This window comes from Leucoraja erinacea, chromosome 19, assembly GCF_028641065.1.
Source record: "Leucoraja erinacea ecotype New England chromosome 19, Leri_hhj_1, whole genome shotgun sequence".
Lineage (NCBI taxonomy): Eukaryota > Metazoa > Chordata > Chondrichthyes > Rajiformes > Rajidae > Leucoraja > Leucoraja erinaceus.
In genome coordinates, this window is record NC_073395.1 from 35,555,316 (window position 1) to 35,815,853 (window position 260,538).

A 260,538-nucleotide genomic window follows, 5' to 3' on the forward strand; every position below is an offset into this window, starting at 1 on the left:
TATGTCGGAAATGCATTGACATTGAAAATAGAAGCAAGCCTTGATTGGAAAACTTTAACCGGTGTTATTTAAATGGGCGCTCATGCTACCTGTGTTGATGCTGAGGAATTTGAAGCTCCCAGTTTCTTCCTTGATCATTTTGGTGCCCTCTTATAATGATGACCTAGTGATCGTTCACACAATGCTCCATCTCCTTGCAGCCATTATCCTGAAGCTCGACCATCACTTGCCTTCCCACAATTGAATATGTACCACCCTACCCATATCAATGATCCTTTTCATGTTACTTTCCTTCCCTACAAACCACCCAACCTCCACCAACAATCTGCCAGCCAACACATTTTCTCAAAGAGCTCCCTTATCCAAGTTGTGTAGGAAGGAACTGCAGATGCTGGTTTACACTGAAGATAGACACTAAATACTGGTGTAACTCAGCGGGACAGGCAGCTTCCCTGGATAGAAGGAATGGGTGACGTTTCAGGTTGAGACCCTTCTTCAGATGTCAGGAACTCGCAGACAAAAGTCCTCTGCGACACCTTCAGCTTTGCGCATGATAGTATATTGCTGCAGGGGTCATGTACAGTATATAATAGGGACATACAATATCTCCTACATGGTGACATGGTGCATTACAGTTTCCAGTTCCTCATATTACACACATAAATTATGATGTTTCAATTGTTATCCTCTTGTTTGCAATGAGGAATGACAGTGAAATTCTCTAATTGACAGGCACACTAATTATTTTTAATACTGTTATAAAAAATTGTTAGAAGATTTATAGAAAGATATTTAGCCCTGTGTCAGAGCATTGCCCTTCTAAAACCCTTTTCAATCCCTCTTTTCCAAGGCAATCCATGGATGATAAACAAAAAAACAGGCACCTGCAGTGTTGTAAATTAAAGCATTATATGTTTTAATAGAAAAATTAAAAATACATAAATGTATTAAAAGTAGATGTAAAAAAATACCAACATTTTATAAACATTGAACATTCTCTGTATGCAAAATATGTTTAAGACATTTTAGTATTTAGACAACATTCTAAACTATTTTCTTGTATAAACAGGCATTGTGAGGTATATATAATTTGATATTACCAGCAATATCTGGGGAATGTGATTTATCGTGAACAATACATATAAAAATAAAAAGCTATTCAGAAATCCAGCAGAAAATAGTGCAGATAGTGACTGAATATTGCACAGAAAAGGATTAAGTGGCTTACTTAAGGACTTCAAGTCTCATATGTACCTAATCTTATGTAAAATACTTTGTTTCGCCCACAGCTGTTTATGCAATTCATCTGGCCAGACAGCGAATCACATCAATTTTCTGCTTTTCCATCTGCCATTCTGAAGCCTCACATTTTCAGAGGCACATATTGATTTCATAAAGATTTAAAAAGTGTCACATGTCTTTGGTGGTGGTAGGATATGTAGCCAATCAGCAAGAAACAGAATGCATACCGTGCGGTATTTTGCACAGATCTCCAGGGAAGCAGCAAATCTTAAAACTGTAAAATGTGTCTTTTTTTACTGCTGAGTACTCAGAATGTTCAATCTGTTAACACAGACTCTGCTGAGAAGAATTTCTGAATAGGCCTGGTTTATTGGACCTTTGACATGATAGTGTGATTTAGAAGCAGACAAAGCATCTCGCAGTGCTGATGCCTTGCTCTGGCTTGAGTTGTCCTTTCCAGTAAAGGAGCGTGCTAAATGCTTCATTTTTATACGCATTGTTGATCTAGAGTATTCAGAACTGGTTACCTAAGAGGAGAGGAGGGAAAAAAGGGGAAATCATCATTTATATATTCCAAAAGAATGTTTATTTTTGATAAAATCAGTTTCAAATGATATCTATTCAAGACATTGTCACTTCTCTTATCAAGGTATTTCATTTTTACTTGAACCATTAAACTTTGCAAGATATTATCCTCACAGATTTGATATAATATTTGGATTTAAGCAGCTAGATTTTGGGCTGTGAATTTTAATTCTTGAAATATCTATCTGTCGTCATCTTATTTTATCTGTTGTCATTGGCTTTATTGATCCTTATCAATTAAACTGAAACATGGTGATCTATCCTTATACCCCCCAATTTTGTACAATTGTTTTGGTTAGTTTATATTACTAATTCACCACAAGGTTAGTAGATTCCTTAGTGCTTATTTTCTTTACCCTTTTGTTGCTGATGCATTTATAGAATGCCCTATATTCTTTTGATAATTTATTAGGTCCACCGGAAGGTTCTGGGAGACCCTCTCTCACGGCTCCCTCTCTGTGATTCCAGGAGTCTGAACATGGATACATCGCCTATCCATGCTCTGAAGAAGGGTCCAGACTGAAATGTCATCTATCCATGTTCTCCAGAGATGCTGCCTGACCCGCTGAGTTACTCCAGTATTTTGTGTCCCTCTTCCCTCAGGTGCTTGTTTCTTCTTAATTGCCACAAACAGGCAGGTTACAGCAGTGAAGCAAAGGTGTATATTATTGTGGTGAAGCTGATGCACTGGCATCTATGCAGAAGTGGACCTGTTCTATTTGCAACGCTTTATAAAGTTCCCCATGAGACGATTGTGGATTGTACAAATGCTGGCAGGCTGATGTCCTTCGATGTACAGACTGATTCTATTGACATGGACTCACTACTCCTGTGGAACCTCTGTTATGATACGTAGAGTTGTGCAACTATGGGAAAGCTATCTCATATATAATGCTGATATAAGAGTGGCATGGAATTGGAAAAATTCAGAAAAAGATTCCGGGAAGAGGTGAACCACCAAGGCTAATGAATTTACCGGTGTGATTGGTGAGATCTGCGATTTGTTGGAATCATGACATAACATTCAGTGGGAATTCTACAATGTCTTGAATGCTCAAAAGCATTTGATACGCTGTAGAAACTATATTGGGTATCATAATAAGTTATGGAAAATGAATTAGATAAGTACAATGAATATCTCATCGTAATATCTTGATTGCAAAATTAATAGTAGAAACATTTTTTTTTTAAAGTTACCTCATGAAAATGACATGCACACTTTCCCTGAAGAAATTCTTTATAACGTCCCATAGTGATACTAAATGTATCAACTACATCAAAACCATATTTCTTTGCCTCGGAGAGTATTTCTGTATTTTCTTTCCACAAGTTTTGTACTTCTTCCTAAAAGAACAAAAAAAAGACAAATACATGAAAATACTAGCAAATATCTTTAGTCTTTGGCATATTAACGAAAATTAGGAATTTGAAGTGATTACTTGGTTCACCTGGTCTTAAATTTGGGGATCAATTTAGATATATCTATTTTAGCGAGCTATTTGGACATTATTTTAAATTACCCATAATCCTCAAAATGTTTACACACTGTTGAAGCTATCGTTACTGGGAATATCTGGATGCTTTAAAATGATGGCAGTAATACACCTTCTTGTAATGCATACAGTGTGAATTCTATAGATAGACACAAAAAGCTTGAGTAACTCAGTGGGACAGGCGGCAGCTCTGGAGAGAAGGAATGGGTGACGTTTCGGGTCGAGACCCTTCTTCAGACTCTATGAATCCTAGATCTACTGACCAAAGAATCAAAAGAAAACTGCAGTAGTATTGAAACAATTTGGCAGGTACATTGTAAGTTGATTATCTTTCTTTCTTTCTTATTATGTGGCAATATTCATGTGTTCCTCTCCTGAAAATCAGATGCTGGTGCTCAAAGTTTGTAGCATTTGGAGGCACAGTGATAATCCCTAATCCAAATTCTATGATATGACACTGTTTCCTGACCTCTCGACTAACCATGGGGGTGGATGGGTGAGATAGATAGGGTGCACAGGATAAAATATTGTCATTGTTTGTTTTACTTTCAACGTTGGTTCTCCAAACATATCCAGGTATTTTTCCTAAACTCCTTCACCACCCACTCCCACTAATGCACCCAACAAATTGCTGGTCAATCCATCTCAAAGCTTGTCTGGTTTTTCATTGGCACAGCTGTCGAGTTACAGGATGCTCACAGCACACAACTAAACTCAGTGTGAGACTTCAAGAGGACTACAATACAAAAACAGGGATGTAATGCTGAGGCTCTATAAGTCACTGATCAGTATTCAGTATTCAGTATTTCTTTAATATCATTTTCACTGAGTACTCGCATACACAGAGAAAATGAAAAAAATGTTGCTCGATCGGTTTCCATTCAGTATATAAGTAAAAAAAAGGATAAATACATAGAGCTTTAAAAACAAATTAAAATTACCATGTTTAAAACAGAAAGTAGGGCTAAAATTAACAATATAATAAAAACAGACATTCTGATCGACAGTGGCTTTACTTTACTTTGACAGGTGCCTAACTGTCAAAGTATGGGCGGGGTTGGATGTGTTGGTGAGCGATATTTTGGGAGGGGACAAAGTCCGTTATCAGATCACATTTGGAGTATTCTGAGCAGTTTTGTGCCCCATATCTGAGGTAGATTGTGCTGGGCTGGAGAGGAGGTTTACGAGAATGATAACGGGAATGAGTGGATTAGCCTATCATGAGCATTTGATGGCTTTAAGGGCCTGTCCCACCAGCATGCGACTACATGCGGCGAGCGCGACCTAACGTGGTCGCTTGAGCCATACGGCCACGCGGGGCCAGTCCCACTTTGATCGCCGGTGCCGTATGGAGTTGTGCGGGACTGTCCAAACATTCCGCACGGCAACGGCCTATCAGCCCGCAGCTGCATTGAGGCCGTACGCAGCGCCTCAACGGGTGTACACTGCGTCTCGATGCCGTACACAGCGTCTCAATGCCGTACACAGCGTCTTGACGCCGTACGCAGCGTCTTGACAGTGTACGCCTAGCGCATGGCGTTGCACGATGACGTCACCGCCCGGCGTGCCTTTGCGTGATTACGTAACCCGCCCAACGCCGTGCGACGTCCAAATTCAGTCGGCCCGCCTCCTGCCCAGCTGGTTGGTGAATATGATGTCGGGACCAGCCCCGCACAACTCTAGACGGCTCCGCGGTTGGAAGTGGGACCGGCCCTGCGAGGCCGTATGCCTCAAGCGACCATGTTTGGTCGCGCTAGATGCATGCAATCGCATGCTGGTGGGACAGGCCCTTTACTGGCTGGAGTTTAGAAGGATGAGGGGCGTTATCTCATTGAAACTTACCAAATAGTGAAAGGCCTGGATAGAGTGGATGTGGAGAGGATATTTCCACTAGTGGGAGAGTCTAGGACCAGAGGTCATAGCCTCAGAATTAAGGGACGTTCCTTTAGGAAGGAGATGAGGAGGGATTTCTTTAGTCAGAGAATGGTGAATCTGGAAATCATTGCCACAGAAGGCACTGGAGGCCATCCATGGATATGTTTACGGCAGAGATAGATAGATTCTTGCTTAGTACAGGTGTCAGGAGTTATGGGGAGAACGTAGGAGGATGGAGTTAGGCGGGAGAGATAGATCAGCCATGATTGAATGGCGGAGTAGACTTGATGGGCCAAATGGCTTAATTCCGCTACCATCACTTATGAACTCATGAATATCTTTTGGTAAACATGCGCTGTGTGCTGCACATTTCATGCCATTTAAAATTTTAAAAGTGCATCAACGCTCCCAACTCATCCTCAGCTTTTTAATCTTTCTATGACCTTCTGCTTTTGTTTCTTTTTTCCACATTAGATTGTGTGGAAAGTTTGAACCATTGAAAAGTTGTTTGACCTGCACAAGGTGGTTCTGCAGAATAAATAATATTCCATGTTCTTCTGAAAGTTCTGCTGGACTCCTGTAAAACCAGTCAAGGGATACTTTGATCGTGCAATATCTTAGAGCAAATATATAGGGATACTTTGCCTACGCCAGTTGCTGTTCGTGTTAAATTCCGCAAAAGAACAATGTTTCAGTTTGCTGAGGTGTCTGATGCCAACAACTTTAGATTCTGGATCTTGTTTTGTAGGACATGAGTCAAGCATGTTAAAGGGCTTAAGGTGAACACCGAGTTTTGCTCGATGAAAAGGCAACGCATTTAATTGGACCTTAAATCCATTAGTACTTCCGTTTACCACACCTGCTGCCAAATCTCCAGTTGCAACCTTGAGACTTTCAAAGGTTTGGATCACACAGTGGTTAAATATTTAATCTCCTGAAATGATACCCTAGGTCTAATTCCGTCATCCTGAAGCTTCAATGAAAGAGTATCCAATGGCTTATGAAATGACCAGGTGGCATTCGCAAAGCATGTGGCACATTAAGTGCACTGAGACATGGAAGCTGCACTTAAGGATTTGCTCAAGGTTGTCTCCACTTTCTTTGCTGGTGTAATTTATCTACTGTGTCAAACTTTGGGAGGTTTTACCTCCTGAAAGCACGAGGCACTCCCTATAACGACTGCGTTGAGTTTAAAAAAATACTTCACGCAATTCCACGATCTTCAATGGAATTCAAAGTCAAAAACATCCATTAATGTATGAAATGGACATTAATTTGCTTTTAAAATAGATCAGAAAATGGAAGGAAGAGAAAGGCTGATTTAAAATTTTATTTTTAGTAATGATCAATTCACCCCACAAAAAAATGCAAAGTTCTTAAATAGATGTCATTTTTTAGCTAGTGACTGTACTGAAGGGAAGAATTTCAGAGTAATAGCTCCGATAAAAATGGGTGGTTTTGGTCTAAGTCGTTGGTTGCAGCAGTCATTACTAATTACCACGTAATGGAGGAGGCCCCATGAGATCACACAGAGTGGCACAATTCACAGTGGCAATCTCCACACAGTAAACAAATCATGGACTGCCTAAAGCAGGCTTTATTTAATGGGATAGTTGTGGTGATGTATATGTTTACTGCAATGTGCAATGACCCCCATGTTTCTGCATGTGCCCATCTACCAAGAATAGCATTGATCGATTGCTTTTTAGTTAATTGGCTGACCACAGACAAACAAATGTTTACATCTACCTGGGAGTAATTGCATCAATATCTTTGTGAATCAAAGCCAATATCTTTTTGTGCTCTGGTGGTTCAGATATATCAGAGACATGGGCATTCTTACTGGACTCTGCACTGGCACAGAACTGCTGAAGACTTGAATACTAACTGGTAGCTACTGCACGTTCACTATCGGATGGCATGTTCAGATATCCCATAAGCACACGACATTTGGTTTTAAACTGTCTGCAATAACTTAATTTGGTTCAAAGTTAATTAAGTGACTCTCGGAATAAGATTCCAAAGCAGCTAGAGTAACGCTGAACAATTTCCATGGTGCCTCTACTTCAAGTTTTTAGTTTGGGCGTCATTGTATTGCCACATGATCAAAGAAGATAACACAATTGTTATTTTTATATACACACACACACACACACACACACACACACACACACACACACACACACACCACACACACACACACACACACACACACACACACACACACACACACACACACACACACACACACACACACACACACACACACACACACACACACACACACACATATAAATCTCAGTACATATATCTAGTACACTCAGTACTTCAGAGTTCTAATTCGTGCAGGATGGTAACTAAATGGCCTGTCCCACTTGGGCGTCATTTGCGCGTTATTTACGCGACATCATTTGCGCGTCATGACTTACAACGCGCACGTGATGTGCGCATGGTGCGTGGTGACTTAGGCAGTGACGAGCAGTCGCCCGCGGCACCCCAGGATTTTGGGATGTTTAAAATCTTTGCGTGCCATCTGGGTGACGCGCAAATAATGCCCAAAGTGGGACGTTCCCTTAAGGTGCTGAATTCCTACACAATTCCTACAATTGCATCGTGACCTGGTTCAGCAACTTGAACGTCCAGGAACGGAAAAGACTACAAAAGGTTGTGACCACTGCCCAGTCCATCACCGGCTTTGACCTCCCCACCATTGAAGGGATCTATCGTAGTCGCTGCCTCAAAAAGGCAGCCAAAATCATGAAAGGCCAACACCATCCTGGCTACACACTCATTTCATCATTGCCATCGGGAAGAACGTACAGGAGCCTGAAAACTGTAATATCAGGAACAGTTTCTTCCCTGCAGCCATCAGGCTATTAAACACTACAACAAATAAGCTCTGAGCTCTGAACTGCAAAATAATATATTATTACTGCACTATATTTGTTATTTATTGAACTTTTGTTCGATTTCTTGCTTCCCCTCTTCCTTCATTACAACCAAAAAGTCATCTACTTTTCTCTGCAGCACACCGAGACCTCCCTGATCAGGTAGCATTGATAGCTACCGGCCAAAGACTAACACAAAGTATGAAGAAGGTTCGCAACTGAACTGCTGTCTGTCCATTCAGACAGCAGTTAAGTTGATGGCTGACCAGTTGATTTCTTCCAGCACTTTGTGTTTTGCTCAGCATTCCAACATCTGCAATTCCTTGCATTACCTGCCACTAAATATTGTGGCAGGTAATGCAAATATCAGACCGAGAAGCCATTCTCAGGTTAGTGCAGAAGACTGCAGAATGAAAGTTTTCTTAGTGCTCCAGTATGTGTCAAGCGCTCAACTGCACTGAACACATGGAGACAAATAGGTGCAACACTTGCTACATGTTATGCATAAAAATCTCAGGAGTCAAGAGTGTTTAATTGTCATATGTATCGACAACAGAACAATGATTTTCTTTCTTGCAGCAGCAAACCAGGTCTGTAAACACAATACTCATAGAGAATATATAATAAACAAAATGTCAGTAAATTAATAACCACAACATCGCTGCAAAAAAAGCCTTAAAGTCCTCAGTGCAACAAAAGATGTCCCTAGATTTCATTGTAACGGTTAATGTTGTTTAGTGTTTGTGACTTGTTGGGATGTGTCTAGCATACATACAAATCTGACAAGAACACAGAAGCTGTCGATGTCTTCAGAAGGCCAGTCCACCAAGTGGCTGCCTGACACCAGTCTAACAACCCCCCTGATCATCTCTCTAACTATCTCACCATCTTGCAGTCCTCTGTCAGCAATCCCCATTCACACCAACATCTGCTAGAGCAACCTAAACATACATCTGCCACAGCACCTGGACGTTCTAGGAGCAGAATTAGGCCATTCGGCCCATCAAGTCTACTCCACCATTCAATCATGACTGATATATCTTTCCCTCATAACCCCATTCTCCTGACTTCACCCCATAACCCCTGACACCCTTACTAATTAACAATATGTCAATCTCCACCTTAAAAATATAATTGATGGCCTCCACAGGTATGTCCTTTTATTCTGAGGCTATGGCCTCTGGTCCTAGACAGTCCCACTAATGGAAACATCCTAGCCACATCCACTCAATCCAGTTCTTTCACTATTCGGTAAGTTTCAACAAGGTCCCCCCTCGTCTTTCTAAACCCTAGCGAGTGCAGGACCAGTACCTTCAAACCCTCGTCATATGTTAACCCAATCATTGCTGGAATAATTCTCGTAAACATCTTCTGAACCCTCTTCAACCAGCACATCCTTCCCCAGATATATGGCCCAAAACTGCTCACAGTGCTCCTAATGCGGTCTGACCAGTGCCTTATACAGCCTCAGCATGACATCCCCGTTTTTGTATTGTCGCCATCTCAAAATAAATGCTAGCATTGCGCTCGTCTTTCTTACTATCGATTCGACTTACAAATGAACTTTTTGAGAATCCTGCACAAGCACTACCATGTCCGTTTGCACCTCCGATTGATGAATTCTCTTCTCATTTACAAAATAGTCTACCCCTTTATTCCTACGAACAAAATGCATGACTCCACACTTTGCTACGCTGTATTCCATCTGCTACTTTTCAGCTCACTCTCCCAACCCGTCCGTCTGCAGAGTCCCTGTTTTCTCTACACTACCTGCCCCTCTGCCTATCTTCATATAATCTGCAAAGATGGCCACAAAGCCTTCAAATCCCTCATCCAAATCATTTATATACATCATGAAGAGTAGCAGCCCCACCACCGACCCCTGCAGAACACCGCTAGTCACTGGCAGCCAACCAGAAAAATCCCCCTTTATTGCCACTCTGCCTTCTGCCATCCAGCCATTCTGCTGTCCATGCTAGTATCTTCCTACTAATACCATGGGCTCTCATCTTCCTTGGCAGCCTCATGTGCAGCACCTTTACATAGGCCTTCTGAAAATCCAGGTAAACCACATCCACTGACTATCCTTTGCAGGGGCGGAAAACCCAGGGGGGACACGTCCCCCGTCTGTTTTGGGAGGTGGGGGACATCCCCCCCAAGTTTTTGTAATCCGGATTTTAAAACCCGGTGAAATCTCCGCTTTCCGCGAGACAGTGGGGGTGGGACTGATGATTGAAGGTGCCGATTGGACGAGAGAGACATCGGTCAGCAGGCAAAGGGGGCAGGACATGATGATTCAGCATGATCATTGGAGGAGGGAGGAGTAGGGGGGGCGGGGGAGGGACTGAGGATAGAGAGCAGTGATTGGAAGAGGGAGACGTGGCACAGACCTGCGCCTCATCTGCAGCCAGGATCGATCCCGGCTCACCGGCGCTGTCCCTCGTGCCCTCCACGGGTGGCCAGAGACGTCAGAAGTCAGATGGGAGCTGTGCCCCCAGGCCCACAGCCAGCGCAGAGAAGCAGCGCTAAACCCAGCTCAACTCTGCCTGTCCCGCCAGGTGAACCTACAGCCCTTCCTGGACTGGCTGGAAATATGGCCCAGGCTTACAGTCAGCGCGGAGAAGCAGCGCTGGTGTCCCGTCAGTCCAGGCACGGCTGTAGGTTAACCTGGCGAGACAGGCAGAGTTGAGCTGCATTCAGCGCTGGATTGAGCCTTTGAAGCCTCGCATGTGAGTGTGCGCATGCATGCGCGGCCGCCAAAAAATTGTGTCCCTCCTGTCCCCCGGTCCCCTCCATATTTTGATAGCGATTTCCATGCCTGATCCTTTGTCTATCCTGCTATTTCCTGTATAGCCTTTTTAGTTAACTTCTGTAGTTTTTTAAATGCTTCCAAATCCTCCAGCTTTCGTCTAATCTTTGCAATGTTCTCTTTTAGTTTTATGGTGTCTTTGACTTCCCTTGTCAACCACGGTCGCCTCATTCTCCCCTTCGAATCTTTCTTCCTCTTTGGAATGAAAAGATCCTGCATCTTCTGAATTGTTCCCATAAATTCCTATCATTGCCGTTCCACTGTCATTCCTGCTAACGTCACTTTCAAATCAACTTTCACCTTTGCTCAAAAGAAATACAGACATATCCGATTTCATCTTCTCCCTCTCAAATTGCAGGTTGAATTTTATCCTATTATGGTCACTGCCTCCTTGTGGTTCTTTTACATTAAGATTCCTAATCAAATCTGGTTCATTACACAATACCAAATCCAGAATTGCCTTTTTCCTGGTAGGCTCAACTACAAGCTGCTCCAAGAAACCATCTCGTAGGCACTCTACAAATTCCACCTCTTGGGTTCCAGTACCAATCTGATTTCCCCAGTCTACCTGCATATTGAAATCCTCATGACCACCGTAACATTTCATTTCTTACAAGCCAATTGTATCTCCTGATGTAACTTCCTGGCTATCGTTTGGGAGGCCTGTAAATAACTCTCTCCGCACTCTAGAGCATCACTATATGAACCGCACAATGGTGCTGCAGGTACACCCAAGTGATCAATTTTTCTTTCACAAACAAAAACTGTGCCTTTGATTAAATTTATTGGCTACTATAAAATAATAATTAACTTAAGTGGTTGATGGGAGAATTAAAGGGTATTAATGGGTATAGGAGAGGGAATAGGTGTTAGGGTGGTGTGTGGGATTGAGGGGTTGCTATGGTACCTGGCATAGACGATGAGTTAAATGGTCTCCTTCTATGCCACTAGGAAATATAAAAATAAGAAGCAACACTCCACCCCACCAGTTCTTCTAATCATGCGTCTACTCTCAAAGGCTTGAGCGTCCTTACAGTCTTTCTTTCAACAGAGAGTTAGATTTAGCACTTAGGGTTAAAGGAATCAAGGGATACGGGGGAAAAGCAGGAACGGGGTACTGATTTAGATGATCAGCCATGATCATATTGAGTGGTGGTGCTGGCTCGAAAGGCCGAATGGCCTACTCCTGCACCTATTTTTCTATGTTTCTATGTTTTCTATGTAATTTCTGCACCTATGTAATTCCTGCACCTATGTTTCTATGTTTCTATGTTTTCTCAGTTCAGGATATTGATGGATCTGCCTACAGAAAGTGAGTATTAAGTACATGTAAACAAAAGGCATTGTGCCTATCAGAAAGCCCATGTATGTAAAAAATAGTTCCACCTCGTCAGGGGTCTTTGCATCCATGGACTGTTTGATGATAAAGATTAGTAGAGTTGCAGAGATAATGCATTTGTATTTTAAAATCAATTATGCAAATTGTTCCATCTCATCATGTTTCTATGCATGCTGTCAGTAGCTAAGTATGTCCATATACAAATCTCCAAACCAATATAACATCCTGCAAATTTCATACTGAATCAACAATCTCTCAAGATTATTTACTGTCTAGTAGAGAAAAATGTGCCATTAAGCACAAATTAGAACTTTGGATGTTATATTGCAATGTAATTGATGGTATCAGACTTTATGTGCGATACTGCACATGCTGGAAATCTGAAATAAAAACAAACTTGAACCTGTGCACACAGTACGTGCATTTGACCAAATGTTGGAAACATTGAGGAGGACAGGCAGCATCTATAAAAAGAGAAACAGATTTCAGGTCAAGGAACCTTTGTCAGAAGTTAGGAGGGCCTGATCAGAAAAGTTAATCCTGTTTCTCTTGTCATAGTTACTGCCTGACCCAAGTCAAGTCAAGTCAAGTCAAGTTTATTTGTCACATACACATACGAGATGTGCAGTGAAATGAAAGTGGCTATGCTCGCGGAACAACAAAACAACCAAACAAATTATAAACACAATCATAACACACATATTATTTTACATAATAAATAATAGAAGGAAAAATGTTCTGTACCCACTGAAGGTTTACAGCAATTTTTACTTTTCTTTTATATAAAAATAGATGTCGTTGACTGGATGATTAATTTGCTGCTGCAATTAATTCACACTCCAAAATTGGGTAATTAATTGTAAATTACAAAATAATATGCTTCTGCATTTTCTCTTCTTAGATAGAACACGGACAAAGCATCTTTTTGAGCTATAACTAACAACTAAGGTTATTTTAATATTATTTTCAAATTCACCCTACTGATCTCAGGGAGAAAAATATAACACGGTTGCTGGAATTAAGCTTACTCCCAAGTCTTCAACAATATTCTCTACTGCAGTCTACTAGGTGGTAATCAACTAGTTTCTAATAGTAATTGGATCAGAGGTCTCACTAATAAAGACGTGCTGCACACAGTAAACTATTTGCAACAACACAATGAAAGCATAACAATTGCAAAACAAAATATTACGATTCAGCAATGTGAAGACATGTTCAACTAAGAGTGTCATTACCATCAAAAAAGTTGATATTAACTTAACATTGATCGATAAAATGGTACTGACCTAAACAGCTAAGTAAATGGTGGAATTAAAGCACCTCAAGTTGAAACAGTGGTTATGACTAATGTTGCAGGATGGAATAATAATTTGGTGATTAGTTTGAAGTAAGTTGGTCTACAGTGGAAAATCATGGCAAGCATGATAGTTAGTGAATTTGATTTTGTTGATAATCATTGAAAATATAATAATTTTAATCTTGGTTCATTGTATTAAAATTAACAATTTGAATTTTAAAAGTTAATTTATTTTCAAGGTGCACTCACAACATTTTTTTCCTCTTCTGCACTCTTCACCGGTTATGAAAAAAGGTAAACATTTAACCTGTTACCAAACATTTGGCATTGCTGTTCTAGAGTGTCCCATAGGAACGTAGCAAAGAGTCTGGGGAATAACTGGCCTCTTTTGGCATTCTTCCATAGAGACATAGCTGAGATTGGATACAGTAGATGTCAGCTTTGTTTAGTTCACAGCACTCTCACACTATTTGTCTTTGAGTTTTATGGGCCCAGCGTCTGTCAAAAAGAAATGACTTGAATGCAGAACCTAGGCGAGCATTCCAGAGCTGCGGAGATATTGTCCTTTGAAATTTGCCTTAAAAGAAGGTCATACAGCTAGATGTAAAGGCAAAAAAAGATCTTCATTCAGAGCCACAATGAAATTGAGGAATGTGTGAGATTAAGTATATGGATTTACCATCATTTGAAACCCAGCACAGTACTTTAGTGCAAGCAATTATTTAGTACTTGAATATCTCCATAAATCTCAAATAAAGTTGGACAAGGTTCCGCTTGGCAAGCTGCTCTGGAAGGTTAGATCGCATGGGATCCGAGGAGGGGTAGCTGAATGGATAGCAAATTGGCTCCATGGACGGAAGCAGAGGGTGATGGTGGAAGGTTGCTTCTCAGACTGGAGGCCTGTGAGTAGTGGTGTGCCTCAGGGTTCGGTGCTGGGCCTGTTACTGTTTGTCATCTACATCAATGATTTGGATGGGATCATACTGGGAACAGTCAAGTTTGCTGATGATACTAAGTTTGCAGATAGTGAAGATGGTTGTGAAAGATTGCAACAGGATCTGGATCGGTAGGCCTCTGGGTAATGTTGTGGAGCAGAGGGATTTTCGGAGTACAGATGCATGGTTCCTTGAAGTTTGAGTCGCATGTAGTTAAGGTGGTCAAAGACATTGCTAAAGAAGGAGGTGAGACCGCATTTAGAATATTGTGTTCAGTTCTGGGTACCATGTCTTGGAAAAATATTGTCAAGCTTGAAAGGGTTCAGAAAAGATTTATGAGGATGTTGCCAGGACTAGAAGGTGTAAGAGGTTGACTAGGCTGGGTCTCCATTCCATGGAGTGCAGGAGGAAGAGGGGGAGATCTTAGAGAGGTATACAAAATGATGAGAGGAATATATCGGGTAGATGCACAGAGTAGGGGAATCGACTATCAGAGAACATAGGTTGAAGGTGAAGGGGAAAAGATTTAATAGGAATCCGAGGGGTAACTTTTTCACACAAAGAGTGGTGGGTGTATGGAACAAGCTGCCGGAGGCGGTAGTTGAGGCTGGGACTATCCCATTGTTTAAGAGACAGTTAGACAGGTACATGGATAGGACAGGTTTGGAGCGATATGGACCAATCGCAGGCAAGTGGGACTCGTAGCTGGGACATTGGTGGTCGGGGTGGGTGAGTTGGGCTGAAGGGCCTGTTTCCGCACTGTATCACTCTATGACTCTATAGTCAAATATAGAAAGATACTGAAAGGCCATTTCCTTGTACAGACACAGTCCAGAGGTAGCTGAGGATGCTCTACGCTCACACCTCAATGAGTTCTGGGTCAGACATCATGTAGAGCATTTAGAAACATAGAATATAGGTGCAGGACGAGGCCATTCGGCCCTTCGGGACATCTCACATACCCCTCAATTCGAATAAGTTTGAATTTCTATGCCCCAAATGAGCTCATCTTTACGGATGATGCTCAGACTCTTTACACCTCCATCGCTCACCGGGAAGGTCTCAAGGCCTTCCTGTCCTTCTTACAACAGAGAAGAAATCAATTTCCCTCTACGAACACTCTCCTCTGCCTGGCAGAACTTGTCTTCACCCTCAACCAACTTATCTTTTGACTCCTCTCACTTTCTCCAAGTTAAAGGTGTAGCCACGGCCTGTTATTCCTGCCTTTTGTTGGCTATATCAAACAGTCCTTATTCCAGGCATGTGCTGGCACCATTCCCCAACTATTTCTCCATTACATCAACAACTGCATCGGAACTGCCTCCTGCACCCAGAGCTCATTGATTTCATTAACTTCACCACTAACTTCCACCCTGTCCTCATATTCACCGACACCTTATTCCTCTTTCTTCACCTCTCTGTCTCCATCACAGGAGACAGCTTATCGACTGATATTTACTATAATCCGATTTTTACTGTAAGTCCCACAAGTTTTCTGGACTACACTTCCTCCCACTCTGCCTCTCGCAAAGACGCTATCTCCTACTCTCAATCCCTCTCTGTCTCCACCACATCTGATCCCACGATGAGGCCTTTCATTCGAGGACATTTAAGATGTCCTCCTTCTTTAGTAAACGATTGTCGTAGATGGATCCCTCACTCATGTCTCCTCCATGTCCCGTAGTTGTGTTCTCGCTTCCCCTCCCCCCCAACTCTACCCCTAAGGATAGAGTTCTCCTGGTCCTCACCTTTCACCCCACCAGCTGCAGCATCGAACACTTAATCTTCTGACATTGCTGTCAGCTCCAGCATGATCCCACCACAGTCACATTGCGTCCTGCCTTTTGCAGAGAATGCTCTCTCTGCAACTCCTTGGAGCACTCATCCCTGCCCATCCAAATCACCTTCTTCCCAGGCACTTTCCCTTGCAACTGCACGAGATATAACACCTGCTCTGCCTATACCTCCTCCCTTGTCTCCATCCAGGGACCCTAGCAGTCCTATCAGCTGAGCAGTTCTTTGCTTCTCCAGAAGCAGCAGATATGCACAGGATAAGAATCTGAACTTAGGATGGAGATGGGGAGACCTTTCTTTGAGTAAATGGTTATGGAATTCATCATCTAAGGGAGCAGTCATTCATTCAAAAGTTGAACTTTCATTCAAAGTTGGTTGATTCTCCTTGTGCAGAAATTCATCAAAGGATGCGGTAATCAGGTAGGAACGAGGGTTTGCAGCACACCTTCATTAATGGCAAGGCTTCTAAGCTTCTATAGAGCCTATATTGCTTCTATTTTGTATTTTCTCAGAGCTGGGTTTCAGTCATTATCAGTATAAGAACGCTATTATTTTCTTCTAATTCCCTGGAATTTGTGCCTGTAACTTCTACAAAAATGCTGCACCATGTTCTCCTTGTGTGAAAACAGATTTGCTGCTGTAACAGGCTCTTTGAGGATAGTAAAATTAGTTATCGAACACTGCTGCCACAAATCAATCTAGATTTGTTTCAGTAAATGTGGATACTTATGTTTTTGTAAAACTTTGTGGGGACCTGGTTTAGTTGGAACGAGATCTGCAAGTTTCAATCTTATGGGTGGTCATTTATTGTCAAATGTTTTAGTATTCTTTTGGAATTTGTGATCAGAATTAACTTTCAATGTACCAATCAGGTGACTATCTGACGATACACGATTATCAAAGATTATTTTATCATGTTATTCAATGTTTCTTTCACAAATAAATCACATTTCTTTTAAAGAAACTGCCAGATTTTTTGGCGTTATGCCATTGATTCAAAGCTGTTGAACTTTCAGATTTTATGGAATTCATTGAATTCCATCAAAGTAAGTAACATTTTATGATGTAATGATTCATACCAGGTGAAAAATAACTTCTGGCCATAATCAGTTCCATTTTCCTAATTCCTTGTTTTAGTAGGGGCTTTAGTTCATTTAAAATAACATATTGTTATTAACATTAGCATCAGTGATATTTCTCCTGCTATGAATGGTATACCACTTTTCATATATATATATATATATGGATATTAACTACATGCTGAAGACAGAGTGCAATGAGAAGATAGACACAAAATGCTGGAGTAACTCAACGGGACGGGCAGCGTTTCCGGATGGAAGGAATAGGTGACCTTTCGGGCCGAGATCCTTCTTCAGGCGGGTTCTTCAATGAGAAGAACCAATTTGGTAATTATCAGGTGAAGATTTTGGAGTGAAAACTGCTTGATTAGCATTCCAGAGAAAATTAACAAAGTCTTTTAGCTTCATGGTGAACATAGGAAAGGTGTTGTGGCATTGAAGAGTGACGTGGTTGTGAAGTTAGTGGAGCTGTGGTCTCATAGCTCAAGTGACTGGGCTCAATCCGAATCTCTCAAACTGTCTGTGTTTATTTTAGTGTCATACAACATGGAAACTGTTCCTCCAGCCCACCTTGTCTACCCCAACCAAGATGTCTCTCTGACCTAGTACCATATACCAGCATTTGGCCCATATATTCCTAAACCTTTCATGCCCAATGAAATATCTGAACCTTTCTCCCAATGACTGCATGGGTTTCATTCAGGTGCCCCAGCATCTGTCAGCATTTCAAAGACATTTGGGTTCATAGCTTATTTGGCCACCTTTAGTTGGTTCTAGTGTGTAATACGTGGCAGAATCTGGGTGCAGTTCAAGCCCAATGCAGGTAATTACTCCACTGCTCCTCCTCCTCCTCCTCCTGTGCCCCACTCCCCGGGGGCCACCCCCAACACACATTTGTCCCACCACCTCTATTACCCTGCTCCTTTCCCCTTTCATGTGTGCTCATTGCCCCACCCCTGAGTCCAATACTTTCCTCGTATATCACCTCTTTCCTTTTCCCCTGTCCCGTTCTACCCTTAATCCTCCCGCCAGCTTTACATTTCCACCTCCTCTTCTTTCCTTATCTGACTCCCTTTTGTCTCCATTTCACTTCTAGCCTTTCTCTTACTCTCCCCATGTAACCCTCAACCTGTACCCACTTGCCAGTAGTTTATCATTTGCCCGGCTTTACCCCACCCTCACCTCTCGTTTCCAGCTTTCCCTGCCTTATTCCAACAATCTGAAGAAGGGACCCGGCCTGAAACATCCTCTGTTCATTCCCTTCCCAGATGCTGCCTGACGTGCTGAGTTCCTCCAGTTGTTTTTTTTTCTGCTCAAGATTCCAACACCTGCACTTGCTTATGTGCTGGGAGTTGGAGCAAGTGCGGTGAGAATAAAATAGGATTACGCAAGACGTGTAAATGGTGCTTAATGTTCTGTGAAGGCCTGTTTCTGAGCAATAGGATTCCTTAAGAAAACTCACCTTTACTATTTGTTTTTTGGGCTGTGATTGAATGAGTGAGGAAGAACCTCTAATAATACTCTTGAGATGATGCTGTTCAAGAGCTTTTAGAGGAAGCATTTGCGCTTTACTAACACAGAGTCTTATGAGCCTGTCCCACTTCGGCGACTTTTTGGGCGACTGCTGGAGACTATGTAGTCGCCACATGTTCGCCACATGTTCGCGGGTGTTTGCCGGGGAGTCGCCTTCACGGTCGTGAGGAGTTCCCACATTTTGGGAACTAGTCGCAGCCTCATTATGGTCTTTGAGAATTTTTCAACATGTTGAAAAACTAGCGGTGACTAGAATGCAGCCGCCATGGAGATTGGCGAGAATTCTCAAGCGAGATTGGCGAGAATTCACCTACGGGTGGGTCGCAAGGAGGTCCTAGTGGGTTGCCAGGAGGTCGGAGGTTCTCGTAGGTTGGAGCCAGTGCTGACCAGTGAATTTCATTGACTCATTAGGGGAAAAAAAGGTAAGCAGTAGTTTTCAGAACCAAGGAACTGGCCGGTAATGTTAAATGTCCGCCGAACATCACAGCCATGTATCTCTGGCTTCTTAAAAGTTGTCTCTGCTCCTTCTCCCTCCTTCTCCCTCCTTCTCCCTCCTTCTCCCTCCTTCTCCCTCCCTCTTTAAAGGATTTTCTGAACACTGTGCTTTAGCTATCTTAATTGCAGCACCAACCTTCCTGTTCATCGCGGTGTGTGTCTGTATCACCTTGGTTTTGCACCGTGAGAATTTTTTGGACAGCGCTCCCCCGCTTGCCCTGGCCCCCACCTTTGCGATGTGTGTGTGTGTGTGTGTGTGCGTGTGTGTGTGTGTGTGTGTGTACGTGTGTGTGTGTTATGTACGTGTGTGCGTGCGTGTGTGTGTGTGTGTGCGTGCGTGTGTGTGTGCGTGCGTGTCACTCTGACAGTCGCCGTTGCAGTTCCCGGTTTTTCAGGTGACTGCCGGCAACTTGACAGTCGCCGGCAGTCCGCTGAAAAACCGCCTAAGCGGGACAGGCCCATAAGAGGGAACTGTGAGCTGAAGCATAATAAGGAAACATCAAGCAATGCATGGGTATAATCTATAACCTATACAGCTTAAAGGGCCTGTCCCACTGTACGGGGTAATTCAAGAGTTCTCCCGAGTTTCCCCCAATTCGAACTCGGAGAATTATGGTAATAGCCGTTCGTAGGTACTCGGGGCTCTCATGGACATTTTTCACAGTGCTGAAAAAACTTCACGAGTTACCGCGTTTCCCGAGTACCTGTTGTCAGCATTACGAGCCGCTACGAGACATCCACGAGCTCCGACGTAGCCGCTAGGTACATTGTACGCACTTACTAAGAGTTTGATTTTTTTTAAACTCGGGAGAGCTCTTGAATTACCTCGTACAGTGGGACAGGTCTTTAACACTCTTTGTACTGTAGATGAAGATTTTCAGAGGTAGAAATAAGGGATTTTGTGCCAAGACCTAATGTTGTAATCAGAACTGATAGAGACCCAAAATGCTGGAGTAACTCAGTGGGTCAGACAGCAGCTCTGGAAAAAAGGAATAGGTGATGTTTCGGGTCAAGACCGCTCTTCAGACTGAGAATCAGGCCTCTGAAGAAGGGTCTCGACCCGAAACGTCACCTATTCCTTTTCTCCAGAGATGCTGTCTGACCTGCTGAGTTATTCCAGCATTTTGCGTCTATTTTTGGTTTAAACCAGCATCTGCAGTTCCTTCCTACACATCAGAGCTGATATACCTGACTCATTGGACTGCCGGCAACCCCCACATTAAGTAGATGTGTACATTCCTAGAAACGTGGATACATCACGAATTTCAATTTGGTGAAGCCACGTGTCAAGAAATGAGCGGTGAAAATAAACATTTGATTTGTTTACATACAGTATTTTCTCACACATTCCGTGAGAGCAAATTTTATTCCATGTCTCAAATGTTTGGCTAGTGATTTGTAAATTCTGTAAGTCAAATATTGGTAACCGGAAGAGCCATAAGGCGGGAGTGCCTGCACCCGCATACAGGGAAAGGTGTGTATTCACAACACAGTCATTAACTAATATCTAACTTCTGGTTTGTTTCCATCAGAGTATTATTTAGAAACAGCAGTTTCCCACTGGTGGAAGATTTCTTTGAAAACTGTGAAAATATGAAGAAACAACTGCATATTTTATTCTAAAAGGCCGTGGATGCAGGGTGTTCTGCCACTATCAGCAAATATGTTCTTAAAGTGCCTCGTATTGCTTGTTCAGAAACAGAGAAGCAGATATTTCATAACTGGTGCATCTGTTCCATCCTCTAGACATAGACTGGATTCCTTCCTGAAAACCCTTTCCCCTTTCATTTAGCCAAAACATGAGAATTCCACAACACTGCTTAGAACTAAACACAACAAGAGCTATCAGCCCAGATAACATCCTAGTCGTAGTCCTGAACATGTATCTAGAGAACCAACTTTAACTTAGTTAAACTATTCCTGTACAATCCTAGCATTCACCTGGCAATGTGGAAATTTGGCCATAAGTGTAAAAGAACACAAAAAAGGCATTTCAATACACTCCCAATTATCAAAGTGTTGTCCACAGTGCCTTCAAGCAGCAAATCACTCAACAATACAGGTACCTTCTTAATAGTAGACACAAATGCTGGAGAAACTCAGCGGGTGTGGCAGTATCTATGGAGCGCAGGCAATAGGCAACGTTTCGGGTCGAGACCCTTCTTCAGAATCCCCAATTCCAACTCTCTTGACAAGGATGCATTAAGGTACATCAAAGATTTCCTTTCTATCAGATCATGCGTACCGATTATTTCACAATGCTTGATTCCAGTGCAGCAAGACGCAGGCATGTAATGTCTCATTGTGCCAAACTAGCCCCAGGGAATTGCCATCTCTTACAAGAGTCTAATCACCTATCTTTGACATTATCATTGCCATGGCCCCCTGACTCTCAGTCTGAAGAAGGGTCTCGACCCGAAACGTCACCCATTCCTTCTCTCCAGAGATGCTGCCTGTTACTGAGTTACTCCATCATTTTGTGCCTACCATTGGTGTAAACCAGCATGTGCAGTTCCTTCCTATACAGTATGCATGATGAAATACTTTGCTTGACAATGTACAGTATGTGCTATTCCTCTACACCATCAAGAACAAAGCAACTCATTTTGTTAGCACTCCATTCATCACCCCAAAACATTCATTCCCTCCACCACTGTTGCACAGTAGCTGCAGCACATGCCATCTATGAAACAAATTGCAGTTACCCCTGCAGGCTAATTTACTAGCATCTCCTCAACGCTCATCATCTTCTCAAGAGAGTTGGGAATGGGGAGTAAATATTTGCTAATCAGTAGTGCCCTGTCCCATAAATGGATTAAAACAATTCCACTCTCTTAACCTGTTGTAATACAAGCCTGATTTGAGGGTTGAATATATGCTGAGGGAAAACAACTGCTAGAACATCCATTAAATGAATAGAAGTGGCAATAAACAGCATAGTGGAAAGGCACCAGAATGATTTATTTAATGAACTACATGAATGGAGTTGCAGGATGTTTGGATTGAAACATTCAAGGATAGACACAAAATGCTGGAGTGACTCAGCAGGTGAGGCGGCATCTCTGGAGAAAATGGAGAGATGAGACTCTTCAGATTCGACCCGAAATGGCACCTATCCATTATCTCCAGAGATGCTGTCTGACCCACTGAATTGCTTCAGCATTTTGCACCTATCTCTGATATAAACCAGTATCTGCAGTTACTTTTTATTACATTGAAATATTCGATGCAGTTAAGAGGAAAAACTGGTCTTGCAAAATGCCTTCATGACTGCTAGTGTAGAATCGCTACTGTTGGAAAGGGCTTTGATTTTGCTATTTCGGTAAAATATAGTGCAGCTCTATTAAGCTGCCTGTTGTACTTAATGAATAATGCTTGCCTCTGTATTTACTTATTCAACCAAAAAGACCCAGTAAACATCGGCCTTCTAATATGCCAGATGCATAATTGCATGTAGCAGAACAATGCCAAAGAAATGCCATTAACCTCTTTAAAAAAAACTTTGTTTTAAGTCAAGCAATCTAATGTATCCTGTGTTAATGGGAATTCTTGAATAGAAAAATCTATTATAAGCTAAGAAATATAATTTTCTTTGTGACCTAAATTGAATTGCCTAATGTTTTATACAAAGATACTCTTTGTCACTGAAACACTTAAAAATACACCTACCAATGAAATATGAAACAGTAAAGCACAAGGAGGACAGCAGATAAACTTAATTTACTGCTCCATTTGATCAGTGAGTGTATCATTTATAATGCTGAACCACAAACTAATTGATCAAATGGAATTAAAAAAACGAAAAATGCTGCAGATCTGAATGGAAAATGATGGTCAAACGGTGTAAAGCACCACAATGCGATCAGAGAAAGTGCTTGCAAAATGCCATTGGTTTCAAATGGTCCATTACATGGTCTCGTTGGTCACTGTGCCCAATAAAACTCATATAGGTTACCGGACAGGAGAACAATTGACTCCAAAACTAATGTTAAGTTAAGATTTTGTGAAATACATATCAGTTAGTGAGCATTTTCCAGAAATGGCATGAATTTTGAAGGAATAACGGTAAAGCCACATTCACAAAATATATTTTTTTTGAGGCGAGTCCATAGAATTCCTTGCCTTAAGTTAAACACATTAAGCTCAGCTATTGCAGCATTTATAATTGGGTTTAATGTTTATGTAAACTAATCTATGAATGGTTGATATTCAATTAAGTAATATAAGGCACGAATTTCTTCAATAATTCCACCTGTAATTGAATGGGATCATGGTAAAAAATAATAGAAAATGCAAATATACCATCTCATCTCTTTGTTTCCTGCCACAAGTGCTGATGGTCACTACTCCTTCCTCAACAGACATGTAAACTGAGCTCTAGGCGGCTTCCAGCCCATGTGCAAGATACATTTCAGTCCTCCTTGCCTCATACACAACTGTTTTAGTGGCCCTGTTATGGGGAGGGGTGGTATTAACACTGTGGTTCCTCAAGAGAGGATCTTACAGCATTCTCACAACTCCATTCATTCTCATCTGCATTTCCATTCTTGCGAATGCCTCAGTCCGTGTCAAGAAATCCATTTAACGTGTGTAGTGAATGGCACTAATGTAACGAGCTGCCCAAGGAGGCACGTACTATAACAATATTTAAAAGACATTTGCACAGGTACATCGATAGGGTTGAAGTTGGGTGAAGGCCCTGTTTCGGAGCTCTATGACTCAATGACAGTATGAATATTACCGATCTTTTGGAGCAGTGGGTGAGTAGGAGTAGATTTAATTTTGCTTACCTTTGCAATTTTTTACTGCTCCATGTATTTATCCTTGCATGGATAGTACAAGCTGTTTAAACCAAAGTGATTTAATACTGCCTTTTATTTCCTCAGGAATTGTCACTTACTGTGCCTTGAACATTTTATGCGGAAAGCAATGGGCACAGAATACTTTGTGATTTGCTTCAAGTAACCACATGCTCCACATTTACGTTGATGAAGGTGTATGCCTTCATTGGGTGGGACACTAATTGTTGGGATATCAAGTTGCAGCTGTACAAGATGTTGGCGTATTGTGTGCAGATCTCGTCACCAGGCTATCGGAAGAATAAGATTAAGATGGAGAGAGTTCAGAAAAAGACTTACTATGTTGCCAGGACTGGAGGGCTTGAGTTACAGGAGGAGACTGGAATAGCTGGGATGATCTCCCTGGACCAAAGGTGGCTGAAGAGAAACCTTGTTGAGGTTTTTCAAATCATGAGGGGAATAGATAAAGTGAATAGTCACAGTCTTTTTCCCAGGATAGGGAAGTCAAAAACTACAGGGCATAGGCTTAAGGAGAGGAGAAAAAGATTTAAAGGGGACCACAGCAACAAGGTATGAGTTTGTTTAGTTTGTCATGTGTTCTGAGGTACAGTGAAAAGCTTTTGTTGCCTGCTAACCAGTCAGTGATTAAAATCGGGCCATCCACAGTGTACAGATACATGATGAACGGAATAACATGAATAATGTTTAATGCAAGATAAAGCCATTAAAGTCTGATCAAAGATAGAGATAGTCTGAAAGTCTCCAATGAAGCAGATAGTAGTTCAGGCTGCTAGGGATATGGAATGAGCTTCCAAAGAGAATGTTAGACGCAGACACAAAATGTGGGAGTAACTCAGCAGATCAGGCTGCATCTTTGAAGAAAATGGATAGGTATGTTTTGGGTCGGGACCCTTCTTCGGACTGATGGTCGAGGCAAGTACAGTTCCAACATTTAAAGACATTTGGACAGGTGCATGGATAGGAAATGTTTAGATGGATATAGACTAAACACAGACAAATGGGATTAGCTGAGATAGGCACATTTGTCAGCATGGATGAGATGGACCTAAGGTTTTTTTTCTGTACTAATCAACTCTATGTCTCTTTACATGAAATAATTATATTCTGAAAATATAAATATAGTATCTAAATATTATATATATATTATCTGTATATAAATCTATTTATAGTACATTGGGAGATGGACCTTGCTTACATTTTTTAATAAGAAGGAGCATGCTGCCTTTTTTGATTTCCCAGGTTTTGTAAGGGGATTTAGTAGATATTCATACAGAATATGTCTGGTGAGAGAATATGAAGACAAATGGGGGTATTTTTCAAAGTAAGTAAGTAAGTAAGTTTATTGGCCAAGTATTCACATACAAGGAATTTGCCTTGGTGCTCCGCCCACAAGTAACAACAAGTAAGATATAGACTGTTGGCAAAACAGGTTGTAAGTGCAATCCTGTGCACCAATTGTGGGTAATGTTGATAACAGTGCATTTGACTTGCAGAGCAGGTGTATGGTCACATTGCTGATTTACTGTTGTACAGACTAGCTGCTTTGTTATACTGCCCCAGAACATCGATCGGGACAGTACACTTATATTTAATCATGCTGTCAACTACACATCTTTTCAGGTCATGGTGAATAATAACTCCCACAAAATGTTATCTCCTAATATATATCTGCCAAGGGAGGCCTTTTGTCTGCGGTCATATAGGTCCTGTCAGGGGGAGGTGGTCACTCTTCAAAATGATCAGGCATGAAGTGAGTTAGTTAACCTCTACTATATAATTTATTATAATTTTTGTTATTATCCAATTAAAATCAGGACTATATTTATCTGTTGCTTATAAAATCTTATGTTCCTTCCAAACATCAACCTTGAAGTTTATTTTTGAGACAAGAATTTTATAACAACTAATAAACATGTTAAACGTTGCTCTGAACTGTTTCACTTTACAGACATTCCGTCATTCAATGTAATGCAAATTCCATTGATTATAAATGATTCTGGAACCCTTTGAATGATGTACAATTAATTTTCAACCAACAAAAGTAAAGGAAACTATGCAAGGTTAAGATGACCTTGAAAATGTATTTGTTATATGAATTAATCTGTTGAAAAGGTGAACCTTTTGTTGACCCTATCCTAAGTGTACATTTTTCTAAATGTCTTCACTAAGTAGTGAAGAACAGCTTGTCTAGTAACATGGTTACTTAGATTTATTGTAGATAGATTTACTTAGATGGATTTCATATAGCAACACAATTAGCAATGGTGAGTTGATCAGCAATGACATAAGCCTTACAGTGGCAGCCTGTTGTCTTTTTTTTTTAAATGAACTGGTAACTTCATGATGGATTGAATGAAGGCCATTCCTTCCCTTGGTGCGAGAATTTTACATTTGAATTGAACTGATTCCAATTAATGCCAATTTTAAATGAATTGAATTAATACTTCAGAACAAAGTTTGCAAAATGAAGGTTTGAGCACGAGTGTTTATAAATATTTTAAGCATGCCTAATCATGCTCTTGCTCTTCTCAGTTATAAGGATGTCATTAAGTGTAGGAATCGTTTTATTAGCATTCGATTTTGCTGCAAGCATCAGTAAATTATTCTTAGTCTAATGCATCCACTTTTTAAAATAAACTGATGGGTTTATCTGTGCAAAACATATTTTTATGTTTGAACTGAACTATATACGTCAAGCAAACATTCAGCATCCAAATAAGATTGTTTTTAAAGTAACGGCCCCTATTTTTTTTAGTTTCAATTTTTAGTTTTTTAATTTTGGACACAGTGCGGAAACAGGCCAGCAATCCCTGCACATTAACACTACCATACACACACTAAGGACAATTTTACATTTATATCAAGCCAATTAACCTACAAACCTGTACGTCTTTGGAGTGTTTAGAAATCCCAAATAAATAAAAAATAAAAATAAAATAAAAAATCGAGCAAAATACCACACAATAATGGAAGTTCTAGGTGCAGTGGACATAGCCAGATTCTGCAAGTGCTTCAGAGAGCTTGTATTTTTATTTTATTTGCAATGAATCACGTTTGCTGAATCAGTTTGAGATTGCTATAGCACATCGCAACTTAGCCTGGTTTGCTCCGGGTGAATTATATCGGCAACTAAATATTTCATCACGCAAGGAATCTGTAAGTATGGGGAGAGCAACTATGGTTGGGCAGTCGGGGGAACATATCCCCACTGAGGCAAGGAAAATCAAACATGGAAGTGTCACTTAGAATAGTTCAATCAAAATTAAATTGTGGAGAAAGTGAAACAAAATGAAGCATTGCAATAGAGATAAGGCACAGAATAAAGTTCAATATTAAATAGAAAATGTTCTCTTCTTAATATTTGAAAAATGAGAAGGAATGAAAGTCTATCATTGTGAAAAGTAATTTTTTGTGAGAGTTTGTTTAACTATAAATAAATCCATAATTCATTAAAAATTACAACCAGTAAATTGGACAAGTACCATCTAACAAAGTTAAAGTACTGTAACTTCTAGTGTGTCATTAATAACCTTTGGGGCAGCACAATGGTGCAGTGGTAGAGTTGCTGTCTTACAGTGGTAGACATTACTGCTGTCTTACAAGCGCCAACATCCTGGGGCGCTTTGACAGCCTCTACTACGGTATGTGCTGTCTTTTTTATTATTTTTAGTACGAAAGTCTGTTTTAGGTACATTTTCCCCTATGTGGGGGATGGGGGCAGAGTCTTCTCCAAGTCTCTTCCTGGCGGGGACGCGACTATTTCTCCGAGTCGCGTCCTCGCCCCCCACCTCGCGGCCTACCAGCTGGATCGGAGCGGCCTTTTCCTGCCGGGGACCGGGCGCTGGAGTCACCACGGAGCGGGCAATGCCTACCTGGGTCGCCGTTTGGACCTCCGGAGCGTTGGGCCGTTGCTCCAACATTCGTGAAGCTCTGGTGCGGAGAGCTTCCAACGCGGGCGGCGCTGACCATCATCATGGAGTCCTGGGGTGCCTTGTAGACGGTCTCCAGCAGCAGTCTCCACCTGGTGCGGCCTAACCTTGGCTTCTGGAGGGCGCCAAAAGGACGTCCCGCAGCCCCGACGTCGGACTGGTATCATCCCGTAATCGGGCCGCCCGTAGCTGCAACTGCGGAGGGCTGGGGAGACCCTACCACGGGGAACAGTGGAGGAAAGTTTGTGTAAGATGGTGTTGGGGATGTTTTGTGTTAAATTCAGGTTGATCCTGTTTATTTTTATTGTATGGCGTATGGGAATCATTTCACTGTGCCATCTGGACACGTGACAATTAAATTTATCTTGTATCTTGTATCTTGACATGCATGAGTCTTCTCCAAGATCTGCGGTTTCCTCCCATATTCCAAAGATGTACAGGCTTGTTGGCTAATTGGCTTGGTAAAAATTGTAAATTGTCCCTAGTGTGTGTAAGATGGTGTTAGTGTGCAGGGGTCGCTGGTCAGTGTGGACTCGGTTGGCCTGTTTCTGTGCGTATGTCCAAAACTAAACCCTAAAATCAAGGTTTGTTAGTGAGATGCTATTGACTCAATATATACCAAGGAGTAAGGGCAGCTCATTCAGCAAGATGATGCTATTTCTGTTTAACTGTGAAGGTACAGTCAGTGGAAGTTGCTGTCCAACTTAACTTTGACAATGATACACACTTATGGTCTTCTCCTAAATAAAATTAAGGTTTATAACATCCTGAAAATCCTTAACTAGGATTGTGGGATGTTGGTGTACCTGGGACTGGTAGATAATTGGGGTTCTACATGGTCTCTGCCTCCTCCCATTAGGAAAAATGATGGACAGTTCACTACACAGTTCTCCTTGGTATACACAATTCATCTTGGTGTTGCTGAAAAATCCGAGAGCAATCTGATTATTTCCATGTCACTCAGTAATTTGTGTTTCTTGGAGTCTTTTGTAACTCTAGCCCATTAAAGCCCTGTCCCACGGTACGAGTTCATTCCAAGAGTTCTCCCGAGTTTGCCCTGATTCGAACTCGGAGATTTACGGTAATGGCCACTCGTCGGTACTCGGGGCTCTCGTGGACATTTTTCAACATGTTGAAAAATCTTCACGAGTCTTCCCGTGCTTACCTGCCATTAGCGAGTCTTCCCGAGTATCTGCCGTTAGCGTTACGAACCGCTAAGAGACGTCCCCGAGCTCCGACGTACCCGCTACGTTCATTCTCCGTGCTTTCCACGAGTTTGATTTTTTGTTAACTCGGGAGAGCTCTTGGAATGAACTCGTAATATGGGGCAGGGCTATAAGCGGTGAAATTTGGTGCTAATAGTACTCTTCCAATAATGATCAGAAAACAATTGACTGATGTCAGGAATGCAACAATGAAGAAAATAAAAGATTTATTTTTAAGATAAGTTATGACCAGGACTAACCAAAGTCCTTGAGTTAGTTAGGTAATGCCCCATTGCTCATTTCTGTCAGTGAGGAGAATACCAGGTACATCTGTAAATGTTGTCAGTCTTGGCTCTCTACATTGCATCTAGAGGTTAATCAATAAATTGTTTAAGTGAAATCATATCATGATGCAATATGGTCATCCAATCATAAATGTTGACCTGTTCGTTTGAAGATTTTCAATTTTGACACAGTGACATATGCTTGACATAACGCAGGGTGAGAAAACGAATAGGTGGAAATGTGGTGGTGGATATTGGAGAGAGAGCAAATGACCAGAGATGGGAATGAAAGAGTTAGAGGCATGAAATAAGGGAACACAATGTGAAGATCAGTATAAAAGTGCAAGTTCAATGTACAAAGGATCAGTTACATAGGAAACACTTTCATCGGGACCATTTGAAACCATAGAAACTAAGAGTGGAGCAATCAAGTTTGTGAAAAAGACTCTCACTGGTTGAATGGTATATCTATCTTGGCACAATGAATTATTTAGGTCGTTTTCCTGTCTAATTTACCAGATGTCTCAAATCTACTGTGAAAATAATTTGAAAAAGACATTATCCGTAAGGTTGGACGACATGATGGTTTTTTGAAGTATATTGCTTAGTTACAGAGACTCCAGTGTTGATGTATGTTGCAGCAGGTGAGGAATGGCATTTCTATTGCAAGAATATAGGCAATATGTAGGAAGGGAAATAATCCTCAATGTATGACTTGCAAATGTTTGCAGCTCAATGCAGAAATTTTAAATGCAGATAGAACAAGATGCAGCTGCATCATTTAGATGAGCAATTTGTTTTTAGTTCAGAGATACAGCGCGGAAACAGGCCCTTCCAACCAGCGATCCCCGCACACTAACACCATCCTACACACACTAGGGACAATTTTACATTTATACCAAGCCAATTAACCTATAATCCTACAATCTTTGGAGTGTGGGAGGAAACCGAAGATCTCGGAGAAAACCCACGCGGTCACGGGGAGACCGTACAAACTCCGTACAGACAGCTCCCGTGGTCGGGATTGAAGCCGGGTTTCTGGCGCTGTAAGGCAGCAACTCTACCGCTGTGCCGCCGTGAAGCCCAATGATACATCAATATATATATAAAAGGACAAATCATAACCATAACCAGTGAAACTTGTGAAATAAAAACTAATAGCTATTTTAAATGATAATTTGATTCTCAAAGACAAAAAGAGGCAACCTGAGATGATAGATTAATATACAATATGTCAAATGGGACAAAAGGTATCAAATGATTGCACCTGAAAGATAGAGACCTGCTTAAAAGTATTCATTGAAGACATTTGAGTGAGAAACAAAACAGGGAAAAGGAATTGGAATAAATACCCAATCAGTATTTGAAAGCCAGCTGCTGGATTAAATTTACATTAATGTTTCACTAGGTTGGGGACAGGCAGGAGAAGAAATTGACCCTCTGAGAAAGTATGTCTGGCTTGCTCGTTAGTACCATTTATAATGGAAATAATGCACATGAAAGGAACATGGCTTAAACTTTGATTTATGTTATTTCAATTATCTGTAATGTGGCCGTCCCCGAGTACCCTTCTACATCTATTATGGCACCAATTTAAAACCAGAATTTAATTGATGCACTAACGCTTTGAAATAATTGGAAAGTGAAATTAAAGATAGTCTCAGCCACTTTTATTTTTGTGGCATAGTGTGGACAGTAGAAGTCGTTTTCTCTGGGTGAAAATGTCAAAGGCTAGGGGACATAGCTTTAAGGTGTGAGGGATATAGCTGAAAGGAAATGTGCAGCACTTGTTTTTATTTTACGCTAAGGTTGGTCGGCGCCTGGAACTGCTGCCAAGGGTGGTAGTGGAAGCAGGTATGATAAGGTGTTTAAGAGGCTTTTAGAAATGCACGTGAATATGCAGGGAATGGAAGGATGTGGAGCAGGCAAATGAGATTAGTTTATCTTGGCATCATGTTCGGCCCAGACACTGTTTATTGCTATGTGTATGTCTGTGTAATCATCTTTCACTGTAGCCCTGGAACCTAATGTCGCATATCCAGTCTATTTTGGATGCATTTTAAATATAAAGGGATGGCGTAAAAAGGGGATGTCAAGTCCTTTGCATGGCAAGAGCAGCAAGGGAAATGTCCGTTTGGCTGCATGGCGACTTGTCCATCCTGCTGTGAATGCCACAGAAATTACAAAGCTTTGGGTCAGTTAGAAGCTTCTGCACAAACTATAAGATTATGATGTTCTCCGATGCACCATTTTTTGGTGTAGCTCCGTGGATCACGGGAAGTTAAGTTATTCATTATCCTTAATTGCTTATTTCTCTCAAATTGAAATATTTACTATTCACAAGAACAATTATGAGTTTGATATTCCTTGAACATTTCAGTCTAAATGTTAACAATTTGAAAATGTATCTTCTTAACTACTCACAAATAGGGAGAAGAGGAATTAAATGAAGCATTTTAGATCTTAGGTATAGAGGAGTAGCAAATTTCTATTGGATATCAAAGGCTTTGGTGCAGCTTAATCATTTCCTTCATACCTACTTAACTTTCATCCATATTTTGTGATGAGATTTCATTTGTCAATGGAAGAAAACTATTGCATGTTGTTACATCTTCTGCTTTTGTGTGTTTTACACTGGTGTTTATGCGTCAGCATTTGGTGTAGCTTGTGTATTGTTGATCTCAATAGGGGTTCATCATTCCATATACCTTTGGACAAATTGATAACATTTAAAGAATACGTATGGCATGGTTCCAATAATAGCTGAATAACACACATCTTTAAGACTAGTGTCAGTGAAAATAGACCATGTTGTTGAAGCCAAGCAAATATTATGTTGAATCCAAAGCAGTTTAGGGACATGTTGTTCTCCGTGATAGAAATTCAACAATCTCAACAAATAATCATTTGCTTACCAAAGACAAGGATCGGATTCCATCCACAGGAAGGTGAAATCCCATTCCTATGGTTTTTATGATTACAAGAATATTCAAAAGATTCTGCCTGCAAAGAAAAATATAAAGAATGTAAGAACAAAGATTTTTTTGTTCTTCACATATTCCATCGCTCCATAGATGCTGCCTCACCCGCTGAGTTTCTCCAGCATTTTTGTCTATTTTCGATTTTTCCAGCATCTGCAGTTCTTTCTTAAACATTTTGATTATCTTAATCCTTACTCAAAATCCCTTGGATTGTCCAAGAAGATAGTTCTCTGATAACCATGTAACAATTACAGCACGGAAACAGGCCATCTCGGCCCTACAAGTCCATAATTTGGGTGTTAATCCTACCTATCTGAATCTGTCCATTGCCATGATGTTGGGTTGGTAAGTGAATAGTAAAGTGAGCACCTCATTATGACATGCAAACTAAAAGACAAAGTAATTTTCAAGTACCAGAGCAGTGGAGACACAAGTGTGGAATTGTCAAGTGGACACAGGTTCTAACTAGAATAAAGGTAATTTGGCATCAATAACGGAAAATAGTTTTTCATGCAAAGTATGGTCAGTGTTCAGATAGAATATCCATTGTGATGAGAAATGAAATTCCTTCAAACAATTATGGAACTATGAGGTGCACCTACAAAACTACAAGGCCCATCCAGATCTGGCAGACTGCATAGTAGGGCAGCTACTAGAGCTGCTGCCTCACAGTTGTTGGATGAATAATGAGTAATAATGAATCAGGGTACAGGAGGGAAATAGACAAAATAATGGCAAATAGAATTTAATCCTCTTGTGAGGTGATAGCGTTAGTGTAAAGTAAAGAAGGGAGACCAGATGTAGTAACTGATGGGGGTTAAGCATTAAGAAACAGAGGTACTTTGTTGTTCAAGGGCAAGGACTCCTGAAGAAGGCAGCACAAGGTAAAGTAAGGATGGCATATGGCATACGGCATACTAACCTCCATGTGCTGAGGCATAGAATATAAGGTCAGTGAGTTGGGATATGACTTTACACAACATTGGTTATGCAACAATGCTGCATTTTGTCCAGTTCTGGTCAACATTCGAGAGGAAGGATGTGATTGCACAAGAGGAGTGCAGAAGAGATTTACCAGGATAGTGTCTGGATGGAGAGTTTCAGTTATGAGGAGAAACTGGATCATCCCTGGAGCAGAGAGGGAACTGTTAGATCAAACTCATCAAATCTCATCGCATCTGGATCCACATCTGGATCCTCATCGACAGACCTCAATCAGTATGAATTGGCACCATGCCATCAGCACAGGGGCACCTCAGGGTTGCAGGCTGCAGGCTCAGTGCCCTGCTCTATTCTCTGTATCCATGACCGTGTAGCCAGACACAGCTCCAATGCCATCTTTAAACTCAGCCACTATATTTGGACAAATAGCAGGTTACGACAAGTCAATGTGCACGAGGGGCACTGAAGTGTGGAGGCGGAACAGCAATCTTACTGTCAACGTTAGCAAGACCAAGGAGCTGCCTGTTGACTTAAGGAAGGGGAAGTCAAAGGATCACACACACACCTGTCTTCACCAGTGGCACTGCAGTGGAGACAGTCAACAGTTTCAGCTTCTTGCAGATACACTCTCAGGATCTGTCTTGGGCTCAGCACTTTGATGTCATTATAAAGAAAACTCACCAACTCCTCCACTTCCTCACAAGATTCAAGAGATTTGATACGTTACAGGTGTATACTAACTGGTTGCAGCATGGCCAAGTTGTGTAAATTGACTGCTGAGATGTGAATGAGACGACAGAAAGTGGTGGACACGGCTCGGTCCATCACATCACATCCTTACCATCAAAAGGATCTACAGGAAGCTGCTCCTCAAGAAGGCAGCAAGTATCATCAAAGATCCCACCTTATCTACTTAAGCCCCCTTCGGTCATGGTTAACCATGGTGTGTCTCCAGGGTGCTATTCCCTAAATGGAGGATGCCTGTTTGTTTAACGTGGGGAGACTGGTGTACAGACAGCCACCCCGTGGTCCTTGACAGATGTGGATCAGGATCCAGTGGCGTGGAGTCCAAGACGACCAGAGACCCTTTTCTGCTGCAGCCTTCATCCGCCTTCCCAGCCGTTGTGACGCTCCACTAAGGTCAGCCATCATCCTCCGCCTGTTCCACGTTGAGGTCTTGGTTGGATTGGTCTTCGTCAGAGACCTCCCCCTCGCCCTTACCACCCTACCTGGAGCATAGCTCCAGACTGCATCGCTCCCGGGTTCTCAGGCCCACACAAGCTCCACCACAACAAGGTGACAATCCATGGAACCCCACCACCCTCGCCATATTCTCCTCTCACTGTTGCTGTTGGGAAGAAGGTCCAAGAGCTTGAGAACTATTACCTACAGATTTAAGATAAGCCACTCCCCATCAGCCAGTGTGCTCTGGCCCACCATGCATAACCCCAAGCACAATCTTACCTCAGCACTAAATTACTATGGATTTTGTACCAAGGATGCATTGCATACGTTAACTTGCACTATCATAGCTTCTATTTTTCTGGCGCAGCGGTAGAGTTGCTGCCTTGCAGCGAATGAGACCCGGGTTCAATCGTGACTACGGGTGCTGTCCGTGCGGAGTTTGTACGTTCTCCCCGTGGCCTGAATGGATTTTCTCCAAAATCTTCAGTTTCCTCCCACACTCTAAAGATGTACAGGTATGTAGGTTAATTGGCTTAGTAAATGTACAAATTGTCCCTAGTAGGTATAGGATAGTATTAAGTGCAGGGATCGTTGGTTGGGGCAGACCCAGTGGGCCAGAAGTGCCTGTTTCCACGCTGTATCTCTAACCTAAAAAACGAAACAACTGATCATTTATTTACTGTACATTTATTTGTTGTGTTGTTGCATGTAATGTGCCGGTAAGGCTGCAGCAAGCAAGACACTCATTGTTTCAGTCCCAGTGCATATGACAATGAAACACCCTTGATTCTTGAGGCATACACAATGATGAGAGACCTAGAAGGGTCAATAGCACAAAACCTTTCCCCATTATGGAAGCGTCAAAAATTAAAGGACATAAGTTTAGAGTAAGGTGGAAGAAGTTTATAGGGGATGTGAAGATGAATGTTTTCACCTAGAGGATGGTTGGGAATCATCCAATGCCTGGGTGTTGGAGTCCAGTTTTGTCACATTGTTTTAGCAATTCATTTGTGGAACTACATGCAAGTTTAAGATTGTGTGTCTGCTGTTCAATGCTGTATGCATAAGAAATAGGAGCAACTCTCTAAGTCTGCTCCACCATTTACTAAGACCATGGCTGATCTTCTACTTCAAGCAACATTTTCTGCCCGCATCTTTATATTAAAATGTGAGTATCAATTTCTTAATCAGTAGCTGAGCTTCCACAGGAATTTGGGGTATAGAATTCCAAAGAATTTTGAGATAAATATGATTAATACCATTACATAATATAGTACCCCATTGTGAGAAAAATGGATTCTTCAATAGGAAACTGTTTGACAAAAAATCCTGATTTCGGGCAATGAGTCCTTCTGTACCTTCTGATAATGGAAGTGCGTGGAAGAGTATCATAGAAACAGCTATAGACACAAAAAGCTGGAGTAACTCAGTGGGACAGGTAGCATCTCTGGAAAGAAGGAATGGGTGACGTTTCGGGTTGAGACCCTTCTTTAGATCTTGACCTAAAGCGTCACCCATTCCTTCTCTCCAGAGGTGCTGCCTGTCCCGTTGAGTTACGCCAGCATTTTGTGTTTATCTTCAGTTTAAACCAGCATCTGCAGTTCCTTCTTACACATAGAAACAGCTATGATAGAAGAGCGCAGAGTCATGAGGGTTTTTTTTTCGCATGTAACAAAAGAGACAACTGAATTGACTCATTTAGTCATTATCCTTTCAGTGCTGCATAAATAGATATATTTGTTCAGAAAACCGTCAAGTGGCAATTGAAGTTTGAGATGATAATTTGAAAGTATTTTGACAAATGAAAATTGCTTAATTTTCAATTCAAACACATTACGGCAATGAAGACCATGAAATTAATTGATTAGCATCAGTCATTGTTGCTTGTTTTTTTAAATCTCACCCAGTATGTAAATTAAGATTATGGTCTCATTGGGTATCCTGAGTAGTAAGAGACTGGTGCAGTGCAGTCTCAACAAGGTTTCAGCATTTGGGCGCGTTCAACCTTGAATTGCAGCTGGACAAATATTAAATTTAAAGGAGTGGATGACTGAATTGATCAGTGCTCAAATGTCCTAAGTGCAATGTTTTAATTAATGAAGAAGCTGAAGCCCAGGAGGTGCAATACCTACACGATGAGGGATGTCCCCACTGCAATCTGTACGTTTTAAGGATTGTTTTGTGTAAATAAGGGGTCCCTGACTAATTGGACTAGCTCAAGTTTCAGAGGCTAATAACGCTCCATCGCCTTGGAGAATATAGCTGTGTTTCAGGAATGCACATTAGCAAAGAAAGGATTGATGATCATCTCCTCATCTAAGGTGGCAAAGTCATGACTATTTGAGAAGCAGGGATACAACAAGCTACTATAGTCAAAGTAGTTAATTACAGGAAATTAGTAATAATATTACCACATAGGTATGGGTTGAGATAAGGATAGATACTTTATTGTCACTTGTACCATGAAGGTACAGTGAAATTCTATGTTTTTGCATACACAGTACACAAAAGAGTTGTCACAAGGCACAGACATTTACAAAGTATCAAAGTATATTTTTGGTCCCTTCGTCGTTTCCCCTCCCCCACCACAGGTCTCCTTTGTTCTTCCCGTTCGCGACCTCCGACCTCATGTTCCACATCCCTCCTCGTTCTTGGTCAATGTTGGTGGCTCGGGCCTGAGTTCGGAGTCCGCGGTGTGCGGGGCCACCAGTCGATGGTCGGCCGCAAGCTATTCTCTGTCCATGGCGAGCGATCTGCGATTGGTGGTCCTCCGCCGTCGGTCCACGGCAATGGTGAGTTGGGCCCACCTGCCGGGAGCCTCCTGTCACCGCTCTGCCCTGTGGGTGGTTTCAGCCGCGCGCGCGCTACCCTGCGGGATATTCCCAACTGCTTCCAATACTCCAGCACTCTTGGACCTAGAGCGCAGAATGTCAGTTGTCCAAGTATAGAAGTGAGATGTACAATGCGTTGGAATCAAAGACAATAGAAATCCATACATGGAATAACTGCATTTCTAGCATTTCAGGTTAGAACCACAAAATATTGGAAGTACTCTGCAATTGCAAGGAAAGCTCACCAACACCTCTCCTTCTTCAGACATTTGAGGAGATTTGGCATGTCACTGAATAGTCTATCGAACGTGTACAGGTGTATGGTGGAAAGTATACTGACTGGTTGGATCACGGCCTGGTTTGGCAACTTGAACATCCAAGAATGTAAGAGGCTGAAGGTACTGTCGGGCATTACTCTGTCCATCGGGGGTACTGACCTCCCCACCATCAAAGGTACAGGAAGGGCTGCCTCAGGAGCGCAAGTAGAAAGGGGAGGCTGATATCATCAAAGCCCCACACCACACTGGCCACATCTTACCTTGCGGCTGCCACCAGGAACAAAGTACACAATGGGCATTGCACTACAATGGTTGGTCTCTCCACACACTTTGGCTTGTACTGCCATGGTCAGGTTTACCTAGAATAACTTATTTTATGGTTATATTTATTTATAGTGCTGCTGTGTTAATGTGCCCATAAAGCTGCAGTGAGCAGGAATGTCATTGTTATATCTGGTGCATATGAAATTTAAACACTCTTGTGTCTCTTGATAGACTAAGAAGTATACGTGCAGAGAGAAAGTTAGTCAACCTTTCAGATTGATGACCTTTCATCTGAATTTTTCTGTAGATGCAGTCTGACATGCTGAGTATTTTCAAAATCTTGCTCAAGCAATTAGGAGAAAGATTGAAGAGGTGAACTAATTTGTTGTATTATAAAGATAACTGCCCGTATCATAAACTGGTGAATAGACAAGCACAAGGGAGGTGGATGTATGCTGGTCTAATCGGATGAGAGACGTGTTTAGTTTAGTTTAGTTTAGAGATACAGATACAAGCCCTTCGGCCCAACGAGCCCGCGCCGACCAGCGATCCCCGCACATTAACACTATCCTACACACACTAGGGACAATTTACACATACACCAAGCCAATTAACCTACATACCTGTATGTCTTTTGAGTGCAGGAGGAAACCGAAGATCGAACATCTTGGCAGGACAAATCAAAATAGGACGTACATGGTAAATGGTAGTGAATTGAGGAATGCAGTTGAACAGAGGGATCTAGGAATAATTGTGCACAGTTCCCTGTAGACAGGGTGGTAAAGAAAGCTTTTGGTATGCTAGCCTTTATAAATCAGAGCATTGAGTATAGACGTTGGGATGTAATGTTAAAATTGTACAAGGCATTGGTGAGGCCAATTCTGGAGTATGGTGTACAATTTTGGTCGCCTAATTATAGGAAGGATGTCAACAAAATAGAGAGTGTACAGAGGAGATTTACTAGAATGTTGCCTGGGTTTCAGCAACTAAGGTACAGAGAAAGGTTGAACAAGTTAGGTCTTTATTCTTTGGAGCGCAGAAGGTTAAGGGGGGACTTGATAGAGGTCTTTAAAATGATGAGAGGGATAGACAGAGTTGACGTGGATAAGCTTTTCCCACTGAGAATAGGGAAGATTCAAACGAGAGGACACGACTTGAGAATTAAGGGACAGAAGTTTAGGGGTAACATGAGGGGGCAACGTCTTTACTCAGAGAGTGGTAGCTGTGTGGAATGAGCTTCCAGTGGAGGGCTGTTGGAGGCAGGTTCGATTTTTGATCATTTAAAAACTAAATTGGGTAATTATATGGCGGCACGGGAAACCGGAATGGAGGGTTATGGTCTCTGTGCAACAATGTATACGGGATAGTAGGGGAATGAGCTTATGGAGTGGTCGGCACAATTTTACTAGAAGGGCCGGATAGATGGCCGGGAAAGGAATGTTTCCAGTGCAGGTGTAATTGTGTTCGGCATGGATGGGGCCGAGATTGTTATGGTGTATATCTCGATATAGAAAGAAACCACATGGTCACGGGGAGAACGTACAAACTCCGTACAGACATCAACCTTAGTCAGGATTGAACCTGGGTCTCTGGCACTGCAAGCATTGTAAGGCAGCAACTCTACTGCTGCGCCACCATGCCCGCCCAAGTGTTCATTCTTAGGACATTGTGATGATTCTGGTGAGGGATTGCCCTTCTAAAGTAGATTGACTTCATATAAACAAGACTGGAAGGAGTAATAGTGAGTGGAATTGATCTGACAGCAGCCAGGGGTTAAAAGGTAAAATATTGCGGATATAATTGGTAAGGGGCACAAATTATTATGAGGGGCTTTTCGGTTACTGAAGGAAAATAGAAAGGGGATGCTGGTGTTAAACAGATAGTAATTTACATCAATTTAATTTTTTCTTCGAACAAATATTGTAAAAATATACATCATGGTTTGTATTACCTTTGTAAAACCTTGTGTGTAATGTGCAGGTGATGTGTGTTTAACCACTGCACACCACCTACAACCAGAACCGTCTGGTCATTGTTTTCCAAAGGATGTGACCTGAAAACAATAAGACATAAAGTAATCCCATTAACTGGATTATTTTTCTATATCTGCTCAACATTCAGTTCATGGTTCGTATATGTATTTATGATTTTCAATTTGATGTAACAAATTTCTCTTGGTAGTTTGGCTTTGAGGTTATGGGCGTGGTGGAGGTACAGGCGGAGGGGGAGGGGGGGGGGGGGGGGGGGTGCTTAATTGATCAGGGAGGGTTTTACAGCAATGCTTTGAGAGGGTATTCTTGAGCGATCGTCCAGTGACGCTGTATGGATAGAACATAAACAAAAAGGGGATGATTATTTTGATGGGACAGTATTATAGGCCTCCCAATAGCAGGAATTATAGAATCAGATGTGCAGCTAGATCGCAGATAGCTGTAAGAATAATAGGGTAGTTTCTTGTGTCAGTGTGGGACCTTGAGACCAGTAATCATAATTCTATTATGGTCCACAAGTCAAGGGGCTGTCCCACTGTGGCGACCTAATTGGCGAGTTCAGAAGAGTTTAGGAGAGTTTGAAAAAGTGTCATGTTGAAGACCCCCTTCAACTATGTTGAAGACTAGCTTCGACTAGCTTCGGGAAAACTGGACACCGAATAGTGGAGAGTGTAGACGACCTCCTTCGATCTCCTTCGACCTCTCTTTGACTATGTTGAAGATTATCTACGACTACCTTTGACTACCTTCGATTACCGACGACTAACATGCCGACGTACTACGACCTACTTTGACTAAGCCTACGAGTAAAAAAAAAGATTTTTTCCATGGCAACCTTTTTTTACTTGCCTGCATTTTTCAGCATGCTGAAAAATACGCCGTGACCTAGCTGTGGCCTCGAGTAAGCGGGGACTACTCTCGAGCATGAAGGAGAGTTACAATGACCTCGTAGGACTTCATGTCAACCATGCTGCGAGTACGAGTCGAGGGCAAACTCTTCTAAACTTGCCAATTAGGTCGCCGCAGTGGGACAGGCCCTTTAAGATCCTAGGTTGGGAACTTACAGAAATCGACTAAGTGAGACTGATTGCAGATAAAGGGATGTCTGGCGAGTGTGAGACTTTTAAAAGTGCAATGGGAAATGTTGAGGAACAGCATGTTCCAATTGCAGTGAAGGGCAATGCTGGCAAGTTTAGGGAACCTGGTTGACAAGGGGCTCGGATCAAAGGAAAGGAGGCGGCTAACATCAGGTTGAGAGAATGGGGATCGTGAATTCCATGACACGTGGGAATACACTGAAGAGGGATATCAGGAAGGCAGAATGAGGGCATGTGGTGGATCACGAGCCATATTGAGTAAAGCCTGGCTATGGAGAGAATTGGACCTCTTAAAGGCCAGCATAGCTGTCCATGTGTGGAACAACAGGAGATGGGTGAGATATTTAATATTTCTTATTCATTTTTACTGTGGAAGCTAAGGAATTGAGATTTAGATATTTTGGACGATATACGAAATAATGAAAGTCTGTTGGCAGTCTTAGGGATTTGGTGAATGGACATGTTGAGCCAAAGATTCAGTTTCCATGCTGTATTACTCTGTGAATCTATGACTCCAATTACTTCTGTAATTGAATTTTTGAAGGCTCGGTGTTAGATGATTTAAAGCAGAGGCAGGGAAGCAGGGAAAATCTTAGTTCTCGGCAAGGATTTGGATAACAGATCAGGTAAGATTAACAAGTCAATAATAGAACAGAGAATGATGGAATTACTCAACAGATCACACAGCCTTTGCAGAGAGAGAAAAATACAATGAATGTTTCAGGTGTGGGACCTCTCCTCAGATGGGTTTTGATGAAAAGGTCTGAAACATTTACCGATTTTTACTCTCTTTTGATCCACTGCGTATTTCTGTCAATTTCTGTTTTTATCTCAGATTTCTACAGTCTGCAGGTTTTTGCATTTTGATCAACAAAGTGGCAATACCCACTCATATTGAAAGGCCAGACATCATTCTCTATGAAAACAATACCAATTGGTTGAATTACAATATGAAAGCTGGCAACTGTTTGTTAAGTTTGTAATCTCTTCAGGAGTGAAAGAAGCACAGGGAATGATTGATAAACACAAAAAGCTGGAGTAAGTCAGCAGGAAAGGCAGCATCTCTGGAGAGAAGGAATGGGTGATGTTTCAGATAGAGACCCATTTTCAGACTCGACCCGAAACATCACCCATTCCTTCCCTCCAGAGATACTACCTGTCCCGTTGAGTTGCTCCAGCTTTTTGTATCTATCATTGGTTTAAACCAGCATCTGCAGTTCCTTCCTACGCTGAAAATGATTGTATCGTTTTCTAAGTTGGTGATAGCCAACAGGTCCAGAATTTCATTATGATTTTCAAGCAATTGAAATGCAGGGAAGCTCCCGATTTCATTGCCAATTTTTTAAGGTAATTTTATTAATTCAAGTAAACAATTTAACTTTGTATTGCAAAGTTAATGTATATAACTAAAGCAGCAGTTTTCACCTTTTTCATTTTATCTTGTGGGTGCTCCATTAGCCATCATAGGCAGAGAGTACCTGGAATACCCAAATTTTGGAAATACTTAAAAATGTACTTTACTAATTAAGAAAACCATTGATACAATCTGCTAATTTTTGCTTTATCACTGGGATGTTTAAATGCTATTTTCAGCCATTGAAATAAAATGTAAAATTATTCCAGGATGCTCAATGGGTTTATCCATTTTAGAGCGGTGTCATATTACATATTCTCTAATTTAATTGTTACTAGACCAAGTGCAGACCCGTTGGGTCTGCTCCCCCAATGGTGTGATCCCCCAACCCAATATTCCACCATGCACCCGTCTCCTCCATTGGAACTGAGCCCGTTCCCAAATGTAAGATTGCAGCCCTCCCCTGCCTGCTGCAGCAGTGAAAAGTTCAGTGTTCCTCTCTTCCAACTTTGTTTCGAAGTGTGTTGGAAGCTGACATGTAAATGGAGAAGCCTGTTTATTTTTGAAATACTTGGGGGTGGGTGGGGGGGTGGGGGGGGGGGGGGAGAAGGATTTGATTAAAAACATGTACTTCAACACGACGAAATGAAATGAGGAGCGGATACTTAGAAAGAAAAGCGAAATCTCTACCGAAATGGAAAATATCTCGGAGATTGAGCGTCTGGATTGGGCGTGGCAATGAATCAAAGGAAGAAATGCAGCCGGCAGCCGTACATGCAAATGAATCCATTCCGATTGGACATCTGCGAGCATCGGCCATTCCGATTGGACATCTGCGAGTATCGGGCACGAATCGAAAGGCAGGAAGGGATCCGTACTGCAGGCGGACGGACGGATTTGAGTTTTATATATATACTAGACCAAGTGCAGACCCGTTGGGTCTGCTCCCCCAATGGTGTGATTCCCCCAACCCAATATTCCACCATGCACCCGTCTCCTCCAATGGAATTGAAGCCGTTGCCAAATGTAAGTTTCCAGCACTCCCCTGCCTCCCTCAATTGCACCTCCCCTGCCTGCTGCAGCAGTGAAAAGTTCAGTGTTCCTGTCTTGCAACTTTGTTTCGAAGTGTGTTGGAAGCTGATAGGAAGGAGCAGCCGTCAACGAATCAAAAGGCAGGAAGGGATCCGTAATGCAGGCGGACGGACGGCGGATGGATTTGAGTTTTATATATTAATAGATAGATTGCAAAATGCAAGGGCATTGGACCGTTCCCACAAAGTTATGCCCAAACAAAGAGTCAGTGGATTACAAATAAGATTTGCAAATTGATTGATTTTTGATTTTCAAAAATATCGTACCTTTGTATGAGTTGCTCCAAAGCCTTTTCAAATGTTGGTCTTTGATCTAAGCTCAGCCAGAACTGAGGATAGTAGACATAACTAGTGAATGTTTTTCCTCCATTTAAATTGTAACAGAATTTACTGTCATGCGCTTTGTCCCAGTCCTGCAGAGTTTCATTCACTTCTTCCATTAGGTAGTACATCATTCCCCTATTAGTTGAATCTCCAATAAAAAGAACCTTGTGGATGAAAATGAAAAATCCATCAGATATTATATTGAAAATATATTGAAAATATCACGATTGAAAATAAAATCTTCCCTGAAAGCAGCAATCTGATTTACTCAGTTATCTTTAAGCATAAAATAAAGATGTAGGCACCGAGACTTCATGTAAACACACAAACATACATATAAGCCTTAACTCAAACATTTTAATTTTAAGTAATCCTAATTATATTTAGTTTAGTTTAGTTTAGTTAGGGTGCCGCGTCTTACATTTTAAGCGAATAAAATAATGTCTTGATCAAATGAAGTTGATATAGTCAAACCAAACTCATTCAAAATGTTGTTGGTTTATTTCTCTTTTGATATGAGCATGAGTTTTCAGTTAAACCTCAGGGTAACATTACACTATGTGATCAAAGACATTTTAGTTTTCAACTCTCCTTTCCCGATGAAGAAGCCACTCTCCATCCAGCACTACAACTTTCACCAACCACTGAGCAGTGTCTTTATACCAACAGGTACATTATTAGGTTATTGAATTATGTGTACAAATGTGTGGTATAAATTTCCATTAAATTTTAATTTATTATGCACGGCAATCATTTAGACTCTGTTGTTTGATTATTCTTGCAGTGTAATGATTATATAAATGCTCTACCACATACAGAGAGCAGCGCTGAACTACTATCTACCTCTTTGGTGACCCTTCATCGAACCTTGCTGGCTTTACCTTGCATTTAACCATATTCCCTTATCATGCATGTGTCTATACACTGCAAATGGCTTGATTGCAATCATGTATAGTCTTCAACTGACTGGACAGCGCGCAACAGAAGTTTTTCTGTAGTATAATATGGATAAATGTGAGGTTATCCACTTTGGCGGCAAAAAACAAGGGGGCAGATTATTATCTCAATGGGGTTAGGTTAAATAAGGGGGAGGTGCAGCGAGACCTGGGTGTCCTTGTACACCAGTCACTGAAAGTTGGCGTGCAGGTACAGCAGGCAGTGAAGAAAGTTAATGGAATGTTGGCCTCCTAACAAGAGGATTTCAGTATCAGGTTACAGTAAAGAGGTTCTTCTGCAGTTGTATAGGGCTCTGGTAAGACCACATCTGGAGTATTGTGTACAGTTTTGGTCTCCTAATTTGAGGAAGGAAATCCTTGTGATTGAGGCAGCGCAGCGTAGGTTCACGAGATTGATCCCTGGGATGGCGGGACTGTCGTATGAGGAAAAATTGCAGACTCGGCTTGCATTCACTGGAGTTTAGAAGGATGAGGGCGCTCTTATAGAAACATAGAAAAATTACAAAAGGACTGGACAAGCTAGATGCAGGAAAAATGTTCCCAATGTTGGGCGAGTCCAGAACCAGGGGCCACAGTCTTAGAATGAAGGGGAGGCCATTTAAAACTGTGGTGAGAAAAAACTTTTTCACCCAGAGGGTTGTGAATTTGTGGAATTCCCTACCACAGAGGGCAGTGGAGGCCAAATCACTGGATGGATTTAAGAGAGAGTTTGATAGAGCTCTAGGGGCTAGTGGAATCAATGGATATGGGGAGAAGGCAGGCACGGGTTATTGATTGGGGACGACCAGCAATGATCACAATGAATGGCGGTGCTGGCTCGAAGGGCTGAATAGCCTCCTCCTGCACCTATTTTCTATGTTTCTAATGGACCTCAGTACACGTGACAATAAACTAAAACTGACTTGCTGCAATTAAAGTCATATGGAACAACCTTTACCTTTCTTCCACGCAGACACTGTTGAAGTTGTATTTTAGTTGGTGAGAGGTGATGGCAGTTGTCTGGGTGCCACTTTGCCTTCTGCCAGTCACAGGTCTGGTTGTCTGAGCAGCTCAGACAAGGAACAAGCCATTGCCCTGAAACAGTAACACAAAGGGATTTGTCAATAAGATTGTTTTCAAGCAGAGCTTATTCATAAATAACTTCTTTGACAATGCTCAGTTTGTGTTCCATCAGTGCTCCTCATCTGCAGACCTCTTTAAAGTTGTGGTCCAAGACTACATCGAGTCAAACACTAGATGTGAGATGCAAATTACATTTCTAAATATCGAGGCAGACCAGGCTGAGCACATCACTAAGGAGCCTGAGTAAAATGGAAGCTAGTGGGCATCAGTGGGAAAACTCTCCAGTAGATGAATGGAAATCAAACACACATTAAGATGGTGGAGGCTACAGAGAGATATACAAATGCAGGCTATCGCTGGAGTTGTTTCTCAGGACAACTATCTTCACCTATTTTCTCCATCGCTTCATCAATGATGAAGCAACAAGTGCTCCTTTACATGGTGTGCAGGAAGACACTGTAGCTGCTGGTTTAAACAGGATAAACCCAAAAAGCTGGAGTATCTCAGTGGGCCAGGCAGCATCTCTGGAGAAAAGGAATAGGTGACGTTTTTTCATTCATTTCAAGGTTTCATTCATTTGTTCTACAGTATATCTCTCCATATCACCATCTACATCTCTCGTTTCCCTTTCCCCTGACTCTCAGTGAAGAAGGGTCCCGACCCGAAATGTCACCTATTCCTTTTCTCCAGAGATGTCGTCCGACCCGTTGAGCTAATCTAACTTTTTGTGTCCGTTGCAATAGTTCTTAACAAAAATCAATGAAAATGTGGCCATCTTCAGATCTTGCCACTCTGAATATTTTCTGTTGCTCGATTTAGCCTTAAATATTTCAACTAGTCAAATGAATTTCTGCAGTAAACATGTTAGTGAAATTTCCAGACATACATCTCAGGGGCAGCACAATGGCAGCTGATAGAGCACAACACGGAGAACCTGGTTCAATCCCGACCTCGGCTGCTGTCTGTGTGGAATTTGCATGTTCTCCCTGTGACCATGTGGGTGTCCTCCAGGTGCTCTGATTTCCTCCCATTCTGCAAAGACATGCGGGTTTGTAGGTTAATTGGCCTATGTACATTGCCCCTAGTGTGTAGGGAGTGGATGAGAAAGTGGGATCGATCTAGTGAGAATGGATGATCAATGGTCGACGTGGATTTGATGGGCTGAAGGGCCTGTTTCCCTACTGTATCTCTAAACTAAACAAAAATACATTTTCCTCCACAGTGAGTATGTAAGTTTCAAATATAAGTTGTATGCAAACAATTTAAATCCACTAGTTACTCTTGTCAAAGTTTGATTTCATCCTATACACGTTTCAACTGGAGTCTACTAATATCTTCCATGCTCCTCTTACAGGATATGAAGACAGAAAATGCTGTCAGCTTATTTATGTATGATATACAGTACATAGTCTTGCACAGAAGAAAAGGTGGTGCTTAGGGCATTGTTTTAATGATATATCGCCAGGGATTTTATCTGCGCATGACGGGATTCCTGCTGTCTACAATTTTAATGAAAACCATCTTGTGATGATACCTACCTTTGGCATCGCCTGTTTTACAGGTTTGAATCTGCCTCTGAGCAACTGGTGAGAGGTAGCCATTGGACACTGGCTGCAGGCCGCAAGGCTTGTCATGTTGGATTATCAACCCACAGTCCTGCGTGGAAATAAAGAACAGGGTGAATGACATTTTTTAGTTTGCATTATTTTAAAAAAATTCACCAGCCTTGCAGATGGAACAGTAGTGAGGAACTCAAGCAAGTTACTGCCACAGATCATCCGCATCTCATGGTTTCATGCATTCCATCTGTGCATTGAATCTCTGGATGGAAAGTTTTACAAGCATTTTGTGACATCCCAGAAATAGCAAGGTTGAAACAGCAGATTATTTATCTGTGCACCCCACTTCATGATAAAAACCTAAATGGATTTATTTGCTAATTACTCCCACTCCCCTTACACCAAAGGAAATAATTCCATGCTTTCATTCCGTTCATTAATTGAAGTCGCTTTTTGAGCTATGCATTCAATAGTGTATTAGTTGTGTTTTGAGTTATACATTTAAGATCTTGATCTAGAATAGGATGACAAGATCTGTTTGAGTAACTTTACAAACTAAATTTAAATAACATAATTTGATAATATCAAATAGTTTGCAGTGTTATGGGAGAATTCACCCAGAGAGTTGTGAATTTGTGGAATGCCCCTGTCCCACTTAGGAAACCTGAACGGAAACCTCTGGAGACCTTGCGCCTCACCCAAGGTTTCCGTGAGGTTCCCGGCGGTTTCCGGAGGTTCCGGTCACTCTCCCTAATGGTGGAAAGTGGTTTCCGTGTAGTCGAGGCTTCTTCTATGTTCCTGCGATTATTAAAAAAAAAAAAAAAAACAGGCCTCGACTAAAAATCGGTTGCCGTTTGGTCGAAGCCAGTGGAGTGGGGTCGCTATTTACTTACAGGCAGTCAAAGGCAATCTCCTTCACTGACCGGCCATTTTGATTGGCTCATTGGAGTTTTCAGCAAAGATCCTGTCAGATCTTTGGTTTTCAGGACCTAGAAGATCCGCCAGAAGGTAAAATGCCCGCTAACTTTATTAAACTTCTTAAAACTGTCTCCACTCCTTCTCTCCCCTTCTCCCCCCTTCTCTCCCTTTCTCTCCCTCTTCTCTCTCTCCCCTTCTCTTCCCCTTCTCTGTCCTTCTCTCCCCTTCTTTCCCCTTCTCTCCCTCCCTCCCGCGCTCTCTAAAGGACTTACCGTGCTCTGTGGCAGCCGTTTACCTCCCTCTTCATCGGGCAGGCAGCGCTCCTCCGCTGTCCCTGGCCCCCACCTTCGCAATGTGTTTGTGTGTGTGTGCGGTCGGTAGCAAAGATCCTGTAGGATCTTTGATCAGTAGATGCAGCTCACGCTTCGGTCGAGGCTTTCCAGGCAAGTGACCAAAACCTCTGGTGACTCATGGAGAGTGACCGGAACCTCCGGGAACCTCACGGAAACCTTGGGTGGAGCGCAAGGTCTCCAGAGGTTTCCGTTCAGGTTTCCTAAGTGGGACAGGGGCAGAATTCTCTGTCTCAGATTCACTGGATGCATTCAAAAGAGAGTTAGAGAGCTCCTAGAGCTAGCGGAATCAAGAGATATGGGGAGAAGGCAGGAACGGGGTACTGATTGTGGATGATCAGCCATGATCACATTGAATGGCAGTGCTGGCTCGAAGTGCAGAATGCCCTACTTCTGCACCTATTTTCTATGTATTTTTGTAAATTATGGTAGGGGATTAAATTGGACATTTATACAAAGAGCTAAGAATTCCTTGATGAGGAGAAATCCTCATTGGTAATCTAAAAATGAATGCATTTTATTTACTAGGTCAATTTATTCAACCAGCAATAGGCCACCAAAAACATCACACTGTTACATGGAATTACACAACTGAACACGACACACAACATATGCATTGCCATAGCATTCTTGCACAGATAAATCTCTGACGAAGCCATATGGTGTTATGGGCAGTATTGGAGGCAAAGATAGTGGTGAAAAAAGGTAATCAGATAGGGAGAAAGGCATGGTCAAATATGTTTTAAAGAGGCTTTTGAAGATAGCATTGGAGATGAAAAAACAAAGGTGCTGATGCTGTGTAAGTGTAATGGCTGAATAACTACATATTGTGGAATTAGTGTCTTCAATTCATTATTGTTCTGCATTTTGGAAATGGATAGAGGACTTGAGAAAATCACTGACTGATTTTTCATCTCAACCCCATCTAAATTCCTTTGGTAATATCTTCAGGATAAATGCAGAATGACAATTGATTGGGTATCTTCCAAGCTCAGTTTAATTCTACATTAGTAGGACAAAGACAACAGGTGCAAATTATGCGGTAATGCAGATCTTAACATTTTAGTGACCCTACTGAGAAGCTATTGGTGAACATGGGGCCTAAGGTGATGATATGGTATTTTGCAAGGAAACAATTAATAGAGACTGGAAAACAGACTTGTTAGCAAGGAGAAGTGTTGGGATATGTTTGGGAAAGGTAAACTAAGCAATGTACTCCATTTTTCAATGCATTCATTTCTTGGGAATGTGGTAATCTTCACCATAGCTATACATTGCACTATATATAGATTTATTGCACTGCCCCTATAAGCCTCAAGAGAAAGTTGTGGTGAGCTACAGTACATTCTTAAACCACTGCTGAGAGAGGAGTTCCAAAACATGAATCCTATGATGATGAAGGAAATGGAGTACACCTCAAAAATCTTGAGATGGCTTGCATTGATAGAGTTGGAGCATGGTCACATGGAGGGGGATGTTGATCAAAGTGAAAAGGGATGGTGAGTGGAGCTGACGTGCAGGTCCATCGGCCCTCATGACTGTGCAAATCATCTTACCATTTCTCCACCTGCTGAAAGTGGAGATTCTAGTCGCCGGGGAAAAGAGGCTGCTCAATGCTGGAACAGAAGGTACACCTTAAAGGAGAAGGGGAAAGGTGAGTTGATCCCGATAGAAGGATCGAAGGAATGGGGGAGACATCACAACTTGTTCATGAGAATGCAGGCATTTAGTAAGAGAAAACATAGAGGGCGTGGTCAATGATTTGTTGAGTAGGTTGTAGTGACAGTCAAGTACAGCACTGTAAAACAAAACTCAAAGATCAGGTCAGCCACCATGTGAAAGATCAAGATATTTTAATATTTCAGGAGGGCCTATGCTGTTTTAATTTTTTTTTCTATATTAACTATCTATGTTGATAGGACGAACATTGCAAGGAAAAACATATGAAACTTGGAAAACTAAAGCAAACACAAGCAGACAAATGAGATGTGGTCAAGTATACTCTGACGAGAATAATAAATTATTGAAGTATGTTTTTCATGATGAAATGAGACATTGAGCTAACTGATCCACACCAGCGTTTTTTCTCTGTACACGCTAAAATACTGATGACTCATCCCTCCTCTCTTAAAAATTTAATGCAGGTTAAGTGGCAAAATAAATGGATTTCTTGCTTTTGATCTAAACAGGATGTTTGCCAGCATCAATATGGATAGATTTTTAAAAAAAACTTTTGACTACTCTAGATCAGAATATGATGTGGCACTTGTGGCTGGATAGATTTCAGAAGCAGTTTGTGTTTGGCACAAGGCCTCTTCTGTTTAACGATATGTAGATAGGTCAAACAAGGTGAATCTTACTGTGAATCAATTGTGTCAGATTGAAGTTTGCATTTAGAGCCAAGAGGACTGGGCGGACTGCAGTTATTTGGAGGAATTACTCAAACTAACATGGACATCAGAAAGTTCCTACCTTCCAGCTTAACAATTTACACAGAGCTTCACGGGACAGTATGGAATTTCTGAACATTCTGTGACTGCTGTCAACAAAGTGCAACAAGATAACTTAACAGGGATTTGCTTGTTCATACTTGTGCACTGCCTGGTAGACGTGTCAAACACAAAATCACCTCATTAAATGTAAGAAGGTTCAAGAAATTTAAAAAAAGACAATCACATTTTTATTGGAAAGACATGGCAATAATTTTAATTGATCTTGCCAAAGGAAACCACATTTTTGATTTTACATTTGGAAAATTTCTACTTTAATTGATTTTCAAAATGTAGATGGTTCCGACTATTCTCTTTTCACAGAAAATTAAAAAAATTAAAAATTCACAAATGTGATTGTAAAGTCCTATTTTTTTTTACTCACTTGTTTGACCCAACTGAATACTACAATATATTACGATTATAAAAACTTTAAAAGTAATTCTAGTCTTCTTGATTTAATACTGTTTGCCCAGCATGATCATCTCTTTTGATCAATGAGGCTGCTAATACACACTGTCAAAAGTAAAAGAGAAACAGTTATTGCCAGAGGTCAGGATATGCACATTAGCTATCCTTCCAAGACTTACATTATGGGTTTTGTTAACAGCTTGTGGATTTATCATGTCATCAAGAGGTACTGAAGAGCCATGACATCCCTGTTGCCTTGTACACAGATGAAACAAATCACCAACTTTGGTATGTTTACAAACTATCACTCATACTAAAGATGAGAAAGAAGCAAGCAAGTCATTGAGACCATTTTCATTTTTACAGTGACTATTTCTGTTAGGTTATGCATTTGAAGTCAGGTAAAAATAGACTGCTAGCAACTGAGATGGGAGCAAAGGGCTGTACCAATGAAAATTTCTGTAGAATAAATATTTAAATGTAGATAAATGGTGTTGGATTTGTTAAATTATTTGATCATGGTTAATTATGTATTCAGTTTTTGACTGATATTCCTTTGCATATTAAAACACATCAGAACAGGTTTTCATAAACAAACATTCATCATAACTTTATGTGGCAGGTACAAAAGCTGAAACACTAATCCAAACATTGTAGTTTCAAGTACCACTGTGATGTCACTAAATCAGCTTTAAAATGATACCATATGATACCAAGTTCTACAAAATGGCATAGTAAACCCCCTTTTCACGGGGCGACTTGACGCAAGAGGTAACCAGAGTTTAACATCGTAAGAACCTCGTGCGGTAACAGTACGGCATTCGTGGACCACGGCAGGTAATCGTGTAACTTGGGTACTCGGGAGAAAATTCAAACATGTTTGAATTTGTCCAAGAGTGACTTGTACACTTGTGGTTGAGCATTGCAACATTTTATGAACGTAGTGGCCAGTGCGATATCCGTAGTAACTCTTGCGGTCACCGTGGGAACTCCTGCGAACGGTGAACCCGGAAGTTGGATAGAGTGAATCCAGCCAGTTTGCTATTTACATACAAATCTAGTAAAACTAGCTAACAAGCATTTCATTAATGTCAGTGTGTCTCTTTTTGTCTGAAAGCAGTTTCTAACTGGAGGAACTCCGCGGGCCAGGCAGCATCTACGGAGGGAAATTGACAGGCGAGCCTTTCCTCAGGCTGCCTTATCTCTCTACCACCCCAACTCCCACCCACACACACAAATGCTGGAGAAACTCAGCGGGTGCAGCAGCATCTATGGAACGAAGGAAATAGGCAACGTTTCGGCCCGAAAAGTTGCTTATTTCTTGTGTATGTGTCGGAAGAAACAGCAGATGCCGGTTTAAAGAGAATGAGTTCGACGGCAGGCAGCATCTTTGGGGAGAAGGAATGGGTGACATTTCGGGTCGAGACCCTTCTGGTATGCTGCTTGTCCCGCTGAGCTACATGTTGTGTCTATCTTCGTTTTAATCCAGCATCTGCAGTTCCTTCCTGGCCGAACCCGATTAAAAGATGAGAGGCTGGGCGATAGAAATCATTAATTGAATTAAATAACTAGATACCCGTCTAATCGTATATACGGGATTGAACAGGCTAGATGGAGGAAGAATGTTCCCGATGTTGGGGGAGTCCAGAACCAGGGTCCCAGTTTTACAGTCTACCGTGGGAACTCTTTAATTACAGCGGGAAACCTTCAGTTTCCCAGGGGGTCGGGACGGGACTGGAGTTGGGAGGGAAAGGTGGGGGAGTCGAGGGAGAGGAGGGGGAGACAGATGGGGGTGTCTTCATTTAGTGGCGGTGGGTGTCTGTCACTGAAACAGGCAGGTGAGATTTCGCATCCACCTTGTGTGTGCCTCTCTCTCTCTCTCTCTCTCCCTCCCTCCCTCTCACACAGGCATGAATGGAGGAACTCCGCGGGCCAGGCAGCATTTACGGAGGGAAATGGACAGGCGACCCATTCTTCAGGCTGCCTTATGTCTCTCTCCCCCCCCAACTCCCACCCACACATGCGAATGCTGGAGAAACTCCACGGGTGCAGCAGGGCCGAAACGTTGTCTATTTCCTTCGTTCCATAGATGCTGCCCCTTTGGCCCACAACACCCATATTAGCACTCCAAAAAGCCCCTCCCACTAGCCACCAACATTGGAATTGGTGGAGAGGTGAAATATTGAGTTGGGGGACCATCCCTCCCATGTGAACATGGGACCCAACGGGTCCCACTTAGTCTAATATATATTTCAAAATCTCTGGCAACTTACTACTTGAAGGAGTGAGACCTTGCACATACTTTCTAGGTTGGAGACATTGATGATGGCCATAACCAAATATGACATTGTTAAAGGATACTTATATTATTAATTGCCGGGCGCAATTTTTGTGCCAATTTTAATGGGAAACTAATGAGCAAAAGCAATAATTTTATGAAACTTGCAGGGAGGTAACAAACAAGGTACTGCTTGCATACAGAACACAAGTCCAGTTTGCAGGATATTTCTTCCTTGACAGGGGTTGTTTGGTAATTCAAACATTATTTGAGCACAAATTCCACACATTTGGTTTGCAAATTCTCATCCATGATAAAAGAAAATACCAGGCTACAGAGAGTGGAAAGGTCTACACCTCTTTGGTAGCTATACCAAACACCAGGCATGGCTTTGATGGGTCAAATGGCCTCATGTGCTATTCTATGATTCGATCATCCATATTTAGTGAGTAGATATTTAGGAAAAGCACTCTCTGCCTAATTTTCCAATTCTTCCTCTGTTGCTTCATCCAAATAGAACCAACAATGTAGATTTAAAAACATATCCTAAAGTGAACTGAGGACATCTCTTGGAGGAGTTGGATCTTTTCCTGCTCAATAAGTTAAACATAATTGCACAAACAAAAAAAAGGATTGTTTGAACAAATGCAAATACTAGCTAGCCGAACTGTGATTAGTTTTAGCGTAACCGATATAGGGTCACATTCAGTTTTTAATGTACGTTTGGCAAAATATATCCATTTGAATTATTTCAAGTCATGCATTTTTTGCAAAATATATCTATTTGGATCATTTCAAGTGGATTGAAATCCAAATATTTAATAAATCTTTAATAAATGTCATTTTTTAATAAATGTTATGTCTACTTGACCAAGTTGAACTACTAATGTTCACTGGACTAAAAGTCCAGAGTTGAAGGTTCTGGGGTACAGGCAACAAATTGGAGTTGAGGCTGAGATCAGAGCAGCCATGATTCTATTGAATGGTGGTGCCGGCTAGAGGGACGCTCTTGCTCCTATTTCGTACATTCATGATTTTTCTTAAATCATTAGATGCCGGGTAATAACTGTGAAGCCCTTCCTTGACCCATCACAAAGATTTGAAGGAAGTAAACCACCGCTTTACCCCCTCAGCAGTTCCACGCAGCAAAGTATTTGTAAGCCACATTTTTTCCCACAGTTTGTAATTACCATGCTTAGGTTAATGAGCCAGACCTTATGTTACCCTAGCTAAAGGATTAAGCTATTCTTTAGACAAATGCATTTTTGCTTTGATCTAAAACCCAAATTGAACTTTCAAAAAGTAGCAAAAGAAGAAAAAGATGAATAATTACTGTATCTGTGATGGAATAGACAATCAATGTAATAATTCAAACATTAATTTAATTATCTTATCAAAATCTTGTCAAGAGTATCGAAGAAATGTTAGCCTGCCCGTTGTGCTGTAGCTGTGAAACATATCCACAGAGCTTCAAAAAATACAGTTAATGATTATTTTCATCAGCAAGGTTTCTTATTGAACATCTGTTTGTACTTTGCAAAATTATGTACAAGATAGTGTTTCAGTCGCTCATTGCTCACCACAATGACCAAACCATCTCATATTTTAAAGCAAACAATGGTAGCCTGCTCAGTTAGCAATAAAACATAAAACCACTGGGAAGGAGGGCATAATAACTGTTTATGGTTATTACTCAGCTGAAACAGTTTTTCAAAAGTCACAAATGTTTACCAGGTTCTCAATCTGCAAAAGGTGAAAAGAAATGCAATACTTTTTTTAAACAAGAGTTCTCACCATCTCACTGTTAGAAAAAAACTCACAAATCCTTAAACGCTTGTGTTAAATGGCAATTGTTGAATTCTTAAGACAGAAACATTCTTACAAAATCTTTTCTATTGTGGAAATAGAAACTATGTTTTTTATTTACATGATTAGAAAATGAACACCATACTTACTTCAAAAGTGGTTTGCTTCTCTTGAGATCAAATGGAATTCAGTTCCCTTTTAATATTCAAAAGATTACACACTGCATTTAAAGAAAGTCCACAAGAGATACATGGACTGCCTTTTAAAATGTTGTTCTACACCAGGCTTGAGAGAAATGGCAATTGGATGAAGCCCCACATGATGCCAGATTACTTATCAGACGTTTATATCACTCTTCTTGGCTCAGGACCACTTGGTACAGGACCAGACTGCCAAGTTACATGGCACCCGTCAGTTAATATAAAAAATATAATAAAAGCTCACTGCATGTTACAGAAAATCTAGGAAAGCCAGCAAAAGGACATGATTAATGGGAATTCAAAAAAAAAAAATCTGCATTTGATACCTTTATTCATCATTGAACAAAGACAAATCATGTTATCTCTAAACCAAGCTAGAGAGCAGGTCTCTTTTGCCCCGTCCAATTCTCAGCTCCAGATACAGGGTTCAGGTTGACCATGAATCTCTTCCTCTGTACTCCAGAAATGTTAAACTCAATCATGTTAAACTCAATCATAACTCTGCTGCCTATCCCTGAAACCATTACATCCCATTCACTAAATACTCACATGTTTGCAAACCGATACCTAGCTTTCATCATAAAATATCCTCTGTAATCACCAGTCTCCAAGACATATACAATCTGAAGAAGGATCTCGGCTCGACACCTATTCCTTCCCTCCATAAATGCTGCCTCACCTGCTGAGTTTCTCCAGCATTTTTTGTCTACCTTCGATTGTTCCAGCATCTGCAGTTCTTTCTTGAACAATCCCTCACATTACATTCAGTCTTCATCATCCCGAAATGTAATCTCTCCTCAGCTGGCAGATGTAAAGGTCCAATGCTCTACAATTCCCTCTCTGAACATCTTTCTCGGTGCCTAAACATCTCTATCTCTGTGCTTCTCTTCCTCCATTTACGACGCTTCTTGAAACTTGTCTCTTTAACCGAGTTCTTGGTTATCTGCTGTAATACCTCTTTTAGTGGTGTGACGTTAGTTAAAATCCTGTCAGGAACCTTGAGACATTTTGTTATGTCAAAGGGGCTACAAATACAAATTGGTGGCTGTTTCAATGGAAGATGATGAGAAGATGATGGCTAAGTCATTGGGTATTTTTAAGGCGGAGATTGACAGATTCTTGATAAGTAAGGGGTCTAGAGTTATGGGGGAAAGGCAGGAGAATGGGGTTGCGAATGAAAGATAGATCAGCCATGTTTGAATGGCAGAGTAGACTCAATGGGCCGAATGGCCTACTTCTGCACCTATGACATGGATTTATGAAGTAGGGGATGATGCGGAAAGCAGAATGAGACAACGAGTCATACAGTCATAAAATGCAGAAACAAATTCTTCAGCCCACGGAGTCTGTGCCAATCATCAAACACCATTTACACTAATCCCATTTTATTCTTTCAAGTTTCCCATGACTCACCCACCCCTCCTTACCCAGATTCTACCACAAACGCAGAAACAAGAGATGGTTTACAGTGACCAGTTAATCTATTAATCCATATGTCTTTCAGATCTTTTGAAGAAACTGGAGGTTTTGGAAGAAATCCATGTGGTCACAAGCAGGGTTTGCAAACTGTGCACAAACAATACTGGAGGTCAGGACTGAATCTAGTTGCTGGAGTGGAGACAGTCGCTCCACCGGCTGCCCACCCCCCTGCTGCCTGATGAATGGTCTCGAAGGTGAAACTCTCTCAACAGGATTTAAAGACTATAAAGGTCCTAACTAGCTCAATGAAGAATGTGATGTGTGAAGAATGCGCTTTTCCAAAGAGGTAAGGTGTGCTGCACACCCCCCTCCACATAGATATGCAACGTAAAGCTCTGCTCATGACCAAAATGTTCATGACAATTCTAATCTCATGTCATATCAACAAAAGTAACTTCCATTTACTTAGTGCCTTTAATGACCCTTACTGCACCCCAGGGTTCTTCATAGCCTGACAGACAAAGCAGACAGTTGTCCAAATGTGTTATCCAAAAGTTAGACTTCATGGACATCTTAGACAAGATGGCAGTGGTGAGACCAAACGGGGAGGAATGTGCAAAATATCAGGCTTAGGGTAATGCAAAATATGTGCATGGAGGGCTGGAGTGTACATAAAATGGGTGGGTTGTGCTCATGAGGGGATTGTGGCACAAGAGTAAGGATAGTAAAATCAATGATAGACACAAAGAACTGTAGTAGCAGCGGGACAGGCATCATCTCTGGAGAGAATGGGTGACGTTTCAGGTCGGAACCCTTCTTCAGACTGTCTCTCCTCCAATTAAACTTACGCTCTGCTGTAATGTCAGATTAAAATTCAACTCCCAGGAATATTATCAATTATCTGATGAATGCATTTCTGAATGCAGATCACCTGATATATATCTTGTTTGTGCAAAATAAATCCTATTTGTTATTTCATTCCTGCTAAGCAATGCATTAATTTTACTATGTGTAAGAAGGAACTACAGATGCTGGTTTAAGCCAAAGATAGACACATAAAGCTGGAGTAACTCAGCGGGGCAGGCAGCATCTCTGGAGAGAAAGAATCTTTGGGTCTCGACCCGAAACGTCACCCATTAACCATTCTTTCTCTCCAAAGATACTGCCCGAGTTACTCCAGTCTATCTTCAGCCTAAACCAGCATCAGCAGTCCCTTCCTACACATTAGTTTAATAGGGCTATTTACTGTATAGGATTTACTTTAAGATGCAATAGATAACACTCACACTGTTTTACAAGCTCCTTTAATAAATATTGTCATGACCTGAACAAGAGGTTACTACTTGGTTTGTTGCAGCTGGTTCGTGAAAACTTACAAAGAATCATCCACATCAAATTTGATGTACGGTAAGTTGCTGAGGCGCATTCACCCTTTGGAATTCTCTCCCGTGACCTCGTCAAAGACAGCAAATCACATGAATAGATAGCTTGTGTGTGACATACTTCTTTCTCCCATAAATAATAATTAGAACAAGAACTGTCAGAATAGCAGCTGAGAATCTATTCAACAAAACCCATGCTACACCAGAATGGTCATAAGGAACATTGGGTATCAAGATGTTCTTTTGCTGTCTTGATAGGCAAGGGGCTCTCTGAAATTCACTGCCTTTCATATCCCTCTGTCTTCTGCACGACTTTGAAATTTTAAGTAATCCTAACTGGATGGAGCAGGCAATGTGTAAATACACACAGAACAAATTCAGTAGGTAGCACAAAGGTCAAGAAGACTTTGTGCTTCTCAGTGTTTTCAGTGAGTTTGGGAGTAAAGGGAATACAATCCGGGCCACTGATGTACCAGCATCCCGCTTCCCAAAAATCCATGTCCTCATCCATACCTCTTCTGGACATTCAGCTGCATTCACAGTGTGTCTCCTTCCAACACAACAAACACCCAAGTTTGCAAGTTGGTCGAGTTAAAATAACTTTACGAGATTTACGAGTCGTCTTTAAATACAGGAGAGGTGCCGGAAGACTGGAGGGTGACAAATGTTGTGCCTCTATTCCAGAAGGAAGCAGGGAAAATGCTGGGAAATATCGGCCAGTGAGCTTGACACCAGTAGTTGGAAAATTAATGGAGAGTATTCTGATGGATACGATATACAGGCATTTAGACAGACAAGAGCTGATTAGGGATAGTCAGCATGGGTTTGTACGTGGGAGATCGTCTCACAAATATGATTACGTTTTTTGAAATTGTGACCAAAAAGGTTAATGAGGGCAGAACTGTAGATATTGTATACATGGACTTCAGCAAAGCATTCAACAAAGTTCTGCGTGGTAAGCTGCTCTGGAAGGTTAGATCGCATGGGAACCAAGGAGAGATAGCTCAATGGATAGAAAATTGGCTTCATGGAAGGAAGCAGAGGGTGATGGTGGAAGGTTGCTTCTCGGACTGGAGGCCTGTGACTAGTGGGTTTGATGCTGTTTCTATTTGTCATCAACATCAATGATTTGGATGAGAACATACACGGCAAGATTAGCAAGTTTGCAGATGATACAAAAGTGGGTGGATTTATAGTGAAGATGGTTGTGAAAAATTGCAGCAGGATCTGGATCGATTGGCCAGGTGGGCAGAGGAATGGTTGATGGAATTTAATACAGAGAAATGTGAGGTGTTGCATTTTGGGAAGTCTAACATGGGCGGGACCTATACAGTGAATTGTAGGGTTCTGGGTAGTGTTGTAGAGCAGAGGTGGAGTTGCAGGTAGATCAGGTGGTCAAAACATTAGCACATTGGCCTTCATCAGTATTGAATATAAAAGTTGCGAGGTCATGTTGCAGTTGTATAAGATGTTGGTGAGACCACAATTAGCATATTGTGTCCAGTTCTGGGCACCATGCTATAGGAAAGATGTTGTCAAGCTGGAAAGGGTACAAAGAAGATTTACGAGGATGTTGCCAGGACTAGACGGTCTGAGTGAGAGGTTGAGAAGGCTGGGACTCTATACCTTGGAATGCAGGAGGATAAGGGGAGATCTTATAGAGGTGTATAAAATCATGAGAGGAATAGACCAGGTAGATGCACAGTGTCTGTAGACCAGAGTAGGTGAATCAAGGACCAGACATAGGTTTAAGGTGAAGGGGAAAAGATTTAATTGGAATCTAAAGGGTAACTTTTTCACACAAAGGGCGGTGGGTGTATGGAGCAAGAGGAGGTAATTAAGGCAGGGACTATCCCAACATTAAAGAAACAGTTAAATAGGATAGTACAGGTTTGGAGTGATATGGACCAAATGTGGACAGGTGGGACTAGTGTAACTGGGACATGTTGGTCAGTGAGGACAAGTTGGGTCGAAGGGCCTGTTTCCGCACTGTATGACTCTATAGATGGCTCTGAAAGTAAGCTAGCCAATAATATAAAAGAGGATAGGTAGCAAGAGTTTCTTCAGTTATATAACGAGTAAGAAAGAAGCAAGAGTGGATGTTGGACCATTGAAAAATAAGGCAGGAGATGTGATAATGGGGAATGTAGACACGGCAGAGGAGTTGAATAACTTTTTTGCATCAGTCTTCACAGTGGAAGATACCAACAACGTGCCTGAAATTCAAGAGAATCAGGGGCTGGAAGTCAGTGAAGTGGCTATTACTAGGGAGATGATGCTTGGGAAGCTGAAAGGACTGAAGGTGGATAATTCACATGGACCAGATGGACTGCACCCTAGGGTTCTGAAAGAGGTGGCTTTGGAGATTGTGGAGGCATTGATAGTGATATTTCAAGAATCACTAGTCAGGAGCGATTCCAGATGATTGGAAAATTGCCAATATTACCCCGTTGCACAAGAGGGGAGCAAATCATAATAGTGAGAACTATAGGCCGTTTAATCTGACTTCGGTAGTTGGTAAGATTTTAGTCCATTATAAAGAATGAGGTTACGGAGATGGCCACGATAAAATAGGCCAAAATCAACATGGCTGTGAAGGGGAGGTCTTGCCTGACAAATTTGCTGGAATTCTTTGAAGAAGTAAATAGCAGGACAGAGAAAGAAGAGGCAGTAGATGTTTACCTAGGTCTTCTCAAAGGCTTTGATAAGGCGCCACACGGGAGGCTGCTAAGGAGAATCAGAACACATAGTATCAAAGGGCAGATGCTAGCATGGATAGCAGGTTGGCAGAAGGCAAAGAGTGGCAATAAAGGGGGCTTTTTCTAGTTGGCTGCCAGTGACTAGCGGAGTTCCGCAGGGGTCGGTGCTGGGGCCGCTACTCTTCACGTTGTATATTAATGATTTGGACAAAGGGATTGAAGGCTTTGTGGCCAAGTTTGTGGATGATACGAAAATAGGTGGAGGCGCAGGTAGTGTCGAAAAGGCAGGGACTCTGCAGAAGGTTTTGGACAGGTTGGGATGTAATGTTGAGGCTTTATAAGGCATTGCTCAGGCCATATTTGTAATATTGTAAGCAGTTTTGGGCACCAAATCAGAGAAAGGATGTGCTGGCTCTGGAGAGGGTCCAGAGGAGGTTTACAAGAATGATCCCAGGAATGAGTAAGTTAACCTATGATGAGTGTTTGATGGCTCTGGCCCTCTACTCGCTGGAGTTTAGAAGGGGGACCTCATTGAAATGTACAGAATAGTGAAAGGCTTGGATAGAATGGATGTGGAGAGGATGTTTCAACTGGTGGGAGAATCTAGGACTAGAGATCATAGCCTCAGAATTAAAGAACGTTCTTTTAGGAAGGAGATGAAGAGGAATTTCTTTAGTCAGAGGGTGGTGAATCTGTGGAATTTTTTTCCCACAGAAGGCCTTGGAGTACAAGTCAGTGGATATATTTAAGGCAGAGATGGATTGATTCTTCATTGGTACAGGTGTTGAGGAGAAGGCAGGAGAATGGGGTTAGGAGGGAGAGATAGATCAGCCACGGTTGAATGGCAGAGTACACTTGATGGGCCCTAGGGACTAATTCTACGCCGATCATAAGTGATAGTCATTTATGAACAGTTATTACCCAAAACTAATATCAATGGATCAGACATTTCTGCAATCAGGCAGCTAAACACTACTTGGAAGAAAACCTATCCTAAAACATACACATACATCCATTTATTTAAGAAGGAACTGCAGATGCTGGAGAATCGAAGGTACACAAAAAAGCTGGAGAAATTCAGCGGGTGCAGCAGCATCTATGGAGCGAGGGAAATAGGCAACGTTTCGGGCCGAAACCCTTCTTCACATACATCCATTAGTGTATCTCTCTAGTCAATTCATCATGCGGTTGATTGGAAAAAAAGACACAGCATCTCTGGAGAACACGGATAGATAATGTTTTAGGTTGGGACCCTTCTTGACCTGCTGAGTTACTCCAGCACTTTGTGACTTTGTTTGTAAACCAGCATCTGCAATTATGTGTGCCTACATTTGGTTGATTGATTTTGATTGAAAAATTACATAATGCCGATGTGGTTACATGAACTATCCAAAGGATTTCTGAGCCAACCTAGCACACACAGGGAAATTAGTTCCATCCCACCCCCACAGCCCAATATGCACGAGACTCAATGCCAGAAAAGCTAAAGGTGAAAATTAACTAAAGATAAGAGATACTGAAACGTAGAAACATGGAAAATAGGTGCAGGAGGAGGCCATTTGGCCCCGAGCCAGCACCGCCATTCATTGTGATCATGGCTGATCGTCCCCAATCAATAACCCGTGCCTGCCTTATCCCCATATCCCTTGATTCCACTAGCCCCTAGAGCTCTATCTAACTCTCTCTTAAATCATCCGGTGATTTGGCCTCCACTGCCCTCTGTGGCAGGGAATTCCTCAAATTAGGAGACCAAAACTATACACAATACTCCAGATGTGGTCTCACCAGAGCCCTATACAACTGCAGAAGACCCTCTTTACTCCTGTACTGAAATCCTCTTGTTATGAAGTTAGGAAGAGCAGTGTAGAAACCATAGTATTTGGTTTGAAATCAACATATAGCCATGTCCCTCCAGCATCATAAATATTGGCTTCCAGGAAGTCTAAAATGTATTTCCATGAATTCTTTAGAGTATCAACCCTTCCAACATGATTCAAAATTATATCCTTAAACACGAATGGACTAATAATTTTGAGGCAAGACAAAAAATTGTCAGGAATAAAAAGTTATCAATGTGTAGCTGGGACATTTTGTGCAAAATACTGGAGCCAAAAATATTTTGTATATAAAATGAAACCAACTGGAAGAAATTTTCAACCATATCTAAACCCCTTAGTTGTGAGAAATGCTCGTTATTTTGTTTTACAAAATCGCATAAACAATCAGAAGGCCAGAAAAAAATCTGTGTCAGCAATTCTATTATTACCATGTTGATTCTACTCCAGCAAAATGTTAGGTAGTTAAGTACAATTAAGCAACAAGACTAATTGTACAAGACTACATTTTGTTTACATGCAAAGTAAAATAGAATTGAATATTCCATTTTCCTCAGAGGTTTTCCCCACATGTGTCCTTGGAAGTAATCTAAGTATAATTTAAACAAATTGCAGCTTTGAGCCTAATCTGTCTGAATGTTGTGCCACTTACTATCAGTCAACAAAGCTCACAAGCATACTGTAGCTCAGAAGGATAAGGTTCCCTTTGTTGTTAGTCTATGCTATAAGTACAGCTGGTATATTAAATGAGGAATCATCTGAGAGAATGTGTGCAATGGTGTTCGAGGTAAGATCCGGGAAAATCTAGTGATTCTCCGAAAAATGGATTCTCCGAAAAACTGCATTGCAATCAAAATTAAAACTATTCTGCTCAAGCTGATAATATTTTGGCTTGATACTCAACATTCTTTTTCAAATAGCTCTATTGGTAATATACCAGAATACTTCTTCACACATCACCAAGAGTTTTCAATTATTTTGTGATGACATATTCTGCATTTTAATTTATTGCACTCATGTTTACAATCATGTGTAATGCTGAAGGTATTGATTAAAGGTTAACCACAATCTGTAAAGACCAAACATGGCTGTAATAGCCAGACAACATATGCTGGACCACAGCAAAGTAGGACTAGACTAAACACATGGTGAGAAACATTGCATGAAAATCAAGCCCAAATGCATACTTGAACTGACAAATAGAATACACCAACACAGAATCGGGTGCCGTAAGGTCACATAGAATGTGAGTACGTGGAGTTTGTACGTTCTCCCTGTGACCGCATGGGTTTCCTCAAGATGCTCCAGTTTTCTCCCACATCCCAAACATATGAGGGCTTGTAGGTTAATTGGCCTCTGTAAATTGCCCCAAGTGTGCAGAGTGGATTGGAAAATGAAATAACATGGAACTTCTGGGAACAGGTGATTAATGGTTGGCGTAGACTCAGTGGGCCTGTTTCCATGCTGTATCTCAAAACTAATATATATTTACAATTATTCTCATGTTTGCAAACATATATGCATGATTTGAACCCATGCTTATATGGACCTGCGTGATTATCTGGGATGTGATGAGGATTCCAATGATGTTGACTGGCCCTTGTTTTGGATGGATACAGCCAGTGCCACCCAGAGAAGGTGCATTCCAATAGTTTCATGCTGCTGGATATGTTCTCAGGAGCTTACTATTTACCACTGAGCATCCATCAGCTATCAAAGTAACCAAATTACTATCGGTAATGATTATGAAATTATGAATGTGGATCTTTCCCCCCCAGCAAGTATTTTTAAATCTTTGCAGTGACATGAAATTGTAACAAAGGTAAAATCTTTGGTAATGTACACTTGGCATATGAATATCCTTCTACCCAGCTAATGCCCGAGATGTGGAAACACCATTTTCAAAGAAGCCTACTATGCAAGTTACAGCAGATCTTGCCAAAGTAAAGCAATATTGAATGTTAATAGGGGAAATCATTTATATTTATCATTCTGGTAAGCTTCTAAGGTTATATTCCATACTCTAGCCAATGTTCCTGCACTGAAGCTGGCGAGCTGCAGGTAGCGCTAATTGGTTGTCATCCAATTTGCCTGGCAATTGTAAAGGACGCCAGAACAAAACAATTTGCAGGGCCACTGCATCACTGGAAAAATCAAACAGTTTGCATACTCTACTAATTAGGCAGCCAAAAGCCAAACTCTCAATGGTTGCAAATTGGAATTTTGTGAAGTTCAAAAAAATGTTTTTTTCTGGTTTCCACAATTTTGTTTTATTTTATCAAAAACATTAGTTTGCATAACAGCTTGCATTAGTTATGTGGTAAGATGTTAGAAAGAAAATTAAGAACTTGGAGTGAATTCATCGGAAGTCGCTAAGGTGCAGTATTTTGGACTCTTCATTGTGGACTTTTAAATTTGACTTTAATGAACACTAATGTAATGGTTCAGAAAGTTGCAAACATAATAGAGCACAGAACAATAAACTGTGAAGCCACTGAATTGAACAATGTTACTGGGAAACAACTAAGTTTGAAAAATATTTATGTTGCTTCAGGATAATCGAGACTATGTACTGTCACAGAGATAAGAACAAGGTTAAAGATATGACAGGTGCCCCACTAGGCCTTGGAATAGTGAGAAATTGTTATACACGTTAGTAAACTGCTTGTTCACCAGCAGGTGAGGAAAATAACTGTCAGCCTGTTTTTTTTTTCCCCAGTGAGAGGGATATAAAGGTTACCATTTTCACAAAGACCAAAGTTTCAGATCAGGCAGAAAGACTATGAATGAGGACATTTCCCAAAGCACATGCCTCATTTTTGAGCTGCATTCAGACCTAAAGTTATAAGTACAATAAACACTCATTATTACGAACCTCTTTATAACGAATTTTGGTTACTGTGGATGGACTCCTCCCCGGCCACTTCCAGGATGGGCTGCCAATGTCACCACCGGCCTACAAGGCTTCCTCGGCTGCTACCAGGCCGGGCTGCCAACGACACGGCCACCACTGACGTTTATCTACACGCCAGCCACCCGCGGGCTGCAGCCATGACTCTGGTGATCCTTTGCTCTCCTGTGGCCACCTGCAGACGGGGTCATCAACTCCTTCACTGGAGATGGACTTCCTTGGTAAAGCCAGCATTTATCGATCATCTCTAATTGACCCCGAATCAAGGGGCCAATTAAGACTCAACCACATGAATGGGTGTGTAGTCATACATCGACCAACTTGGGTAAGCGCTGTTGGATGAAGTGGCCGGGAGAATAGTCCGGAGCCTAAACGTTGCCTGTCCATGTACTGCAGAGATGGTGCCTGACCCGCTGAGTTACTCCAGCAATTTGTGCCTAACTAAGGTAAGGAAAGCCAATTTTATTTCCTGAAGGACTCGAGTGATCAGATGGGTCTTTGCACCAATCCAGTAGATTCATAGCAACTGAAACCTACTATTGTTTTTTTACTTAAATTCCAAATTTTATTTAATGAATCATCTATTTTGAAAACCAACCATAAAGTTTGTGGTTTTTGATTTTCCATTGCCAATAAGAGGGATAGCGTCTTTAAAATAATTCAATTGTGAAGATTTGAGTTACATGTAATTCAAACAATGGATCTAAAATTATTATTTAGGAAGGAAGAACAGATCAAAAGAGGTAAAACAAATTATAACCACCTCCATATCTCCCTATCCTATTATGTTTAATAGTGTCCTGGATTTTTTTCATGACATCTGGCAGAACCACTTGAAAAATAAGGTACCATTCCCTGCCAGCATATCCATCCAAATCTCGAATCTTTCTCTGGGTGGAAAAGATAGCATCCTCTTTTTCTCTACACAGTGTTGCAACTGGTAGAGACACTACCTCACTGCACCAGTGATCCCAGGTCAACCATGACCTTGGGTGCTGTCTCTGTGGAGGTTGCATGTTCCCCCTGTGATCTTGTGTTTTCCTCTCCCACCCCAAAGACGTGCGAGTTCATAGGTTAATTGGCCTCTATAAAATCTCCCCAAACAGGCAGAGACCATGGGAGGAGAAAGTGGGATAACATAGTACTAAAGTGAAAGGGTGATTGATGGTCGGTGTGGACTTGGTGGGCTGGTCAGCCATATTCCATGCTGTATCTCTTAAGTAAAAACTAAACAAGATGCATGTGGCAACTCCTCCATTCCTGTGACGTGACCAGAACCCAGGAACTACCTGGAGATAAAGGCAGAGGACCTGGGAAGTAGCTTTGATCCCACTTGAAATGTTATTTTTCATGTGGCTTGTCTCCACAATTAATTCCTCCCTTCTTCCAACGGTTACATCTACATGACTACATTTTGTTTCCTCGTCTACAGCAAACCTCACATTACTGGCCAGCATTGGCCGAGGAGTCCATCGTGAGTAAACATTCAGGACAAATATTTTCAGATGTTCCTATTCGCATTGTGAATGAGGGCCACCCGACCACCACACGCTCCTCTTGTGAAGGTATGAAAATGGGAGCAGCATTTTGTTTTCATTCACATGCAGGTTGTGGACATCACTGACAACATTTGTGTTTATTTCCCATCACTAATTGCCCCAGAAGTGAGGTGGCAGGTAAAGGGCCTGTCCCACCAGCATGCGATTGCATGCGTCTGGTGCGACCAAACGTGGTCGCTTGAGGCGTACGGCCACGCGGGGCCGGTCCCCCTACGAATCGCGGAGGAGTATGGAGTTGTGCGGGGCTGGCCCCGACATCGCACGGGGCTCCGAAAATCCTGCACTGTCCGGAAATTCCACGCGCAAACGGCCTGTCGGCCCGCAGGTGCATTGAGGGGCGTACGCAGCATCTTGACGTCCTACGCAGCGTCTTGATGGCGTATGCCTAGCGTGTGGCATTGCGCGATGACGTCACCGCCTGGCGTGCTGTTGAGTGATGAGGTCACCGCCCGATGCCGTGCGACGCCCAAATTCTGTCGGCCCGCCTGCTGCCCAGCTGATTGGTGAGTATGATGTCGGGACCAGCCCCGCACAATTTCATACGCCTCCGCGGTTCAAAGTGGGACCGGCCCCGCGCGACCGTACGCCTCAAGCGACCACGTTTGGTCGCACTAGACGCATGCAATCGCATGCCGGTGGGACAGGCACTTAAGAGTTAATTTGTGGGGTTGGAATTCTTCTCTGGATCAATGGTCCAGGTCTCTTGGCTGCCAATCGAATAATTTAACTGTGAGCCAACAGGAGCCAGAAGTAACACTCCCCCCCATCCGAATCGGTTCCAAAATTCTAAATATGCCATAAATGCAACAAAGGGAAATTCTTAAAACTAGGCACTAGACATCCTGAGTAGCTATCAAAGTGCAATCATCCAGGTCAACCTAATGAAGCAAAAACTGGAGCCTGGATTGATCGGTCATGAAACTGGCAGATATAGTCTCTCTCTCTCTCTACATTCACAATTTTTACAGAGATATTAATCTATCCCAGGTTGGATTAAAAAAAAGGTCAGAGTATATATATTCAATCATTAACATAATAGCTTTATGTGTCTTCAAAATATTTTAATTCACCTAAAATATTCATCTTGTACTCATTAAAAGTGCACTTAATGCAATAAAAAAACATTTTAACTCCTCTTTTCATTTAGCTACCCATGAGTAAATAGTCCTGGCTTACAGCGGCCACATTCCTTCATCATTTCACATAAATCTCTGACCACAATTTGCTCACAAATCTTTTCCGTACTCACAGTCGATTAGAGTAATTGTATAAAGTTATGTCAATGCACTGAATTCTATGGAAGAACTGCATTGCTAGCCAGGAGAGTCAGAGGACTACTGTTGTGTCTGGGGAAAGGGGTGACTGGACAGAGGAATGTTGTTTATGCAGATTGTGTAGAGAGAGCAAGAAAGAATATGTTGTCCATCTCTTTGAAAATTGAGGTAAGCTTAAAATACCAACAGGCCAAACTAAAGGCAGTTTTCCAACATGCCATAATTAGAGAATTTCATGGACTGACAAACAGTATCCCATTTCTGAAGGATTGCTGTGGCAGGGCAGTCCCTGGAGATTGGAACTTCTAGCTTAGAAAACATCGCCATTTCTTGACACCCTTGAATGTTTGAGGGCAAATAAACTTCAAAAGAAAGGAACAAAGCATAAGCTTCTCCATTGTAAAGTATAAAATGACATCATGATGCTTCTTTTAAAGTTAAGACATCTTTGTTATGAGAGCTTGCAGTTTTTGACCACCCTTTTAACTTCCAATATTGCTTTTCTATCTTTGAGCGTATTTTGTAACGTATTATTTTGGAAGGTTTCTGCACATTTCAATAGTAAACATTACATCAAAATATAAATCTTATTAATTCACCATGACCTTGAAATTATTAGAATTAACGTATTAATTTGAATTCTTCCCACCTCCATTTTGGTGGAGATAGCCGCCTAATGCATTCAGCGTTTTTCTGAAGTGAATACCAAATGACACAATCTCAGAATCTATAGGTCTATGTTATTGGACATAAGCTTAAAGAATATATTCTTCGAACAATTTATCAAATGACACTTAAAATGCCATTTATAGAGTTACATTTTCTGGCAACAAGTTAATGGTTTCCTATTATACTTAAGTCCTCTTAACTTACATTTTTCAGAAAGAAATTTAACTGAAACAAGATTTAACCTCAATAGACTTTCCAATCTAGGAACTCAAAAAATCTGTTTGTGTTTTATGTATTATTGTGCAATGCCATGAGCTCAGTTAAACATCATTCAGAGCATGTGCAAAATACACCGGAGACAAATAATGTGAATAGTCATGGTATTAATTATTTACATAACTGATTTGACTGAAGAGAGAAGACACATTTTCTAATACTGCCTTTAAAACTTATGTCAAATAGTAGGTAATGTTTTATTTAAATCAGTGTGATTTCAGGATGAAGAAGCATACTTAATACACCAACCACATCATCAACATTAATTAAGAAATGATAACCATGTTAGTTGCCTGTTGATTACTTAATGGTATTTCTGCATCTACGAGTGTTTGGACCTTTTGATTTTGGCAGGTTCAAGCTCTATGTGGAGTGGTTGTTGAATTAAGAGTGCTGCCAAAATCAGCTGTTCCCAGCCACGTCCATTAGAAGGAGTGCTCTTTGCAATAGAGTTTAATTAGGAGAAGGGATTGAGGGTATTAGAGCAGCAAGAAAGGGGAGATGGAGGAGGTGGTGGAGAAAGCATCTTGGCAGTTATGTTTCCTCAAGGTGTTCAGGGAGCAATTTTCCTAATTAAGGCACAGAAGGTTGTGGAGGCCAAGTCAGTGGATATTTTGAAAGCAGAGATTGATAGATTCTTGACTAGTACAGGTGTTGGGGGTTATGGGGAGAAGGCAGGAGAATTGTGTTAGGAGGGAGAGATAGATTAGCAATGATTGAATGGAGGAGTAGACTTGATGAGCTGAACGGCTTAATTCTGCTCCTATCACGTGTGGGATTTCTGCACCTCCAGTTTTATCGCCTGCTACATATATAGTGGAATCCTCCGAAAATGGCAAAGACTGCACTGCCAAGGGTGATGAAGATGTCTGTGGCAATGAATGCTGATGACGCTGAAGATACTTGCAGCATCTAACCTTTTGCAGTGTTTTATAAAGAGGTCACTGACCCTTTTGCTTCAGACAGAACCAATTACATTTCATCCTCCGTCAAACATCGGCAGTCAGCAGGTTTTATGATGTCTGTGAGATGTTCATTGGTGTGAGGTGCAAGTGACTACACACATGTTGCTTTGCAGGCACTGTTTTTCAATACACTCCTGTATGGAGAGTGAAAGGAATTCCACTCTTTCAACATGCAGCTCTCAAGATCCACGGTGAAACCAGTGCACTGAACAACCATGCATTACAAAGCACATTTCTTGCTACCGATTCAATGATAAGCAGCTGAGGAGAGGGAGGGGAAGTAACTAAGCAGCCCACGAAGGGTATCAGCCCCATGCAATACAACTCCATACTGCAACAGATTGTTCATTTCCCCTGTCACTGCATTTACCTCAATGATGCAAAAGATATATACACATTCTATGTGACATTTATATATGACATGATGTTATATTCTGCAAGAGGTCAACTGATTGCTATATTACAGTTGCCTTTGCATCTTAATGTTGTTAGTTGGTGCGATATCAAGGCTAGTGGGCGGCGCGACTCTCGTCAGCAGCGGCCTCTGCAGCCCGTCCGCATTTTATTTTCTGTAGATGGGATTGTAGGTTTTAGTTATTTTTTGTTGGGGAGATGGAGGAGGTGGGGAGAAAGCATCTGGCAGGGGTGTTTCCTCAAGGTGTTCAGGGAGCAATTTTCTAGTCCCTGCACAGAAGGTTGTGGAGGCCAACCTTTTCTCGTCGGATTTCCGACTTATCGTTGTTGGGGGTTTTATGGGGAGAAGAGGGAGCGTGTTAGGAGGGAGAGATAGATCCAATGATTGGAAGAGTAGACTTGATGAGCTGAACGGCTTAATTCTCTATCACGGTGGGATTTCGACGACAGTTTTATGACTGCTACCGTCGCGGAATCCTCCGAAAATGGCCGACTGCACTCCAAGGGTGATGAAGATGTCTGGAGAATGGTGACGCTGAAGATGCTGCAGCATCTAACCTTTTGCCCGTGTTTTATAAAGAGGTTCAACTGACCCTTTTGCTTCAGACGGAACCAATACATTTCATCCTCCGTCAAACATCGGCAGTCAGCAGGTTTTTATGGGCTCTGTGAGATGTTCTCCCGTGTGAGTTGCAAGTGAAGAGCTCCATGGAGCTTTGCAGGCACTGACATCACCGCCTGTATGGAGAGTTGGAAGGGCCTCGGGACAACATGCAGCTCAAGATCCACGGTGCTCTAACACCAAGACACTGAACAACCTCGCATTACCCGGCGTGGCTTTAATGGCCGCGGGACAATCGCCATCGCCAGCCGGGGGCTTTGACTTTGACAGCTGACATCGGGGGGGGGGGGGGGGGGGGTAACTAAGCAGCCCACGAAGGGTATCAGCCCATGTAATACAAGTCCATTATTTGGTTCATTTCCATGTCACAGCAATGTACCTCAATGATGTTTAGATATAAATTCTATGTGTCATTTATATATGACATGATGTAATGTATTCTGCAAGAGGGCAACTGATTGCTATATTGGCTGCCTCAAGGGGTCTTAATGACAATTAGTTAAATTAAATGTATCGATATCAAGGCTAGTGCAGGGGGTTAAGTTCTCGTGGAGGAAACTGCTGATAACTCTGGAAGAGGAGCTTTCTGGAATATGATCAAAAAAAAGGAACTGCAGATACTGGTTTATGCCAAAGATAGATGGAAAGTGCTGGAGTAACTCAGCGGGTCAGGCAGCATCTCTGAAAAAAATGGATAGGTGATGTTTCGGGTTGGGACCTTTGGAGATGGCTGCCCAAATGTGGACTCCATCATTAGTGCAAGTGGGCAGATGTCTGTGTCGACTGGTTGGCCGACAGACCTAACACTAGTGATGGTACACCCTGGTAGATTGGATCAACACCTCCACATATTTTTATTTTCTGGCAACAAGACACATATGTTTATTAACTGGGCCTATTGGGATCTTTATGTCTACTAAAAAAACGTTTCTTAGCAACATCTATTCCCCATACCTCTCAACACCATCCATCAGTGAACAAAAATTTTGCTGAATCTTAAAATTATCAAGTAATCCCTCCCGACTCCTTTCTCCTCCCCATTATTATTGAAAAGAGTTCCACATTTTCTCAATTTCTGCCAGTACAAATGATTCCAGACCCGAAACGTCACCCATTCCTTCTCTCCAGAGATGCTGTCTGTCCCACTGAGTTGCTCCAGCTTTTTGTGTCTATCTTTCGTCCCGATACGCTGACTCTAGGATTTGGGTTTATTTACCCATCTTCAACCAGCGAGGATCCCCCCATCAGTCCCAGTAATTCCTCAACTAACTGCTTTCAAACCTTGAGATAAAACCTACAATGTTGTTTAATTCGCTGTTTCAGTTTCACTATGTTAGGTCACATTCCTCAAAATTTCCATAATGTGTCCATTAACTAACGAGTTGACACAAATCTTCTAAATAATGAATTTGAAGATAAGTATTTATCTTCGCTTTCTTAGAAATAACTCAAAACATGTGCTTGCTGCTTTGCACACTATTTCAGAGGGAAAAGTGCATAGGTACCGTTAGTTTAACTTTGTCCAGTTTTATAGAGGTGGAGCATCAATTTTTCTAAAGTAGAATGTTCTACAATTAAGTTAAATCTACACATGGATTTGAATTTCCTTGCAGTATTACAATTGCTGTTATACCTCTATTATAGTTTTGCAATTAGTGTGGGCACAAGGAATTATTTTACATTTTTGGAGGAAGAATTTTAAACCTAAAATTCTTCAAATTCTGCCTCTTTATTATTTTACCTTCCTGGAAATACCAAATCTCAAAATAACCAGTGTTCCCAGATGCACCTGTGATTGAGAGTGGCTGCCAATCCAGCTGGATTCCATGGATAATTTAAACAATCCTAATAAGCTCTCGAGACATTTTTCCCATGCAGAGGGATTGTTCATTTGCCATTAGAAGAGGGGAATCAGAATTCCAATAGACCAATGCTGTTTAGTGATGGACTGTATTTCACTTTGAAGAATTAAGGCTTAAGTAAGTTGATTCTAGAACCAACAATCATCCTGTGTGCAGAGGCTGATGAAAATATTTGAAATAGATATCAATGAGAAATGCTGAAATTAAACCTTGGACTTCCTGCGGCATCTTATTGTTTTAAGTGAGGGTTGACTTAAGATGGGCCAAATCATCTTTTATTTTTAAAAGGATACTGTGTGCTCAGAGACCGGGGCAGGGCAAACAAGATTGAATTGTTTCCACTGGAGAATGGAGGTTTGCTTGAACAGTGGTGCTCTTAGCTTTTCCCAATCTCCAGATCTGGCAGAAAAGCAAATGCTTCTAAATGAGCTTGATCGGCTTTTGCAGAGCAAGTTTAAAAACATAGGCGCAGTTAAGAAAAAGTTGAACATATGTATAGAAGAGAGAAAATGGACATTGAAGCAACGACTGGAAGTTTGTGGAAGAATTCAAAATCATGTTGTTCATTTTGGAGAATTAAACCCCTGTCCCACCTAATGAGTTAATTCCAAGAGTTCTCCCGAGTTTGCCCCGATTCGAACTCGGAGATTTACGGTAATGGCCACTCGTCGGTATTCGGGGCTCTCGTGGCCATTTTTTAACATGTCTAAAAATCTTCACGGGTCTTCCCGAGCTTACCTGCCATTAGCGAGTCTTCCCGAGTATCTGCCGTTAGCGCTAAGAGAGGTCCCCGAGCTCTGACGTACCCGCTACGTTCATTCTCTGTGCTTACCACGAGTTTGATTTTGATTCAACTTGGGCGAGCTCTTGGAATGAACTCGTACCGTGAGACAGGGCTTTAAGTAACGACATTGAATTAGACACAAAAAGCTGGAGTAACTCAGCGGGACAGGCAACATCTCTGAACATACGATGAGCATTTGATGGCACTGGGCCTGTACTCGCTAGAGTTTAAAAGAATGAGAGGGGACCTCATTAAAACGTACTGAATAGTGAAAGGCTTGGATAGAGTAGATGTGGAGAGGATGTTTCCACTAGTGGCAGAGTCTTGGGCTAGAATTCATAGTGTTAGAATTAAAGGACGTTCCTTTAGGAAGATGAGGAGGAATTTCTTTAGTCAAAGGGTGGTGAATCTGTGGACTTCTTTTCCACAGAAGGCTGTAGAGGCTGTCAGTTGATATTTTTGTGGCAGATATAGATAGGTTCTTGATTTGTACAGGTGTCAGGGGTTGTGGGGAGAAGGCAGGAGAATTAGGTTAGGAGGGAGATATAGATCAGCCATGATTGAATGATGGAGTAGACTAGCTAGGCCGAATGGCTTAATTCTGCTCCTATGACTAATGAACTTATGACCTTATGAACAGAAGGAAAGGATGATGTTTCAGGTCAAGACCCTTCTTCAGCATTTTGTGTCTATCTTTGGTGTAAACCAGCATCTGCAGTTCCTTCCTACACAACATTTAATTGTTCATCGAGGCTTTGTTGAGAAGGGACAAATTATTATTGTAATTATGCAGGAACTCTACTTCATTGATTTTGAATAATTGATAGATACATTATTAATATATAGAGAGTAAGAATTTAAGTTATATTTTTAGGTTTTCATTTAAAATAATAAAGAATCAGAAATCTTATTGCATGGAAAGAACATTTAGCCCATTGACTAAGCAAAAAAAAAAGGATTATTTTCAATTCCCAATTGATAGCTTTGCTGGGTAAAGAATTATGTAGATATATTTCCAGACTCTAATTTGCTGACAATATAGTATCAGACATATTATAAAGAGAAGTATATGCTCCGTAAATTAATATTACTGCAGACCGAGCTCACTAAAGGCTTGGTCCTTTCAATATATTACAAAGATTTGTATATTTTAATCCAATGAAAAGCTTGTAATATTGATGGATAAAAACAAAAATCTGCAAATTACATGGTTCATTAAGACTTTCAATTTTTCTGGATGAGAAGTTTTGTGGCAGATTTTCTAAGGAGTATATACTTAAATGGATTGCATGGAATTTATTGTTAATTCATTACACAAATTAGTGAAATAATATTTGTTTCATGGCTCTGCACAAATACAGTAGTTCCTGATTAAGTGAGTGGGATTGTTGAAACAGACACTCAAAGGTTTCAAGAGTTCATTATTTCATTCTAGCTTGAATAATTTGTGTCTTGGGTTTAGTGTGAAAGTAAACTGGAGTTTACTGGAGTTTAGAAGGATGAGGGAGATGATAGAAACATATAAAATGATAAAAGGGCTGGACAAGCTAGATGCATGAAAAATGTTCCCAATGTTGGGCGAGTTCAGAACCAGGGGCCACAGTCTTAGAATAAAAGGGAGGTAATTTAAGACTGAGGTGAGAAAAAACTTTTTCACCCAGAGAGTTGTGAATTTATGGAACTCCCTACCACAGAGGGCAGTGGAGGCCAAGTCACTGGATGGATTTAAGAGAGAGTTTGATAGAGCTCTAGGGGCTAGTGGAGTCAAGGGATATGGAGAGATACGGGTTATTGATAGGAGACGATCAGCCATGATCACAATGAATGGCAGTGCTGGCTCGAAGGGCCGAATGGCCTCCTCCTGCACTATTTTCTATGTTTCTATGTTTCTAAACTTTATGCATCATGCCTTCTGAATTCATCCTCTCTCTGCTACCTACTAGTGTTCTGCTTCATTGGCTATATTTAAGAGGGAGTTAGATGTGGCCCTTGTGGCTAAGGGGATCAGGGGGTATGGAGAGAAGGCAGGTACGGGATACTGAGTTGGATGATCAGCCATGATCATATTGAATGGCGGTGCAGGCTAGAAGGGCCGAATGGCCTACTCCTGCACCTAATTTCTATGTTTCTATGTTTCATTTCAATATGGTGCAATTTTTCTGCGTCAGTGAACTTGCAGACACCAGCTACCTCCTGAGAGGATATGTTTGCTGCTTCATGCATTTTCCTGGATGTGGGAGGAAACTAGAGACCGGAACACCCGAAGGAAATCCATGTAGTTACAGGGAGAACGTGCAAACTCCACACAGACAGCACCCAAGGTCAGGATTGAACACTCTTCTCTAGTGCTATGAGGCAGGTGCTCTACCATCTGTGCCACGTATGGCAATTTCACTTGCCATGATCTTTAAGTCAGCCTTCAAAATGAAATATTTCCATACACACATAAGATTGTCTCTCAAATATCTCTTTGCCAAATACAATCACAGAATCTTACAGCACAGTAGGTGACTCTTTGGCCTCTCATATCTGGCCTAAGCATCAATAAACCATCTATACCAATTCCGTTTACTAACACTTGTTGCATAGTCCTCTATATCTGGATGAGAGGTACCCAGAGATACTCAGATATATCAAATGTTACTCAGCTAAATTCTGATGTCAGTCACGCTACTCATGCTCTCACCAAGTCAAAGCCTACCTGTCCTAGTGCAAAGATCTACCAATCAGGCCCAAAGCATCTCAGATGCCACCAACATGGCCGATGTAGCAGGCTCTCCAGTTATGCACCAGAACCCTGTCCCTGATACACAACTTACAGTGTTGACAACTGGTGAAGACCTTCACCCAGCTTTGATTAAAGCTGTAAATATTATTGCATGTCTGTCGTTCAGAAAATTGAAATATCTAAAATGAACTAATTCTTAAACATTTAATTTATCAATTAAAAAAAAATGTAACGACCACTTCAAATTCGAAAAATTAGGACCTTAAAAATTATTACTTGGCTTTTGTTGTGCATGCTTGCTATGGAATTAACTAATTGATCCCCATGGAGAGAGACAGAAAAAAATTATGTTAAAAGGACAACTCGTAAAGACTGCAGAGTGTACTTGAGGGATAACTTAACATTCACAAGGGTGGGCAAACTGTTCTTATCGTAACCTAACAGTCCAGGCTTGTGTGACAATACTCAGGAAATGGCACTGTTGTGAGTCAGTGGGGAATACACTAATTATCCAGTCAAGAACTGGTCGTGCAGTAGATAATGAGGGTAGAAGGTTGGATGTGTGCGTATGTACATCAAGCAAAGTCTTTTAAGGTCATAAATTCATGTGATAGGGGCAGAATTAGGCCATTCAGCCCATCAAGTCTACTCCTCCATTCAATCATGGCTGATCTACCTGACCCCATTCTCCTGCCTTCTCCCCATGATGAATTAGATTGGTGTAGGAAGGAACTGCGGATTCTGTTATAAACCGAACATAGACACAAAATCTGGAGTAACTCAGCGGGTCAGACAGCATCTCTGGAGAAAATAAATAGTGACGTTTCAGGTTGAGATCCTTCTTCAGACTGAGAGTCAGGGGAAAGGGAAACGAGAGATATAGATGGTGATATAGAGAGATATAGAGCAACCGAATGAAACCTTGAAATGGATAAAAAAATGAAATGTTTCATTCATGTGTTCTATATCCCTCTATTTCACTGTTACGTTTTTTACACAGAGAGTGGTGGGGACCTGAAATGCATTGCCAGTGGTGGCGGTGAAGGCAGATACAATAGACAATAGACAATAGGTGCAGGAGTAGGCCATTTGGCCTTTTGAGCCAGCACCGCCATTCAATGTGATCATGGCCGATCATCCCCGATCAGTAACCCGTTCCTGCCTTCTCCCCATATCCCCTGACTGCTATTTTTAAGAGCCCTATCTAGCTCTCTCTTGAAATCTGCCTTCTCCCACGATGGCGGTGTTTAAGAGGCTTTTAGATAGGGGCATGGAAGTGCAGGGAATAGAGGTGTACAGATGGTGTACAGGCAGATGAGTTCAGTTTAACTTGGCATCATGTTCGGCACAAACATTGTGGGCCGAAGGGCCTGTTCCTGTGCTGGACCGTCCTATGTTCTATGTCCCCAGCTCCAGACATGTGAGTGGTCAGTGGTCAGGTAGATTTTGAGTGGTAACCTCTCCATTGGTTTGGGAACACAACTCACCAATGAATCGCCCTTTGGTGTAGGAAGGAACTGCAGATGCTGGTTTACATTGAAGATAGACACAGAATGCTGGAGTAACTCAGCGGGTCAGGCAACATCTCTGGATAGAAGGAATGGCTGATGTTTCGGGTCGAGATTCCAGAGTTACTCCAGCATTCTGTGTCTAATCTCCCTCTGGTGATCATCAAGCAGCAGCATTACTTGGGTTTACCCTGGTCTAATGTATCCTGCATCAGGATTGCTCACTATGGATTTGCATTGCTTGACATGCCATCATACATTACCTTTATTCATTGAGCACTTACAGAGCTTCAATAGGTTTTTTTACAGGCATTAGCAGCTGAGGGGATTATTTGGTATATTCATTACCTAAATCCCAACTTGCACTCACAGTAATCCAAAAGGAAGCAATGAAAACAAGTGCTGTGCTGTGGGGCAATGCAAGGGAACGTAACATTCTTTGGTACACATGGACAATGAAACACTGGGTAACTAGTTACATCATGTGACGGCAAACAGTTTTGGAATCTGAATAGTTCATAGCAAAGACATTATAATGGGAAACAATGGGTCTTTGGTAATTAGATCATCTAGTATAATCAGAATTGAGCAATAATGTTACTTGTAGCCATAATGAGGAATTATCATTATTATAGGCTTACCATCAAGAAGAATCTGTTTCCAATCGAGCTTTGGTCACCCAAGCATTATGTCAGATGTTATTGATTTTATTTTCAGCCAGAGTTGACAAATGTCTGCTTAACGCAGCAGGAAGTCCCTCAGTAAACTCCAAAGAGTTCTGGATTTTCAGAGCCTTGGTTAGTTTTAACTTAACATGGATTTGCTGTTGTACGGCCACTGTAAGTGGAAAATAAATCGTCTTTGGTTCTTCCTATGATCTTCAACTTCAAAGATCTGAATATTTTACCTTACAGGATGATTTATTGTTGTATTATGTGCTGATTAGCATACCAGAGGATAAACATATGCTACACAGCTGATATAAAAGAGAGATTGGACTCATGTATTTTCCCATGCAGGTTTTCAAACAGATGTAGCGAATTGTATCTGGCTGACAGCCACTTCGATAAGAATGAATTCTGAAAGTCATTAACTATACTGCTATCAGAGCAAGAGTCATATAAACACTGATACAGGAAAAAAGGAACGTTCAACTCCTCAAGCTTGTTCCATTTTTCAGTCTGATCACCATCAAGCGATGCCCCAACTCCATTTATCCACCTTTGTCACATCCCTTTGTGAACCAAAGGTTATCAATCTCACGTTTAAAATTAACATCTGATGTAGCCTCAATTGCCGGTTCTACATTTTCCAAACGTGTGTGTTGAAAGCTTCAGCTCGTTATTGTTTCCAGGCAATGCTGCATTGAATGGCCAAGTTCTGATGATACATTGTGTGTACATTCACAAATCCCAAGCCCACCGACCTCACAAATTCCCCACTCTCGCAATGACAACAACTAACCGCTTCACTTTTCAACCCTGTGTAATTAATTGCACAGACAAGAGACTTCGGAAAAACTAAGTTACATTGGATTACACTGAAGAAGGCCATTCAACTCATCAAATCCATGTCAGCAGGATGGAAACACAAGAAAATGCGGTTGCTGGAAGGTGAGCTAAACACAAAGTGCTGGATGGACTCAGCGGGTAATGCAACACCTGGGGAGGGAAGGGACAGAGGATGTTTTAGATCGGGACCTTTCTTCAGACTAATAATTCTTCAGAATCCATGGCAGCTCTGCCTCACCCATCCAATAACTCCATCCCGATCGTCCCACCACCAACCAACATTAAACAGGTAATTTACATTAGTTCATTAAACTGCCAGACAGAGAAAACTAAGGTCAAGACTGAACCCAGATCACTGGAGCGGTGAGGGAGTAGCATCCCTTGCTGTCTCCTCCCCCTTCCCAACTCTCCCTCAGCCCTCTGGCTCCCCCCTCTTCCTTCCCCCCCCCCCCCCCCCCCCCCCCCCCCCCCCCCACCACCACTGCATCAGTCTGAAGAAGGGTTTTGGCCCGAAACGTTGCCCATTTCCTTCGCTCCAATGTTCAAGAAGGAACTGCAGTTGCTGGAAAATCGAAGGTAGACAAAAGTGCTGGAGAAACTCAGCGGGTGCGGCAGCATCTCTGGAGAGAAGGAATGGGTGACGTTTCGGGTGGAGACCCTTCATCAGACTTCAGACCTTTCAGTGCATTTTAGTAGATTTGCAAAATAAAGTCAATGAGCAAGTTATAGAAAACTATTTATTTTTGGGAAACACCAACTGCTGTCAATTTTCCAATGTTTCTTCCAGAATTTTCTGAAATTCAAAAGGCACCGAGGGATACAGACTTAATGCTGGTGAATAGGATTAGCGCAGATAGGTGTCATGTTTGTTGGATGGATGAGGCGAGATGGCGCTGGAGTATGTTGACTATTTGTGCAACTCTTTCAAATCTCTCTACTACCTGGAGATAATTATATCCTGCCCTCTTTAACCTCCCCTTTTATCTATTGTTTTTGAACCTGTTTGTATTTATGTGTAGTATTATCTGACTTGAATGGATAGCATGCAAACCAATATCTGTCACTGTTTCTCATGACAATACTAAACCTAAACCAAAAGGACTGGTTTCTGTGCTGTTCGACTCTACGATTCCATCACAGTCTGGTAGAAGGAACAAAATCATCATCTTCAGCGTGAGTAGACATGTAGATCATGCTGGAACCTGACCTGTAAACTCAACTGTTGTGAATGTTGAGAATAACTTTCAAGATAATTTCTTCCAGAGATATACTGAGTTCCAAACTATTACTTGGTCATTTCACACTGCAGCACTTCAACCCCCCCCCCCCCCCACCACCCCCACCCCAGAAAACACAGCAAACATCCTCAGCAAAAGTTCAAGGAGAATTTCACAAGAACACATTTATATAGCATATCAAGAATGACATCATGGTATTTTTCCACAGTATCTAGTTTAAAGGAAAGTAATTTCCCCCCTACCAGCCATATTGAATAAATAAAAATGAATGACAACTCTGAAGTATTTTGCATTGGAAACTGTAAAAAGATTACAGAAAGAGAGATGTTTCTGTGACAATGTGACTAAGAAAATGTGGAAATTAAATAAAGACAGAACCTTTTCCTTCACTGAGATTTAATGAAATGAATTTGACACATAGGAATAGTTTGACACAATGGCTTTGATAAGCATGATTGTAAGAAGATGGAAAAAAGGTTGTTTTCATAAAAAGTCAGATTAAGAGAGTGACATAGTTTCACAAGATGGAGAAGACAGAGATGTTTTGAAATGTTGCTGGAGTCGTTCACAGCACCATCACACTGAAGGAACTGAGGCAAGAATATTTAATATTTGGAGTAACATGAGCAGATGTCATCACTTCCCAGCTTCCACAGCTTTGCTGGGGCCTGTAATGTGAAATTATGAACCTGCCGCCAAAGCGACAGCAGGCATCCAACTCATCCCACGCCAAGACAAAGGTTGTGTTGTGGATTCAATCCAGGGAAATGAGCGGAAAAATCACTGTTGGCTCTCCAGGGCAGGTTTGAGAAATTGCAGTAAAATTGGAAATCTTAATTGGTGATCTGGATTAAACACTCCACTGAGGCCTCTTTAATGAGAAGGTTGCTTACAATCCAACAGTACACCTACGCTGTCAGGGTCCTTGATAATTAAAAATAAAATACTTTCAGATTTCTCAACCTCCTGTCTTTTTAGTTTAGTTTAGTTTATTTTACAGATACAGAGCGGAAACAGGTCCTTTGGCCCACCGAGTCTGCGCCAACCATCGATCCCACACATTAACACTGTCCTACACACACCAGGGACAATCTACAATTTTACAAAGCCAATTAACCTACAAACTTGTCCGTCTTTGGAGTGTGCAAGGAAACCGGAGCTCCCGGGCGAAAACTAGCGCAAGTCACAGGGAGAACGTACAAACTCCATACAGACAGCGCCCATAGTCAGGATCAAACACTGGTCTCTGGCACTGGCTCTACCGCTGCGCCACCATGCCGTCTTGTGAGGGGAACGTCCTCCTGTTCACATGTCCCTCAATTATTCTAGAACAGGAATTATTCTTCTATATCTTTTCTGGTTTCTATTACCTCTCCTTTCTTTCCTAACCGACTGGAAATCCTTGCATATTTTATACAATGTTCCACCTGCCACAGATTTTTCCATTCGACCAGTCTGTCCAAATTGCCAGTCTGTTACTGTCCTCTTCGCTGTTCATTGGTGCAGTGTGCATCCAAGTTTGTACATGTGGATCTTGTACTCAGCGCACTGGTAAAGCAATGGTACCAACTAACACTTGGGGAACAAAACTATACCCTTCCCTCCAGCCCAGAGAAGAAACAGTTAACTACTACTCTGTTTAATGTGCCATAGACAATTTTGCAGCCATGTTAAAACTGTCCCTATTATTCCACAGATTTTAACCTTGATATTAAATGCTTTAGACAATAGTTAAAACACATTTGTACTCCCTGGCTTTTGACCATGCCTGAGACTTTGCTTCTGTTTTTATTGTTTTTAATGTTTCTTTATTTTACATGTCTTTTCCTACTATTTCTTTTGATTGTTATTATTGGTGTGTATTAACTTTTTTGTCAATTATTAGTGATGTACAGCACTTTGTTGCAACTATGATTGTTTTTAAAGTGCTCTGTAAATAAAATTATTATTATTATTATTATAGTCTCTCACGTTCCATTTGTATGTAGACCTATACCATATAAACTGCACTTTCCTCACCAAGTTTCTATGTTTAATGAATTAACTATAAAATTAGTTCATGTGAATACTAAGCAGTTCTTTGGAAATTGTAATGAAGGCGATAACAAGAGGGTGGACCAGGACCCTAATCTTTATCACATTTAAAAAATTCAATTGGATCAAATAACAAGAACATAAATTGCTTTGTGTTGAGCTGAATCAAGTTTTGTATTTATCTTGTTGTGGCATTTTGTATGTTTCTTTGAAAAAGAGTTTAATGGAAGTAAGATAAATCATCCCTTTTCCTAATAGCGATGTTGCCTTTCAGAGGTGAAGCTTTCCAAGTAGTTACAAAAGCTTCCTCGGCCAAAAACATCACACACTAAAATAAATGTACATGGAGAAGATGCCAATATCAGCAAATCTATAACTGAGAATGAAATTAATAGCAGCTGAAAGAAATCTTTGAGAACATTGGACTACATCTTCCATTTGGGAGCAATACCTCGTTCTAACTGCCAACTTTTACTTCTGTAGGAAGGTGAAAGTTAGGAACTTGAGCAAAGGCAGAAGTGGCATCCGCTCCATGTGGTTGAACATTGCTCTTCTGAGCTGCATGACTGGACCCCTCTGGGATAGACCCGTGGACTCCAAACTATTGAAGATTTCCTAATAGTTAGGGTGGCATGTCCGGCTAGCCCATTGATTTCAACAAGATAAAAGGACTGTAAACATGAGTGCAAGGCATTTCCCCTATTAAAAAGTATATATAATTTGAACTGATTTTAGTGTATTTCTTCACTTTAAATTGCTGCCTAGCATTTTAACATCAGAGTCATTTGGAAACATTCAATTGCCTTGACAACTTTGAAAAGCTTGAGAGAAGGGTTTCACCAGCTATAAGCATTTCAGAGACAGAAGAAAACAAATCATCTAAAATTAATTCACATCATCGTATATTTGTGTAAACCCATGTAAGGTGAATCTTTCATTATTAATACACAATTAACAAATACATTAAGAATTTTCATTAGGTTTTATTTTCTGTTCAAGAAATAATGTAAAATTCATTTACTATTCAGAAAGCACATTTCTGTTTGTTATTTTATCTATTTGGGCAATGATTTTTCATAGGTTATTAATTATGAAATAATATGATGCACAGTGTATTATTATTTAAGAAAACTTTATTTAATTGTAACACTAATTACTTCCATATAAATCTGCCCTAAACTACACAGATTTTACTTTGGAGTCACGCGAGTGACTACGTGAAGACCCCGTCCAGCACGCATGCGCGACATAGCGTCTCACGCAGTGCACGGCGACGGACGGGAGTACGAGCTCTCCAGCAACAATTTGAAAACGGACCTTCAGGTAAGCAAATCTTACTCTGAGGACATGGTGTTTTTGAAACCCTGTTCTGCTTTATTTTAAATAGGAACAGAACAGGCACACGGAAGTCGGACCAGCTGGTTCACTCAGCAGAGCCCGGCACGGTAGACTACCGCCCGAGAGCGGCTAAAGGTGACCGTTTCAAGCCTTATGGAAAGGCTCATGGAGCAAAAGCTCCAGCGAGACTTGTTCCGGGAGCTGGGGCAAGCTCACCAAGGGAGCACAAACACTCCCACTCCAGTGCAATAACAGCACTGGCCATCGCATCTCCCTCAACAGAGGGGAGCGTTGGCGACCAGGGCCTTGCTGGTCAAGAAGAGGAGTCACTGGCTGAACAAAATCGGGAGTATGTTTGAGGTACAGGACCAGGAAGAGCTGCTGGGTGTGGTGAACCGCTACGTGGCAACACCGCGAGCGGAACGGCCGTTACAGCCTAAACTGGCGGCCAGCTTACTACCTGCCCTTCAAACCTCTCCAAGACAGGTTGCCATTGAGGCGTTGGACTTATTCACGCCTCTCCCAAAATTGCATTTGCTCAATCTGCCTGCCATTACATGGGGTACATTGAGCAGGGTATTTAAACCCAAAAAACTTAAAATTGCAAAAAATGTAGATACCTCTGACATCGGCTATCACTTCACATGCTCATTCCATGGACAGGGTTGACATGACAAAACACCCTGGCTCTACTGCGCAACACAGTATGTGATTGGCAACCTCCGGAAGGAGGTCATAAAACCTGCCCTCAACCTCAAAAATTCACAGGACTGTGTAGAACGTCAACCTCAGAACCACAGATCCTGCTATTTGGCAAATAATTACCAAATCAAGCCTAAAATCTGGACAAAGAATCCAAGGCATTTTTGGCCTCATGAGGGCAGGACCTGGAATGAGCAAACCACTCAAAAACCCAGACGGCAGTACCTCTACGCATCCACCAGTAGGCGTCTACTTCATGGTACTGGTGAAAGCTCGGGGCCCGCATACCGTCCCTGCAAGTCTTTCGGGACAGGGCCCAGAGTGGGCCCCATGGAAAACGTGCCATCCCCCAACAACACCACCCCGACAGACAAGGAACCAGAAACCGAAGAAATGAATACACCACTAAACAACAGTGGAGGTAGGTGAGTATGGTTCCTACCATCACATAAAAGGTGAGGGGATTGTGCTAACAGGGGGGGGGGACCCACAACTGTTTTTGGAAGCATGAAGAACTATCACACTTGGTAGTTATATACCAAAAGTATTCAAGGACAAAAATTACAATTAAGTAATTATATACCCCCAAAGTATTCAAGGACAAAAATTGAATTTACCAAAAATACAAAAAAAAGATGGTGAATGTCGCACCATCATTGACTTAACCACATTGAATACTTTCACCAGGTATACACACTTTAATGGAAATTGTAACTGCCAAACATGGATTTCCTAAGGATACTTTATGGTAGGCATCGACTTAAAAGACGCATACTATTCAGTACCCATTCATAAAAATCATCGGAGATACCTAAAATTTACCTGGATGGGGTAACTATGGCAGTATAAACTATTGGCTAATGGGCTAAATATGAGCCAAAACTGTTTTTCCAAGATATTCAAAACAGCCCTGACACTATTAAGGAAACATATTGTCATGGCATATCTCGATGATATTTAACAACAGACAAACCATGGAATTAGCTAAATCAGCAGCATTAGCTACTAAAAACTTATTTAGCCTGGGCTTTGTCATAGAATCCAAATAAATCTACGTTGACACCATCCACAACTATGGACTATCTTGTATTCAATTAACTCAGTCCACATGTCTATAACGTTGCCAAAAGGAAAATCAGCATAATTGGCACAAACCTGTAACAAATTAATGGTTAACAATCAACCAACCATTCGACAAAGTGGCAAGAGTAATTGGGAAATTAGTAGCCACATTACCAGCTACTTAACTTGGACCTTTCCATTAGAGCTAAGGTGCTAGCGTTTAAACAAAATAACCCATATCCAGAACAGGTAGTAAATGGACTAATCTAGAGTCATCACCACTACAAACACTGGACCTAAAACCTAGTTGGAAATATTGGGATCGTTCTATGGGTTAAAAGCATATTGTTCAATAGTGCATCATTTTGCATGTTCGTTTAAAATTTGACAATATCACAGTCGTGGCCTATACTAATTCACATGGGCGGAATAAAATCGATATCATGTGACAATTTGATTAACACAATTTGGTAATGGTATGTCGTCAAACATATTTAGCTATCAGCAACCTACCTACCAGGTGAGCTAAATACTGCGGCAGACATGTTAAACCAAAGTATTTGCTGAAATTAAAAAGCAATATGGAACACCAGATATCGATTTCTTTACATTCCGACTGAATCACCACGTACCGATGTATGTCGCATGGGAACCAGACCTTGAGGCAGCGGCGATGGGTACATTCTCGCTGAACTGGGGGGGGGGGGGGGGGGGGGGGACTAATCTCTATGTTTTCTCACCTTTTCTGCCTCGTCAGTCAGGTACTACACAAAATACAGATGAATTTTGCTTCGGACTTTTGGTAGTACCCGACTGGCCGACACATCCCTGGTTCCCAGTGATCCTTGAGGTCATTGAAACCCATGACCATTCCCCACGGACCAGATCTGCTGATCCACCCTGTATCAGGTGAAAGTCACCCATGCCATGACAGAATAAGCCTACTGGGTTGCAGATTTCAAAAAGACCTTTTGATGGACCTGGGATTGTCAAATAGGACCATGGACATGATGACAGCATCTCACCGACTCCACCAAGAAACAATATCTCTCCAGTATAAGAAAATGTGAAACATACTGCTCAAGAACAGAGACAACCTACTAATCAACCACCATATCTATGTACCTAAGTTCCTGGCCAGCCTTCGCCACGATGAAGGTCTGAACTATAGCACTATCAAATGTGCTAGAAGTGCACTGTCAGCCTATCTCAGACAGGCACCAAGGGAAACAGGCCATAGGTCTCGTCCGCTGGTGGCCAAATTAATGAGAGGTACCTTCTATTCAAAATCCCTAGACCTAGATATACCAAGATCTGAGATGTCAGCGATGTCCTGACATACCTAAGGGATGGCCACCAGCCAGATTCCTTACTCTGAAAACAGCTACACTGTATACGGCCATGCTGATGGCTTAGTCTCAGCATTTTACGTACGATATGGTCATAACATCAGACCAAATAACATTCACCATTCAGGAGCTTGTAAAACAGAGCAGACCAGGAACTTCAGGACTCATTATGGAATTCCGGGCGTACCCACCTGACCCCCGTTATGTCGCATGATTCACCTTCTACAATACATCAACACAACCTAAAGTTTCCGAGGGAGACAAACAGCGATGGGTCAGTCACACAAAAGCCACTGGGGCAGGGTACCGAGTCAAACCATCTCTAGATGGCTCAAACAGGTATTGGGAGCTGCTGGAGTGGATACCGATATTTACACATCTCACTCCACCAGAGCAGCATCCACATCGGCGGCTAACAGTATGGATGTGTCACTGGATCTACCTGGTAACAACGGGGTGGTCCATGGGAAGAACTTTCAAACATTCTACAACAAGCCATTAAAACCTGTTTCATTTGCAGAGAGAATTTTAGACGCTGCAAAAAATATATAATTTAGCCCGGGGGAGCATTAATTTCTTTGTTATTATTTTCAAATAATACCATTGTTGTTTTACAAACAGATTCAGGTTTGATTACGATAACATACTTCCTCCCTTGGATGACTTCAGCAGCGAGTGAATGGACTGTTACACGGTTTGAAATCACAGAGCTTTAAAATCTTCACGTAGTCACTCACGTGACTTCGATGTAAAATAGTAAGATTAAACGAGAACTTACCAGTTTGAAGTTTGATCTGTATTTTATGAGGAGTTACGATAAGGGAATACGTGCCCTCCGCTCCCACCCTCAATTATAGAGATCAACTGGTATCTTAGTTCTCCTTATCTTTACTATGTTTATTTCAATTATTGTGTTTCTGTGATTCCACACCGCTGCTTTGAAGTATGTTGCGCATGCGTGCTGGATGGGGTCTTCACGTAATCCCTCATCGTAACTCCTCATAAAATACAGATCAAACTTCAAACTGGTAAATTCTCGTTTAATCTTACTATTAATGCTTCTAATTCATCGAACGTTTAATGCATTGTTAACAGCGTTGAACTATTTATTCCCGTCATTAAAGCCAGCATCTGCCTTTCCATACAGACATGCTAGGACACAATGATTGGTTTGAGCTTCTCTTCATCTACTCCACAGAGTACCTGGTTAACAGCAACACCTGACTCAGCATTTCCCTGCACGTTGCAGCATAGAACACAGAATGCACTGGAGGTTGGACACCACTGCAACCGGCCTCAATGCAATTCTGCTGAGCTGAGTTGACAGATTAACTTCATACCTGCCCCTCCAGTTTTATAAACGGTAAGAGAAGCTAGGGTGTTCTAAAATAAAAGAAGCAGAAAATGTGGGAAATAATCAGCCCGCCAGGCAACATCTTTCCAAAGAGTAAAGGGCCTGTCCCACTTGGGCGTCATATGCGCGTCACACAGGTGGTGCGCAAAGATTTTGTGAATCCCAAAATCCTGGGGCGCGGCGCACGACCACGCATCACTGCCTATGTCACCACGTCTCACCACGCACCACGCGCCATGCGCGCATCACAACACGGAAGTGATGCGTAAATGATGTCGCGTCGTGCATCGTGACGCAAAAATGATGTCGCGTAAATGACGTGCAAATAACGCCCAAGAAGGACAGGCCATTTACAGAACTTTTCCCGGTCGAATGATAGGGTCTTTGATCCGAAACATTAGCTTTGTTTCTTGTAGACGTATCCTGATCTGCTAACAACTTACACCATTTTCTGTTTTTACTTTAGAGTTCCAGCATCAGCAATTTTTTTGCTTTTCACTTGTTTTTTTAAAGCCGTGTTGTCAAGGGGAAGGTGTTGTGCACTGGGGCCTGAGTCAGAAAACTGTTTTTTTTTTAAAGCACTAGCCCCATTCTTTCATATGCCTCGGTGAAGGAGTCAATGATAACTTAGACTTTGGCCTCTGAAACTGCCCAAAAGCAAGAATCGTCAGCACACTGCAGCTCCATGAGCAGGGATGGAGTGATTTTTAGTTCAAGAAATAACGCAGAAATGCTATTTCACCGGGTCCCCACTGACCAGCGATCCCCGTATGATAGCCATATCCTAACACTAGGGCCAATTTACACCCAAAGCCAATTAGCCTACAAACCTGTATATCATTGGAGTGTGGGAAGAAACTGGAGCACCCAGAGAATACCCATGCGGACAAAGGTAGAATGTACAAACTCCGTACCGCCAGCCCCCATAGTTAGGATCGAACCCAGGTCTCTGGCGCTGTAAGGCAGCAACTTTACCGCTGCCCCACCGTGGTGCCCCGTGTGATCTTGTTCTGATGAAGAGGCGATGCAGGTTAAAGAGTTTCAGGATGATTGGTGGAGGTGAGGTGGATATTTACTGCAAGAAGGACTGTGAAAAAGAATTTGGGCAATAATACAGTCTTTGGAGACACAAGGAACGGCAGATACTGGTTTACTAAAAAAATCCACAAATTGTTGGAGTAACTCAGCGGGTCAAGCAGCATCTCTGGAAGATATGAACAGGTGATGTTTTGGGTCGGATCCATCTCCAGAGTCTCATTCACTTCAGAAACCATTTTGGTCAGGACCTGACCCGAACAAGACTCGACCCAAAATGTTTTTCAACAGTATCTAACCGGGAGGGGGTTATGCGGATATCCTTGCTGTCTGTTGCAGGGGTAGTGATATAATGTGACACATGCCAATGTCTGGATCAGGATGTTGCTGTGAAGTCTTATGCTTTCTTCTTTGATGAAACTGGATGTTATTTATGAGAAGACTACCCAACATTAGCAGTTGTCAAACAACTCCCACTCCTCAATATGAACTTTGGGAGCTGGAACATTAGGACCATCATAGACATTGTGCCAACTATGGCAGAAATCTTTTGAAAATTATGAGTCATTGTCAGCTTTTCTTTTGAAACTGCAGCTCCATGAGGAGGTATTGCTTATTCTTTTAAGAAATATTAGCCAGTCAACTGAGACTTTTTATACAAAGCATAAAATTATATGAAAAAGAATTAACTTCAATTTTGAGTAAGTGATTCTACCCAGTGTTTAAGCTTCTGACCTAAGCTGACCATAGTCTTAATGTAGATAATATATATTAACTTGTTCTCAAGAACCTCATCAATGGACCTAATATGGTTATATAAAGTTACGTAAATCATTGCAAATTATGTTTAGAATTACATTGTTGTTTGAAAAAACAGCTTGGTGGAGGATATTAGTCCTTCAATGCTCCATTCATAATTAAGCTCCGATCTATGGTCATACATGTGTCTCAATTCAAATAAACAAGTTTGAACTGAGTCATGGTGCTAAAAAATTTAATATATTAAATAATACAAAACAGAAATGTTTCAATTCACAATTTGAGAACATTATCCTGAAGAATGCTTCACTTGTTTAAATAAGGGACTTTTGAGGAATGTTAACAATAAGTATTCGTATAAATGAAATGGCAACGATTAATGAAAGTGTGCAACTTGATACGTCACCCGTTCAAGTACGGCAACCGTCTCAACATGTAACATTGAATGACTGTTGCTTCCTTTGGGCTTAATCGGATGGCAAAGACATTTGCTTGACTTAATTATCGTTTATTGTACAAATTCATTGCTTTGACTATCTGGTAACATTTCTTTTCCAAAGAAGCTGCTCTAGGGTGACGTGAAATCCTTTGTTAAAAAAACCCTGACAACTTAAACAGTTAGTTTAAAAAAATCCTCTGGGAAATAGGTGATTGATTTGTGTTGTACGATTGAAGTCACACGTTTTTTTTTAAATGATTCTGGTAACAGTTAAATCTCAAAATAACTTGAAAACCACCCCATACCTCCACTGGCAGACTGACAGAAACTTCATTTTAGCTGCCGTGAATTTCATATAAATAAAAATACATTTAAAAATCTCAAATACCTGGCTCTCATCATCTGGAAATTACGCGTTTTGTTCATGCAGGATCAGGATAATTTCCCAATTTTCTAGTTCAACATTCTGAAGAAATTATGGCTTGTTCTCTAACCTGACAATCAAACATTAATCTTGAGTCTTTAGACACAGTTCAAGATAAATACACCATGTCAAAATAATTTACACTTGTGTTGAATGATTCTCAAGAATTTTACTAAGTTTCTGGTTATTGATTTTTTATTTATTTTTTTATCATTGATGACATCAGTACATTTCTTTGCTGCTCATAGATTTAGGGAAAAAACATTTCCCCCCGATTTTTTTAGGGGGCAATTTCTGTATTTCTGTGCTTCCCTCTGATTATATGACCTCCGAGTTAATCCTTCTATTCTTCATATTAGCATGTCTAAGCAGGCAAACTTCAAACAACTTCTAATGGGTCACAAGGTTTAATGGCAAGGTAGATAATCATCTAAATTATATTTCTGAGGCTGATGAGCTGGACAGAAGTGGAGTGTAATTTTACCGGCTCTAAGTCCCAGTCTACATGGGTTTGTACCTCCATCTATCTGCTGTTCCTGGTGCCTCCCCAAGGGGCTGTAACTACTGACTGATCAGCAATGGCAGCTGCAGCAGCTTTCAGCTCTCACAATGTACACCGTAGACACATGAAAGGCAAGCGCAGACGCATCTCAAAGTCATAAAGACCAGGAAAAAAAAACTTCCCTCGATCAATGTGATAATTGCTTATAATGATATTAAGCTAAGCAATTACTGCCAGTTTTGAAATCTGTTAATAATGGCAACAAGGATAGAATGATCTGCTTACCATCCAGAAAGTATTCCCTTGGGAATGCATCACAGAATATCAACTTTCCAGAGAAGGTGGAACAATGGTGCAGCTGGTAGAGCTGCTGCTACACAGTCTCTACCAGGGTTCAATCCTGATCTCGAGAGCTATCCGTGTGGCATTTGCCCATTTTCCCTGCGACCGTGTGGGTTTCCTCCAGGAACTCCGGTCTCCTCCCACATCCCAAGGACGTGTGGGTTAATTGGCCACTGCAAATTGCCCCTAGTGTTTAGGGAGTGGATATGAATGTGGGTCAACATGGAACAAGTGTAAATGGGTGATCAATGGTCGGCATGCTCTGTGCACCAACGGGCCTGTTTTCATGATATATCTCCAAACTAAACATAATAGGTGTTTTCTACATCTTAAGGGCCTGTCCCCTTTGGCGATTTTTTCGGCGACTGTCAGCATCATTGACTGACGTATCCGGTCACCTAAAAAGTCGCGGTGTGATGTGGCGTGATGTGGCGTGATGTGGCGTGATGTGGCGTGATGTGGCGTGATGTGGCGTGATGTGGCGTGATGTGGCGTGATGTGGCGTGATGCGGTGTGATGTGGCATGATGCGGCGTGATGTGGCATGATGTGGCATGATGCGGTGTGATGTGGCATGATGTGGCGTGATGTGGCATGATGTGGCATGATGTGATGTGACGTGATGTGGCATGATGTGGCATGATGTGCGGCGTGATGTGGCATGATGTGGCATGATGTGGCATGATGTGGCGTGATGTGGCATGATGTGGCATGATGTGGCGTGATGCGGCGTGATGTGGCATGATGTGGCATGATGTGGCGTGATGTGGCATGATGTGGCATGATGCGGCGTGATGTGACGTGATGTGGCGTGATGTGGCATGTTGCGGCGCGACGCGGCATGATGCGGCGTGATGCGGTGTGATGTGGCGTGATGTGGCGTGATGTGGCGTTATGTGGCATGATGTGGCATGATGCGGTGTGATGTGGCGTGATGCCGTATTGACGCGCGGCGTTTCCTCAAGTGTTGCAACATTTTTTTTGTCGCCGCTGGGTTTTGAAATGTTCAAAATCTTTCGGCGACCCTGATACGTCAGTCAATGACGCCGGCAGTCGCCGAAAAAAATCGCCAAGTGGGACGGGCCCTTTAGGTGTTTTTCATATTTAAGTATGGTCCACCATTATTTACACTAAATGAATATGATCAAGTAAAGCATTAATTCCATCTTGGTGATTAAAAGGTTAAGTGTACAAAATACATTTAGATAAGAACATGAACAGAGCACGAGTAGGCTATTCAGTCCCTTGTGACCGATCTTAACTTCAACGGTTTCTGCATTAATCCCTTCCTCCCTTGATAGCTTTTATATTGAAAGATCTATCAATCTCTGTGTTGATCGTATTCAGTGACTAAGCCTCCACTGCCCTCTTGGGGAAAGCATTGCAAAGATCTACTTTATGGAGGGCGAAGGAATTTCTTAGTCACAGAGCCCAGCTCATCCATGCTGACTAAGTTGCCTAACTGAGTTAGTCCCATTTGCCTTGCCTGACCCATATCCCTGCAAACCCTTGCCATCCATGACCTGCCCAAGTGTCTTTTAAATGCCACTTTCTCTACCGATATTCCTAGCTCCTCGTTCCTCTGCTTGAAAAAGTTACCCTTCAGTCCCTTTTAAATCCTTCCATTCTTCCCTTATATCTATGCCCTTTAGTTTTAGATTCACCACCCGGTGACTGTGACTAAGATCCAGGGAAAACAGACCCAGCCCATTCCGATAACTAAAACTCTCCAGACGGGACATGCTGAAAACTTGTACCCTTTCTAGTTTAGAATGTAGGATAGTACAGCACAAGAACAGGCCCTTCGGCCAACAATGTCTGTGCTGAACATGATGCCATGACCACCACCTATCTACCTGCACATAACCCATGCCCCTCCCTTCCCTGCTTCTCCATGTGCCTAACCAAAAGTCTGTTATATGTCACTAAACTGCTTCAACCATCACCCTCAGCAGCTTGTTCCAGGCATTTACCAGGCCGTGCAAAAAACTTGCCCCGCACATCTCTTTTAAACCTTGCCCCCACTTTAAAGCCATGCCCTCTGGTATTTGATTTTCCATCCTGGATAAAAAGATTCCAACTGTTTACCCCATCTATTCCCCACATCGTGTTATATATGTCCATCAGGTCTCCCCACAACCAGAGAAAATAATCCAGGTCTGTCCAACCTCTTGTTATAGGTAATACTCTTTAATCCATACATTATTCTGTTAAACTTCTGCACCTTTTCTAAAGCCTCCAAATCCTTCTTGTGATGGGGCTACCACAATAGGACAAATGCCACCTCACTAAAGACCTAAATGACTTCCTGATTCTTATACTCAGTGCCCGGACCTATGAAAGCAAACATAGCATATGGCTTCTTTACCATTTTATCTACTTGTGTTGCCACTTTCAGGGAATTTATGGACTTGGACCCCAAGATCCGTCTGTACATCAACGCTGTTAAAGGTCATGCCATCAACTGTATATTTTTTCCTTACAATTGACCTCCCAATGTGCAGCATCACACACCTGCTCGGATTAAACGTCATCTGCCATTTCTGTGCCCATTTCTGTCGCTGATCTATATCCTGCTGTATATCCTGTTTTGACACTTCCTCACAGCTCACAATCCAGCAATTTTGGTGTAATCCACAAATTTACTGACCGACCCGTCTACGGTTATGTCCAAGTCATTTATGACAAACAGCAGCAGTCTCAGCACAGATCATTGCGGATCTCCATTGGTCACAGACCTCCAGCCTGAATATTGTCTTTCCACAAAAACCCCTCTGTCTTCTATCCATACTAATCCAATTTACCGAGTCACTATTAATCCTGTGCATCTTAATCTTCTGGATCAGCCTACCATGCGGAACGTTACCAAATGCCTCACGAAAATCCAGGTAGACAACACTCGTCGATCACCTTTGTTACCTCCTCGTAAAATTTGATTGAGTTAGTAAGACATGACTTGCTGATCGTCCCTAATTAATTCCTGTTCCCCTCCTCTGCGCCCCACCTGGACTCGGACCGAGTTCTCCCCTCCCCTTCCATCTCCATTCCTTCCTCCAGCTTCACAATTCATAACTCGTCAATCCTGTTGTCTCACACCTTCTGTCTTTACATCTCAGGCCTTTGTCCAACCAGCTGCCTATCAAAAAATGCTGATCATCCGTGTTTGCCTCTACCTTGTCAGGCTGCCGGGCTCTGTCCTGCCCCTCCTCTCTTCCAGTTTTCTTCGCCCCCCCCCCCCAACACACAATCAGCCTGAAGAAGGGAACCAACCTGAGACATCGCCTGCTGATGTTCTGAGATGCCGAGTGATCCATTGAGCTTCTCCAGCACTCTGTCCGACCTGAAACATCACCTTTTCCTTCACTCCATAGATGCTGCCTCACCCGTTGAGTTTCTCCAGCACTTGTATCTATCTTCGATTTTTCCATCATCTGCAGTTCCTTCTTAAACATCTGCAATTCCTTGTTTCTACTGTCTATTCTATGTTCTATTGTTCTCACTGTTACCAGAAAGGCTACTCAACTCATAATGAATTAATTAACTCATCACACAAACCTGCAATGTTTTGGTTTCTACATTAGAATTGCTGTTTGGAGCCCCAAGTTTAACTTTTACTGATATTTTCTGCCCTTTGCTTCTCCTTAGTTTCAATCAAACTCTTTGCGTTTCTAGTTTTTGATTCATTGAATAACGATTCCTCTTCTCTCCTACCCATTTTGACCAGCAGCGATATCTTAAGGGCCTGTCCCACTTGGGCGTCATTTGCCCGTCACGCAAATGGTGCGCAAAGAATTTGTACATACCAAAATCCTGGGGCGCCCGCGCGCAACCACATATCACTGACTATGGCACCACACACCATGCGCGCGTAATGTGCTCCATGCACACGTAATGCGCACCATCACGTGCGTGGCACAACGCCTGCGTCGTGTGTCGTGACACGTAAATGATGACGCGTTAATTACGCGCTAATGACGTCCAAGTGGGACAGGCCCTTTACTCTCTTTTCCATTTACCAGCAACCTTCTCTTCTATTAATTGTGTAATTCACAAACAGAGCACACAGGGAACATAAACGCTCTCTAAAAGAAAACAAAACAAAACACATTCCTGCGACTCTCAAAAAATCTCTTAAAATAATTGAAACAATAAAGCATTTCACGCAAGCATGACTTTATACTGTTGAAAGATATGTAAAATACTGATCTAATTTTTGAACAAGCCTTTTACTTATTCGTTATTCAAGATGTAGATGTCAACATTTATTGCCCCTCTATAATTGCCCTCATGAAACATAGAAACATAGAAAATAGGTTCAGGAGCAGGCCATTCGGCCTTCGAGCCAGCACCTCCATTCAATATGATCATGGCTGATCATCCTAAATCAGTACCCTGTTCCTGCTTTCTCGCCATACCCCTTGATTCTATAAGCCCCAAACAGCTCTATCTAACTGAAGGTCATAATGTACTGCCATCTTGGACTGTTGCAATCCTGGTGAAGACACTCTCATAATGAATTTTGAATAGCGCACTCTTGGATTTAGACCCAGCAACACTAATGCACTCGCAATGTATCACATAAATCCACTCTTCTGGTGGAAATCTCACCCACACATCTGTGATGTTTAAAGTTTGCTCCCTCTCCCCCCCCATACCTTGAAATATTTTCCATAACCTTACTGCTCATACACATTCCAGTGTTTCATTGGGATTTCTGCAACAGGAATACTTTGACTAATTTAACTTGGCATTTGTTAATTTAACTTGTCAAAATATGAATTATGTGTCCAGCTCCCACTATTTTAAGACTTCATCCATTCAACAGATTTTAGGTCAATTTTATTCTTCCAGTATTCTCATTAATCCTCCTGATTTTTCCCGATTGCCCAGACAGATATCCGTCTATTTAGACAGACGTCTGTCTACATGGAGACGCTAACTGTCCAATATGTAGCTCCAAACTACATAGACTTGGATGGGCATTTCTTTTATCTTTGCTGTATTGTTATCTGTTTTTTATAAATGGAACTTCTTTTTGTTGTTTATTATGGTGTTTACAGATGACTATATTTTCTCCAAAGATACTGTCAGACTCGCTGAGTTACTCCTGCTTCTTTTAGTTTTAGTTTTAGTTTTAGATATACATAGCAGAAACAGGCCCTTTGGCCCACCATGCCAGCCAGCAATCCCTGCACACTAGGGACAATTTGTTTTTAATATTTACCAAGCCAATTCACCTTCATACCTGTACGTCTTTGGAGTGTGGGAGGAAACTGAAGATCTCGGAGAAAACCCACAGAGAATGTACAAACTCTGTACAGACAGAACCCGTAGTCGGGATCGAACCTGGGTCTCTGACGCTGCAAGTGCTGTAAGGCAGCAATTCTACCACTGCACCACTGTGCCGCCCACCCGCTTTTTGTTTCTATCTATACTATATTTACATATCTGTTGTGCTGCTACAAGTAAGAATTTCATTGTGCAATTTTGGGACATACGCCAATAAAATACCCTTGTCTCTCTTGACTCTAAATATCTGATATCAAGAGTACATTCATGATTTGGGCATCTTATTACATGGAAACCCCACTTGCGTGCAGCTTCATAAATTGAAATTGTTCACCAAATGCAATAATTTATTCATAAGAACTGTCTGAAAAGGGGAAAAAAACGATCTAACGAGAAGAAAGAGACACCAAGGGGTTGGATATTACTTTGTGGCAAACAGAAAGATGAACTGCACTATCTGAGGATGGATTTTTTTCCCCAGGATGGAAATATCAAATACTAGAGGGCACAGCTTTAAGGTGAGAGGGGCAAAGTTTAAAGGAGATGTGCGGCCAGGGGTGGTGGTGGAGATGGGTGTGATAGTGGCATTTAAGAGACTTTTGGATTAGCACATGGATTTGCAGGGAATGGAGGGATATGGATTATGTGCAGGCCGGTAAGAATTGGGCTTGGCCTACAGACATTGTGGGACAAATGGCCTGTTCCTCCGTTGTTTTTTCAATGTTCTATGATACCATTTCATTTTAAAGTGAGCATGCAAGTACAGCAGGCAGTGAAGAGAGCGAATGGCATGTTGGCCTTTATAACAAGATGAATCGAATATAGGAGCAAAGAGGTCCTTCTGTAGTTGTACAGAGCCCTAGTGAGACCACACCTGGAGTATTGTGTGGAGTTTTGGTCCTTTAATTTGAGGAAGGACATTCTTGCTATTGAGGGAGTGCAGCGTAGGTTTACAAGGTTAATTCCCAGGATGGCGGGACTGTCCTATGCTGAGAGAATGGAGCAGCTGGGCTTGAGCACTCTGGAGTTTAGAAGGATGAGAGGGAATCTCATTGAAACATATAAGATAGTTAAGGGCTTGGACACGCTAGAGGCAGGAAACATGTTCCCGATGTTGGGGAAGACCAGAACCAGTGGCCACAGTTTAAGAAAACGGAGTAAGCCATTCAGAACGGAGACGAGGAAACACTTTTTCTCACAGAGAGTTGTGAATGTGGAATTCTCTGCCTCAGAGGGTGGTGGAGGCAGGTTCTCTGGATGCTTTCAAGAGAGACCTGATAGGGCTCTTAAAAATAGCGGAGTTGGGGGATATCGGGAGAAGGCAGGAACAGGGTACTGATTGGGGATGATCAGCCATGGTCACATTGAATGGCCGTGCTGGCTCGAAGGGCCGAATGGTCTACTCCAGCACCTATTGTCTATTGTCTATTGCCTATTTTAATGAGCAAACATCCACAAAATCTTCATGGTAGGTCTTAAGTTCAACATTGGCCTCATCTACCCTTCCACCTAAGATAAGTTTCTTGCACTGGTCCATCAACAGTGCATTCCATGATGAATCTGATTTCTTTTTGCCACCATGATCAAGGAACCAATGTTTGAGAGCTGTTGTTGAGTTTAACAAAAGTCCTTTATGCTAGTGTGTCATTCGTATTCTGCTAATCTTTTGGTGATAATACATAGCATTCTGAAATAGTAATGTTCTGGGTGGGATGAACATTTAAATGTAATTGAAATATATTTTAATTGCAGGAGTGAGGGTAACTTCAGCAAACGCTTGATCATCACTGAAGCATAAAATGTCAAGATATGATATATTTCTAGTAAATAGTGCATGACCTCTTGGAACAGTGAAGAATTCATAGAGAATTATTCACAGAAAATTCCTTTCCAGATAAAGACACTCCCAAAACAAGTGTTGGTGTGCTGGCCTTTATAAATCAGAGCATTGTATAGAAGTTGGGATGTAATGTTAAAATTGTACAAGGCATTGGTGAGGCCAATTCCGGAGTATGGTATACAATTTTGGTCGCCTAATTATAGGGAGGATGTCAACAAAATAGAGAGAGTACAGAGGAGATTTACTAGAATGTTGCCTGGGTTTCAGCAACTAAGTTACAGAGAAAGGTTGAACAAGTTAGGGCTTTATTCTTTGGAGCGCAGAAGGTTAAGGGGGGACTTGATAGAGGTCTTTAAAATGATGAGGGGATAGACAGAGTTGACGTGGATAAGCTTTTCCCACGGAGAGTAGGGAAGATTCAAACAAGGGGACATAACGAGAATTAAGGGACAGAAGTTTAGGGGCAACATGAGGGGGAATTTCTTTACTCAGAGAGTGGTGGCTGTGTGGAATGAGCTTCCAGTGAAGGTGGTGGAGGCAGGTTCGTTTTTATCATTTAAAAATAAATTGGATAGTTATATGGACGGGAAAGGAATGGAGGGTTATGGTCTGAGTGCAGGTAGATGGGACTAGGGGAGAATACGTGTTCGGCACGGACTAGAAGGGTCGAGATGGCCTGTTTCTGTGCTGTAATTGTTATATGGTTATGGTAGGAGAAGGACTCTACCACCTGACTATAGCATAATTTGTCAGCTACTTCAAGGTTAATTGTATAGAAACACACAGAGATTAAGACATTTATATTTGCTTATGTGTTCATGCGATTTACCAGTCCCAAATGTCCCTAAACTAGTGGCCTTGCTGGAGCATTGTGCTTACTGTTGTGAATCTAAAGTAGTCTGGAGTATGAAGTAATGTGTTGCCAGACCAGGTCATTGGAGAAATTGGTACAACAATGTTAGATTCATCATCGCCCTTACTGACCGTAGCTAACTTTTTATTTGTAATTTAATTTAAATTTGTCAGCTGCCACAGTGGAATTCAAACACAACTTCAGATATACAACAGTGATACCAACCTGAGAATTCAGTCTGAAGAAAGGTCTCGACCCGAAACGTCACCCATTCCTTCTCTCTAGAGATGCTGCCTGTCCCGCTGAATTACTCCACCATTTTGTGTCTAATTCAATCTCTAATTGATTCTTGGAAATTATATATCTAGGCTGCAAGATACGTGTTTTACCATAAAATTAAAATTATAGCAAAAACAGAAACAGAAAGATTTTGATGGAAGGGACATTATCTTGTAACTTTAACTCTGTTCCACTTTCCACAGCTTCTGCCTGACCTGCTGTTGTTTCTCTTTAACAGAAGGTAGCATGTAGGGTGTTTGTAGATTGACTAACAAATGATGGGTTCAATAGTCTTCTCCCACATCTTTGAAGGAAATTACAAGCTTGTAATGATATAATGATTTGGAAAGCATTTGGGGAGTTGTGTAAATATTTTCACTTCCGAATGTGCAAAATCTCACACTTGCCCGGGTTGAACTTCACTTGTCATTACTGCTCACGTATCTCTATTTTTATGTCATCTGCAAGCTTACAAACGAATGCATCCTCATTTATGTTCATGTTGGTTACATATATCACAAGCAACTTGTGTGAGTACTCACCCCGGCAACATCCCACTTGTCACAGGCCTCCAGCCAGAATAACAACTATCCACCATTATATTGAATGTAAAATTCACCACTCCACACATCTGTGATATATTGAATAGCTTGAAAATTCTAGAGAATGGGGAATTACATTCACCAATTTTCACAAAAGGAACAATTTGACAAGAGGATAATCAATTTTACTGGAATTAGCCAAGATACCAGGGAGATTATTCTCTTTGTCTACTTTGAAGTAATGTAACAAAATATATTACCCACATCCTCCCCCCCTCGCAAAGACAAGGCCAAAAATTAGTTATGTCCTGATTCACATCTGCAGCAGACGGTACCATTGAGAATGTAACTCTTCCTAGCTGTTGCCGTGAGGTTTCTAGTCTTGAACATAAAACCCCATCAGTCAACACAAGTGCTATAACTTGACCAGGGCTTAGAGTTTGACATTTCTGTGCCTGCCTATTAAGAACACAATAGGGTTTTATACCTGGGCCAAGCAACTGACGCAAACAATGTTTTAGGGCCAGTTACTTTTTGAAGTAACTACAGTATGTCTGAACGTTTCTGGAGACTCACACTACAGATTTTTAGCTATGAACCTATCAAAATTCTGGGAATGAGGGAGAACCATTCAATCAGATAAGTGAATACGTGCTTTGCTTAGCAGGAAACTGGGCACCAGGGATAGATGTCTGAAGAAATGTCTCGACCTGAAACGTCACCTATTTCTTCTATCCAGAGAGGCTGCCTGTCCCGCTGAGTTCCAGCATTTTGTGTCTAACCAGGGATAAACAATGTGCAAAGAAATAGAAATGGCCCCTTATGATCTTTTTGAAGTAACCACAGTATATCTCACAATTGCCAGTCCAGGGTTAATGATGGTTTACTTTAACTTAAATTCTTATATTTGGTTCTCAATTGACCGACCTTGTGGATGGAAATTTCTCTGATTTTTCCCCCAATTTTAAGTGGGTGAAGTTGCTATCTTCTAGTTTTTTCCACTACAAAAGCACCGTCTAAAACAATGTTGGACCAATATAGCTTGCAACAAATGACCCCCTACAGTTATTTCTGGGCACTGGTTCAATGTTACAGAGAAACTAGGCTGAGCCGTCTGGATTGCTTTTCCAAGCCGATAATCACTCCAAAAGGCATTGCGGGGGATAACCAAGTTCTAATTTCCAGCCCATTGAGATTAAGTTCCAAGTATTTAAACTTACTTTGACCCATTAACTTTAAGAAAAGCTTTTGGTCTCTCTCTATAATATTAATAACCTAATCTGAAATGATTAAAGTGCTAAAAAGAGGTCAGATCAATAATAACCCACCAAAACAAAGGTAACATTTTTAGACCAAGATGCAATGTCATGGGGATGCTTAAAATGAACCAATTCTTGTGTCTATTTAAATGCTTTGCCTTCAATTCCAACAAGTTCATTTTCCACTGGAAGGTTTAGTCACAGGAGCAGCATTGGATGCATATCCAAGGTTAAAAGCATCCACTGTTTAAAAACAAATCTTATTCTCCTGTATTCAACAGAACAGAAACATCAGAGGCAAATCTCCCAACAGAATATCAGGGTCATCGCCATTTAATTTAACTTTTCACACCTTAAGTCACTGACGGAACTATTATTTAAAACTCTATTTTCTCTTCTTTCAAAACATTTCCATGTTTTGCAAAGAATTCCTCCATTCCCATTTCTAGCCAACATTTCTAGCTATGGGAAATTGACCACAACTTTATTGCCATGTACCAGTTGTCCTAACCGTTTATATTTCTACTGCTGATGATCACAAAGAAGTCCTGTTATTGGTGAACAGTGCAGCAAAATTGTTGCAGCCAAAATGAAATGGCACTCAAAATTTATACCACTAAAAATTGTACACATAGGAATTAAATTATCTGGAGATCTTTCTTACATTTTCTTTGCCAACGTTAATGATTCCTAAAGCACATTGTTTAAGTGCACAAAAGCTGAGATCCAAATTACAAATAAAGTCAACATGTTTATTACTTTCTTTAACAGAAAGTAACTCTTGAATCTAATAAGATGCAGACATTTATTTCTGGCAAAAATATTCTGAACAATATTACCGCTTCTCCAGCAGAATTAGGTAGTAAGTCCTACTATCCTTAGCTTGCATAAACAAAGTCACATTAGTGAGAGCAAAGGTTAGTTCAATTTAATTACTACAGCACTTTGTGTCTTTTTTTGTGTGGAAAGCAGCACCTGCAGTTCCTCGTGTTTAAGTTTTAATTCAAGTTAGCTTTAGAAAGATGGGAGGAAAAAGTTTAGGATGTTTTCTTGGTTGGTGAAATGGGTTGGGTACAATCCATCAAGGTCTTTGAAAGAGCTGGTTTAACCGACTAACGTTCCATGCTGTGTGTGTGCTGTTTCACCCCATACATTTTATTGAGTTCACAAGCAACAGGTCAACTACCCACTTCATTAGTAACCAAGCCTGCACATTTGAATCTTTCAGTAGTGAGATGACAATTGATTGACCTGTGGTGCAACAAGCCCCATTTTCTTCATTGGCGCACGGCACACTATGCGTTGTTAAACATGGACGTGGTGGTGTTTGCAAAATATTAATTAACGACAACAACGTTTTACCCATTGTTCTAAGTTTCTAGTGACTGCATGTGTCAACAACTCCCAGGCTGGTTGCTAGGTGGGGGTGAAACCGGCGCAGTTTCATAGAAATAAATTTAATGGCACCAGAATTATATATTAGCCAAAAGATCGGAGGCCAAGGAACACACGGCAGCTTGTCGACTGCTTGAGCAAAGTGGAGGAAGGTTAAAGAAGATGGATGATTGAACAACAGGAAAACCAGAGAACCAAATTCCAATGGCAATGAATTATATTTTGGAAAAAAATACCAATTTGGTAAATAATGAAAGCAAAATTAAAAGAAAATATTAACTTGTTACTGTGATGAAGCATTATAATTGTGATAAAAAAATAAGTTGGTGGAATTCAATGGGAGTATGGGCAAAGAAATGGCAAATAGAATACTGAATAGCAAAGTGTTTCGTCATGCACTTTGGTAGAAGAAGAAACACATAGATCATTTTCTAAATGGGGAGCGGATTCCTTCTCTCCAGAGATGCTGCCTGTCCCGCTGAGTAACTCCAGCTTTTTGTGTCTATCTTCAGTTTAAACCAGCATCTGCAGTTCCTTCCTACATACAGTATATATATATATATATATATTTTGAGAGGACTAGAATATAAAAAGCAGTGATGTAATGCTGAATCTTTTTAAGGCATTGGTGAGAGCACATTTAGAATATTGTGAGCAGTTTTGTGCCCCATCTCTGAGGAAGGGTGTACAGGCCATGGAGAATGTCCAGGGGAGGTTTACGACAATGATATTGGGGGTGATTGGGTTAACATATGAGGAGCATTTGATGGTTTTGGGGTTTAGAAGAATGAGGGGGATCTCATTGAAACCTTCTGAATAAATAAAAGCCTAGATAGAGTGATGTGGAGAGAATGCTTCCAGTAGTGGGAGAGTCTAGGCCCAGAGCGCACAGCCTCAGAATACAGGACATACCTTTGGAATGGAGTTGAGGAGGGATTTCTTTAGCCAGAGGATGGTGAAACTGTGGAATTCATTGCCACAGACAGCAGTGGAGGCCAAGTCATTGGGTATTTTTAAAGCGGAGATCGTTACGTTCTTGATTAGTAAGGGTGTCAAAGGATACAGACAGAAGCCAGGAGAATGGGGTTGGAAGGGAAAAATAGATCAACCGTGATCGAATTGTGGTTAGACACAAAAAGCTGGAGTAACTCAACGGGGCAGGCAGCATCTCTGGAGAGAAGGAATGGGTGACGTTTCAGGTCGAAACCCTTCTTCAGACGAATGGTGGAGCAGACTCATTGGCCTAATTCTGCTCTGATGTCTTATGATCTTATTTTGATCTTAAATACATACTTTAACACCTGCAAGTAAAGACAAGTTAACTCTGTAATCTTCAATGATCAGCTTTAAATATTTCAACTCATTTGCACTTATTTCACATGCAATGATAAATATCACTGGAAAAGCTCGCGTAGAATGCTGTTGTAAGAAAGCAATACTGGAATGTTTTTTATTTGCTAATTCAAGAACAATATGCCCTTTCCCCCTCAGGGTTTGCATTTGTACATTTTTCTGAAAAGGCGCCCTTACCTTCCACTTGGACAAAGGTGACTCTTAACTTTCATATTAATTTCTGTCCATTAATTGCTAGAATTTGCGAGTTTACGTTTTTAAATTAATGTATTTATGAACTTTGAACATTCCGAAAGCCATTCACAGCTATTCCTCTAATGAGTGGCCTTTCTTGCAGCTTGACAGGTACCGACCAACATAGGTGCAGCACCTCATATAGACCGCTTGGGCAGTTTGCCCCTGAGCGGCATGAACATTGACTTCTCCAATTTCCGGTAGCCCTTGCTGTCCCCTTCCCTTCTCAGCTCTCCCTCAGCCTTCTGGCTCCTCATCTTCCTTTCTCCTTTCTTCTCCCCCCCCCCCCTACATCAGTCTGAAGAAGGATAGAAGGATTTGGCCCGAAACGTTGCCTATTTCCTTCGCTCCATAGATGCTGCTGCACCTGCTGAGTTTCTCCAGCACTTTTGTCTACCATAGGTTTAACAACCTTCTGTTAATCTAGCAAGATCTCCATTGTGACATTGCACTCTCCACACAGATCAGAATGACAATGTAATTTTCCAGTCCTTTGCCCACTGGCAAGTTAGTTAGCATGTATAGACTGGAGGGAGGCACATCAATGTCCTCTGTTGACCAGGAACTCATATTAAAATGAATGCAGTGGGAAGGAACTGCAGATGCTGGCTTACATTGAAGATGGACACAAAATGCTGGAGTATCTCTGTGGGACAGGCAGCATCTCTGGAGAGAAGAAATGGGTGACGTTTCAGGAAGAGACCCTTCTTCAAACTTTGAAAAAGGATCTCGACCTGTAACATCACTCATTCCTTCTCTCCAGAGATGCTGCCTGCCCCACTGAGTTACTGCAGCATTTTGTGTATAATATAAATGCACATTTTCTTGTGATAAACAACTATGAGGCATGCATAACAAACAGGACAAATGGCAGCAACATTCATTTGTAAATAGTTCCAGAAGTACATTCCATCTTAGTATCTGAAATGGCATTAAATTAATTAAAGGTAGACAAAAAAGCTGGAGAAACTCAGCGGTGAGGCAGCATCAATGGAATGAAGGAATAGGCGACATTTCGGGTCCAGGCCCTTCTTCAGACTGATGTTTCTCCAGCTTTGTTGTCCAACTTCGATTTTTCCAGCGTCTGCAGTTCTTTCTTAAATTAATTAATGTCTGTTTCTCGATGCTGCTGTCTATTTCCTGCTCACTAACGTTCATCTCCACTTTAGAATAGGGATAGCTTGGCCTTGCTTCTAAACACACTCGACACACAATCTCTCTACTGATTTCCTGATTACGAAGGGCAGGATTGGGGTGTTATTAATACAGATTCAGATTCAGATTCAGATTCAGAAAACTTTATTGTCTGTCGTAACAGAAAATCTTCTTTGACGTGGCTCAACATACAGACAGGACAATGTACTGATAAGCAGTCATACAGCACAGATTTCTGTGAGCACACACAGTGTGTATCGATGTTAAGAGCAAATATAAAGATTAAACACTGTAAAAATAGACAAGATAAAAGTTGTGGATACGTGTAAAGTGACAACGCGTCAGGGTTAATTTGTCCATTGTTCATTTTTTATTTAAGCTGTTTATGGCAATGGGTATGAATGAGTTTTTGTGGATGTTTTTCTTGGATAGGGGGACTTTATATCGGCGGCCTGATGGCAGAAGTTGGAAAGACTTGTGCAGGGGGTGGGTGGGACCCTGTGTAATGAGATTGGCTTTCCTTTTAACTGCCTGGGTGTGGAGTACTGATAATTGATTTTGAGTTTTGCCAGTTATTTTGCTTGCCTGATTGATGATCCGGGAAAGCTTTGATTTGTCTTTGACAGAGGTGAGGGTGAACCAGGATGTGATGTTTAAGGTGAGTACAGATTCTATAAGTGATTTATAGACAGCTGTTAAAATGTCCTGTCTGACATCAAAGCTCCTGAGTTTCCTCAGCAGGAACAGGCGTTGCTGTGCCTTCTTGTACACAGGGTCTGTGTGCTGGGAGAAGGACATAATTATGTTTTCTAAACTCCATACTAAAGGGAAATTCCTGCCCATAACACCCCACCCTCTTCAAATGTCTTTTACATCATCCTCTACTGTAAATGGCGGTAGATTTATTGTGCATTCGCCAACTGGCCAGCTTCTTTGATTTTACAAATGGTTTGCAATCAACAATTTTAGAAATAGAACAATGAAGAGTACAGAACCGGAATAGACCCTTCAGCCCACAATGTCTGTGCCAAGCATGATGCCAAGTTAAACTAAGTTCCTCTGACTGCACGTGATCCATATCCCTCCATTCTCTGTGTATCCATCTACCTATCCAAATGCCTCTTGAATGCTACTATTGGATCCAAGTTAAAATTAATTTTAATTTGTTGGAAAATCTACAATGAATACAAATCAATTTACTAGTCTAAAGAGTGAACAATCAAAACCTAGAAGGTCATATCGTTGGGCAGTTAATTTTTGTTTAAATATTTTAAAAGGTTATATTTTACTTTTTTACCTATCCTTTCTAACTTTGCTTTCCATCACATTCAATTTATTTTGCTCTCTTTCTCTATGTGGCTCAAGTAAATACATATCAAATGAGAATGAATGAAGCATTTTTTACTAATATTTAGTGAGATATTGGCTTATGTTCTCAATTTAAGATACAGGTCCACTTCATTCTGGGGCATTACTACCTGAATAGGTACTGAAATAGAAGAGACGAGTTTCGAGAGATGCCAAGTGAAAAGTATTTTACATAAGAATCTTTTAGGATTTGTTCCGAGATAAATTTGACTGGAATGCTTTTTCCAATTAAACTTACTACCACTTGCACCTGCTCACAGAGATGGTCTTTAATCTATGTTTTAAAAATCTAACACTCTTGAAATGAAGGTGAAACCATTTCAGCAGATGGTGAACAAGAGGAAGATATTCAATGGTAAAATCATGACAGAATGTTCTCTGTTTGCTCCAAGTGTGTAGCATTAATTTAGGAATAAAGCTTACAATGACACAGAGACTGAAGTATTTCCTCCAGAAAATATAAATATCTGAACCAAAATGATTTGCATGTATTTCTCTCTATAGAATGAACTGATAATTGCCCAAGACCTCTCCCACCCCAACCTGATTTTCTATTGATAAGATGCTTGGTTAAAACTTAAAACACTTCGTACTAAATTGGTTCACAAAATGCTTCAGGATTTTTAAAAGAAATAGTGTGTAGAAAAAGCATAGAAGTTATGCTACTATGAACTGCACACTTTTTTTTTAACTGAATGGCCTTAAACTTAATCCAGGATTACTCAAATATACCATTCAAAGGGAAGTAACATCCCTTGCTTCTGATTTTGCAACCTTCAGCATGGTATCAGTTTGCACTGAAACTTGAATATCCAAATGGGATTAAACATAAAAGAAAACTAGAAAGAAATACCCTGGATTAGTTGAACTGATTACTACTGTTAGAAAAAGCCACATTGCTGACAGTGACCTTATCCTCCTCCGCATGATGCCAGTTGCGTTTAATCGTGTCTCAGGAAGACTAGCTGTTCACACCGTATTTATCCTTTTGCTACCGAAACAGGTGTTTGATTATGGAGAGGACAAGTATGAAACCACTCACTCCGCCAGTCCATACCACTTCCTCTGTGGGGAGAGAGAATCAACCTGACACAGTGAATCAGCAGAAGCAAAATGAAATAGCGACCTCTGTGCCTTTGTTGTCAGTGGAAGCTTTCAACATACTAACTACAGTATAAAATATAGCATTGATTTCCAGTCATGAGAAACAAAGCAATTTTTCATATACACTCAGAACGCTTGATCCAAATCACTTAGATCATAATTATAACTATAAATGATTTTAAAATTCATTAATTGATGTATTTATATACTATTGTCACAATTCTCTATGGAAGATTGATTGCAATTTAAGTGCAAGGGTAGTTACAGCAATCATCCATCAGAAAAAACGACAAAAGATGTGATCTTTCTACAAAGCAGGAAACAAATAATCACAACACACAATAGACTCAAACCTTCATCCACCCCACCCCACCCCACCAACGGTAAAGAAAGAAACTTGCGATGATAATTGTACCTCAGATATGCGTAATTTATCAGGTTTTAACTAGTTATAGAAAAAAGTTACTCATTGACATACACGCCCATCGTCTGGGTCGATGAAGAAACATTGAAATATACTATCAGAAAAAATAACGAAATCAATACTATAATTGTTAGCTACATATGCCCTTTTGGGTCAATTATAATAGCTACTAAATAGACAAATCCAGGTAGTTTAATTTTCCTCCAGTTCATTCGTCCCCCAATTTGTATAATTACTGTGTTAAGACTTCTTACACATACATTTATTCTTTTACATAAAGATACAATAAAGCTAGTTAATACTGCTCTAGGAAAGCCTGACACGGAATAACATTACCCGACATTCATACTTCATACTAGTTGTCACCTGCACAGGAATAGCTTCAAGTATCAAGGAGACTTATGTTACCAATGTTAGCTTGGTTTCATCCTTCATAAATTCACTTGTTGAAAATAGTGAACCGGTCAACATTATTTACTCTCCTACAATTCTCATAGTCATAGAATGATACAGTGTGGAAACAGGCCCTTCGGCCCAACTTGCCCACATCGGCCAACATGTCCCAGCTACACTAGTCCCACCTGCCTGTGTTTGGTTCATAACCCTCCAAACTTGTCCTATCCATGTACCTGTTTCTTAAACGTTGGGATAGTCCCAGCCTCAACTACCTCCTTTGGCAACTTGTTTCATACATCCACCACCCTTTGTGACAAAAATAACTCCTCAGATTCCTAGTAAATCTTTTCCCGTTCACCTTGAACCTGTCCTCTGGTCCTCGATTCACTTACTCTGGACAAGAGACTGTGCATTTGCCCGATCTATTCCTCTCATGATTTTATACAAGGACAGTACAGTCTGTAGCCTCCCTTTGATCTGATATTTTGTTGGTTCACATGCTTGATCAATGGTGTTTTATCATTAATGTTTTATTATTATTAATGTTTAGTGTTTTCTGAGTCATTCGTAAATTGTCACTGTATGTCATGTGTTACTTGTGGGCAGAGCACCAAGGCAAATTCCGTGTATGTGAATAGTTGGCCAATAAATTAAACTTACTTAAACTTAAACTTACTTACTTATTCACTTCCCCTCATCTGTGATAGAATGTGAGGTCATATCCAGCTGTCAAAGTGATTACCTGCACAAAGCTGCACGCTATACTTCCATCCAGTGCCGGAAGACTGGGCCGGTTGTGGCGGTAAACATTGATGGTGTACGTTGCTATAATAGCAGGTTTGGCTCGAGACTCATCCGATACCAGTATATGGATTCTGTTGTTTCCTAGGCCAAGAGGATAATTGGCGATGCTGAGATTAATCAAAAAGAAAACAAAAATGATTTGTGATTTTTTTTACTGGTAATTGCAATCTCATCTAACATCAGAAAACTAACGATAGAATTATGAATACAATTATTTTTGGTGGAGCTAAGCAACACCAAGACATTGATTGAGATAGTCTATTGTCCCCACCACCCACACCTCAATGTAGTAGAACGGGAAATTAGATGCACACAAAACACAAATACTATAATCACCATAGGTGGTATTAATCGATATATGGGCTCGGCACACAAAAGTGGTAGTGATGGTATGGAGGTAAAATTATGTGTCTTATTGGAGAACAGGGATTGAAATATTACAAATTCATACAAAATGTCAAAAATTATACATTATGAAACTAGGGTATTATTCTAAACAAAGCAAACTATAAAGGTATGAAACCACTAATACATTTTTTTAGTAATGAGCAATAGTTAAATAATTAGTAGATAATATGACAAATTTGTACCTCTTTAAAGTACAACACAAAATAAAATTTCGCCAACTGTGACTGAGAAGCTCACGATAGAATTAGTTCAATAGGAAAGGCTATAACATTGCAGAATAGTGGAGAGTAATGCCCCTGTCCCACTTAGGAAACCTGAACGGAAACCTCTGGCGACTTTGCGCCCCACCCAAGGTTTTTGTGTGGTTCCCGGAGGTTTTTGTCAGTCTCACTACCTGCTTCCACTACCTGCAACCTCCGGCAACCACCTGCAACCTCCGGGAACTGCATGGAAACCTTGGGTGGGGTGCAAAGTCTCCAGAGGTTTCCGTTCAGGTTTCCTAAGTGGGACAGGGGCATAAGTCTGATAATTGAGAACATTTCAGAATTCGGCCAAGCAACAAAAAATGTTAACAAGGAAAGGGGAAATAGAATACCAGACTGAGGGAACAGCTATTATGTGATAGCCTGTCTTTTGCGATATAGATAGGGGGAATCATATTAGTCTGTCAGGAGATGTTAGACCACTATTTTGTGACTGTCTTCTCAGTGTACAAAATGGAAAACATACAGATAGAATGAATGAGGAGATGAATGAAAATGCAATGGTTAAAAAAAAGAATAATGATTTGGACTGAAAGGCAGTAGGTGTGCAGAACCTGCTGATATTAATAACTAAGTTTTTGACTGAGTTAGCTAGACCTCTGGCATTTGTGAATGTGCAGGTTGTCATCTTCCAAAATTTCATAGATTTGAGAACCCTTCGCATTGACTGGAACGGGGAGGTCATCACAGATCCCACAGTGAAACCACCGGGCTTCGGCCTCCATCACAAGCAATGGTTAACCCGGAACAGAATCGGCACCCTCCATGCAAGAACAGCCCATCACCTGCATAAGTGGGGGATGACAGACAGCCCTGCTTGCGACTGTGGACATCCAGTCCAGACCATCCTACACATTGTGAATGACTGCTCACTGAGGCTTTTCCCTGGTGGCATCAAAGCCCATCCACCCAGAAACCAATGCTGCCCTGGCTTGGATGTCTACCCTTGATCTACAACTTTAGGCTGTGCACGCCATACGCCAGAAGAAGAACAACATTGATTGGAAGGAATGGACCAGTCAGTAACATTCGCTGATGGACATCTCGCTCAGCTGGGAGATCAACAAGTTTCGGGCAGACCAAAGAGCGTCTTTCACCGAGTTGATGACCGTCTAACAGCACTTGATATGCGTCTCCAAACGTGTCCCTGGGAACAGTCCATAAATCAGAGAGTCCTCTGTCACAGAGCTGTTCAGGATAAACCGTGACAAGGACCCTTGCATCATTCTCCAGACTCTCTTCACAAATCCACACTCTGCTAAGAGATGGGCAAGTGTCTCCATTGCAGCCGCCCAGAGGGCAGCGTGCGCTGGTAGTGAGGTTCCGACGATGCAGGAAGGACCAGACAGGGAGGGCTCCTCTCACCGCCAGTCAAGCCAGGTCTTGGTGCTTGGTTGGTGAGTTCTGGCGATGAGGCATTTTGCCTGACAAGTTGGGCAGTCTGGTATGGGAGCCATGCTACAGGATCCATCAAGTCCTTTTCCTGCAGTGCCTGCAGGATGCTGCAGGACAATGACACTTCAAATTGAATCTGAATCTGAGGATGTTCCGTGCTAACCACTGCCTGATGGACACTTCCCAGGCTGCAGGAGTATGTGCTGAGAGACTACCTGAAGCCTGATGTAGCCAACACCAAGGCTCTGTGAGGATGGGTCGGGGTCACAGACTATAGCACTTTGCTGCTGAACATTGGGGGGCAGTTTGAGTTTGATGGGGACACAGACTCAAACAAGGGAAGGACATCACCCCAGAGGGCCACATGAGTAGCAAGGATGCTTTATTTAAAGACAGGAGCATACTGAGTAAAACACTAATGAATGTACAGACACTGAGATTGTCGGAAGAGTTTTTAGCACAGTTTTTGTTTTGACTATATATTTTTTATTCTGAATAATGTTTTTTTGGAAAAATAAATGCTATTTTACCTGGATCCCTTTTTCTCATCTAAATGCACCCGACAGTGGCAATTGGCTGCCTCTGCTCTAATCTTTATTATCACCACATCAAAAGGGACTTCGGAATAGTACACTTTGTTTTTTGACGTGAAGGTTGGATTCAGTTTCAACTGCGGTCTGGTAAGGATGCGAGAGATATGTGTCAGAGTGTGTTTGGCTGCACAAAACAGAAAGGAAAAGGTAAACTAATTAACGTAGTTAAACAAGACGTTAAAGAGCAATAGTTGGCAGCAATGTATCAGTTGATCCCCTTTAGTAACTCAATATTCAGGTCATAGCTTAACAATATCCATCAGTTACTGCTGAACAATAGCTCTGGCACTGACATCAGTATTTCAAAAAAAAAAATTCTGTTAAGGGTCCAAGCCTGCTGCGAAAGTTGGAAAACGCCCTCAAAAACAGCAGACACCTGAATGCCTGAAGTCTTTGCAAAAGATATACTGGAGAAGGAGTAGTATCATGGCTGATCTAACCTAGGTTTCATCACCACTTCCCCATTCACTTTGCCATTTAAACGTCTGTTAGTTTCCACCCTGAATATATTCAGTGACCCCCCCCCCTCTTCAGTTATTCTTGATTAGTGCGAGTGTCAGGGGTTATGGGGAGAAGGGAAGAGAATCGGGTTAAGAGGGAGAAATAGATCAGCCATGATTGAATGATAGAGCAGACTTGATGGGCTGAATGGCCTAATTCTGCTCCTATCACTTACAACCTCATCACCTTATATAAATTGCTTTAAGGTGATCCCCTCTTCACAGCCTAACAATAAATCTATTATTACGCTAATGTTTCAGTGCCTTCTGCAGTTAACAATAATCCAACATATTTAGAAGTTCAACCATTTCTCAATTCCCTATTCACAATTCCCAGTCGTATCCTTCAAAGGAAAGTAAAACAGTATGGTGAGGCATCGGGGTAATGAAACTCTTACTTGCAGCGACATCACAAATAGATGCAGGCAAACAATTCATATTTAAATGACGTAAAATTTCTAAATGAACGAAGACAGTAAAAACAAAAGGCATTTAGTGCTAAATGCAATTAGAAGAACAAAAGGGAGGGTTAGCGTTGGGCAGGTTGGTTCAAGAATCTGATAATTGTAGGAAAGTAATGGTTGCACAAGATAATGTGAGGGACTTCAGGCTTCTGTACATCCTGCCTGGTGGTAGATGCAGGAGCAAAATGGAAAGGCCACGGAGAGTTGGTGTTTGAAGTAACAGGCGATTTATTAAACTGGTATGCACCAGGAGGCCAGTCAAAGATGACCTGTCAGCTGTGACATTGGTACGTTTGTTATATTCTCAGATGACAAGATTACTTAGAAACTTGATTAACAGTAACTCGAGGTCTTAATGGCACAATGGAATTCAGAAAGACTTAATTAGGTCACCAACAGAATGAAATGATTATTCACAAGTCCAAATTCATTAACAGTAAATCTAAATCTCTGTTACAATGATGGGTGCACACATAATCAATGAAATGCCTGTTCGGCCTTGTCTGCGGTTTCCTGTCACCACATTAACACAGTCCACATCCCTATTTACTCATTATTAGCCCTCACTATTGTTTACCCGACAACAGTAGCAATAAGAAGAGGGAACTTTGAGAGATACCGACTTCCTGAGGCAGCACCTAATGTAGATGCTTTCAATGGAGGGTGGGCTGTGCCTGTGATGGACGATTTCTTGCTCTTATTGACATTGAGCGAGCAGACTTTATTGTATATTATGATATTATTTGCTACTGCACTCTCATAGTCTACCTCCTTTATTTTTACATTCTGGGCCACCTGTCAAAGGCTTAATAAAATTTCCACCGATTCGGGAGATGTGTTCGTCCTGTTTAAAGATGGAACCATCACTTCCATTCCTTAAAAGGCGAATGAAAGCCAAAGGAAATGCCCGGAGCAGGTGCTTCAGGCAGCAGGTCCCTGGCCGTTAGACCACATTGGCACACATCACATCTGGAAGGGTGGTATCTGGACAGCAGATGCTGGTTTACACAAAAAAAACACCAAGTGCTGGAGATTCTCAGCGGCAGCACCTCTTTGGAGGACATGGGTAAGTGACGCTTCGGGTCAGAACCCTTCAGAGATTGAGGAAGGGTCCAGCCCTGAAATGTCCTCCAGAGATGCTGTTTTGACCCGCTTGAGATACTCTAACACGCTATGTTTTCTTTAGGGTAGAATATAACTCAGTGGGGAAGGAGAATGTTCCAGGCAAGGATTACCTGGATAGGGTTGTATTTTTGTTTTAATTTTAGATTATTCCTTTTTGGTGACAGACAAGCCCTTTATCACAAATCTAGGTGTACGTACAATGGCCAGGAATTAGGAATAGCCCCCATCACCCACTCTCTGGCCACTCCCACACTCTCCATGTTGGAAGTATGCCTGTATTAACCAGATATAAACCAGGCCCATGGATTCTACGCACCTCTACATAAAGGTAAATGTTAAAATTCCTACCCTCATTCAATATGATCATGGCTGATCATCCAGAATCAGTACCCCATTCCTGCTTTTTCCCCATATCCTTGATGCGTTTAGCCCTAAGAGCTAAATCTAAGTCTCTCTTGAAAACATCCAGTGAATTGGCCTCCACTGCCTTCTGTGGCAGAGAATTCCACAGATTCACAACTGTCTGGGTGAAAAGGTTTTTCCTCATCTCAGTCCTAAATGGCCTACCCCTTATTCTTGAACTGTGACCCCTGGTTTTGGACTCCCCCAACATCGGGAACATTTTTCCTGCATCTAGCCTGTCCAATCCCTTAAGAATGTTGTATGTTTCTATAAGATACCCTCTCATCCTTCTAAATTCTAGAGAATACAAGCCCAGTTGATCCATTCTTTCATCACATGTCTGTTACGAAAGGGGACATAACCCTTTCAGGGAAATAACCTGGTGAACCTACGCTGCACAATAGCAAGTATATCCTTCCTCAAATTAGGAGACCAAACCTGCACACAAAACTCCAGGTGTGGTCTCGCCAGAGCCCTGTACAACTGCAGTAGGACCTCCTTGCTCCTAAACTCAAATCCTCTCGCAATGAAGGCCAACATGGCATTAGCTTTCTTCACTGTCTGCTGCACCTGCATGTTTACTTTCAATGACTGATGTACCAGGTGATGTACCCAGGTCTCGTTGTTCACCCCCTTTTCCTAATCTGACACCATTCAGATAACAATCTGCCTTCCTGTTCTTGCCAGCAAAATGGATAACCTCACATTTATCCACATAATACTGTATCTGCCATGCATCTGCCCACTCACCCAACCTATCCAAGTCACTCTGCAGCCTCATAGCATTCTCCACTGCCACCCAGCTTTGTGTCTTCCGCAAACTTGCAGATGTTAATCTCATTAAAGGCTCACGATTCAATTTCACTGCCTCCTAGTACAGCGCTGTTTTCATTACTCTGCGGCTTTGTAAGAACTGCTGTATTTTACCACTGGCATCAACTAAACTTGCTGGCTCTGTGTTTTGTATATATGTGCCTCTTCCCCTTGAGACATTTGTTTACTTTCACAGAAGTGAATAATGGATTTGTTTTTTCTGTGGTGTAGTCTTGGAATATCCAGGTTATTTAATAATTTTTCAGCTGTGGAGACCAGTTTACCAGATTTTTCACCAACCTATCACGGCTAGTGCACAGTCATTCTAAAGTTAATAAATGAGACTGGCATAGAACCAAATGGAAATTTCAAATGAAAATGTTCCTGCCATTGTGTGCAGTTGATATGGATTATCACTGACCTGTTCTATACAGACTGCATGAATGGGATTATTGTAAAATATGCAATAAATATTTACTGTTTATCAGCCACCGATCAACATAACCATGCGTTGATTTATTGGACTCCAGCCTTTATGCAGCCAGAATGCTTTTTAGATTAGTAGTACAACAAAAAAAACATTGCCAATGAAGTGCATCACAGATAATAAAATCATTTATAAGGATGCAATTTCATTGTAGTTCAGCATAAACTCCACAAACAATAAATGGGCAGTTTATGTCCATCAACTGAATATTAAGAGTGGGTTATTGACATTTTAGTGTGCAGTATCTGTTTTAACTTTTTCCTGTCTTGTTCCAAACAGTAGTGATCATAAGAGACATTGACAAAAGCAAAATATGCCATGTCATAGAGTCATACAGTTGTGGTAACAGGCCCTTCAGCCCAACTTGCCCACACCGGCCAACATGTCCCAGCTACACTAGTCCCACCTGCCCGTGTTTGGTCCATATCCCTCCAAACCTGTCCTATCCATGTACTTGTCTAACTGTTTTGTAAACGTTGGGATAGTCCCTGCCTCAACTACCTCCTCTGGCAGCTGGTTCACTACACCCACCACCCTATGTGTGAAAAAGATACCCCTCAGATTCCTATTAAATCTTCTCCCCCCTCTCCTTAAACCTATATCCTCTGGTCCACGATTCACCTACTGTGGGCAAAAGACTCTGTGCATCTACTTGATCTATTCCTCTCATGATTTTATACATTTCGATAAGATCGTGTGATCTTATTCAGCTATGTGATGGGTTCAGTACGTGGCAACACAGTCAGAAGAATCTTTCAGTGAAGGGTTTGAAATGTAGATGAAGTGGTGTTGCAAACAGTGGCCGAGACTTTCCTGAACAAGAACGAGTTCATCACAGTCTGGAGATCAGCCAGAGAAAAGAAATGCCCATTCTTTTCAACCCCCAGGCAGGTGACCATGAACATAGAACCACAGAACATAGAAACATAGAACGTAGGTGCAGGAATCGGCCATTTGGCCCCTCGAGCCAGCACCGCCATTCAATATGAACGTCAATAGTCTACAGCCTCTGTACCTGGTACAAACGTCCCCAATGTCATTGAGAAATGCCTCACAAGCTGAAATATCAGGCACCAAATGTTGAAACATTTACAGGCTCAGTTGCTCCATTGTTAAATGATTTGTCACACAAAGTAAGAAGGGCGTGATCAGCATTCTGGGAGCTTGGTAAGTTCTAATGTCGCCAAATGATACTTTGATAGCGTGGAATGGAAAAGAATTAACCTTCTCCCTCATGAAGAATGCATTGGGGTTCATGGCGGCAGTGGAATGAAATGTCATGAACATATTTGAGAGGTGTTCTGTAGATATTTCAGGGCGGAAACATTAAGCTCTTGGAACTGGCCAATAGGTTAGCAGAGCTTTTTCCTCACCAAGTATTTACTCAAAGAACACAGGAACAGGCCCTTTGGCCCACAATACCTGTGCCAAACATTATGCCAACACCAACCCCTATCTGCCTCCACATAATCCATATCCCTTCACTCCCTGCACATCAATGTTCCTATCCAGAATTCTTCTAAAAGCAACTATTGTATCTGCCTCCACCATCACTCCTGGAAGCATCTTCCCGGCATTCACCATCCTCTGTAAAAACACTTACCCCACGCATCTCCTTTAAACTTTGCCCCGCTCACCATACACCTATGGCCTTGGTATTTGATTTTTCCATCCTGGGAAAAAGATTTTGATTGCCTGCCTCTCTGTCTATGTCTCTCCTGGTTTTATATATTCCTCTCAGGTCTTGGCCCAACCTCCGGCATTCCTGAAAAAATAATCCAAGTCTGTCCAACCTCTCCATGCAGTTAATATCCCCTAATCCCGGCATCATTCTGGTGAACCTCCTCTCCTTCCTTTGCAAAGCCTCCACATCCTTCCTGAAACGGGGCGACCAATACTGGCACGCTGGCTTGAAACTGACATCTGTTGTCTGAAAAAGGGTCTCGACCCGAAACCTCACCTATTCCTTTTCTTAAGAGATGCTGCCTGACCCGCTGAGTTACTCCAGCCTTGTGTGCTGTCATCAATAGAATTTAGTTAATTTGCCTCCTCTTTCAGGAGATCATCATTTTTATCTTAAACCACAATCACTGTTGGTTTATCATCTTTGCCTACTCCATTATTCATCACTGCAAAATATGTTTTGCTAAATCTTTTGTTAATGACCCTTGGAAAAGCTGGAGTATGGACAGTGCAAACAGAAAGCTCATTATAGTGGAGATACTCTTCACAATCCTAACGTCGCGGATAATGAGTTGGAACAGAAAAGGCTTGCTCAGCTATTAAATGGCAACAAAACATTACAGACACCCGCTGATATGCTTGTGTATATATTTACAGATCCGCGCACAATTCACTGGTAGTGCCTGAAGAATATGACCTTCACAGGGTATCATCCACTAATAACATGCTACAAGCTCCCCTTGACGATTGTAGTAAATATCAAACAACTTGAACCCTAACGGAAGCCAGTAACAGATACTTTACTAAGTTAGATCAAAACCAGTAAATCTTCCAATAACTAGTCAGAGCAGCATAACAGATATATTACTATATAATAATGGTGTCCATTATTCAAGATTGTCCACTATAACCGAGCAATAGAGTATCACTAGGCTAAGTAGGACCCGTTGGGTCCCAGTCACAGGGGAGGCCTGGTCCCCCAAAGCAACCCATTCCCCAATGCAATATTCCACCACTCACAAATTCTCCCGAGTTTTCCCCTTGATTCAAACACGGAGAATGTCCGTAGCGAGTCCGTAGGAGGCCGTAGCAGCTCGTAATGCCAGCCGTAGGTACTCGGGGCATCAGGTAGGTCGGAACGTTTTTTCAGCATGTTGAAAAATATCCACGAGTTAAAAAAATAGCCCCGAGTACCTACGGCTGGCATTTCCGAGTTTGAATCAAGGGGCAAACTCGGGAGAATTCGTGAGTTACTCGGGAAAGTGGGACAGGGGCTTAAGTAAGACAGGTCCTGCCACATACAAAGCCACGCTGGTTATCCCAAATTAGTCCATTCTATTCCAAAAGTCACGTGGGAAAAAATCCTTAGCCAGCAAAGAGATTAATTTAACTGCATCAAATGTTGAAGGTACAGTAAATCAGGAGCCCCAAGCGTGCAAACTGACTTATATGGGATCCTTAAAGGGACATCGCGAGCTAAGCAGCTTTGTTTCACCATTCTTGACATACTTCCACCCAAATCTCACAAATGTAAAAGCAAAAAGGTACGTTCTCTGATGGTCAAGTATCACACACTGCCATTTTACTATATTCTGTTTTATGCTACTTTTAGGGTTTACTTGCTGAAATTACATGGATTAAAAACATGTGGTAGAGGACAAGGCGATAAGGACTTATTAATACAAATGTTCTGGGCCAACAATGGTGGAAATGTCAGTGTTTCCTCATCCCACATAATTGACAGCGCTTTCAGATTTACTGTACACGTACACCGTCATGTAGAAATGATTCATATTATGTTTGTGTCTTGACTCTTCAGAAAGATCAACAAGAACAGGGAGAAAACACAAGGAACTGCAGATGCTGGAAACTTGCGTAGAACACAAAATGCTGGAATAACTCAGCATGGAGAACATGGATAGGTGACGTTTTGGGTCAGGACACTTCTTCAGACTCAGGGGGACACGAGCAGGGCATCTTGTTCTAAGTGTCTAACATTGGCAAACTTTTCTTGCCAAAGAATTCTGTGTCAGGTCTAAGAGCTGCAACACTTGATTCTCTTCTTGGGGTCAAAGAAAGGGAATTCTAGCAAGATTCCCAGCCAAGAACGTATTAATATAAAATATTTTTCTGATTAGTTTTAACTTTTAAACTAAAAACCCCTTTCTAATCTGTGCAAGAATTTTGAATCTTTAACATTTCTAAGTTAAGCCATTCAAGTGTTTAGAGTTGAATGTTTTGTAAGTGCTCAAGAGTAATTACAACTGAGGGTCTTTTGTTTGAATTATATTTTAAATTCTTCACCCATATTAATTTGTATTCATTAATTTTCTGTTTAAGGAGTTTACAAATATTTTGAATGCTGCAGAAATATTCAGATTGGAACTTCTGGGTAAGTATGGGGATATGGCTTATTGAGTTATTAATACATTTTTCACATTTTATGAGCAGGAATTCCCCATGTGATGCCCATTAAGAACACGCAAGGCTCTTGCAAGACAAGGGGTCGCAATGGAGGGACTCCTCCCAAAAGCTTCTGCAGGTCCCTTTGGAAGATGGCCAGAGGCAAATTCATTCCTTTCTTTAACAAAGGAGGTGTCAGGGCACATTTACAGTGCTTACTGCAAACATTAAATGTGTAGGAAGGAACTACAGATGCTGGTTAAAACCGAAGATAGACACAAAAAGCTGGAGTAACTCAGCGGGACAGGCAGCATCTCTGGAGAGAAGGAATGGGTGACATTTCAGATTGAAGAAGGGTCCCGACCCGAAATGTCACCCATTCTCTCCAGAAATGCTGCTTGTCCCGCTGAGTTACTCCAGCTTTTTGTGTCTATCTTCGGTTTAAACCAGCATCGGCATCTTTGTGTCCCTTTAAATGTTCACAATAAACACTGTTAATCAGAAGAATTTACTTGACACTTTTTACTCCCACTGTTCAATAAATTCACAGAAATTGATCAAAACTACAGGTCAGTTATTGATTTGTTAATTGAACAGCACACAAGAAACACACTTTTTTACCTGTGCTGCAGTTTTTCTGCTTGTTCCAACCTGCATAAAAATATTAAATATTGACAATTAAAGAAATGATAAATCGCAAATGTAATATTTAGTCAATTATTTTCTGTAATTTTTTCAGAGAATGAATAGTTTCAAATTATTGCTACTTCCAGAGCCATTATTTACATCTTATGGTTTTCTACATTCTTGTAATCCCACTTTGTAATTTCCTGCTGTATAGAAATGATTTATTGTGAGATATTATTTCAAGTAAATCACTTCATTTTTATTTTTCCTTATAACATAGAAGAAAGCCACTTGACCAAGGTTGATAGTAACACTCTGAGCATTCCCCTTTGTCCACTTAGTTCCCGTAACCTATGTTCCTATTAATATTGCCCGACTTTCCCACCAGCTACTGTAACTACACAAGGGACAATTTATAGTGGCCAATTAATGGCCAACCATTCAACATGTCTGAGATTTGGGAAGAAACTGAAGCATTTGCCAGAACCCAGCGTGGTTGCAGGGCGAACATGCAAACTCCACACAGACAGCACTGGGCAACAGGATCACATATTGGTCATCGGAGCTGCACGACCTGTAACATCACTGTTCTGCTCATTTCATATCTCCAAAACAAAAATAATCCAACTCCTAAATGCTAGTATTTTTTTAATTAAAATATATGCAGAATTACTTCAAAACTTAATTTTGTATGGTAAACAATATCCATCGGAGACTAAATATCTTACCCATCTTGTTGTCAATCTTTTCAAATGTATGAGGGGGTATTGTCTGAAATGGTTCCCTGTCATAAAAAGGAATATAACACAACCAAGTTAGTTGCCCAGCTTCATGAATAATAACAAATAGCCAAGCCACTCATCCATCAGAATGTCATTATTATATGCCTGCAGTAATTGAGAATAATCAAGCTGCGATACTTGAAGAGATTAATTGAATAGATGCAAACTCTTCCCCTGCGTGAGGGTTGCAAGGCTGTTTCCTAGGATCAAGTCTATTTGTACATGAAGTATTTATTGCCAATAAACCATTGTTTTCTCTTGCAATTGGGTTTAAATCAATCTTCTTCTTGCGTATGGCGTGCACAGCCTAAAGTTGTAGGACAACTTGTTCTATTTGAGCTTATTTGATTGTGCACGCCAGGTTGATTGCATTCGTCGAAACAGGGCTGACCACGTGAAGGTTGCAATCTCCCGCCCCGATTCATATCAATGTGATAACAACAATAAGGCCCCATTGTTATAGAGCTATTTTTGTGCTTGTACTGGGACAGGGTTTGAACTGCTGTTCAACTGACTCCAGCAGTACCATGGGAGAGAAAATTTAGTAACATTAATTTTAATATATGACACATGTACAAACAAATCATAGTAACCAAAGAAGAAGAATAAATCATCTCCTCTAAACTAATCACCAATATCCAAGAGCTGGGTTTCCGTGCCTTCCTTAGCAACTGGATCCTTGACGTCAAGGGGAAACCTCAGTCTGCGCAGATCGGTAACAACATTTCCTCCACACTGACCATTAAAATAGCTGGTTCAAGGCTGCTCTACTTTCTTTAGGCCCTTGATTGCGAGGCTAAGTACAGCTCCATTGCCATCTACAAATCAGCCAATGATGCCACTGTGGTTGGCGGAATTACGGGTGGTGTTGAATTAGAAAATAGGAGAGAGATAGACCAACTGGTTGCCAGGTGCCGCAACAATAACCACTCACTCGACGTCAACAAGACCAAGTAATCGTTCTTCACAGGCCGCTCCAGTTAATGCATCTACATCAGGCACTGCCACAAGAGGGTGGTATCTTTCATCAAAGTGCGCACTATCTCTTCTCACTGCTACCATCGGGCAGGAGGTACAGAAGTCTGACATCCCACATCATCAGGTTCAGGAACAGCTACTTTCTTACAAATATCAGGTTCTTGAACCAACTTGCACAAACCTAATCTTCCCTTTTGTTTTAAATCATGTTGTGCACTAATGTCTTATTTTTTTGACAGTCATCTTTCTTTTAGAAATTTGACGTGGAATTTATGTATAATTTGTTTTTGTGTGCTTGTTTGAGTCTATTTGTCTGTGATGCAGCTGCAAGTAAGATATGCATTATGCCTGGCACATACTTATGCATAGGGCAATAGACAACGCATTGTTATGGTAGTAGAGTAGTCCGTCTGAATAAAATAGAATCAGAGCCACACATTGTTTTGTTCAAGAAGGAACTGCAGATGCTGGAAGATCGAAGGTACACAAAAATGCTGGAGAAACTCAGCGGGTGCAGCAGCATCTATGGAGCGAAGGAAATGGGCGACGTTTCGGGCCAAAACCCTTCTTCAGGCTGATGCAGGGTGGGGAGTGGGAAGAAGAAAGGAAGAGGGGGAGCTAGAGGGCTGAGGGAGAGCTGGGAAAAGGAGGAGACAGCAAGGGATGCTAGTTTCTCCAGCATTTTTGTCTACCAAACATTAAAGGGATATCATTTTAATGTTGGTGGGGATATTTTGAAAAAAATATGCGGAGCAAGTGTCTTTAAACACAGAGACGGGTAGGTGACCTGAAAGCAATATCAGGGGTGCTGATGGAAGCAAATACAATAGTGGTATTTACGAGGCTTTTAGTCAGGCACATGACTATGCAATGAATGGAGAGATATGAATTCCATGCAAGGTAGAAGAAATTAAATTTGGCAATTAAAGGAAAGAAATTAACATAAATTAAAATCATATTCGGCACAGACATTGTGGGCCAAAGGGCCAACTCCTGTGCTGTAATGTTTTATGCTTATACGTTATACTTTTTTTTAATTTTTATTTTTATTTATTTATTTATTTATTTTTATTATTGGAGATAGGTACATAATCTATTACATCATTACTGTCTTACATTTTTAAATTGATAATATTGTCAGTTATTATTACATTGTCTCCAATACTTTTTGCATTTTTCTTCGTTTTTTTTATAACTAGATAGAGCTAAAGGGATAGATGAAATAGAGAGAGGGAAGAAGGAAAAAGAAAACTAAAATAAAAAAAAAGGAAGAGGAGTGAAAGAGGTAATTGAAGAAGAATGGAAAAATTTGTTAGAGTTTAAAAACATCATTCGAGATATGTTCGTACATTTCGAAGTATAGCATTTCATCCAATCTTTAGTCCGGGTGCTAGTCAGGTTCCTGTGCTGAACTATTCTGACCCTTTAAAGTAATCAATAAAAGGAGACCATGTTCCAACGAATAATTCCTGTTTGTCCAACAGGGAAAATCTGATTATACGTTATACAACAGTGATATATGTTATAAACCAAAATAGGACCTGATCTTCTCAATAGTGTTTCTAAACTATTAAAATATATAATGACGAAATCTGATATTTTTACCAGTGAAAATAATTCAAGTTGCTCTTTAGTTGAAGAGCTTGGAACTGGTCTCTTAGTTGTGAGAGAAGCAGATGCATCCCTAGAATAGATCTTCTTCTGGATGTGCAATCAAAATGGTGATATAGTGCATACAATATTCTTTGATAGTCTGGGTTAGTGGATGGATAAAGCTGGAGAGAAAAAAACACAATTAAAATCAAAAATAAATTAAATTCACATTAATATGTTCGTAGTGATTCTAAAAAATAATTTGCCTTGCTTTAATTATAAAAATATAATAATTTGCAAGTCAGAGAATAAAAATGGACTAAGATAGCTGAACAAATAGTTGAGGTTTCGGGAACAATTCTACACAGGGATTCCAATTCAACAGGCCTAACATCCTGGCTGCGTCTCCCTTCCAAGTACACTTACTGCAAGCAGATGCAGTAGGCCGTACAAGTTGACCTTCTGCTGCAAAGATGAGGCCCCTGAGGTGGAGCAGGCTTCAGGGGCGTGTAGGCCTCAGAGGTTTATCTTGAGGCCCTGCTGCCAAATGTTTTATTTTAAAAAGATTTTAAAGATCTGAGTTGAGAAATGTTATAATTAGGTGAATAAGAAATATAAAATTGAAGACAAAATTCTCTAATATTTAAATTATTCATCACAATGAATGGTGACAAATGTTTCTCTTGCCCGCCTCCCAGAATTAGCGAATGAAGGGGGCCTCTTGAAAAACATCATTGCATCAATGCTAGGCTCAATATGAGTCCAATGGCAGACGCCCACATTGCTCTACTTAGACTTTTGCCTTTCATCCAAGAACCCTGTGCCAAAGCAGCTGTTGTCCATTGGAATTGTGTTGGAACCTCAGGCTTTCTGTCAGCACATCTTGGGACCAGAAACATCTTAAATGTGTTGGATGCATTGAAAGGGACTTTTAACCTGAAAAACTTCATCTTCTATAAAGACCTACATTTGGTTTGAGGTACCAAAGTAACCATTTACATACCAACTGAAACTTCCCTTGATTCTTGAATTCCATATGAAAATTACGAATGACTGTTATATCTCTTGAACTCAGACAAAGATCATGTTTCTGGAACCGGCTGTGATTCTGTAATAAGAATGATCTGGTGAAGAGAACTTAATAGTAAAGTGAACTTGATACCAAATGAAATACAAACTGAAAATGATGGGAATACTGTGGTGGACAGAGAGCATCTATGGAAAGAGAGAGCAAAGTTAACGTTTCCCCACAATGAATTTTCATCAGAAATGGCCCGAGATTGCTACCAAATACAAGAGACAGGGAAAGAAATTAGCAACTAGATGGGACCTGGTAGAAATCAAATGACAAAAGGTGAAAAAGCCAAATGGAGATGGAGATGAAAAAGCCAAAAATACATGAATGGGTTATGAGGTAGGGTGCAGGGATGGAGAGTGGGGGTGTTAAGTTGTTGTACAAGTGCCTCAACATTGATTGGTCCCTGATTCCAGTACACTTTCTAACAAAACAAACATATATTTCAGTTTGATAAACAAAGTTTCAATGGGTAGCATAGTAACGCAGCTGGTGGAGCTGCTGCCTCGCAGAGCCAGAGACCCGGGTTCTATCCTGACCTCTGGTGCTATCTGTGTGGAGTTTGCATGTTGTCTCTATGGCCACATCTGTTTCCTTCGTGTGTTCTGGTTTCCCCCCACATCCCCAGGACGTGCAGGTTTGTAGCTTAATTGGCCTCAGTAAAACACCCTAGACGTGTTGGGAGTGGATGAGAAATTGGGATATCATAGAACTAATGTGAAAGGGTGATCGGCGGTCAGTATAGACTCGATGGGCCAAAGGGACTGTGCCAATGCTGTATCTTTAAAATAAAAAAAACTGTGGTTCCTTCCCTCTGCTAGATGGAGTCGTTTCTCACCGCAAATTGGGCAAATGCCGATATTTAAAATATTAAATTATTTCCTATTACTCAACGCTTAGTTTCCACCCTCCAATTGCTTTGTTGATTACCATAACAAATTAGTCTAATTAGTTTCCACTCTGCAATGCTGACCAACAACACAAGGAGTACAGGGATGGCCATCATTGAAAGGACTGTCATTAGGTATGTTACAAAACCTACCTGAATCGTCATTGGGAATCTGCCCACAGCCAGGTCCGCGATTTTGGCGATGTTTGGAGGGGGCGGGTTTAAAACGCGATTTTTATTAGGCTGTACTAATCGCAGATGTTCAGCCTAGTAAATCATTAACGAAAAATCGCTGCACGACCCGGTCGCAAAAGGTATTATTAGTTTAATAGGCCTCGATAATATAGTTATAATAATTTTAAAATTACTATCTGATTCCGCAACCTCTCGCAGCCCCAGGGTTTTATAAAGCAATCATTAAAGGTATGTACCTTATTTTTACATTAAATGGGGCATATATATAACCCTATATAATCAAGTTATCTATAGCGAGTAGTTCATTTTGGGCTTTTTATATCCCGCAGTATTTTTCTCGGCATTTGAGGGCACTAATCCAGCGCGATGTCAACATTCTAAACCAGCGCGTTCACAGAAACCCACTAGAAAGCCGATTTAAATGGGCATTTATTTACAGCAATTGAACACTAAATTCCTTCCATTTGGCCTATACATTAATGTAAATTAGATATAAAAATCATGTTATATTGTGAATTATTTGTGAATATTATTTGGACACTTAGGCTATTTAAAAATGTTAATCTTTCCTTAAGAAATGGCCTTTTGACTATCCAAGATCACAGCTTTTTTGTAATGTCCATTGAAAATCAATAGGGAACAAGATGCTAATTTCCGAGTATGAAAATGGCCATAACTTTTTTAATACTTGAGATATGAAAGTGAATTTGGTGTCAAATTAAACTTATTGTTATGCTTTATCTGATGGGATAAATTGCAGACTTGATTTTTAAAATCTCAAAATTTTGTAACATTGCTACTGTCATAGCATTGCTCTGCATTACACACTAAAGGCTGTTACCACCTCCAGCATTTTTTTTTTTGCTCTGGAACAAGGGAGGTCAAAGAGTTTAGGATCAATTTATTACCACAGTGAAGAGATTGTGAAATTTGTCAGCACTTTGTGTGGCTGAAGCTAACTGACTCGTGTATTTAAGGAGCCTTGATGCAGACATGAAGGGAGAGATTTAGGTGGGATAAAGAGATACAGGAGGGCAAATAAACTCATATATAACCACACAGAACGATCACCTGGGTCAAATGGTTAGTATCTCTACTGCTGGATTTTCACATAGCGGAATAATATGACCAAAATACCCTTTCAAAGTCTTACCTTCAATCGTTCAATTTGATGTATATTTTCTAAAGCTTCAGATATTTCACTTACTACAGATGAGCCAGATAACAGAAGCTCAAAAGTGTCTTCCAGTATGAAATCTTTGGTGATACGATCTTCAAAAGCTATGTTATCATCTGCTTCAAAAACAGGTTGTTCATGTACCTAAGAATTAAAAGATTAGTTTTTAGCTCAGATTTCAAACATCTCAAAACCTTTCATACAGTCAGATTAATTAAATGTGTTTAAATGTCTACCTAATCACAGGAAGATCACACTATCTTATAAACCATGCGCCTGACATATGGGTCAGACCTGTAATCAATTTGAAAAACCCATTAGCTGATAGCAACTTAATTAAAATGTCAACTTCTCAAGCCATCACAAAAAATATACATGGAACATTTGGTAGCATTTATCCAACAGAATTTCTCAATTACTTTGACAATCCATTTTATAAACTGTTTTTATGATCAGCATTAAAATATTTTTTAAGGCTTTTGTCCTCAAAGTATAGGAAATGTCCAAGAATTTTGCAATTTAAGAAGAATTCTGCATAATATTTTAAATACAAGCTATTTCAAGTGGAATCCATTTATAATGTATTTATATTGGTAACACTTATATTGGTATTTATATTGGTAACACAGATGTAACTAAAAATAGTACAAGACAACAGCCTAGTCATTTTTATCCATACCAGCAGGGACCACTAGTGTTTGCATGATATTTAATTCCCTGTAAATAAACATGTGTGCAGAAAATTGAACCAACATTTTCAATCGGCAAATTGATGTAGAAATCGGTCGACACCTTGAGGCATTTTTACACAAGATATTTTTGAGGTTTTCATGAGAGGAATAGATCAGGTAGATGCACAGAATCTTAAGCCCAAACTATGTGAATCGAGGACCAGAGTACATAGGTTTAAGGTGAAGGGGAAAAGATTTAATAGGAATCTGAGGGGTAACTTTTTCACACAAGGGTGGTGGGTGTATGGAACAAACTGCCAGAGGAGGTCATTGGGGCAGGGACTATCCCAATATTTAAGAATGGTACATGGTATCAGGTACATGGATAGGACAGGTTTGGAGGTATATGGACCAAATGATGGCAGGTGGGTCTAGTGTGGCTGGGACGTGTTGGCCAGTGTGGGCAAGTTGGGTCGAAAGGTCTGTTTCCACACTGTGTCTATGACACTATGAGGTACAATAATAAAGACAAAAATTTAAAAAAAAATCTAAACTGTAGAAGCTGGAAATAATAAATAGAAATTAAAAATGCTGGAAGCAGGATGTCAGGCATCATCTGTAGAAAGAGAAACAAGGTTTACTTTTCAAGTTGAAGACCCTCCATTAGAAAGAGAAAGGTCTTGGCACAGAAACATCAACTCTTTCTCTTTGCAAAGATGAACGACAAAAATGTTTTCAACATTTTTAATTTTTAATGTAAAGAAAATATGTGGAGTCAATGTATAAGTGTGTACATGTGTAGGGAGGAACTGCAGGTGCTGGTTTACACTGAAGATAAGACACAAAATGCTGGAGTAACTCAGCGGGCCAGGCAGCATCTCTGGATAGAAGGAATGGGTGAAGTTTTGAGACCCTTCTTCAGATTCTAAAGTCTGAAGAAGTCTAGAAATGTCACCCATTCCTTCTCTCCAGAGATGCTGCCTGCTGAGTTACTCCAGCATTTTGTGTCTATATCTGTGTACATGATGCACACCCACCTATACTTGAGTTTTGAAACCCAAACCACTTTTGGCTGGTTCACATATGCAAGACCATATAGGACTATTTTTAACATGTTGTCAAGCCTCCAACTGAAGGCCCATTGTTCTGAGTGAAGAAATAAAAATGCATATGATCCTTAGTCTCTTGTGCTCTGCTGGCCTCTAGTGGATATTTTCTTTTAATATATTCAGACATTGCAGATCACAGGGATTAAAATGCTATCAAATAATATTGCTGAATGATGACATGCAAGCCAAGATCCAAGATAAACAACAAAAATAATCTAAGTGAAGTGTAGTGTCATAGAAGACTGCATCATAGATATAATATGTTTCCAATATGTATTGCTGCAATACTATACCTTAACTCCCATTAACTTCATGGGGAATTAAAGAAACCTTAAGAATAACATTTTATGCAGGCCCTTGGAATCAAGGCAGGCTCGCTCCCACTGTGGTATTATGGGTTCTGAGGGACTGGTGAGGGTAATGTGGGAATCACGGCCTGTTCCGCAGGTGGGGCAGTAAGTGTCAATGTGGTGGGCAAGGTGGTGGACTCGTTCTGCCAGTTAATGCAGCTTGCAAGCATTCCCCACTCAATACTAAATATTTCTGCACCAGACTGGGCAGTCATGAGCCAAGGGGACCCAAAAGTCAATGGGGATTTTTTTTTGCAAGGAGTCTTTCAGCACATCCTTGAGAAGTGGTTCATGTTTTCCAGGGAGAGACACAAAATGCCGGAGTAACTCAGCGGGACAGGCGTTGGAGGTGGCGAAAATGTCGGAGGATTAGGTGCTGTATGCTACGGCTGATGGGGCGAAAGGTGAGGACTAGGGGGACTGTGTCCCTGTAGCGACTGGGAGGAGGGGGTGCAAGAGCAGAGCTGTGGGAGACAGAGGAGACACATGTGAGGGACTCAACCATGATGGAAGAGGGGAACCCCCATTCCCTAAAGCATGAAGACATCTCAGATAAGACAAAGTGGATGATGAGCACCTGAGTTGGATGATCAGCCATGATCATATTGAATGGCGGTGCAGGCTCGAAGGGCCGAATGGCCTACTTCGAACCGGCTACCTTCAGGTCGCCAGCCGAACACTTAGCCCATTGCGCCATCTGTTGTCAAGATAAGACAAAGTGTTGAAGTAACTCAGTGGGTTAGGCAGCATTTCTGGAGGACAAGGATAGGTGATATATTGGGTCGGAAACCACCTTCAGACTGAGGGGGGAGAGAGCTGGAAGAGAGGTGGTGGCAGTGGGACAAAGCCTGGCAAGGGATAGGTGGGTGCAGGTGAGTGGGTTTGATCAGCACTCCAATCCTTTTGTCTCACATGTTCTTTCTTTTCACCTCTGGCCTTTGTCCAACCATCTGCCAATCAAAAAACCTCTTACTAGCCAGGCTTCATCCTGCCTGTTCTGCCTTCCAGCATTCCCCCCTCCTCCTGCCCCCCTCCCCCACCACCACAACCAGTCAGAATAAATCAGGTAGTAGATAGGGTGGTCAAGAAGGCTTTTGATATTGTCAGAGTATTGAGTATATGTTGCATATCAAGTTATAGTTGTACAAGACATTTAAAGTATTGTGTTATGTTTTGGTCACCCTGTATAGGAAACATTTTGTTTGGATAGGGTGCTGAGAAATAATCAAGGATACTGCCAGAACTGGAGGGCCTGATCTACAGGAAGAGGTTGAGCAGGCTAGGACTATTCCTTGGAGTGCCGGAGGATGAGGGGTGATCTAATAGAGGCAGATACAATCACGGGGAGTATGGGAATCAAGATCAAGAGGACAAGTTTAATGTGAGGGGGGGAAGATTTAAAAGGAACCTAAGGGGCGACTTTTCACATGAAGAGTGGTAAGTATATGGGACGACCTGCCGGAGGCCAAATGCAGGCAGGTGGGACTAGTGTAGATGGGGCATGTTGGGCTGCATGGGCAAGTTTGACTGAAGGACCTGGTTCCATGCTGTGTGTTGCTAGGACTCCCAAGAGTCCTGAGCCAAAACATCATCTATTCATGTTCACCAGAGATGGTCCAGACTCAATGAGTTACTCAGTCTTATTTTGTATACCCTTTTGTGACTTCTTAGGGTACTATGTTTGTTGGCAATGGAACTCTAAGGACAACCTCTTGCACTATCATGGACTTGTTTTTATCCTGTTTTCCTGTCTGTCCACTGACGTTTTTCTTTATATGGTCTGCCTCAATGTGTGTGCAATTTATATACAATTTATGTTTTTGTGTGTCGTCCAAGTCTAAGTGCCAGTGACACTTCTGCAAGCAAGGTTTTCATTGTATCTGTACCTCACGGTATTTGTGCTAATGACTCAACATGACTTTGATCATATCCCCTCTCACTTTTTTTGAATTTTCTTGGACACAGGCCGATAATATATATGGTTAATAGTTTTTAGTTTAGTTTAGTTAGTTTAGTTTAGTTTAGTTTAGTTTAGAGATACAGCGTGGAAACAGGCCCTTTGGCCCACTGAGTCCACACGGACTACCGATCCCTACACATTAACATTATCCTACACACACTCGGGACAATCTACATTTACACCAAGCCAATTAGCCTACAAACCTGTATGTCTTTGGAGTGTGGCAGGAAACTGAAGATCCCAGAGAAAACCCACACCATCATGGGGAGAACGGACGAACTCCATACCGACAGCACCCGCAGTCAAGATTGACTCGGGACTCCGGTGCTGCAGCAACTCTACCGCTGTTGCAACCGTGTTGCCCAATACTATATGAGCTTGACATAAATGTGAGGAAATACTTTCATATTGCAAAGTAAATTTTTACTTTATTAACACAATGCCCATTAATTTATAATGGGGAAAAGTCCATCCAAAGTAAAATTGTTCATCTGTTCATGTACATATTACAAGCTTGCTCTTATTTTCTGAATAGCATTAGAGGAAACAACTTCCTGAAGAGGAGTAACAAATGTGATGGGTGGACGGGCTGTTAATGATCACTTGTTTATTTCACTCTTGTGTCATTTCTACTGATCTGTGTTATCCAGCTTACTTGATGAAAGCCCAGAGGTGGCCATGTTTCCGAATTACCTGAACAATAGGGGTCCTGTGAAGCAATTAGGACCCCAACTCAATTGACATAAATTGAGGAGCCCCGTTCAAACCTGTTATTAAGACTTTGTAGAACAAGTTCTCAGATCCAGTGCGTCTGTTAATTGCATCAGTGGCCGGCAAACCAGTGGCAGGTAAAGCGGCGACTGCGGAGGGTTGTGGTCCCGACCACGGGGGAAAATGGTGGAGGACTGACCAAACTTTGTGCCTTCCACCACAGTGATGAATGCTGTGGTGGTTGTATGTGTTAAATTTTTATTCTGTATTGTGTGTTCTTTTTTTATTGTACCGCCGCTGGCAAATTCATGTCACTGCACGTTATGTGGAAGTGACAAATAAAACTTAACTTGACTTGGCTTGACTTGAAATGATGATTGTCTTTGTGTGGCATTGTGCTTCAACAGTGACTGGGCATTCATTTTTTGGCACTTTGACTTAATTAGCCTCAGTACGGGTCTTTCTGGTTCTACTGTGGCACAGTGGCACAGCTGATAGAACTGCTGACTACCAGAGCCAGAAACCCAGGGTGGATCCTGACCTCGGGCTGTCTGTGTGGAGTTTGCACATTCTCCCTGTGACCACGTGGGTTTATTTCAGGTGCTCTGGTTTTCTCCCGCATCCTTATGTGGGTTTACAGATTAATTGGCCTCTATACTGTGTAGGGAGTGGATGAGAAAGTGGGATAACAGAACTAGTGTGAACATGGTCGACCATGGACTTAGTGGGCCGAAATAACTGTTTCCATGCTGAATCTCTAAACTAAACTGATTTTTTTTTTTTAATGCCTATTTAATTTGGATGGAATTTATTAGGGTTTATTTATTAGAGTCTCGCCAATTTTGCCCTGATAGAGGCAATATAAATTGAGGCCCTGGTTCTGGGCCCAAGGCCCTCGTATATCTGCTGAGATACAGCAGTTATCACAGTAATCACATAGCAACTTATGCTGTCCAGATCCTACTGCCCATAATTAATATTCCCTTTAACACTTCTATTGTCGTTTATGTTCTTGCTGGCATGCAGTGTAATTGATAAGTTTGTCCCATTGGGGAATTATGCTGCATTTCTGAAACATTCACTGTGAAACATCATGAGTGGATCACAGCAAATTCTGTAAAAAGGTTCACTATACAACTTTAAATAGTTTTATAGGAACATGTTTCCTGAATTTTACAGCTCCCAAGTCAGCCTCAGAACTGTAGAATCCAAGTCATTCAATAATACTAACGACTCGTTCTCCAAAGCAAATGTCATCGATTTGCTCTATCCCCTTTGACCAGGCAAAACAAAACATTCTTACCTCAACAATTACTGGATAGACAGATGTGCCAAAGCTAAGATCAAAGGCCAACAGCTGAAAACATGAACAACATCTGAGAAAAATAAATGAACATCAGTATATTTAATCATCATAGCAAGGAACATTTAAACAATGCAGAACAAGTATTATTCCATGTTTTAAACTGATTTTGGACAATTAAAAGGAAAGAATATGCTTTATTTTACAAGGATTGGTTTTGTCTCAGTAATGTAGTAAGTAAGTAAGTTTATTGGCCAAGTATTCACATACAAGGAATTTGCCTTGGTGCTCCACCCACAAGTAACAACATGACATACAGTGACAGTTACAAATGATTCAGAAAACACTAAACATTAATAATAATAAAACATTAATGATAAAACACCATTAACCAAGCATGTGAACCAACAAAATACCAGATCAAAGGGAGGCTACAGATTTTTGGCTGTTGAGTAGAGCAACTACTCGTGGATAAAAACTGTTTTTTATGTCTGGCTATGGCAGCTTCGACAACCCTGAGTCGCCTTCCAGAGGGAAGTGATTCAAAGAGTTTGTGGCCAGGGTGAGAGGGGTCAGAGATGATCTTGCCCGCTCGCTTCCTGGCCCTTGCAGTGTACATGATTTTACATAACGTAATATGAATGCAACTTTCAATATTTTTGCTTCTTATATTACAAAAGTGGTGATTGATTTGGATGGCAATTTTCAACATGGGCTCCAGGAATCTAGTATTTGTGGCTCACTCACCAGTCGTGACTGGGAATCTTTTGGCATGGCATGCAATGGGTCATCATATTTCAACAGAATTCCCTCTCTGCATCAACATTCCCACCAGCCACAGATTATAGACACAAAAAGCTGGAGTAACTCAACAGGTCAGACAGAATCTCTGGAGAAAAGGAATAGGTGATGTTTTGGGTCTAGACCCTTCTTCAGGCTATTACCACAGAGTATTATAAATGTACCTTTGCCCGTCTCCTTAGTAGTGTTGTTCAATGGAAGTCACACATTCACTTGATTTGAAAAATATATTTAATATATGTGGTAAAGCAAAATTGATAGAAGAATGGATGTGGATGATTGGTAATTGGGATGAAGCATTGTTTTGAATATACATTAGAGCAAAATGCCATACAGTGTGGGTAAACAATGAATATGTTGAGTGCATTGTGAAATAGTTAAATCCTTTAAATAAATCAGGGAATGCCAACTGAATGTCCAGCAACTCAAGTGACAACAAGGAAGCTCAGGGGCAGGGGAATAAGTGAGTTTTGGATACGTTTTACTGGCATCTCAACGGCCATGGAGGCCCCATAACAGAAGCACCCACGTCACGGGGCTGGAAACTGGAAGTATCCTGAGCTAATTCTGTTACCACCGTCATCTATTGCGGCATGTGATGGCTTCCACTGATTGTCGCCGGAAGCTTGTGTCCTTTTCAGGACGGACGATGACAGTGATAACAAACATTTTAAACAAGATGGGCACGTAAAGAAGAAGAAGAATGATCATGGATTACAGCAATCGTATCATCTTGACTGGACTTCCATGATAAGGCCACATATTGCCGATATTCTGGAATAATGGCAAGGGCAAAAGTTGACGTAAAGTGCTGCGATTTGCATTTTTCATAATTAAGTTACAAAGGCCTCATGATATGTGCTTCAGCCTTGTATGGGATCGCTATAGGGCTCTCCTTACTGTTTGATTATATGGTGGAGCAGCATTTGCAGAGCCTTTCCTTTTCCACTCCAGTCTGAAGAAGGGTCTCAACCTGAAACGTCACCCATTCCTTCTCTCCAGAGATGCTGCCTGTCCTCCAGTATTTTGTGTCTGTCACAAAATCATTGCTTTGCCTGTTTGTGGTCTTCTTTAAAATTCATCCAATGTACCAGTGAATGGCACAATTTTCATTCAGCTATGTGAAGCTTTCACTTTGGGCTGAACAAACATGGTTTCTTTACATTGGAAAGGAAACCCCCTTTAGAAGTCTGAGGGAGATTTTGGGGAGCCCAAGTCATCTCTACAACCTTGTGGTTCTAACACAAACAAGTATTTTTCCTTTTGGTTAGAGCTATTTAAGTAACAGGCTGAGGTTGAATCTTAAGCATGCAGACCCACTCGATACAACAGGTAAGATTATGTGAGAAGTTAATACAATACAGCTAAACAATTGTTTAGGTCAGGAATTGATGTTACAAGTTGCAGTTCAACTGGAGCAGTTATAATTTCCATTTCTGTAGGAAAAAAAACGAGATTTCTTCCCTGGCTTAACTATTTAAAAATATGCTGCCCATTTTCAGTTTTTTTCTTTGAAATTTTAGCTTAGGTCTGACTCCACCCTATCTGCATGATGCATCATTTCCGTCCAAAATCTTGGCAGGCACAAGCAAATTCGCAGGAATTTCAGGGAGAACCTTTGTCATTATACATTACCTCACTGAAAATTGAAAAGCATTGCATCATTTCCCTTGTCTCAGAAAACAGGTTCAATTTACACTTTCAGTCCAAGACTCAGAATCACAACATTACAGACTATTTCATACAAACCCTTTTGATGTACAAACTGATTTAGTTATCGAACTTGATGTACATTGCTGCTTTTAATAGTTTATCAAAACCATAAAATGGTCCCCAAACTACCCTTCAACATGCAAGGATACTTGAATTAAAACGTTTTTTTTATGCAGTAACCTATTGGCATGGAAACCAACTATTTTATCGCACTCCCTCTGCTGGTGGTAAACGGGATTGATGGAAGCAACTGCAGATGCCGGTTTACACCGAAGATAGGCACAAAATGCCGGAGTAACTCAGCTGGACAGGCAGCATCTCTGGAGAGATGGAATGAAGAAGGGTCTTGACCCGAGAGAGGAGTTGCCTGCTGGAGTATTTAACAAAGTCATGGCAATTCTGAATGCAACCAAAGTTCCTCTTTCCCATTCAGAACTTACGAAACAGTTCATCTGCCCACTTGGCTAGCAAGTATCAGTTTATGCCTTCAAAGATTCTACATCCACCACACTTTGACAAAGAGAATTCAATAGACTCACAACCCTCGGGGGAAAGAAAGAGACTATAATAACTGTCTTAAACGTGGTAACCAATTTTAGATTCTCCACATCCATCTGGTGAAGATCCCCAAGGATGTTATATGTTTATATCAAATTCAGTTACCAGAGTGACACCCTGGTTTCGATTCTGATCTCTGGTGCTGTCTGTGTGGAACTTGCATGTTTTTCCTGTGACTGTGTGGGTTTCCTCTGGGTGCTCTGGTTTCCCCCACATCCCAAAACAAACACATGGGTTGGAATTGTCAATTAATCGCTGTAAACCACCGCTGTTGAGCAGATAAGCTTTTTTTTTGTCTATTTCCAGCAGAGTTTCACAGAAATTCATTCAGATGTCTGCTAACTCTTTATGAAGTGCATGGCCTGATTAACTCACCAATCCAACAAATCCTTCCTTACTTTATAGGACCGACAATTATCTATTGTAGTAATTCTTAACTCGGGTCTAGTCTGATGTGACAGAAACTCCAGGACATGTTATCGGGAGTTCTGAGACATCGTGAGAAAAGTACATGCTGGCGAACATTCCAATCATGCACACAATGGTTTTGCTTGCGCATAGAATGCTCAGATATAGCGGAAAATTATAATCCACTAATGCTTTCCATTTCCCCCCAATCCATCCCATCACATTCCTGGAAAGGAGGTCAGATAGATAAACATCAAGTATATTGCAGTATTATCAACTATCTCAGGAATAGTTGTTTTCCGAAAATTATAACTACTCTTAATTCAAATTCACCCATGCACTGACTTACACAGCCCAACACCCGGACTTCCATCTGTATATATGTATATAGCGCCGCAGAATTGTGCACCTATCCCCCCCCCCCCCCTTCTCCCTTCTGTTTTTGTTTTCTGTTTTCTTGTTCTTTGTACTAAATTATATGTATGCACTGAGTACGAGCAGCTTTTAATTTCATTGTACATGTACAGTGACAATAAATGGCAGATCATATCATATCATTGATGAAATGACAATCTTTTCTATTGCCCAATGCTGATAGCAGATGCTATCACCTTGATGGCAATATGATGCTCAGTGCAAGCACACGCACAAAGTCCTGCATAAGGAGTGGTCGGAGCACGACATCTTGCAATCTATCTAACTTCTGCCCCCTTTCGGTCACTCTTGCCCCATATGGTTCACACCTTAACTACCTCAGAAGCCGCACATTCAGAGTGGAAGCAAGTCATCCTAGATCCCCGGGATCTGCCTCAGGAGAAGGTTGTGAGCAAATGATTCTATGAGAGCTAGCGTCCACTGCAGTTCTCCAAGCTCTCTTGCATTCCTCCTTGAAACTAATAGGAACGAGCTGCAGAAAGCTCCAGTGCAGACGCCTTGTGTAACAGACTAGCAGTAGCCACTGGCAAAGAAATCAAGAGCAATGGTGACAATGGGGTGCATAAACTAAAATGGAAGCTGTAAAGCTGGTCTTTGTCAAACTATGATCCTTCCAAACACCAAAAACTCATTCCCCTTTCCCCTGACTTAGTCTGAAGATGGGACTCAACCCAAAAATGTTACCTATTCCTTTTCTCCAGAGATGCTGCCTGCCCCGCTGAGTTACTCCAGCAGTTTATGTCGACCAAAAATTAAATGTTCCTTTAAATTTGGCTTCAATGATTCCTTGTCCAATACCATTCGAGTTTACTTGGTCAGAAATGGGACTGAACTGCTGTGATATTTTTTCCATTAAATTCTCTTTGTTTCAAATTCCATAGTATTAAACAGAGGCCCCTGCTAGTTGGTGGCAGGCCAGAGTACAATGGGCCAGAGTGGAATCACAACTCGAAACTTAATTGCCTGCCCTTGTATGTTTAGAGGGAGCAAGTGTTCCTGTTTGTAATGTGCCCTCCAGCATAGAGTAGGCAAGAGGTAGCTGATACAGTGCACCACTGATACAAACACTGGGCAGAGTCTAGAAACAGGCTTTGGTGTGTTTGACAACTATTGATCACATCCATTTTTGATTTAGTGATTTTTTTTTATTCACAGAAGCTACTCTGCTCTAATTAACAACCCGAACAGGGATTCCAATAATTTCCCTTGCACTTGGTAAATTTGTTACTCTTCCTGACATGAATAATCCATTGCATTCTGCCTGGCCTTGCTTGATCTAAATTTAAGGTCACTATGTATTCTGCTGTCAGGGTCCTAATTCACTCTAAATCTTATTGAACCATTCTTGAACGTCCATTTAAAAACTGGCGCCTTTGTTTCCAAATACCTGTGCCCGCACACCAGCATTAATTATATAGTTTCCTCCAAGATATCTGTGCTTCTCAACTATTGGCTTCTTAACCATTTATAAATCTAGCTGCTACACGACTTGCAAACATTCTAGAGAACAATAGTCGCTGACAACTATCAGTTCTTGGCTACAGGTATCTCTAAAGTAAGTGGCTCCAGTTCTTGCCACAATACAAGTCTCTCCACAGCATGGCTGTCCGAAGGGGGGTGCGTTGGATGCGACCGCACCCCCCTTTTTCTCCCCCTAAGAATAAATCACCTAAAATCAACATTTCCACTTTGGAAACGGCCAGTTCTCTGTTCTCCCGTCGCCGGGCGGGAGTGGCTGAATCTAAACCCAACGGCTGTAAGCCCAACACCAGACGCCGCTGCGGCAGAGCCCGCTCCCCTCACCTTCCCCCGCCGCCGGGCCCAAGCCACCTTCCCCCTGCCGCCGGGGCCCAAGCAACCTTCCCCCCCGCTGGGCCCACGCCACCCCCACTGGGTCCACGCCAACCTCGCTGACATCCGCTGGGCCCACGCCACCCCTGCTGGGCCCACGCCACCCCCGCTGACCCCCGCTGGGCCCGTGCCACCTTAATCTTTGCCCCCTGCCCCCCCCCCTCAAGAAAGAGGGGGGACGTGAGAGGGGGGAGGGGGGAGAGAGAAAGGGGAAGGGAGGGGACAGGGAGATGGGGGAGGCGAGAGGAAAAGGGGGATTATCTTTAGTGAGATTGCAAAATTAAGGTAGGTTTTGGAGCTACAGGTGCACAACCTTTTATCCGGAGTTCCGGAAACCGAAAAGCTCCGAAATCCGGGCATTTTTTCCAGGATGTCGTCTGCACACCAAAGCTCACGTTTGGCACCAAACTTGACCCGAAACGACCCACGGTCAACCCAGGTCTGTACTACTGTAGCGGCTGCCTCCTCCCCGGAGACCGGGGAGACACTTAAACACCTGTAAATCATTGCTTAAATGTTAGTCAGTTAGTTTGGAGCTTGCTGCACGGCGACCCGGTAAGGCATTGCCCGCTCCCCGCTTCTCCGACCAGGTAGGGGACTAAGAATTAAAGTTTCCCCCTTCACCCCCACCACATAAAATCCCTCCAAACTAACTGACTAACATTTAAGCAATGATTTACAATGATTCCCCGGTCTCCGGGGAGGAGGCAGCCGCTCCAGACCTTTCAAGCCGCCCGCGCTACCTACCTAATCTACGCTAAAAATCTTCCATCCCAAAATCCGAAAAATTCCGAAATCCGAGAAGTATCTGGTCGCAAGGCTTTCGGATAAAAGGTTGTGCACCTGTATTATATTTTCTCCATATGAATAATATTAAACAATATCATATAATATCAAACAATTGGAACTGCTTTCGTTTCCTTGATAACAATACTGAAAAATATGAATTCCATGGTTTGTGACAAAAATACACATTTTAATGGGATCATTATATACAGATGTAACATTTCCATTTCGAGATCAGGGGGAGGGGGTTGGGGGCAAATATGCGTCAAGCCGATAGTAATCGTTAAAGAGTTAAAAGATAGCCTAATCGATAAAGAGCTGAGAAGAGGAATCAGAGCTGCCAAGGAAAGATACTCTGAGAAGTTGAGGAGCAAGTTCTCAGCTAATGACTCTTCTTCAGTTTGGAAGGGCATGCAAGAAATCACCAGCTATAAGAGGAAAGCCCCCCGCTCTTTGGACAATCGTCAGCTGACGAACGACCTGAATGAGTTTTACTGCAGGTTTGAAAATCAGAAATGTAACCCTGGTACCCCTTCCCCAACAAACACAGCCAGACCCCAGTCTGCAAAGAATGGACCCTGCACCCTCTCCTTCCCATTTACCACTTCACACCTACTTAAGGCAAGACTCCAGTATGAAAAGAGTGGACCCTTTCCCACCCCAACCAACACTTCACACCCACTCACAGCCTGACCTCAGTCTGCAAAGACTGGGCCCTTCTACACCCACCCCACTCCAATCACCACTTCACACCCAATTACTCATTTTTAACCAGTCCCTGCAAAGATGTACTGTCCCTGCCTGCTTCAAAGTCTCCACTATTGTCCCTGTATCCAAAAAGGTAAGGATTACTGGTCTTAATGACTACAGGCTTGTCGCACTGACCTCTGTAGTCATGAAGACCATTGAAAGGCTTGTGCTGGCCAAGCTGAAAAACTATCACAATCCCTCTGCTGGACCCTCTGCATTTTGCATATTGGGCCAATAGATCTGTGGATGACGCAGTCAATCTGGGCCGGCACTTCATCCTCCAGCAGCTAGACCGCCAGGGAACCTATGCGAGGATTTTGTTTTATTGATTTTAGCTCTGCATTCAACACCATTGTGCCAGAGCTACTACGCTCCAAACTTTCTGAGTTGACTGTGCCTGAACCCCTCTGTCGGTGGATCACCAGCTTTCTGACTGACAGGAAGCAGGATGTGAGGCGGGAAAGCATATCTCGAACCCACAAACGCTCAGCATAGGAGCACAGCAAGATGCGTACTCTCCCCTCTCCTCTACTCTCGCCACACCAATGACTGCACCTCCACAGACACCTCTGTCAAGCTTCTCAAGTTTGCGGATGACACAACCCTGATTGGACTGATCCAGGATGGGGATCTCTGTACTCTTTTCAGTTTGACATCTTTCCTATAACATGGTGCCCAGAACTGAACACAATATTCTAAATGCGGTCTCACCAACGTCTTATACAACTGCAACATGACCTCCCAACTTCTATATTCAATACTCTGACTGATGAAGGCCAAAGTGCCAAAATACTTTTCGACCACCTGATATACCTGCGACACGACCTTCAAGGAACCATGCAACCATCAACCATTCCTCTGCCCACCTGGCTAATTGATCCAGATCCTGCTGCAATCTTTCACAACCATCTTCACTATCTGCAAAACCACTCACTTCTGTATCATCAGCAAACTTGCTAATCTTGCCCTGTTCTGTGACGTTTCACAGAGTGCTGGAGTAACTCAGTGGGTCAGGCTGAGTATAGAAGTTGGGAGGTCATGTTGCAGTTGCATTAGAAGTTGGTGAGGCCGCATTCAGAGTATTGTGTTCAGTTCTGGGCACCATGTTATAGGAAAGATGTCATCAAATTGGAAAGGGTACAGTGAAGATTTATGAGGATGTTGCCAGGACTAGAGGGCCAGAGCTATAGGGAGAGGTTGAGTAGGCTGGGACTCTATTTCATGGAGCACAGGAGGATGAGGGATGATCTAATAGAGGTGTATAAAATCATGATTTGAATAGATATGGTTGAGTCTTTTGCCCAGAGTAAGTGAATCGAGGAGCAGAGTTAAGATGAAGGGCAAAACATTTAATAGGAATCTGTAGGGTATGTTTTTCACACAAAGGGTGGTAGGTGTATGGAACAAGCTGCCAGAGGAGGTAGTTGTGGCAGGGACTATCGCAATATTTAAGAAACAGTTAGACAGGTACATGGATAGGACAGGTTCGGAGGGATATGGATCAAACGAGGGCAGGTGGGACAAGTGCAGATGGGACATGCTGGGCTGAAGGGCCTGCTTCCATACTGTATCACTCTATGACTCTATCTGTCCCCCTCAAACCCATTCTCCTGCCTTCTCCCCATTACCTCTGACACCCGTATCAATCAAGAATCTATCAATCTCCTCCTGGAAAATGTCCATTGACTTGACCTCCACAGCTGTCTGTGGCAATGAATTCCACAGTTCACCACCCTCTGACTTAAGAAATTCCTGCTCATCTCCTTCCTAAAGGAATGTCTTTTAATTCTGACATTCTTCAATTTCCCTACCATTTACCATGTAGTCCTATTTTGATTTGTCCTGCCAAGATGTAGTACCACACACTTATCAGCATTAAACTCCATCTGCCATCTTTCAGCCCACTCTTCCAACTGGCATAAATCTCTCTGTAGACTTTGAAACTCTACATCATTACCCGCAACCCCACCTATCTTCCTAGACTCTCCCACTAGTGGAAACATCCTCTCCAAATCCACCATTACTCCATCCAGGTTTTTAACCATGCTGGGACAGACGGCAACAGCTTCACCTTACTGTGTCCCAAAGCTTGTGTCCCGAGTGTCCTGCATCACCCAAGGCAGCAGAGATGTTATAGGAGAGGGCAAGCCCCGTAACAAAGTAGCTCACGATGGTTTGGGTTACATTCAGGAATGTTTATGCATGTCACATCATGAATATTACTGAAGAACGGTCTTGACCCGAAATATAATCTATACCTTTTCCTCCAGAGATGCTGCCTGACCCACTGAGTTACTCCAGCACTCTGTGACATGTCACCTATCCATGTTCTCCACAGATGCTGCCTGACTCGCTGTTACTCCAGCACTCTGTGAAACGTCGCCTATTCATATTCTCCGCAGTTGCTGCCTGACCCACTGAGTTACTCCAGCACTTTGTGACTATTTTCCCTTCACCCATCTGCCCAAGCCCATTCTCCCCCTCCTTTCCTATGTTCCTTTCCACCCATAAACTTCTCTCTGCCTTTACATTTCACTCCTCTTTTAAATCTGCTCTACTTATCTACATGCATTTTTTCTTCTTCACTTTTTAGTCATAGAATGATGCAGTGTGGAAACAGGCCCTTCAGCCCAACTTGCCCACACCGACCAACATGTCCCATCTAAACTAGTCCCACTCACACGCGTTTGGCCCATATCCATCTAAATCTGTCCTATCCATGTACGCGTCCAAATGTCTCTTAAACATTAGGATAGTCCCAGCCTTAACTACCTCCTCTGGCAGCTCGTTACATACACCCAGGACCCTTTGTGTGAAAAAGCTACCTCTCAGATTCCTGTTAATTTCTGAAATATTGGTCATATATTTGGTGCAAAAATGCTCCAATATAAGGCTCAGAATGTATCGGCGAACAATCCTGCTCAGGTGGACGGTACCTACCCCGTCCACTCACACTCAATGGTTGACAGATATTACGTCCTGCCTAAAGCTCGAGAAAATCAGGTACTCACTTCAACATTCAAATGGAAGGTTTCAGAAAGCGTGGGGACCTTTTTTTAAATGCATTCCAGACTTTATAAATGCTTGATCTTCAAGCACAGTGTAACAGCTTAACAGTCTACCCATTCATTTATCGTGGATTATTGTTGTGACAGGCTGATATTTGCATATGCTCACTGGCAGTGACCGGGGAGGGATTATCTTTGGTATCTCATTTTTCTTTTATTGTTGTTGTATTGTTATATATTAGCAAAAGTTGTTTTTTATTTATTCTGTTCGTACCCTCTGTCTGTAACAAATAGACTACTTTGCACTTTGTTATGTCCTGAAAACTAAATAAAAAATATTTTGATTTAAAAAAAGAATGCATCAGAGAGCATCTAAAACCCCTGAGCTTCCCTGGACCCCGGCATCGAGGGACTTCATGCTTCGCGCTCGTGATGTGCGCAGCACGCGCAGTATTTCACATTATGTTTTTTGTAATTCTGTCATGCCACCCCCCTTTTTGAAAAGCTTCGTACGGGCCTGCACAAGATAGAAATTTGTCCTCAGTCACATGCACTAAATGGCTACATCCCAGTGGACAAGATATTGTATTTTACTATCAACTACCTTTATTGAATTCTAATGAACTGAGTTTCAAAAAATACAATGTGTAGTATCACTACATGGGCATGTTTAGTCCACAAATAAATTTCCATCGTATCTGTAAGGGTCGGAAAAGTTGTCTTGCTTGGACTTGTAAATACAAATGGTTTAAAGATAGACAAATTCTGCTGGAGCAACTCAGTGAGCCAAAGTGATTGCTCTTTGCGATGCTGCCTGTCCCGCTGAGTTACTCCAGCATTTTGTGTCTATCTTCGAGCCAAAGAGATTGTTTGTTGCTCCAGATTCCAACATCCATTGCTTTTCCGTGTATCGGGAGTCATGTTGTCACTCCTGGAATAACATTTTATTCTCTTTTCTTCCTACACTAGGAGGGAATTACTGAAAATGATTAGCTAATAACTGAAACTGAAACTGCCAAGAAAAAAGCGTGGTTAGATTTTAAGATCTATTTCAAATTATGAAGGTCGCAATATTCTGGTCATCATTCAGAGCATTATTACGTATATTTGCACTGGTTAACACTTGGTCCCAGACATTTAACAGCAAGATCTGCAATAATTGTAAGTATGAGCTGAGGTATGAAGTCAGTGGATTCAGTAACATAAAATTGCGTCCAGCCAACATATCACCAACAACATAAATAATTTTGCATTTATCATTTTCCAGACTCATGAGAAATACGGTACCTAACATTTTTTTATTTTTATAGCAATAGAAATCAGTAACATAATTCATACTGTAGATTACTCCATGTTAAAGTTCAATGATTCGATAAAGTTCAATTTAGATGTCAAACTAGAAAACAAAGATTAAACTGCAATGATAGCAGCCAGGTTACTCACCTTTCTGACGTTCCTTGACTATTAATGGAGGATTCAATATTCACTTCCGCTATTAATAAAACTTGCGTAATTAGCTCCTTCATGTTCTCAAAGGCCTGTGCGGAGGATGCTGTACCAAAGTATTTTTCAAAATATTCCAGAAGCTGTCAAAGATTTCATACTTGCTTAGACAACCTGTATTTCCATTTACCAAATGTTCTCAATAGATGTGCTATAAAGTGTGATTCCGTCATAAATGTGCAGTGTATTTATAATTACTTGACTTGACTTGACTTTACGACGTTATTGTTATTGTAGTGGTGCATACAATTCAGGCGCACAGCCTGAGCGGCATTCAAATGTACAAGATAAAAAAATAAAATAAAATAACAGCAAAAAAGTGAGGAAAATAAAAATTGTTCATACACTCACGTGCACATTCTGTGACAGATTCACACACACATACACATTATTCCTACATATACACCCTTGCCAGAATATAAGATATTGCGCTTCGAAGGTAATTGTCAGAATATAAGATATTGCACAGAATAGTATTATAAAAATAAATATTATAAATTAATATATCAATATTGCACAAAGGTATGTGTTGTACAGTATAAATATTGACTATGGGGGTTGTGCTTTCAGTGCAAAGTTCAGTGTGGTGATGACTTTAGCATAGAAACTGTTTATTAGTCTTGTGGTGTGCGCTTTGATGGATCTGTAGCACTTTCCTGAGGGCAGAAGGGCAAACAGGTGTTGTGCGGGGTGAGATGGGTCCTTTAGGATGCAGGATGCCTTCCGCAGGCAACAAGAGCTATAGATATCTTCCAGGGCAGGCAGGTGTGTGTTGGTGATCTTCTGGGCTGTGCTGATGATTCTCTGCCGAGCCTTCTTGTCAGCAGCAAAACTGTTACCATACCACACCAGGATGCCATGTGTCAGGACACTCTCTATGGAGCAACACTGGCAGGACACTGGCAGCTGTTGTGGCAGGTTGACTTTCCTGAGTGTTCTTAGGAAGTGAAGTCATTGTTGTGCTTTCTTTACCAGAGAGTTTATGTTAGTTGACCACCTGAGATCTTCTGAGATGTGGGTGCCCAGGAACCTGAAACTAGAGACTCTGTCCACTCTTTCTCCGTTTATGTGCAGTGGGGAATGGTCACCCTGTTTCTTCCTGAAGTCAATGATGAGCTCTTTTGTTTGTTTGGTGTTGAGTGCCAAGTCGTTTTCTGAGCACCAGCCTATTAGCCTCTTTACCTCCTCCCTGTGAGCTGACTCAACGTCCTCAGTGATCAGCCCCGCCACTGTCAGGTCGTCTGCAAATTTAATGATGGTGTTCGTGTTGTGTGTTGCTATACAGTCATAGTTATAGAGTAGAGGTATAGAGTCTTGTGAAGCCCCTGTGCTGAGTGACCGAGTGTGAGATTGACATTTATTGATATTTTCAGGGAAATATAACTCAGTAAAGAAGTCCTCAACTATCACAGGTCAGGAAGGCACTGCACAAAATTCACAGTAGAAATGAGGAAACGTCTCTGCAAATTGTGATATTGTAGATCAGATTTTTATAATTTGTGCTTGTTCAGTTGTCCAGGCCCCAGCTTTGTCATCACGCTTTCAATCACCTCACCTAAGTGCATCTCTTTTTGTAAACCAGCATCTGAAGTTCCATGTAGTACCTCTCTTAATATTCCTCATGTGGCTTGGCATTACAGTATATTTTGTTTGTTAACACTCCTGGTAATGGTGTTAAAAGTATATAAATGCAAGCTGTTATTGCTGAGTATCCATGACAGGAGCTAGAAACCTGGTCATTAGCTTTTGCTAGCATGCATGAAAACTTCAACCTTCACCCAGTGTATCTCAGTATTGCCACAAATCCCCATCTCCCACCACCTCATCTTCCACCCCGAAAATGTTATAAAGGCAGCAAATACTCTCGTTATTTATGGCATTTATGCCAAAAGTACCTGTAGCACACAAGCTGGGGTCCTACCTCGATATTGCTTAAATTGTAATCACATCATGGTGCCCAATACTGCAAAATGTGTACCCAACGCCTCTTTGCCATTCTAACTCTGATGTCCCACTGGGAACATTAAGACCAGGTATCAAGTTTCTTGCAATATTACAGTTGCAGCTGTCTTGTTCTTCAGTATTAACCATTATGATATTTGTAACACCAAATAACTGTATCACATACCACATTTATTTATTTCTCAAATTAAAAAGAAATCATAATTTGTACTTCCCTGCACTTTTCAGCTCTGCCCACTGGGTGGCAGTGTAAAGCAGTACAATAATCTTGGCTCATTCAGTGCCACAGTGGATTGCTTTGGTCACATGCATGGTGAATTCCACCCAGAGAGAGCACCTCTCCCTCTGCCTGTGGTCCGTGACTCAGCCTGTCTCTTCTCATTTTGGTCTGCCTCTGCCCATGTCCTTAGTTAAATTCCTGGTGATGGTATTGTTAGAGCTAATTACTAATTTGTAATGGAGAGGGGATCTTATTGAAACATATAAGATTATTAAGGGTTTGGACACGCTAGAGGCAGGAAACATGTTCCCAATGTTGGAGGAGTCCAGAACTAGGGGCCATAGTTTAAGAATAAGTGGAAAGCCATTTAGAACGGAGATGAGGAAAAACTTTTTCACACAGAGAGTTGTGAGTGTGTGGAATTCTCTGCCTCAGAGGGCGGTGGAGGCTGGTTCTCTGGATGCTTTCAAGAGAGAGTTAGATAGAGCTCTTAGGGATAGCAGAGTTAAGGGGTCTGGAGAGAAGGCAGGAATGGGGTACTGATTGGGGATGATCAGCCATGATCACATTGAATGGCGGTGCTGGCTCGAAGGGCTGAATGGCCTACTCCTGCACCTATTGTCTACAATTGGCCCTCTTCACTCTTAATTGTAACCCATTACATTCTGACTTTATTTATGTTGAATTTCAAATCAAATTTCAACCCACATCTCCTTTCATTGGAATCTGAAGCCTATTCTCAGACCACTTTTCCCCACTACTGCATTTCCACCTTCACACAGCGCTTTCCATCCCCTCTCTGAAATCTTGCCGCTTTTCCAAATTGCAACTTTCATTCTTCATACACTTCTGTTCATTATTGGACGATGAACTTAGGCAATCACTCCACTAACAAATGTCTTTACTTTGTGTACTAGTCATGTCTCTACTATTTATTTCATTCCCCTTACATGTTTTTCCTCTACCTGCTAAATCAGGTGTCCTTGAACTCTTGAAAGGCGCCCATAAATAAAATTTATTATTATTATTATTATTATTATTATCTTGCTCAGTTGAGTTATAGGTCAGTTGCAGACAGAAGGGGCAAACTCGGATACATTAGTCCGAAATCTGAAGAAGAATCTCAACCTGCAACGTTACCCATTCCTTCTCTCCAGAAATGCTGTCTGACCCGCAGAGTTAGTCCAGCATTTTGTTTTATATTGAATTGAATTGAATACATTTTATTGGCCAAATATGTATAAATACAAGGAATTTGCCTTGGTGCTTTGCTCGCAAATAACGAAACGATATACAGTAAACAATTAAAAATAAAACATTATAATTTAAATATGTGAAGAATGAAATAAAATACCAGAAAAAAAGGAGGCTACAGACTTTTGAATGTTGAGTAGAGCTACTGCTTGTGGAAAAAAGCGTTTTTTATGTCTGGCTGTGGCGGCTTTGCTACATTCAGAGCTACATGAGAAATGGACCAGGGTTATTGATGAGCAACATGTGAGATATCTATAACATGAAAAGTCCACTTTCTCGAGGGAAATTATATTGCCCATTTAAAGCGATTGTATGCACTTTGTGTGAAGAGAGCGTGTGAAGTTCTGACTCAGGCACAGACCAGCATCAAGAGCAGAGATGCAGAAAGTCCATGTTTACAATTGTTAAGACTGGAAGAGGACCATTGGAGGTGTGTGTAGCCGGGGAAAACAAGCTAAAGAAGATGGGGTCTGGAGTTGGAAATGGTAGGGAAATTGATGGCCAAACAATAGGCGGTGGAGCAGAAACAATTATGATCGGGCTGGATCTGGGTAGGATTGGCTAAATGTGGAGGTGCCATGGGTGCAATAGTGAGCAGGGATGGGGGGGGGGGGGGGGGGGGTCAGTGGTTGGAAGAAATTTACATGACAGTGGTCCTGGTAAACTCAGCACCCCCCCTCATTATCTATTGCCAGGACAGATCTCAACCATCCAGTCAAGGACTGAGTGGGTTATGTTATTTACACAAATAACTTCAAAGTATGTGTTGCATTTAATCCCATTGCAATGCCTGCAGTCTCTGTGTAGGTTATGAAAACATCTGCAAAAGAGCCAGCTGCGTGCAATAATCAGGTTTATAGCTCAAATTAACAGGTGCTGCATTCAAAACCATCGAGCTGACCCTTGAGTTGGCCCAGGGAACTCCACGCAGATGTCCATCTTCCTTAAAGTTCTATCCCTCCGCTCTCTCCAGACCCTGCTTGCAGTTGCTGCCATTGCCCCTAGGGGGCCTCGCCTTCACATCTGGCTGACTTACCCCGGATCATGCCCCAATCAGGCCCAATTACATCCTTCCCCATCTCGACCAAATCTCACAACCGTTCACCTGCCATCCACTCCCCCCCCCCCCCCCCCCCCCCGAGGGAGGATTTCTAGCCCAAACTTGATCAATGTCAGGTGCAGACTTACTTATTCTGTCAAAACAAGGAACTGCAGATGCTGGTTTACAAAAAAAAAACACAAAGTGCTGGAGTAACTCAGTGGGTCAGGCAGCATCTGGAGAACAATGATAAGTGACCTATCAGGTCAGGACCCTTCTTTTGACCTATTGTAGTGGTGGGGGGGGGGGGGGGGGGGGGGGGGGGGGGGATGGGGGGGGGGGGGGAGGGACAAGAAAGCTGGAAGAGGAGGGACAGAACAAAACCTAGTAAGTGATAGCTGGATACAGATTCTTTAGATGGGCAGATGTTTGGAGCCAAAGGCCAGAGATGAAATGCCAGAAATGTGAGATAAGGGTAAAGAGGTACCTATCACTTGCCAGGCTTTGCCCTGCCCCTCCTCTCTTCCAGCTTTGTAACTCCACCTCCTCCTGAAGAAGTTTCCTGACCTGAAATGTCACCGATCCATGGTCTCCAGAGATGCTGCCTGACCCGCTGAGTTACTCTCACACTTTGTCTTTAGTCTGTTGCTGCCATGTTTAATTGAACTGACAGCCACACAAGTAAGTTATGTATGGGAGAATATATTCATTAATAATTATTCTATCACAGCAAATTGATTAAGTCACAAGCATCCGAATTTAAAGCTGGAGTGTGTAAAATGGAAACAAGTGCTCACTCTGACACAGTAATGGGCTGTCCACAATTTGTTCTTCCATGTAAAGTCAGTTTGTTTGCTTAGTTTTCTACCCAGCAGGAGGTGGGATTTATAATGTTTGACATGATAATACAAACACATTTTAGGTTACTGCAGTGCACATTTGCCTAAACACAATTGAAGGACTATTGCCTGGCTTTCATCATGGGCAGTACATCTTTACAGTGGATTTTAATCTGAGCAAGTGTGAGGTGTTGCACTTTGGGAGGTCGAATGTATGAGGAAAGTATATAGTTCATGGCAAGACCCCCCGAACCGCATTGATGTATAGAGGGATCTGTGGTCTAAGTCCACTGCTCTCTGAAAGTGGTAACACAAATTCTTGATTAGTACATAGAGGTTATGGGGAGAAGGCAGGGGAATCGGGTTAGGTGGGAAAGATAGATCAGCCATGAATGAATGGCAGGGTAGACTTGATGGGCCGAATGGCCTAACTCTACTCCTATTCCTTATCGCCTTATGAGATAGGTTGGAAAGAACCGTGTGGGTATGCATGTATTCATTGGTCTGAACTTGGGATATGAGTGTTATAATGCCACGGTGCAGCTTTATAAAACTGGGGTTAGGCCACATTTACAGTATTGTATGAATTGTATTGTGGTCACTCAATTAAAGGAAGGACGTGGAGGCTTTGGAAAGGGTGCAGAGAGGTTTACCAGAATGCTGCTTTGACTAAAGGGTAGAAGCTACAAGGAGAGTTTGGACAATGGATTGTTTCCTCTGGTGCATCAGTGAATTATATAACTATATAAAATTATGAGAGATAGAGATGGGGTAGACAGTCAGAACCTTTTTACCATAGTGGATATGTTAAAGAGTGGTGGGTGAATGCACTGGCAGTGGTGGTGGTGGCAGATATGATAGTGTCTCATAAGAGCCTTTTAGATAGACACATGAATATGCAAAGGATGGAGGGTTATGGATTATGTGCAGGAGATTAGTTGAATTTGCATCATGTATAGAACATAGTAGACTGAAGGGTCTACCCTGTGCTGTGATGTTCTATGTTTTATGTTAACCATCATAGGTTAGATTATCTGCATTTATAACCAATTAGTGAATTTGATAAAGAAGCTAAAATGTTAGATATTGATTTATCAAAACATCATGTTTTCCTGGAGTGGGTGAAGTAAAATTTAAATAAAACTTAGAGATGAGAAATTAGAATCATTTTTAATTCACGCGAATATTGCTCCTTAGATGTCACTTTTAATGAGGGGTCATAAAGGTTAGGCGACAATTCAAAAGCATCGAAAATTTTCAACTCAAAATGCTGAATATTAGAGCATGCTAGTTTCTGAATTTCCCCTGGCTACAGATTTCCCAATGTAACAGTTCCAAGTGAAGTCCAAGTATAAACAGTTATACCTTGGTAACAAAGAACTTCTTATTGGGTACACCTTGGACAAGTCCAGTTGAATGAATGAATGCCCGGAGTGGAGACAACGAGGTCACCAAAACATACACTTTGAGAATTGCAGAAAGACCTTCTATCGGAACATTGTGTTTCCTTCCCCAGATTGCATTTTCTGAAAGTGCGTAATATCTAGAAGAGATCACAACATATTGAAATGATGTAAAAAGTCATACATACGTTTTAAAAAGCAGTAAGAAAACAGCGGTAAGAATTTTAAAAAAGTCAGAACGAGAAATGCATACTTAAAGATAGATTTGTTAAAAATAACAGTTTCCAGAGAAGTCACAGAAAAAAAACCTCTTAGATTAACTGTGAGCTATTTTGCATTAAATATTATTTTGGTGGCTTTTATACTGAATGAATGATGAATGTATGAAGGAAATAATGCATGAATGAATGAATGAATGTATGATTGAATGAATGAATGTATGAATGAATGAATGAATGAATGAATGATGAATGAATGAATGATGAATGAATGATTGATGATGAATGATTGAATGATTGAATGAATGGATGAATGAATGAATGTATGAATGATACTTTATTGTCACATGTGACGTCACAGTGATATTCTTTGGTTTGCATACGCAACGTATGCAAAGAGTTGCCACATAAAGGGTGCCGATAAAGTTACTAATGTATCCCATGCGAGGTCCTCCTTTGTACTCCCCCACCCCCCACTACGGCGATTCCCCCCATGCCGAGTCCTCCTTTGTTCTCTCCCCCCATCCCCTGAGGGAAGGATTTTTCGTACTATGGGTCAGATCATTTTGCAATGAACAGTCAGCATTAAACATGGCCGTTAAGATTAAAAATCAAGCTTCTTCTGGTAAACTGCAATCTTTTGCACCAGAGTGAATATTTTGTATTTTCACGCACATTAGTTAAAGGCCAGAAATATCAAAAAGGCATCACGTAACATATTTTGTTACACATTGGTAAAAGGAATCTGCCTAGATTTATGGTGGACTAGAGAGTTACTGGGCCTGGAGCTAATATCAAATTACAAACATCCAGTAGGTCAATATTTTTAAATAGAGCTTCCCATGGTAGCCTGACATTGGCGAATGGGGAGGCAAAAGGAAACTTTTGAATAAAATAAATAAATAGAGCATTTGTTTAATATGCAGACAATGTCTTGAGTGGCGGGATAGATAGTTTAATCTTTACAAAGTTCATTATTATCCACATGATGTACTTTTGTATTTTATTGTGAGTTAACCATAAAAATCACCACCTTTCCATGTAATTTCTGTGATTAAATTACTAAGTTGAGCCAGGTTCTGTTGATGATCCATCAAGCTTGGGAAACAATGCGCAAATGAAGCCTGCATTAATGTGAATCATGTGTCGAAAGGTCTAGTCCAATTTCCCAGTGGGCACCACTTCTATCAGAAATGAGAGCAAACAGACAGCAGATAACAGTTGCTTCTTACATGCAACTTATGCTTAAAATCAGGTGTCAATTTCTAAGCGGGAGGCACAAGAGCCTGTCCCACTTATGCGATTTTTCGGCATGTCACGGGGTGATGCCTGTATGGTCGTTAGTAGTGGCCCAAAGAGTCGTACCTTTGTCTGGTCGCCGCTGGATTTTCAACATTTTGAAATTTCTCGGAGACCTGCTGTGACTATGACGGATGCCGGCAAGGCATGCAGGTGCAGCAGGCAGTAAAGAAAGCGAATGGTATGTTGGCTTTCATAGCAAGAGGATTTGAGTATAGGAGCAGGGAGGTTCTACTGCAGTTGTACAGGGTCTTGGTGAGACCACACCTGGAGTATTGCATGCAGTTTTGGTCTCCAAATCTGAGGAAGGACATTATTGCCATAGAGGGAGTGCAGAGAAGGTTCACCAGACTGATTCCTGGGATGTCAGGATTGTCTTATGAAGAAAGACTGGATAGACTTGGTTTATACTCTCTAGAATTTAGGAGATTGAGGGGGGATCTTATAGAAACTTACAAAATTCTTAAGGGGTTGGACAGGCTAGATGCAGGAAGATTGTTCCTGATGTTGGGGAAGTCCAGGACAAGGGGTCACAGCTTAAGGATAAGGGGGAAATCCTTTAAAACCGAGATGAGGAGAACTTTTTTCACACAGAGAGTGGTGAATCTCTGGAACTCTCTGCCACAGAGGGTAGTTGAGGCCAGTTCATTGGCTATATTTAAGAGGGAGTTAGATGTGGCCCTTGTGGCCAAGGGGATCAGAGGGTATGGAGAGAAGGCAGGTACGGGATACTGAGTTGGATGATCAGCCATGATCATATTGAATGGCGGTGCAGGCTCGAAGGGCCGAATGGCCTACTCCTGCACCTAATTTCTATGTTTCTAAGTCGCCAAAAAAACCGCTTAAGTGGGACAGGCCCTACAAGGAGCCACAGATGTTGAAAACTTGAGGAAATCACGAAGTGCATGACGAATGCTTCATTAGTCTTATACTCAATGCCCAAACCAATGATGTAGAGCACACTATATGCCTCCTTTACCTCTCTATCTACTTGCATCACAAATTTCAGAGAGATTTATGGAAATAGACCACACAATCCCTCTGCGCATCATCACTGTTAAGAGTCATGCCATTAATTGTATATTTTCTCCTTACATTCAACCTCTGAAAATGAAACACCTCCAACTTGCTCTGATTAAACTCCATCTGCCATTTCCCCATCCATTTATGTAAGTGACCTATATCTTGCTGTATACTTTGACAGCCTTCCTTACAGTCTGCAACCCCGGCAATCTTGGTGTAATTTTCAAACTTACCAACCAACCCATCTACATTTATGTCCAAGTCATTTATCTATCACAAACAACAAAGCACAACAGCACAGATCCCTGTGGAATTCCACTGGTCAAAGACGTCCAGCCTGAATATTGTCCTTCCGCCAAAACCCTCTGTCTTCTATCGGTAAACCAGTTCTGAATCCTTATGATTAAGTCAACGTTAATCAGATGCACCCTAATTTACTGGATCTACCATGAAGGACTTTATCCAATGCCTTACTAAAATCCATCATCAACCACTCTAACCTCAATGATCACCTTCGTCACCTCCTCAAAAAACTCCATCAGGTTAGTAAGTTCTTGTTTCAGTTTGTTGTTGCTGGCAAGATGTCACCACTTTCAATGGGTTGGTTGAGAAAAAAGATTAAGAGATTAGTAGCCAATTTAAAAATGATAGCACTTGAAAAGGGCTACGTTTGTCAAAAAAAATTGTAATTTCCCTCATATTTCTTACTGTTTCATGCCAATGTCGTTGTTCAGCTTCTGCCGCTTTAGAGGAGTATTTTCATCATGAGGAATGGAGTTTCCATGCATTCTTTTGTCACTGGCAGTTTCCAATTCCAAATAGTGGTCAAAGCACAACGGAGAAACGACCAATGGCTGAAGCACTGCAAGACAGTGAATAACAGAATATTATGGAGTTTCTTTGGTACCGTTTCATGTGGCATTTCCACAATTCTGCAGCTATCTTTGTTCAACAACAATATTGAGATTATATTCCTTGGAGCTCAGGAGGATGATGGGTGATCTTATTGAAGTGTATAAAATCATGAGAGGAATAGATCGGATGAAGGCACAGAGGCTCTTGCCCAGAGTAGGTGAATTGAGGACATAGGTTTAAGGTGAAAGGGAAAATATATAATGGGAATCTGAGGGCTAACTTTTTCACACAAAGGGTGGTGGGTGTATGGAACAAGCTGCCAGACGAGGTAGTTGAGGCAGGGACTATCCCAGCATTTAACTAGTGTATAGAAATAGTGTACGATAGTCAGTGCGGACTCAGTATGTGTCATGCTTTATCTCTAAACTAGACTAAACTAAACACCAACAGTAAAAGCCACTAAATATTGAATAGAACAGTTGGCTGATCATGTGTTTTCTTGTTACAAATATATGTTTTCTTGAAAATCAAAAGTATAATGCAAATTTAACAAACACTATAGAAACTACCTCAATGTATTATTTTGCTTTATGGACTTGCTGTAGTCTTCCCCAGAAGAAAAAAAAAATGCAAGATTAGCGATTAGTCCACAACATTCTAGTTATAAAAATAACACATTTATTCACTCCACCTTCTCCTCCCCCACAATGCCACAATGCCACAAGTTCTCTGGGTGCTTTCAAGAGAGAGCGAGATAGGGCTCTTACAAATAGCGGAGTCAGGGGGTATGGGGAGAAGGCAGGAACGGGGTACTGATTGGGGATGATTGAATGGCAGTGCTGGCTCGAAGGGCCGAAAGGCCTACTCCTGCACCTATTATCTATTGTACATATTTAACAATAAGTTCCATCAAACCAGAAGGTTACACACTTAGTTTAATTATGGTAGATTTTAATCCCAAATGTGAAATGATTGTCATGAATCCTAAATAATGAATCAGGCTACGCCACTGAGATTTCTACTTCAAAGACTTAAATGGGAATTTTATCATCAACTGTTTCAATCCCAATGCTTTAAACAAGCAGAATCGCCAAATGATCTGTGCAATAAGCTGGCCATAAAGTTTAAAACTTAGGCCTTATATAGGTATGGATTATGTAGGTACAATTCCAGCTGGAGTACCTCTGAAGATGAACTATGAAACAGCGTAGATAATTATTAGCTCCAGATTGTATGGCATTTAAATCTTTTCCTTTTGGTTTAATTGGTATTATGCTATTCTATTTTTAAGGGTTTTTTTAAAATTCTATTTACTTAGCAATTAAGGGGAATCATCAACTCTAAAACAAAATGTGCTTTTCAAGCTGATATCAGTAATACTGATTTTGAAAGTGTCAGTTTGTCATAAAAACCCACCTGGTTAATTGATGCCATTCAGAGCAGAAATGTACTACTTTTATCCTGTCTGGCCCATTTTAGATTCACAAACCAAAGTAGACTCCTAACCACTCTCTGAAGAAGTGTGTCAAGTCACTGAGATGAAGGGGCAATTCGTGGCAGCACTGACGTTAATTTTCTCCCATTTTGCAACATTTAGAAACAATCTCTTTACTACTGACAATTCTACAGCATTTAGTTGCTCCTCCTTTCTCATTATTATTATGAATGAAGAACAGCATCGCACAAAGATGCCAATGCGGAGTTTGAGAAAATCATTCAAGAATCAAGATTCCACCCAAGTGTAGACAAGTAGAATCTTAGCAGAGATACAGTCAAACAAACATTCTAATAAATATCTGCTAGTGAGAAGTATAAATGTTCCCATATTCTTCTTGAGATCTGAAATGCATTAAAAATAACTGAATTAGAACAATAAATAGACAGTGATGTTATGTTTTATATTTCCGTTCTTCGAGACCAGAACTTATTTATAGATGCATCCTGTATTAATTAATCCACGCATTCTTTTGTCACATATTACTTAAACCGTCTTGTAAATTTCTCTCACTGGTTTAAAATAAACATAGCAAAAGACACTGTGGCAAAACAATTTGTATAAAGGCTGCAACCAGATAGATTGTCATAAGCATGTCCAGGATGTTAGAGTTAAATGATGACATTGCATCCATCTTAGACTACTTGACAAGTGTAAGTGAGAGTTATTAAAATAGCTTAAAGCTCATTCTAAACAGAATAAGATAATTAAAGTGGATCAAGTTAGTGATTCATATGACATTAGCCTCATAGTTGCTGAAGATATGGATTGTGTGCTTTGCAATTAAAGTAATCCGGTTTGTTTCTTGACACCAGATCTTGTCTTCATTACTTCACTCAAGTACAGCGCAGAGCCAGATGACGGGTTATACAATTTTGAATGGACATTAAAATTACCATATATAATGATACCATACTGCATATAAATCTTCTGCTCAATGCCAGACCCTACTCTGGACGTGGCCCATTTTCCTGCCATGTGTGTAGGTTGAACTCCATGGTGGAACTAACCAGCATGTAGAACTTTGCATTTGATGTCCAGCATGATCCCAACTTCCAGAACGTAACACACAGGTGTATATGAGAATTTGCCTCAGCATTTACTAGGAATGTTACAACATTTTGAGATTTTAAAAATCAAGTCTGTAATTTATCCCATCAGATAAAGCATAAAGAGAACTTTAATTTGACATCTAATTCACTTTCATATCTTCAGTATTTAAAAAATTGTGGCCATTTTCATACTCGGAAATTAGAATCTTGTTCCATTGACTTAACACAAAAGCTGTGATCGAGGACAGTCAAAAGCCCATAACTTTCTTAAAAATTAAGAGAACTGAATTAAATTGTCAGTTATTATAGATTGAAGCATTCTGAAACAAATATAAAACATCTTACTTGGATGACTTGAAATTAAAGCATATAATTAGTTAGTTATCTAATTGGAGCTAATTACAAAATTGACCGTTGTGATGGAAATAGTAATAAACACCCAGACTGCCTTGAAAATTCAAAAATGTGATATTCTCAAGATCAGAACTTTAATATTATTGTATTATATGCTGTAAGTCCATAATGGATAGGTAAATATATTACACTTTCTAGCAATAGACCAAGTCTTTATGGAGAAGATCAGTTGCATGTCATAATCAGTAGCATCATCATGCTCCTCAGACTGCAATCAATAAGCGACTCTGTACACCTTGTTTTTCCTCAACTTTTCAATTTTGGCATTGTAAACCACAGGTTTTTGCTCCTCAAACCACGCATGGCATGCCTTTCTGTCCACTACTTTCCCATTAAGAATGTTCTGTAGATCATCATATTTGGAGTGGTCCAAATTCGGATAATCTCTGCGAATGCTGTCTAAATCAGTCTCTTTTGATGGCCATTTGGATTGACAATTTTGCATTTCTTTTTCAGAGACATCTGTTTAAAATGTAAAGGAAAAAAACACTGAACAGCTTTAACAGAAACAAGTTATTATTTGCAGTTTTAGAAAAAAGGTAGAAATTATAAAGTTAAACGCTAAAACAAATAGTAAATACTCAACAAAAAATTCATATTCATCAGTTTCATTAAATCAATTAAATTCATCTAAATTCTAGATTTAAACTAGATCTAAACACCTGTCCATTTCTTAAGAAAAGGCTATTTTTTTTAAATAGCCTAAGTATCCGAATAACAAACTGATCACATTCAGAAAATAATTCACAATATAACATAATTTTTAAATCTCACTGTCATGAGTTTATATGCCAAATGGAAGGAATTTAATGTTTAATTCCCATAAATTAATCTAGAAACATCCACTCTCAATATAATCAAAATTACTATTTTCTGCACAATAGATGTGACTAAAACTGTTGTGGATATTTAGTGTGAAAATATTGATTATGGATAGACAATAACACAAAATATAGACATGATAGTCCAAAAAAAAAAAAGAGAAATTTAATCATCTTGAGAGTGGGTGTTTCTGGAATGTAATCGATTGGAACGTTGCCGTTGCCGTAAATTTTAAGCCCATATCGGCAGGCAAGACACGGCTGATTCGTATGGGGACTAAATAACATTTTCGCATCGTTAAATTAGACAAAAGCCACCCCAAGAAGCAAGATTAAATGTGAAATACACAACTTGCCTTTTGCTTTGTCCTGATATTGAGATCCGTCACGCTGAGGGCATTAGAAGTCGTTTTTTACTTTAATCCAAAGATTAAATTGTCCAGCAATTTAAAAAGAAAAATGGGAACGGAGGTCCGATCGATTTTTCTTCATCAACAAGCAGCCCAAGGAAATCCCTCTCTGACAAGCAATACAAACCTGCATTTTAATCCCCCCCCCCCAAACTGCTCCGGAGTCACACACACAGTCAGTGGCAGATCTGCAGCATCGCTGAAGGTAGATTTTGTAACATTCTACATTAACCTCAGTTAATGAGCTGTGCTGTACTGCAATCTTTTGATATAATGTCATGAATTATTAGGTAACAAGTTTACCGCAAGCAATCCTGTCCAAATAGAGCTTTGTTAATTTATAAAATTGTTTGATTAAGTATCTCAATCAAGACTGCAATTATAGAGGCATACCGCAAGGAAACACCGTTCGGCCCTAGCCTATGCCGACCAAGATGCCACAGTAAGACAAATAAATACACAAAATGAGAAGGACATTACCTGGTAGGCTTTGTGCTATCTTCATAATTTGGCAAAAGCCATCTTTTCTGCAAAGTGTACTCTCTAATCCTGGTATTTTGTTTACCTGTAAAGAAATACACGATCATTGATGCTATTTCTTACCTCACAAAATAAAATGGCTAATTAAAATATATATAATTTTTGTTGATAATTACCAGTACCGTTTAATACAAAATTATGTCAAAAATGTGATAAATTATTTTGATTTTCCAGTGCTGTCAAATTAACTTTTGAATAGTCAAGTTACTAAAGGGCCTGTCCCACTTGGCGATCTTTTCGGCGCCGGCCGGCATCATTGACTGAAGTTTCGGGTCACCGACGGTGACGCGGCGTGATGATGTTTGACGTGTGGTGTTTTTTTCAAGTGTCGCGACAATTTTTTTGTCGCCGCTGGATTTTGAAATGATCAAAAACTTTTGATGACACTGATATGACGCCGGCAGTCGCCGAAAAAAATCGGCATCTGGGACAGGCCCTTAAATCTGTGGAATTCATTGCCACAGAGGGCTGTGGAGGCCAAGTCAGTGGATATTTTTAAGGCAGAGATCAACAGATTCTTGATTAGAACGGGTGTCAAGGGTGTTTAGGGGAGAAGGCAGAAAAATGGGATTAGGAGGCATGATTGAATGTCAGGGTAGACTCGATGGGCCGAGTGGCCTAATTCTACTCCAAAAACGTGAACTTATGAACTTATAAACATCATCCTGAAAAGGTTTGAATTACTACAGTGAAGAAACTGGATCAATTGTTAAAAGTCCACAACCTTGGTTAATAGAAAACAAACAAGTTTGCTTGGATCAATCATAGGCAGGAATCAAATTTGTTTATTTCAATCTACTGTGCATTCAGAAAGTATTCAGACCTTTCACTGTTTCCACATTTTGTTACATTACAGCCTTATTCTAAAATGGATTAAATTCATTATTTTATCATCAATCTACGCACAATACCCCATAATGAAAAAACTAAATTTAGAAATGTTTGCATTTAAGAATGACGGAGGCCACTGTGCTCATTGGAACCTGCAATGCTGCAGAAGTTGTGTTATACCCTTCCCCAAATCTGTGTGAAAAAACACAATCCTGTCTCGGAGGTCTACGGACAGTTCCTTCATCTTCATGGCTTGGATTTTGCTCTGGCGTGCACTGTCAGCTGTGGGACCTTATATAGACAGGTGTGTGTGTTTCCAAATCATGTCCAATCAATTTAATTTACCATTGGTGGACTCCAATCAAGTTGTAGACACATCTCAAGGATAATCAATGGAAACTAATCAATACTTACTAATCTCAAGGATAATCAATGATGCACTTGAGCTCAATTTTGAGTGTCATAGCAAAGTGGCTGAATACCTATGTAAATGTGATATTTCAGTCATTTCTTTCTCATTACTTTGCCAAATTTTCTCAACGGCAAGTTTTTGCTTTTTTAATTATGGGGTATTGTGTGTAGATTGATGGTAATAAAATGAATTTAATCCATTTTAGAATAAGGCTGTAACGTAACAAAATGTGGAAAAAGTGAAAGGGTCTGAATACTTTCTGCATGCACTTTATGCTGAAATAAAGATGACAACTGGAAGAATTCTCGAAGCATAGTGAATCATCCAGACCCACTATGGATCTCCCTGCCTTTGTGTTAATCTATTCTTTGGCACATTAGACCAATGTCAGAAAAGACCAATCAATAAATAATTAAACACAATTTCAAGCTCTGTAAAGGGCCTGTCCCACCATCATGCGATTGCATGCGTCTAGCACGACCAAACGGAAGCGGTAAGTACGCGGTAAGTTCGTGCAAAGTTCACGCAATTTACATCAAACTCACCAATCAGCTGGGCAGGTGGCGGGCCGACTGAATTTGGACATTGCACGGCGTCGGGTGGTGACGTCATCACGCAACGGCACGCCAGGCGGTGACGTCATCACGCAGCGCCACACGCTAGGCGTACGCCGTCAAGACGCGGCGTACGACGTCGAGACGTTACGTTCGCCCGTCGAAGCGCTGCGAATGGCCTCAATGCGGCTGCGGGCCGACAGGCCGTTGTCGCACGGGATTTTCGGACAGTGCAAGATTTATGGAGCCCCGCGTGATGTCGGGACCAGCCCCGCACAACTCCGTAGCCTCCGCCGATCGAAGTGGGACTGGCCCCGCTTGGCCGTACGCCTCAAGCAACCACGTTTGGTCACGCTAGACGCATGCTATTGCATGCTGGTGGGACAGGCCCTTAAGGGTCAATAAGATAAGGGCCTATCTAGAAAAATTCAGGCTTGCCAACAATATCCATCACAAATACAACTGCACTCAACGATACTTAATGTCATGGAAATTAAAATAAAATGACAATAGCTAATTACTTTGTACATAACTATCACCGAACATGTGTAGAAACATTTCTAAGCTTGAAAAATAATATTTAGATAATGTGCTGTCATGATAGCAGCACCATTGATTGTATGAAACTAGCATCTTAGATTTAGATCACATCAGACCTTTGGCTAGGCAGTCATAGCACTGTATTCAGTTTATGGCAGCTGTATTTCAATCAAAGGGTCACAATTATGGACAATCAAAGTGCCAATAATAAGCAATGATCCTACAATGATTTATGAATTACATCGTTAGTTAGTATCTCGAGTTTTGAAGGTCACTTTCGATTGTTACCAGATTGTGAAGTTGGATGTGCCTGGCAAAAGCAAAACACTGAACATGATTTTAAACAAAAGACCGCATCTGTCATAATTCAGAGGAAATGTGGTTACCTTCTGGTGGAATAGAAGTTGATCAAACTTTCCCTTTTGAATGCACCTGTCACCATCAACCTCATTTGATGTGAAACAGATTAGTAAGTCCCAATGTTCAACTCCTAAGAAGGAAACAGAATGTTACTGAGTTTGCTGCCAACATTTCTATGACCCCAATGAAACACACTGGGCCAGATTATATTCTCAGTATTGGATGAATGGTGCTGCTCTTAAACCAGCTCTAAAACGACATTTGTTGTGTGTATCAGTGAACCAAACCAGTGGCTCTGACGTGTGTGTGTGAATGGGGTAATAGCAATCCTGGGCATTCTTTCTTTGCCAAACTCAGGAACAGCTTCTTCCCTTCAATAATCAGACCTGAATAGTCCTTCCGTAAATTAGGGTACCATTCGATTGATCGCTATCCCATTGTGGAGTGGACTTTGTCTTTGGATCTGATGCACTCCAATGCTGAGAACTATATTCTGCACTCTATCTTTCCCTTTGTTCGACCTGTTGTACTTTGATTTGTTTGTGTTCATGTATGGTATAGCAGATCAGATTTGGATGCAAAACAAAGCCTTTCACTGCACCTCGGTACACGTAACAATAATAAACCTAAACCTAACTATTTGTCTCCTTAACTAAGCGGGATCCTGATGGAGCCAAGCTCAGTCTTAAATAGGAAAGGAATTGGTGGTATATCTGATGAAGCCAGTGTTTCACAGCTCTAGTAACCTGTGTTTGATCCTGACCACTGCGGTCGACTGCATGGAGTCTGCACATTCTTGCATCCCCAAAACATGCAGGTTATTTGGCTGCTGTAAATGTAAATGGGGGGGGGGTGTTAGAAAAAGGTGGCTGTTATGGAAGTGTGTGGAGAATAAAATGGATTAGGATGATAGTAATATTAAAGACCTCAGCAGGTCTTTGAGATGTGTGAGAAAACTAGTCCACCCTTGGGAAACCCATGTAGTCAGAGGGGAACCTCTGGAACCTATAGCAGAGTCAGGGGATATGGGGAGAAAGCAGGAACGGGTACTGATTGGGGATGATCAGCCATTGAATGGCGGTGCTGGCACGAAAAAGGGCCGAATGGCCTACTTCTGCACCTATTGTCTATTGGAACATGCAAACTCAACACCAGAGGTTAAATTGTAACTGGGCATCAGCTGCATTGTTGGCAACTCCAGTGAATATAAAAAAATTAATGAAATTGAAAGAAATGTATTAAAAGAGAAGCAAAAGGAGACAACAAAACATTTAAAATATGATATATATTTTTAAATTTCTCTGAAAACCTAGGTCAACTAATGGATAGGCTTCTTAACCACTGTACATGCTTTGGGTTAGATGAACTAGTTAGGGCAACATGCAGAGTGCATCAGCACCTTGAAAGTAAGTAAAGCAGCCATCCAACTTTATTAAATGTGCTGTTATTAATGTACATCACGTATCAATAAACTGGTACTTAAGGAGAGATTGAGTTGACTAGTTTGAATCCTTTTGTTTTCACTGGAGATAATCCCATCATAGAAAATTCTAGCAAATTGGATGCAAATAGAATGTGTGGGAAGGAACTGCAGGTGCTAGTTGAAACCGAAGATAGACAATGCTGGAGTAACTCAGCGGGACAGGAGGCCTGATGATGGGTCTCGACCCGAAATGTCACCCATTCCTTCTCTCCAGAGATGCTGCCTGTCCCGCTGAGTTACGCCAGCTGTTTGTGACTATCTGTGGTTGCATACAAGATGTTTCACTTGGTTGAAGGATGTAAAACCAGGAATCACAGTCTCAGGATATGGGCAAAACATTTAGCGTAAGGAAAGGAAAGATTTCTACACTCAGAGTACTGACCCTATGACATTATTTACCACAGACATCGCTGAATATATTTGAAGAGATAAATATATTTCTAGGTACACATTTCATAAATGAAGAGAGAGAACAGGAATATGGTGTGGAGACAGAGGATCAGTCATGATTATATTGAATGGCAAAACAGACTCAAAGAGCCAAATGGCCTGTTTCTGTTAATTTTCCATATTACCATGTTTCAAGCTCCTAGCAAGGATGCCATTGCAGAAGACTTACGCAATTCTTTGACGAAGGTATCACAAAGCAGCAGTGTGGGTTTTGGACCTGAACAAAACAAATTGACCAAGTACTAATAAAACACATGGTAACTAGTCAGGACTCAACCCATGGCCTACGACATGATCGACTATTGAAAACATCTGGATAAATCCCCTGAAAATTATCATTGTGATCATGAACTGCAATCTCCATACACATCAGTTGGAGCTGATTAGCAAACATTGATTTCAGAATAATGGGACATTCCAGGTTCGATCTTGGCACCATTGGTTTTCATTTACACTTCCATCAGTAACATCTGATTAACTCAGTAAATGATGTGTGGACTTGTGGATGACCGCACAACAGCCATTAAACTTCTTGCAGTAGATGCAAAATATAGTTAACTATTTACAAACTGAGGCAAGGTTTTTCAGATCTTCATTATATTTACTGTGGACAACTAACATGCGGCCCTGCATTGGTAATGAACTCAGGGAATAAAGAGTTACCATATTATCTTGGATTGTGGATTGGGAACATAAACCTCTTCATCATCTGATTAAAAAACTTCAGCCAAAGGAAAGTATGAGTTAGGATTCCCGGATTAGCTGCAGATCAAGTGCAGTGTGCATACCGGTACTTTAACCCATTTCTTCCCTTCCCCCAATACCCGTCCCCTTCCAGCTATGTTCCTTTTCCTCCCCTACCCTTATCCCCTACCTTTTATCTTTTCATTGCTGGCCTTATTCAACCATCTGACAATCGCAAAGCCCCTGACCTGTATCCGCCCATCACTTTCCAGGCTTTGTTCTGCCCCACCTCCCGCTTCCAGCTTTCTCCACCCTTACTGCAACCAGTCTGAAGAAGGGATGGTCCATGTTCAGCTGTCCTGTACTCCAGCACTTTGCATTGTCAGTGTACAGTACAGAGACAACGAAATGCTAAATGCATTTCGTTGTCTCTGTACTGTACACTGACAATGACAATTAAAATTGAATCTGAATCTGAATCTGTATCTTTTCTTGTGTATAGTTTCACCCTTGATGTCTAAGTGCAAGGCTGAATATTAGACTTTAAGAGAAGCAGTAACAGTGCATTCACATTCTGTAGACTTACATCCAAATCATCATGAGAAGCACGGCAGAAGTCTCAGCATCCAGTGCTATCCTTACATCAATTGTGCCACCACTCTTCAGGAGGAGAACTGCAATAATTAGAGACTAGGAAATTCAGATCTCCAGAAACTCACAATATGGAAACATGTGTTCAGCCTGACCCTTGCCATTGTTCTGGACTTCCCCAACATTGGTCACTCACTCACACTAGCTCTATGTTATCCCACTTTCCCATCCACTAGAGGCAATTTAAGAGGCCAATTAACCTACAAACCCATCTTTGGGATGTGGAAGGAAACCGGAGCACCCACACAGTCACAGGGAGAATGATCAAGCTCCATACAGACAGCGCCCATGGTCAGGATGGTACCCGGGTCTCAGGCGCTGTGAGGCAGCAGCTCCACCAGCTACTGTATGCCACGCTATTCGTTTGTGAGATGCTTTTATTGAGGAAACATAATCAGAGTGCACAGACAGGGTAACGAATTTGAGCAAAGGTATTTAATTTTGCTTTTCAGTTTCCCAATCAAAAAGCAATGGGCCAATACCTTGTCTCCATTGCCGTTATAACCCTATCCCACGGTACGAGTTCATTCCAAGAGTTCTCCCGAGTTTACCCTGATTGGAACTCGGAGATTTACGGTAATGGCCACTCGTCGGTACTCGGGGCTCTCGTGGGCATTTTTCATCATGTTGAAAAATCTTCACGAGTCTTCCCGTGCTTACCTGCCGTTAGCGAGTCTTCCCGAGTACCTGCCGTTAGCGTTACGAGCCGCTAAGAGACGTCCCATTGCAGAGGGACCTGCAAACATTTAAGGATAAGGGGGAAGTCTTTTATGACCGAGATGAGAAAAAATAAATTCACACAGAGAGTGGTGAATCTGTGGAATTCTCTGCCACAGGAAGTAGTTGAGGCAAGTTCATTGACTATATTTAAGAGGGAGTGAGATGTGGCCCTTGTGGCTAAAGGGATCAGAGGGTATGGAGAGAAGGCAAGTACAGGATACTCAGTTTGATGATCAGCCATGATCATATTGAATGGCGTTGCAGGCTCGAAGGGCCAAATGGCCTACTCCTGCACCTATTTTCTATGTTTCTATGTCCCCGAGCTCTGACGTACCCGCTACGTTCATTCTCCGTGCTTACCACGAGTTTGATTTTTTTTTAACTCGGAGAGCTCTTGGAATGAACTCGTACCGAGGACAGGGCTTTAAATCATTTACAGAGGGTGAGGAAAATGGGTAAAAATTGAGAAAAAACTATTGAGGCAGAAAAAAATGACATCCCATGAATATGTTAATATTTGTATTTGGCAGGGCTGCCAACTCTCACGCTTTGAGCGTGAGACTCACGCCCTCAAGCAAACTCTCACGCCCTCACGCTCATCAGACATTTCTCACGCTCAGTGGTGAGAAATTTTGTGATCAACGAAAATTTCAAAACTTGGATAAACTGCAGGGTCCGCGGGTGTCGGAGAGCAGGGGCTGCGGGAGGGATGGGAGCAGAACCAGCGGCGGGAACAGATGCGGGGAGCCGGGACGGACGAGTGTTTGCCGGGGCCGGCGTGTCGCTCGCTGCAGCTCTGGCCATGGAGCAGCTCCGGACAGTGCAAGTGTCCCGGGCGTTGCGCCGTTGCCGCAAGAGTCTCTGCGCCGAAGGGACAGACTCTTAAAAGGGAGGTGGAGAGAGAGAGAGAGAGGGGAGGAGAGAGAGAGAGAGTGGAGAGAGAGAGAGAGAGGGGGGGGGGGGGGAGTGAAAGGGGAGAGATAGGGGGGAGTGAATGGAGAGGGAGAGGGAGGGGGGAGAGGGGAGAGAGGGTAGGGTAGAAAGAGGGGGAGAGGGTAGAGGGGGGGAGAGGGGGGGAGTGAGAGAGGGAAGAAAGAGAGGGGGAGAGAGAGGGGGTGGAGAGGGAGGAGAGAGGGAGGAGAGAATGGGAGAGAGAAGGGGAAGAAGAGAAGAGAGAGGGGTGGTAAAAGAGAGAGAGGGGGACGTGGGGGAGAAGAGAGAGAAACGGGGGAAAGAGAGAGAGATAGGGGGGCAAAGAAAAAGAGATAGAGACAGAGGAGAAAGAGAGGGGAGTGGGGGCAAGGGGAAGAGTGAGGTAGGAGTGAGAAATGTGGAAGAGGAGGGGGGAGAGAGGGGGGAGAGAGAGAGAGAGAGAGGGGGAGAGGGAGAGAGAGAGAGAGGGGAAAGAGAGAGGGGAGAATGTGTGGAGAGGGAGAGAGAGAAGGAGATAGAGAGGAGAAAGAAGGGGGGAGGAAAGGCGAGGGGGAGAGAGAGAGGGGGGGAGGGAGAGAAGAGAGGGAGAGAGAGGGAGAGAGAGAGAAAGAGAGGGAGAGAGAGAGAGGAGGAGAGATAGTTAGGGGAAAGAGAGTTAGGGGAAAGAGAGAGGGGGAGAGAGAGGGAGGGGGGGGGAGGAGAGAGAGGAGAGAGAAGAGAGGGAAGGGGAGAGGGTGAGAGGGGAGAGGGGAGAGAGAGAGGGGGTGTGAGGAGAGACAGAGAGAGGGGAAAGAGAGGGGCAGGGGAGGGATAGAGGGGGAGAGAGAGAGAGGGGGTTAAGAGGAGAGAGAGCGGAAGAGAGGCGGGAGAGAGTGAGAGTCTCTATGTCGAATTCACCCAGGTGACCGGCATGGATCAGGCTGCGGCTCGGTTCATCCTGGAGGACAACCAGTGGCTGCTGGAAGTAAGTACCAAGCACTGGGTAGAAACGGTGGAAGGTAGTGGACTTCAAATGGGGGTGGTTGGAGAAAGCATCCTGCTTGCCTGCTAGATTTTCACTTACTGTAACTGCAGGAAAAATGTTCCTGATGTTGGGGGCGTTCAGAACCATGGGTCACAGTTTAAGAATAAAGGGGCCAGTTAGGACTGAGATGAGGATAAACTTTCTTCACGCAGAGAGTTGTGAATCTGTGGATTCTCTGCCACAGAAGGCAGTGCAGGCCAATTCACTGGATGTTTTCAAGAGAGAGTTACATTTAGTTATTGGGGCTAACGGCATCAAGGGATGTGGGGAAAAAACAGGAAAGAGGTACAGGTGCACAACCTTTTATCCGACGATCCAAATAACGAAAACCTCCGAATAGCGGCCATTTTTTCGGTCCTTGAAGAAAGGTCCTTGAAAACGTTCATGAGGGCGGCCCGCAGAGGTGACAGCGGAACCTCCGGTCGGTCCTCGAAGAAAGGGGAACTAAATCCCCATTCATAAAAGAGAATGTGAGGGTATATTGCGCGGGAGGGTTAATAATTGACTATATGCTGCTGCCTGCCCGCTGAGTTAAAAAGTTCCCACGGTAGACTCACGATACACAGTTTATCGCTAGTCTTGCGTGGGAACTTTTTTAACTCAGCGTGCAGGCAGCAGTAGATTGTCGCTCCCTTCAGTTTCACCCCACCTACACCCCTCTGCTTCCCAGCCATGTGTGTGACCCCTTCCCTCCCCTCTCCAGCTCCCCGCGCATTGCACCGGCGCGGCGGCTTTGCTCTGTCTTCACGCCAGAGCCAGTACCAGTCACCGGAGACGTCAGGACCAACGGGACAACGACCCCCAGGCCCACTGCAAGCACGGAGAACCCAGAGACCCACAGCCAGCAGCAGCCCAGCCCCGTTCCAATTCCAGAGGAACACGCTCTCCGCTGTCCCCGTAGGGACAGAAGCTGATGGCTCGGGCTGTGACGTCTCCGGCCACCCCCCTGTACAGGAGCTGAGACTGGGAACTGTGGGGTTGTTTGCAGTTGCAGAGGGAGGGGGCAAGGGCGGTACAGTTCCCAGTCTCAGCTCCAGTCCAGGGGGGTGACCGGAGACGTCAGGACCAACGGGACACCGACTGCAAGCACGGAGATCCCGGAGACTCACAGCCAGCAGCAACTCTAGCCCAGCCCCGCTCCAACTCCAGAGGAACCCGGGGTGCGGATGAGGGGGCGCAGCTCGGGCTGTGGGCGAACTGCCACTTGTCGCTGTAATGGCGCATCGGGGAGTGGGTTCCTGTTGGTCCTGACGTCTCCGGCCGTCCCCCTGGACAGGAGCTGAGAGATGTCAGGACCACCAGAAGCCGCTTCCCGATGCGCCGCTACAGCGACAAGTGGCAGTTCGCCCACAGCCCGAGCTGCGCCCCCACATCGGGACACCGACCCCCAGGCCCACTGCAAGCACGGAGATCCCAGAGACTCACAGCCAGCAACAACTCTAGCCCAGCCCCGCTCCAACTCCAGAGGAACCCGGGTTGCGGATGAGGGGGCGCAGCTCGGGCTGTGGGCGAACTGCCACTTGTCGCCGTAGCGGCCCATCGGGGAGCGGATTCCTCTGGAGTTGGAGGGACAGGAAGACACAGCGGCTTTTGAGAATGGTGGGCAATCACTTCCAAAGTTCTGCCCACACAGTCAGTACACCTCTCCTACACTTGTCTCCTGCACTAAGATCATCTCGCAGAGAAGGATCCCAGCCTAACCTCCCTATTCTCGCCTATTCTGCAAGATAAAGCCTCCATTGAAGACTCAAACTCGCGATCGAATAACTGCCGGGATCGAGGCTCAAACTCGCGACCTTGCGGATACGAGCCGAGCACTCTACCACTGAGCCAGCCGTTAAAATCTACGCTAAAAATCTTCCATTCCGAAAGCCGAAAAATTCTGAATTACGAAAAGTGTCTGGTCCCAAGGCTTTCGGATAAAAGGTTGTGCACCTGTACTGATTTTAGATGAATAGCCATGATCATATTGAATGGCAGTGCTGGCTCGAAGGGCCGAATGGTCTATACCTGCACCTATTTTCTATGTTTCTATGCGTGAGTATATGGCAATAAAACTCGATCACTTGATTTTAATGCATTCATGCATGGTGGAGGTATAATGTAGTCATAGAGTGATACAGTGTGAAAACAGGCCCTTCGGCGCAACTTGCCCACACCTGCCAACATGTCCCAGCTACGCTACCTGCTTTTGGTCCATACCTCCAAACCTGTCCTATCCATGTATCAGTCTAACTTTTCTTAAATGTTGGGATGGTCCCTGCCTCAACTACCTCCTCTGGCAGCTTGTTCCATACACCCATCACCCTTTGTGTGGATAAAGTTACCCCTTAAAAAGTTACCTCTTAAAAATACTTCATACAAAAAACATTGAAATCATACTTCTACAGTGCACTAAAACATGATTTTAATACATCAAATTTCAAAAAGTTCCTACCCTTCTTCCACACCCTCTCCCAACTTGGTTGCTCCACTCCCTCACCAGCTACCCCCCAAGGCCAGTGATCAGTGATCGCACAGCCTCACCCCTTTTAAAAACACTCCAATCCAATCAAATTTAAAGCATATATATTGCATTCAAGTGTAAGTTAGAAGACTCGCTACAGTATGCACCATATTGCACAATTTCAAGCTGAAAAATGCAAATGTTCCGTACCAATGGGAGGGGGCACCCCCTCCTCCCTCCCCCCCCCCCCCCCCCCCCCCCCCCCCCCCCCCCCCCCTCCCCGATGCTCCCCCAGGCTTGGTCTCTCGCAAATTTCTCTCGCACTCCTAAACTCTCACTCAATGTTGGCAGCCCTGATTTAGATACAGTACTAACAAAAGTTATTTTAGCTGCTTTACCTTAAATGACCTCACAAAAACTGGAGATGAGGAATGCTGCAAACAGCAAATCCTACAGCCACGTTCCCTGTATGGGATAACATTCCAAACTCCTCATAGTTCAGTCCTGCTGTTGACTAGAAAATAGCAACACATTTCAATTGCAAGGTCACATTCAAGATTACATTGAGTTTTACAGCTGCAGCAGGGAAACAAACCCTTCGGCCCATCCAGTCCATGCTGACCATCCATCATCTGTTTACACCAATTCTGTCTCATCAACTCCCCGCACGTTAGGGGCGAATTACAACAGCCAATTAGCCTACAAACCCACGTGTGTTTGGGACGTGAGAGTGGCACCGCAGCACCCGGAGGAAACCCACAGGTCACAGGGAGCACATGCAAACTTCACACAGACAGCACCCAAGATCAGGATCAAACCCAGCTCTCTGACTCCGCAAGGCAGCAACTCCACCAGCTGCGTCAATGTGCAACTGATATATTTTGCTATATATAAAAATATTTAACCTAATATTCTCTGGAGCGCAGAAGGTTAAGGGGGGACCTGATAGAGGTCTTTAAAATGATGAGAGGGATAGACAGAGTTGATGTGGACAAGCTTTTCCCTTTGAGAATAGGGAAGATTCAAACAAGAGGACATGACTTCAGAATTAAGGGACAGAAGTTTAGGGGTAATATGAGAGGGAACTTCTTTACTCAGAGAGTGGTAGCGGTGTGGAATGAGCTTCCAGTGGAAGTGGTGTCGGCAGGTTCGTTGGTATCATTTAAAAATAAATTGGATAGGCATATGGATGAGAAGGGAATGGAGGGTTATGGTATGAGTGCAGGCAGGTGGGACTAAGGGGAAAAAAAAAGTTGTTTGGCACGGACTTATAGGGCCGAGATGGCCTGTTTCCGTGCTGTAATTGTTATATGGTTAATATTAAATCTTTGTTAATATGTAAAAATGGTTAAATATTTGTATTTATTCACTTTATGTGAAAATCTTCTTGACAGTAAGTTAGTTCGCAAAGGAAATCATTTCTTTGCTGTTTCAGGAAGTACTATTCTCTTTAATAAAGACAGTAAAAAAACAAGTTTCCCAATTGTTAATGCAACAAGGCATTAGAACTCATGTAGACATTTAGATGTGGAAAGAGATTGCTAGCTGCATGCGGTTTTTATCTTACATAAAGAAAAACACTTTTAGTAATTCTTTGCTGATATGGGGAGTACTTTGAAAGTGGAGTAAGTTCAAATAAAAATATATATATTGGTAGACATAAACTGAAATAAATGCAGATGAAATAATTGCAATCAGTTTGGGGGATTTTATGTAGGGATATGTAGAGATTTTGCAGACGATTATTGGATTGGACAGGAAGTTGCTGAAATGGCACTAGAGAAGATATATCTCTTGGGATATTATAGGAATGAGAACAGGTCATTCCTGTCAGTTTTCCTAGTGGGCTTTGAAGGAGTATTCCTAATTGTTCTCAAAGAGAAAGGCCCATGTCCCTGGGTTTTTCACCCCACTGTGATGTTCTCATGGGTGAGTAGAGGATGTAGAAACATAGAAACATAGAAATTAGGTGCAGGAGTAGGCCATTCGGCCCTTCGAGCCTGTACCGCCATTCAATATGATCATGGCTGATCATCCAACTCAGTATCCCGTACCTGCCTTCTCTCCATACCCTCTGATCCCCTTAGCCACAAGGGCCACATCTAACTCCCTCTTAAATATAGCCAATGAACTGGCCTCAACTACCCTCTGTGGCCGAAAGTTCCAGAGATTCACCACTCTCTGTGTGAAAAAAGTTTTCCTCATCCCGGTTTTAAAGGATTTCCCCCTTATCCTTAAGCTGTGACCCCTTGTCCTGGACTTCCCCAACATCGGGAACAATCTTCCTGCATCTAGCCTGTCCAACCCCTTAAGAATTTTGTAAGTTTCTATAAGATCCCCCCCTCAATCTCCTACATTCTAGAGAGTATAAACCAAGTCTATCCAGTGAGCTCCAAACAGACGGCAATTTGCACAGAACGATATGACCACCTTTAAACAAGTAGCTTTGGCTGCCCCTTCAGAGATCTGTGCAAACAACTTGTGTGGCAGTGATCGAGGCATCTAGTTGCCATCAACTAGATTGGATGACGGTTGTTGCAATAGGCTGAAACCCATTGGGTCCAGTACACCAGCTAAAATCACCATCCATGGTCCTCCCCTGACTGCTTTGGATGTGCAGGCTGATTTCACAATCCTACATGCCTGGAAGGGGATAAAAAACTGGGGTAAAGATTCATCTCCTATCCAAACCCAAGAGCTTCTCCATATCTCCAGAGTTGTTAAATGTGTTATTTGGTGACATGTAAAAATTATTACTAGTATACAGAAACCACGAGCAGAATGTCACTCAGCTTCAAGCTATCAAGATCATCACTTGATTTGACCAGAACCTCAACTCTGCCATCCTGTTTACATCGCCCAGCTCATCAAGAATCTATCTACCTCTGACGCAATAATATTCAAACACTCTGCTTCTCCGATCTCGTGGCACACTGGCCTCTGTGGTAGAGTTGCTGCTTTTCAGTGCCATGGACCCGGGTTTGATCCTGACTATAGGTGCTGTCTGCGTGGAGTTCGTATGCTCTCCCTGTGACCGCGTTGGTTTTCTCCGGGTGCTCCAGTTTCCTACCACACTCCAAAGGTTTGTAGGTTAATTGGCTTTGGTAAAAATTGTAAAATTGTCCCTACTAGGTATTAGTGGAGGGGGGGGGGATCGCTGGTCGGTGCAGACTCAGTGGGCCAAAGGGCCTGTTTCCGCACTATATCACTAAAGTCTAAAGTAAAGTTTATTGCATCTAGCTCAGCTCACCAAGCCATAGAAGGCTATCGAACAAGTGCTGGAAAATGGGATTTGTAGAGGTGGTACATTAGTTTGGTCGGCACAGTGGCACAGCGGTAGAGTTGCTGCCTTACAGCGCCAGCAACCTGGGTTTGATCCTGACTACAGGTGCTGCCTGTATGGAGTTTGTACCGCGTGGGTTTTCTCCAGGTGCTCGGGTTTCCTCCTACATTCTGAAGGTTTGTAGGTTAATTGGCTTCGATAAAATTGTAAATTGTCCTTGGTGTGTAGCGTAGTGCTAGTGTGAGGGGATCGATGGTTTGCGTTGAATCAGTGGGCCTGAGGACCTGGGTCCACGCTGTATTTCTAAACTAAACTGAACTTAAGGTGGGTTCACACAGTAAAAGTCTAATTGTAAACATTCTCTCAACTCCTTTCAATGCATTCTTCTTTAAATGAACAATATTGTACATTGCATTCCAGTCTCATCAGACTGCTTTATAAATTAAACATAATCATCATCCTTTTAAAATGGCTCATAAAATTAAAAAAAACATTAAAATCTCCCTAAAATAAAATAAAGTAAAAATAGGTATGAAGACAACTTGTTCTTCCGAGTCTTTCAGCTATAAATCACCTTTGTGATGAATGTGGAACTGATCTTATTCCATAGCAGATAGACTCAGTAGGAGATGGAGAGGACATGTCTCAGTGCAGAGGGGGTTTGTTACATGGGGCTCAGCAAAGGGGCTTCGGTATCACAACCCAAGTTAGAGTTTCACATTTGGTCACACAAGTACAGGAGGTGTTCGTGAAACACTCAAAAGCTAGTAGCTTGGAACCACCGAGTCTAGTCACCTTCAGTAACCTGCTAAATGCAGATATGAACTGGGAAGCAAAGGATACCCTAGAGACAAGCAAAGAATGAGGCTACTGCATGAATGAGCCAGTAGCAGGAATGGTTTACAAGGCACAGGTCTTAGGAAGGTGGGCCCCTAAAGTCCAAACTCCTCAACCAGTTAAGCTTACCAATCCGTGGACACATGAAGCACAACATCAGGATGCATTTAAACATGGCATCTAACAAGCATTCCTTGTCTAATCCTCAACTTCCTCCAATTATTGCAGGCAGGCCCCTGGGGCAAAACCCAAATTACACACTAATGAGTTCACAGACAAATTCAGCTGCACAAATAATCATAGATGGTCAATGTAAAATAACTGCTGAAAATTGGAATCAAATTTGGAGGATTTAATTTGTCGAGCAAAGCAAGTACAGAAGCAATGAGCGCTTAAGACAAGAGTTATTGCTAATGATTAAACTTAGCAATGAAAACCAACAGAACAAATAAAAAGCACAGCAAAGGAATAAGTCCTTTGGGCTACCACGTCTACACTTTTATCACTATGAGCCTGGCTCAGAGGCGCAGTGGGGAAGGGTAATGTCAGGCACAGGTGCAGTGGTTGGAGACTTGTTAGAGGGAGTTAGATGTGGCCCTTGTGGCTAAGGGGATCAGGGGCTATGGAGAGAAGGCAGGTACGGGATACTGAGTTGGATGATCAGCCATGATCATATTGAATGGCGATGCAGGCTCGAAGGGCCGAATGGCCTACTCCTGCACCTAATTTCTATGTTTCTATGTTTGTTAGTTAAGGGGGTAGACGGAAGATTTTGGAGCAGCAATCGAGACTCCAGGATGGAGTGTTGCCTCCCTGGTGCTTCTGCAGCTCACCAGCATCCAAAAGGGTAGACCTGGTTTTGACGGAGAATGGCCACAGGGGTCAGCTGTATTCTCTGTCTACTCCCTTTCCCCGTGGTCAGCCACCTACTCTTGTGCTTTAGCCGTGACCACCTCGCTGTGACTCCTCTCTATGAAGCTCACATTGTCCCGGACAGTCCTGGGGTCGTCCAGCTGCAGCTCCAGTTCCCTGACGCGGTCCGTAAGGAGATGCCCGTGGACACAGTTCCCTCAGTTGTAGTCACCAGGGACACCAGCCGTCTCCCTGACTTCCCACATCCTGCAGGGGGAACGTTGCACCAATCCACCTGCCATCACCGCTGCACTAAAGCTAAGAGGAAAATCACGCACCAATCACACACAAGAAACAGCGGACTGTACCTTTACCTCTTGCCCCTCTCTGCTCAGCCTTTACTCCGCCTCCTCGCCAAAGCTCCTTGAGCCAAAGCCTCATATTTAGCCTCAACGAAACCACTCGTGAAAAAACAAAACTTGCCTCACAAATCCCCTATAAACATTCCCCATCCATTTTAAACCTTAGCACTTCAGTTTTTGTCATTTCCATCCATGAAAAAAGACTACCTATCCCATCTATGCCTCGCATAATCGGATATTTCTTAGGTCTCCCATGTGCCTCTGATGGTCTGGACAAAACAAGTCCAGTTTCGCCAACCTCCCCTTATAGAAACTCTCCAATACAGGCAACATCCAGTGAAATGTAGAAATGAAAAGAGGTTTAAGCTAGTGAATCTCTTCTGCAGCCTCCCCAATGTTGCCACATCCTTCTGATTAATGTCAACCACTATTTAATTTAGTTTAGTTTAGTTTAGTTTAGAGCTACAGTACACTAGCACTATCCTACACACCAGGGACAATTTCTAATTTTACCAAATCCAATTAACCTACAAACTTTGGTCTGTGGGTGGGAACTGGAGAACCCGGAGAAAGCCCATGCGATCATGGGGAGAATGTACAAACTCTGTACGGAAAGCACCCGTAGTCAGGATCGGATCCAGGTCCCTGGCATTGTAAGACATCAACTCTACCGCTGCACCACCGTGCCGCCCAGAGCTGCAAATAATACTCCAAATGTGGCCAAATCAAAGTTTTATACAGCGGCAACAAGCACTGCCAACTTTTATACTCAATGCTTTGAATGATGAAAGCAGCAGATTTTTTTTAACCACAATCCCGTTTTATTTTAGAATTTTAATAGCCACTTGGAATCACTTGTTGCTGTCTTCCATTACATTGAACCTTTGAGTGGTTTGCACAGAGCTTGTTCGGAGAATTGTACACCAAACGTCTCAATATTGTACAGCCATGTGCTGCATATGATCTTATTAATTACTTCATGAACATGAAACAAGTGGCTAATTTATCTTAACAAAGATCTCATCTGTCAGTTCCAACTTTCTACTTGTATTTGTCTTGCATTGGTAGAACTGTTTCATTCTTTATAGGACAATAATGCAGCAATGCTTAGGATAGACAGTCACAGAGTAATAAAGCATGGAAACAGGCCCTTCGACCCAACTAGCCCATATCGGCCAATATGTCCCAGCTACACTAGTCCCACCTGCCTGCGCTTGGTCCATATCCCTCCAAACCTGTCCTATCCATGTACCTGTTTAACTGTTTCTTATATGTTGAAATAGTTCCAGCCTCAACTACCTCCTCTGGCAGCTTGTTCCATACACCCACCACTCATCCTCCTGCACTCCATGGAATAGATTCCCAGCCTACTCAAACCACTCCCTGAAATTGAACCTCTAGTCCTGGCTACATCCTCATAAAACGTGGAGGTTTAAACCCGAGTTATACATTACGTGGCACAATTTGTAGCAGGTCTTGCTTGGAAAAATACTTAACACTGGAAGGCTATCTGGAATTGTAGTGTAATTTTTATCAGGTGAAACGTCATCTGTTTTATTTGAATCTGAGTTCATGTTTTCCGCAGACTATAATAAATCTACTCTTCTTGCTCATTGCACCACTTCATGTTATGTATTTTGAGACAGATATCTTCTGTCCAACTATTCTTACCTACACTCTGCATTGACAAATCCTTCTCTTAAATTATCAAAGCAAGCAGTTCCCATTTAACAAATCTTCATCTGCCAGCAAAAATGAAGTATGAATCTTCTAAATGTGCTCTTCCTTAATAGGGCATGTAATACTGGTCCATTTTTAGAGTATCAAGTGGCACTTTTTATAGTATAAAATGTTGGCAGCCACTTCTTTGCAGGTGGTTGAGGTGATGAGTTTTCCCAAATCATTTTACACTTTTTTTACCAGATCAACACGGTTTTTTCAAAAGGCAATCAAAAGAAAATTAAGAAATATCAAAGACACAGTATTTACAAGATAAAACTAATGCCTAATGCCACTTTTGTTTTTATTTTGTTATATTCCTGTGGCATGCTGGCAACTGGAATTATTAGTGCTAATTATAATCTCCAACCAGCATACTTTTAATGCTGTTTAACTAATGTGCAGGGGCCCACAATACATTTTAAATGCCCACTTTCTGGATAATTCTCTTTCTGGATAATTCTAAAACTTCTGAAATACAAGTTATAAACCTCCAGGCTGTCACATTTCAAACAGTAAACATGGTGCAAGCTTTTACTGGTTGCAAATAGACTTCCTGCTCTTTAGAATGTATGCATTAATAACATTTACTACACAATTAATCAATACACAGCGGAGAAAAATGTCAATTATTCTGAACAAGGAGGATTATAAAGGGCCCCCAACGGCCCAGAATATACTGTCATGGCAATCAGTGTGTTGCATAAAACATCTGGTTGTCATTTACAAACAGCAAAAGCAATCCAGTTTAGGAAACAGTCACATTTCATTGGCGCAGAAACCAGACACAACCTTCTCTTTTAAGACCATTTATGGCAGAAAGAGAATTCTCTGGTGTAAGGTCATCGGAAAAAGTTAAAATAGTTTGTATGCAAAGGAACTTTCTCAATGAACCCTGCTTAAAAGAACAGCTTGGTCTGATTAAAGAAAAAGGTAAACACTTCTACAGAGCTACGAATTAAAGTGATAATAAACATTTCAAAGATGCAAATAGTTTGTAGTATTACTCCACAAAACAGCATGATTTCAGCCTGTTAGCTGAAGGGAAAAAAAGCTACAGTGGATGTACTGTGCAGTTAAAACTGAATTGCATATTGCAATTAGTGATAATTATTAAGGCAATTTTGGCCTTATCCATGCAAACTGCTGCTACATATGTAGATTCAAATGAGATCTGACCAAATTAAACATTGTTATTAACAAACTGACAATACTATCATCAAGACAGATTTTAAATAAGGTAAAAATACTTGTAATGTACTTCAATTACTTTATCAGAATTAAATGGTAAGAAGATGAGTCGACCTCTATCTTTTTTTTAAATATTGAGAAATAGAGCCAAGAGTGTTTTATTAGTAAGTAAGTAAGTAAGTAAGTTTTATTTATATAGCACGTTTTAAGTCAACTCGCATTGACACCAAAGTGCTTTACATAAAATAGATAATGTTTCCATACAAACCATAGAAAAAGGTTAAAAAAATTAAGAAAATTAAGAAAGACACATTATAGAGTTCAAAACAAACGTTCCCCCACAGCAGAATCAAAAATTCCACTGTGGCGAAAGGCACCAGAAAGTTAGATCCTCTTTTTGGCCCATTTGTGGCCTTGCAGCCAGTCCGATCATTTTCAGGGCCCTCTTGCCGTGAAGATGGAACTCCGGCGTTGGGTGAAACATTCCTCAGCGGCTTGGTAAGTCAGGAGCGGCTGCCTCCTCCATAGTCCTCAGGCCGCGACGGTTGGAACTCCGACCCCAGCGAACTTGATCCCAGGCTCCGCGGTGCTCCAAATCCAGCGCCGCCCGCGGCCGGACGCCCGCAGCCACAGCTCTGCGATGTTGGGAGTCGGCGGCCACAGCGCTCCGGAGCTTACCGCATGGCGACCCGGTAAGGCATCGCCCGCTCCATGTTGGTATCCCAGCGCTGCGCCGGGCTGGGTGGAACGCCGACACCGAACCCCGACGGTGAGCATCCTCCTCCTCAGCGGCCCGGACCTCCTGATCAGCCGCCTCCCGCAGCCGGAGTCTGCAGCTCCTGAGTCCACAGGCCGAGACGGGCAGAGTCACAGGACCCCGCGCTGTCCATCAGCGCCGCCCGCGTTGGGAGCTCCGCAAACCGCAGCTCCATGATGTCGGTGCAGCAGGTCCAGCACTCCGGGCTCCAGACGGCGACCCCCGGTAAGGCATCGCCAGCCCCGCGATGTTCCAGCGCTGTCCCGCCGCTGCTGGAGCTCCGGTCGATCCCGGCAGGAAAGGCCACGCCAATCCAGGTAGGTAGGCCGCTGTGGGGGGAGGGGGGGGGCAAGGACGCGACTCGAATAATAGTCGCGTCCTCACCAGGAAGCGGCTGAAGGACGGTATCCCCCGCACCGTGCCCTCTTCCCCCACATAAAAACACCAAAACCCACAAAAAAACACACTTTTTCATAACTAAATAAACAAAAAAACATAAAGATACTGGGCTGTAGGTGGAGGCTGCTGGCACCAGCACCACCGGAAGTACAATACCCCGGTACAATACTCTGGCACTATAGATTGCACTATAACTTTGTTTATAGTTATAGTACAGAGTTGATAGGAACTCCAAGACATCCGTTATCCGAACTGTGTTGTATTTGTTCGGACAGTCCTATGCCTTGAAATGGCCTCCTCAGAATCTGCAGACCAACAAGTTAATACATTCATGTAGTGGATGATTGCTCCCTGTAACTGGGTTCACTAGGAGGTCCCTGCTCTTGGGTACAGCCATAACTGACTGGACTATAATTCCCAAAACATTTGGGGACCAGGCTTGAGTAGGCTAATCTGGCACTACCAATATGCCTGTGGCTTAGTCTTGCTTGATTTTAGTCAAGCATCGGTTTGTGAGACAAATTGGCGGAAAGCATACATAAACATTCCTCCCCAATTGAGGGAGAAAGCATCCACTGCCTTGCTCCTGGATCCAGCTCGCAGGACACATATCTGGGTAACTAATGGTTTAGTCTAGATGCAAACGGATCAACATCTGGTATGCCAAATTGTGTAGTTATTTCATTAAATACTGTCTGATTGAACATCCATTCTGTGTGTTATTAAACATTCGTGATCCAGCATCTGTCACCGTGTTAGATCTACCTCGTAGATTTCCCAAATATTCCTCTCGATACACCAGTGCCAAATGAGGTTCGACAATCTGTCGTAAGATACAGATTTGACACCACCCTTGTTAATGGATATATGCCACCGCAGTGGTGTTATCAATCTGAATTTGAACAAGCACCGGTTGCATATCGCTACAGAGAACCTTGAGTCCATATTGTGCCCCCAACAATTCTGGGTAATTGATTCCATGTGTTGGGAAATTACAGACTCCTGCTCATTCCATCTGCCCCCACAGCTCTAGACTGTATTGGTGGCTCCCCATCCTTAGCCGCTTGCATAAGTCTGAAGAACCCCCGATGGCTTTCGAGTCATCCCTTGAGCTGTCTCCCATTCGTTATCCACCATAGTTATTCAACAATGGCCTCTGCTGGCAATCCATAGTTTGCCAATTCGGCCTGCATGTAATCTGAGTGTTTGTTCCTTTGCTTGCTTTAAATTCTGGTAATGCAAAGGCCCGTGACGTACTGCTGGGAATGCAGCTACTATTTGCCAATTACACTCGCTGTTTGCCTGATAGATGGCTAGTATTTGACTATCAGGTCATAGCAGGCTTAATTAATATTGTCATTTTCCCCTAGGCAAAGTCACCAACATATTACTGTTTTTGATAGTAAATTCTAGGTAATCAATTACCCTTGTAGGTGTCAATTTTGATTTAACTGGATGGATGAGGTAACAAATTCTTTCAAACAGGGTTTTGGTTTGCTTTGACTGATGCTTCTGCCAATTCTTGGCGACTCCAAAAATGAAAATGTCCTCCAAATATGCCATTACTGTGTGGTTTTGAGACCTTTGTGGTCCCAGAATTGGTTTCCGTAGTTTAGTTAATAGTCTAGGAGCTGATGTCAACCCATTTGGCAGAGCTATGCCATCCAGTTAAACTTCAAATATCTCCTGTTCTTAGTGAATAGACACCGAATAGTATGCATCTTTGAGGTCGATGCATGCCATGTGACCATTTTATAGGAAGTTCCTATAAAACAGTAGTTAGACCGTAACAAAAAATTGCTGTTTCTGAAAGTCTGTACTGCACAAATGAGTTAAACCTGGATGAAGTGACATCCTCCATCTGTCACCTGTCCTGGAAGGCAATCCTGCCCAAAGTACTGGGCCTGCCTTTGAAGATAACTCTGGTCCGAGTTCCAAATCTGCTTGGAACCTAAGTATGTTGTGCAGTAAAAAATAATCAAGTTATCTGTTTTTTAAAACCAGATCTGAAATTCATGTTATTGTCATTTTGAACAAAAACACAACAGTAAAATTACCAACATGTAACTGGTCCACAATCCCTTGTTTCAGTAAACCCAGACCCACCTACCTCCATGGCTACCGGTGGTCTTGTCTCTCTTCTTGATTGGGAGTAGGGCTGGTAGGAAGTGTGGATTCCATGTTTCTCCTGACCTCTGCTTGGGTCTTGGTCTGAAAACCTCATCATACTGAGCCTGCCTTGTAGGACAATTCTGGCCATAATTCTGAGTCTGCCTTGAAAGACGACTGTGATCATATTTGCGTGCCCAGCTTTCAAGCTACCACCGGCTTCAGTGAACTGCTTACCCCCTATGGAGGTTTGGGGTGTGTTGTCGCCTACTGATGAAGTTTTGCTTGTCGTTGGTACCTTGATTGGTCCGACAGCTTTTGCTTCCTTCTTCTGGTCTTACCTGAAGAGAGGATTCGGCGGCTGGTTTCTCCAAAGTCACCCTGATAGCGCTGTTCCCTTGCCGGCATTTGTGCGGATATTCAGCCAACTGCTGTCTCTTGAGGCCATATGCATGTGCTTCAGTATGTTCATACTTTAATTCGAGATCAGTTACCTACTGCAGGGCTGCCAACATTGGGTGAGAGTTGGGAGTGAGAAATTGCGAGAGACCAAGCCCGGGGGAGGGGGGGAGGGGGAGAAGAGTGTCCTCCTCCCATTGGTACAGAACATTTGCATTTTTCAGCTTGAAATTGTGCAATATGGTGCATACTGTAGCGAGTCTTTTAACTTACACTTGAATGCAATATATATGCTTTAAATTGGATTGGAACGTTTTTGGAAGGGGGGAGGCTGTGCGATCACTGATCACTGGCCTTGGGGGGATCCGGTGAGGGAGTGGAGCAACCGAGTGGGAAGAGGGTGTGGATGAAGGGTGTCCCCCTCCCAGGGTAGGAACATTTTGAAATTTGATGTATTAAAATCATGTTTTAGTGCACTGTAGAAGTATGATTTCAATGTTTTTTGCATGAAGTATTTTTAAGAGGTAACTTTTTAAGGGGTAACTTTATCCACACAAAGGGTGATGGGTGTATGGAACAAGCTGCCAGAGGAGGTAGTTGAGGCAGGGACCATCCCAACATTTAAGAAAAAGTTAGACTGATACATGGATAGGGTGTCAGGTCTCGGGTTTGATCTAGTTTCTGTTTCTTATTGTTTTTTAGTATTAGAGTGTGCATTCTTGTTTTATTTTGGTGTTTCGCATCTCCTCTTGTTTCAGGTCCCATTTCCTGTCAGGTCGTTTACCCTCATGTGATTATTGGCCCCGCCCTGATGTGTTTCACCTGTGTCTCGTTATCCCCTGCTAGTCTGCATTTAAGCCCTTTGTGTTTTAGTTCTCATTGCCAGTTCGTTGTGTATGCTACTTGGTATCACCTCGTTCCAGCTCTAGAAATCTTGTGACCTCGACCATTGCCTGTTTTTCGACCTCTGTTTTTTGCCTGCTCCTAGATTGTACTGTTGCCTCTGTTTTGCTTACCTGTGTACCGACTTGGACCGACAACGATTAAACTCTGAAGACTGATCTGCCCTGCGTCTGAGCCTGCATTTGTGTCCTCCTCCTTGTTCAGTTCTGATATAGGGCAGGTATGGACCAAAAGCAGGTAGCGTAGCTGGGACATGTTGGCGGATGTGGGCAAGTTGCGCCGAAGGGCCTGTTTTCACACTGTATCACTCTATGACTACATTATACATCCACCATGCATGAATGCTTCAAAATCAAGTGATCGAGTTTTATTGCCATATACTCAGAAAATAGGTGCAGGAATAGGCCATCGGCCCTTCGAGCCAGCACTGCCATTCAATATGGTCATGGCTTTTCATCTAAAATCAGTGCCTCTTTCCTGTTTTTTCCTCATATCCCTTGATGTCATTAGCCCCAAGAACTAAATGTAACTCTCTCTTGAAAACATCCAGCGAATTGGCCTGCACTGCCTTCTGTGGCAGGAGAATTCCACAGATTCACAACTCTCTGCGTGATGAAAGTGTGTCCTCATCTCAGTCCTAACTGTCCCCCCCCATTATTCTTAAACTGTGACACATGGTTCTGAGCACCCCCAACATCAGGACCATTTTTCCTGCAGTTATAGTAAGTGAAAATCTAGCAGGCAAGCAGGATGCTTTCACCGACCACCCCCATTTGAAGTCCACTATCGTCCACCGTATCTACCCAGTGCTTGATACTTACTTCCAGCAGCCACTGGTTGTCCTCCAGGATGCATCGAGCCGCAGCCTGATCCATGCCGGTCACCTGGGCGAATTCGGCACAGATACTCTCACGGCAACACGCAACACTTCGACGCCTCCGACGGCCCGGGACTCTTGCACTGAGGCTGCTCCATTGCCGGAGCTGCAGTGAGTGACTCGCCAGCCCGGTAAACTCTCTCCCCCCCTCTCTCTCTGCCCCCTCTCTCTCTCCTCTCTTACCCTCTCTCCTCCTCCCCCTCTCTCTCTTCCCCCTCTCTCCATACCACCCTCACTCTCACCCCTCTCTCTCGTCCCCTCTCTCCTCTCTCTCTCTCTCTCCCCCCTCCCTTCTCTTTCCCCTAACTCTCTCTCACCTTTCTTTCCCCTAACTCCCCCCTCTCTCTCTCTCCCCTTCTCTCTTCTCTCTCTCTATATCTCTCTCTCGCACTCTCTCTCTCTATCTCTCTCTCTCTCTCGCACCCTCTCTCCTCCCTCTCCTCTCTCTCTCCCCCCCCTCTCTCCCCCTTTTTCTCCCCCTCTCCCTCTTCCCCCCCCCTCTCCCACCTCACACTCCCCCTCTCTCTCCACACTACCTCTCTCCCCCTCCTCTACCTCTTCTCTCCCTCCATTCACACCCCCTCTGTCTCTCCCCTCTCTCTCCCCACAGTCTCCCTGTCTCCTTCCCCTCTCTCTCCACCTCCCTTTGAGAGTCTGTCCTTTTGGCACAGAGACTCCCGCGGCAGCAGCGCTTCCGACGGCTCTGCGGCCCGGGCCACTCGCACTGTCCTGTACTCCATGGCCGGAGCTGCAGCGAGCGACTCGCAGCGCCGCAAACACTCGAAAGTACAGCTCCCCGCATCTGTTTTCGCTGCTGGTTCTGCTCCCATCCCTCCCGCAGCCCCTGCTCTCCAACACCCGCGACCATGCAGTTCTGAGTTTTGAAATTTTTGTTGATCACAAGATTTCTCACCACTGAGCGTGAGAAATTTCTGATGAGCGTGAGGGCGTGAGAGTTTGCTTGAGGGCGTGGGTCTCACGCTCAAAGCGTGAGAGTTGGCAGCCCTGCTACTGATCACTCACACTCCCCTCCACTGAGAGTGAGATTTGTAGGCAGCCCTGTAAACAGATGCTGCCGCAGGCCCCTGAGGATACCTGCGCTGACATGGTCCCTCCAGCGGGCCTAAATGAGATTCTTGCTTTGGGTCAGACTGAAACTGACCGTGAATGCTCCTCTCCTCAGAGCAGGAGACATTTGCTAGATCTCTATCCAGGGAAGCACCCAGTGGAACCTGGATGATTGCAGAAGTATTTCTTTTCTTTTGTGCTTTTTATTTATTTTATGTAAAGCACTTTGGTGTCAATGCAAGTTAACTTAAAACAGTGCTATATAAGTAAAAGTTACTTACTTACTTCCTTACTTCTGCTTGTCCCTGGGAAGGTTCCCCTCCCCTGCTTTTGTACTCTGATTCAGAGTGGTTTCTTCCATTGTACTTCCCCCTCCAATGGGGAAGACATTGGGCTGCCCCATGTGCGAGGCTCCCGGCACTGCTGTAGGCCCCGGGCTGACACAGCTCCCTCCTTTAGAGCAGGTCATTGTTGGAGCAACTTCTCCAAAAAGTTGCTCCTATGTGGAGAGTCGTCCTCAGATGCTCTCCGTTGAGGGAGGGTATCCCTTTCCCCCCCCCGGACTCATCTGAGTCAACGGGTTTGTTTGACTTGCGGGTGGTTTACGTACTGCAGGACCACCAACGGAGCTCCTCCTCCTGCAACAAGTCTCCTGTCGGTTCTGCCGGCGCTAATGTCGGGAAACACCGTGGCCCGCTACTGGGAATGCTGCGGTCTTCGTCAGCCGACTTCCCCGCGGACCGTCTCCTCGACATCTGGGCCCTGAAACTATAAAAAGCTTCAAGCCCGAAAGAACGCAGGTAAGTAATTCAACTTCCCTTACCTGCCCAATCTGACGGACTGGGAGGACACAGTGCCTTGCCAGTCCGTTGCGCGTTGCGTTCAGACGTAATGACGCGCACGCAGACGGACGGCCCTTCTTCGCGTAGTCATTCACGTGACTCCGAAGTAAAATCAACAATTAAAACGTAGAACAGTACAGCATAGCACCAGGCCCTTCGGCCCACAAAGTTTGCCCCAGACATGATGTCACGTCCAATACTCATCTGCTTGCACATAATCCATATCCCTCCACTCCCTGCACATCCACGTGCATATCCAGTAGTCAGTTAAATACCACAATCATGTTTTCCTCCACCATCACCTCCTGAGGGACACAAAATGCCGGAGTAACTCAGCGGAACAGGCAGCATCTCTGGATGGAAGGAATGGGTGATGTTTGAGGTCGAGACACTTCTTCACACTGAACCCGTCTTGACTCGAAACGTCACCCATTCCTTCTCTCCAGAGATGCTGCCTGTCCTGCTGAGTTACTCCAGCATTTTGAGTCTATCTTCGGTGTAAGTAAGTAGTTTCTTCTTATACATCTAGCATCACCTTCTACAGTGCATTCCAAAGGTGAAAGGTGTCTTTTTTAAACAATTTTATGCTTTCAACTTTTGGATTAAACTCTATTTAGAACCATTTAGAACAGAAACGAGGAAACACTTTTTCTCACAGCGAGTGGTGAGTGTGGAATTCTCTGCTTCAGAGGGCGGTGGAGGCAGGTTCTCTGGATGCTTTCAAGAGAGAGCTAGATAGGGCTCTAAAGGTAGTCAGGGGATACGGGGAGAAGGCAGGAACGGGATACTGATTGGGGATGATCAGCCATGATCACATTGAATGGCAGTGCTGGCTTGAAGGACCAAATGGTCCTAGTGTCTACTGTCTATTGTCTATTGTAACCTGTGTGGGCACCATCCAGTCTCAGTTTAGCATGCGTAATATTTGACAAAATCCTCCATTGGTCAGTCTAAACTCTGCGATTATCAGACCAGTTTACACATTGGCTGTTGCTCATCACCCTTTGGAGATTAAATAAAGGATAATATAGTGGCATTTGGTGTTTACACAAGCTGCTAAATGGAGCAAGTCAATGAACTGTGCTGTTACGATCGGGATCAATAAGCTATTGTAGACCTCTCCCTGTTGTGCCACAAAAGGACATTATAATAAAAGCCATCTGCGGAGCACCTGCAGTCAACATTTTATAAAACCTAAATGTTTCACAGAAGGGGTTAATGAAAGTAAGCATGGAGATTGATTTCTTCATAATATTTGTAGTTCAATAAAGTACAAAATAATAAGTTTGGAAGGATGGATGGATATTTTTTACAAGTTAAAAGCTGTGGCAAAAGATATAATGGGTTTGAAATGTCCCTTTGATTTGATCGAGCACTGTAATTACTGACCTCCCATTATGAGCCCCTCTGATATGCAGCTGCATTGGAGTTCATGGAACTGTTCAATGTCAATTCCTGTCCCTCTAGGATCATAAAGTTTCCCCATGATAATTAGGGAACGTGGTACAGTAAAACTTTAATATTTAGACCAACAGAGAGGAACAAAAACTATCCTTGATTATCAGATGATTAACTTTTCAATCTACCCAACACAAGATGGTGTTGCAACTGAATATGTCCGCCATTTTATTTTAAGTCCCATGATGGCCCTCTCTTTACATTGTCAAAATGAACATATTTTCAATTTTCCCATTATATAACAGATAATAAGTTTAAATTTAATTTTAAAACCTACTACGATTCCTTTCCCTTTGACTCCTTGCCAGCATTCTGACTTCTACTCCCACCTACATTATGTTATGGTCTATCTCTGCTCTTTGGACTGGTTATTATCTTTCCTGTTTTCCCAGTATTTGAAATCCAGCATTTACTCCGGATATTGCAGCCCTTGACCATCTGGCCTCCAGTATCTGTCCACACTTGCCATTATTTTCCTTATGCCTGCTGTCCAAACCATCCCTGGGCCTGCATTATTATCTCTTCAACTTTCAGCACTCTGCAGGTTTCTCATGCACAGAAACCAATTAAGATCATAAAAGTGGATGGCTGCCTTGGTATTGTGTGGGGTTACCTCGAGTAACAGTTCTTTGGACACAGTGCAATCATGAGATACAATTTTTGTCCCCCATTTTAGTGGTTTCAGCAAACATTGTTATCCGGAAGTGGGGGAGGGGGAACACATTCCACATGCACACGATTCAATTCTATTTTGAACAATTTGTAAACCAATCTGATCTTCGATCTTAAACAGTAAGAATTCCACATTGTGATTTCCCTTTTTATGGTGTTGAATCTATACAAAACAGCATTACAATCAATTCTGCTTACTATTCCTCCACATATTTTTAAGTTCTGCTTTATATCCAAGGAACAAGGTCTTATTCGAGGTTCACAAATAAAAAAAACAGCTTCCAACATAACGATAAACATATGCAGCCCAGATGTGTACTCTCAACACTAAGATTTCCATTGCGAAGTCTTAGCTGTTATTAAACCATAAGAAAATCAACTGGCCAAATAGAAAAACTTGAACTGGGTGGCTAACCCTAGAAATAGAGTTAATAGTTTAAATTGTTGAAATAAAAAAAAAAAAAAAATCTACAAGCTACAACAGGATAAAAGACTATATCCCACACTCCCAATCCCTCTGTCTCTGCCGCATCTGCTCCCAAGATGAGATGTTCCATACAAGGACATCCAACGGGAAGAAGCCGGGGACTCAGGTGTCGACTCACCTCACCGTCGCGGAGCTGGCCGAGTCCGGAGCGGGTGGAGCGGTGGAGGAGCGTTGCCGCTGCTGCTGCTGCTGCTGCTGCTGCCGATGCTGCTGCTGAGTCGGAGGCTGCTGCTGCGGGTCTGCGGACGGCGGCACCGGGAGCCCACGGATCCCTGGAGGGAGACCGCTTTTCGGGGCTCCTGCAACGGCGAATTCTCCCGCCCGAGTTGCGGGGTTGAAGAGCTCCTGGAGCGGGGCCTGACACCACTGCCCCGCGCGGCTGGAACGGCCGCAGGACTTTGCGAGCGCACGCCGGGGGCTCCAACACCAAGACCCGGTGTGCGACCTCGCACCACCCGGCGTGGCTTTAATGGCCGCGGGACAATCGCCATCGCCAGCCGGGGGCTTTGACTTTGACTCTGACATCGGGGGGGAGAGAGTGCAGTGGAGAGATAAGTTTATTTGGCCTTCCATCACAGCTATGTGATGGATGTTTATGTAAAAAATGTAATTATGTTGTGTCTGGGGTCTATTTGTGTGTATTGTATGGCTGCAGAAACGGCATTTCGTTTGGACCTCTAGGGGTCCAAATGACAATTAAATTGACTCTGACTCTGATGTTCCCGTCCTTTAGGGAATGGGGATTCCCCCCTTCTATCATAGATGAGGCCATCATACGTGTCTCCTCTGTATCCCATAGTTCCACTCTTGCTCCGCCTCCCCCCCCAGTTGTAACGGGAACAGAGTCCCCCCAGTCCTCACCTTCACCCCATCAGCCGCCACATACAACACATCATCCTCCGACATTTTCACCACCTCCAACGGGATCCCGCCACTAGTCCCATCTTCCCATCTCCACCCCTTTCCGCTTTCCACAGAGACCAGTCCCTGCGCAACTCCCTGGTTCACCCAAACCATCGCTTGCCCAGGAACTTTCCCCTGCAACCGCAGAAGAAGTAACATCTGTCCTTATACCTCCTTGCTCAACTTCATCCAGGGACCCCAACATCCATTCAGCTGCAGCAAGCAACTCCTCCATTCCTTCTCCCCCACCCTTCTCCCCTCACTAGTTGTCCTTCCAGTTCCACTGTTCACATCCTTGTATCCCTGTTGTTAGCACATCTTCCCCAGCCAGTATGGCCCATTATGGATTGCACCCTTCCTGAGGTCATCTGTGGCATTCCCCGTTCTGTTCTGGCCTTCTCTATCTTTCAGTCTGAAGAAGGGTTCCGACCTGAAATGTCACCTATTCCGTCTCTCCAGAGATGCTGCCTGACCTGCTCAGTTACTCCAGCATTTTGTGTCTATCTTCAGAATAATTACGCAGAATTAGAAAGGAAGGAGTAATAAGTTCATAAAGTGATAGGAGCAGAATTAGGCCATTCAACCCATCATGTCCACTCCACCATTCAATCATGGCCGATTTATCTCTCCTTCCTAACCCCATTCTCCTGCCTTCTGCCCATAGCCTCAGACACCCATACTAATCAAGAATCTATCTATCTCTGCCTTAAGAATTTCCATTGACTTGGCCTCTACAGCCTTCTGTAAACTGGCCATTGCTTCCCCATTCACCTTAGACTCTTTAGACATTATATTTACCTTTGGTAATGAAGCTCCTCCCATTAATAATTTAACTGGAAACATCTGCATGGATACAGGTGTGATTCCTCATCTTGTTCTGCATTGTGAACCATTAATTTTTCAAATCTATGGAAGAAATTTTCATCTCAAAATCTACAATCATTTAGCTCCCAGATTGGATTGGAGATATAGAGTTGTAGAGCAATACAGCATGGAAACAAGCCCTTCGGCCCAACTCATCCATGTTGACCAAATTGCCTAACCTACTTGCCCGTGACTGGTCCATATCATGAAAAATACATCCATGTATCTGTCCTTGTGTCTTTTAAATGTTTCATTGTTTCCACTTCCTCTGGCAGCTCGTTCCACGTATGCACCATCCTCTATGTGAAAAAGTTGAACTTCAGATCTCTTTTAAATCTTTCCCCTCTCAACTTAAACCTATGTCCTCCAGCTTTAGTCTCTCCTGCCCTGGGGAATAGACTGTGGCCACGCCGCTCATGATTCTATAAACTTCTTTAAGGTCATCATTTAGCCTCCTGCGCTTCAGGGAGAAGAGTCCCAGTCTATCCCATGCCCCTCCTTATAACAGACACATTTCACATAGCTTCCTCTGTTAGCCACTTCCCCTTTCTAGTCAAACCTCAGTTGCAGGCTGCATGATATTTTCTGGATCATTTGAAAATATTTACATTTCATAAAACAACTGCGTATTTGCTGCTGAAATATGTTTTAACTAGCATTCACTTTCTACACTAGTTCATTGCTTAAAGCTGAAAAGAAAAACCATGACATTTTGAACATAGTTTATAGTCCTGTGAATACAAAGGCATTCTGTCGTCAGACTGTCTGAATCTTTACCCACACTTCCTTTTATCTTCTGGGTGCAATATTAAAATGCAAGTGTTTGCTTACTTAGCAGGGTAACAAAACTATTTTTTAAGTCATGGTATTTGAGTATTTATAGATTTATATGTTGCTTCAACCGCTGTGGGGAATCTAGCCTGCAGCCAATAAACATTTCTGAACTTTGCAGATGGGCTGGGTGCTGTAAGAAAATGTGGCCTCTGGGATAGATGTAACCACAGCAACGGATTCAAAATAAAATATGTAATGTGAAAGATATTATTCATTATGCCAACACAAACTTCAAGTGCAGAGAGTGCAATGCACAAAACACACATTATTCTCTGAGATACACCAGGGCAAGCACAATCAACAATATTTTTGACCATTTATAGCAAAAAGCATAGAAAAAGACAGAAGTGGAAAATAATTCAGCTCATCATGCCGCTTATCATTGCCTGCAGCTTACTGCAACTAACGCGTCTAATTCAATATCCCATCGTTTCACATGACCACAGACATTTTCCACTTTTAAGTTGGGTTTCGAGTATTCCTCTCATTTTCTCTTGACTACTTTGATCGATTCTATTTGAACTACCACATGGTAAGACATTTTGTACTTTGAACGCTCTTCAGAAAGCAGATGGTTAAACATTGAGAGCATAAAGGTAGAACAGCAAGACCACACTTCTGAAAGGGTTCAGCTATGAACTGATACACACTTTGGAGCATCAATGCTATAAAACCTGATCAAGTAAATGCAATGCCACAGATCAGTACCTTGTTTGGGGGCTGGTGAAATAGCAGTTTTCAGGCCTCTCCAAGTACACTTGCATAAGAGTGCATTTAATAAGCATGATTAACACATATAGTCAATCACCACTACGTGACTATGTAGAAACTTTAACATTGACAATCATCCCAGCATGCTTGAGATAAAGGTCACAATAAATATATTCTTAACTGCGCAGAATCACCGTAACATTTGCAGCGATTGTAATGCGTGATTACAGATCCACTTCTGGGACCAACACGCAGACAGTTGCCTTGCTTTGGCGCCATCGTGTTTCTCAACTTGAATCCTTCCCTTCCATTTGTCAGGGGTTATGGGGAGAAGCAGGAGAATGGAGTTGAGAGGGAAAGATAGATCAGCCAGGATCGAATGGTGGAGTAGACTCGATGGGCTGAATGGCCTAATTCTGCTCCTATCACGTGTGAACTTATGAGAATAATATTTGATTTGCAAATGCATATCATGTCCACATTGTCGGAAGCTCATCCAGATGTTGAATTTCCTTCCAGATCAAAAATGCTCCTTGAAAATGGTGCTGCAGATCAAACTAGCAACATAAGCCAATTCCATGTTGCAATTTTGAAAGGATGACAGGTAGGCGAGTATATTCTAATGAACATGTCTTTTCCATTTCTTGAAGGTTTTACCAAATGGACCATAGGATATAGAAGAGTACAGCACAAGACCTGCAATCACCCATACGCTAGTTTTATCCTACATACTAAGGACCATTTACAGAAGCCAATTAACCTACAAATCTGCACGTCTTTGGCGTGTGGAAAGAAACTGGAGCACCTGGGGGGAAACCATACGGTCACAGGGAGAACGTAGAAACTCCGTACAGACACCACCTGTAGTCAGGATCGAACACGGGTCTCTGGCGCTGCAGCAACTCTAACACTGTGCCACTGTGCCGCCATAGTCTTCTATGTTCTAATACTTGATACATCGAAATAATTAAAAAGAAGTAAAATAGTCAGAGAAAAATTCTTATCTTTAACACAATGTAACTGTAGGTGAAATGTTTTAACGATAAAATAACTCATAAAATGAGTCTACAAAATGAGTTCTTGAGCAAAACTCGAAACATCCAATTGAGATGCCCGAATATGGATGCAATGTTAAAAGAAATAAACGTGCATCAGTTTTTTGAATAATTTCGGGTGAAAATTGATCTTTGGTCACTAAGAAATATGTACATAGGATTAGCTGCCAGGTGTATTTACTTTTCACAATGGACAATGGAGCTGAATTGCGAACACAATTGCTCAATCCTTCGTTTAACACGAACCGCCCAAAACAAATTTCTGCCCTTTGATTTGAATAGCATTTGCATCAAGGGCCATATTTATCATTGAATCAAATAGCATAATAGGAGATTATTCAAATCATTAAGTTCATGCTCGTTTTCCTGAAGAATAATCCAGTTGGCCACATTCACTATCCCCATAATCCTCTATTATTTTTCCTTCGAATATTTCTCCAACTTTTTGCGGCACGGTGGAGCAGGTGTAGAGTTGCTGCTGCACATTGCCAGAGACCCAGGTTCGATCCTAACTACGGGTGCTGTCTGTACAGAGTTTGTACGTTACCCTCGTGACCTGCATGGGTTTTCTCCAGGTGCTCAGGTTTCCTCCCACACTCCAAAGATGTGCATGTTGCTGGAAGAGTCTGTGTACCACGTGTACATGGAGTGCGTGAGGCTGCAGCCACTGTTTGAATATCTAAAGGGGCTGCTCCTTGCCTTCTGGCTGCATTTTTCACCCACCATCCTCATCTTTGGACACCCTGTGCGTAGGGGAGAGGGTAGGGCTGAAGATGTCCTGGTTGGGTTGCTCCTGGGCCTGGCCAAGCTGGCCATCCGCGAGTCACGGCGCCAGACGGTGGAGGGCTCTACCCGAGCCAGCTGCCTGCCCCTTTTCCGGGGTTACGTCCGTGCCCGGGTGGGATTAGAAAGGGAATACGCCCTGTCTACGGGCACCCTGAGGGAGTTCCGGGACCGCTGGGCTCCGCAGGGTGTTGAATGTATCCTCAATAAGGATTGTATCATAATTGTATAATAGTTTATTATGGATATATGTTTGTATTGTATTTATGGTGGTGGGTTCTGGCTTGTTTTATTGTAGTGTAAATATTATATTTTAATAATTGAATACATTTTTTGTAAAAAAAAAAAAAAAAAAAAAAGATGTGCATGTTTGTAGGTTAATTGGTTGCTATAAATTGTAAAGTGCCCCTAGTGTGTGTAGGATAGACAATAGACCATTGGTGCAGGAGTAGGCCATTCGGCCTTTCGAGCCAGCAACGCCATTCAATGTGATCATGGCTGATCATCCCCAATCAGTACCCCGTTCCTACCTTCTCCCCATATCCCCCGACTCCGCTATTTTCAAGCCCTATCAAGCTCTCTCTTGAAAGCATTCAGAGAACCAGCCCCAACCGCCCTCTGAGGCAGAGAATTCCATATACTCACAACTGTCTGTGTGAAAATGTTTTTCCTCATCTCCGTTCTAAATGGCTTACCACTTATACTTAAACTATGGCCCCTGTTTCTGGACTCCCCCAACATTGGGAACACATTTCCTGCCTCTAGCATGTCCAAACCTTTAATAATTTTATACGTTTCAATAAGATACCCTCTCATCCTTCTAAATTCCAGAGTATACAAGCTCAGCTGCTCCAATCTATCAACATATGATTGTCCCACCAATTAACCTTGTGAACCTACGCTGTCCCTCAATAGCAAGAATGGCCTTCCTCAAGTTTGGAGACAAAAACTGCACACAATACTCCAGATGTGGTGGCACAAATGCAGGCTCAGACACAGGGCAGATCAGTCTTCAGAGTTTAATCGGTCCAAGTCGGTACACAGGTAAGCAAAACAGAGGCAACAGTACAATCTAGGAGCAGGCAAAAAACAGAGGTCGAAAAAACAGGCAATGGTCAAGGTCGAGGTCACAAGATTTCTAGAGCTGGAACGAGGTGATACCAAGTAGCATACACAACGAACTGGCAATGAGAACTAAAACACAAAGGGCTTAAATACAGACTAGCAGGGGATAACGAGACACAGGTGAAACACATCAGGGCGGGGCCAATAATCACATGAGGGTAAACGACCTGACAGGAAATGGGACCTGAAACAAGAGGAGATGCGAGACACCAAAATAAAACAAGAATGCACACTCTAATACTAAAAAACAATAAGAAACAGAAACTAGATCAAACCCGAGACCCGACAGTACCCCCCCCCCCTCCACGGCCGGCTCCCGACGGCCCAGGATCTTCAGGATGTTGGCGCCGATATTCCCTGATAAGTTCCGGGTCGCATATGTTGCGAGCCGGCACCCAAGACCGCTCCTCAGGTCCATAACCCTCCCAATCCACGAGATACTGACAACCACGACCACGCCGGCGCATACCCAGCAACCGGCTGACCGTAAACACCGGACCCCCATCAAGGAACCGGGGGGGCGGAGGGGGTATGGAGGCAGGGACCAGAGGACTTTCCTTAAATGGCTTTAGTCGGGAGACATGGAAAGTAGGGTGGACCCTCATGGCACGGGGGAGTTTGAGACGAACCGCCACAGGATTGATGACCTTCGATATGGGGAAAGGACCAACAAAACGAGGAGCCAGCTTCCGGGATTCCACCCTCAGAGGTAAGTCTCGAGTGGAGAGCCACACCTTTTGGCCAGGCGAGTATACCGGAGCCGGCGTTCTTCCACGATCAGCCATCCTCTTGTAACGCGCAGAACTGCGCAACAGCATCTGACGAGCCCCATTCCAAACCTTGCGACAGCGACGGATGAGAGCCTGAGCGGAGGGCACACTGGACTCCTTCTCCACAGCAGGGAACAATGGCGGTTGATAACCATAGGCACACTGGAATGGAGAGAGACCAGAGGAGGAGCAAGGAAGTGTGTTGTGTGCATACTCCACCCAAATAAGGTGTTTGCTCCAAGTTGAAGGGTTCTGTGCCACCAAGCACCGTAGTCCTGTCTCCAATTCCTGGTTAAGGCGTTCAGTCTGTCCATTGGATTCCGGGTGATAACCAGATGTAAGGCTGACCGTGGCGTCCAACAGAGAACAAAACTCCTTCCAAAACCTGGACACGAACTGAGGCCCCCGGTCAGACACAATGTCTCTGGGAAATCCATGAATACGAAAAACATGAGACAGCATGACCTCTGCCGTTTTCTTGGCGGAGGGAAGCTTGTGCAACGGAATGAAATGGACCATCTTAGAAAATCTGTCCACCACAGTCATGACTGAGGTGTTACCTTCAGAAGAGGGCAAGCCCGTGACAAAGTCCATGGAGATGTCTGACCAGGGGCGTGAGGGGACAGGCAGCGGATTCAGGAGGCCAAAGGCGGCCCGACGTGAGGTCTTGTTCCGAGCACAAATACTGCAGGCGGCGACGTACTCCTTAATCCCCCTCTCCATGGAAGGCCACCAAAACCTTTGTTTGGCCACAAACAGGGTTCGGCGGACACCGGGATGACAGGAGATCCGAGACGTATGAGCCCAGTGAATCACCTGTGAACGAAGAGACTCGGGAACAAACAGACGATTAGAAGGACACCCTAGCGGAGACTGAACACCAGCAGTTGCCTCGGAAACTCTCTTCTCAATCTCCCAAGTAACTGCCCCAACAAAACAGGAAGCAGGCAGAATGGGAGTTGAAACCTTAGGGGACGGGTCAGGATCAAACTGTCTGGAGAGAGCATCAGGTTTGCCATTCTTGGCACCAGGGCGGTAAGACAGTACAAAATCAAATCGATTAAAGAAGAGAGCCCACCTTGCTTGGCGCGAGTTGAGGCGTTTGGCTGACTTGATGTATTCCAGGTTCTTGTGGTCTGTCCAAACTAGAAACGGCTGCTCTGTGCCCTCCAACCAGTGTCTCCATTCCTCCAAGGCTGTTTTAACCGCTAACAGTTCACGGTTACCCACATCGTAATTTCTCTCAGCAGGAGAAAGTTTCTTTGAGAGGAAAGCGCAGGGATGTAATCGACCATCTGTGGAGGATTTCTGGGAGAGTACGGCCCCGATGCCCACACCCGAGGCGTCCACCTCAACCACGAACTGGAGTGATGGGTCAGGGTGAACCAGGATGGGGGCTGAGGAGAAGCTCCTCTTGAGTCTCATAAAAGCAGTTTCTGCTTGAGGGGACCAAGAGAAAGGCACGTGGGGCGAGGTAAGAGCATGGAGTGGTGCAGCAGTGACACTAAAGTTCCGGATAAACTTCCTATAAAAATTAGCAAACCCAAGGAACCCCTGAAGTCGCTTACGACTGGAGGGTGTAGGCCAGGTGGCCACAGCACTGACCTTGCTCGGGTCCATCTGTATACCAGCAGGTGATACAACATAACCAAGGAATTGAACAGTGTTAACATGAAATTCACATTTCTCAGCTTTCACAAACAGATCATTCAGGAGCAAACGTTCCAGCACCTGGTGTACATGCTGCACATGGGAAGTCTCGTCTGGAGAAAAGATCAAAATGTCATCAAGGTACACAAACACAAATCTGTTCAGCATGTCCCGTAATACATCATTAACCATTCCTTGAAAAACTGCTGGAGCATTAGTAAGACCAAACGGCATGACCAGATATTCATAATGACCACTGGGTGTGTTAAACGCAGTTTTCCATTCATCCCCCTCCCTTATCCTCACCAGATGATAAGCATTTCTAAGATCTAACTTGGTGAATACCTTAGCGTCTTTTAACAGTTCAAATGCAGAGGAGATAAGAGGAAGAGGGTATCTGTTTTTAACAGTAATGTCATTGAGTCCTCTGTAGTCAATGCAGGGCCGAAGTGTACCATCCTTCTTATCCACAAAGAAGAATCCAGCTCCTGCAGGTGAAGAGGAAGGTCTGATGATCCCAGCAGCAAGGGCGTCGTCAATGTATTTTTCCATGGCGAGCCGCTCAGGTGAAGACAAGGAGTAGAGATGACCCTTAGGAGGCGCTGTACCAGGCAGAAGGTCGATGCAGCAATCGTACGGTCTATGCGGCGGAAGAGATGTGGCCTTGGCCTTGTTGAACACCTCCTTTAGGTCTAAATAACATGAGGGAACCTTGGAGATATCTGGAAAATCCTCCTCCCTTGAACGGGGAGGCTGCTGGAGGGTGGTCCTGGAAGATCCCAGCAAACTGCTCCTTGATGGATCCTTCATAGACTCAGGAGAAGAATCATGCAGATAGATGAGTTTACAGTTATTCCCCCAAGAAATTACTTCCCCAGTACCCCAGTTCATGTGAGGATTATGGTAAGACAGCCAAGGGAGCCCCAAAACCAGAGGATGAAGAGGACAGTCGAGGAGATGAAAACTGATGGTCTCAAGGTGATTACCTGCCATGATGAGTTGAACAGGTTGAGTTCGGTGAGTTACCCTGTACAGTAGGCGCCCATCCAGTGCACTAGCCTCCAGAGGATTTTGAAGCTGTTCACGTTCCAGCTCCAATTCATCAGCCAAGCGAATGTCCATGAAGTTATCATCTGCCCCAGAATCAACCAAAGCCTGCAGGGAGTGCCACTGGGAATGCACCAACAATTGTACCGTCGACAATTGACGAGAGGAACGGCTCATAGGAGTGGTACAACTCACCAATGTCCTCTCTTTCATTGGTGAGCCTTGTCTTTTACTGAACAGCTGTTCAACAAATGTCCCAGTTCACCACAGTAAAAACACCTCCCCTCCCTTAGGCGGCGCTGCCGTTCCTCCGGGCTGAGTTTGGCTCGTCCCACCTGCATGGGCTCCTCCGAAGAGACAGGTGGCGCTGTAGGCTGACTGGACCGGCCGAGAGGGAACAAGTCCCGACCGGAAGGCGAAGGGCGACGCTGCCGCCACTGCTGGGAGGAGGAACGAACTGCTGCCGATCTCCTCTCTCGCTCTCTTTCTCTGAGCCTAGCGTCAATCTGGACAGCCAGGGAAATCATAGACTCGAAGTCGGAAGGCAGGGTTAGTGGAGCCAATTGATCTTTGATAGCTTCAGACAATCCATTGCGAAAAGCATCCAACAAAGCAGCCTCATTCCATCCACTCTTAGCAGCAACAGTTCGAAAGTCAATAGCAAAATCCATAACTGAGCGATTACCTTGTTTCATGGAGACCAGGTTCTGTGAAGCCTCTCGGCCAGGATTGGAGTGATCAAACGTGCGGGACAGAGCTTCCATGAACAGGACCGACGTCTGGCAAACAGGAGAATTCCGAGACCACTCCGCCGTGGCCCAAGCCTCCGCCCTACCCGACAGGTGCGTGATGATAAAGGCTACCCTTGAGCGTTCTGATGGAAAGGAAGCCGCTTGAAGTTCGAAATGCAGTCCACACTGAATCAAAAAAGGTCTACACTTCTCCGATTCCCCTAAAAAGTGTTCCGGTCTTGCCAGGTGGACGAATGGAGATGCTGCAGCAGCCGTGGCCCTCGGAGCTCCTGGAGACCCAGACAAGGAAACAGACTCGGCAGGCACGGGAGCCGCAGCAGGAAACAAAGAATTCAGCCGAGTAACCAGGTGTTCAAACCGAGAACTTAAAGTGTTCACCTGTGAACCGATGTCCGCCTGGAACCCCTGCTGACGCTCGCCGAGGTCCCGGAACCCGGCGACGATCGAAGTGAGTTGACCCTCATAATGCGAGATGCGCTCCTCTTGCTTCTGGAGCGCTGCACGAAAAGGATCAGAGCCCGCTGAGTCCATTGTTGGCCAGTTCGTAATATCAGAACTGAACAAGGAGGAGGACACAAATGCAGGCTCAGACACAGGGCAGATCAGTCTTCAGAGTTTAATCGGTCCAAGTCGGTACACAGGTAAGCAAAACAGAGGCAACAGTACAATCTAGGAGCAGGCAAAAAACAGAGGTCGAAAAACAGGCAATGGTCGAGGTCACAAGATTTCTAGAGCTGGAACGAGGTGATACCAAGTAGCATACACGACGAACTGGCAATGAGAACTAAAACACAAAGGGCTTAAATACAGACTAGCAGGGGATAACGAGACACAGGTGAACCACATCAGGGCGGGGCCAATAATCACATGAGGGTAAACGACCTGACAGGAAATGGGACCTGAAACAAGAGGAGATGCGAGACACCAAAATAAAACAAGAATGCACACTCTAATACTAAAAAATAATAAGAAACAGAAACTAGATCAAACCCGAGACCTGACATGCAGTCTCAGCACCGAGCCTTGCAGTACCCCATTAGTCACTGCCTACCAGTCTGAAAGGGACCCATTAATTCCTACCCTTTGTTTCCTGTCTGCCAACCAATTTTCTATCCATGTCAGCACCCTACCCCCAATACCATGTTCTCTAATTTTTCCCACTAATCTCCCATGTGGGACCTTCTCAAATAGTGTAAGTGTGCGGTATGTAAGTGTGCGGAGATCTCTGGTTGACATGGACTCAGTGGGCCAAAGGGCCTGTTTCCGTGCTATATCTCTAAACTAAACTAAACTAAACCATATGAAAAGATGGCAATACCACAGTTGGAATCACAATAGTACTTGTAGTGGTGAGGCCCAATGATGAAGTTCAAGAAATGAGAATGTCAGAATGGTATTTGATTTGCAAACAAACTTGCTGTTGATTTGCAAGACCTTGTTGCTTTCCCCCCGCTACATATTAGGGCTTGTGAATCCGTGATGTTTGGTATGTTGCTCCTGTGTATCCCACAAATTCTGCAACTACCAAACACTGATGAAGGCGGTGGTGAGCATGGAGTCCTGATCAAATGTACGTTAACCCATGATGATAGTGAACTAGTTGGTGCAGCTGACCTCATTTTGATATGACAACTACCTTACCACATTCCTAACTTTGGTTTTGTGGGTGGTAGAGGGACTTAACGCGGTCAGGGTATTAAAGAATATCTAGCTCTTATACCCATGTTGATGATGGGATATGGTTTAGTTAAACACCCTGTCAAAGGCCATCTATTATAGCAATGGTTGGTGTCTCAGCATGGTAATACCGTACTGCGATGGAGGGTATTATGCATTTCGTTGCAAGGGGAAAGTCTTTTACTGAATCTTAGACTGTTCAAACATTACCCTACCACCTGGATCCTCACTGAGAATAGAATGAACTGCTTAATCATTGAAAGAATTACGTGGAACAGGAAGCTGAAGACCTGATAGAAAGGATAGTCAGCCAGGATTCCTGCTACTGTGCCAGAAACTAATTGGGCTGCAATCCTTCATGCAATTAGCTTCACTTCTCAATTCCAACCCTGCCCCAAGCATAGTAAACATGCGGAAACAGAATTAAAACTGGATGGATTTAGAGTTGCTGCCTTACAGTGGCAGAGACCCGGGTTCGATCCTGACTACGGGTGCTGTCTGATAGAGTTTTTAATGTTTTCACGGGGATCTCCGGTTTTCTCCCACACTCCAAAGATGTACAGGGTTGTAGATTAATTGGCTTGGCATCAATGTAAATTGCCCCTAGCGTGTGTAGAACTGGGGTTAGTGTGCAGGGATCACTGGTCTGTGCGGACTCGATGAGCTGAATGGCCTGTTTCAGCACTGTATCTCTAAACTAAACTAAACCTCACAGCAAAGAGAAAACAACTGTAAAAGCATCTTGATGTTATTTCTGTGGCTGCTGCAACATAAGACCTACAGTTCATTTCCTTTTTTGGTCATTCAAATGCTCAATTTCACAGATGCAAACTTCCAGTATTAAAAGTCTTCTGACTCCCTTTCCATGCACATGGTATTGCATCTGCAACAGTGAAAACTGTTAGGTTTCAGGAGTGTAAATATAGACCTTCCCTCTGACCGCTCAGTACAACTTCTGGGAGATGACTGCACGTGGAGTGGTATTGCTGTCAGAGCATATGGAGTTATGAACTTTGCTCCCTCCAGCTGGCTTCTGAGTCGTAGGGCACAAGACCTTTCAACGTTTAAAAATAGACTTCAGACAATCGTTGCAAGAGGCAGACTGAGAAATTGCAAAAAAACGCAGCAGTAAAATAACCATTTTCTTACCAATATCTTTATATGCTCCATTGTAGCTGGAACCTCCAACTTGTGGCGATAGGACAAGTTCATAATCGTATTGTGCAAAGATTTGCCGATATAATCGAAGGTCAGATGAACTAATGGAATTATATCCTCCTAGGACAACAGTTTTCTTGCGATTGCTGAAGGCATTAGATTTTGTGGGTTCATTCTGTGAAAAATGAAATAGTAATTCAGATTATTATTTTAGATTTTAGCCAAAAATCTCCAAACAATATTCTTCAAAATGATTCATTGTATGTTGTTTACAAAATACAATTTGAATATGAAACTACAGTTTAATGAGATTTTCATATTAAAATCTAAAATGAGCAATCTTGAAGATGTAGTTAACTGTCACCCTCTCTCCATAGAATGCAAACTAAAGATATAAAGTCTTACACCATTGTTATTTTCTTATCAATAGCAATAAAATTGATGAAGAAATCTCCACACAGAGGCCTATCTCCACAACTTTGACAGCAGTACCAGCCAATCTCCTTCTACTAACACTCTCCTCCGCCTTGCAGAGCTGGTCCTTACTCTTAACAACTTCTCCTTCAACTCCTCCCGCTTCCTCCAAATCCACTCGCATGGGCCCCAGGTCTGCCTGCTTCTTTAGCAGGGTACGTCGAACAATCCCTGTTCCAGGCATACACTGGCCCTATCACAAATTCTATCTCCGCAACCCCTCTGTGATTCCTCCTAGTCATCTCTGTGCATTGTCCATCAGGCAATTCCTGTACCCAGCAACAGTGCTTGCATTAAACTCTCTAAGCAACTAATCTCAATATAAACCAGATGTTTACAGGTAGGATGGAAAAAAACACCAGTTTTAGCTAATGTTAAAAACATTTTATAGATATCAAAAATATACAAAATGAAATTTAAAACATGAAATGTTAAAATAAGCTTTAACATCAGGTATAATGAAAAATAAAAAAATAATATGCCAATAATCTGACACATTCAGGTGTTTGGTACAAGACGAGCTGATCTTCCTGGATGTTATTCCCATCAATAACCCAACACACTTTTCATTCACATTTTGTTTAAGAGAATAGAATAGAATAGAATATAATAGAATGCCTTTTATTGTCATTCGAACAGACAAAGTTTGAACAAAATAAAACGTCACCCATTCCTTTTCTCCAGAGATGCTGCCTATCCCACTAACTTACTCCGGCATTTTGTGTCTATCTAAGACAGTGTGTTGTCTGACAGAGAAATGAGAAAACAACAGTTCATTAGGCACCCATTTTCTCCTTCCCAAGAAAAACTATTTCTGAACAAGAAAAATATAATTTTGGATGATTTGCCTCAATATTGTTCAGCTGTGTGGATGGCCACCTCACCCAACCCCCAAGGTCTAATAGGCATTTCTGGCATTTGGCTTCCCCATATCTTCAAACAAGGGACACCAGAACACAAGAATGTTGCTGGACTCGGCCATGAGCCCCACCAAGGTTTCACTGTCATTTAATATTGCCATGGCTCATCTCTGCTGGCCTTAGCTTCTCATCTATGCCATTTCCCCATACTCCTGTATTCATCAATCAACTAAATATGTGCCCACCTCCACTTTAAATACTTCTAACAATCCTGGTTCTATTCAGTTTAGATTGTGATTATAGTCATGGTATTTCTGTACAGTGAAAAGCTTGTGTTTGCATGCATGCTATCCAGTCAAAAAGACTAGACATGAATACAATCAAAGGGGGACATAAAATGCTGGAGAAACTCAGCGGGTGAGGCAGCATCTATGGAGAGAAGGAATTGGCGACGTTTCGGGTCGAGACCCTTCTTCAGATCTGAAGAAGGGTCTCGACCCGAAACATCGCCAAATCCTTCTCTCCATAGATGCTGCCTCACCCTCAAAGTTTCTCCAGCATTTTTTGTCTATCTTCGATTTTTCCAGCATCTGCAGTTCTTTCTTAAACATGAATACATTCAAGCCGTCCACAGGGCACAGATAAAGAGTGCAAAGATATAGCATTGTTATTTGATTAAAGATAGTTTACAGGTGTCCATTGAAGTGGATGGGATGTCAAAACCACAGTCTAGCTGATGAGAGGACCATTCAATTGCCTGATAACTGCTGGGAGGAAACTGTTCTGGAGGTACTGTATGTGCCATATGGCTGATGGGAGGGGAGGAGGGAGTGACATGGCCTATGATTATGAAGGCAGACTTGCCGAGGCAGCATGTAGATGGAATCAATGGAACGGAAGTTGGTTTGTGTGATTGTCTGGGCTACGTCTACAACTCTCTGCAATTTTTTGTGGTCCTGGTTGGAGTTGTTCCCAAACCAAGCTGCGATGCATCCTGATAAAATGCTTTCTATGCCACATCTGTAAAAGTTGAAGGTTTTTGGGAGCATGCCAAGTTTCCAAGGCCTCCAAATTCAATTCAATTCAACTTTATTGTCATTGCACAGATACAAGTATAGGTACAACGAAATGCAGTTTAGCGTCTGGTCATAGTCATAGTGCAAGATAGGAATTAAAAAAAATACAGAACAAGCATACATTAGAGTAAGAAGAGTACTGGTTAACAATGTGGATGGAGAGACCAAAGATATCTAGCGACGGGACTCCGAGTTCAGCAATGTAAGTGTGTTGTTGAATAAGCTGTTCCTCATCCTGCTAGTTCGAGACCTGAGGCTCCTGTACTGCCTCCCTGATGGGAGGAGGGCAAACAGTCCATGGTTAGGGTGAGAGGGGTCCTTGATGATCTTCCTGGCCCGTCTCAGACCCGTTTTCGGTGGAGGGCATCCATGGCAGGGAGCGGGGCACCGATGATGTGCTGAGCGGTTTTCACCACCCGTTGTAGTGCCTTCCTATCCGCTGCGGTGCAACTGCTGTACCATACCGTGAAGCAGGTGGTCAGGATGCTTTCGATGGTACAGCGGTAAAAGTTGGTCAGGATCTGGGGGGACAGGTGAACTTTCTTGAGCCTCAGTTTGATCAAAGGAAGTAGAGCTATTGGTGTGCTCCCTTGGCTACAGCTTCCATGTGGCTGGTCCAGGACAAATTGCTGATGATATTTAATCTGAGACATTTGTAGCTTTCAACAATTTCTACTTTGGTGCCATCGATGTAGACTTGGTGTGTGTTTCTACCGCTTGGTTCCTGGAGTAAATCTCAATCACATTTTCCTTGCTGATTCACCATTCTCTGTGAGAAAACATCTTCTACGCACATCAGTTTTAAATGACCGATAACTTATCTTGTAGTTATGTGTTCTTCTCTACTCTCCCACTGGTGAAAGATTCTCTTGGATATTACATGCTTGATAAAGGTCTCCCCTCATTCTTCAAAACCACAAGGACTATAGATTAAAACTATTTTGTCTTTTTTTGTATGACAACCCTCTCATCCTAGGAATTAGTCTGGCTAATCCCTTTATATTGATACAAACATAGAAACATAGAAAATAGGTGCAGGAGTAGGCCATTCGGCCCTTCGACACTGCACCGCCATTCAATAAGATCCAAGAATGATGCCAGTGATAATATTTTTTTCTGGTTAGGGGACCAAAACAAAATGCAATATTCCAAAGGCCTCACCAACATCCTGTAAGATTGCATAAAAGCCTCTATATTTATACTATATACTAGACTAAGTGGGACCCGTTGGGTCCCAGCATCACACAGGAGGGCTGGTCATCCAACGCAATATTCCACCTCTCCACAAATTCTAATATTGGTGGCCAGTTGGGGAGGGGGGGGGTTTCTGGAGCGCTAGTATGGGTGTTGTGGGCTGAAGGGACTGGTTTCCAGAGGGCTAGTATGCAAATTGTGTGCCAAATGGATTCTTGGGCTGGCGTCGCAGTCAATCAAGCCTGTTGTGCTGGCAACTCACTCACTCACGGCTGGTGGGCTGGTAGTTGACTCACGGCTAATCCTTGAAATTCTATTTCAAGCAGGGTATAAGGCCACCAAATTCAAATGCAATTTCTTACCACTTCTAGCAGGGTGCAAGGCCACCAAATTCAAGTGCAGTTTCATACCATTTGAAGTAGGGTGCAAAGCCACTAAAGACAGCAAGTCGTGACCTCTCCCTCCTCCATCTTGCAGAGACTGAGCCACACCCACATTTCCGGGTTTTATAACCCCCCCCACCGGAAAAGGTGTGGCTTTCATGGAGTGATTGACAGGAGAGAGATTCTCAACATTTTAAAAAAAACTAATAACACTTTTATTTTTCATTGATGGGAAGAATTCTCTGCACCTGCTCAGCGGAGGGGGACTGAGTAAGATGGCCAAAAATCACAGCCGTATGTGGTAGCGTTTTATCTAAAATCAATATACAGTGCAAACAGGAAGTGCATTTACAGTAGTGCCTTTTAACTTCAAGCCAAATCACCCAAGCCGCCATTTGCAGTAAGTAGTGGCTTTCAACTTCAAACCACCCAAGCCACATCCAAGCCACCATTAGCAGTAAGAGGTGCCTTTCAACTTCAAGTCAAAGCTCCCAAGCCACCATTTGCAGTAAGTAGTGCCTTTCAACTTCAAGCCAAAGCAACCAAGCCACTATTTGCAGAAATAGTGCCTTTCAACTTCATGCCACCATTTGCAGTAAGTAGTGGCTTTCAACTTCAAACCACCCAAGCCACATCCAAGCCACCATTTGCAGTAAGTAGTGCCTTTCAACTTAATGCCAAAGCACCCAAGCTACAAATTGCAGTAAGTAGTGCCTTTCAAATTAAAGCCAAAGCACCCAAGCCACCATTTGCAGTAAGTAGTACCTTTCAACTTCAAGCCAATGCACCCACGCCCCCATTTGCAGTAAGTAATGCATTTCAACTTCAAGCCACACCGAAGCCACCATTTGCAGTATGTAGTGCCTTTCAACTTCAAGCCAAAGCTCCCAAGCATCAATTTGCAGTAAGTAGTGACTTTCAACTTCAAGCCACACCCAATCCATCATTTGCAGTAAGTAGTGACTTTCAACTTCAAGCCACACCCAAGCCACCATTTACAGTAAGTAGTGCCTTTCAACTTCATGCCACCATTTGCAGTAAGCAATGCCTTTCAACTTCAAGCCATTGCACCCAAGCCACCATTTGCAGTAAGTAGTGCCTTTCAACTGCAAGCCAAAGCACCCAAGCCACCATTTGCAGTAAGTAGTGTCTTTCAACTTCATGCCACCATTTGCAGTAAGTAGTGCCTTTCAACTTCTGGAGCGCTAGTATGAACCATTTTAGAACCAATAGAATATTTTTTTGCAAGCTTTAGAACCAATAGAGACACTTTTTGCAAGCTTTAGAACCAATAGACATTTTTACAAGCTTTAGAACCAATAGACATTGTTTTGCAAGCTTTAGAACCAATAGACATTTTTTGCAAGCTTTAGAACCAATAGATATTTTTTGCAAGCTTTAGAACCAATAGACATTTTTTGCAAGCTCTAGAACCAATACACATTTTTTTTGCAAGCTTTAGAACCAATAGACATTTTTTGCAAGCTTTAGAACCAATAGAGACATTTTTTGCAAGCTTTAGAACCAATAGACATTTTTTGCAAGATTTAGAACCAATAGACATTTTTTTGCAAGCTTTAGAACCAATAGACATTTTTTGCAAGCTTTAGAACCAATAGACATTTTTTTGCAAGCTTTAGAACCAATAGACACATTTTGCAAGCTTTAGAACCAATAGACATTTTTTTGCAAGCTTTAGAACCAATAGAGACACTTTTTGCAAGCTTTAGAACCAATAGACACATTCTGCAAGCATTTTAGAACCACTAAGGGCACTTACATTTGAGTAGACATGTGTTCAGTGTTATTCACAGCTCAGAGAAACGTGACCCTCTGCCTTCCTCCATCTTGAAAAAACTGTGTGGCACACCACTTCCTGGTTTTATAGTCGCTCCCTCCTGCCGCCAGCGGAGGCAGCAGAGTGAATGGGGAATTTTGTAAAAACATTAATATCTCTGCCATTTTGAATCGACGGGAAAAATCCTCGGCACACATGTGGCGGAGGGGGGCTCTGAGCAAGGTGGCCAAACATGATGGCCGTAGGTGGCGGCGTTCTCTCGGAAATCGCAGCACAGATGGCCAAAACCGGTCAAGAACAGACTTTTAGTAATATAGATAGGGGCGGCACGGTGGCGCAGCGGTAGAGATGCTGCCTTACAGCGAATGCAGCGCCGGAGACCCGGTTTCGATCCCGACTGCGGGTGCTGTCTGTACGGAGTTTGTACGTTCTCCCCGTAACCTGCGTGGGTTTTCTCCGAGATTTTGGTTTCCTCCCACACTCCAAAGACATACAGACGTATAGGTTAATTGGCTTGGTAAATGTAAAAATGGGTATAGGATAGTGTTAAAGTGCGGGGGTCGATGGTCGGCACGAACCCAGTGGGCCGATGGGCCTGTTTCCGCGCTGTATCTCTAAATTAAACTAAAATAACTAAAATCCCTTTGCAATGTGGGCGACAATGCTTTTCTTCGCCACTTTTTGGAGCCATCTGTTACCCTTTTGTGATTTGGGTAACTAGAACATGTAGATCAATTCACTCATATCACTCACTGTGAAATTCACTCATATCTCCATCTCATTTGAACCCGCCTTTTGATTTCTCCTACATACAAGTGCACAATTTCACGTCCCACATTAACTGCATTTAGCAGTCGTGACCACCTGCACAATGTATCAATACTCCGTCACGGTATCCATATCACAATTCGCCCTTTTATATAATTTTGTAGCATCAACACATTTGGAAGATTTACATAATGTTCCTTCTTCCAGGTCATTAAAATAATTGTAGGACAATAATTGAACCGTATGGTACTTCACTAGTTATCTCCTTCCTGTCTGAAAAAGGACATTCATTCCAACTTAACTTTCCATGATTCAGCCAGTTTTGAATCCATTCTAACATACAGGTTGTTTTTCTGCAGGGTAATAGCTGTATTTCAAGGAAATCTCGCATGATTGGAAATCATGTCATAAAAACAATTATGTCAACAGGACAAAGAGGTGAGGGAGTTTCAGACTCGCAGTTACAGTTTTCTGTCCCCCGCAGGACTTTCTTTTTAATATCTTGAACTTTATTTTGAAACTACAAGCTAAAAATGCTAAAGCCTGTATGTTACATCATTTACCAATTGTCAGAAGCAGCTATTATTTGCCAATTGCAGTAGCCACTGTTGATGAAACTGACAGACTGTGTTCTTAAGAGATAATGGTTTCTGCTTTCTGTGGGTCATTTACATGGAAACAGTTTTTTTTCCCCTGGATGGTTGTTTTTCTTCCAATACAACTTGGTGTTTGAAGATTTAGTTTAGAGATACAGCAGGGAAACAGGCCCTTCAGCCCACTGAGTCCATCTGATCATCGATCACCCATTCACACTAATTTTATTTTATCCCATTTTTGCATCCACTCATTACATACTAGGATAAATTTACAGAAGCGAATTAATCTAAATCTTTGCAATGTGGGAGGAGACCCACGTGATAACAGAGAGAATATGTAAACTCCACACAGACAGAACCCGAGGTCAGGATTGAACCTGGATCTAATGTCTGTTTGTTAATTCACAAAGTGACTATTAACTGGCTGTCTAGTTCCCGATAGAAATGGTTATAAAAATAGTGTTTCCTGATTCATCAATCAGATTATATGCAGTTCACATTGTGGAAATACATGTTACAGTAGGACTACCTGGAATGTGTCCGATACCATGGGGTTTTATTTTATGCACCACCCTCCGATGTGGCACCTTGTCAAATGCCTTTTGGAAATGTCCACAAGATTTCTATCAACTCTCCCTGTAGCAGCCTCAAGGAATTTGAGACAATTTGTCAAACAGGATTTATCTTTCATAAAACAACGTTGAGCAGGCTTAATTATATTCAACTGTCCAAAATGATTTGCTATTTGTTGTGTGTCTGTTCCATGACCCTCACATGCTCAAGAGTGGAGAGAGATTTCCTTGTACTCATTGTTACAGAAATTTAACATTTCTCTTTCACTAGTTTCAAAGTATGTCCTTTTATTACCCTCTTCTCAGAATTTGATTTAAGTTACAGTATTAATTTTCATACCCGTATAATTTGTTTTACATCTTGTGGAACTGTTATTTCTGGCCTAATTGGAGATGCCAGGACACTAAAATTGAGTAAAGGCTTCTGGACTGCGAGGCCATTTGGTCAATTTAAATGTGCCTTCTGCAGAAATGGGGCAAGCTGCAGAATGGTGCCACTTGGTCTAGAGCCTAGATAAGAGTTGCAGGAAGAGAATGGAACATCTGCAGATTCTGACAATTAGATGTAAATTGCATGGAACGGATTGGGTGAATGCAAACTATACACACGCATTGTAAATATTGGTGCAAAGCTTTACTTTGCTAGATGTTGATTGGGTTAAGTGTTGAGCCTGATCTGGGTTTCTTGAAAATCTAGGCACATGTTGCATAATTCATCTCTGTTATCTTGCATCTAGACACTTTGTCAGATACATTGTATTAGTCACTGTATTATTGGGTTAGGGAAATGTCTATCATGTACTGTGTTAATCGATATCTGTTATTGGATTGTATAGAGACCACCCCATGTGGTTTGGCCCCTCAAGGTTCGGGGACCTATAAAAGGCCGCTCCTCTTCTGGGAGAACGCTTAAGACTGCGTGACCTTCTGGAGTGTCTCTGGTTGCACGAGGCTGGCAGATACAAGGATCGAACCCTCGGTGGTTAGGTATAGTAGTGGGAACTGTTATTGTGTTTTTCCAAAATAAAGTTTGGATTCGCAAGTGCTTGACAGTATTTTATTGACTGAAACTAGCCTGGGGGAAGCTTAGAATGAGCTATTTATAGAACACAACTCTAATCATTAATTTTTTTCAAGCACATATTTATCCATCTCTTAGTTTAGTTTAATTTAGTGATACAGCGCGGAAATAGACCCTCCGGCCCACCGTCCATACTGACCAGCGATCCCTGCACATTAACACCATCCTGTTTGGAATCATATGGTGCAACACAATTCTAAAAAAATAACTGTTTCAGGATTGGACGAGGGTTGGTCAAGATTATAAACAATGATCTCCTTACCTTTTTTTGAATTTATTTTTTTAATGTTTTATTCTCTTTTTTCTATTTTCTTTTTCTCAACTTTCTTCACTCATTCGTCTTTTTTCTTTTTCTTCACACACTATATATCTCACGTCTTTCTATCCTTTACTATCTAATTTATTTTTCTTATTCTAATATTTCTTTAATATAACAAAAAAAAACAGAAGCTGTACATAAAATGTATTATGAAAATATATATTAGGCACTTTGGTGTATATGATTGTACTTCTAATAAAATAAAATATTTTATAAATAAATAAATAAATAAATAACCATCCTGCACACACTAGGGACAATTTACACATACACCAAGCCAATTAACCTACATACCTGTACGTCTTTGGAGTGTGGGAGGAAACCGAAGATCTCGGAGAAAACACATTCAGTCACGGGGAGAATGTACAAATTCTGTACAGATAGCATCCATAATCGGGATCAAACCCCGGTCTCTGGTGCTATAAGCGCTGCAAGGCAGGAACTCTACCACTGCGCCACCGTGTCACCCTGTTCTCCAGAACTGAACTCCCTCAAAAAGCAATCACAAGATTCTGCTCTAAATTTGCGCAGATGTAAACAATAGACAATAGGTGCAGGAGTAGGCCATTCGGCCCTTCAATGTGATCATCCCCAATCTAGCCCTATCTAGCTCTCTCTTGAAAGCGTCCTGAGAACCCACCTCCACCATCCTCTGAGGCAGAGAATTCCACAGACTCACCATTCTCTGTGAGAAAAAGTGTTAAAAGTATGATCTGATTATTGAAATCTAGCAGAAGGTAATATTGTAATATTAGGGACAATTTTCCCCTATGTTTCACAATGATTTAATTTGAATTGCTACTGAGATTTATAAAACAGCAATAATGGATAATTTCCAAGATTCATTTACATTTTTCCTGCAGCTGAATTCATAGCCATTTTGGGAATACAATTAAATTAAAAATAACCCAAGATACAGACATCAAAGACGAGGACTATTTGGTATATAAAACCTGTGACTTTTGTGTTGGAACTCCCCAAATTCAGCATTAACTGCATCTTGGTCATTTAGGTATTAGGGGAGATCATTTTATACAAATTCTTGCCCTTTCATTAATGATGCATGTAAAAACCTGGTCAATATTTATTGAGAGAAGACCAAGTACACTCCTGGTAGGTCGTATGTCTTTTCAAATTAGCACCTTCAGGAGAACATTACAACTGTAAAACGCCACTAATCTGGCACCCTGGGACTTTGGTGGTGCCAGGCTGCAGATTTTCCAGACTTGTGAAAATGGCTTGTAAAAATCCAAACACTTATTTTTCACGTAAACCTCCCCCCCCCCCCCCCCCCCCCCCCCCCCACCCACCCCGCCACCCCACACTACATGGTATAACACACTTTTCAACCAACCTTGTGAATGCCAGATTGCTCTCCACCAGCTGGCGCCAGCAATGGCTGCCTCAACAACAGTCTGTCTGTCCTTTCCTTCTTTGTGTCTGTTTTGTATGTGTTAAATGTATGTTTTTTGGTGTTCTTTAGCTTGTTTTATGTGGGGGGGGGGGGAGGGGTTGTTGGATTTTTTTTCTTAATCACCTTGACGGAGATGCAATTTTTTCCGTATCGTATCTCCGTCCGCACTGCGGCCTAACATCGAGGTGTTGGCAGCCTTTGCTGGAGATCGACCAGGAGCTCCATCACGGGAGCCTGCGGAACTTACCATCTCGGAGTTTGCGATCCCTGTCGGGGTCGCCTTCGGAGCTCCAACCGCGGGAGCCTGCGCGACTGTGGATGGTTCGACTGCCCCGACCGCGGGAAAATAAAGAGGAAGGAGATTGGACTTTATTGCCATCCAGGGCAGTGAGGAACGTGGGGAATCCGCTGTGGTGGATGTTTATGTTAACTTTATGTAGTTGTGTGTCTTGTTGCTTTTTTTAGTATGGCAGTATGGTTAATTTGAATTTCACTGTACCTTAATTGGTTCATGTAACAATAAACTGACCTTGAAACCTTCAAACAACTTCAGAAGGGAGTTCATTTCAGAAGATAGACACAAAAAGCTGGAGTAACTCAGCGGGACAGGCAGCATCTCTAGAGAGAAGGAATGGGTGATGTTTCGGGTCGAGACCCTTCTTCAGACTTCCTTAATTTCAGGATCCCTGCATCTGCAGGAATGAAGGACGTGCATCTTGAGCCCAACTCCAGCCACGTGCTCGGCCCACAGTCCTAACCCCAGGCTCTGGCTGCACATCTATCCACACTTAGGGGTCACATTCTGGGCCATGGGGTGAGCCAGATGCCGAATCAAATGGATACAATTGGATAGAAGAGGTAGTGTTGTTAGTGAATTGATGACGCAATGACTGGAGAGAGGCAAGAGGATGTCTACAAGGGATTACAACAACTGCGAGTAGGCCAGCAAACAACAGGGAGCACAACCTCTCACCACAGGGAACATCCATTTACAAGGAATTACAAGGAGGAAATTAGATTTGTTTACTGTCAAACACACCAGGGTGCAATGAAATTCCTAGTTTACATGAAGCTCATGTGTAATCACTACAACAAATGCAACAATACATACAATAATGGCTAATGTAAAACAGCTAAATGGTGCAAAGTTTGCAGTGCAATCTGAAGTCGTGCAAAAAAAAAAATTAAAGTGCAATACTGGAATAACCAAATAAGATCGAATTAAAAGTATGAATATGTGGCAGCACTATTGGGGAAGAGGTGAAAACTACCCGACTGGTTCAGGAGTCTGCTTGATGAATGGATGCTGTATTAAGTCTGGATGCTCAGGCATTCAAACTCCTGAATCCTCAGAAGGTGGAAGAGAGAAAAGGGAATGGTCAGGGTGGCAGGCATCCTGGACAATACTTCTAGTCTCCCAGATGCAACACACCAGGAAGATAGACTATACGGAAGGAAGTGACAAGCCTATGGTGGTCTGGGCTGTGTTCACCACTCTCGGCAGCTTCAGGCTACATATTCTCAGAGGCCTAAGTAAGTTCAAACCATGATTGGCTTTCTTCATTGCTGCATCGGTGTGAAGGGACCAGGCTAGTTCACTGGCGACATGAATTTGAGGCGTGGATCATCTCAAGAGCAGCCCCATTGAAGAAGACACGATTGTGTTCGCCCCCTCACTTCCTTAGGTCAACAATCAAATCTTCCAGCTTGCTGATGTTAAGGGCGAGCTTGTTCCAACATCATGGCACAAAGTTTGCGATCTCTTTCCTGTACTCTCTCGAAGCTGCTGTTGATCCGTCGACTGTGATATCATCGGTGAACTCAAAGATTGTTTAGCATTCTGCTGGTTACACAGTCATGGGTGTACAGGGAGTGGAGCAGGGGACTGAGCACACATGGGGATCGTGAGGAGCACCAGTATCGAGGGTCAGGGTGGGGGACATGTTATGACCAATTCTGACCGACGGAGGTCTGCTGGTAGGAAGTCCAGTGCTGCTCACTGCTGTACTTCACTGTGTCGATGACACACACTTTGATATGACTGTAAATTAGCAGCATCAGCACCTAGAGGTGATCAGACAGGCCGCTAGAATAGAATAGAATAGAATGCCTTTTATTGTCATTTAAACAACTTGGTTTGAACAAAATTGCATTTTCTCGTCTTACATTACAAAAAAAACCCCAAGCCCCACACTTAACAGAGTTTACACAAACATCCATCACAGTGAATCTCCAACACCTCCTCACTGTGGTAAGTCCCGCGGCAGTTTAAGCCACGCCGGGCGATGTTAAACCCCGCGATTCCAGCGGGAGAAGTTGCCGTTGCGGGAGCTCCAAAAAGCGGTCTCCCACCAGGGACCTGCGAGCTCCCGATGTTCCTGTTCACCGGGCCTGCAGCCGGAGTCTCCGAGGGTCCGAAGTCGGGTCACAGCCACGCGCCACCACAGTTCTCCCCGCTCCGAAGTCGGCCAGCTCCACGATGGCGAGTCCGCAGGCTCCGCGACTGGAGCCCTCAGTGTGGTCCCGGTTGGAGGCTGCCGCCGGCTCCACAATGTTAGGCCCAACGACATCGGAGACCCGACAGGGAAAAAGTCGGGTCCCCGTACAGGGAAGAGAATAACGGTTTCCCCCACCCCCCACATATACACAGCTAAAAAATAATAACAGCTAGAGTCAAGACATACATTTAAAGAGACAAAAAAAAAAAAAAAAAAAGACAGACGGACTGTTGTCGAGCCGCTGTCGTGAGGGCAAGCAATGGGCACATTTGATGGTGGTGCAACAATGGTCTAGAGTGTTAACACCCCACATGGTGCCAGAGACACACTGTTGGTATTTGCGGAGTGTGTTCCTGAAGTTAGCTTGATTAAAGTCACCAGCGATGATAAACAGAACATCAGGGATTATTGTATCAAGAGTGTTGATGGCCAAGTGTAATTTGTCCAGTTCCACCTTGGATGTAGACTGTTGAAAAGATTGTACCGATCAATTCCCTCACTGTATAAAAGGGACACCATTTTAAGAACAGATCTTCGAGGTCAGGGCACCAGAATTGAGCAAAGACTGTCACATCCATGTACCACGATGCATTGATTAAAAGCAAACACTGCTGCCTTTCCCCTTCCCCGAGGATCTCATACAGTCCATGCACTAAATGAAGATACCTCCAGTTTGTAAAGCAGGGTGAGGTGAGACAGGGGTGAGCCATGTTCCAGTGAAACAAAGAACACAGCAGTCAGCCTCTGATCTCCCAATGCAACAGTAGCCTTGCACATGTAAAGCTGGAGTAACTCAGCGGGGCAGGCAGCATCTCTGGTGAGAAGGAATGGGCCCAGCATCTGCAGTTCCTTCCGAAACAAATCAGTAGCCTAATGGTGCTGTCCCACTGTACGTGCTAACTCAAGAGTTCTCCCTGATTCGAACTCGGAGAATTACAGTAATAGCCGCTCGTAGGTACTCGGGGCTCTCGTGGACATTTTTCAACAAGTTGAAAAGTCTTCACGAGTCTTCCCGAGCTTATTGCATTTCCCGAGTACTTGCCGTTAGCGTTACGAGCCGCTAAGAGACGTCCCGAGCTCCGACGTACCCGCTAAGTACATTCTACATGCTTAGACGAGTTTGATTTTTTTTTAAAGTCGGGTGAGCTCCTGAATTAGCTTGTACAGTGGGACAGCCCCATTGCTCTACAAGTTTGTTTGAGTAATTCAACATTAGCATGAAGTATGCTGGGAAGATGAAAGGTCAGAATCTCATTGTTTTAGCCGGACCTGAACGCCTCCTCTAACTGACTGCCATGCCTCTGTGGTTTGTTTGTACTCACAGCTAACTGCCTGTAGCAGAGAGGTCTATTAAAGATTAGTTGTTCCAACAGTTCCTTTAATTTAGCAATGAGGCTTTCCCAGCGCTGGGACAGATTGATAAGGAAAAATGATCCCAGCGGGCTGTCTTGAGAGGAGCTACATGGAAAATGTCACCACTCTCCAGTGCAGAGGACGTAGGTTTAAGGTGAAGGGGGAAAGATTGAATAGGAATCTGAGGGGTAACGTTTATGTGGTGGGTGTATGGAACAAGCTGCCAGTGGAGGTAGTTGAGGCAGAGACTATCCCAACATTTAAGCAGTTAGACAGATACATGGATAGGACAGGTTTGGGGGGATATGGACCAAATGTTGGCAGGTGGGACTAGTGTAGCTGGGACATGTTGGCCCGTGTTGGCAAGCTGGGCCAAAGAGCCTATTTCCACACTGTATCACTCCCTCTATGACTCGATGGCAACTGCAATATCTGAATAGTTGGACATGGGAATGCAGGCAAATGCCAGTGTCCGCTCTGGCTGCTCCTCTGGGCTGACGGAAAGTGAGAGAAGTTCCATCTGCCCCCATCTGGAGCGTGTGACCTGCCTTGAATCAGCAGTGATCAGCAGCAGCAGCTTGGAATGATCTGAAGGAAAGGAAGCCAAGAGTGACTGTGACCCTGATTATTACGAGCAGAGCAGTCACAGCACATGTGCAAGGCTGTATTTCAGGTCACAGATTTCAGCAAGGACAAAGAATTCAGTTTGACTATTGCTCCTTTCAATAATATAGCTTCATGGGGATCACAGGTTAGCAAAAGCTGATTGATGGGCGAGCCAATGAAACTTTCGTTTATTCAGATTAACGAGGTTTAAAAATTACATTGGACATTGCATTACTGTTGCCATCACTTGCAGAAATGTTATACTGGAAAGCAGATGCTTCAGCAAACAGAAATTTGGCCCAAAAGTAGGCACTGAAACACGTTAAATGATAAGTGCTGCTCTACTTTAAATTAAGCCCATTTTCACAGCACAACCCTTATTATTTGAGTCGTGCATGGACTTTCTAGCCCTTAAGTATTATTTTAGTATTCCTGCTGTTCCACTGTCTTCAGAAAAAGAACACAAATGGTAGATGAAAGTCAGAACAATTTAAAGAGGAGAAAACAACTTGGATTTGAGTAGCCCACAGTTTCTTGGTGTCTGTACCTTGAGGGGTTGGTGAAAGGAAGAATATTAGCAAATCCATTTCCTCTTCCCCAAGCAATACTGCAAAATCATCAACGGGTATCATCAGTAGGTCCTGAGAAGAAAGACACAAAATGCTGGAGCAACTCAGCGGGACAGGCAGCATCTCTGCAGAGAAGGAATGGGTGACATTTCGAGTCGAGCCTTCTTCAGACTTCAGACCTCAGTCTGAAGAAGGGTCTCAACCCATTCCTTCTCTCCAGAGATGCTGCCTGTCCCGCTGAGTTACTCCAGCATTTTGTGTCTATCTTCAATGTAAACCAGCATCTGCAGTCCCTTCCTACACAGAGTAGGTCCTTATTTATCGAAAAGACATTTCAATTAACATTCACCAAGTACTGCACTGAACAGACAATACTTAATTATGCCCTTAAGCATCTACTCTTGGACAGAATGAAGTGCTCTGGCACAATCTATGTTGTCTAGGGTGTAGATTGTGGGTCACCTAGCTTGTCGATATATGAGAACTGATGCACATGCACAAGTGTTGGCATAAATCCTGACAATTTTATAACAAAGGAGAAAAATCTAACTGGTACAGAGCTATCTTACACATTGGGTGTTTATAATAATAATCAGCTTGGTCTCAACAAGAAAGACAAAATGGACATAAATATCCTTCCAATTAAACTGGGAAATGGAACCTACCCTCGGAGCTGGTTCTTCACAGAATAAACAAAGTCCTATTGTATATTTAGTGTTATTCAGTTTCAAAAAAATAAGTAAATTTTGTGCTGGAAGTATAAAAAGTACAGGTCTTTAATATTCTTGGCAAGCACATTGCTTAAACAGAGTGACCCCTGTGGCTGCCCTCAAGGATTGTTTTAACAGAGGCTGAGATTGCATTGGTACAAATACCTTGTGTTCAGATCAAGCTCCGCCTGCCTCATGAATTCAAACGTATTTGATGACTAGGAGTCTCTGCATGTGCCACAGATGTCAAAACATTAAGCTTATGTTCCCAGCAAACTTTAAACACTCTAACTCCAAGAGAGATCTAGCTCTTAAGGCTAGCAGAATCACGGGATATGGGAAAAAAGCAGGAAAGGGGTATTGATTTTGGATGATCAGCCATAATCATATTGAATGGTGGTGCTGGCTCAAAGGGCCGAATGGCCTATTCCTGCACCTATTTTCTATGTTTCTATATTACAAGTGCAGCACAGGCCAGCAATTCCAAACAAGACCATTCATTCAATTTAGTCAGAAGACTGAAATAGCCAATATGTTATTTTATCATTCCTTAATAATGCATTCAACTTTATTCTAATAACATTTGCACAATGTTAAAAATCAGAGCACTAAATCTTACTCAACATGGGACTTTCACAGAATAATTCTTTGATCTTATGTTGTTATAATTGTGCTCACCAATATAAACCATATCTATACATAAAACCCTGATCTTGGATGTGTGTGTGATGTTCGTGTGCGTTTAACATCTCCTCGAAAACACGACGATGAAATTTTTACATATTCCAATAGGGATTTACGCCATGATGTCAAAAGTCGCCTTATCTGAAATTTTCATGCATTATTTCTCGAGTTAATTATGAAAATGTTGATGATGATGATGTCACAATGAATCTGACTGCCTGCTGCTGCGAGTGACATCACCCTGTTCTGTTTTCTGTACTTCTTGGCTTCTTAACTTTCACTTCTAAAAATTTGTCACTTGGCGTTTTCAAACTCCTGCTCAGGTCATGCTGGGCTTCTTAGCCCGCCGGGACTCCAACACCAAGACCCGGGGCAGGGCCTTACATCGCCCGGCGTGGCTTTAAGTGGCCACGGACTTGCTAGCGCCCGCCGGGGGCTTTGACCTCAACTTCGGGAGAGGAATGGAGAGCAGGGGAGAGACAAGACTTTGCCTTCCATCACAGTGAAGAGGAGACTCACTGTGATGGATGTTTGTGTAAATTGTGTTGGTGTGTGTCTTGGTTCTTTTCTTGTATGGCTGCAGATACCAAATTTTGTTTGAACTTCATGTGAGGTTCAAATGACAAATAAAAGGTATTGTTATTGTATTGAAGTTCTAGAACATTGTGGCGGAGGTTGTTATTGCTGCGCGGGCATGGGACAATGCGGCGGTAAGGTGGCCGTGGCGGCCATTACTCCCTCTGGAAGAGACCGTCTATGGAGACCTGCGATTCCTCCGTGGATCGCTCGGACTCTGGGAATCGGGACGCCTTTTCCTCGCTGGTGATCCCGATCCCACCTGGCGATCACCGGCAGTCACGGGACACACCCTCCTCTCCGTCTCCCCCCCCCGACCGATCATCTGTCATGCGGGTGGGTGGGCTTCCACCCATGGAAGCCATGATCGACCGGCCCTCCGCTTTTTTTGCCCGTCTTCAGATCGCACCCGCCCGCGGCCTCCCTCGAGTCTCCGCTGCCTGCTCACCGTGAGCCCCATAGCCCGCTCGCCTGCCCGGCTCCTCTCCACTCATCCCCCCCCTCCTCTCCCCCCCTCCTCCTCCTCCCCCCCTCCTCCTCCTCCCTCCTCTCCTCCCTCTCCCCCCTCCCCCTCCCCCCCCCCTTCCCTCTCCCTCCCCTCTTCACCCTCCCTCTCCTCCCCCCCTCTCCTCTCCTCCTAATCTTTACCCCCCTCCACGCTCCACTCTCCACTCTCTCTTTACCCCCCTCCATGCTCCCCCTCCTCTTTCCTCCCTCCCCCCCCTTCCCCCCCCCCCCCCCCCCTCTCCCCCCTCCCTCCCTCCCCCCCCCCTCTCTCTCCCCTCCTCCCTCCCTCTCTCTTTCTCTTTCTCTCTCTCTCCCCCACCCTCTCTCACTCCCTCCCCCCCCCCTCCCTCCCCCCTCCTCCCTCCCCTTCCATTTACACCCCATTCTCACCCCCCTCCCCTCTCCCCCCCCCCCCTCCCAGTGTGTGTGCCGGGTGTTGAGTGTGTGTGTGACACCGCTGGCCACACCTCCTCCCCTCCCCCTTCCGCAACCGCGCATTGAGGGGACGGGACCCGTTGGGTCCCACTTGGCCTAGTGGCAAATAAAAACAGAAAATCCTGCAAATCATCAACATGCCGCAACTTATGTTCTGATGAAGGATCTTGAAAGTGAAACATTAATTCCTTCTCTTCTCACATGTTGATTTCACTTTAAATTTGCAGCATCTGCAATTGCTTTTTCATTTTCAAATTCTGATAAACTTGCACATCCTTATTCTTCCAGTTTGTAAACATTGCCTGTACAATTTTTATTTACGGTTGGCAGCATTTACTGAAAAACAATTTGCTATTTTTATTTCTGGCACTTGCTATGACCAAAGGCAAGCAAGTGCGTTTAATTCTTTGTTCAACTATTTTAAATAAATTTATAGAATCGTAGCGTATTAATGCCCTTCAGTCCAACCGATCCATGCTGAGCAAGATATCCTATCTAAGCAAACCTTTCCTATTAATGTACCCGTCCAAGCATCTTTTAAATGCTGTTACAATACCTGCTACAACTACCTACCCTTGAGATAGTAAAATAAACACTATTCAGCACATTAAATGAGGAGGAAGAATTGCATTTTTATGGTTCTATACTTCTTCTGACTTCAAGCTGTCCAAAAGCATCTTATAGCCAAATAAACTGGACACTGTTGTAATGCAGGAGAAAAGGTATGTCTCACAAATGGAACTGAATAGAATTGCAAGCTTTTACGTTAATCAATATAACTCCCTTGCTTTGCAACTAACAGATTAGATGGGGATCATTTTTTGCAATTATCTCCAAAAGTTAGCAAAACCCACAATGAAATACTCTTAGTGCAGCACAGATGTGCCGACGTAAACAATGTCCTCAAGGCTCTGGAGTAGGACTATAGAGTCATGGTTAAGACTGCAACTTACTGCTTTCATACTTACAGTTTGTTATTTTTGGCTTCTAACAGCTTTAAAACTCCTGAGAGAAAATCTGCAACGTTACAATCTATTTCAGAGGTAATCTTTACAGTACCTTACTGAACTGTGACTAAAATGCTTAGAATAGCACAAATTTTTATTAATGTCTGAATCTTTCGATCCAGCAGCTATTCAGAATTTGAATTTCCCAATCTATTAATTCTTGTTTTATTCATCAACCAAATTAGTCAAACCAATACCAGCATTTATTTTTTTTAAAGGAGATTTAACTTTTAGAGTTTTATTTGGTATTCAATTCAAGAATCATTATTTATGTTTCTCATAGCGATTTTGGATGTTTTAACCATTAAAATATTTACCTCCACAAAATCCATTTTAAATTAAGGTCAAAAGTGATAGGAGCAGAATTAGGCCATTCAGCCATCAAGTCTACTCCGTCATTCAATCATGGCTGATCTGGCTGGTCTATCTCTCCCTCCCAACCCCATTCTCCTGCCTTCTCCTCATAACCCCTGACACCCGTATTCTGTGACTTTTTCTAATAGCTACACAAGAGTCGTAGGTCCTTGTGTCATTCACATTGCCATTTTCAACCCTTTTCAATGTTTTGGGATTCGTTAGAAGGGAAATGTTAAAGAATACGATATATATACAGCTATTTTTTACCTACAACAAATATTGTTAATTTTAAGTAATTAATAATCTTGCTAGTTGCATTTTTGTTTATTAGCTTTGGTGATGTTCATGGTTCCACTATGACAGATCAATGTTAAAATCCAAAGCATTCCATGAACCTGTCATGTGGCTGTAGAGTGGATAGTTAATTACATTAATAATAGTTTCATTTTGATAATATTCCAAAGTTTCAAACTTTTCTCTGTGTGTCAGCCCCATTAGTATTAATACACTCATGAGTGTTTTACCTTTATATTTAGAGATATCAATTCCTTGCTTCTAAAAGGCAAATGGCAGCCACTCAAAATAAAATATTTGATGCAGAGTTTTGCAAGCACATAAGCAGGTGGAGGGCAGGTAGCAGGTAGTCTGCAGAAGGACTTGGAGAAGTTGGGAGACGAGGCAAAGAAGTGGCAGATGGAATACAGTGTAGCAAAATGTGCACTCATACACATTGGTAGAAGGAATAAAGACATAGACTATTTGCTAAATAGGGAAAGGATTCAGAAATTGGGACTTGGGAGTGCTGATGCAGGAATCCCAAAAGATTCATTTGCAAGTAAAAGCCCTGTCCCACGGTACGAGTTCATTCCAAGAGCTCTTCCGAGTTAAAAAAAATCAAATTCATGGTAAGCACGGAGAATGAACGTAGCGGGTACGTCGGAGTGCGGGGACGTCACTAAGCGGCTCGTAACGCTAACGGCAGGTAAGCACGGGAAGACTTTTCAACATGATGAAAAATGTCCATGAGAACCCCGGGTACTGACGAGTGGCCATTACCATAAATCTCAGAGTTCGAATCAGTGCAAACTCGGGAGACCTCTTGGAATGAACTCGTACCGTGGGACAGGGCTTTTTAGGCAGGCAAATGTAATATTAACATTCATTTCAAGAGGATTAGAATATAAAGGCAGGGATGTAATGTTGAGGTTTAATAGTCAATGATCAGACCACATTTGGTGTATTTGAAGCAGTTTTGGGTCCCATATGTGGGAGGGATGTGCTGGCATTGGAAAGGGTCCAGTGGAGGTTCACGAAAATAAACCAGAGGTGTATTGGGTTAGAAACATAGAAACATAGAAATTAGGTGCAGGAGTAAGCCATTCGGCCCTTCGGGCCTGCACCGCCATTCAATATGATCATGGCCGATCATCCAAAAATCAAATTTGTGGTAAGCACGGAGAATAACCCCCTGGGTACCCGGAGCCACAAGGGCCACATCTAAGCGGCTCGTAACTCTAAAATATAGCCAATGAACTGGCCTCAACTACCCTCTGTGGCAGAGAGTCCATGAGAGAGATTCACCACTCTCTGTGTGTGGCCAAACCGTCTTCTCTCAGAGTTTTTTAAAGGATTTCCCCTTTAACTCTTGGCTGTGACCCCTTGGGACTGGACTTCCCTAACATCGGGAAATGTAATTCCTGCATCTAGCCTGTCCAAGAGGACTAGAAGAATTTTGTAAGTTTCTATAAGATCCCCTCTCAATCTTCATATTCTGGAGTATTTGAAAGCTATCCAGTCCCATCTGTGGGAAGGATGTCCTGGCATCCCAAAGAATCCAGTGGAACCTTCTCTGAATCTATGGCAACCATGTAGGGGAGTGCAGGGTTAACGTATGATGAGCATTTGACAGCTCTGGGCCTGTACTCGCTGGAGTTTAGAAGGATGAGGGGGGGGGGGGGGGGGGGGATCTCATTGAAACATTGAATAATGAAAGGTCTAGATAGAGTGAATGTGGAAAGGATGTTTCCACTATTGGGAGAGTCTAGGACAATACGGCACACTCAGAATAGACGCACCTTTAGGAAGATGGGGAGGAATTTCTTTGCCAGAGGGTGGTGAATCTGTGGAATTCATTGCCACAGCCGACTGCGGGGGCCAAGACATTGGGTATTTTAAAAGGGGAGATAGATCGGTACTTGATTAGTACGGGTGTCAAAAATAATGAGGAGAAAGCAGGAGAATGGGGATGCGAGGGATAGATAGATCTGCCATGGTTGAATGGCAGAGTAGACTCGATGGGATGAGTACCCCAATTCTGCTCCTATGTGTTATGAACATAGCATAAGTAGTAACAAATTGTGTGTAAATTGTGAATAATAATCAAATAAATCACCACTCAGACCTTTTTCACTTATTCCTAAGAGTTTGAGAAAGACAATCCAATAGCTGTTGCAACTTCCTGGAATGGATTTTCACTTATTCCACAAATTACATTTTTCATTATGCTTAAATATAGTCCATGTTTTATTTAAAACAAAATAAAATCAAACTTGGATAATCAAACTTCTTCTGAACATCTATGTAATATGTTCAACCGAATTGCCAGACTGGCTCAATATTATATTCCAATAATTCCAGGCATATTCTACTCAATGGTACAAATTTACCAAATGGGACTCACAATTACAACCATAACTCAGATTTTAAATAATTGCCTAAAGAACCAGAAAGGAGAATTATCTTTACCTTGTTGCCACAATGCGGATGAGTTTCTTGCCCATTCAAGTGCAAGTGCCAAAAGGGAAGGGTGGTAGAGCTGAAAGGTTAATAAAATGATAGACACAAAATGCTGGAGTAATTCAGCTGGACGGGGAGCATTCCTGGCGAGAAGGAATGGGTGGCGCTTTGGGAGGAGACCCTTCTTCAGACTGAGAGTCAGGGGAGAGTGAGAAATTAGAAATATGGAAGGGTTAGGTGTGAAAACAACATATCAAAGCACACGTTGATCAAGGAAATGTAGATTGGTTTATTGTCGGTGAGGGGAAGGAGGATAGCGAAACTAGTCAGAGAACTAGGATGAGAGAGGGACTGAGAGAGAGGGGACGCAAGGGTTACTTGAAGTTAGAGAAATTCTTATTCACACTGCCGGGTTGTAAGCTGCCAAAGCAAAATATGAGGTGCTGTTTCTCCAACTTGCATTGGTCCTCACTCTGACAGTAGGGGAGGCCCAGGACAGAAAGGTCAGTTTGGGAATGGGAGAGGGAGTTAAAGTGTTTAGTAACTGGTAGATTGCGTAAGTGGATTGTGTGGGGGTGTTCAGCGAAACGATCGCCGAGCCTATGTTCCGCCGAACAGTGAATACAGTAGATGAGGTTGGAGGAGGTGCAAGTGATTCTCAGCCTCACCTGAACGAACTGTCAGGGTCTTTGAATGGAGTCGAGGGAGGAGGTAAAGGGACAGGTGTTGCATCTCCTGCGAATGCAGGGGAAGGTACCTGGGGAGGGGGTGGTTTGGGTGGGAAGGGATGAGTTAACCAGGGAGTTGTGGAGGGAACGGTCCCTTCGGAAAGCGGAAAGAGGTGGAGATGGGAAGAAGTGGCTATTGGTGGGATCCTGTTGGAGGTGGCGAGAATGTCGGTGGATTATGCGCTGTATGTGAAGGTGAACCTGCTACTTTCCACAGATGTTGCTGACCTGCTGAGTTTTTCCAGAATGTCCTGATTTTGTGCCAGATTTTCAATACATGACTTTTTAAAGTTTGCAAAAGGAAACTGAACATGTGAATGAAAAACAAGGGGGAAAAATATGCGAATGGCGAACTGAGCAACTCTTAAAAAGACCCAGAATAGATTGGATGGCCCCCTGCTAAGCAGAAACATTCCAAGACACCATTACAAAACCCAGTCTGAAGAAGGATCTCGACCCGAAACGTCGCCTATTTGCCACCTCACCCGCTGAGTTTCTCCAGCATTTTTGTCAACATTACAAAACCTAAGATAACTACCACTTAAAAATCGATTGCATTTGATAGGTCCCTCTTCATCACTCACTACTCAACAGTGTTAGACTAATTAGTGAGTTCCCATGTTCCTGTTTAAAATCTTTTAAAACAATGAGATAACATGAAAGCCTTTGTTTCTTGTTAGGAGTTCCAGCAAAAGACAAGGCTGCCACAGATAACAACCTCATAGAAACATAGAAACATAGAAATTAGGTGCAGGAGTAGGCCATTCGGCCCTTCGAGCCTGCACCGCCATTCAATATGATCATGGCTGATCATCCAACTCAGTATCCCGTACCTGCCTTCTCTCCATACCCCCTGATCCCCTTAGCCACAAGGACCACATCTAACTCCCTCTTAAATATAGCCAATGAACTTGGAATAAATCTACTTGGAACTCATCTACTTGGAATAAATCTTTTCGACAAAAATCTCCAAGATAACTACATGCAGAAGTTGGATATTGAGTTCAGGGGTGTTGCTATATCTAATATTATCTATCCTTCCAGAAGTAATGACAACATATCACTTCCTGCTTCTACACCTTCGGTTTAAACCAGCATCTGCTGTTCTCTCCTGCACATATACTAAAGATCTACACCTTCAAACTTATCCAGCATGTGAGGTTAAGACACAGTGCTGGAGTAACGCAGGTACCATCTTTAGTATATGTGCAGGAGGGTACAGCAGATGCTGGTTTAAACCGAAGATAGGTACAAAAAAGCTGGAGCAACTCAGTGGTCAGACAGCATTTCTGGAGAAAAGGAAATAGGTGGTTTCGTGTCGAGACCCTTCTTCAGACTGAGAGTTAGAGGAAAGGGAAACGTTTCGCTCTCTCCTGACTCTCAGTCTGAAGAAGGGTCTCGACACGAAACATCACCTATTCTTTTTTCTCCAGAGATGCTGTCTGACCCAGTGAGCATCTGTAGTTTAGAGATCTCTGGGAAAAAATGGATAGGCGATGTTTCAGGTCGGGACCCTTCTAAAGACTGATTGTAATGGAGTGGAAGGGAGAGGGGGTGGGAAGAAAGCTGGAAGAGAGGTAGGGACGAGACAAAACCTGTCAAGTGATAGGTGGATAGACACAAAATGCTGGAATAACTCAGCGGGACAGGCAGCATCTCTGAAAAAAAAGAATGGGTAAATTTTGGGACATAACCCTTTTTTTTAACCTGAAATGTCACCCATGCTTTCTCTCCGGAGATGCTGCCTGTCCTGCTGAGTTACTCCAGAATGTTATGTCAATGTTCGGTTTAAACCAGCATCTGCAGTTCCTTCCTGCACAAGTGATGAAAAGACAACAAGTAGCGAGATAAGGAGATAAAGCAGCATCTCTGATCTGCTGTTACTCCAACACGTCGTGTCTTTTTTTTTTAATAAGTCCGTATCTGCAGTTCTTTGTGTCTACGTGCCAGGTTAAGAAGTTTCATATCAGTGGGTGACATATTACGCGAAAACTTCGTTTGACAATACTTGCTAATCGTTTCGTGTAGCTTCCAAACTAAAGGGTGTAACATCTGTAACAACGACCACGGAAATAAGGATAACAATCTTAAAGGGCCGTCCAGTGTAATAGTCTATTGTAATAAGTCCAGTGTCAATTTCTACGATTGCTAAAAACTTCTCACCTCAGGACTTTTCACCCCAAAGTTTGAGAAAAGTACACCGAAAATGCGAAGTTGCAATAACCTTGTTCATTATTTATTGTATAAAGATGTTCAGATTCTATCCACTTAATTTTCAAAAACGTGCAAATCTCCGGCGTGTGTCGCGAATATGGCGCTGTCGTGTAATTTCTTGGCGATTTGCACTTTTTTTGCACATGACATTGAAGCTGCCAGATGTTATTGCAATGGGATAATCGGAAGTAACGTTTCTGGAGCAGTTCCTGCTATCACTTTTCAAATTAAAAATCAGATTACTGACTGATGCGCGCTCTAAACCCGATTTATCTCTCACTCTGAACTCCTCAACTAGGTCCTGTAACATAGGCTGGTTTGCAAGCGTTTCAGCGGGTCCGGTACTATAAATAAGTTCAACTCTATCCATCAATCGGCGGCTGTTTGTTGTCAGCTCCCAAACCTATTAATAACGTTTCATCCATCTTTCATGCCCTACTTATTATTGACCATCATTTGAACTTCAAGCGACAAGTCACCAAATCCCAACCGGACATATCAGTGACCCTACAGTTTAAACGCGTTCCCCAGTGGAAATCTCACTAAGTTTAAAAGCAACGCCCAGTTCTGCTGTATGTTGATTTAATGACAGTGTACTGTTTGTCCTACTCCTGCAAAGTCCCAAGTCCATGAAACAAAGGGGGGAAACGCGAAATTGACTGTTTATCCAAAGATTGGCTTACTATCCGCTATTTACAAAAGCGAAGGGTAATTGTTTCCCACCTCGGTTAGGCTTTGAAGCGCAGCGGGTCCAGGGACGCAATTGAGATTCCCGTCATATTCCTGCCTGTTCGCAGGGACTTGTGTCGACTTGTTCCAGGCTCTCAGCTTCAACCCTAGAGGACTGACGCCGCCCGCTCTCAGTCTGTACACGGTGAGCGAGGGGTAAACCAAGCACACGGCGATCGCCGCCACCAACACCAAAGGATGAGAGCATTTCAGCCGGCGACAGTGTGGCACGACTTGGCGAACGCACATGTCAACGGCGCTGTGCGCTGTGCGCCCTCACTCTGTGTTTGTAAATGGCACAAGATCAAGGAGCAATAGTCACGACTCTACACCGACCACGTCCCTGTCCCCTGGGTGTGTGGCACCTGGCCGTGTGTCCGTGACATCTCCTCGGATTGCTGCTGTTGCCTAATCCTGGAGGCCACTTCCATTCAATTGCTCGTCCAGGAATATAACGGTAACACCGGTCCGGTCACATCGCAGTTGCCCCACACAGGACCGGGGGGGTCACTTAGACCAGCATGGTCTGTCCTTGAAATCACAGCAAAATCCCAGCACCGCTCCGGCTTTCAAGAATTCCTCTAAATCACGCGAACTGCCAGAAAAGTAGTTTTAAAACGAGGACAAACTGTATCTTCAATTGATGCTCAGTAGGAAACTTTTTTAATTCACGCCCCAAAAAGGAGGAGAGTTCTCCCAGCCTTTTGTTCCAGCTTGGTATAAAAATATCACCATTCCCACTTCTTCTTCAGAGGTTGGAATTTCTTTAACTTGCAAATATACGTCGGCGTCGAGCGGTGCAAATAGCAGTCGTTCTGTGGCACACGTTTCTTGTCACCGAGGTTAATTCCTCCCCCCCCCAGTTGCCAGTTAAAAATTAATTCAGTCTGTGCCGTGCAGCGGGCACCGACGGCAGCTCTCTGTAACTGCGGGAAGCGGTTCCCGACTCAATGATTAAAACCAGTTGCATCTCCCCGACATCACGATAAAGGCAAATCAAACTTCCACAGAAGTAGACTGTGGCATGAAACGGTGACCAATTGCATTGTTAAAAAGGGAAAGGATTGTCAAAGCCAAACAAAATCTTGTTGTTTGTACTTTCCACCCGATTCAGACCTCACTTTCCATAACTTATGGTTTCCGTTAACATTCCCAAAAGTAAACAGTTCAGGATGACGCCAGACTCCATGCGCAGGCAGGGTCGGCGGAAACACTTTCAATATTTATATTTAAAGTGAAAGTTATTGCACATTTTAGGTCACTTTTCATTGAATACAACTTTCAATTCAAATGTTCACAAACAGGTCACAAATGTTCCAGCTCAGCTTATCCCTCTGTGTTAATTGTAATCAAAAAACTTAACACTTGAAATACAAGGTCCATTGTTTTCCCAAATGCATTCGCAATACAAGAGTCAAGAGTGTTTCATTGTCAGACGTGCCGAAAGGGAAGTACGGAATTGTTGCTTGCAGCAGCTAACAGGGCAGTAATCACAGTACTCATAGATAACATAACAAAACAAAAACAAATTTGAGTCGTTGTTGCCAATAAACAAAAAAAGTTCACTAAATTAGAATAAAAACAATATTAATGCAAAACTAAGCCCAGAGTCGACAGTGTAACTCAGTCCGGTAGTTGAAGTTTTGTTGGTGTTTGCAGTGGTTGTTGGGAAGAAACTATTCCTGAGCCTGGAGGTCATGTTTTTCAGACACATATACTTTCTTCCCGATGGCAGGAGTGAAATGAGAGCGTGGGTAGAGTGGTGTGGGTCCTTGATGACGCTGACTGTCTGTAGATGCCTTCAATGTTGGGGAGGAGAGTACCTGTGATGGAATGGGCAGTGTCCACCACCTTTTAGAATGTCCTTGTTACCTGGGAGTTCGAGTTGCTGAACCAGGCCATGATGCAACTAGTCAATGATCTCTACCATACACCTCTAGATGTTCAAGCGAGTATTCATCGACACACTCAATCTCCTCAATTTTCATAGGAAGAAGAGACATTGATTGGGCTTTTATTGTGATTGCATCAGTGCTGAGCCTCGGACAGATCTTCAGAGATACAGTTTACACGCCCAGCAATTTAAGTTGTTGACTCTCTCCATCCCGACCCGTCGATGAAGACAGGTTAGCGCATCCTTGGCCACTCTCTTCTAAAGTCACCAGTCAGCTCCTTGGTCATACTGATGTTGAGAGCATATTGGTGTTCTGGCACCATTCAATTAGACAATGGATCTCCATCCTATATTCTGACTCATCATTACCTGTAATTTGTCCAACAACAGTGGCGTCAGTGGCGAATTTTAAAATGGTGTTGGTACTGCTACACAGTCATGAGTATAGAGTGAGTAGAGCAGGGGACTGAGCACACACCACTGGAGTGATGCTCATGTGCTGATGGTTACCAAAGGGGAAGTGATTTGTACCAATTGTGATGTGTTAATGAGGAAGTCGAATATCCAGCTGCAAAAGGATGCACAGACTCAGTTCCCTGAGTTTCGTAACAAGTTTGGAGAGGGTGATGGTGTTGAACACCGAGCTGTAGTCGATGAACCGAGCCAACAAGATCACATCCCCATTGATCTATTGTGGTCAAAGACAAATTGTAGTGGGTTCAAATTGTTAGGGTAGGAGTTGATAAGTGCCATAACCAACCTCTCGAAGCACTTCATCACCATCACCATGGACAATAGTGCTATCAGTCGGTGGTCATTAAGGTATTGGGTGGGGTGGAAGATTGCAACTTTCACGTGGTCTGCCCTGTTTCGATAAATGCAAATAGAACAAGTTGTCCTACAACATTAGGCTGTGCACACCATACGCAAGAAGACGAGGTATTGGGTAGCAGTATGAATTATGCTTTTTTAAACCAGGTGGGATCCTCAGTGATGAGAGGTTAAAGATGTTTGCATGAACTCTAGTCAGTAGGTCGGCACAGTTTTTGAGAACATGAGCAGGTACACCATCAGGTCCAAATGCTTTACAATGGTTCATCTCATGAGGATCTTCTGATGTCTGCCTTGATGACTGAGATGACAATGTTATTGGGGCTATGGGAGACTGAGAAGGCACATCAGTGTTCTCCTTTTCTAAGCATGTATAGAATACACTGAGTATGTCAGAGATTGATGTCTCACTGTCACTTGGTTTTGCATTGCAGGAACCAATGGCGTGCAAGCCCTGCCGTAACTGCTGAACATTCGTCCCATTCTCCAGTTTAGAGTGAAAGAGTCTCTCAGCCTTTTTGACGGCTTTATCCAGGTTGTACCTGTACCTGCATGGATCTGCATCACCAGGCTTGAATGCCCGAGATCTGATCCTCAGAAGGTTGTGGAGTTCCTGGTTCATCCAAGGCTTCCGGTTGGGGAAAACTTGCATGGTTATGGTGGGGGACACACTTCCTCTGCACATTTCCTTATGAAATTGGTAACAACCATAGCATATGTGTTCAGGTCCATTACCCTGCCCTTGAACTTTGCCCAGCCTACCGACTCCAAGCAGTGCTGGACTTGAACCTCTGCTTTCCTTGACCAGAACAATGAACAATAGGAACCTGGCAGTTCATTAGAGTTATGCACAAAGTGTCTGCACAAAGGGAGATTGATAATCCGATTGATAATTTGATTGACTAGTGCTAGAGCAATAATCGTGCTTTCTTGCTTTGAACATTACCAAGACCATGGAGCTCATTGTTGACAGGAAGGAAGGAAAAGCCAAGGATCCATGTACCTGCCTTCGTGAACATAACGGTGGTGGAGAGAGTCAAATTCAAGTTCCTGGGCATGAATACCTCTGAAGATCTGTCCTTGTCACCAGTATATTGATGTAGTCACAAAGAAAAACTCATCAATGCCTCTACTTCCGTAGAAGATTGAGGAGATTCGATATGACCCAAATATTCTATTGACCTTCACATGTGTATGGTACAGAACATACTGAGTGGTTACATCACGGCCTGGTTTGGTAACTCGAATGCCCAAGAAAAAAGGAGATTGCAGAAAGTGGTAGAAGTTACCCAATCCATCACGTATTGATGCTGCAATCATCAAAGGGATCAACAAGAGGCAATGTGTCAAAAATGGCAGCCAATATCTACAGACCCACATCATTCTAGCCATGCTCTCAACCTGCTTCTATCATCAGAAAGAAGATGCAGGAGCCTGAAAACTGTGAGCTCAACCATCAGACACTTGAACAGTGCCTAACGCTAACCACAACCCTATACAGACAACTATGATGTTGGTTTGATTGCACTACGTACTTCAGTTTTGCAATCATGTGGCCTGGTTACCATATATTACTGCTTATTAATTTATACTATCGGTTATTGTATATTTGTTTTTTTATGTTATTGCATAAATGAGCCGGTAAAGCTGCAGCAAGTAAGAATGTCATTGTTCTGTTCTTCTGTCGTGTGTCCTTTAGACCTGCAGCTCCGTTGAGGCGAGCCAGGCCACCGTGTCATCGTCCAGGTCAATCAGGCCTCGTTCACCATTCGGTGGCTGGTATTTGGGGCAACTGGTGACTATGTGCTCCACTGTGTGAGTTGGGTCCCCACACTCGCTGTCCACGAGGCCCCACCTCTTCATCGCTAATCCATAGCGTCCGATGCCTGTCCTCAAGCGGTTGAGGGTTGTCCACTGCTTTCGGGGCAGGTCCTGGCCAGGGACGTCCATGGGGTCATTGATGTACTGGATGTAGCCTAGATGGTTCCGCTGACTTCCACTGGTCTCTCCATCTCGTCTTGACCCAGGAGGCCTTAGAGGCGTCAGCCGGTGTTGTGCAGAGCAGCTGTTGGACTTGCGTGTCTTGAGATGCACTCGTCGTGGTGTCTCTGTGACGATCTGATGGAGGAGGTGGGATTCACTGGTCTGTGCCTTTCGAGAGAGGGCCAGCGTGGCTGCTTCCCGTCTGATGTTGGCTGGGGCGATGCCAGCGAGGACGGGCAGTTGGTTTAGTGGGGTGGCTTGTAGGCATCCGGAGACAGTCTGCAGGGCGTTGTTGAGAGCAGCATCCAGCTTCTTGGCGTGAGGGCTACGGCACAAGACCGGGGCGCAGTACTCGGTGGCTGAGAACACCAGGGCTACTGTGGACATGCGCAGTGTCTTCGTCGTGGCTCCCCATGTGGTGCCTGCTAGGCGGCGTATCAGTCCGGCACGGGCCCTTGTCTTTGCCTTGGCACCTTCCAGGTGTTGTGTGAATGACAACGTTCTGTCGAGCTTCACGCCTGGGACCGTAACCGGGCGTTATCCACCATAACGATCATCTCGCTTCCCTGTTGTTGAGGCGGAACATTGAAGATGTTGTCTTACCCATGTTGAGCTTAAGGCGCCAGTTCCTCAGGTATGAAGACAGGATATTCATGTCTTCAGAGAGGCCCTCTTCTGCTGCTTCCCAGGATGGCCAGGTCATCAGCATAGCCATACTATGGAGACGGCTAAAAGACATGCCTCCCCAGGCCAGGCGGCAACGTTAAACGCCGGCAACCGTCGAGGTTTACCGTTACTGCAGCTCAATGCTGAAGGCCTTACCACTGCCAAGCTAAACGTCATTGTTCTGTTGACGTTACACATGACAATAACACACTCTTGACCCTTGATTCTTTTGAATCTTATGCTCGTGCTTAAATTCCATGCAATAAATTGCTTTCATGTATCCGCATATTAACTTACAGAGATTTATGTTCAAGGGCATTCAGGTCCCTCTTTTAATCTTCCATTCTCTAAAAACTACTGTCTTTTGATTTTTCTACAAAGTGGATGGACTGGATTTTCTACAGGTAATGTATCCTGTAATTTCTCCATTTTTACTGTATATCTTATCCTTTCACTTTCCCTATCTTTATCCCCCCTAAACTTATTTGTATCCTTCTAACAGCTCATAATACCATGGATATTATCAGCAAAACTCATGTACAGTATATGAACAGACAGGCAATAGAGAGATAAGGACCACTTACAATATAGACAACTATGATTAAGTTAGATTACAAAATTCACCCATTCCTCCTCTCCAGAGATGCTGCCTGTCCCGCTGAGTTACTGCAGCACTAGGTGTCTATCTTAGATTAGCATCATGGTTGCCACAGGCATGGTGGGCTGAAGGGCCTATTCCTGTGCTGTACTGTTCAATGTTCTATTATACCAGATCCCCTCATCCAAATCGTTGACCTAACGATCCACACCAGTACATCATCCCCAAAACTATAAACTCAAAATGCTGCTTAATTATCTTCTGAGTGGTGTCGTACTGAAAGTTCAAATATCAGTCTGAAGAAGGGTTTCGACCCGAAACGTTGCCTATCTCCTTCGCTCCATAAATGCTGCTGCACCCGCTGAGTTTCTCCAGCATTTTTGTGTACCTTATTAATTCCGTTGGTTTAGGGTTAGGGCCATTAATGTTGCCGAGTCTACACTTTGTCTTCTGATGCACAGGTGGCCACAATGGGAAAAGTGGAAGCTGTAGATACAGTAGCCTTTTCCAAATGTACACTGACACCATCTCCAAACTCTTCCTCCACTGCATCTATGACTGCATAGGGGCTGACACCTGCACCCATGCAGCACTCATATATATCATTAACTTTACCACTAACTGCGACCCTGCCTGCAAATGCACTTAGACTATCTCTGACACCTCTCTCTCCCCTTCCTTGATATCTCTGTCTCCATCACAGGTGACAGGCTATTATCCACTGACATCCATTACTAAATCTACCAACTCCCACAGTGTTCTGGACCACAGTTACTCCCACTCTGCCTTTTGCAAAGACGGTGTGCCCTACTCTCAAATTCTCAGTGTCTGCCGCATCTTCTCCCAATTAAGCTTTCCATCCTAGGACATCCGAGATGACCCTGTTCCACCTTCCCAAGCTACCACGAATTCTCGCGAGTTTTCCCCTTGATTCAAACTCGGAGAATTACGGTAATAGTAGGTACTTGGGACTATATTACGGTAATAGCCAGCAGTAGGTACTTGGGACTATATTACGGTAATAGCCAGCAGTAGGTACTTGGGACTATATTACGGTAATAGCCAGCAGTAGGTACTTGGGACTATATTACGGTTTTTACTCGTGGACACTTTTCAACATGCTGAAAAAACGTCCCGACTGACTTGATGCCCTGAATACCTACGGCTGGCATTACGAGCCGTTATGAAATATCTACAGACTCCTGCGGCCTCCTACAGACTCACTACGGACATTCTCCGAGTTTGAATCAAGGGGAAAAACTCGGGAGAATTCGTGAGTTAACTCAGGAAAGTGGGACAGAGGTTAAACACGGTTTCCCTCCTGTTGTCGCAGATGGATCCGTCACCCACATCCACACTGTGTCCCATAGTTCTGTTCTCACTCCCTCTTCCCCTAAGATGGAACAATTATAGAGTTACCATTTTTAGTTCCTTTTGACAGCTTTTAACTCCTAACTACCATACTGACCTTTCTGTCCTGGGCCTCCTCCATTGCCAGAATCAGGCCACATTCATGCAGGAACAACACCTCATATACTGTGGGTTCATTTACAACCCATCGGTACGAACATTGAATTCTTCAATTTTAGGCAAAGGCATAATCTTCCCCTCGAACCCGCCCTCCCCAACTTCTCCCACCCACTTCCCTTCTCCTCCCCGTCCCCCCTCTGGCCTCACACCTATTATCCCCCCTCCCCTTCCACGTACATTCCTTCCTCCACCTTCGTAATTCGCAACTCTTCAATCCATTTGTCTCACACCTTCGATCTCGTAATTTCTGGCCTTTGTCCACCATCTGCCTCACCTGTATCAATCTATTACCTGCCAGGCTTTGTCCTGCCCCTCTTCCCTTTGCTCTTTAGCGATGCTGCCTTACTCCAGCACTTTGTGTTATTTTGCCATCCATTCTATGGTTACAATTTCAAAATATTCCAAACGATTTGTCAAATGTAAATTCATGCTGACTCTGCCCAAATCTGGTATTATTTTTCAAGTGGCCTCTTAGCATTTCCTTATTAATAGATCCCAGCATTTTCCCTAATAGTAATGTCAAGAATGAACACAGTTGCACTGTAAAAAACTGACCTATTGGTGTAATTACTATTGAATTCTTGCCCATCAACTTGCCAGCAATAATGGAACTGCATTTACTATAACTTTGAAATACTCAATTATCTATGTCCCTTTTTGAGACATCATTGTCAATCATATAAAATTATGAGAGGCACTGATGGGGCAAACAGTCAGAGCCATTTTCCCAGGGTGGGAATGCCCAACATTAGAGGGCATAGTTTTAAGGTGAGAGGGGGGAAGTTTAATGGAGATGTACGGGATAAGATAGTAGATAGTGGTGGGGGCCTGAAACGCATTGCCAGAGGCAGTGGTGGAGGCAGGTACGATAGTGGCAGGTATGATGGTGATGAAAGAATGTATCGACTGGCCCTTATATTCATTGGAATTTGGAAGGATGAGAGGGCATCTGAAAGAAACATGTAAAATCCTTAAGGGACTGGACCGGTTAGATGCAGGAAAAATGTTCCCAATGTTGGGGGAGTCCAGAACCAGGGGTTACAGTTTACACCTGTCCCACTTGGTGATATTTTCGGCGACTGCCGGCGTCATATCAGGGTCGGCAAAAGATTTTGATCATTTCAAAATCCAGCGGCGACAAAAAAATGTTGCGACACTTGAAAAAAACACCGCTCGTCAATACGACATTACGCCGCGTCACGGCCGTGTTACGCTGCATCACGTTACAAATTGTTTGGTGACCTGTTACGTCAGTCAATGATGCCTGCAGTCACCGAAAAAATAGCCATGGGACAGGCCCTTAAGGGGTAGGCTGGTTAGGACTAAGATGAGGAAAAACGTTTTCACCTCGAGAGTTATGTATCTGTGGAATTCTCTGCCACAGAAGGCAGTGGAGGCCAATTCACTTGATGTTTTCAAGAGAGAGTTAGATATAGCTTTTTGCGCTAACAGAATCAAGGGATATGGGGAGAAAGCAGAAACACGGTACAGATTTTGGATAATTATATTGAATGAAAGTGCTTGCTCAGAGGGCTGAATGGCCTAATCCTGCACCTATTTTCTATGTTTCTATATTTAAGAGGCTTTTAGATAGGCACATAAAAGTGCAGAGAGTAGAGGGATATGGATGATATTGCAGGCAGATGAGATCAGTTTATCTTGGCATCATGTTCAGCACAAACATTGTGGGCTGATGGGTCTGTTCCTGTGCTGTACTGTTCTATATGTTCTATCCAATGTTTCCTTCTCTTCCTCTATTTTTTGGCTATTGACCTCCCCACCACTGAAGGACTCTACAGGAAATGTTGACTAAAGGGCCTGTCCCACTTTCACAACCTAATTCACGACCTCTGCCGAGTTTGCCCTTGACTCATACTCGCAGCATGGTCGTCACGAGGTCGTAGGAGGTCGTAGGTAGGTCATAGCAGGTCGTGATGCTAATCGTAGGTACTCGTGGCATCAAGTAGGTTGCGGTGTTTTTTCTACCCTGATGAAAAATGTCCACGAGTAAAAAAGGTCATGAATTAGGTCGTGAAAGTGGTACAGGCCCTTCAGGAAGACAGCTAAATGTTGTCAAAGTCCCACACCACTCTGTCCATGCTTTCATCTCACTGCTACCAGTGGGAAGGAGGCAGCAGAGTCTGAGAACCATCATCTCCAGGTTCAAGAACTGTTTCTTCCCATCAGCCCTCTATTAGACCTCTCTTTTTACCTCTAACAACATCCCTACCTCAGCATTGAATGACTGTGGATTCTGCATGTCTGAGATTGTACATTTATTTTGGCTTGCACTATCATGGTCTGGTTTACCTAGAATACTTGACAATCTATTGTATATTTATTGGTCATTTAATTGCATTTAATTTACCTGCAGAGCTAGAACCAAGTCAGAATTTCATTGATCCAGTCATGGATGCATATAAAAATTAAACACGTGTGTTAATTGCATGGAGGTCCATGGATGCTGTTTTAACTGGTTCCGTTCTTGAAATGTACCTAATGTATTGTAAGTTCCTTTTATAAAATCTTTTGATTCAGTTTGTTACATAGAACATAAAACAAAACAGCACAGGAAAAGACCCTTTGGCCCACAATGTATGTGCTGAAAATGATGCCAAGACCTTATGTGTGCATAATCCATATCCCTCTATTCATGTGCTTTTCCAAAAGTCTCTAAAATGTCACTATTGTATCAGCATCCACCACCACACGCGACAGCTGAAAAATACATGCCCCACACATATTCTTTAAGCATTGCCCCTCTCGCCTTAAAGCTATGATATTTCCACCCTGGGAAATAGCTTCTGACTGTCTACCATATCTATGCCTCTCATAATTTTATATACTTCTATCAGGCTTCCCAACAACCTCCGGGGTTCCATGTCTGTCCAACCTATCCCTGTGGTTAATGCCCTCTAATAAAGGCACCATTTTGGTAAACCCTTTCCAAACCATCACATCATTCCTGTAATTGTACGACCAGAATAGAACAATAACTCTAAATGTGGCCCGACCAAAGTCCTATAAAGCCGCATCATGACTTCCTGACTCTTGTACTCAATGCCCTGACCAAGAACACCATGATGATGTACAGCGATGATGTCAACTGCATCTCTGGAGAAACGTCACCTTTTCCTTTTCTCAAGAAATACTACTTGACCCGATGAGTCTAGCATTTTGCATCTACCTCCAGCAATATGAAGCACTGCTTTACAAATTTGTGCCTTCATTTAGAAGAACCTTTAAACATTCACAAGCTTCTTTAGCTTCAAGGACTGGGAAAGAAAACCTCAATGTTGATGTCTTCTTCCCAACTCCTATTCTCTACCATTAACGTACCAAGGTGTAAGAAATTGACAATCTCTTCAACTGTACTTAATCCAATCTTTGAAAATTGTTCCTAAATTAAACTGTTCCCAAATATAAATGTCTTCCGCTCACCCTGCAGCAACCCCGACTTGGTGATCAAACCCGCCGACAAGGGAGGTGCCGTGGTAGTCTGGCGCGCTGACTTCCACCGGACTGAGGCCAGGCGACAACTCTCGGACACTCTTCCTACTTATCCTTGGACCATGATCCCACAGACGAGCACCAGGCCTTAATATCATTACTATTTAAATTCAGCCTACATTCTTTCTTTGTCCTACCCCATCCCCTGACATCAGTCTGAGAAGGGTCTCGACCCGAAACAGTTTGTGTCTACCCCACATTAGATATCTCAGCTTCGTTGTTTTTCTAGTAAAATTTAAACAAATTCCTCCTCATTCACCTTATCTGCTAGTCTCCACAAATATTCTCTCAAAAGTTCCAACATGGGGAGATACCTACAATATCAACTTCTGGGTAAGGTTTATTACTATTTACATAACTGGTTTAAATAAATTAGCTGCCGGTAGGCACCATAGTCTCAATCAAAATGTTGACTGAAACCAAATCATTAATTTCCTGTTCAGAGTAGAAACACTGAATATGCTAAACTAATGTCAACGTTGGAAGCCAAGATGTTGGAGTTCATACAAGTTGACGTGATCTTCAGCGAGATTTATAGTGTTTGAAATGCTCCTTTTTCATTACCAGATGCATTTATTGAAAAAGAAAGTAAGCATCGATATTAAAAAAGATGCCAGTCAAATGCCATACATTTTCACTCTAGATGGGCTTTATATATTTTTACCTTCATCTTAAAGTTTAGTGCATATTCACTTACATTAAAAATCTGGACTTAAATCGGGTTAATGAATGAAAAATGTTGCTGTTAGATTACAAAGTAGAAAAATGAGTTCTGATTCACCATAACTGATTGGAATCTAGAATTAGACAACACAAAATCAGTTACTTTTAATTGATATTTCATGATATGCAGATCACAGGCAAGGCTGGCATTTGCTATCGACCGCTGTGGCCTTGAGAAGGCGATGGTCAGCAACTTTCTTAAGATGATGCAGTCCTTCTGAAGATGCTCCCACAATAATATTGCGTACAGAGTTCTTGCGTTCATACCCAGTAACAATGAAGAATTACAGTCAATTTGGCCCAACTTGCCCATACCGGCCAACATGTCCCAGCTGCACAAGTCCCACCTGCCCTCATTTGGCCCATATCTCTCAAAACCTGCCCTATCCATGTACCTGTCTAACTGTTTCTTAAAAATTGGGATAGTCCCATCCTTAACTACCTCCTCTGGCAACTTGTTCTATACATCCACCACCCTTTGTGTGAAAAAGTTACCCCTTCGATTCCTATTAAATCTTTTCCCCTTCTCCCTACACCTATGTCCTCTGATTTCGGACTGTAAACGCCTTTCTCACCAGGGACTAACTGTACAGAACGTTTTTCCTTCTATTATTTATTATGTAAAATAATATGTGTGTTATGATTGTGTTTATAATTTGTTTGGTTGTTTTGTTGTTCCGCGAGCATTGCCACTTTCATTTCACTGCACATCTCGTATGTGTATGTGACAAATAAACTTGACTTGACTTGACTTGACTCAATTTACCTACTCTGGGCAAAATACTCTGTGCATCTACTCAATATGTTCCTTTCATAATTTTTTACACCTCATCCTCCTTCGCTCCAAGGAATAGAGTACAAGCCTACTCAACCTCTCCCTGTATACAATAGGCAATAGAAAATAGACAATAGGTGCAGGAGCAGTCTATTTGGCCCTTCGAGCCAGCACCGCCATTCAATGTGATCATGGCTGATCATCCCCAATCAGTACCCTGTTCCTGCCTTCTCCCCATATCCCTGACTTCACTATCTTTAAGAGCCCTATCTAGCTCTCTCTTGAAACTATCCAGAGAACTGGCCTCCACCTGAGGCAGAGAATTCCACAGACTCACAACTCTCTGTGAGAAAAAGTGTTTCCTTGTCTCCGTTCTAAATAGCTTACCCCTTAGACTTAAACTGTGGCCCCTAGTTCTGAATGCCCCCATCATCGGGAACATGGTTCCTGCCTCTATTGTGTCCAAACCCTTAATAATCTTATATGTTTCAATAAGATACCCTCTCATCCTTCTAACCTCCAGAGTATACAAGCCCAGCTGCTCCATTCTCTCAGCATATGACAGTCCTGCCATCCCAGGAATTAACCTTATAAACCTACGCTGCACTCCCTCAATATCAAGAAAGTTCTTCCCCAAATTAGTGGACCAAAACTGTACACAAAACTCCAGGTGTGGTCTCATTAGGGCCCTGTACAACTGCAGAAGGACCTCTTTGCTCCTATAATCAACTCCTCTTCTTATAAAGGCCAACATGCCATTTGTTTTGTTCACTACCTACTGTACCTGCATGCTTACTTTCATTGACTGATGAACAAGGACCCCCAGATCCCGTTGTACTTCCCCTTTTCCCAACTTGATACCATTTACATAGTAATCTGCCTTCCTGTTTTTGCAACCAAAGTGGATAATCTCACATTTATCCACATTAAACTGTACCTGCCATGCATCTGCCCACTCCCACAATCTGTCCGCCACCTTGCATTCTCATAGCATCCTCCTCACAGTTCACACTGCCAACCAGTTTTGTGTCATCTGCAAATTTGCTAATGTTACTTTGAATCCCTTCATCTAAATCATTGATGTGTATTGTAAATAGCTGCAGTCCCAGCACCGAGCCTTGCGGTACCCCACTAATCACTATCTGCCATTCTGAAAGGGACCCGTTAATCCTTACTCTTTGTTTCCTGTCTGCCAACCAATTTTCTATCCATTTCAGCACTCTACCCCCAATAAAATATGCCCTAATTTTGCCCACTAATCTCCTATGTCTCACTAGCCACATCCACTGGCTCTCCCTTTTCCTAATGAATCCTCAAAAAATTCCAGAAGAATAGTCAAGCATGATTTCCCCTTCGTAAATCCATGCTGACTTGGACCGATCCTGTTACAGCTATCCAAATGTGCTGCTATTTTATATTTTATAATTGACTCCAGCATCTTCCCCACCACCGATGGCAAGCTAACTGGTCTATAATTCCCTGTTTTCTCTCTCCTGACTGTCTTAAAAAGTGGGATAACATTAGCTACCCTCCAATCCACAGGAACTGATCCTGAATCTATAGAACATTGGAAAATTATCACCAATGCATCCACAATTTCTAGAGCCACTTCCCTAAGTACCCTGGGATGCAGACCATCAGGCCCTGGCAATTTATCAGCCTTCAGTCCCATCAGTCTACCTAACACCATTTCCTGCCTAATGTGGAATTCCTTCAGTTCCACCGTCACCCCCAGATCCTCTGGCCACTACTATATCAGGAAGATTGTTTGTGTCCTCCTTAGTGAAGACGGATCCAAAGTACCTGTTCAACTCATCTGCTATTTCCTTGTTCCCCATAATAAATTCACCTTTTTCAGTCTTCAATAGTCCAGACTCTCTAGTCCTTGCAACATCCTTGTGACCCTTTCCAGCTTGACAACACCTTTCCTATAAAATGTTTCCAGAACTGAACACAATATCTCTAAATGCCACCTCACCAACATCTTATACAACTTCAACATGACCTCCCAACTCAATACTCTGACTGATGAAGGCAAATGTGCCAAAATACTTTTTGACCACCCTATCTATCTGTGACTCCACCTTTAAGGAACCATGCACCTGCACTCCGAGATCCATCTGCTTTACAGCACTCCCCAGATACCTACCATTCACAGTGTTGGCCCTGCCCATGGGAGACTTCCCAAAATGCAAAATGGAAAATTAAATTCCATCAACCATTCCTCAGCCCACCTGGCCAATTGATCAAGATCCTGCTGCAATTTTTCACAACCATCTTCACTATCTGCAAAACCACCCACGTTTGTATCATCAACAAACTTGCTAACCTTGCCATGTATGCTCTCATCAAATTAATTGATACAGATGACAAATAGTAACAGGCTCAGCACCGAACCCTGATGCACACCACTAGCCACAGGCCTCCAGTCTGAAAAGCAATATTCCACCATCACCCCCTGCTTCCTTCCATGAAGCCAATTTTCTATCCATTCAGCTATCTCCTCGGATCCCATGCGATTTAACCTTCCAGAGCTGCCTACCATGCAGAACCTTGTCGAATGCTTCGTTGAAGTCCAATTGGTGATTTATATCTAAGTCAGAGAAGCATGTGACTTGGAGAGAAATCTGTAAGTTGGGTAAAGTTATCTCATATACTGTACCTGCTGCACTTGTCCTATTAAGTGGTCGAGGTCACAGTAATGGAAGAGGCTGCCAAGGTACGCAAGGGGAGCATTTTGTAGATGTTACACACTGCAGCAACATTGAGCCTGTGGTAGATGGAATGAACGTTTAGGGTGAAGATAGATACAAAAGAGTAACTCAGCAGGACAGGCACCATCTCTGGATAGAAGGAATTGGTAACGTTTCTGGTCAAGTCCCTTCTTCAGACTGATTAGGGTGGTTGGATTTGTTCCAGTCCAATGTCTGCCTTATCCTGGATGTTGTTGAGTCTCTTGATTGTCAATGGAGTTGCGATCATTCTGGGGAGATGTCATTGCCCAGCGAAGCACTTTGGTGCCATGAATGCTACTCGTCACTATTCAGCACAGGACTGAACGCTGTCCAGGTTCGCTTGAAGCATGCTTCATTTGCTGAGGAGTTCATAACGGAATTAACATAAACTAATCAACAATAAACATTCCCATTTCAGACATACAAGAGTCAAGAGTGTTTTATTGTCATATGTCCCAGATAGGACAATGAAATTCTTACTTGCTGCAGCAGAACAGAATATGTAAACATAGTACATAACGGGAGAAATAAAGTTCAGTGTGTATGTATACACATGCACACATACTTAATAAATAATCAAATATAGTGCAATAATAATAATAGTCTGTTGTAGTTCAGAGCTTATTCGTTGTCGTGTTTAATAGCCTGACGGCTGTAGGGGAAAAAGCTGTTCCTGAACCTGGACGTTACAGTTTTCAGGCTCCTGTACCTTCTTCCCGATGGCAGTGGTGAAATGAGTGTGGTGATGGTCTTTGATGATGTTGGCTGCCTTTTTGAGGCAGCGACTTCGATAGATCCCTTCGATGGTGGGGAGGTCAGAGCCGGTGATGGCCTGGGCAGTGTTTACAACTTCTTACAGTCTTTTCCGCTCCTGGATGTTCAAGTTGTCAAACTAGGACACCAGGACTGCAACCAGTCAGAATGCTCTCTACTGTGCATCTGTAGAGGTTCAAGAGAATCCTCTTTGACATACCGAATCTCCATAATCTTCTCAGGAAGTAGAGGCACTGATGTGCCTTCTTTATAATTGCATCAGTGTGCTGGGTCCAGGAAAGATCTTCGGAAATATGCACGCCCAGGAATTTGAAGTTTTTGACCCTCTCCACAATCGTCCCATTGATAAAAACAAGATTGTCGGTCCACACCCTTCCTCTTCCAAAGTCCACAATCAGTTCCTGGTTTTCACTGATATTGAGAGCCAGACTGTTGTGCTGGCACCATTTGGTCAATCGGTCGATCTCACTTCTATACTCTGATTCTGCACCATCTGTATTCGTCCAACAACAGTGGTGTGATCGGCGAACTTGATGATGGGGTTTGCATTATGTCTGGCTACATAGTCATGGGTATAGAGTGAGTATATAACGCAAGGAAAGTTGCCGAAGACGCGGCTGAGCATGGCCTTAATGTGAAGATGGAACTTTGTCTCCACAGAACTGAGCAGTGGTCACTTCTACCAATGTGGTCATGGACATATGCATCTTCAAGAGATTTGCTTGTATCTCTTTAACTTTATATTCTACATTTACTGGTTCAAATCCAATTTCCCCTTTAGTGGCTAGGCCAAATGTAGACTCTATTTCCATTTTTCAGTCCATAAGTGTAACCCTGAGTTTTTGGCAGCTAATCATTTTACCTCCATCACTCCAATTCCCCTGTCGCAGGTATTTACTGTTCCAAATGACAGAACCTCATCTTCCAACTTTGTACATTATAGTCTTCTGGATTAAACACTGATCATTCTGACATTTTCTGGTTTTAATTTCAAGTTTTAGCATCTACAGTTTTTTCCGCCTCAATTTTCAGATAATTATTCTGTTTCTGCCACCTAGATGCCGTCTAAGCTGGTCTTTTGCTGCTCTCCATTCCAATACCACTACTTTCCACATTGCACAACCATCCTTTTTGTCATTTTATTTTGTTTCTTGCCTTACAGACCTTCATTTGCCCACCTCCCTTTACACCTTTATCTACACTTTAAAACTTGTCCACCTTCACTTCTGATAAAAGAACTTCACCCAGAAGCATTAATTCTGTTTATCTTTGTGCACTGAACTTCTGAGTACCTTAATTATATCTTGTTCGCATTGAAGGAAATCTACTTTTCATTATGTACTGAGGGTGGTGTGCATTTGGACAAATTATTTGAATTACAATTATGGGTAAAGAAGAAATAAAGACAAATCATATATTCCTCTAAACAAGAATTAGATGTCAGATTGTTTATCTTTTTCATGTTATATTTTATTGGAATAAGTTGTTGGCTTGTGCAGTGAGCGGAGATTTCCTGCAAATGTTGAAACAGAAGCTGGTGGACTTACTAGATGCAGTTGTTGGCACTTCCTGGGCAGAAAACACACGAGATCTTGGGTAATGTACCTTTGATCCTGCAACCAATCTGTGATTGTCTTAAGGGCCTGTCCCACTTAGGCGACCTAATTGGCGAGTATAGAAAAATTTTAAAAAATGACATGTTGAAGACCTCCTTCGACCTCCTTCGACTATGTTGAAGACCAGCTATAACTAGCTACGACTAACTTCGGGGAAATTGGACACCGAATAATGGAGAGTGAAGATGACCTCCTTCGATCTCCTTCGACCTCCCTTCGACTGTGATGAATACCATCTTCGACTACCTTTGACTACCTACGAGTAATATGGCAACCTACAATGACCTACTACGACCTGCTACGACTAAGCCTACGAGTAAAAAAAGTATCGATTTTTTCTATGGAGACCTTTTTTTACCCAAAGGGCATTTTGTATCATATTGAAAAAAAAACGCCGCAACCTAGCTGAGGCCTCAAGTACGCGGAGACCACTCTCGAGCACGAAGGAGAGTTACGAAGACCTCCTACGACCTCGTGACGACCACGCTGTGAGTATGAATCGAGGGCAAACTCACCAGAACTCACGGATTAGGTCGCCCAGAAAGAAAGCTTCCCTCAATTAATCCACTGATTTCTCTTAAAATCTGAATTTGTTTCTATCTTGCTCGGAACTACTTGGCTTTTAGCTTAACCATGGGGCTAGCAAATCATTCATACATCTCCAAACAAAAGGCATTGTACAGTTGAAAATCAACTTAATAGTAGAACTCGCATAAATAAGCCTTGTTATGTAGTTGTCTGTTAGAATGGAACAGCTGGTCTTTTCTGAAGTTTGTCTGCTTAATCTATTTCCTTTCCTAGAATGTTGGACTAAAAGCATAATGATGCAGGAAGTAGTACGGTTAAACACTTTCCTGTCTTTGCCACTTACATTATTACTAATTATTTATCTTTTAATAATATTAGCTCCATTGTTTCTGTACTTGGAGTCATGGAGTCATACTGCACAGAACCAGGCCCTTCGGCCCTACTCATCTAAACTAGTCTTGTTTGCCCAATTCTGACCCATAACTTTCTAAATCTTTCTTTTCCATAAAGCTGTTCAAATGTGCTTCAAATGTTGTCATTGTACCTGGATGAACAGTACCTCCAGCAGCTCTTTCCAAATAAGTACCACCCTCTGTGTTCCTTAGGTTCCTATTAAACCTTTCCTCTCTCACCTTAAACCTTAAGAGGCTGCCCCACTTGGGCGACCTAATTGGCGAGTTTATAAGAGTTTGAAAAAATTACATGTTGAAGACCTCCTTCCACTATGTAGAAGACCTCCTTCGACCTCCTTCAACTATGTTGAAGACCACCTACGATTACTTTCGACAACCGTCGATTACCTTCGACTAACATGCCGACCTACTACGACCCACTATGACCTACTACGGCTAAACCTCAGAGTAAAAAAAGTATCGATTTTTTTCATGGCGACCTTTTTTTACTAGCGGGCATTTTTCAACATGTTGAAAAATACGCCGCGACCTAGCTGAGGCCTCGAGTATGCGGAGACCACTCTTGAGCATGAAGGAGAGTTACGAAGACCTCCTACGACCCCGTGTCGACCATGCTGCTGGTATGAGTCGAGGGCAAACTCACAAGAACTCGAGGATTAAGTCGCCTAAGTGGGACACCCCCTTTAGCACTGTAGTTCTTGGTTCCCCATCATAGGAAAAAGGTTGTGCACATTCATCCTATCTACAGTATGTCCCTTCTGGGGTGATTATAGACACGTCTACAAAATCTCTCTCCTATGTCTCCTATGCTCCAAGGAATAAAGTCCTAGTCTGCCCATCCTTTTACAAAAACTAAGCTTCTCCAATCCTCATAAATATTATCTGCACGGTTTCCAGCTTAATGGCATCTTTATTATTACAGGGTGACCAAAACTGAACATAATATTCCGAGTGTACACAAAAAAAGCTGGAGAAACTCAGCGGGTGCAGCAGCATCTATGGAGCGAAGGAAAAAGGCAAAGTTTCGGGCCGAAACCCTTCTTCAGACTGATCGGGGGTGGGGGAGTGGGGAGAAGAAAAGAAAAAGGAGGAGCCCGAGGGCTGAGGGATAGGAGGAGACAGCAGGAGGGCTGAGGAAGGAGAGGAGACAGCAAGGACTAACAAAATTGGGAGAATTCAATGTTCATGCCCCCAGGATGCAGACTCCCCAAGCGGAATATGAGGTACTGTTCCTCCAATTTCTGGTGTTGCTCGCTCTGGCAATGGAGGTGACCTAGGACAGAGAGGTCGTATACAGAGTGGGAGGGGGAGTTGAAGTGTTGAGCCACCTGGAGGTCAGGTTGGTTATTGCAGACCGAGCGGAGGTGTTCGGCGAAACGATCGCCCAACCTCCGCTTGGTCTCACCAATATAGATCTCCTGCTGTCTCCTCCCATCCCGCAGCCTTCGAGCTCCTCCTCCTTTTTCCTATCTTCTCCCCGCCCCCCCCACCCCCGATCAGTCTGAAGAAGGGTTTTGGCCCGAAACGTTGCCTTTTTCCTTCGCTCCATAGATGCTGCTGCTCCCGCTGAGTTTCTCCAGCTTTTTTGTGTACCTTCGATTTTCCAGCATCTGCAGTTCCTTCTTAAACAACATAATATTCCGAGTGCCCATCACCAACATCTTGTACAATTGCAGCATAACATCAATAATTGTGTTCCATAACATTAATGGCGGTGCTGGCTCGAAGGGCCGAATGGCCTACTCCTGCACCTTATGTCTATTTTCTATTGTCTATTTTTACATCAGTGAAGCCAAAATACTTCACCTCCTGTGGACAGTCGGTGAGTGAGGAGGGTAGTCAGAGAGAGGGGAGGGCCGTCAGATGGCCGTCACCCGCATGAGTGCCGGTGTTTGGCCTGCGTGACTGGCCGCGAGGACGGGCCGCGAGGTCCCTGCGGTCGATGGAGAATGCGCCGCAGAGAACGAAGAGGGACCTGGGTTTGGGGGGGGGCAAGAAGGAAGAGAGACCATCAGTACTATATTGAATACTTTTCGTAACTCTGTCGGTTCCCTATATGTGGGGCCTCTTTGCATACTTGTATATTGTGTGCAAAACTAAGAAGTTCACCAAGTGCATGTGACAATAAAGTATGAATCAAGTGATGTCCCTTTCAGGGAACATAGGCCTCTTTGCTATTATGCTCCCCGTGCCGTGTATGGTTTCATCAAATTATTGCTGTAGATGGCAAACAACAACAAACATCCCGCCCTGACGCCAATGATGTATTCAATTAACTTGTTCTTCCTGGATCTCAAGCAATCTAAACTTCAGAGCAGCCAACCATGTGGAACTTAATGAAAAGACCTGCTTGTTCATATAGACTATGTCTACTGCCCTGCCCTCACCAACCTTCTTTGCAAACTCAATAAAATTCATGTGAAATGGTTTCCCATGCTCAAAAGCCGTGCTCATTACGCCTTAATAAACTCCTGTTTATCTTATCCCTTAGAATCCCCTCCAGTAATTTACCTACCACAACTGTTAGGCTTACGTGTTTAATAGTTTCCAGGATTTTCTGAGCAAACGTTTAAAAAAAGAAGGCACAATATTAGCCACTCGCCAGTCTTACCGCATTTCGCCCGTATTTAATGACGATATATATATTTCAGCCAGGGAGAACACAATTTCTTGTCTAGCTTCCCACAGTGTTTTTGGATGTACCTAGTCAGGCCCTGGAGATGTATCTCCTTCATACATTTTAAGTTGTCCATCACTGCCTCTACTGTGATGGGGACTTTCTTGAAGAGATCCCAATTAACTTTTCTGCGTCTTCATGTCTTTCTATATGGAAAAAACAGGTGAAATATTTCTTGAGGTCCTCACCCATCTCCTGCAACTGTACATGTGGACATAGTTTGGTTTTTGAGGGCCCTTATTCTCTCTCTAATTGTCCTTTTCCCTCAATATATTTATAAAATCTCTTTAGATTCTCCATCTTCTCTGCCAAAGCCATCCCATGTCCTCTTTTTGCCATCCTGGTTTCCTTCTTGCATCCCTTGTATTCTCTTGTATTCCTCCAGAGATTCCATTGTTCCCAGCTGCTTGTCCCTAACCCATGCCTTCATCCTTTTCTGACCTGCCCTTCAATATTGCTTGTCATCTGGGGTTCCCTACTCCATTCAGCCTTGTCCTTTACTCCATCAGCAGCATACTTCACTGCATGTTGCTCTTTTTACTTCACTTGCAGGATAGCTACCTGCCCGTTTCACCTCCTGTGGTGTGTGCTAGTTTAAACCCTATCCAGTGGAGTGAATTACTCTGCCAGTGAGACCAAAGCTTCTCATTCTACTCTGGTGACTCTGATTCTGCTGTGCAGGCCACCTCTTTCCATGAACCGATGTTGGTGTTCTAAGAAAACATATTATTTTTTGCTATCTATTTTCTTGTCTTATGTTCCTTTGTTTATATCCCTATGTTTGAATAGTTTATATGTGAGCAGCAAGTATCCTGATATTATAATCTCGAAGGCTCTCATTTTAATCCATCTCATTTGGCAAACGGTGTTATTCTTGATATGTTATTTGTTCCAAATTGTGCACAATGCATACTTACTTCACTTTCACTTCCTGAAACTTTTGTCTCCCTTAGGCCTAATACTTTAGAGGTAACAAGTTACTTTGGATTTCTAAGGAACAGCTACAAAAGTAATTAATTTATTGCCCTCTATAACTCACCTCCTCCTCACCTTCAAATCCAGTCTTTTTGTTATGTGTTTTTGTAATCCACGTAGGTTATGGTGGAATTTGGTTAAATTACAGAACAAATATCCAAAAGCTTGGACTGTTGATCTTGGACTTTTAACGTACAAGTTCAAATTCCACCACAACAAAAGGTGTGAATCTGTGGAATTATTTACCAAAGAAGGCTGTGGAGGCCAAGTCAATGGATATTTTTAAGGCAGAGACATACAGATTCTTGATACTTTGGGTGTCAGGGGTTATGGGGAGAAGGCAGGAGAATGGGGTTAGGAGGGAGAGATAGATCAGCAATGATTGAATGGCGGAGTGGCCATTGATGGGCTGAATGGCCTAATTCTGCTCATATCCCTTATGATCTTATGACCACACAGTTCGGAAATATACATTTAAATAACTGCAAAATTATTTTTTTTTAAACTAATGGTGATCATGAAACTACCGCATTATGATAAAATCTTATTTCGTTCTTTCATGTCCAAGAAATCAATCTGCCTGCTGGCCTGGATAGCGCATGATATTCTGAACATATCAATGAGGTTTAATAGAAATGATCAAGCAAACCATTCATTTCAAGGACGTTACAATGCTGTAAACAAATGTTTAAACATCTATTCCACAATGGTGACATGACACTGGTATAAAGGATATATCTTTACTCTACCTTGATTTATTACTGATAACTAATTTTTGTATATATTCAGGTCTCCTTCTGGCTACATCCATTTCCAACTTGGTGTCGTCGCGAGGGGATCATGTTCTCGAATATTCATTTTCGTCAGCTCATTAAGTGATGAAATAAACTCAGGTACTCTTCAACCTCCAGGATATTTCAACGTGCAAGATGTATTCTCCAGCACAGAAAATATCCAGGGTCTGACATTTTACATACCGTGGGATAATTTCTCCAATCCAAACATAACGACACTGTCATAAAATTTGAATTAATGGAAACGCGGTCTCTTGTGTATAATTTTAGACCAACTGCAAATCAAAGCAAAACTTCATCCCATGTTATTCTCTGGTTTATCTGAAGTCTTTAATCAACTAAACCTTCACAGTCCATTGGCTTATTGCTGCCTGGATAGGTGGACGTTGATCTTTGGATGATTATTATTCACTGAGGATGATGTACTGTGTTCCTGAAGGCTTGCTGAGCAGTATTAATACTTTATATTAACAATGATAGCAGATGGCTCTACAGGAAATGTATCCGTTCGGTTTTACTCATTATCTGACTCATCCTGTACTTAATTGGAGAAAGAACAACATTAATTCTTGATTTTTAAATTACAACGGTGCTCCAGGCAACTTTAAAGTGTTAATTCTATTTGCATCAAAACCTTTATTTATTTTGGCTTCCTGGATTTCATTATACAATTAGCAGGAATTTAGCCATCAGTTAGATTTTAGTTGTCATCTCACCAATTTAACATATAAATGAGCCACTTGAACTATACAAATAATATGACTAGAAATATGAGTGACATTGTGCAACTCTGTCTTGTGAGAAATCAGTGCATGATGCCTGTAACAGTTTAGCCTGCATCATTTAATACACTTGCAATATTTAATTGTGACCTTTGTGAAAAAATAGATTGTAAATCTTTAAAATTGAGCAACGTCACGGGCAAGAGGATGTAGTCTAGAGAGCAAGGTATGTTAAGAGATCTGTTTGTAGAGGAAATGGAATTAGTTTAGTTTAGTTTAGAGATACAGCATGGAAACAGGCTCTTTGGCTCACCAGTTCATATTAGTTCTATGTTATCCCACTTTCACATTCACTGCATACACACTAGGGGCAATTTACAGAGGCCAATTAACGTACAAACCCACACGTTTTTGGCATGTGGGCGGAAGCCGCAGCACTCAGAGAAATTCCATGTTGTCACAGAGAGAAAGTGTGGACTGCACACAGACAGCACCTGAGGACAGTATTGAACCTAGGTCTCTAGCACTGTGAGGCAGCAGCTCTATCAGCTGTGCCTCTTTGTATGTTCTAAGGTTCATGATGGGCTAGATATTCCAAAGAACTGACATTTAAGTTTGAGATACAATGTGGAAGCAGGGTCTACAGTCCACGCCGCCCATTGATCACTAATAACACTAATTTTATGTTATCTTACCTTCACATCCTACACACTAGAGGCAATTTACAGGTCAATTAACCCACAAATCTGCACGTCTTTTGAAACCGGAGCACCTGGAGAAAACATAGGGAGAATGTACAAACTCCATACAGACAGCACCTGTAGTCAAGATCGAACCTGGTTTCTGGGTCTGTTGAGGTAGCTGCTCTACCACTGGTTTCTACTTCTATATCCAGTCAGATGGATTAGTGGAGTGACCAACTGATTTTTGTGCCAGTTGCCTTTTGACTGCCTTTGACTGGGCATAGATAGAAAATTATTGAGAGCCTGGAAGCTAGAATCTCCTGTCTCAGCATCAGCAGCAGAGAACAGGCCCTACCATACAGCAATCAAGGACTGCACTTTTACAGCATCACTATATGTTTGAATGGTGATGGGCGTTTGGCTGAGTGAGATCCTACTTTGCCTTTCTATGGTGTCACGTTCACATGGAGACTCTAACAGCGGAAGGAGGGCTAGTGGATCAAGAAGCAAATTTGGTTGACACTGCCCATAAGATTGCTTGCCCAAATAGCCAACGCAGCAGAAATTACTTTGGGAAATTATTATATGGAGGCAGAAACTGCCCCCAATTAAAAAAAACGTTTTGACATTTTTTCCCCAGACGACATGGAAAGTCTGGGGACATTTGTCAGCTGTGTATTTATTCTGTGGTTTGCTGGTAGGTGGCCACACAACATGTCAAAGGACACCAGCCAAGTAACATCATCAAAGGGTTTGCAGGTCGATGACCATGTCGGGTGGCAGGGTGGCGCAGCAGTAGAGTTGCTGCCTTAAGGGCCTGTCCCACCGTACGAGCTAATTCAAGAGCTCTCCCGAGTTTCCCATGATTCGAACTCGGAGAATTACGGTAATAGCCGCTCGTTGGTACTCGAGGCTCTCATGGACATTTTTCAACATGTTGAAAAATCTTCACGAGTCTTCACGAGCTTACCGCATTTCCTGAGTACCTGCCGTTAGCGTTACGAGCCGCTAAGAGACGTCCCGAGCTCCGACGTACCCGCTACGTACTTACCACGAGTTTGATTTTTTTTTAACTCGGGAGAGCTCTTGAATTAGCTCGTACAGTGGGACAGGCCCTTTACAGCGGATACAGCGCCGAAAACCCGGGTTTGATCCCGAGTACGGGTGCTGTCTGTACGGAGTTTGTGCGTTTTCTTCCCATGACCTGCATGGGTTTTCTCCGAGATCTTCGGTTTCCTCCCACAAGGACGTACAGGTATGCAGGTAAATTGGCTTGGTAAATGTAAAAATTGCCCCTTGTTTGTGTGTTACTGCGCGGGGATCGCTGGTCACCGCGGACCCGATGGACCGAAGCGCCTGTTTCCGCGCTGTATCACTAAACCAAACTAAACCAGTGAAACTGAAGAAATTATGCCAGCACTTGCATGATTGAGTCAACCCACAATTAGTCTGGTTTGTTCAGAGGGAAACTGTAAGGTGATACATCGAGCAGGGACACTCATTTAACATTTTAGGAAAAAGGTACAAGTACCTGTACAATAAATAATTAAGATCTGGAATTTATTCTCTGTAATAGTAGTTGAAAAAGAAACAATCAGTGCTGTCAAAAGGTAATGGATTGGCACTCAGAAAGTAATTTGCAGTGATATGGGGAAAGAGCTGGGGAGTGAGACTCACGGGATTGCTATGTCTAGTTCTCACACCTAACATTTCCTTATCTCTGTATCTCCCCCTCCCCTGACTCTTCAGTTTGAAGTCACCCATTCCTACTTTCCAGAGATGCTGCCTGTCCTGCTGAGTTACTCCAGCATTTTTAGTCTATCTTTGCTATTTTGGAAGCAGCATTGATTCAAATGGGCTAACGAGCCTTCTTTTGCGCTGCAAACAATTCTACATTCCAAGCACTGTATGTTCCTTAAATAAAAACCTTAAGTACGGAAATAAACAATTTGCAAAGCGGCCAACCAATGTTTACTCTTCTCATCCTTGCAATGATGTTGATAATGTGGTGATTCTGAATGCTGTCACTGACAATACCTATTTCATAGTTAAATTATTTAATACAGGAATTAAGAAAATTGCATTCCTTTGTTAGGTTATGGCAGTGGGTAACTTTTCTCCTAGAATCATGTTTTGTTTTTGTTGTCCCAATGTTAAAATTGTGCAAAGGTTGCAGTTAGATGTTACTGAACAGGGTCATAGATGCTCCGAATGAATTTTTATCTCAATTAACAAATCTTTGCATAAGTCTATAAATATTCCAGATCATATAGTCAGGGTATTTTAAAACCCTGGCTTAGCAGAGCATTATAGTTACATTCAGCTTAATGATATCATGCCAACCTTTAGATGCATCATGAATAGCTGGGCGTAAAGGGTTGGCTTATATGTATTTATTTACAGTGCTTTCTTGATACGCCACTTCAGATTCCTATTTTTTCATAAGACCATAAGACATTCAGAATTAAGCCATTCAGCCCATCGAGTCGGCTCCGCAATTCAATCATGGCTGATCTATTTTTATCCCTCAACCCCATTCTCCTGTTTTCTCCCCATACCTTTGACAGTTAATCAAGAAGGTAACTAAAGAGGCAATACCGGAAGAAAAGATGAAAGTAAGCTAGCCAAGAATATGAAGGATAGCAAAAGCTTCTTTAGGTATGTGAAGAGGAAAAAATTAAGACAAATGTGGGTCCCTTGAAGACAGAAACAGGTGAATTTATTATGGGGAATGGGATACGAGTTGAACGGGTACTTTGGTTCTGTCTTCACTAAGGAAAACACAAACAATCTCCCAGATGTATTAGGGGACAGAGGATCTAGGGTGATGGAGGAACTGAAGAAAATTCACATTAGTCAGGAAATAGTGTTGGGTAGACTGATGAGACTGAAGGCTGATAAATCCCCAGGCCCTGATAATCTGCATCCCAGATTATCATGGACAGATTGGTTATAATATTCCAGTGTTCTATAGATTCTGGATCAGTTCCTGTGGATTGGAGGATAGCTAATGTTATCCCTCTTTTCATGAAAGGAGGGAGAGAGAAAGCAGGAAATTATAGACCAGTTAGCTTGACATCGGTGGTGGGGAAGATGCTGGAGTCAATTATCAAAGATGTAATAGGGATGCATTTGGATAGCAGTAACAGGATCGGTCCAAGTCAGCATGGATTTACGATGGGGAAATCATGCTTGACAGATCTTCTGGAATTTTGTGAGGATGTAACAAGTACAGGTAAAATGGACAAGTGGATGTAGTGTACCTAGACATTCAGAAAGCCTTTGATAAGGTTCCACAGATTAGTGAGCAAAATTGGAGCACATGGTATTGGGGGTAGGGTATTGACATGGATAGAAAATTGGTTGGCAGACAGGAAACAAAGAGTAGGGATTAACGGGTCCCTTTCAGAATGGCAGGCAGTGACTAGTGGGGTGCCGCAAGGATCGGTGTTGGGACCGCAGCTATTTATAATATAGATTAATGATTTAGGTGAAGGAATTAAAAGTAACATTAGCAAATTTGCAGATGAAACAAAGCTGGGTGGCAGTGTGAACTGTGAAGAGGATGCTATGAGGATGTAGGGTGACTTGGACAGGTTGGGTGAGTGGGTAGATGCATGGTAGATGCAGTACAATGTGGTGTGTGTGTGCGCGCGCGCAAATTGGAGCAAAATCCCTTCTAATTGTTTTCCCTTTTTAATTCATGGTTAACTCTGAAATTATAATGTTTTGTGACAGCCTGGTTTCTTAAAAATATATTAACTAGGCATTGTTTTAATTATATCATTGGTGACAGAAAATGCTTTAAATACACAGTATATCAGAGAGGATTCAGATTGTTGATCTTTAATAAGAAGTACATCTCCACATAAGTTGTCAGACTGGCCCAGTATTTTCACCATTTTAGATCTCCAGCATTTTATTTTTGTATTAGATGTAATTATATAGGATCAAGATGGAATGACAATTTCTGAAACCAATCTAGTTCCCAGGTCTCACTTATATAGCCTCCTACACCAACTCATCTTTCAATAAGGCATCATACATTGTTCCCGCTTTAACTCCAAAGCTCAACAATTTCATAGCATAACAATTGCTCCTATATTTGTTCAGATAGCAGGTTCCAGTAATGTTTCTGTTGTTCATTTATTCTGTCTTGTGCACCACTATTACAGCTTTTCCCTTTTGCTTTTTCTTCCCTTCTCCTTTTTCTTCCCTTCTCCAGTATTTATTTACAATACCAGCCGTAAATGATCTTTTTTTTCCCTCCCATCCCAAATGCTTCTTTGGTCTTGTTTATTTATACTTCAGATTTCCAACACCAATATTCTGCCCATCTAATTTCAAACTAACACCAGACTGCACCAGTAAGTCCCAATTGATTTGCACATCAATTGACCAGTAGAGGCAAAAGTGAATAAATTGATTTCTTTTTCCCCAAAAGGATAATTTCTGCTGACATATGACAAAAAAAATGATGCTTTAGAAGGAGTTCTATTAAAGGCATTTTCTTAGTAACATTTAAAATGTCATTCTTAAGATGTTAAAATTTAATTTTATCGACAGGACAAGAAATAAAAGGATATGGCCAAGAGCAAGAAGATCCAGAATTGTAAGCTGAAATTTCAGCAATTAAACTATTTATAAAGAATCATTCAGTAGCCACATGTATCACAACAGTAAAATTACAAAACTATGCATCTGGAGAGCCTGGTGGAGTATATATATTGGACTTCTCTGTACAAATGAAAAAGGTTTTCATAGACAAAATTCAATATATAACTGATGTAAACTTAATAAAGTGCATTGCCACATTATTTACTTTCATGTTGTAAGCATAGCATGAAGCCTGCACACGGTATAGTTGCAGTAACATTATAAATGCTTTTGCAAGGTTGCCGAGCCAGGACAAGATGACAACTGCCACAAATAGCAATACATCACATGCTTCCAGCATAAAAAGTCAGCAGACAAGATTACTAAACCCAAACTAGAAACAAGGTCTGATGATGTTAACTTGTTAGAGCCAGCAGCTGATCAAGTTGTAAATCTAGCAGTTAGTTTATACAGCAACTTTAGACTTGTACAACAACATTGTTTTACAATTCAAATGGGGTTCAGCTGTTGCGCAGATCTGAAACTATTCTAAATGCAATGCCTAGAACGATTAAAAAAAAAAGACAAAGTGCTGGAGTAACTCAGAGGGTGAGGCAGCATCTCTGGATTCATGATAATGTCTGTAACGACAAGTAATCTGTATCTCAGTGCCATGATTTATCTAAACAGACAATCTTATGAAGATGATATTAGGTTATTAGTTCCTTTAACCTTAATGCTTGTAACAATAGCTCACATATAATAGT

The 260,538-nt window shown here is 42.5% G+C and overlaps 1 protein-coding gene across 2 annotated transcripts; it reads right to left on the reverse strand.

The window, feature by feature from the left end:
* Positions 1-892: 892 nt before the first annotated feature.
* Positions 893-232,198, reverse strand: cped1 (cadherin-like and PC-esterase domain containing 1). 2 transcript variants are annotated; one of them, XM_055650835.1, is made up of 22 exons: positions 230,743-232,194; positions 204,496-204,679; positions 164,596-164,699; positions 161,813-161,897; positions 156,994-157,147; positions 153,708-153,885; positions 146,969-147,111; positions 135,216-135,288; positions 129,088-129,255; positions 126,779-126,883; positions 125,788-125,957; positions 123,151-123,206; positions 122,417-122,446; positions 113,856-114,042; positions 111,198-111,366; positions 47,497-47,614; positions 45,834-45,970; positions 43,884-44,104; positions 40,035-40,136; positions 32,518-32,605; positions 3,025-3,171; positions 893-1,769 (listed from the first exon to the last, which is right to left on the reverse strand). In XM_055650835.1, the coding sequence occupies exons 1-22, from the start codon at positions 230,995-230,997 to the stop codon at positions 1,536-1,538; spliced, it is 3,108 nt and encodes a 1,035-aa protein (XP_055506810.1). In that variant the 5' UTR covers positions 230,998-232,194; the 3' UTR covers positions 893-1,535. The 2 variants fall into 2 exon arrangements, with proteins under 2 accessions (XP_055506810.1, XP_055506811.1); XM_055650836.1 differs by lacking the exons at positions 893-1,769; positions 3,025-3,171 and adding an exon at positions 32,089-32,310 and having other exon boundaries at positions 230,743-232,198.
* Positions 232,199-260,538: the final 28,340 nt, after the last annotated feature.

Bases quoted from the DNA above. Each gene is read 5' to 3' on its own strand.
- cped1 (XM_055650835.1), bottom strand. From the start codon at position 230,997: ATGTGCGTTCGCCAAGTCGTGCCACACTGTCGCCGGCTGAAATGCTCT. The intron at 32,606-40,034 runs GTAATACAAACC...TTTTCTTTGCAG, and splicing joins ACACACAAGGTTTTACAAAG to GCAGAATCTTTTGAATATTC. The intron at 3,172-32,517 runs GTAAGCAAATGA...TTGTTCTTTTAG, and splicing joins GAATCCGATCCTTGTCTTTG to GAAGAAGTACAAAACTTGTG.